A 279,269-nucleotide genomic window follows, 5' to 3' on the forward strand; every position below is an offset into this window, starting at 1 on the left:
AGAATTGAGACGTTTAAATGGGCAGTTTGGGTGCTGGGAAGAGGGAGCTGTATGTTGCTTGAAGGAAATGAATGATCTAATATGAGAGTCTGTAAAATGCGGCAAGGGAAAAACCCCACAGGCTTGTAGGAGTGCCTTTTTCCTAAATAGCAGTTGCTATCCTGGAAGAGTCGGACACAACTAAACGACTAAACAACAACAAATTCTGGTACACGTGCTCCAAATGTGTGGTCGTGCGTGTAAGGTTGTACTTACACTTCAGATCAAATGCACAAGCCTAAATTTACAGCCTGGAAGGTTGTACAGTCGTACCTCGGGTTAAGTACTTAATTCGTTCCGGAGGTCCGTTCTTAACCTGAAGCACCACTTTAGCTAATGGGACCTCCTGCTGCCGCTGCTCCGCCAGAGCATGATTTCTGTTCTTAAGAGGAGTTCTTAACCTGAAGCGTACTTAACCTGAAGCGTACTTAACCCGAGGTACCACTGTACTGTTATTTTCTCTCCACATACACCTACTGGGAAGCCATTCTCTACGCAACATCCATTCCCCTAGTGTGCATTGAAGCAATCTAGGGTATTTGTGGTTGTTCACACATACATAAATGGGTGCCTGCATGTACAAAAATGTAATACAGAAATTGACCTTGAAACCCCTATTCACAGCCTTACAGGAGAAAAAAATCTCTCAGTAAAATCGCACTTGCTGTTGGAACAACTCTTTCAGAGTGCTCACAAACACAATCATTAATATATGCTTTCTTTTTCCTGCTCTTTTTATCTGCATGTTCATGCAGCCTATTAAAGAAACAGCTGTAACTTGCTAGCACAGCATCCCAGAAGAGTCATTTAGACTCTGAATTATTGCCACTGTGTAATACCACAGGGAGGTGTTTTCCAAGGGAATGCAGAAGCCTGTTAGATCTGTAGACAGTAAAGCTGTACGTAGGATGATAAAGCAAATTCCCTCTGGAGCTGCAATAGAGGACAAATTATGTCACGCTCAGATGACTGAATAAGATAGGCATGGCCTGAGAAAGCTAAAGAGCCGATTCTGAATTTCTAAAAGCAATAAGATAGTGAAAGAAGATAGTGACTTGAAAATAAGGGTATGTTTGTGTGTATATATAGCATGATTAACTAACCCAGACCCTGCAACCATCATCTGAGGCCCTTCTTTGTGTGCCTCCTCTGTGAGAGGTCCAGAGGGCAGCAACACAAGAATGGGCCTTTTCTGTGGTGGCTCCCCACTGTCCCCATGTATGCTCGCCTGGCACCTTTATTACAAATCTCTAGATAGCCTGAAACTCAGCATTGCTGAGGGTGAATGGTTAAATGCTCTGTCATGTATTCTGTGGAATGAGTGCAATATTAGGTTAATAGATGCAGAGTGGGACTCGCATAACACCATTGTAAAATCCTCCCTAATATTACATGGATACCAAGTCTGAAACTTATATCTTCATCTTACTTTATGGGAATCCAGCAGCCTCAGTCTCCTTCTATAATATATCATTTAGCAGGGTACAGAGCAAGTGTAATGCATTTAATTCTCTTTGTGATCATATAAGCTACTCCACAAATCCCTCTGCCAGTAAGCTGTGATGAGTAAAGAGCTTACTGCAGGGAAACTATAGCTAATACTTTCTTTTCTTAAATAAAAAAAAGTGTTACTAATGAGTGCTGGGAAATTACTCAGTGTTAGTGCCTCAGCATCAGATGAACATCTTAGTCATATGTTATATAAGAGGCAGCAATCCAATCATTACCTGAATTGACAAAGTTCCTTTTCGTGTCAAGGAGTTTTGCTGATCAGGAGAAATTCAAAAATCATGGTTTAGAGTGTAATGGCTGCTGTGATGCATTACCTATTGCTGATCTCTTCTTTACTCACAGGAAAGAGCCTCTGCCATGGTCTGGATGGGAGGTAGGACAGGGGTGGGGAACCTCAAGCCTGATGGCTGAATGTGGCCCTTTGGGCATCTCTCTGGCCCTCAAATATTTTTCCTCAGGTCACATACTCCACTGCCCTGCTTTACATTCAGACATGAAGCTCATTGCGTGACCTTAGGCCAGTTGCTGTCTCTCAGCCTAACCTACCTCAAAGTGGTGTTGTGGGGCTTGCATGAGAAGAGGGAGAAACGTGTATGCTACTTTGAGCTCCTTGGAGAAAAAGGTGGGATATACCGTAAATGCAATAAATAAATAAGGGCATTTTTGTGCTACAGTGCAGCAAAAGTGGGAGATCTCTCCCAGACAAAGGGAAGGGGGTTTGTTGGGAAGGGGGATTTGGCAAGAGAAGTGAACATAGACAGGGATGGGGAGCATAAGCAGCGGAGTTGAAGGCCATTAAATGCAAGAGATGCAGAGGATCTGTTACTTTTCTATGCAGAACTCACAGGATAAGCATTGTAACAAAGTTTATGATTGGTGGGAAACATTTTAGAGGGTTCAGATGTGTTGCATAATGTGAAGTAGGCTTATAGTTAACTTGTTCCTGCCTACAAACAGTGTTTGCCCAAACGGGACTGTGTATAGCTTTCAACACAGATCCGAAGTTACACAGTTCTACATTGCACCCTGCACCCAACCTGCACTGCAATGAGTTGCTGTTGTTTCATCACAGTGAGTGGATTCTGCATTCACAAATAGAACATCACACAGGATTTTCCCGTGCCACATCACACCTGCTCATGAATTAAATATTTTCCTAACTTCTGATTAAGCCTAAGTTCTTTCCAGAAGTTGGGGAAATTATTAATTGCTGGCTGCGGAGACGTGTGCTAAGAGCTCTGCACTTTAGCCACCCTTGTCTCTTGTTGGTAGCTAGCCTTTTAGCTTGACCCCTATCTCTGGTGCATCCTGGCAAGGGCTGTTATTGACACAAACCCTGGCTTGCTAGATGATGCAAAGCTCCAGTCTCAGCTTTACTCACCATAGCAACCTATACCTTATGATCAACATTATTCTGTTTCATGAGCTGGGGTTGCCATGGCAAAGTCCTTGTATCATATTGCAAGGTGATTATAAAAGGAAGTACTTTGCTTTTCCTATAAGATATATATGACAAAATGATCAATTTTGAAATCTGCAGCAGATCAGCTTTTGAGCTGCTTTGAAGCAATCTGTAAAGAGTTGCTAAAAGTTTTCTTGGTAAAGTAGCCACAGGTAACATATCACACCCCAAGTGGATATGTGAAAAGGAAAGGCTGGAGAGGCTGAGAGCATTTTCACACATACCTGTAACAAGGAGCATTAATTCAGCTTCTTCACTCTGTCCATTATGGCACTTGTAGATGTAGCTCAGTGGGGAGGTAACACATGTACACACAGCTAAATTAATGGGGAGTGTGCTTTTAACTTCACTGGTGAAAATACTGTTAAGTGTTAGGGATCTATCCCATGGAGAACCCATAGAGGGGCTGCTGGGGAATCTGATAGGAGAGTCAGGGTGATGCTAGGACCCAATCAGAAAATCAAATTAGAATCTGTCATAGACCCTACGCATGCTCAAAGCAGGGCCACTTGAACAAGTCAGAGGGGGAACAGGAAGCCTGAGCAAGTCAACAAACATTTACACAATGGTAGTTACTCCTGTTGTGTGGCATTCACAATTCTGTAGAGAAGCATGTTGATCTGTGGTTGAAAGGAGTTTGTGTTCATCATGAAGGTGTTTTTATACCAGGGTAATGGCCTTGAAATAATCTATTGAGCTTTGATTATTTATTTATTTATTTATTATTACATTTACATTTATATTCCATCTACCTTTGCTCCAAGGAGCTCAGGGTGACATTCGTGGTTCTCTTCCTCCCCATTTTGTCCCCACAACAGCCCTGTGAGGTAGGTTAGACTGAGAGATAGGTGACTGGCCCAACATCACTCAGTGAGCTTCACGGCTGAATTTTGAAAATGTTCCTTCATTAGGTTTATCAATCTGAAAGTCTTAAATTTGGTTGTAGAAAAACAGGTGGAATTCTGTCTTGAATGGTTTATATAAAATATATAAATGGCTGGTAATTAGAACTAAAAGTAACTCTTGCTCCAATGATTTTTCTTCTAATGAAAGTTCAGACCTACTGGTCTCTCCTAGCAACCTTGTGTGTGTGCTTATAACCCTTAAAATGAGTTGACTCACATTATCAGTGTGCGTTACCATAACCAGACAATGTGAGATGTACTTATTTATTTGAATCCTTTTTGCAGTCAACCCCAATGGATCAACCAAGAGCCAGACTTGGGACATTTCTCTTTCCTCTAGAATATGTTGATATTCCTCTGTCCTATTCATTACCATCTTCTTTGTCAAACATTACTAGCTAAAATAGCTATGTGTTGATGTCATTTTCCAGTTGCCCTGGAGAAGTTGCGTATGGCAACCTAAATGCTCACAAGAAATGGCTAGGACAAGGCTGGACTGGAATAAGAGCAGAGTGGTATGACATACATGCATATGCTTGTGAAGAAACACCACTCTTGGCATCGCTCAGCAGAAATTTACAGCAGCATCTCTCTAAGAAAGCTCTTTGGGAAGCTGTTGTACCATTGTGACTGATTTCTAAGATCGTAAGGCCCTAATTCAGCTCTTGCCTTGGCCATGAACTCATAAGGTAGTCTGCATTGAACCCAGTTCTCTCAGCATTCTCCAAGTGAGTTCCAAAATACTCCCTTAAAATGTTTCTTTAAAAAAAATCCCTCTTTTGCCAGCATAGGAAAAGACCACACTTTTGGTAAGTTAAAAACTTACAAACTCTCCAAATTCATATGCTTCAGAAAAGTTGCATATGCAGTAAAACTTAGCTTAATTACAAAGTGGTGAAAGTTCCTAAACCATTGGTATAGGAACTGAAGAGTGGCTTTTGAGAGCCATGTGACTGAGCTCAACCACCTCAAACCTCTTTACATGCTAAGCTTCTCAGACTCCAGAAGAATAAAGCCTTGATTACCTAGTTCCTTCCAAGCTGAGGGGAAGTGGACATAGATAGCTAAGCCTGGCAGCACAGCTTACTCTATGATATTAACCCCTTCATGCATTAATTAGACTTAAGCATGTTGGTTATGTGAGGCTGGTTATTTCACAGGCATGACCCACACTTTCTTAGCCACAATCCTGCCCTCTACAATATGGGTATAATAGTGATAGATTTTATCTGCATTGACATTAGTATAGTAAGTTTTAAAATGTTTACAAATTCAAGAAGAAACATTTGGGTATGGAAAGACCTTGAATGGGAAAAATAATGGACTATTTACTGCTACCGCTTTTGGGGAGACAGGGGAGGTTACCTACTATTCCCCAATCACAGCGATACTAAAATCCTGGATTCCAGGACTGTTTTTTGTTTTGTTTTTAATATGGGGCAGCAATTACTTCTGCACCTAGAAAGATCATCATAAAAAGCTTAAAAACAAATAAAGAAAATGTGGTCTACGGGTGTTTCACTCTATCCTCCCTCTTGTTTAATTGACTAGATCTGCTTTCTTAAATGTCGATCACTGTTCTGACTTAATTAATTGGCTAAAAGACTGAAAGCGGTAAGCAGACTGGGGTATCCCAAGACTAATGAGAGTAGTGCATGCACATTTTGCATCATATGCTGGGTTCCTCAAGTGCTAGAGACCTCCTTTTCTTTTTTTAGTGAAAGCTGGGAATCCAGGGATTATGGTTTATCTAAGCATGTGTGCAGACACTGACCTCCACCCGCAGATGCCCATGTGAAATGCTTTAAACATTTATCATGTGCTATAAAAATTATATGCATGAAAGTCAAAAAGAATTTGATTTATTTGTTAAGGGCCAGTTCACTTTGACCTTATTATTTTTGTTAGATTCCTTAGGGACAGTTCTGAAAACACTCTGCTTGGTTGCAGAGCGAAAAGCATATGTCCCATCTGTGAAACATTATGGATAAATGCTGCAGGACTGTAAAAGTATATGCTTCAGCAGGGGTGTGTGTTTGTATTTTGTGGGTGGGTGGGTGTGGGTGTTTAAATCGAAACAGAATAAGGGTGCCTCTGGACTACTACTATTTTTCAATAGGGATTCAAGCACATACCAGAACTTTAGGTTTATGCAGTTAAAGTGGACTAAAGAGTTCTGTCACCCTAATGCATCAAATTATCTTTAAAAAATAATCTGGCTTCTTGCAGTTTGTAAAGTGATGGGGAAATGCAGAGCCGTCTCATCCATTGGGGCTGGTGGCGCGGCGCACCAGGGCGCAATGGCCTGGAGGACGCCTCCGTCCTCCAGCCCCGCTGGCAGCGCCTGCCGGCAGCGCCCTCTGATTCCCGGCAAGGGAGCTGGCCGGCCACGCCACGCCCTCTGGCTGCCCAGCAGAGCACAGGAGCACAGCTCTGCGCGCCCTTCCAGCGCTTCCGGGACGGGAGGCGAGGGCGGCCGGCTCGCGCTCCCGCGCGCATCCGGGTGGCGCGGCGCAGCTGGGCAGCTCGCGCTCCGCGCGCAGCCGGCCACCCACCCAATGGAGCACAAGCTGCCCAGCCACGCCGCCCGGCTGCGCCGCGCCATCCGGATGCGCGCGGGAGCGCGAGCCGGCCGCCCTCGCCTCCCGTCCCGGAAGCGCTGGAAGGGCGCGCAGAGCCCCGCGCCGCTCCAGCGCCACGCCCCTCATCCCCCGCTCGCCCACCCCCCTCCCAAGGGGCGGCAAGCGCGGGAGGGAGGCGGCGGAGAGGCGGCATGGCGGGGGCGCCGGAGGGATAGCCGCGCCAGGGCGGCAGGTCCCCTTAAGACGGCTCTGGGGAAATGCATTGAAAGTGTGGGATGAACAAATGTCCAATGAGAAGACGTGTAAGCACTCTGCAGGCATATCAGAGTGAATGCAGGATGAATCCTCACTGTAGTATAATGCCTCTGCAAGCAAATCATAACGAATGCTCGGTAAAGACTGGGTATAATATAACCTCCATCTAAGTTTCATACAAGCAATGATGAATGCTCAACAAGCAGGTCATCCAGAGTGGCCTTGAAATAATTCTGTGCCAAATTGATTCAAATTTTGTATCCAGACACCTAAATTCTGCAACCTGTACAAATTATGCAAGCTATCAATATTTGCATGGGCTTCCTATATTTAGATAATTAACAGTGCTCTCCTGTGTGTGCCCGTTCAGAAAATGCAAATCCCATTGATTTCAATGGGGCTTATTCCCAGATAAGTATGTAATAGTATTACAGCCCAAGTTGCAGTCATATGAAACTTACCTGAACATAAGTCTCATTGAACTCAATAGGATTTACTTCCGAGAAGTTATGCTCAGGATTGCACTGTAATTTTGTTAGCCTTTTGGCAGAACAGAAAAGTAAAATCAGTTCCCCAATCCTGCCCCAGCTGCTGAGATTTTGTCAGGCATCACTCACAAACTTTCATGCCAATCTTCCCAGCCCAGAGAGTTGGAAACACACTTTGAATGAATGATGAAAGACAAGGAAATAAAAGCTGAGTTTCTCTGTGACTGAGTTCTACAACCAATGCCAAATCCCATGCTATAATAATAATAATAATAATAGTTATTATTATTATTTCTACCTGACCCATCTGGCTGGGTTTCCCCAGCTACTCTGGCTGGCTTCCAATAAAAGATTAAAAATACATTAAAAACTTCCCTAAACAGGGCAGCCTTCAGATGTCTTCTAAATGTCATATAGTTGTTTATTTCTTTGACATCTGATGGGAGGGCATTCCACAGAGCGGGTGCCACTACCAAGAAGGCCCTCTGCCTGGTTCCCTGTAACTTCACTTCTCAAAGTGAGGGAACTGCCAGAAGACCCTCAGTGCTGGACCTCAGTGTCTGGGTTGAACGATGGGGGTGGAGACGCTCCTTCAGGTATACAGGACCGAGGCTGTTTAGGGCAGGCATCCCCAACCTTCAGCCCTCCAGATGTTTTGGACTACAATTCCCATCATTCCTGACCACTGGTCCTGTTAGCTAGGGATCATGGGAGTTGAAGCCCAAAACATATGGAGGGCCACAGGTTGGGGATACCTGGTTTAGGGCTTTAAAGGTCAGCATGAATACTTTGAATTATGCTCAGAAACGTACTGGGAGCCAATGTAGGTCTTTCAAGACCGGTGTTATGTGGTCTTGGCGGCCGCTCTCAGTTACCAGTCTAGCTGCCGCATTCTGGATTAGTTGTAGTTTCCGGGTCAACTTCAAAGGTAGCCCCACATAGAGTGCAACCAATTTCATTCTTTTCCAGGTTCTAGCCTTATGTGAAGATGCAAGGAACGGAGCCTGGAATTGTTTACATGTGAATCATGTGATGTACTATTGAGCCACTGCCCTGACCTACACAGGTTTAGAGCTTAAGCTCCACTCCTAGCCTGCTGAGAGCCTGGAAAACACTCTCTGTTGCCAGCGTTTGGAAGGAGCTTGTGGGGACACCTGCTTTACCAGTATGGGAGGTAATGCTTGTCTGTGTCAAGGATTTCTGAGCTGATATATATGGAGCTAATCTCAATTGGTACTGACATGCTAAATATTGTTATTTTTATTATAGCAGACATGGCAAGTATGAGGTCTGGAGGGTGGCAACATGAGAACGGGCCTTCTCTGCATTGGCTGTGGAATGCTCTCCCCAGGGAAGTTCACCTGGCGCCTTCATTATACAACTTTAATCGCCAGGCAAAAATGTTCCTTTTTAACCAGGCCTTTGGTTGATTTGATTGACATCCTATGCCCTTTTAAAATGTGTGGGTTTTTGGGTTGCAGGGTTATTGGATTGTTGTTTTTATTTTGATTATGTATTTTGTGGTTTTATATTTTGATTTTATTCTGTGAACCCCCTGAGACCTCCGAGTATAGGGCAGTATATAAATTCAATCAATCAATCAATTTGACTGACAAATTAAGGTTAAGTTGGCAGTTAACCAGCTGCACTGCACAGTAGTCATGCATAACTGGTACACTTCAAATTACTGGTAAATTCTGTTCCTGTGTTAGCTTTAGAAGGGAAAATTAACAGAGAATCATTTCTGGAGGGTATTCTCACAATAAACAGGGGAAAACAGGTGTGTGGCCTTCAAAAGAATAAAATAAATCCCAAACCCCCAAACTCAACTTTCATTAGAAGCTAGTGTGGGATGTATTATTACTAGCATGGGCGTACCCAGTGAGGGGCAGGGGGGGCAGCTGCCCCCCTAGAAGCAAAAAACATTAAATGGATATAAAGTGATGAAACGAAACAAAATTAGGTAGGGCGATGGTGAATAATCAGTTGTTTACCACACTGAAATGGTGTAAAAACCGAGAAGTATCTAGAGCCACCTGGCGACTGGTAGAGGAATCTATGTCAGCCAGCCAGTGGGATTCAAGGGAGGGAGAGGTCTCTAGCGGGCTCTAGCAGAGAGAAGAGGGAATCTTCTAGAGGGGTCTAGTGAGTTCCACGTCACTATATAAACTGAGCCGCCCGCCGCTAGTTGATCAGTATTTTAAGTGCTTTCCCGTCCACCACGGCTACTGTTGAACAATCTTTCAGTACCCTTCAAAGGGTAAAGACCTGGCTCAGAAGTACAATGGGAGAGGACAGACTGACTGGGTTGTGTTTGATGAGCATCCATTGGAAATTCTTCAAGGAAAATCAGGACTGGATTGAAACGAAAGTTTTGAACAAGTTTTCTTCAAACCCAAGAAAAATGGTATTAGTATAAGACATGTAACTAGAATAAAAAATTAAAAAAAAATTCAAGCAAATAATTGTAATAACTACCGTAATAAAGCATTGCTATAATTATATATAATTTTCTTAAAATTTTGGTTTCATTCGCCTTTTCCATGCTAAAATGTCACAACTTGAACGACCATGGCTTGCCCCCCCCCCAAGTTTTGATCCTGGGTACGCCCCTGATTACTAGAGCCATCAAGTACAACATTCTCCTGTTGCCAAGAATGGACACACAGGGGAATGTGGCTCCAGACAGGGAGGACTTCCTGTCAAACCTGCTTTGGAGCTTCCTCCCCTTGTGTGTGACCAGGTAGATGGCCGTGACCCTAGCTAACCAGATAAAAGGGCTGGCCATGCAACCATCTTTCTCTTGGACTCTTGTACTCTCCTGACTCTTAGCCAGTGCATGGCACAACCTTCACAAAGGATGGAGCCCACAAGTAGAAAGTCTGTGATATGTAGCTCAGACGTCTTTTCACTGTAACCACAAGATAAAGCCTGCCTTCAGATTACTGCTGTGAACCGAATATGAGTAACATTTTATTCTTACTTTTAAAGAAGACTGTATTGTGTTATTATTATTTTAAGAGGGACATAGAGGGGGAAACTTACCAGGAACAAGCCAGACTGGATTGCTTAATTAAAGGATTTTAACAAATCATCAACTTGCATCCAACAAGTTGCAAAGGGAATGTGCTTTGCTGTTTACTCACTAGCATGATTGAGGAGGGATAATATCAAAACAATATATCCTCTCCTACCTTCCTTAAAAATCCCACAACTAGATGAAATAAAGTACTAATTACCCTGATATATCTGTTCCACACAAAAAAATAACACTACTTTTAGAATCACAGAGCTTCACAAATTGCTGGTTCAGGGCCAAATGCTTTCTAAGGGAAATTCTTGTTTGCATGATTGAGCCTTGAATAATCACTTGGAAAGGGTCTGATGCTGTCTACTACATCAGACTCTCTAGGACTGTTTTCAAATTAGTATTAGCAGTAGTAGTCATGTTTCATATTACGTAGTATTATCTTTCTGGCAAATATACTTCTGTATATTCCTGCCCCCTCTCAAGAAATGAATGCTCAGAATTTAGCAAAACCTGTGTGATAAGGTTTTGTAGTTTTAAGTTTCCCTAATTTGCCGTCAGCATGCATTCCTGTAATTTGGGCATATGTGATGTTTTATGCATTCCTCAGAGATGCAAAGAGAATCGCTGTGAGTAGCAAGCAGGAGGGGAATCAGCCTAAGCAGGCAAATCCTGCAACCTCCCTATTAGCAGTGCTTAGGGGAGCCCCAAAGTGACTGAAGCAAACATTCCCTGCTACACTAGCTAATAAAAGAGTTTGTAAAATTATATAGAGCTGAGTCTAGTGTATATTGTGAAGCTTCAGGAGTTCATTTCATAAACTGTCCCTAAATCTTTCTTATGTAGCTGTAGGAGTGCTTGTCACATATTAAACAGCTGTTATCTCACTAGTAATTGTATTTTCACTAGGCTGAACTCTTGCTGATTATGAGCCCCATAAGACTTGGTTGAAGTCATTAGTTCTCTTTTGTGATTCTGTTTCACCCAATCTGGTATCTAGCAATCTGTGCCTTTGTAAATATGACTGTTGCCGTAACATCTTAGACCCAGCTTTCAGAAAACAAAGCAAGTTTCTAGCTCTCATGGTTGCAAACCTATACTGTATAGGAAATCATGATGTGTCTGCCAAAAGTGCCATTGTTCATTGAAGTCTTGCATGGCTATCATTTTCTATAGCCTCTAGCAATGTTCCTCTACCCAAGCATCCTTGCTGTTCATAAGATCTTTCCTTTGTAAACTACAGTAGTGCTTATATAAAAAAAACACAACCCAACAAACAAAAACAAAGATAAAAAATGTTCAAGCATAAGTTCTACAAATGAAGCAACTTTAGACAAATCCAGATAATTTGCATAAGTTATTACATGTTCCCTTGGCGTAGAAGGAACAAAAGCTCAAGTATGAAACCCTTACTTTCAGCCTGTAATACCGGTAATTGGAATAGCCTGCAGTGTAATACTGAGGCATGATTAACAGATTACCGGTACAGTATTGTGCTACATCATATAATAATTACATGAAATGTGTCATATAGAAGTATAACCTACTTTAATGTAAGAGGTTTATGGAACTCAATAAACCTTATCATGCAATAAAGTGAAGCAGGCTGGTTTGACTTTATTTCATTTGCATATATACAAAGGAACATGGCTACCAACCATAAGCAACACGTGGCAGACTATGGACAGGCACCTTCATTTAATTTTTTTTCTGGGTGGTCTCGATGTGACTATTCATTTATATTTTGTGTGAGGATCTGTTCCATCAGTGGGGTGGGAGGAAGGGTGAATTTACAGGGTGTTCCTGTTTGTACAAGACTCGAAAAAGAAACATTTTTTAAAGGCTGCAGTTTACAGAAAGGCTGCCATTTCCCTTTCTCCAGTACTGTACATGGGTGTAAGTACATGGGTGTAGCCAGAGGTGCAGGTGCCCCCCTAAATAAAGTAAATAAATAAAAATACTTAACTGACCAATTGTGTTGCAGATAACTTGGTTCTCCCCCCACTAACATAAAGCCTGTCCCCCAATAAATCCTGGCTATGTCTATGCTCCACTCTCCATCTTTCTATAGCACTGTGCAAATTTTTTATTTGTACACAGGTTGTTGTTGGTGGGTATGACTCTGCTAACCCTACCCAATTGGAGAGCCCAATGGCCATATGTTAGAAATCATATGTGCCCAGGTCCCCCCACTGCATAGCTCACAACATAAGTGAAGCCTATGCACATTGGTTTGAGTTGGCCCCTGTTGTAATGGAATGTCTAATGTACCGTATTTTTCCATGTATGAGACTAGGTTTCCCCCCCTAAAAATAATATCAAAAATTAGGTGGTGTCTTATACACGGATACATCTCCCCCCATTTTCTTAAACCCGAGTCCCCCCAAAATAGGGGGCATCTTATACATGGGGGCGTCTTAAAGATGGAAAAATATGGTATATATTTAAACATTTTTGTTTAATGCTCTACATGTCTTAGGCACAAAATATCTGAAAGACCTTCTCCTTCCCTACAGACCCTTTCAAGTGCTGAGATCAGCAAAGGGAGCAGTCTCTGTGGCAGCTCCTTGGTTATGGAATTCCTTCCCCAGAGGTGTGTCTGGAACCTTCATTATATACGGTAGCTTCCATCACATGCTGAATATACGCATTTTTACCCTGGACTTTGACATCTTAAATATGTTTCCAGGACCCACTCAATTCCTGTGACTGCGATTCATTTTAATTTGTTTGTAACATTGAATTTTAACCCATGCTGCAATCTGATGTTAAAGGGTGGGTAATAAGACAACAATAACCTCTAATATGCTCAGGGGCCGGGGGCCAGGTAGCATGTATATAATTAGAATGTCTGCATAGGGCTTGTATGCAATTAAGAACATGTGGGAAAGGTATCGTTTTGACTTTTTGCTTCATGTGTGAAAACAAATGCAACTGGCACTAAAATTTATTAAGCTGCAAGATGGTACAGAAGGGTTAATCACTTACACCTAACAATGGTTCTCTGTCTCTCTCCAATGGCCATACTGCCCTTCTGGAACCCTGTAGCCCCCTACAAGCAGCTACAGACTGCTATCTAGGTTGCTGTCTTGCAGTGCATGTCACAATGGTTCAAGCGCACATGATACAACCGCATTGCTGAAAATAAGCATCCTTGAATCTGATCAGTTTGTCCCATGTACACTGCAATGAGTTCCATGATGGAAGAGAATTGGGTATAATTTTACTGAAATAAATAATACCTATGCTGTATAATTTTTAAAAAGTACATTGCAATTCATTATCTCTGTCCCTCAGCTGTCATAATAGTGGTTACTATTCTATCACTCAATATATAAAAACTGAAGCCAGTTCTTGAGTTCTGACACTTGGCCAAAAAACAGAACGGAGGGTAGACCTTATGCAGAACAAGAGTACAATTAGTTTTCCATGGCTCCCCCTAACTGCTATGGGACAGTGTAAAGTGTTGGCAATCTGGGCCCTGGTTGAAAGGCAGAAAAATTGACCCTCACCCTGGGCACTGGGAGTAGAGGACAACTTAAGCCTCCATCCCAATGCTAGACCACCAAGTGTTAGCCAGGCATAGGCAAACTTGGCCCTCCAGATGTTTTGGGACTACAACTCCCATGATCCCTAGTTAACAGGACCAGTGGTCAGGGATGATGGGAATTGTAGTCCCAAAACATCTGGAGGACCGAGTTTGCCTATGCCTGTGTTAGGCTATCAACCACTTCTATGGGAAAAGTGAAATCCGTACCCGCTACGGACATTAACTACAGCAGAGTAAGAGCAATCATGTTGCTGAGTTCTCATGGTTCCGCAGGCTTAACTATATATCCATACGTATTCAACTTAAAGCTGTAGCCATGGGGATAGTGTGCAGAGGGTAAAATGCGATGTCCATGGTTGTGTAATAATGACCTTCCTCTGCTCACACTACGGCCAACTTGATGGGCATTCTGCATATGTTTGATGAGCATATTTACATAAACATGCTTTGAAAGAATACACCTCCCTCCACCCTAGTTTATAATGCTTTAATTTAACCACGCTTGAATGTTCTCACTCAAGGTTATGGGAATTAATTCAGAATCTTATGTTTTCAGGAGTAGGGTGGAGGTTAGGGCAAAAGTAAAGCTCCTGCTGGAAAAAAAACACCCTTAAATATTACTTTTGAGAATGTCCTCTAAAGAACCACTGGAACCTGCGTTTTCGTGCAGGGGAATGTTTTAATTAATTGACCTGGGCCAATATTGGGAGAACACGACGAGTTTGCGACAGACCCTCCTCTCCTTCCTTTGTGCGACCCCCACTACGACTTTCCCCTAGGGCGGAGGCGGTCTTCCCGCGCCCTGTTCATTTCACAGCCTGGCAGCTCACGCCGTCCACCCCTGAGCAGGGAAGAGACAACAGCGCAGGGACAGGCGCCCAATGGAAGCAGCAACAGCGGCGGCAGGATGAGAAAGAGAAAAGGCGGGGAGAGCCGAGAGACAGAGCGCACCCGACGCCACAGCCAGGCCACGTACAGAAAACGGGCCTTTTGGGGTGGGAGAAGCAAACGCGGAGCCTGCTGAGTGGAGACTAAGGCGGGGGGGGGGGGGAGCCAGGAATGGAAGGGAACGCTTTGCTGAGCGGGAAAGGGAGAGAGCTGCACCCGGAAGAAAGGAGAGGAGGCTTAATTTGACTGGAGGAAGCGGAGAGCTCTAAAAATAATTGTGGCAAAAGAAGAGGCAATTCCCCGCTCGCCGCTCGCGACGCCCGTTTCCTCTCCAAGCCCCTTTCAGACCTCGCCGCGCGCCCAGGCCAAAGCAGTAGCAGCGCGGCCGGCAGGCGGGGAGAGGGAGAAGGGGACGCGGGGCGTGATTGACAGGCCCCGCAGCCCACCACGAGGTCGGAGGAGCGGAGAGGCCGCGGCAGGCGCGCCGAGGTTCAGCCCAAGCGCCTATCAGCTGCTCCGGGAGGAGGCTGTGAGTGACGAGGGGGCGGGGAGCGAGTGGAGTTTGGGCGTGTGCTGCTCGCTGCCTGGGGTTCGCCTCGCGCGCACACACACATTGTCCAGGCTGACGACGCCGACGCCGTAACAGCCGCCTCTCCCCGCCCTCCCGCAGCACAGAGAGCGCCTGGATGCTGGGTGCCAATGCGGGGAGGGCGCTGCAAGAAGGGGGCTCCGCCGCCGCCGCCTAGGTGGAAAGTTCACTGCATCGGGCCAACGGGGAACTGACTTGGAGCAGCCACCCTCCTGCAGGCAAAGGGACACAAGGATCTGTGGATCTATCCAGGGGGGCTGATCCTCCCCCCCCCATGCAAACTTTGCATTTCTTCCCCCGCTGCCTTTAAAAGAAAAAAAGCCCCACTGACTCCCCTGAGAAAAGCGCAGCTTTACTCTACTGCCTTTGCAAGGAAAGTAGCCTCGTGGTGGGGGGACAGCAGACGGTGAGTAAAACCCCTTCCCACCCTGATATATTTTGCTGTTTTGTGGGTGGGGTGGGCGGGAGCAGTGCATTCCCCGAGCCTTCTTCCTTGGAAAAGTAATTTGTTAGCAGCAGCAAAAGAACAGGGAAGGCAGCCGAGTGCCCAGTGGTCTGTGGGGCGAGCGTCGCCCGTCTCTCTTTCGCAGCCTGCTCGGGAGACGTTCAAAGCGATGGGTGTAGTTCGCAGCAGCAAGCACTGCAGTGGCTCCGGCGGCGTGTCCCAGGGAGCATGTGTGGGGACAGCGGGGAGAGCTGCTGGCTGCAGCCTGGCGTCGCAGAGCTGGGCTTTGCCGGCCAACAAAAAGGCGGGCTCGCCTGCCATGGACGCTCTCTCTTCCTGGAACGCAGCTGAAGCTGCTGCAGCTGTAATCTGAGTTTCCAAAGTGAGCGGTGAAGTCCAGCTCTGCCCTCCCCCCCCCCTTCCCCACGGCAGCATTTTAAACACCCAAGTATAAGAGAGTCGGTCAGGGGCATAAGAGTGTGTGTGTCGGGGTGGAGAAGTGGGTTGTTGACGGTAAGTTTGGGAGGCGTCCCTTGGAAAGAAGAGCCTTGAGGGAAGCGTGAGGTCATACATTCTGACAAGGAAGCAAGTGTGTGTGTGTGTGTTGGGAAAATGGCCTCGTGTGCGTGTTTCTGTCTCTCTCTCTCTGTGTGTGTGTGTGTGTGTGTGTGAGAGAGAGAGAGAGAGAGAGAGAGAATATCAGCCTGCAGTGGGGTGCGCCTGTCTCCATGTAGACGGGGAGGGCAGGGGTGACAGCACTACGTTGGAGGGGTGTAGCCTCTTGTATTCTTCAGGCATGTGGTTGTATTTTTCATTCTGAGGTTTCTGACTCCTCCCCTTTGTTGTTAGTCCTTCACTTGTTACAAGCTGAATCTTTCGTAAAGATGCATGCATATCCATGCTTTAGGGATCCCTGCATAGAGATCTGCAGGTGCGTGGTGTGGTGCTTGTGTGCAGATGAAGGGGTAATGGGACAATACTGTCACCCCCTGCCCTAGTCTAGTAGCCACCTCGTACCACAAGCTCTAAAAGCTGTGGACCTGCATATCTTGTTTGCACACAAGGAAGTATGCTGACAATGTGATCGATCTCTCTGTTTCTCTCTTCGCTCCCCCTCCACACCCCAGCACAGTGTGCTTGTTGTCCTCCAGTCTGACAGTGTTTGGGGCTAATGGAGGGTTAAGAATCACCTGCTTGCCTGCCTCCCTGCCTAGGTTTACGTGGTCTCTGCTTTCTGTAAACACTTCCTGCCAGCCAAGCAAAGGGGGATATGGGAGGGGCGTTGCATCTTCCAGAAAAAAACAAAACCCAAAGCCTGCTGTGACTCTTCCTTTGCCTGTTTGTTTCCTCCTTCGCTCTATGGCTTGCTTGCTTATTTATTTATTTTGCCAGGACTCTAAGTACCTCTGTGTTTGTTCTCGCTTACTCTTCTGGCATCCATCTGCAATTTAGGGAGTGGTCGGGAGATGATATGAAGTAAGTTTGTTCACAGCCGCAGATCTAGGTGGCTGCTGTTCTTTTGGCAAGTGCATAGAATGGCAGTGCCCCTGATTCCCTTGTTATAGTTTTGAAAGGCTTTAGGGGAGGAGGGTCATGGAGGCGGCAGAAGTGGGGGTTTTTTGTTGTTGTTTTTTTGCATAGAACGATGAGTGCTTTATATTCTTGGCCCTTTGGGACCCCTAATCCTTCCCTTTGATCCTGTGTTGCATTCTAGCCTGTAGTAGACTCCTAGTATGACTGTGCACTGATTGAGGAGGGGTTAACATGGCTTCCTTCCTTGCTGGTTTATGCCACTCCCAGTGCTGCAAGCTGTCACTTGAGAATAGTTGCTGGGGGACTCTGGTTCTCTGAGTTAATGGTGGGCAAAATCCCAGGTGACTGATGGCCCAGGATCGTAGAAATTCTGTGCTGTGTGCCTAGGAATGTGACCCCCCTCCCATTCCCCACCACCAAAAAAAAGAAGGGGGGGGAGCCCTGTGCTAAACACCGGTATCCAGATTTTGAAATTGGCCACCAAATCATTTTAAGCATGTTTATGTCCTTGCTTGGGCTAAACAGTAATGTCTGCCTGTACTGAGCTATGGTCGGAATGAGTTTATTCCCTCTAGAATCAGGGTGGGAGAGGTTCACATCCTGTTGTTAAAGACAAAAGTCATTCCAGACAGTGAGATCTGGCCACTGACTAAGTGTGTAGTAGCTCCCTGTGGGAGCTACTCAGAACCCACCTGTGAACTCCACCCATGGAAGCGGAAGGCACTGCTCCCTTGTGTCTTGTTGTTCTCTCTGAACGCTTGACTTAATATCATTCCCATCAGTCAGGTGACCCTGTTGGTGGGGGCCTACTAATATTGGGGAATCAACTATTATTTATCATACTAAATAACAACAGTTCTAGCAGGGGGCGGAGACAACATAAGCTACACTAATGGCTCAAAAGCATGTGTGTCTTATTGCAGCTTCTTGTTGGAGATGGACTGATTCTGCACCCCCATGCAGTCTTCTTGGACCAAGTGGGATTTTTGAGAAAATGTGCATCGGATTATGTTTGAATCTAGTCTAGCACTTGTGTTAATTGGGGGGGGGGGAGGGAAAAGTCCTCTCTGCCTAGGATATTTTTTTTCTTGAAAATAACTGATTCATGGGAAAATGGTTGAATATAAACAGTTTAAATCATAGCTTTCAGCTTGCTGACTGAAATAATTTAAATCACTGGCAAATCTGTAATTCCTACTGATGCTGTCAAGTGATGTTGGTGACAAATTGCTCAGCATCACAAAGTTAGAACTTTGCCTAGGCATAGTGGCTTATTTTAAAAGAGAGAAGCTGACTCTCAAATCTATCTGAAAAGCAAGTCTTCTGCCCTCAAAAATTTACCTCTTATTTCTAGATGGTGAATACTAGCTGTAGTTTCTCAGATGTGAACCAGTACCTTTCTATTCATGCAGAGGAAATTCTTGACTCCTTATCTGGATGTTGTTGTATGATGGTCCTGGTATGACCAAGCTGGTTCTCTCTCTGAGCCCTGGCTCAAATTAAGTCTTGCCCAGGCAGTGGAGGTTCTACCTTTTGTAAGCAGGACTGAAAAATACAAATGGAACAAGACTTTTTAATGCAGGGGGTGGGGTGGTAGGTAGGGTTGGAGTTGAGTTAAGTTGGGGAAAGCATTTTATTCTAATAACTTTGTGCATTGAACCTACTTTGAGGACTGCTTCCCAGATACATTTTTTTAATGTGGAAAATATTGGGGTGTGCACTTGTGGTGTAATAGGGAAGGAAATGAATTTGTCACGCTTTGCTGGCATCTAAAAGATTTTTACTCAAGGCTTGGAACATGTTAAGTTTCTTCACCAAGGTGGACATGATACCTCATGCATGCACAAACGTAAACAGTGGTTAAGTGTGAGTGTGTGAATATATAGAGAGTTCATGACAAGATACAAAATCTTTAATAAAGAGGAACTTTTATGGAAGGCTCAATCCAGGTGACTTTCAAACAACTCTTCACTTAATGATAATTTTGTGTTGAAATACAATGCAATATTTTTTATTATTATACAGGTTTGTCATATAGGATTATTATTAATGAACAGAGGGATTGGGGTTATTTACTCAGTATCCTTTCTTGGAATCAGTCCAGGAGTCTCCTGAAATTTAATGAGGTCATGGTATTTGCCTTCATACGTAGGATTTCACTTTTTTCAGCCTGCACTACTGAGTGTATTTACTAGGTAACAAGTCCCTAGGAACTCAGCTGGACTTCCTTCTGACTAGATATGCTTAAGGATTGAACCACCATTCTTCCACTTGCTCATATTCTTTTCATCAGAGTTGTGGAGCTGCAATTATGAATCTGGGCAGGAATTGAAAGCAATATAAATATTCTCCTCGACTCTTGGTTTATCTAATAAATTTGTTGGTAGCATTTCTGCTAAAACAATTTCCCAAAGTGACATAAAAATTCTTAAATTTAGGTTCTTGTTTCCTGTATCTAAAGGTAAAGGTAAAGGGACCTCTGACCATTATGTGCAGTCGCGGACGACTCAGGGGTTGCAGCGCTCATCTCGCTTTACTGGCCGAGGGAGCCAGCGTACAGCTACCGGGTCATGTGGCTAGCATGACTAAGCCGCTTCTGGCGAACCAGAGCAGCACACGGAAATGGTGTTTACCTTCCCGCCGGAGCAGTACTTATTTATCTACTTGCACTTTGACGTGCTTTCGAACTGCTAGGTTGGCAGGAGCAGGGACCAAACAACGGGAGCTCACCGCATCGTGGGGATTCGAACCCCTGACCTTCTGATTGGCAAGCCCTAGGCTCAGTGGTTTATCCCACAGCGCCACCCGCGTCCCATCTCTTGTATCTAAGACTGCACCTATTGTTAAATATGTTATTAAGAATGTAACTGATCTGTAGGAAAGATTTTATGAACTGAAAATATATGTTGTCCATGAAAATCTTTCAATAAAAAACAATTTAAAAACACGTTATTAAATTAAATATATGTTAGTAAAACATGTTTGCATATGAGTAATGAATAAGCATATGTTCTATATTCATACTTTATTGCAAGCTTTCAGTGAGGAAGTAAAGTGAAAGGAAAAAAGAGGGGAAACAAAAAATTCTTAAAATTGTGATTACAATATGACCCATTGTCAAACCCCTTATAGTTGGTATATAGTTTCAAGTAATATTATCATTGGTCAATTTTAAATATTTTTCTAAAGTAGTACAGTGGTACCTTGGGTTAAGAACTTAATTTGTTCTTGAGGTCTGTTCTTAACCTGAAACTGTTCTTAACCTGAGGTACCACTTTAGCTAATGGGGCCTCCCACTGCCACTGTCATGCGATTTCTGTTCTCATCCTGAGGTAAAGTTCTTAACCTGAGGTTAAGCGGAGTCTGTAACCTGAAGCGTCTGTAACCTGAGGTACCACTGTATTTATGCATCCTGGTACTTTGCTCCACAAATTTGAAAGTGTCAGACATTTCATAAGCATGTGCTTCAAAGAAGCATTTCCCTTATTACATCTCCAGCAGCATGTTGTTGTAGATAGTCCTTTCTATACAAATGTAGCGGACTCCAATCAATACTAAATATAATTTTTTGTTGTATAACATGTAATCTATAATCTAATGACACATTTGTTACAGAAGCTAAAACATTGTCCCACTGCTTAGGTAAAATAGGGTTTGTTACATTTTGAGCAATGTTAATATAAATAAGAGTTTTATGGATAGTCTCTTTGTTAAAAATATGGGTGCATGGAACTGTATACAGTACTGGGAAAGAACAAAGAACTTTAATTTCCTAAAAAAGAAAAGAATTTAATTTCCTAAAAAAGAAAAGATGGAGGTATTTATAGTAAGCGTTGTTGACAAGTGGTCATGTTTGCAATCCTTCCTTGCTGCTTTCTTGTGCATTTTAAAACCTAGGGGTGTGCATATTTTTTTTAGAACAGTGGCCTGAAGTGAACTTTCTAGTTGGTAATTAAACATCAAGACATACCGGTAGCTCTGAGCACTAGCTGTTGGGGGGCAAGCAACAGAGGAGGGCTTTTGGCTGTTTGCTAGCAATGTTTAGTCAGTTGTTGTTGCTGCAGTAATATTATCAGTAGCATTTGACAGCTTTACATGCTGGCAAATTGTGAAAGCAGTGTCCTAGACTGGCACGATAAAGGTCTGGAAAAGATCACAATCTCTAACTTACTAGTAATCTAGACATTTGATTTAGAAATTCATCCTCCTTCCCCCCTTCATTCTTTGTTTCTGTTTGGTTCCTTTACTTTTTCCTCTTTTTCAGTCTAAATTTGAATTGTCCATAAATGGAATTTCAAAGTATTTTCTGTCTCTGATTCCATAGCTTTGAGGGCCTTGTCAAAAGGTGGAGGGGTGTGTGTATGTGTGGAATAAATAAACAGAAGAGCTTTGTAGAACACTACTTTCATTATTTGGGTGCAAGAACACCATTTGAATGTTTTAATTTTATATTGTTCGCCTTTATACATCTGTAAACCAGCAATAGGCAGCCCTATCACATAAGGACAGTTTAGATTTTGAAAGCGCCTCCAATTTTCAAACTGCTTCATAGAAATCCAAACAAAGCCCCCTTTCTGCCTTCCTTTACTTAGTTTCTCCATAGGCATAATATTCTCTCCATGTTTCTTAACTTCTTGTCCATTAGCTTGCTTACTTAACCCTAATGCCACTGAATTGCATACATTATTTATTTAGTGATAAATGGAGTACCACTGTTATACCCTCCATACACAGGGTAAATTCCAGAGGTGTCCATCCAATTGTAATCCTCACGTGATTCTCTTAAGAAATGAATTTATGCAGTAAGGAAGTGTGGGAAATTGCATTCAAAAATAACTATGCATGACAGCTAGTTAATGCATGGTTAAGATCATAGTGCAAGTGCCCCCTGTCCTTGGGAGGCAGGGATTGGCAAAGCCTTTGTCATGCCCCCTCACTCTGGAAGGAAGTAAAAAAAAGGTAAAGGGACCCCTGACCGTTAGGTCCAGTTGTGGACGACTCTGGGGTTGCGGCGCTCATCTCGCTTTACTGGCCGAGGGAGCTGGTGTACAGCTTCTGGGTTATGTGGCCAGCATTTAGGCTGGGCAATATATTGATATATCTTCCAAAACCGGTTTGAAGTTCACATTGTGATAATTGTTTCATAATATTTGAGCTGGCAATATATTGCAAATCACAATCTGTGTAAGGGCTAGGCAATATCTGGTTTTCAGCATCGCGATAACTCACCAGCTAAACACTGCAATGTTATCACCAGCTAAACAATGCAATCTACCATGATGTCTGAAATAAGGATGGAACTGTACAGAGGCGAACAGGACAATGTCCTGGCAATGGCTACTACTTAGAGGTCTAAAACAGATAAATGACAATGTTATCAATCATCACACACTCAGTTTCATCAGCAGGCAAGCCAAAATGTATCCCAACAGGACTTTTGGTTTTGGGCTTGGACGCAGGTGGCGCTGTGGGTTAAACCACTGAGCCTAGGGCTTGCCAGTTAGAAGGTCCACGGTTCGAATCCCTGCAGCGGGGTGAGCTCCTGTTGTTTGGTCCCTGCTCCTGCCAACCTAGCAGTACGGAAGCATGTCAGAGTGCTTAAATAGGTACCGCTCCAGTGGGAAGCCGTTTCCGTGTGCTGCTCTGGTTCTCCAGAAGTGGCTTAGTCATGCTAGCCACATGACCCAGAAGCTGTACGCCGGCTCCTTCAGCCAATAAAGCGAGATGAATGCTGCAACCCCAGAGTTGTCCGTGACTGGACCTAATAGTCAGGGGTCCCTTTACCTTTACCAAACGGTGGTATTCAGAACAATCCATAGTATGATGATGAGTCTTTCCAAAGGCAGAGACTGTCCTGGGAGCAAATGGAAGGACTGATGGATGATAAATCTCTGCCTTTGGGGAGCTTTGATTCCTGGCCCCCTGGATGGAAAGGGAATCCTGGCTGCAAGAACACTGGTTGTAGGGTGTGTTTCTGGGGATGGGAGAAAACAGCCAGTTGGAAATGACTGACTTGATTAGCATAATGCATAGGAAATAAAAGTCATTTGCAGCCTGATGGGCAGTGGCCTGCCCCACCCCTTGTCTCATCTTTTGTTCCTTCAGATGAGGCCCTGACTATTTGATTTTTAAACATGATTTTATCACCCTGAACAATGCTGTGAGGAAGAACACTTCTATATTTGTTTTTGTTATTGCTTATGGTTACGTATACTGCATATATATTTGTGTAAGTACTTTTAAAAAAGATTTATAGTTTCTAATACATTTTGCATTTGCATTAAAATGCAAGTTGATGCAGCCATAGAATGGTATCTTTGGAATCTCTACTATTGTGTATTCAGAGAGATGACATCATATGCTAGTTTTTACACAATAGAACTTTATATTTGAAAACTGAAGGAGTGTTGGGAAGCTACATGTATCTAGAATGTCTATTCCTTGTCATAGCTCACGTGTTCTCCCTTCCTCCCACCCCGAATCTTAGGTGCGTGTATGATGTTGCCTTTCTGCAAATACAGGCTGCTTCTATGTCTATTTGGAAGTAAGCCACACAGTGTTTTTAGTGCGACTTATTTACTGATAAGTATGCATAGGATTGCAGGCAGTGCAGTTATAGCTTTGTAGGTGATAAAATATTCCATAGTTTCACATGTTCCCTACAAGAATTCTAGTGAATGAGATGGATGTTTGAGTGGTAAACAATGAATGCTTTGGATGGCAGGGACACTGTTAACATGTATATCCAATACTTATGTGCATGTAGGTTTTAAAACTGGTTAGATAAAAATTGGAGAAGAGTCAAGTATATTTAAATTTTACTTGCTTTAATACACTGATCCTTGTAAAATGGCATTTTGATAAACTTTCAGAGAATATTGAAAGTTGCAAACCTATTTTGTCTCCTTTATATGATCCAATAATATATAGAATACTATCCTGTTTTGTTACAGTATAGTCAACAGTGGTGGATAATTGCGTTCTTTTCAGTGAGAATATGTCATATTAAATTACAGGTTTGGGAGTCTATTCTCTCATATTTTGGTAACGTCCATCTTCCTCATTGTAATTTTTATTGCTCTTGTGTGCTTTCTCTCTTCTTTCTTTTAGTGTTTCTTGAAAACCTCTTTCCTTTATTTACTTCTTTTGCTTTTAAAAACCATATATATTTAATAATTATATGGCATTTCCTCCAGGTACAAAGAGTCAGAGGAAGTTTACCTTGGTATGGGTATAAAATTGTGATGGACTGGGGTGGATTCATTTCATGCATGCTGTTCAGTTTGTTTGTTAGAGTTTTCCAAGTTAGTTGTGTGGAATCCACCATACCTTTGTTAACATGATTGTTTCCCAATTATTATTGGAGAATGTATTGGATGTTGATAAGAATCTTGTTAAAATTGCACTCCTGGTTTAAACAGTGAATGGGGAAGCTATGACCCAATAGATGTTTAACTCCCAACTCCCCTTCAGCCTGAGCTAGCAGGGCCAAAGTCCAGGAACAATGGTAGTTGGAGTCCCACAATACATTGGGGGTGGAGTGATGGGAGAGATTCCTTATACCATGTTTGAAACAAGTCAACTTCATTGTGTACAAGTCAACTTCTATTGTGTAGAGCTGGACTTGTTTTGAAACTGATGAAGTACCTAAAGGCTGGCCAGGATTAGTAAAAATGGAAGCTAGATGCTAGTGAAGTCCTTACAAAGAGAGGGGGGGAGTGTATAAGCCTGAGACTTTGCTTAGCCTCTTACTATTCATGCACATGTGTGTGAACCAGTCCAGTGAGTGTCTACTTGGTGGCAACCATGGGTTTGCCAAGACATTACTTGAGAAACAGTCTTCAATATATAAAATCAGATTAAAGAGAAGGCATAACAACTGGGACCCAGGGGACAGAAATCTTAAGTATCACTGTAGTGAAGTATCAGCCCTTAAGTTTTTGTTTTCCTTTTGCTAAACTCCAGGCATTTCTGTTATCTTCAATCTGTGAGCATCATTGGAACACATAAAAATTATTTTGTCTTGCGACATTTTCTCTCGGGCTGCATAAGTAAATATAGTTGACTAGGAACCAAGTCCTATTTAACTTGTTAGAACTTGATTCTACGTAAACATGTAGAGTGATATTTTACAACTCTAAAAAAGCACATTTTAACCCCCCCTTAGTCTGTTTTCTGTTGCATTTGAATGCTGTTACTGCAGAAGAGCAAGTAAATGTACATTCTACCCAATGTAGTTTTTACACTTGCAGACCTGAGCATAAACTCTTTTAAGCCTTGTGTGAAAATGACCAAAGTGTCTATCTCTTTGTCTATTTTAATATACTGTAAGTTGAACAATTTCTTCTCATGGAAATTATGTCTTTCTCTGGGTTGAGTTTACTCCCATAAAGGCATGGTGGATGATAGATTGTTTCCTTAAGTCCTTCCTGCTGCTTAGTTGCAAAGCTTTTGAACTTTGCTTGTTGGGGATGGCAGTGGTAATTTATGCTGTTTGTTGGTGTTTTAATAACATAGGCAAAAAAGTATTGACCCTGTTTTTCTTCTTGGCAAAGATCAGTAGTGATGAAAAAACAATAAACCCTTTCAAAATGGAGACATACATGTGAAGTTCCTCTACTCCTAGAACCTTTATTTCTGCTTTCTGTAAGGATGCCAAGGTGTTGTAGGGGGTGAAATTGTTAACTAGAGGCAAGTAGCACATATCTTAAACCTGGTTACATAGACTTTAAACAATATCTCCTTCTGCTTTCACCTGGGAGAAATGGTATGATTGATAATACCATGCTGTCAGTCTTGGCTTCAATCTACTTTCAAGCATAAAATAAGTGTTTGATCTGTATGAGCATTATAGCCATGTTGTGCTGTCACTGTAAACAATACATTGGTGTAGTCACATTTTGCCTGTTTGGGTACTTGCTGCTAGCAGTGTACCATATCAACCTGTGCTGTACTCATTATTGGCCTTAAAGGCTGGTGATGGGAAGGGGTTTTTTTGGGGAACATTTTGCTTTGAATCCAGGTTGTTGGTACTGCTAGGATGTGTCATGTTCCGGTTCTCATTGTCTCCGAATTGCTCTATTTACTCAGAGTTGTGCATTTACCCGCACTACTACTCCAGGTTAGAACTTCGGTCACCTAACCAGGGCCTGGCACAGGAACTATCAGAATATGTGTGATGTAATCCATTGCATGAACTCAGTCATTGCTTAAAAGCAGCTGGTCTGCCATCAAACCTGAGCAGAAACAGCTGTCTGGCCTCTGCAAATTGACCCAAATACATAACATCTCTGAGGGACTTTGATTACTTTGTGGACTTTGTGCTGTTGGAGGATTGCACAATGGATATTGGAGTTGGGGAATGTGAAGAAATTATCTCTCTGTGTGTATAAATGTCTGTAAATGTGTGTGTTTGCAATGTTCCGCAACAGTTCGAGGCTTTGTACTGCTACGATGTTGCAAGACTGTGTAGCAATAGATCTTGGTAACAAGTTCTGACAGAGAAGAGTAAGACTAACACTTTGAGATTTTACTAGGCGGAGCTTGGAACAGGTAAATTCACTCAGATTGGCCTGGATGAGAGCAAGACTGCAATTGGCTGGAGGTTGCAGTCATTTGTCAAGGAAAGGCAGTCAGGTTTAGTTAGTTGGGATTTTGACAGTTGAGTTGGATGGAGAAAGGGAGTTGATGAGCACAGTGTGAGGGATAAGACCACAGAACAGCTGAGGGGGGGAACTGTGGCATGTATATTCATAAACAGGGTGTTATTAACAGTTGTCCAGAGAAGATCAAGGAAGAGATCCAGTGGCTGAAAGGCTGCCCTGGGCAAAGACCTTAAGAGTGGAAGTTTCTTTTTTTTAAAAAACTGGTGGATTGGAAGCTCTCTAGCATCAGCAAAGGAGGCCTTATTTACTCCAGAAAACAAACTTTGGGAGAGGCTCTAGGTGTGATTCTTGTTAATTAATGTGACTTCTTTCAAGTGAACTATCACTTTAGACAGAGTGACGATGCAGGGGAAAGATATGGAAGAGCACCTTTGCTAATGATTTGTCAGTTCTCTGCTCTTTGGACGAAAGGATTTTAAAAAATCTCAAAGATTTATTATGTAAGCGAATGATTAATAGGCTTGAATACAACTAGTTAGGGTACTTCAGTGTTGCTCCTGTGAGAATACAGGCATTCTGCATTGCAGGTATGCCAATCAGCTATTCCCATATTAGTTAGGTCCAGTGCCAAGGTTCCCTCACCACGAGAAGTGAGGTTGCAGGGAACCAGGCAGAGGGCCTTCTTGGTAGTGGCACCTGCCCTCTGGAATGCCCTCCCATCAGATGTCAGGGAAATAGACAACTACCTGACTTTTAGAAAGCATCTGAAGGCAGCCCTGTTTAGGGAAGTTTTTAATGTTTGATGTATTTATCGTGTTTTTAATATTCTATTTGCAGCTGGGAAACCCAGCCAGATGGGCGGGGTATAAATGATAAATTATTATTATTATTATTATTAGACATTCACATGCCCCACGCTTAACGTTTGAGGTGAGCTTAATATTGGATAAATAAATAAATGGCAATTGCAGTTGCTAAGTATGTATGAGCAGTCTTTTTTGTTAAAGTAATGTGCCCTCAAATTTGCCTTTGGTATCTTGGGACTGATCTCACTATGCATGAAACTACTGCTAGACATCTTTGCTAGAATCTGAAGTTCATGTCAGTAGTACTGCAACCATACATACACTATAGAACAAGCCCAGATTCACCTATTGGGACTTTTGAGTGTAAGCAGAAATAGGGCTGGATTGTAAAAATACAGAGTTCAGTCCTTCCACATAAAAGTAAGTTTAAAATCTTGCAGAAAATTCACATCGTGGGGCCTGGGCAAGTAATTGGAATAAGTTACTAGCAGGTAGCTGTTGAATCTGGATAATCCTGCCATTCCTCTTCTTCAACCCCCACGGTTGGCTAATAGTCTGTAGGATGAGAACAGAAATCCCTGAAGCTTTTGTGAAGCATGACTAATCACAGACTTCAGCACATACAGAGCACACCCAGGCCAACAGCCAACATCTTTCCACAGCATAATCCTGCCCCCATAGCTTTGCACGTCTTTCAGTACATTTGAGCACTCATAAAATTTCTACTTGCTGTGCTAGGTTTGTGATAAACTGGCAAGCTGCATTTGTATGAAGGTTTGTTAATTGAATACAAAGACCTAAAGGTGAAAAGAGTTTTGATGCCCACTTTTTGCTCAGTGTTAAAAGACTTAAAGGGTGGGTATACACTTAATACCCCCAGTACTTAATCATAATTGTATTCTCTTATAGTGTGTGAATTTTGCCTGTCCTCCCCATAGTGGCATTGCACATGATACAGCTGGATTGATGTTGACCACAGTTAAGGCCAACTGGTGTGCATTATCTTCGCTTATAAAATGATGTCAAGCCATATACGTTGAGGATGGGACAGGCTGCTTTGGTCACAGCTCTGTCTATAGCCTTCTTATGTCATACAGGGTTGGGTGAGACTGCTGCCAAAAGTAAAAGGAGCAACCCTGCAGACACAGGTAACTCCAACCAGCATTTGAAATTACTGGGCGCCAGTCACATCTCCACCTGCCTGGCTGCAGTCAGCTGGTCTGACGGGTCCAGTCTGATGGATGCTCTATCCCCGTCAAATACCTGATTTGCTCAGCAGCAAAAGACAAGTCCTTTTTTTTTTGCTGCTGCACTGCCAGGTGAATCAGGTGTTTGGCAGGGTAGAACAGTAGCAAAAGAGCATCTTTTGCTGCTGCATTACATTGCAGACCCCCTGATTCATTGCCTAGGCATTTTGTTTGGGTGCCTACAATGGCTTCTAGCATTCTTATCTCAGTTTCTAACACTGCTCCAACCTTTTCGGATAGCGAGCCTCTACAGCTGTGATAGTTGGATGTGGCCTTGCATGAAGCCTTCTCCACAGACTCCTTTCTGGGATCTTCTTGTTCTGATGTTCAAACTAATGTCCTTTTTCTTTCCCCATCTCCAGCTTGTCTGTTCCTGGACTTATTTCTGTACAAATCTGAAATAGTATTGATGCTGCTTTCAGTCTTTAAGTTGGAGACAGGTGCCTCATTGGAGGGATCCGCTGTTGGCTTGCTTTGTGTCTGGCTCAGGTTGGTTTTTCTCCCCCAAACCTGAAAAGTTACCAACCTATTAATTTATCCACACTATTGTAGTGTCTGGAACTAGCCCTTAGCCAGTGCGCAGGAGCCATTTTATGAAACAGAATCCATCTTAGGGCGATGAAACTGTACAGCAGTAGCTGCACCTCATGCTCTCAAACCAATGAAATGGAAGACAAAGGTACCTATGCTATAAGACAAGGATGGGGAACCTTGGGCACTGGGGCTGAATACAGTCCTCCAGGCCTCTCTGTCTGATTCTTGGGATTCTCCCTGGCCAAGTCACACTTCCCAGGCTTCACCCCTCACCAGTCCTATTTTGCACCATCCTCGAATGTTTGCATGACTGGAAAGTATCGCCGAACACTGATAATAACTCCTGCTTGCTTGAACGGAGGATTGACAGGGGTGTGTGAGTCTTTGTAGAAAGTAACCTATTGTGTAGAGGTTAAATTTACATGTGTTTCACTGCTGACTTTTGCATGGGGGCCCCTGGAGGTTGCCCAGAAGGAAATGCAGCCCTTGAACTGAAAGAAGTTCCCAACCCTTCATATAAGGAAATGGCTCCAATATCAAAGTTTCATAGCTGTAACACAGATAGGGATTATGATATTGTGCCACCTTCATGTTCTGTAGCATTGTATGAGAACCTACCCATCCTAGACTGGTTATGAAACCTCTAATTGCTGTCACTATGGGAAGATCCAGGGGGTGGTGCTGAGGTCTTAAATATAGGTGTAAAGTCTAGCAAGTTTGGGGGTTTGTTTGTTTGGTTTTGGTTATTGTTCTCCATGTTTGCCAGCTGTTGTGAACATTTGCAAACTAGTGTGTTTCCCTCTCCTACATTCCCTTTTGTTGTTGCGGTAGGAGAAGATCCTTGGAAGACTCCACCACCTGCATTGATGTTTTTCCTTGTGAACAAGTCTGAGCAAATTAGCTTCACTAGCATAGCAATTTCTAAATGCATTCCTGTGGGTTTTTAATAAGCTGTGGCAGCCTGCCTCAGCGAGGCCTTGCAGGCCACCTCTGGTTCTGCCACCGTCTCCTGCTGCCACTGCAAGGCCTTGCTGGCTGCCACTCTTGCCGCCGCCACAACAAGGCCTTGCAGGCTACCGCCACTTCTACTGCTGCCACCCACTGCTGTGGCAAGGCTTAGAAGGCTGATGATTATTGTGCCACTGCTGCCACTGTTTCTGCCCCCCACCCCCCAGCCGTTGTTGATCCTACCGCCACCTGGCTGCTGCCACTTCTGCTGCCTAGTAGGCCTGCTGGTAGTCCCAGATTATTTGTATGCATTATGACTCATCATCATCATACTTTGGATTGTCTGGAATACCACCATTTGGTAGCCAAGCCCAAAACCAAAAGTCCTGTTGTGATGCATTTTGGCTTGCCTGCTGCTGAAAGTACCCATGAAGTGATTGATAATAACATCATTTATCAGTTTTAGACCCTTAGCTGGTGATAAATGGTGATATTGAAAACCAGTTATCACCCAGTCCTAGTTTTAACTTCTGCCTTGGTGAAGAGCTTCTTGGGGATGGGTAATATTTAAAGTTGAGGAAGATCTCATTTCTTAATCAAGACTTTGGTCCTGCACTACCATAATCAGAAAGGTATTTGTCATAAGTGTTGTAGGAGAGTCTCTTGCTTAAATGCTATCATTGAGCACAGATGGTGATAATTCGTTGGGAGAGGAAATAAATGATACTGAAATTTTGGATCATGAGGCAAGTTGTTGCTTAGCAAATGTGTCGTTCCCAATAAAACACTTTGTGAAGTACAGCTGTACTGAATGACGGCTAATATCATACTTTGCTTTGCCATATGACTTTGATACCAAGTTTGGGTACTTAAAATCTGAGTAGTCCAAACACTTTCCACTCAGTGCCTGAAATTGTAGAAGCCTGACACTCGAAATATCCCAGATGCACGATTCTCCTGCCATTCAATAAAGATGGAACTTAGAAAGTTATCTATAATTCAACATTGAATATCTTTCAGGGGTCATAGAGCTCTGCTAGGAAGGAGAAACAGGAAAAGAAACCTGGGGAATCACATTGAACCAACACTTCTTTATAGCTTATGCTGAAAAGAGCACCAGCATCTTATTGAGGGGTGGTGTTAAATTCTGACACTAAAATCTCTGACCCCAAATTTCCACACCTAACGGACAGTGTGTCAATATAATGCTCTCACTTCTTTCCAGCAGAGATTGGCAGTGTTACGTCTGTTCTTGGCCACACTGCTAATACTCTAACCATCACGATTGTCTGGAAACACCTTGTTTTTCTAATCAGATTGTCATATTTTGCAAAAATGTCGAAGGCTGTAAACTTCAGGATTTAGAATGTAGGACAGCGTCTCACCCAATATGGGGATAGCTTTAGAGAAAACAGAAAGATAGGTTTTTAAACTGGGGTTGGGGTTGGGGAAGTGCCGTGCTCTAGTGTTCCAAATGGTATTGTGATGGTAAGATAACTAGTCTGGTTGTGCAGAGGTTTTTTTGATCAGTAGAGAAGCAAGCAAGGAAGTGAAATGTCTTTACTCATGATGGCGTGCACATTAAATGTGCCCTGAGGCACACTTTGTCCTTTTGCCCGCCTGGAATGCTGTTGCATGTTAGCACATGCATACACACACACACCATTTTCATAAGGCAAGATCGTTTTTAAATCTCTTCGTGGAAAGTAAATGATACAGGTTTTAATTATGTCTTGATGTTACATTTTATTATCACGTGAAATGTTTAAGCATTATCGGTGCATGTCCTAAGGTTTATCTGCAGGGGTAGGCAACCTAAAGCCTGGGGGCTGGGTGCGGCCCAATCGCCTTCTCAATCCGGCCCATGGATGTTTCTGGGAATCAGCGTGTTTTTACAAGAGTAGAATGTGTCCTTTTATTTAAAATGCATCTCTGGGTTATTTGTGGGGCATAGGAATTCGTTCATTCCCCCCCCCTATAGTTCAACCCCCCACAAGGTCTGAGGGACAGTGGACCGGCCCACGGCTGAAAAAAGGTTACTGACCCCTGTGCCAGTGTTTTGCAGTCCCTACAGCTCCTCTTCTCCAAGGAGCATGGTTCTCTCTCCATCCCCATTCATTTTATCCTAATGCAACCCTTTGAGGGTAGACATATGAGATCTGTCTCTTACTGAATATGCCTGAAGGATGAAGCAGAGAAAAGGAGGACTCACAATGGACTAGCATCAGGAGCATGATAGAACTGGGATGTGCTGGTGGCTCAGTTTGCGTGGGAAGTTCATGTTAACACTCAAGAAGTGTTGATGCTTGTATACACATAAGCTTTTGAACCGTTTGCATTCTGCACAACTTCCTGTCCCCCCTCTCTGTCCTGAGTACCCATATCCATACCTCTGGTACAAGAAGTGTCTTTGCAAAACAGGCAAGCATCTAAGAAGTGTTTAATATTGTTTTGCAGGAAACATTAAATTTAGATGTTTGCTCTAGGAAAAAGAGCATTTTGAAATTTAAAGATATTTGTCATAGGAGGAGCTGAGGTTCCTCCACCCCCCCAATAAAATATTTGAGCTCCCTCTCCTGGTTGATGGGCATTGCCATTCAAATAGTATGCATACACCGCATCATGTGATCGATTATGCAGGGTTGGACTTACTCCCCCCCCAATATTTTATTCAGTTTGGTACCCCTGTTATTTTTCTAACTTTAGAAAAATCAGAGTTGCAAGCTGTCTCTTGTTCATTGGCTGATCTCAGTCTTGAAGTTACCTCACAATGCCCAGTTTGGGGGAGGGAGATAGAGCTCTGAGAATGGCTCACAGATGAGTGAGCTCTTAAGATCACTTTCCACTCAGATAAAGTGTGCTGCAGCTCTTTCTGAGATCCTGGATGCTCTGCTGTGTACGGGAAGGACAACTCAGGATGTAAACAAATGCAGTCAAGGAGTCTAGAGGCTGAATCTGAGATGGGGCCACAATGGCTCCAGCCCTGCTGCACAGACGAAAACCTGCCTATGAATTTGAAGATCCAAGTACAGCTCTTAAGTTCAGCATATCAGATTCTGCTTAATTTATTGCCTTGTTGCCAGATTAATTAACCCATGCCTTTGCTAATGCTGCATATAGGCAGACATCAGCTGGGTTGCAGTTTGGGAGCATCTTTAGCATAACCAGGTACCGGTATTTCTCTTTCTGTGTGTTTACCCTGGAAGTTTGCGCTCCAGCTGGCAAGAAAAGAAAAAGTAGCTATGGCTGAGAGATGAACGCCTTATACCATGGGTCAGCAAACTAAGGTCCGCGGGCTGGATCAGGCCCAATTGCCTTCTAAATCTGGCCCGTGGATGGTCCGGGAATCCCCGCATGGATTGCCAGTGCATGGATTACCAGCGTGTGCGTTCTTTCCCTCTCTCTCCCTCTCACTCACAAGGTGGTGGCGGCGGCAGCAGCACCTCCCTCCCTCCCTCCTCCTGGCTTCTCCCCACCCTGCCAGGAGGCGGAAGGGGGCTGGGCTTTGTTGGTGCCAGCCCCTCTCCGGAGCCCTTTCGCGTGCCGCTCGTCGTTCCTCTGCTACCACAGCCAGACCCTGCCACTCACAAGACACAGGAGCTGCGGTTGGCTGAGCGCCCCCTCGAGTGGCTGCCATTTAAAGCAGCCCCCTCCGGAGCCCTCTCCCTTGTACAATTTACCCCCCCCCAAAAAAAATAGTCCGGCCCCCCACAAGGTCTGAGGGACAGTGGACCGGCCCCCTGCTGAAAAAGTTTGAGGACCCCTGATTATACCAGGGTTTGCTGTTTTCCAAAAATCTCTCACTAACTGAGGGCACACATATTTGTGTGAGACTGAACTTACACAGTCAATTTTCATAGGAAAACAAGGTGATAAATACATTTAATTCGTTGGTGGTTCCTTCCCCAACGAATGCACATTACGTAGTAAAAGAAGTAGAACGCTTCCATTGATAGCATTGCATTTTCCTTATATATGTATAAAGAAACATAATTTCTCCAGATGTGTGTGGGCTCTGCATTTATCAGAATAGGCAAATGAGGAAGTATTAAAGGATTCCCCCCCCCCTTCATTGATATAGGCAGAACTGTAACTCTGTCAAATGAAACTATGTGAGGACGGGCTCCTTAGTTTAGTGGTTGCTCTTTTTAAGTTGCTCATAGTCACATACTCCTGAGGTTTCCTACAAGTGCAGATGGCTCTGGGTGCAACTTGATACTGCAGATAGGACATGTTGTATCCACAATTTCTGGGATGCTAGGTTGCTGGGGAGCCCATCAGAAGGATGGTGACAAAGCTGATGTACCCTGGATGCAAGAAGGATTGCATGTAAACATTTAGCTGACTAATGAGACTGACCTAAAATGTCATGATTCAAGAAGTGTTCATGTAAGAATGGGGTGTGTGTGTGTGTGTTTCATGTCAGACAATGCCAACAGTTCTGTTCCTCTGTAGTTTATATTACCTCTTGCTTTTGAGGGGGACTGTGTCATTTCCAAAGGATTCAGATTAGCTTAGCTTGTCAACAGAGTGAGTTGCCACCTAGATTTATATCTTACCCTGCATGGAAGGCAATATATATACAGTACATAGACAAACCCCTTAAAGCTCCCCAAAGTCTCATTCTGTAGTTGAGAGATGTATGGGCAAAGGAGTGGCTTTGCACCTGTGTGATTAGACCTGGCTGAAAGCCCATACTACCTTTCTTACTTTTTTCCACTGAGAAAGAAAACCCTAGATTGATTCTTGCAAAATTTAATTTATGTATTTAAATATTTATAGACTGTAAGTAAAGGTAAAGGGACCCCTGACCATTAGGTCCAGTCGTGTCCGACTCTGGGGTTGCGGCGCTCATCTCACGTTACTGGCCGAGGGAGCCGGCGTACAGCTTCCGGGTCAAGTGGCTAGCATGACAAAGCCACTTCTGGTGAACCAGAGCAGCACACGGAAACGCCGTTTACCTTCCCACCAGAGCAGTACCTATCATCTACTTGCACTTCGAACTGCTAGGTGGGCAGGAGCTGGGACTGAGCAACAGGAGCTCACCCCATCGCAGGGATTTGAACCGCCGACCTTCTGATCAGCAAGCCCTAGGCTCTGTGGTTTAACCCACAGCACCACCTGGGTCTTTCATTTAAAATACTGCAAGACAGTAATAAAAAGTAATTTTCTACAGCAATTTTTATACCTTTCAGAATATATTTTTATGACTAAAATATTTCTTTTAAAAAATCACAATAACCTTTGAATAGCTTTCACTTTGGAAGAACACAACTTACTCCCTTCCCTGAAGAAGTTGCGTTTTAAGTCAAACAGGCTGTACTGTATACAGAATGGAACTGCTGAAAATGAGACTGCATACACACCAAACATTTGAAGTACAATCTCTCTCTCTCTCTCTCTCTCTCTCTCTCTCTCTCTCCCCCTCAAATCTTGGGAATTATAATTTATCCCCAGAGCTACAATTCTCAGCGCCATCAACAAACTATAGTTCCCATGATTATTTGGGGGAAATAATGTACTTTAAATATATGGTGCACACACAGGCTTTGCTAAGAGAAAATGTTAACTTGAATGTATGCTTCTCTTATTGAGCTCTGGTCAGTTTTCAGTAGACAATGTAGCATTGCTTCATGCTCTCTGACTATCAGGCTTGAATTCTGTTCACTAGTACAAATCTAGAAGGTGGTGGTTTTGAGCATTCTCTGTTGCTGAAGAATTCCGTTTGAAAGAGGTGGAATGAATGGAGAATGGCCAACCGCATTAGACAAAGTATCTGAAAATTGGCTTCCTAGCAGATATTAGAGCAGGGGTAGCCAACATGTCCTTGGACTACAGTTCCCATCATCCCTGACTGCTGATCATGTTAGTTGAGTCTGATGTTGTGATCCAACAACATCTGGAGGACACCACATTGACTATTGCTGTGCCAGAGGGAGTACATTAATATTTGTGCATTAAAAGCCTTAGCAGCTCACTGGTTATTAAAACATTGCCTTGCATGATGTGAATGATTGTGGTGGAGCATATAGTGTTGAACTTGAAGGACAGCAGAGACCTAGGTTCAATTCTAAGCCATGAAGTTCACAGGGTGACTTTTAGCAAGTGAGGTTGCTATCTTGTGGACTAACCTGCCTTTTAGGGTTTTGAGGATAAAACAGAATAATGCCATGTTTGCAGCCCAGACTTTCTTGAAGAAAGGGTAGGAACCAGGTCTGACTATTTAAATAATGTGATTTAAGGCACATCAAGTTTCATTATTTCAGTGGGAGAGTTGAACATGTGTTTAACTCTTGTTGATATCAGTGGAATTTTAAAGCTGCTTAACTTTGGCTGCATTATGGCCTGGGCGTGTTTTTTAAAATTTACTTTGTTACTTCTGTGATCTGCCATGGGATGATGGGTCACAGCAGTGGAGGATATTTTGAGGCAATTTGGCACAGCTGGCTTACTACATAATAAATGTACCTTTTGTTTCTCATTTCCCACACAGTCTGTCTTGCTTTCTTCAAGGATGAGCTGCAGTTGTGGAGATATCTTGTGGTAGTTCAAGCGCTTGGAAAGCGCTTTTGAAACATGAAGGCTGCTATTGCTACCTGAAATCTGGTTGCACGAGAGTCACAGGTGCCAGTTTTCTGCACACGCACACAGCATGACTAATAATGAGGAACGACTCTTTATAATCACCCACTCCTTTTCATGTTTTTTCTTTTAAAATAACACTTTTTCCTGTGCTTGAGCACATCTGTCAAAATTCTTTCGAAAAGGACCAGACTGCATTGAAGATCACTCCCTGCAGAAAAGCTGGTCTGTCCCCTGTCCCCCCCCCGCCATGGTCTGAAATCAGTTGGATAGTTGTTGGCTTGTTGGCAACAATCTTGAACATTTATGGTGATTATCTTTAGCTAGGAGCCCAGCATAAAGTGGAAGAACCCTGCCTCAGTTTCTCCCATGCATCATGGAAAACTCTGAGGGGGAGGAGTCTCCCATCCTGCTAGGTGGGAGAAACAGATTCTGTTCCTCCTCTAAGAGGAGAATTCAAAGGAAGGCGAGGGTTCAGCCTCACTTGCACCACATTTTGATGATGCTTGGAAACAGTTCAGTTTTTCCCCCATCACTACAGTGGTACCTCGGTTTAAGAACAGCCCTGTTTACGAACTATTCGGTTTATGAACTCCGCAAAACCGGAAGTAGTGTCCCGGTTTGCAAATTTTACCTTGGTCTAAGAATGGAAGCCGAACGTGGAAGGGCACCGGCGGCGGGAGGCCTCATCAGGGAAAGCGTGCCTCGGTTTAAGAACGGACTTCCGGAACGGATTAAGTTCGAAAACCAAGGTATCACTGTACTGAGTATATCTAAAGTATGGTATGAAATGGAAAAGTGACCTCTTCTTCTCCTACATTCTTTGTGTTCTTTGGGCAGGAGTGGATCTCCGCCACTAAGATATCAGACTTTTGTAACTGAAAATAAACTGTAAGAAGTACTGATTATATGTTAGAATATTACTGTATTAGAATAAAATAAAAAATAAAAAATAAAAAAATTGCTTCCAGTAGCACCTTAGAGACCAGCTAAGTTTGTTCTTGGTATGAGCTTTCGTGTGCATGCACACTTCTTCAGATACACTGAAACAGAAGTCACCAGACCCTTATATATAGTGAGAGAGTGGGGAGGGGTATTACTCAGAAGGGTGGTGGGAATGGGTGATTGGCTGATAGGTGTGGAAAACCTGTTGACGACTGTTAACAACTGCAATTGGTCTTACAGGAAAAAGCAAGGGGTGAGATGGCTAAAGATAGCTTTGTCATGTATAATGAGATAAGAATCCAATGTCTTTGTTCAGACCAGGTCTCTCCACGGTTTTAAGTTTGGTAATGAGTTGCAATTCAGCAACTTCTCTTTCCAGTCTATTTCTGAAATTCCTTTGTAGTAAGACAGCTACTTTGAGATCTTGTATAGAATGTCCTGGGAGATTGAAGTGTTCTCCTACTGGTTTCTCTGTCTTGTGATTCCTGATATCAGATTTATGTCCATTATGTTTCTCTGTCTTGTGATACCTGTAACTATTATTAGAATAGTGTGGTTTCCCCAGTCATATAGCTATTGGATGTTCCATTGGATGTTCTGTTGGTTATAGCTTCAGATTCTAAAAGCAAATGAGTTGCTTCCAGCTCGTGTATTTCTCCCACCACACGGCCCCCCTCCCCCTTAGTTCCATAAACTCATTCCCTGTGTCCCCTACCCTACCTTATAATAAGGCATTATTCAGAAAAGCTGTTTGCACGACCCACTAAGGAAAATAATAACACAATAAAATTCAACAGTAGTAATTAATTGCACATGTAAGTCAAAATCCTATTTAAATTGTTTAGTTTAATTAATTTGACAAAAGTGATGAACTTGATCTAATGAAACCAGCTTTTCAAAATCTGATAGTCATTCACACCTCCAGCAGCTTCTGTCGCCCCCTTGCCTCTTAGTGCCCCCACCCGTAATCCTGCTGCTCCCCAGGAAGCTGTACCCCCCACTTTGGGAACCCCTGCTGTACTACATATTTTTCTTGCTGCTCCTTAACTCGTTGAGTTGTAGCGCCAGTCCTGTGTGCCTGCCTGCTTGTAAGGCTCACTTCTGTTCCCTTTGTGACAAGGTGATGATCTGATTGGAATAATTGGAGAGAGGTGGGCTTATCCTCAGCATGGGCATTGTGTTACCTCCATTGCAGAGGGAAGCTTAGCACTATAGGGATGCTGTGGGTTCCAAGGAGACAGAAACAAACTGCTTTCTGTGCGTATGTGGGGCCTTTTTGTGCAGAGATGGCTGTGTGTACAGCATGGATGAACATCAACAGAGAATTCAGGATCCTAAAACCTTCCTCTGTGTGCCACTAATTAGGCCATTAATGTGATCGTTTTCCTCTGCATAAAGGAGGCGGTTATGGGAGTATAGGCACCGCTGTGCCATTTGCCTCTAATGCTGATCAGTACTTAATCTGTGTGAACTGTTGCTGCTGAATGAAATTGTTGACTCACAGCAGAGTTAAAACCAAAGTTTGAAGTGGGTTTCAGGTTGAAACAAAACCTGGTTGCCACTGATGTAACACACTGTCCGCATAACTGCTTCATTGTGGTTAAAATAATCCATGGAATGGAATGGGGGAACTGAGCCAGGAGCACACAGCAATCTTCCAATCTCCTAACCATGATAAGAACGAGTGATGTTATACCTGCACAAGAGACAGGTTCCCACATATTGAAATCAGAAGTTGTCACATCCTGGAAATAATAGAGAATTAGTGAACTGCAAAATGTTGCCATGTGGGGCTTTGGCGAAGGTTGTTTTTATCTCTCAAAACATGCAAAGAATAGTCAGCTCATGTTCTTCTCTCCAACCCAAAACTAATTACACCACCCAATGTTAAGATACTTACGAACAACAGGCTACATTTGATTAAAAAAAAATGTTGTAATAGGGATGGGGGAGAACCTTTCATATGTGTTGTTGTTGTTTTTGTTCAGTTGTTCAGTCGTGTCTGACTCTTCGTGACCCCATGGACCAGAGCACGCCAGGCACACCTATCCTCCAATGCCTCCTGCAGTTTGGCCAAACTCATGCTAGTCGCTTCGAGAACATTGTCCAACCATCTCGTCTTCTGTCGTCCCCTTCTCCTTGTGCCCTCCATCTTTCCCAACATCAGGGTCTTTTCTAGGGAGTCTTCTCTTCTCATGAGGTGGCCAAAGTACTGGAGCCTCAACTTCAGGATCTGTCCTTCCTGTGAGCACTCAGGGCTGATTTCTTTAAGGATGGATAAGTTTGATCTTTTTGCAGTCTGTGGGACTCTCAAGAGTCTCCTCCATAACCATAATCCAAAAGCATCAATTCTTTGGCGATCAGTCTTCTTTTGATGGGTGTGGGTTTGCATATGTTTGAAATAAAAACACCACTTGGAAGTTCTAATACAGGTCATTATTTTTAATTTTACAGCTGTGCATGATTTCACATTATTTTTTCTTTCCCCCCCTCCCAAAAAAGAGGAAATGGCATGAGGCAGTCTAGAGCAGTGAGAGGGGGCATTACCATGCTGTGGTGAAAAGATGAGGCCAATATGAATTTGTAAAAAATATTGATGCCAGGGCTTAAGCCTACCTGAACCATGCTTATCAGTTCTGCAAGATCAACATTGGTGCATGAGAAGCTGCGGCTTACAAGTCCTTAGGAGTCGTGTGCTGCATACTTGGATGAAACTGTTCTGCAATGTTATTTCACATATCTAAATTCCACCCCCCACCCCAATTCAGGGAAGCCTATATTGCCTCCTCTCTCTATTGGACTTCCAATATGGCAAAGGCTTTACTATTCTGCAGGCCAAACGTATCTCTTCTGTCCTGAGGTACGGTGTTATTGCTGAATTGCTCTTAGTTTTTCAGCTGGCTGCCTGTTTTTACCATTTCTTTGATTATGCATGTATTTGTGTTTTAATCATTTTCTTATTAACTACTTGGGCTTCTTTCGACAAGTGGAGTATACATATATCGTAAATTGAAATAAAACATTGCCAACCACATGTTAGAAGATAGCTGTTCAGAGGTGGTGTGGTAGCTGAGGGCGTGAAATCCACAAATCAGCTCTTTCAAGAAGGCTGCCTTGGCCTGCCTGTTGCAGTCAGCACTTGCCTTGTGGGAATGGATACAAGCCTGCCTTACGGAGCTGCTGTAAGGATTATGGAGCTAGTGTTTATGAAACTTTTGGAAAATTTAAAGTGCAATGTCAAAGTTAAGTATCATAACAGGAGTCAGCTCAGATACAGAGGTGAAGCCCTACTCAAGTGTTAGGCCCCTGGATGAGAGCAGGCGCATGTTTCCTTTTAAACAATTTTCTGTCCCTTCGGCAAAAAGATTTTGTTAGCGACTGTCAAGAGGTGTGATCTTCTACTCTGTTTAAGATTTGATGACTCCCTCCACGCTGATTTGCGTTCTCAGTCCATTAGATCTATGCACAGCAGTAGGAGGCAAAGCAGATAAATAAGCCTGACCTTGTCCTATAACAATGAACCTGTGTGCAGAGGTAGCATCCCAGAGAAAAGGGCCCTGAATAAGTACTGTAACATGCTTGTGTTTTGTAGGTAGCAACTTTTGCAGTGGAAACATTCCAATAGGCCTTGGAAGTTTTCCTGAAGCTGAGAAGTCAAGGGAACCTCTTCTGTTATATCTATCTATCTATCTATCTATCTATCTATCAGACTTGGTGAAAAATTAAGCTAAGATTAAAAAAACAAAAACAATCTAGGATCAAAGTACATAATGGAAAGTCTGTGGGATCTTGATGCCTGTGCTTCTAGGCCAGGGGCCATCTGCGCCGGTCATTTATTTTTGCTGAGCCTGAACAAAAATGAAAACAGGACCAGCTCCTCCCCGTGAGCAGTTCCAACCAGTGAGAGGAAATGGAAGCAGCCGTGCAACAGGCACACACAGTTTCAGATCATTAGCATTTGACCCTTTTTGTTGGCTTCCGGCAGGCAGAAAGAAGCTAGGGGTGATGATGGGCTGCTTCTCTTTTTTCAATACTCAGGGTTTTAGGGGTCCCCCCCCCTCCATCTGCTTGGACATGACTGTTCTTTTTTCCATGGAAATATTGTGAAGAAGCTAAAGCTTGGGGTGGAATCCTGCTGATAATGGCAGAGCAAATTTGAAAAGCACTTTCTGCTTCTCCCTCCCCCAGATACACAGCAGAGGTTGCGAATAGCTATGCCGCCTAGTGCATTTTTGTTTGACTGTCAGCTTCTTCCAGCTGGCATGGGGGGCTCCTCGTTACAGTGTCTCTCATTCTGAAATTTGGGAGTATCCCGTGGAGAATTAATTAGTTCCGTGTTGCTCGCTCTTCTGTGAGAATTGAGCTGAGGCTGAGGAGAGTAGGCAGGAGGAGCAGGGATATGGCCCCTCTGAAGCCTTGCGTCAGGGATGTGGAGGTTAAGAAGCAGATGAGCCTAGGAAGCTGCCTTATGCTGAGTGAGACCTTTGGTCCATCTAACTCAGTGTTGTTTACACTGACCGTCAACTACTCCTGAATTTCTGACTAGGATCTCCCTCATCCTTGCCTGAAGATGCCAGGGATTAAGACTAGGACCTTCCATATACACAGAAGATGCTGTGCCACTGAGGTGTGGCCCTTTCCCAAATGGGCCATAAACAGATGCTGTTGGACTACAGCTCCTGTCAACCTCAGCCAACATGACCAGAGGCCAGGGATGATGGGAGTTGTGGCCTTCCAGGTATTGCTGCAGTTTGTAAGTTTCCCACCTCTGCTTTAAGCTAACCAGAAAAGCACTGTTGCGTCCCCATGACATTTGGAGTTTCTGGTAGGAAATACGAGGGGCTTTTCTCTTTGGAACCCCAGAGAATTTTCATACGAAGCTGTGTTCTGGAAGAGGTGCCGCCTAATGTGAGCAAGTCCCCTGCTTTCTTTTTGACTGGGCCTCTTAGTTGTTTCTGCTTCTCTGTTCCGTCTGTAGTTTTAGCAAGTTAAATTGATATTTGTACTGTTCCTACATTTTTGTTATCAAGTTACATAAGCCGCCCTGAGGGCACTCTGGGGCCATATGGCGGGGGTATCAGTATAATAAACGATAAAGGAGAAATGGGATAAAAGGCACTTTGCTGCTGTTTTCAGTTCTGCTGTTGAGTGCCTGTGTCTGATCTTAATGCCATTAATGGAAACCTGCCATCAAAAGGCATAATGAAGAGTACCGAGAGAAAAATTAAATTGTTTTCTTCTGCCCATGGAAAATGTATGCAATTCCCGTAGCGTTAAAGTGCAAATATAAAGACAATTCCTCTCAAAAATATGACATGGAAAAGGGCTGGAGAAAATGGAAGCTGTTACGAATAAGGACCAGTTCACAGAACATATTTTGTCTACATATGAGCAGTCAGATTCATTTCCAGCCACATGCTTTCAATGGACAAACGTAATGTGTGATCATACAGCTGGCACCAAGTCCCTTAATTATGGCAGCACTTATTTCAGTCACTGTGGTTGTAGGAATCACTGCTAATTCTCTCCATGATTCCCCCCCCTCACCTTTTACATTACATTTGCATGAATGGTGGGGAGGGTTGTTGCTGTTATTGATGTTAATTTTTTGTATCTTTATTTTAGATCTTACGATTTATGTGGAAATAGTTCACCTTGGTTGTATATTTTTTGATACTTTGTTTATTGTTTGTGATCACTTTTGTTATGCTGTAATTATGCATTTTGTTCCTGTTGTAAGCCTCATTGGGTGTGGTTTGACCTATGGAAAGGCAGCATACAAATAAAATTATGTCTGTATGCATACAAGAAGTGATCAGGACTTGTAGCAACAGCATCAAAAAAGTATTTTATAAACCTCCTTCCTTGTCTCTAGACAATTTAAATAAAAAATAGCTTTAAAAACAATTACATCTGATAACTGAAGATAGGTGTGTGTGTGTGTTCTGTATTGTTTTTAAACATAAGGCAGCCATGTTGAAAGCCCTGCTGATTGTCGAAATAACTGGGTAATACGTAAGTAATGTGAATTGGCCCCCAGAACTTCTATGAAATTGCCCAGCAATGACAGTTAATTTCCAACATTGATAATCATTCTTCATTGTTGAGAGAGAGAGAGAGAGCTTCATCATAATGCACGGAAGAGCAAAGCAGGCATTCTGTGTCGCTAGTAGTAGCCCTTTTTTGTGTGCAAAGTGTTTATCTCATTTTGTCTTTTTTGCATTGGCCATGTGAAGGGCTAAGTTAGTCAAGACAGGGAGGGGTGGGGTTTGAAGCCTGTCCAAACTCTGCACTCTTTATCATCTGTACTGTTCTGGCAATGTATTTTAAAGCAAACTACCAAGCATTGATTTAACTGGGCCTAAATAATGAATATCCATTTCTTGCTTCGTGCACGTGCTTCACTTTGCCTGCTCATTGTTTACATAATTCCTTAAAAGGGCTCTAATAAGAGGGCTTTAATCCCCTTCAGGACTTCTGGGTGGGTGTTGAGGGCTGTCCACATTCCTGTAATGGCAGCAGTCTGCAACTAGCTGGGTCTTGTATCAGCAGAAGAACCTGAATAGACCGCTGACCTTGACTACCAGGTGCCTTTGCTGTAGCTGCTTTTGCTTTGCTCCAGAGGCTCTTGCGTCATCATGCTGTGATGCTGTTAACTGTGCCATGGTGTCAAGTAGCATTAATGGCAAATAGTTGTGTTAAGGGTGGGGGTGAGGAGTTCATCCAATATTCATGTGGTTTATATCCAATTCTCTTCTCTTTCAGGCCGCTGTGTTTTGAGGGAACCTTGAACCGGGGTTGACCAGAAGATGACTGAGTACAAGCTGGTGGTAGTTGGGGCAGGAGGCGTAGGGAAAAGTGCTTTGACCATTCAGCTTATCCAGAACCATTTTGTTGATGAGTATGATCCCACGATAGAGGTAAGCAACCTGCTCGTGTTCAAAACGAACCCGTAGACATTTATTTTTAATCTCCCCCGCTTTTCAGCCTTGGTTGTCTTTGCATCCAGCATGGACTCCTACGAAAGCGGTCAAATACAAAGCTTAACCCAACTTCAGAAGCAATTTGTAGATGAGAAGCAAAAGCGCTCCTTCCTTGCACAGTGGCAGGTCCTCAATGGAATAATAAGCTCAGTAGGAGAGATGCTGTGGAGGAGACACAAAGTCAATTTGAAATCAATCCTACCTGAAAGAGAATGGCTGGTAAAAAAAATATTCACGAGCCACAATGAGCTCCACCATTTTTTGAGCTAGTAGTGACTTTAATTATTGCCATGCTTTCTCCTTATGGATAAGGTACTAGCCCAGAGAGTTTGTAAACCTGAGTCACCTCTGGTGCAAGTTTTCTATGTTAATCTACACATTCATTAAATTCACAAGACAGTCATTCTGAAACAGTACAACTCCAGGTTGCCAGTGGTAGATTGCAAGGGTTTTTTAATGGTCTCCATAGGAAAAATCTCTGCATGTGAGAAATCAGGGAGGGGTGTTTGTGTGTTTGCAGTGGTGGGTATTGTGATTGTCCCTTTCACCTGCAGCCATTGATCTTGGCATACTGTTCATAAAACACGTATGGTTGGTTGACTGACCAAACCCAAAGAGTGCTCATCATGGAAAAAAGTGGTGTTATTCAATGAACGACTTGGATGAATTTATGATTGAGGGGATGCTCATCAGATTTGCAGATGATGCCAAACTGGGAGGGGTAGCCAGTGCCACAGAAGACAGAATTGGGATTCAAGATGACCTAAACAGATTAGATAAGCTATACTGATGGCTTCAAATTATAAGAAAGGAGATTCCAACTAAACATCAGGAAGAACTTACTGGTGGCAAGAGCTATTCGACAATGGCTCCCTCAGAAGATGGTGACCTATCCTTTCTTGGATGTTTTTAAGCAGAGGTTGGATGGCCATCTGTCATGGATGCCTTAGTTGAGATTACTGCATTGCTGAGGGTTGGACTTGATTGCAGGCAGTTGGACTCAGGGTCCCCTCAAATTCTACGATTCTATGAGATACACACCCACACCCACTTAGGTGGAATCTTAAATAAATACATCTTTATATACACACCCACTCATACCTCCAAACCCTACACACACACACACATGTACATGTGTATGCCACATACATGTGTGCACACCTGCATATAACCTCTGGGCTTCCTTCAGCAATCTCATGTGGTGTCTGCCCCTGATTTTCCTTGCAAAGAGAGAAGTTGAAAGATGGCTTTTGCATCACCCTGCTCAGAGCCGTCTCATCCATAGAGGCCGGTGGTGCGGCGCGCCAGGGCGCAGGGCACCCCAGGGGCGCCCCCGTGAGCCCGTTGGCATACCGGGCTCCCCCTCCCCAACCCGCCTCCGCCCCCACGGGCAGGCGGGCACTCGCGCGCCGACGGGCGGGCGGGCGGGCTGTAAGCCGCCCGCCCTCGCCTCCCGGAGCCCCAGCTGGAGCGCTGAAGCGGCGCGGAGCTTTGCGCGACCTTCCAGCACTCCAGCTGGGGCTCTGGGAGGCGAGGGCGGCCGGCTTGCAGCCCGCCCGCCCGCCGGCTTGCAGCCCGCCCTCCCGCCGGTGCGCGAGCGCCCGTCCGCCCGCCCCTCATCCTCCGCCCGCCGGAGCGCGGGCGCCCGCTCCAACGCCACGCCTCTCATCCCCCGCTTGCCCACCCCCCCTCCCGAGGGGCAGCCAGCGCGGGAGGGAGGCGGGCGGAGAGGCGGCAGGCTGGGGGCGCCGAGGGATCGCTGCGCCAGGGCGGCAGATCCCTCCAAGACGGGCCTGACCCTGCTACAGAATGTTTCCCTCCATAACGTTGAGGGGCTAAAGTGTTATATAATCCAGAAGCTCTCTTTCTCCTCCTCCTCCCCCTCCACCCACCATAGGTATCTGGAGAAGAATCATTGGGGGTGCAATAAAATGGGAACAAAGAAACCTGGGAGTTTGAGTTCTTATAAAGAAATTCTGCTAATGCAGAATTAAGTGAGAATTGGTGACTTGTGTGAGGCCTCTTGCATTCATTCACATTTGCCAAGGTCATTCCACCAGTATTTAAGGATTCCAAAGGTGCTTAACTTTCAAAGCTAAGCAGATGAGAACAAATAGAGCAAGTTTTCTGTTGTATCAACTTGGAGTTATCAATAAGCCCAGACAACTTCCTTCCCATATTAGATTTACTGTATTTTGTCTATTAAGTTTTTCGGTTTTTCATTCAGCCGCTTCATTTCCCAGACCTTAAATATGGTACTCAAAACCTGAGGCCTCATCAGCATTTTTAAAGTTCTAATTGTTCATTTAATGAGGTGTTGATATCAATAGTGTAAAGCAGCACATCTCTCACATTTTCAGAATTTGTACTTATAGAACTGATTTATATAGACCATCTCAGAGATGATCTCATCAGCAGACTTTCCATTCTTTACAACCTTTGGCCCTTTTGCTGTTGGGGTGGGGGAATGTATTCTTTTTCTTCAGATTTGGAACTTTCTTCAGCTGTTGGAGCATTATTAAAGTTTGCTTTTTGACTAAGAGAAGCATTAAAATACTTTTTTTTTTTGTAGGGAGTTTGTTTTGCTTCCTCTGTGTCTCCCAGTTTAGCTTTCTCTTCTCTTATTTTGCTTTTATTTACTACTTGCAGTTCTTCCAGTATAATGAAAACATGCTGAGTAAAGCAGTGTTTTTCAACCTTTTTTGGGCAAAGGCACACTTGTTTCATTGAAAAAATCTCGAGGCACACCACCATTAGAAAATGTTAAAAAATGTTAAAAAATTTAACTCTGTGCCTATATTGACTATATATAAAGTAATTTTTCAATTTTTCCCACGGCACACTAGTGTGCCGCGGAACAGTGGTTGAAAAACACTGGAGTAAAGCTTCTTCATATAACCCCAACTGCTGCCTAGCATCAGGCATTTTGATTAGGGGAAGGAGGGAGGGAATGGGGTGGGCACTGTGACACAGTCACTGACTATGCTGCTTTAAGTTCCGGTGTCACAGCAGCATTGGGAAACTGGATCTAGCTGGTGGGCTGATTCCTTTATCTCCCCTGGGGGCCAGGTTTAACATCAGGTGACATGTTTTTGCCTGTGTGGGTTAGCAGCTGATTGTCTGGGCTTGCAAAGCACCTCCCTTGGAGCTGTGCAGGCCCCAACTGTCAGTTGATTGGCAACGCCTGCAAGCCCTCCTTTGGCCCAGTTGTGTCTTTATTTCTCCCACCCAAGTGTAGGGCAGGTGGTTTGACGAAAGCAACCTCATGGCCCAAATTGGGGAGGCTTTTGGTCTCAGAATATAACATCTGGTGTAAGGCAGGTGGGTGTGACTTGGCCAAAACTACCTTGTGGGCCTGATTACTTCTGCAGATTGGAGCTTCCCCCAGGGATCTTATCTTCCTTATGAGCTCCTTGACTGGCGTGAGCTGATGTTCCTTTTTGGTTTGTTTTTAAAACATCTGTGCTCTTGCTGCGCTTCCAAGCAGTCTAATCATTCGCAGGATTCCAAGGCAGGATTCTCCTACCATGTTGAATCCCAGTTAGTTTTTTAACTGCAAAAATGGTGGCTGAGAAGAACTGGAGGTCATTCCAAATGGATCTGGCTAATAATGACAAAATTGACAAACTGGATACGTGTGCATGTTCACTCAAAAATAAGTCCCTTTTTGTGAATTGATACATACTCCCAGGTAACTGCAGAGGATTGCAGCCTTACTCAGTTATTTTTGGAATAAAAAAGTGCACTGCATATGCATTGGTTCTGTTTTCCTTGTGAGAAGTTGATGTAAATGCAAACATGCAATTATTATGCAATTACATTATGATGTGAATTATGCAATTATATTATGATTTAAATGCAAACATCTTCTACGGAAACAATTAACAGGATAAGGCTATCATGTAATTAGTGATCTAGCAATATGGGATATGCCTGCAAATGATTGTCTTGTGCATTGTATAATTGAATATTTCAGGTGCAGCTGCAGAATCCTGAGAACCTTTACTTAATTAAAAAAAAGACCACGTTTCTAGCCTTTTGGTTGTGAAGAACGCTTTGAAAACATGCTCATTTAGTCTGCTTACAGATTAAGGGCTGGTTGTGCAATGACTGGGAGCTAAACTTGTGAACTGTTTTATGTGGTGTGTGTAATCTGTGTTAGAAAAAGTTTCACACGATCACATCATTAGGTACTGAACCAGTTGACAAATGAATGTGCAGGTGGGAACTTGCCCTTAGAAGCCAGAAAGGGTCTGTGAAGGTTTCTATACTGTGATCTAATTTGATATCCCTTATTTTGATTGTGGGGATTGGGGTATTCCTTTGGAGAGGTTTCCTCCCATCTCTCAAAAGTAGATGTACGCACCCTCGGACTGAGCCACACTGAAGCAAGCTGCATCTGTATACAAAGATGGGAACACAGTGCTGGAGCAACCAAAGAGACCATTTCCATTACGCTTCTGAAAAGCCATTGGGGAGGCAGCTGATACATTATTGATGGGGTTATATAAATGCCTCTCTCTCCCCCTCTCTCATGAAAGAGTGAGATGCCAGTCACCTTGAAAGCAGCTGGCATCAAGCCAAGCAATCACTCCATGTTCTTGGGCTTTTCAGTTATTGTTCTGTCTCCCAGGTCCCCCTTGGAGAGTTGGTTACTAGGGTGGTCACAGTGAAGCATATCTTAGACTTGCATTGGTAGTAGTCTGGGCAGTTTCTGAATATTTAAAGAGTGGAGTGTGGGGTTCAGCAGTTCATTATATATATACCTTTGTTTTATGTCAGAACAATAACACTCTAGTGAATTAATACGTCTGCTTCTGGTTTGCAAAGGAATTTGGAGGCCCCTTCTTAATGTTTGACTCTTTTTGGAGGTCAAGCCGTTTACTTCCTTGCCCCTTGGTTTTCCTCCTGGAGCAAGGGGCAGCTAGGCACAGTGTACATTATTCAGATAGTTCTGGGGTAGCGAGGCATATGGTGGAAGTGTGTGTGTGCCTTATCCGGGGTGTTGCTGTGTTCTGCTGCTGCCTTCTTCCCTCAGCTCTAGCAAGCACAGTTTCACTTTTCAGGCTGCTAGACAGAAAGTTGAAACCCAGAACCTCCAAGGTAGTGTACTAAAGGAGGAAAAGGAGATCGCATAGAAGCCGAATGAATTTATTTGCTGTGGAAGATAAGGGCAGATGAACTGTGCGTGAACTCACTTTTTCAGGGAGTCCATAGCCCTTCAAAAGTTGTCATCACAGAAGTTCCCGGCAAATTACTGAGGTCTTTCTCAGAACAGCTAATGCCATGAATGAGTTGGGATTGTTAAAACCGTTGGGTTTTTTAGGGACAATTCTCTCAGAATTTGAGAGAAAATGGGTTCTTGGCCTTTGGGAATGGAAGGAAGCCTTTCCAGTCAGTGTATTTTATAGCCATGCAGAATGGAATGCTAGAATAGACCTATTGGGTGTTCTCATAGGTGTGACTTAGTCATGATGTGCTGTATTGTGGATATAGGCACACAGAAAATGCTAATGCTGCACACGAACTCCATTCAGGGCTTGCCCATGGTATATTTACTCACTGGCTTGTATGTGGTGTGACCACAGGAGATGATTGTGACTCTCCCTTGAGTAAAGCTGCTTTTAGAAGGATTGGTATACACTAAATAAAGCTAAGAAAATAGGTGTGTTAAGGCTGGGCAGCTCTGGTGTCAAAGGCATACCTTGTCTGTCAGGAGGCAGCGCTGTCAGTTCCAAGAACAGGGCCTTGGCTGTATTAGCTGCTACTCTGGCACCAGAGGTGTCACCTCTTCAAATGTTCCTCTTTCCATTTTAAGAGACTGGCTTTAACCAGCAGGGTAACTGATTCAAAATACACTCAGACTGAAAAGGCTTCCTGACCTGTTAACACCCTCCTGCTCTTTAAATTCAGGTGTAAGAATTGCTTACTGCTAGATAAAAAGTCCATACCCCCCTCCTGCCACCAGGAAGTTTAAAGCCAGGCCCACCAACAACCTTAGACCTGTGAGATGGTTCCTTTGGAGGAAAAGAACATAACAGCTATAGTATTATGTTCAATAACAGTCCTCCCTTTCTGCTAATTTCCCCTTGCTTACTGTGTGATTCTCTTTATTATTGAAGGTACTGATGCTTGCAGGCTAACAGAATATGCCCTGCATTCCCTGGGACATTGGAGCATCTTCTTCCACAGCAATTCATGAATTGAATTTTAAGTGGAAACAGAGCTCCTGTCCCAAAACAGGTGTCCATATGCAGAAGGGCTTAAAGTGGTCATTAGGCAGATGCAGCATGGACTTGTCAATGGATGGATTTGATGGCACAGGAGTGAGTGTCAGGTGCAAGAAGTGAGAGACTGAGGACTTGGGAGAGGCTTTGATAAGAAATGAGTCTTGTGAAGGAACCTGGGGGAGGAGGTGGCAGTGACAAGATAAAGAGAGCGCTAAACTGACCTAAATTCACCCCTCTTTAAAATACCTACTCACTGGATTTGGGTGAGTCCAGCAGTTAAGCAACATCTCAGTTTTTCAGATGAGGGCCTTCTAATCTAATTGGCTGCATCAGTAACTAGGGAAAGTAAGCCAGGACTATACATCCACGAGCAAGGGGGGAACGGACCCCAGCTGAGATGAGGTCTCAGCCCAGTGATGAAAACATCAAGTCAAGGTAACAAGCAAGTTAAGCAGCTGGCGGGGGGGGGGGGGGTTGGCAGCAGAGCAAGGAGACCAGGGCATGCTACTCTTCCATTGGTTCCGTCACTAAGGAGAGGAGCAGAAGGAAAACAAAAAAGTAGGATTCAGGATTGCCATAGGCAAAGTAAATGAAACACAGATAGAGGAGATACGCTAGTGCTTGCTTGATTGCTCCTCTTCTAATGCCTGTTAATTCTCCTATGGCCCTGCAGGATTCCTACAGAAAGCAGGTCGTCATTGATGGAGAGACCTGTTTGTTAGACATCTTGGACACAGCAGGCCAAGAAGAGTACAGTGCCATGCGAGACCAGTACATGCGGACAGGAGAAGGCTTCCTTTGTGTCTTTGCTATTAACAACACCAAGTCCTTTGAAGACATTCATCAGTACAGGTCAGTAGAAGTGAGCTGAGCAGCAGAGGGCATTGTATCATCTTCCTTTTGAAAAGGAAGACCTGGTGGGGAGGGATCACGCTGACTCCACTTTCAGATTATGCTGTGCTACAGTTCCACCACCCGAAAAATGGAGCTTTTACCTGATGATCAAGTTCAGCAGCTGGCTAATAGCAGTTGTTATTATCCCAAGGAGACTGCTGATGGGCCAGGGTGAGAGCTCAGTAATGTAGCATTTTAATGTTTCAGGGGGGTTAAAAAGAGAAGCAGCTTCTCTGCTAATTAATGGAGCAGTAGTTTTATTGAAAGGGATCTTGTGGTGTCTTTCCTCGAGATCCATGCTTTTTCTTTCTGGCCTGCTAAATATATATATATATATTGCTCAGACAATGCAGATTTTGCACTAGAAAACCTGGTTCTCACGTGAACTGTGCAAATTAAGCAAATTAGTTTGCACAATTTATTCTACTTTCCCCCTTCTTACTAGACATGGGGTAGGACAAGGAATTCCTGAGCAATGAAGTCCTGCTCCCAGCCTCTGTTAAAAAGGTAACCTGCTCTTTCTCTAGGTTTCAAGATTTCAGATGGCATTGCCTACATATATTTAAGCATATTTTTTAATGCAGCTATAAGGACCTCTCTTATGCCTTGTATTTGAAATGGCTCAGAGGATCTCTTTTTCTTGATCTGGAAAGACTCTGCTGTGGCAGCGTTTGAGAGCTGTGACTGTAGAGTGGCAAACAGGGTCCCACTGTGTTGAGTAGGAAGAACATCGCTCAGGGTGTGAGCACAGACCCTTTGTCAACAACAGACTACACCCAGGCTCAGGGTCATACATCTCCCCAAGCCACCGGGCTGCTGTCCAGGTGCAGGATGTTTCCATGTGTCCCTAGGGAAACAGCCAGGCCTCTGTTACTCAAACAGATGACTCCTCAACTCCCTACTTCAAAAGATGTAAACACTGAGGGACATTGACTCAAGAGATGCAACCTATCCTCAGATTCCTGATGAGTTTGCTACAAAGCTTTCCTTCAAGAAATGCTACATGCACACGGACATAAGCACTTACTTCTTGCTCAATTCTGTGCTGAACATCAGAAAAACAGGGATACCTTGAGTCATTTCTGACCATAAGAAAAATACACAGAAATATTCAGTGAAATATTCACTTCTGTTCGTTCTTGGACAAATATTTTATACACATCATCCTGCATATTTCCCACTCCCCCAGTAGGTTAACAAAGCTATGCTTCTGTTTGTAAATCATTATCATTATCATTATTGGCTGTTTGTGTCTGCTGAAAGCTCAGAACCCCAAGCATCAGGATGTTTGGGTTGATACCAGGGGACCTCTGGTATAGCTCCCTTGCAGTTGTGTCCTGGCCCCTGTTTCATTTGCCTCCTGTCCCTCCATTTTGTTCCGAAGCCATACACCTTCCTATGATAGGCCTGTCCCCCCCCCTTTTTTGCATCAAGGCCATGGGTTTTAATTTGTTGGCAGATGTGTGTGGATTGGTAATGTTCCTGCCATTCTTTGAGGGGTGGGGAGGGATTAGACTTGAGTTGTCTTCTGGTATTTTTCAAATCTGTGGTTCTGCAAGCTCTCACCTTCTACCACTTCAGTGTTTGCTCAGACGCCACCAAGTTCTGCATAAACAAATATTGTGCTAAATTAAATTATGCAAGACATATTTCCCTTGGGACACGAGGCTCTTCCAGTAGTAGCAAGATGCCTTAATGCTGAACAAACACTGCTGAAGTGTCATCGCTACTGTGGAAGAGATGTTGTAGTAAATGGCCAGTGTGAACCTTGGCCTTGATAAACTTCCTTCTTTGCAGAGAATTTGAGTTTATTTAGCCTATAACTTTTCAAAAGGGGCAGGACACAGATTGCAACCTATATATCTTCACTGTACTGTTTTTTGGTGTTTGCTAAAAGGTTGTTTATTTAGGCAAGGCTAGAGCGCGCAACCCCAGAGTCATCCGCGACTGGACCTAACGGTCAGGGGTACCTTTACCTGTACCTTTTTTACCCATATATGTAAAGTTGAGGTGTGTTTTAAGAGGCTTTTTAAAATATACTTTAAACTCCTGGTTTTATTTACATTTTGAAATGTTTTGATCCATTTCTTTTTAACTTCTGGCTTTTATCAACAATTTTCAGGCATATTTTATTTAAACCGCTTAGATATTTTTTTATGATGAAGCGGTATACAAATTCTGTGAAATAAAATAAATGCACTATGTACCCTACTTGTGAAATTGGGAGGCAGAGAATGTCTACAGCACCATTCCACTTTGCTTCGTCGTCTCTGTTCAGGGTCTTAAAAATGCAGAAAATGGTGGCTTTTCCTGCATTTGCTCAACTTCTGGTTTCTCCTTTGCAGGGAGCAGATCAAGAGGGTGAAGGACTCTGATGATGTCCCGATGGTATTGGTGGGGAATAAGTGTGACCTTCCAGCCCGGACTGTGGAAACTCGGCAAGCCCAGGAGCTGGCTCGGAGCTATGGGATTCCCTACATAGAGACATCGGCCAAGACTAGACAGGTATGTAGTGGGCAGGTGTGCAATTACTTTCCACCTTTGGAACTAAGAGAAGAATCCAGCCTGTACTCCCAAGAAATCGTCTTTTAGTGTGTTCTTCTAGCTCTCTCTTATGAAAACCGAGCTATAACGTCAGTAGAGGATTTCTAAAGCTTTGGGCATGTGAACCAGATGGGGATTCTGCTATCCCCATATCACATCTCAGCAAGTTGCAGATTTGGTGTGTCAAATTATTGAGACTGAATGAGCGTTTGGCCCCAATTTTCAGGAAGAGCACAACTTTCAAAGGGTAGTCTTCCAAGTTTAGAAGCCTGCTTTGAGTCTTTTTCTGCCCTTTCTCTGGCTGGGAGAAACTGTCCAGCTGTTCTAGTAATGGCAGAAAGCCCTGTCTCCCCACCCTTCTCTTCCACTCCCTTCCTGGTAGCCTGCTTACCTCCATGTGTTGTACAGAAGGATGGATGTTGGGCTTTCCTTTTCCTTTGTATAAGACTGCTGCATGATTGACAGTAGTGAGGCTGGCACGTAGCCCCACTGAGCAAACGCCACACATGTGCTGTCGGTCTCCCAGTGCTCCAGCTGCTTATTACGCAGCAGGTTGTGTGGCCTCTGCTGATGGCCCCTGAGCACTGGGGAACATAAGTGTGAATTACAGAGGCTGGGATTGAGAATGATTTTTCCATTAAGGCGATGCTCGGATAAAGCTGGCAAGTAGCCTGGCTCAGTTACTGGCTGCAGTCTTCTAAGTGACAGCGAAGACAAGGATTCAGCCGGAGGCAGTGGTTCTCTAGGGACTCTCACTGTGCTGTTCTGTACAAGCCATTTCCTGTGCCCAAGTTTAGGCACCTGTGTGTTCTCTCAGTTAATGGTCTCGCCATGGAGGCATGAGGTCAGATAAAGTGGGCAGTGCAGAATACACAGAAAGTGCTGCTGTGCTCATGGGAATAACCAGTGCTATTTTTCCAGAAAAAGAGGAGACAGAACTCACCTCTTGTCCTCTTAAAATGGCAATGGCACCCACCTGAGAGGTGCCAGAACCAGTGGGTTCTGGCTAGGGGGAAAAACACAGGGAAATAGCTGTTTGCCATATCCTTGTATGGCCGATAGTTTATACCTGGCTCTCTCCATGTGATTACAGACCCACAGGCAGTACAGATGTTTGTGTGAAGACGTAGGTCAGTCTGTGAACCAGTCGCTGGTTGAACTGGTTTGTTACTAGTTCATAACAACAGGGTATTGTGTGTGTTCCTGATTTCTGGAATCAAACACCCATATTTCCAAGTACTCATTTTTATTATAAAGCCGTAGTGTTTGTTTTCTTCACTAGATTAGCAGAGTCCATCCATTCAGAACCAACCCCATTGACAGCAGAAAATGGATTCTTAGCGACTCTTTTGAATGAACCCTTGGTGTTGGTGAATATGTATGTGTGTGTGAGAAAGGAGTTCTCAAGACACTTTGTTGCTCTCTCACAGGGAGTTGAAGATGCCTTCTATACTTTAGTGCGGGAGATCCGGCAGCACAAACTACGCAAATTGAATCCCCCAGATGAAAGTGGCCCAGGCTGCATGAATTGTAAATGTGTGATATCATGACTAAGGTAAGATGGTGGGGAAATGAACAAAGCATGTAGGGGAAATGCCCACTTCCCCAAATCATTGATTGCAACTTAAGTGCTTGAAGAGATCCTTTTACCTCCTGTATGGGGCAAAACCAGAAGCAATGAGCATTAAAGGCACTGTGCTCAGTTCCTCAGCCTTGTTTGCAGTGGGCGATTCCCTTAGTTGTTCATATTTATGAACTAGATCAGGCACCCCCAAACTTGGCCCTCCAGATGTTTTGGGACTACAATTCCCACCATCCCTGACCACTGGTTCTGTTAGCTAGGGATGGTGGGAGTTGTAGTCCCAAAACATCTGGAGGGCCAAGTTTAGGGATGCCTGAACTAGATGGTGTCCCTCAAGCATTTTTGGAAGGTAGGGTGTGGCTGGTGCAGTTTGCAGCCCGTGTTTTACAGTTCTAAAGCAATTAACAGTAGTGTGTTTTGATCACAATTCTTGAGGGAGATGCTTCAGACTAGACTGGCTTGCTGTCACAGATGAGTATGAATTGGTCCTTCACCTTTATGAATGATGTTAATTAGAACCAGAGTTTCTGCATCCTATTCATCCCCTTAAGGTCTGTCACTTATGAGAAACCAGAGGTGTAGTTTAGAACCAAATCTGGATCGTTAAATGAGCCAGCTTCATAATCCCTGATTTGAAGTCGGCTTATTTTAAAAGTGACCACAATTTGTTACAAACCACTATCTCTGGGTCCTACGTAAAGACAAGCTAGGATTCTGTTTAAGTGAAACCTAATCCTAGCAATGCCTTTCTCCTGGCTACATATAGTAAAAGAGAGTGAGACCCAGCTTGTACATATAGCACTAAATTAAGCCTTAGCATTAATGTGCAAACTGGGTCATTGCATGTGGTACAATCAGATCTGGGCGGCAGTCAAAGTTTCTAAGTATCTGCAATTCATATTATAATACAATATAAATTACGTGTGGTATCGAGTGAAGTAGTTCTGTTAGTGCAAGGACTTATGGCTATGCAATTGAACTCCCTCTCCACTCTCTGTGCACTCCTCAGATCTGTTCTGTAGTGTTGGGGGAAGCCTCATAAGAGAATTATGGGGTGTGTAGGAAGAAGAGGTCTTTGTGCTAATGGAGCTACTTCATTGGATCCCACCCTGTATCTTTTACCTGAAATATACATCGTTAAAGTATTAATGCCCCTTGTGCAGAGTTACTGAAATCAATGTGAAGTGGCTTCTCAAAATTTAGGAGTTGAACCCCCTCCCCACAACAAACTTTTTCAGAAGAGAGGTGGGAGGGAATACAAGCAGCAGTGCTGTCCCTTATCTGTGCTTTTAAAGCTACAATCATGTAGACACTTAGCTAGGAGTAAGTTCCACTGAGCAAACATGCCTCAGACTCTGCTGTAAATACCTAAAATCCTCTGATATCTACATTCACTGTATGGAATTTAATGTATAATCTACCCTTCCTGTGTAGTTGAGCAGTAAGCAGAGCTCTTCCCTTCTCTATGGAAGCAGCAGCTTGTGTGCTGCTTTATAAAAAGAATGACACTTAATTCTACTCTGCTTGAAAAAAATTATGACATAAGAGTGAATGGATGTCAAGTCGGTTGGGATCTCCCAGCAGACACCATTCTTGAGCTGTACCTAGGGCAGCTATTGTTGTTTTAAAGGGGGGTTTCCAGATGTGCAAATAATCCAGATGTCTGAGAGCATTTCCTCTGGCCGGGGTTGTGAGTTTGGTTGGGTGGGGGGCCATTTCCTGTTCTTTTGCTGCTGAAAGTGCACAGATGAATCCCAAATGCTCCTTAAACTGCCTGCCCTGAGAGAGATGCTACTGCCAACAGCTTGTGGGGAGGAGAAAGCCCTGTTCTTGCCAAATGTGTGTTCATTTCTACACCCCCATTCACTACCCTTGTTGTTTGTGGAATGTCAAGGCCTGGCCTTCCTGAACTTCTCTCTCTCTCTCTCTTACTAGAAAGCTGCGCCAGTGAGGAGCGCATAACTTGGCAATATGCTTATAGGTGTGGTCCCGACTCTTTTGTGGAGGAAATGGGAGCTGGTTTTCCCGTAATTATCTGCAGTGCAAATGGGATCCAGCTTTATGTTGGACAGCATCTTTCTGAAAAAGCAAGCTGTCCCCATAAGACTTTGGAGAATTGCATAAGCAGGGGTAAAGCTACAGGAAGTGTAATGTCTAGGAGCCATAAAAGGGGAGCAGTGGAGTGACAGGGTCATGCAAAAGAATAGTTTCCAGCTATAGAAAGCTTCTTGCAAGTTTTTATCCCTATTTATCGCACCACCACAGGTCCTTATCTTTACAGAAGGTGAATTCACTTTTTTTGGTTGCTATGCTGTTTGTTCATGTAGCATTTGTATCTTGTAATCCCCTATCTTCCAGCGTTTCATATTAGAACTGCATATTATGTTTAATGCTGGGAACAGTGTTTGGGCACTGTAGCCATATTTCCTTCCTCTTTGTCCTAATGATGGCCAGAAAAAAATATTGTGTTTGAGCCATTTCTGTCCACATGACCTGTGTCCAGCCTTATCTTATATCTGCTTTGAGAAAAGGAACTTAACACTGAATGCTAGACCCAGAAAGATGAATATATACTATAAGATATGATAGCCAGGTCTTAGCCTTCTTCATAGATAGCTCAGTTGGTAGAGCATGAGACTCTTAATCTCAGGGTCGTGGGTTCAAGCCAAAAGGATTTCCTGCATTGCGGGGGTTGGACTAGATGATCCTAATTTTCCCTTCCAACTCTACAGTTCTATGATTCTAAGCTGCCCCATGCATGCAGAGTTCAAGTCCACCTTCTGAGTTTCCAGAAGGGTGGTACTTCAAGGAAATGAGAGGGCAGCCACACATGCATTCATCTCTTCATTGCCCAACACAAAGCAGAGCTGAGATAATAGTGGACTTCTCACTCCTAATATCAAAGTAGTAGTAGCTGTGAGACAGCAGATCCATTCCCAGTGCCGTAACTGTGAAGGGAGCAGCAGATAGTAGATGTCCATCCTTTGGATACAGTAGTTATTTACAAGGCTGGTGTTACGCACTAAAAACAAGTGATTGGACTAAAAACAAACAAACAAACAAAAAATTTCCTTCCAGTAGCACCTTAGAGAGCAACTAAGTTTGTTCTTGGTATGAGCTTTCGTGTGCATGCACACTTCTTCAGATACATGATTGGGCTGTTACTGCTAAAGCACGTGATGGAAAGCATCACAGATTGCGCCATGCATTCTCTCCAGATTTGCCTATATTGGAATCCCATGGCTAGGCCAATATCCACATGCAGCAAACACTGTATGCTCAGTGGATGGGTAAATCAAAGACCTTGGGTAATGGACTTTAAGAGTCACAGCATCATCCTGAGGATACTAAAGGGTACTGCACCCATTTTTCCTGCAAGAAATGGAACCTTGATGAGAAGTTAAGCCAAAATCAAAAAATCCTTCCAGTAGCACCTTAGAGACCAACTAAGTTTGTTCTTGGTATGAGCTTTCGTGTGCATGCACGCTTCTTCAGTTCAGCGTTACCAAATATTCTACAATTACTGACCCAGACTTACTTCCTTCATATTCCTAGTTAAATGTTGATACTATTTTTATACTGTTTTAAAATTTACTATGCTGCTTAAAACAGCACAGCTCGATGGTAGCGAAAGATTAGATAGGCATGGCCAAGTGACTGGAAAGTAAAGCAGTTTTGATGCTTTCTGTGGCCAGCTGGTGTAAGTTGGCTGACAAAGAGTCTCCACTGTGACATCCTATTTAAGCCATCCTGTCACCATCAGCAGCAGGTATTGAATGTCACACAGGGGAAGCTTTTAAGCCACTGCAGCCAATGCCATTCTTTTTCAAGGGAGACTATTCACAGTGTCACCTGTAAATTATTGAGGGGCAAGACACCATGTGTTATATACAGGCGAAACTCAAAAAATTAGAATATCGTGGAAAAGTCCATTTATGGAAGCAATTGTTTTCATTAGAGTTTAATATATGAGATAGACTCATGACATGCAAAGCGAGATATGTCAAGCCTTTATTTGTTATAATTGTGATGATTATGGTGTACAGCTGATGCAAACCCCAAAGTTGAAATTGTTAATTTGGGGTTCTCATCAGCTGTACGCCATAATCACAATTATAACAAATAAAGGCTTGACATATCTCACTTTGCATGTCATGAGTCTATCTCACATATTAGTTTCACCTGTACATGAACATGGGAATCTGGCCTTAAATCTGGTTTAGGAAGAAACTGACCAGTTCAGACCTCTTCCCAGAAGAGAGCCATTGCTATTAAAATGCTGGCAAAATTTAGTGAACTTTGGGTTGTTTTCGTATGATTCCCTGCTGCTCTCCCATCCCACTGACCCAACCCTTCTTAGCTTCTTTGTGGTTGCTGTGTCATGTGCTTTCAAACCATGCCATGAAAAGTTTAAAAGAACTAGAGTCAGTAAAAGTAGGGGGGGGGAGAGGAGAGAATTCTCAGTAGCTATTAAGTTCAACACCCCCAAATGCACTTGGCATTAAGCAATTTGCCCTGTTGTATAGTAGGTAGTTTTTTAACAGCTGCATGAACTTACTGCTCTGCTTGCCAAGAGCCAGCTGTAACAGAGCACCACCTTCTTATTCTAAGCATTAGCTGTTTGCTGCAGAAAGGCTGCTCCATGAGTGGTAACGTGCCTCAGAGTTGCTGTACCCACACCATCAAACCTTGAGAAAAGAGCACACTGGAGAAAACCGTGTCATAGAACTGCTTTCTCCAAAGCAAACTGTCCCTCCTCTGGATTTCTCTCATTCTGCAAAGTTATTTTCTGTGTCTTTTGGCATTGTTTAAAACAGTGTGGTAGGAAGAATGCAAAGTGTTCGTTTAAAGGTTTCTGAAGTGTGTTATATATTGGGAAACCATGTATGCTTAAGGAAATTGTGAGCTGTTCTAATATCTGTCTTCTCTGTTCACCAGCTGACCAGACTGTGACTTGGAGGGAGTTCCACTGTGTGTAGTGCAGAGACAGAGGCGACATGAAGAAGAATCAAGTGGATTCAAGGGAAGGGGACAGACGAGATGGTGTCTGCAGGCCCCAAGAGCTCTGCACAGACTGTCTCAAAACTTCACCAAGGCCTGCAATGAACTATTTTTTTTATTATTTTTGAAACGCTCCTCTTCTCTCCTTGCCTCCCTCCCCCTCCTGGCAACTTGTACAAAGCCACAGATGCAAGTAAATTATTGTATGATGGTCTCGACACTGGTTTTTGCATCTCTGTCCCTGTTCCCGAGGATTGACTGGCATTGCCTGTTCTTCTGGAGCAGGCATTGGCAGAGGGGAGGGGGAGGCCCATGCAGAGCAGCCAGGCAGGTCGCTGCTTCAGCCTCTCTCAGCTCGCCACCTTGGCAGGGGCCAAAGCCTAGTTGGATCTGTGGCTGTTCCCTGGCCTGCTGCTTTTCTTTCAAGAAGCCTTTTATAGAAAGGGAGCAAATATGGGTTGAGTGGCTCCACCACTGTATCTCAGAAAGAGAGTTAGCTGTGGCCTGCAGAAGATCATACCTCTTCGGAAAACGTTGCCAAGAAATTCCACCCACTGACACTCTGCCTTTCTATAGTGATAGGGAAACTCTTAACTTGTCTCAGCCATTTCTGGGGGTGAGGTGGGGGAAGACATATAAACATAACCTCCTTTATGAATGGATTCTAAGCCAGTTCTCAAACTGCTGTTCCCAGAGTTGGGTTTCATTTACCTTTTCCCCTGTTGGTTTACATTGGCAAAAACATGGAAGACGATTCCTTCTGATTGTTCTTGGCAATTGTTAATTCTCCCCTGTGCTAGAACCACCCAGTGAGTTTTCTCTGCGGAGAGTAGTTGTGTCTGGTGAAAGTTCCCTGCAGGCCTGGAGTGGGGGGTGGGAAGGGGGGGTGTTCCTTTGCAGCATGTCCCTCCCCCCTCCTTTTGTGGTGTTGCGAGGACTTGTGTGTGTGTGTAAATATATAAATGACTATACAGCAGCTTGTTAATTGCAACTGAAGGATGTTTGATTCTCAGTTTTAGTCTCTGTGTTTCACTGAGCCCAACTTCTGTTTCATCCATTAATTACCTGATGGAGTTTGAAGGAGAACAGCTCTTTCTTGTCCCTTTTTTGGGAGGGGGGGCATTGGGAGCTGTGCTGTCTTTCTTCCCCCAGAACCATTGTGTCTTATGAAGGGGTGGGGAGGGGTGCCTAATGGACAAGAAATGGTCACTTGTTGGCTTTCTTCTTTGTTGTAAGTTTGGCCATTTCCTGAGCAGTGTTTTTTTATGCTTGTTGCCTGTGCTGGGGCTGACTGCATTGATGTGCTTGTTGCAAATCTTGTGAACTTCCTGGAAGGGCAGCTGGTCTCTGGAGGCACAGGAGTGTGTTTCCTTGTTCCTGCACTGACCTCCTCTTTCCTTTGCAGCCGCTGTGCCTATGCTGCTGCATGCACAGCTCAAATTCCTACTCTTCAGGTAGCAGCTCCTCTGTAATAATGTGACTGTACCAATTATACTTGCTGTTTTGTTAAAGGTTTTGCCAGTAAGATAGTCAAGCCAGTTGCTCGGCCCTAGCTGAGCTAAGGGAAACAAGTTCCTTCCAATAATTAGGTAACTGGTGTGGATTTTTAGGGGGGGGGGTCGATCCAGTGTTGGAGGTGTAAAAGAGAACCCAAATCTAGCCTTAAATGTCATTAAAAAGTGTTGTTCTCAAAGGTGTGTTTATTTTTTAAGTTGACTATTTGCATGTTGCAACTCACTGGTTTGACATGCAACTCACTGGTTTGATGCCTTTCCCCCAAAGTTTGCTGAGTATTAAGTCACCTTTTTGTGCTGCATCTGAAGATAGGACCACATGCTCTCACGCTTGAAAACAAATGCTCAGAAATCTGTCCTATCTTAGCAAGTGTCTATCTTGTTCCCACCTCCATGGTTGATCTTCTTGAACCAAGGCTGTCTTTGGGAGAGGGATAGCTGTTTCTTGGTAACAAAGATGACTCCATACAGTTGCATACTCTCTTGACAAATTATTATTCCTACCTTTGTGGATAACTTCTATTCTCTACAGCTGGGGTAGAGAACTTGTAGCCATTACAGTTCCCATCAGCATGGCCAATAGCAAGTAGTTCAGCAACATGGAGAAAACTAGTATCCTCACTCCATGCTACAGGTTTGTTGGATCATGCAACCTTAACAAGGCTACAAATGAACACTTGCTTGAGGCTACTACAAAAGCAGAAATGGTGAACAGGATCTCCTATGGGGCTCTTTGCAATTACTTCTCATTATCTCAGTTTAGCATGGCATTTGGTGGGGAAAGCATCTTTGTACATAGATTGAGATACATGGGCACAAAGGTGTGTACACATACCTCGACAGCAGATAGTAGCTAGATATCCAACTACTGATTCATAGCTGAGGACAGAGGCAGCCTCTATAGTTTTGCCATTTGTTAAACAAGCACCTGTAGCAGGGGTATGATGGGAGAAATAATTATGGCACATGCAGCATAGCAGAGACAAAGCTGCTATTGTTCCTTGAATACCTTTTTTACAATCGGGGAAGCATGATGTGAGGGACGGGGGTGGTGCTGTGGTCTAAACCACTGAGCCTCTTGGGCTTGCCAATCAGAAGGTCGGCGGTTCGAATCCCCACGACAGGGTGAGCTCCCGTTGCTCAGTCCCTGCTCCTGCCAACCTAGCAGTTTGAAAGCATGCCAGTGCAAGTAGATAAATAGGTACCGCTCCGGTGGGAAGGTAAATGGCTTTTCCATGTGCTGCTCTGGTTTGCCAGAAGCGGCTTAGTCATGCTGGCCACATGACCTGGAAGCTGTCTGCGGAGAAACACTGGTGTGGTGATGGCACACATCAGTGTTAAATTGTAACATCAAAACTTATGTTGATTTATTACAGAATAACAAGCATGTGGTTTCATAAATGATTGCAGACAATGTCAAACATGGGTGTCTTTCCAGACCTATACATCCTTCTACCGGCTCTCCCTCACTTAACCACCTCTCAGCTATTTACTTGTCTTCTATTCTCCTAACTGGTCTTGACTCAGTTTTCCTGTTATACTAACTTCACCTACCCACATTCTTTCCTAACTCACTCCCACTCCAACCATAAGTTTTGATGTTACAATTTCTGTGTGCTGCTCTGATTTGCCAGAAGCGGCTTAGTCATGCTGGCCATATGACCCGGAAGCTGTCTGCGGACAAACACTGGCTTCCTTGGCCAGTAAAGCGAGATGAGTGCCACAACCCCAAAGTCGTCCGCGACTGGACCTAATGGTCAGGGGTACCTTTACCTTTTAAGCATGATGTGAGGTGGTCTAAACTGCTATATCACCACACTCCCACAACAGATGTGCAGAAGAAGGCATGAATAATCTGACACGGCGAATGTTAGTTTTGCCCTGATGGTGGTCTTCCTGCAGGCAGCTGACACCCGAATTCTGAAGACAACAAATGGGGCAGGGCCCTTATGCTTTCCTGTTTTCTAAACATCTGCTAGTATAGTACTATTCCAACCCATAATTGAAGTTTGAGGGTGAAAGATTTACTAATAATTTTTAAAGAGCCCCCAGCACTTAGGGAAGAGGGGTTACTGCATACAAATCCAAGTAAGTGACTTTTTTTCTTTATGGAACTGATGCTGGATCCCTTTAGAGAGCAGAAGAAATTCCTCTCTCTCAAGGATAGCCTACCTTGCTCCTGAATTCAACCAAGCTGGAGAAATCCACCTAAGAGCTGGCTTAGGGAACTGGCTCATTTGTTATTGCCAAGCTTTAAAAAAAAAACCCTAAAAGTTGAGTGAGAAAACCCACATTTAAATCTAAATCACAGGCTTGAACAGCTGCAACCTTCATCTGTGAATTTTTCCTCCTTGCTATATGCAGTGCTAGACTGTTATGATAGAAATGTATCTAACAGAACAAACTAAATGATAGGTTGAAATTGTCCAAGCTAAAGAAAAAACAGTTGGGCTGATGAACAGGTTTCACTATTGTTCTGTTTTCCCCCTGTTGTTGCATTTAAGTTAAAAATAGGACAAAGAGCCATGCTTGGGCCTAAGTCCACTCCAGGCCCTACTTAGCAGCCATTATTCAGGACTGACTCATTGACTGATTAGCAACAAAGGGCAGGGGAAAACATTGGCTACCACTAAAAAAATAATTGGAGCCCCAGGTTGCAAAAAGCATGTGAACAATGAATGTACAAGTCTTAAGGGCCTCCAGTGCAGTTAGCACTTTCCCTCTGAACCAGTTCAGAATGTTGCTGCTGTTGACCAAACTCAGTAGTGCTTAGTCTAGAAGAGGGGACTTCTCTATCCCACCTCCCCCCCCCCAAAAAAAGAGGTGTGTGTACTCGTGCTTATTCCAGATGTTATGGTTTGCTTGAAAACAATACATTGCGAACTTGAAGACAAGTCGTAACATGGGGAAACTATTTTAAAAATCCAAAATGTCTAAGCAGGGTGGGGTAGTGCCCTCTTGTGGCTGCAGCAGTCTCTGCCTTCATCTTCCTCTGGCAAGGGAAGTCTCTCTGCAAGTTGTCTCCTGTTCCACTTTCTATGTAAACATCTGTGAGGAGGACTGACACTGCACAGATAAGTTAAATTTGCACTTTGGTCCTAGCCCTGTGAGAGCATTTCTTGCTCAAAGCTTAAAGGAATGAATTGTAAGGAGCACCTCTTGATTTCAAGGGAGCTGATACATAGGAGAGCGTCATGGCACACAGTGTGCTTATTAAGAGAAGGCAAACATAACGACACTTCCAGCTGGTTCTGCAAAAGTAGAAGCTAGCTTATTAAGCAAGCAATGCTAATTAAGTACTAGCTAAAACACTCCTGTGATACATAAAATCCTTCAGTGAGCACAGCAAGAATTCTCAAGTATTATCTTTTCATTTAAACTAGCAGGATATTTCCGTTAACCTAAACACATTCTCTGGACTTTTAGTGGCAAAGTTAGTTAGTTAGTTTGTTTTTAAACCAAATAAGACAGTAAACCTGCGCCTGGAATATCCTGCTTCAGCCACAAAGACAGACTTACATGCTGGAACTCCTCCATAGGAAAAAGTTACACAGATGGAGAGAAATATTGTAACCTAGCCTTCCCAACTTCCTAGTTTCTGTTCAGTGAATTGAACCACCCGTTATGTGTGAACTGCAGGCACAGCAGTGGTTAGTAGTGGCAACTAGGCCTACATTAAAGTACCCTTTCCTTAAAACCAAATATTCCATTCAACACAAGTATTTGATTGCCATTTTGAGAATCTCTCAATAAAGATTTCATACTCCCCAAGCAGCTTGGTGTGTTTCAAACATCTGTGCTCTTCCTTTCAGATTGCTTCCACGTGGTTACTCTCTCACATAGCAAGCCATTCAGAGGTGAATACCTGCTTGTGGAGCCGCCTCTGTGGTTCACACCCACACTTTAAAAAGCTGTCAGCACAAATGGCAACAGTGTGAAGACACCCACACCGAGCACAGAAATGTCTCAAAGCATTTCAAAAGCAGCCTTCATCGATGGCACTTAAAATATGCAAACTTGCAAGGTTCACAAGGCTCTGCATCAAGCTGCAGAAAAAGAGCAGCAACTGCAGTGATTTTCACAGCCCATTCAGTAATGTAAACATTGCAGTTGCTGTTTCCCCACTGCACTTGCATACAGTTCCAGTAACTTAAAACTGAGGAAAAAAGATATGCATTATTTAACTGATTTTGATTTTCGTCACTTGAGACCAACATAGCAACCAATAACACAATAGGCATCTTCAGGGACCTGGCATGTTGTGCACATCTTTTGCATTGGCTACTATTGCCTAAGAACATTAGAGCAGACCTGCTGTATCAGACATGAGGACTATCAAGTCCAGCATCCTCTTCTCGCAATGGTCAATGAAGAAGAAGAGTTTGGATTTGATATCCCGCTTTATCACTACCCTAAGAAGTCTCAAAGTGGCTAACAATCTCCTTTTCCCTCCCCCCCCCACAACAAACTCTCTGTGAGGTGAACGAGGCTGAGAATTCAGAGAAGTGTGACTAGCCCAAGGTCACCCAGCAGCTGCATACAGAGGAGCGGAGACGCGAACCCGGTTCACCATATTACGAGTCTACTGCTCTTAACCACTACACCACACTGGCTCTCTTGTAGATGCCTACAAGAAGCCTAGAAGCAGCACAGGAACCCAACAGCACTCTCCGCACTGTTGCTCCCCAGTAAGTAGTATTCAGAGGCATAATGTCACCAATACTGGTGATAGTACACTATCATGGCATTAATAGCAACAACAACAACAATTTATTCGACCGTCAGAACACAATAATTATCCATACAAATTTTTAAAAAACCTGAGACAACTCAGAGGGGTTTACACTAAAACATACACTAAAAGTAGATTATACATAAAGACCCATATCGATACTATCGATTTTAACCTTACGTTGTTTAAGGGCCAAAAAAAAGAAATTTGGCCACCTCAAAGGTTGTGGTACCAGTAAAATTGTTCACCAAAAACGAAACCTGACATTCTCTATCTACATTAATGGCATTAATAGCTTCATCCTCAATGAAATTTCCCAGCTCCCTTTTAAAGCCATCAGTCTTGCTGACCATTGCTAACAATACCTTGCGGTGGTGGATTCCATTTATGTCCTTTTGTCTTGAATCTTCCCATATTCCATTTCATTGGATGATCTCATGTTCTAGTTTTAACAAGGGAGAAAAAATTTACTTATGGAAGAAAACACAAAATCCATCTGAGATGCATGTGATTGACATCTGATCTGCACAGTAGAGGGGAATAATCTGTAAAACTGAAGAATTTGTAAATTATTGCCATGCTTTAAGTAGCATTCAACCTTTTCAGAACCAGAAGCTCAATTGTGCATTTAGGGGCCCATTCCTTTGTATTTTTAAAGCTTATATATATGTGGTTCTGTTGTGACCCACCTTCAGTCAGGCTGTTACGCAGCAGCGAGTCATGACCCACCGCTTTCAGACAATTGTTTTAGTTTATCGGGTCACAGGCCACAGCCTACAACTATTGCATATTCTTAGCGTGAAGTACTGTAGAAGCAGAAAACTAGAATTTGCCTGCCATTAGCCCAGAAAGGATATGAACCATCCAGGGACACACACAAAACAGACTTATAGTACTGTCCACATGAAGGCAACTCAAAAGTTTTGGCACCATCCCAGCAAACGATTACCTGAAATCATTGCTCCCCAGCTACTACTGAGTGTCTCCAAGCAAAATACATCCTTAGCCAAGGGAATAGTGCTGACAAGCAGTGATCTAGCCATGTTCCATGTTGGATAGAGATATTACCTTTCAGGCTTGGCTTACCTGGTGTTGCAATAGTTAGGCCAAATTTCTTCTAAGTAAGATTCAAAGGATGAGCAATGGCGAATAACTTCTAGTTTCCCCTCCTCTCCACATCTACTGGTAACTTCTTCCAGCAGCCATAGGAAGAGGCCCAGTGCCCATGGGAACTCTTGGTGCTCTCTAGCTGAGTGGCTTAGCCCAGCCCAAGAAGGGATGTGAGAAATAAATCCACACATGTCAAATTACAGAATCAATTTGCAGCCGTTTGTGCTAAAATTTAATTGTTATTACAACCATGTAAAACACAGCATTTGAACACTCTACAGTCTTTCTGGATCAGAATAAAAAAGTGAATGGTTTTTCTTTTGCCCTCCCTCCCACCCACCTACCCCCCAAGCATATACATAAAAAGGCATGAAAGCAATAATATAATACACGGAGCTACAGAGGAAGCTCTCAAGAAGTGTAAACAAAAATAGCAATTAAAATGTAATAATAAAAAGACAATGGCAGCAGAGCGATCAAAGTGCACAAAAGGACCAATCTACTGAACTGCAGAGGTTACAAGTTTCAACAATGGAAGAGTTTCCAGAACCTCCATGCTGAATTTCTGCCACATGGCTGTACTGTTTCTGCTCAAAGTGTTGGATCTGATCCAACCCCTAGCTGAACATTAAAACTAAATACATCTCAGCTACATGCACACCATTTGGGGATTGGGTGAGGGGGAGGGAGTATTTTCCTGAGTTCCTAAAGAAATACTGGCTCCATTCCCCTTACTTAGGAAGGCTGTAGGAGCCGTTCATTGTTTGCTGTAGGACAGGGGAAGTTGCTGTTTGCCTACTTGCACAGGTAAGCTTCTTTGCACTGAATATTCCACAGCCCCCACCAAGCACACACACCATTTCAAGGGAGATGTTGTACTTGTCCTGCCTTGACTTAACAGTGGGCATGCTCCTATAGCAAAAGGTGGCAAACCTGAATAGGAAATAATGGCATCAAAAGAAAAATACCACTAGCAAACCTCTCTGGAGCTCACTTCTCAACTAGAGGTGGTAAATGCATTGTTGTTCAAAAGTAGGAAGTATTAAGCTTACAAAACATCATGTAAAATAGAGCCTAAACTAGATACTGTTGAAATCCAAGTTGCTTTCTGCATATGGCAGTCTAGTTTGTACAAGGGCATCCCTAATGTTGCTAGAATAGTGGACAAAAAGTTGCTCCTTTTCTAACTCCTCACTAGTCCTCTCCAGCTGAGAAAACCTGAAAAACAGATTGTGTGATGAAAAACTACTATCTCAGGTTAAATACTTTCCTCTTACTTTTCCACGTAAGATGCACTGTACTAGTCCCTCTTGCATCCTGTTTGGGGTCTGTTTTATACTCTTGCATTACCTAATCCTCTCTTTTTGCAGCAGGCATCCCAGCTGAATTCTTTAGCATTCTGGTCCACTTTCATATTGTCTCAAAGGTCTTTCATCAGGAAATGTAATTGTGCTGTTACAGCAGAATCAAATTGGTTTCCTATCTGCACATGACACTGAACTAAAATTTAGGGTGGAGAATTTCAGGCGTGCGCACCAAGGTAAGCTCTCTTATGTCCCTTGTCACTCTCACATTTGCTTTGGTCCCAGTGCCATTTCCAAGAGAGAGGTTGGTTGGATTTGAGGGAATTTCGGAGGGGGGGGGGAGAGTAAATCATCAAGAGAAACAAAGTACCGTGCCCTCCTTTCTACTGTTCCAATTTGAAACAGCAGCTTCCAAACTAGAATTGGAACAGGCCACTGGCAGAGAAGAATGTTTGCATGGGCTTGACAACAAAGTCCCTCAACAAAGAGATTTAGACAATAACTGCAGATAGAGAATGCTTCCACCTGGGTTTTAACATGAGAATGCTGCACACAGGGAATGTTGCACATATGAACATTAGAGACCCTACTGGGTAGGCATTGTTTATCAGTTTTTACCTGGGTGGCTGTACTGCCCAGGGAAATCTTACATTTTAAATACATCTAACATTAATTACTATTTCATCCAGGTTTTACTAATACCTGCACAACTGTTATTATCTGAATGCCTTTTCAAAGTACAATACAGTATGCACTGTGACCAACTCCTATATGTAAAGTTACATTTTACATTTCTAATGTAAATGAGACAGTTACATCTCTGAAGCATAAACAAGATGGGTGGATAGCCTGCCTTATCTTCTAGGTATCTACCTAACTTTAGGTAGGACCAGAGAGTTGATTTATACACTTTCCTAGTAATCTTACACATGGTAAATGTCTGCTGCAACTGCTCACAGAGGTGTCCCCCCCCTCTTGCAGTGATCTGTGGGTTGCTTGAGAAGTGTCATGCCTTGAGAAGGTGATACAAAGTCTGTTCCTCTTTGGGGATTTGCCCCTTTTAAGAAGCACACTGATTAAATAAAACATTAGACATTTCTTGCATTTTGCTGTGTTTCAAGGAGAGTAGCCCAGCAAAGAATCCTGCATCTTTTGATTAATTGCATGGAGAAAAATGACTTGGCCTCCTTGGTTCACAGCAAACCAGGCCACGATACTGTCATTTTTAGAACTCCTTTACCCTTAACTCACATTCGTACTCCCTCCCATTGTAAGGAAAAGTTGAAAGTGTTAGAGCAGGGGTCCCCAAACTAAGGACTGGGGGCTGGATGCAGTCCAATCGCCTTCTAAATCTGGCCCGTGGACGGTCCAGGATTCAGTGTGTTTTTACATGAGTAGAATGTGTCCTTTTATTTAACATGCATCTCTGGGTTATTTGTGGGGCATAGGAATTCGTACATATATTTTTTTCAAAATATAGTCTGGCCCCCCACAAGGTCTGAGAGACAGTGGACCGGCCACCTGCTGAAAAAGTTTGCTGACCCCTGTGTTAAGAGTTTTCCTGCAAGGTCAGTTTAGTGAGTCATACATGCATTGCAATTCTTTTTTTCTTCTGAAGGTGCAAACAATCTGATCAGCATATGCAATCAATATAAAGGCAAAAAGCAACCCAAGATTCTTAAGGAAGCCCTTAAGAGAAGCAGCTCATTGCCACAGGCTTATGACCAGAGGGGGTGGGGGGTGGGGTAGAGGGACCACGAATGTCCCAGTATGAATCAAGAGAAAAGGAAAGGCTCCAAATAAACAGCTGGAAAGCCAATGGGCTGGAGGCAAGTGACTAGTTCATATAGTATATTTGGTCCAGAGCCTGCTCTGTTACAGTTCACTTTGTTTCAAAGTGTCCCTTGGTTCCTGTGCAGTTCTTTGGGAGTCTGCAGTAGACAGGGGCACAAAAAGCTAGGACAACGAAACAACAGCCAGCTTGGTTCTGTTGCTTGAAAAAGGACATGCACACAGATAGGCACCGTGGCTTGTCATCATACCAGTCTATTACTGAACCATATAGTGCTCCAGAAATTAAACAGCTGATTTTGAGACCACATGTTATAACACTGCTCAGACACCTGTGGCCCAGGAAACAGATGAACATTTTGAAGCCAGGAGTTGTACAAGGAAGACTGTGGTATGCATTAATAATAATTTTTGAAAAATAATCTTAAACTTTAATTGGGCCACAGTCCTGCTCTCTGGCTGTCTGTTAGCCAAAGATCTAATTGAGGCAACACCTGCTGTTTCCACTAGGGCGCAGTGCTCTAAAGCTCAGCAGGGGCCTGGGATGCCCCCTTTCCTTAAGGTACCGGTAACTATTGGCTGTCCTACTGCAATTAGCTGGAGCATATATTGTCCATTAGCAATTCTTTCTGTGGAAAATGTGCGTCACTAGTTCAAGGCATGTAGGTGCTAACTGAGAAGTGCATTTGACAGCTGTGAAATATTTCTGGATAAGCACCTTTAAAACTAATGTATTGCATGATGACCTTAATTCTGATTGCAGCTTGTTAGACTGAAAACGGAGGTACCAATTAAAAAAGATATAGAAATTGGAAGATCAGGCTGGTAGAATGAACACATATTTGACTAAACGGGATCCCATCTTTTTCCTATTAACCTTTGCTCCAACTACAGCAAACAGGAGTCTTGTGCGCGTTGAGGGAAATCTAACCTAGATATCAATAGTTTTTCAACACTTTTCTTTCTGTTCTAGAAGCCATTGAGCAAAATGAAGACTTATCAGTCATTACCCTTGAAATACTATCCTGGAACAATTGATATACACAAACATTTTTCAACAATTGTGCAGCAGTTAGGGAAGTAAAATGTAAAATTCCACACAAGTACAATCTTTGTCTCCCCCATCGGCATTCTTCTCTTCCTTCAAGAACACTGCAAGAACTAACTAATCATTAGGCCTCACGCCACCCCATGAGGTAAGAATTAAGGATTATTATTCCCTCTTCCCCATCTCACCAAAGGAAGAGGCAGACAAGAAGTTATACAAGCCCCTAAAATCATAAACAAAGCTACTGTGACATTAGAAGAATTCCTGGCTCCCAGGGCTAAACAAGTAGCCTCTCCTTGTGGTTAGCAAAGGATTGCCAGCTGCAGACTGCTTGCTTTGCTCCCTCACTTCTAGATAAAAATATTAAAAAGCAATAGACCATTCAAACAAGCAACTGTGCCCTATCCAGTCCTTCACTTCAACCAGACATCTGTTTAAGGAGGCATTTCTTGGCCCCAGGAGTAGAAACTAGATAATTCATTGGAAAGGCTGAGGGCAAATACTGAAGGACAACAGCTCTGGAAAGAAGGTCGGGCATGAAGTATAAGCTTGTATCTGAAGAATCAGGCCTTAGGAAAGCTCCCTTCTAAAGCTATAGTTTTAGGGACTATATGCTTTCTTAAAGCACACCTTACGTTCCTATGAAAGGCTATCTTCTAAAGCTATGTTTTTTGTCTTGGCCACTTTGCATTTTGTTGACAGACAAATGGGCAAAGAATGGCATCAAGGATCTAGGAAAGTAAAGGCTGCAATCCTATGCACACTTACTTAGCAGTAAGCTCCAATGAACTCAGTGAGCTTATGTCTGTGTAAACATTCACAAGAATTGTGATGACTTTCCTATCATCTCCAACATGCTTTCCACAAGGCTAGTCTGGAAATGGTATCCTTAGTGTCAATTCATGGGACTCTTGTGGTTTGCCAACAGCCCAAGAATAACAGGGCAGTTCTAGTTTCTGTACAAGTGCACAGCCCCTCTTTACAGAAGCTTTTCTGAGTCACCTGCATGGTTGTAAGCCAGCTCACTTCCAGAATCTGCACGGGAAAAATACAGAGGAAGAGATGGATAGACAGGCCCTCCGGCAGTTCTTTTGTCTGCCACTTGGTGATGCAAGTGGTCCAAGGACATGAACCCATCCCTGGTGAGCTGCATGGAATCTAGCCCACCACCTTGGCTTCTTTCAGAAACTACCTTTGCTCTCTATGTGCAGAACATCACACAGTTCAACTGAACAGAAAAGCATTCCTCTGCATGAAATATTTTACTAATCTTTGAGAATCCTCATCAGTGCAAACAAGTGAGGGAGCTAAAGAACAGGCATGCTGAGTCGCCTGGTTTCACTGCAAGAGAACACACACATGAACAATGTGTGCTGGATATTGCATAGATGCTGTAAAAGCTAACTTTCCTGACATGAATCACCCACCGCTTAATTTACAGGACTACATTGTCTGCTAGACTGAAACGGAAGAGCCGCACCACTATTGCTACTGAAAATATGTGCTACTGGCCCAAACCTACAGCTGAGTGGTCCGCCTGCTTCCTTAAATGACTCCTTCTATCTCCCTGGTGTTCTAATGCTCACCTTAAATTTTCAGCTGCAAGGGTTTGGAAAGAAATAGTTCAAATGGTTTTTTAGGTTAAATCTGTTAGACATCTACTCAGGTGTGAAAAAGGAGATGAAAAGCCAGATTCAAAAGCACTTTGGGAGCTGTCTGAAGAGGAGAACCGAAATTTGTAAAGAATCCATCTACAGGCATTGTCTACTGGCCTGTATTCTAAGCTCCATCCTGAATTCTTGGGATACAATATGACTGGCAAAGCAGTTGCCTCCTTAGGCTGTGTTTTCTCATTCCAAACCTCTCATGAATAAGCGCTGTGAAACCTTAATCTCCTCATTCTCAGCTCTACTAGAATGTGACTGATTTAGACATTTGCACCATGGGAGGGCAGCCAGGGTAGAAATTGTTATCTGAATGAGTTTTGAAAACCTTGGGTGGGATTTTTGGCTTTGGCCTTTGAAGGGCAGGTGAAGCACTCAAAGTGTTCTGTGACTTCTGATCACAGTCATTGGCATCCCCACCCAGAGTTTCCATAGCTACAGGAGGAAGTGTGTCAGCATCACCTGCATCACGGCAGCTGGCTTCTGGCAAGGGCAGAGCCACTTGCTTTTTGCTTGAGAAGTCTTGCTCAATAGCATGAGCCAAGTGAAGCGGGGTGGTAGTCTTTACTATTCTGAAGGGGCTGTGCTGCTCCTGCAACACCGGGGATGAAGTGGGCCGGGCTTGGAAGCCTTCTGACAGCAACTGCATCTCGGAGTCCAGCTCAGATAAGATTGGCACACTGCCCCCACCAGGGTGGTTCTTGTGAGGATACAGCACCGCAAATGAAATGGGCTGGCCATATTCGTTGGTCTGTTGCATCAAATCTACTGTTTCCCAACTTTGCCTCTGCAGATTTTCTAGCTCCCCAACTGATGCAGACTTGGGCACTGTACACTTTAACACAGGAGCACAGAGCTCAGTCTGTGGTATTAAAACTGCCAGTTTCTTAGAACCCGGCACCTGTACAGGAGATTTCTCTTCTCCATTGTCACTTTCAGACAGGTTATCATACTGAGATGCATTAGAAGGTCGCCGTTCTCCATCCTGAAATGGGAGAAGAAGAGCAGCAAGTGCTTTGGTCGGACATGAAGCAGCTGTGCTTTCTGACAAGTCACATGTTGTGGACTGGCTATGTTCTGCCATAGAAGACAAGTCTGGACTTGGAGGCTGGTACAGGTGATCTGGAAGCAGCACAACACCTTCAGATAATAAATCCTCAGAGGAGCTGGTGATGCTTCCATCTTGAAGAGCTCCATCATTACACACAGATGATGCCAACTCTGAGGTTCTTTTCTCTTCAAGAGATGGAAGCAATGGCACTTGGCAGAATATATCTGACTCCGATACTGTCTCTGTACTATTGAGGGTGATAGACAGGTCTGCTTCTAAGGTCTGGCTCTGCAAGTGAGACTCCTCCCAGAGAGAGTTGTCCATTGGCAATCCATCTGTCTCACCTTGAAGCCGCTGGGGAGCAGCATGGTCTGTATCATCTATAAAAAGACAGGGGTTATTTTCCTGTAAACTACACCTCTCTACACCACTGCTCTCCAATGATTCAGCCACCTTACAGACCATCACCACATCCTGACTTTCTCCAATGACCTCAATATCATCCAGCATTATAGGACCATCCTCCAATGGGATTTCATTGGTATTTTCTTCTACTTGTTTCTCTTCCATTTCAAACTTTTGGCTTGGCTGATGATGATTCTGGAATGGATTTTGGTGCACATCAGCTGGTTCAGCTTGGATGGGTGGTCCATTGGGTTGTGGAACAGAGGTTCTCTCATGCATTGCCTTATTTGAATTAACTATTGTTTCGTTCAAGTGAGTAGGACTTTTATCTGGAGAAGGTTGCATTACAACATCTTTGTCATGGCTGAGATCCCCAGCCACCTTTTTCTGGCCGTTAGCTGCAATGTTAGGCTTCACTGACACCGGATTGAGAGAGAGCTCCAGTCCCAGAGGTTTCTTGGGGAATTCTTCAGATTTTGCTGTAACAAAAAGCCACACATTAGTTTTTTATTTTGAATCCAAGTGCAACAATGAGAGGCAGCTGAAAGGAACCCAAACCTTCTGTAGCCCAATTTAACGAGTGGTCAAGAAAGGAACAACAGCCTGTCAGTCTAGTGCATCTAATTCATATATATCCCCCCCACACCAAATTCATGGTGATATTTGCAGCTCTCACCTCATCTGATTTAAATGGGTTTCTTTTTTTAATCCTGCATTAACATTCATGCACATATGCAAACGGCCCAAGTAGGGCTCAAAAGGTATTTTCAGTGACATACATGAGAATGCCTTATACACACACAATGCCATATTTTGTAGCAGATTCCCTGTGAGGAACAACTCAAGAGGTCTGGAGATATTTAGTTGGGGGGGGGGGGAAATATGACTAAAGGGAGGGACATGGTTGAGGTTTGTAAAATGATGCATGAGGTGGAGGAAATGGAGAGATAAAATTCTCTCCCTCTCATAATACTAGAGCTAAGGGTCATCCAATCAGTAGACTCAGTTGCAGGTGAGGGCCATTGCCTCCATGCTCTGCTTCACAGCTTCCTAGAGGCAGCTAGTTGGCAGCTGGATACTGGGCTATTAGATGGACCTTAGGAAGAGCCCTGCTGGATCATGTTCATGTTCATACTGTATATATAACCTGACAAGAGCTTCCCCCCAAAGGCTAGGAATTCCTGACACCAAGCACTCTATTTAGAACTCCTGGGCTTCTTCTAGAAGCACAGTTCCTAGTGTGTTTCATGAGAACTCATATATACTCCCCTAACTGCATGCCACCACAGCACCACACGCTTTTGATGTAGTGTATGGTTTGTAGTGTCCCACTATCAACAGATAAGGTCAAATACCACCCCTTCCCTACACAGAGCAAAGACTAAATCATGGGTGTGTTGGACCAGTGACCATTACCATGGAGGCCCATGAATTCCTGAGCCGGACCTGAGGCAACATCATCTTGGATGTTGAAGTCACACAAAACCACAGTCCTGGGTTCCTCCAGCATCACACCTAAGACAAACTCGGCCGGCTTGGTCAGGGTGGGTAGTACACCAACAGAATCCCTAGTCGTGTCTCTTTGCCCCAACATCAGGTGCAGGCCCCTCAGTCCCACTTCAAGAGAGGAGAGGGGCTTCCCAATAGTGGCAAGTGAACTCTAATGGAGTACAGCAACACTTCCCCGGACACTGCCTCTCCAGTCTTGGCTTTTGAAAGGGCTTTGTGTTTGTGCTAATAGTTCCCCATCTAGCTTCTAACTGGAATTGGATGCTAGTCCAACTGAATTCTGCTCAGACAGAGAGATAGAGAGGTGAAGGGAGTGTGCTTGGGTTCATAGCAGATCATAAAAATATTACACATATTCTACTTCTGCTTACCCGGGGGTGGCAGGTCAAATTTCATTTTGCGCAGTTCAGCCATGGATGCTTGCAATTGCTCAATTACAATATCATCTTCAAAATGCAAAGAGCCAGCAATTTTTTCTTGCAGGAATTCCCTTAGATCCTCTAGGGTCATTTTCAGCAAGCGCTCTGGCAGGCAGCAGAAAATGCAGCACAATAAAGATACCATGAGAGTTCACACATAGTGCTGATATACTGAATAGTGCTGATCTCAATAAAATAACAACTATCAGTGCAGACAATAAAAAGGTAAAATTTGCAGTAAGTGTGATTCATTGATACTTTCCTCTTTGTATGCCTTACATGCCTTCTATACTTACAGCTTTCTCTGTCTCTAATTAATGCCCTTAGATCTAGCCTGGCAAAAATTTATAGTGTTGCAGAACTTCATCATCGTGGTATTTAGATTAATCAGAAACCTCTTGCCTGAATAAAGCAATGTCTGGCACACTGCTGTCTGCAGCCATATGCAATGCAGAACTGTTCAGACTCAGACTCAGCAGAACACCTCTAGGGGGAGTAAAGCTGCACTCTATTACTTGGTACTGTTTGCATCAGATCAGCTTCTGACAATGTAGTTTAGTCATGAAAATGCACAATCCTCAGGAATTAAATTCTATGTGTTCAGAATAACTTCACAGAAAAGCATCTGTATTTACATATCTAATGTCAGTCATAATTTGCGTGCAGAAATCTGTTCCTTTTCATTCAGCCTTTGGGGCCAATGTAAATGATTTTTTTTGGCATATACATTGCTATGATACATACACAGAAATACTACATATAAACACTGCCTACATTATAACAGTGCAATGCATTTATTCTGTCCATCTCGCTCACACTGCCCACATATTCTTGCCCTGAGGATTTCACTTCTGAACAAATAGCTTTCTTTGCATGACCAACAGGCTGGGTTGTGGACTACCAAGTGAATGCCACTTACAAAAACTTCCAACAATGCATTACAGTAAGTCCAATGGTCTTTAGAGTGCCATCAGACTCTTCTTTGTGTGTGTGTGTTTTATAACAGACTAAAACGACTACCTCCTCTGGAATTTGTCAGAAAAGCATTTCAATATTGCCCTTCCCTTTTTTTGTTCCACACGTACATGCTCTAACAAAGAAAAGAAAATTAAGTCCTAGAAGAAAAGAAACCACTTAAAACCAAATTACATTGTGTCTCCTTTAAAATTCAGGACAGGCATTTAGTTTTCTGCACACAATTTGCTTTTAACCCTTGAACATGTTCAAGATGCTAGAGTTAAGGCAGTTTTTCCCCCTTGCACAAAGTAGCAGCTAGCTGAAGCCATCTGGTAACCTTTATTGACTGTCTAGACACAAGTGAACTCCACCCAAACTGTGGTTCACTCAGACAGTTTTCACACAGATATATGGGTATTCCAGCTTATTCCTTAGTGCAGCAGATACAGAATGCATTTGCAAGGCAATCTATGAGGAGGACTCATAGGGTTGGCAGTGCTCACCTGTTATATACAAGATAACCATACATGCAAAAGCAAAGCTTTGTTGAACAAATCAGATGGACAAGTTTTTTAAAAATAAAAATAAAAATGGTTAAGTAATCTGAAACCTCTCTGTTCACAGCAGTGCAATGGTGGGGCTCAGCAGGCTGTGGGTCCACATATGTAAATGCCTCTGTGATCAGCCACTTGTTTTCAATGGCTCACTGCATCAATCAGATGAGTTCCTCCCCACAACAACAAATGATTAAATATCCGCAGTGGCATAGAAATGGATGGGAGAAGAGAACACTAAGACTGCACATTGGACTGCTGCATATCTACCTAGCTGTATAGTTTATATATCTCCATTTGGTGGCTTACAGAGTAAGTCACTACATGGGAGTAATATAAGTGACTTCCAGGTACACTTGGCACTTGGTCAATGCCCTAATAGTTGGATTAATATGCAGCAGAGCAGCCAAACAAGCCAGTACTACCCCTTATAAAGTAAGTTCTGTAACAGTATATAAGATTTTCTGTAACATATGTAAGAAAAGAATTGTGGTTTCGGCTTGTCTTGAGCTCATCTGACCTACAATGCATTAAGCTCCACGTTGGTAAATATTTGGTTAACAGATCCAGCTTGAGTCACTGGATGGTGAAATGAAGAGCTTTCCTGCAGGCTCAGAAAGTGTTGAATTAGGTCATTAGTTTTCCTACTTGCTTGTGGCTTCAAGGAAGGCCTAGAAGATGCATCATGAAATGGCACTCCAAGAGTTGGTGTGGAAGTGCACGCTAACAGAGCCCGTGATGCAGATGAGCACGATACCCATTTAGTAAACAGGCTAACCATTTAAACATGAACAAATGCAATATGAAGTCCAAGAATTGCCATTTTTATATTTGAGCCAATGAAAGGAGCGCAAAATATATTGGGAAACTGCAGGGTTCTCGTCCATAAAAATTGGCTTTTTTTTATAAAGTTACATTCCCAGGTTCTTAGCGCCATTCAGACTGAACATTCAAAAGAAACAACTTACTTTTATGCAACTTGAGGATAGTGTAGGCCATGGCTGTCAGAACCCTCTCTCCTTCCAGAATGTAGATATCCCATAGCCGCAGAGTTAAAGTAAATGGGGTCTGTTTATAATATTAGAAGATTTAGATGTTATACATTTGCACATAAACCACAATGCACAGCCACAGTAGCAAAATGTCCTTTATCAAATCAATACATATCTTCAAGCCAGAATCAAGTCTATTTGTACTTTGGTATTAATTATCTTTCCAGCAAGTAAATTCAGACAGATGTGATTCCCATTTGGGCACTTTAACCCTAAAGAGCAAATCAGTCCAACTGACAATCCTATGCGTAACAGGACTTCTCGCTTACCAGTCCCATCTTAATTTAGATCATTATCCTAATCAATGAAAATACAAGCAGAATATAATATTAATTTTGATCAGGCACAAATTATATGGTGCAAGGAAAAATGACACTGAAGTCATAAGCATGTTGAACACTTCGTTCCTCAAGACCCATACCCGGTCAATGAAGCACTGAAGGAACCACTTTGTCGTATAAATCCCTGTAGACATCTGCTCCTTGTCCTAAGGGAGAGTGCAAATGAGGAAAATGTTCACTGAGCAGACAAGTTAGAGGGTAGCAAACAATATTTCTTTTAACTCGGAAAACTGGCATTCTTGAAATATTCTTGTATTTCCCCTCAAATGTTATGGTAAATGGCACAATAACCATGTAGTTATGCTTGAATTTGATAGCAATGTCCTGTCAATGGCTAAATTACTCTCTCATTTTACCTTGAAAGTGCTGCCTGCTTCTAGCTTCCCTATAAAATTATCCAGATTTTTAAAAGTTCCTCATTCTGTTCAGCCATAATTGCAGAATAAATTGTTAAGATAAATGACACATTCTCCATTAATAGGAGCAATACAGGTTTAAAAAGGAAGTGGTACATGATGAAAAATGTGCTTGTGAAGATGTGAACAGAAGATGATACTTCGATAGCTCTATATTTAGATGGCTGTTACCCTGGGCTCCATTAGGAGAAAGAGTAGGGTATACAAATAACCACACACACACATACAGCAAATTTTCACTTAGCCACATAAATTTTTACCATGTGCTTCTTCAGCTTTGGAAAGAGTTTGCTTAATATTGCCTCATGATGGGCTTGGAATCTCTGTAGCTTTGGGAATCCAGGAATGAAAAACCCTTGGAAGGAAAAAGGGAGGAAAAGCACAGAGTCAGAAGGAATCAGAAAGAAAAAGAGCAGCACAACATCTGATCCAGGTGCAATAATGGGGACCTTCATTTCCTAAAATGCCCAAATACCAGCAGTTCCAAGCAAGGTGAATGTCACATGTGCATATAAAACTATAGAGTTTTGTCCATAAAACAGAGTTTTGCAGTTACATATTTGAACGAGATCTGGAACTCTGCCCATGGATGCTGTGTCAGGCCAGAACATCCAAAAGGTTGAGTAGTTTTTATTCTCCAAAAATACATTGCACTTAGTGAAGACTGTTCATAAGACTGTGATTTGAGATTCTTTGGGCCAGGCCTTGTTCATCCCTGATACGGTTACTGCTAGTTACAACAGTAGAATGCAACATGGCATCACAAACTTCTAATACTGTATCACTAAAATGCAGCTGATTCCTTTAAAACCAAGTTGTTGTTTTTTTAAGGAGAGCCTGAGGACTCTTTTGGTCCTCTTTACAAGCCAAGACATACGCAAAGGGATCAAGGCACTGGTCAAAGCGACCTCTCAAACTTTAATCTCCTGTTACTTACAGGATTATACAAACTACCCTCCCTTTTTCAATAAAATACAGTCTGCACAGAGATTATTCTTCTCTGCTCCTTCCCAAAGCTTCAGCATGATAAAGGAGCTTAAATGTAGCCAAGTTTCAAACAGACCAACATTTTCTGGATGTGTTTGAACAGTTGCAGTTAAGAATTGTATTTTGCTACATATTTAAAGCAGAGTCCTGTAGGTACCTAGGTATCACAATATTTCAAGGTTACAAAATATTCGTCATTGTACAAGGGCCTACCCTTGTTCCATTAAGAGACTTCTCTGCACACCAGTAGTAAATGCATATACAGTCATACCTTGGGTTACGGCCGCTTCAGGTTGCGCAATTTCGGGTTGTGCACCGCGCCGAACCAGGAAGTAAAGGAACGGGTTACTTCCGGGTTTTGGCGCTCGTGCATGCACAGAAGCGCCGAATTGCGTCACGTGCGTGTGCAGACGCAGCAGCATGGGTTGCAAACGCACCTCCCGCACGGATTGCATTCGCAACCCGAGCGTCCACTGTATTGGTAATGTGAGAGGTATGAGAAAAAAGGAAAGTGATGAGAGCCTAATTCCCAAGTGCAGCAAATCAGAACCTGTTGTAAAGTGCCCTGGGAATATGACTGAAGGACGGTACAATATTTATAATAAAGGAAATAAACAAACAAAATATTGCAAAGATGGCAGGGAAGAGTAAGAGTGTTTCCAGCTGAACCTTACCATGCATTGCGTGCCTCTGATTGGTAAGTAGCTGTGCCAGTGCCCAAAAGGCATCCTCTTCGTTTAAGTACATCAGCAGGATAGCTGCAATCTGACTCATTCCTTGGCAGTAGCTCACTTCCTGAAAGATCCAATGATGCAGACACACATTACACAAGATCGGCTTTATAGGAGAGTAGACATTACATGCAAAAACAAAAGGCAACTTTCCCATAAGTACATTGAATGGGACGCAAGGGGGTGACTGGTGATCCTTGGGAGTGGGAGTCTGCAGGAATTTTTCTGGGGCAGCAGGCCCTTCTGGCAGATCCAGTGACTGAGCAGCAGAGGAGTGAGTAGACCTGGTCTCTGAGAACTTGCATGCTAGATCTACCCCTCCCATTGTTTCTCAATGGGTAGACCTGCCATCTGCCTATGTGTAGACCAGGCATCCAAAAACATCCCCATTCACCACTGAAATCCTCCATTCTTTCCCTTGCTCACTTCACTCACTCCAGCCCTTAATCAATTGCACTGGTGTTCAAGTCAGCTTCACAGCACCCCTCTGCCCCCTCCAATAAAATCCCCAATATGCCACAATGAACTAAGCTTCAAGGTTGTCATACGCTATACCTCTACCCAGCAAAATGCATGTAACACTTGGCTGGTGTAACTCACTCTTTCCCAGTAATAATCCTGCTCCCTGCAATATAGGCATAATAATGATGGACTTTTATCTGCCTTGGCATTTGCAGAGTAATAAAAGTAATTCTTTACATTTGCAATAAGTGAATTCAGATAATATCACAACAGTTATAGGCAGCACTGCATGAAACAGAAACACTGCACACATGCCACCTTAAATTCTTGCTGGAAAGCCAATTCAAAGAACAGGATAAGCATCTTCTGTTAAAGGGGGGTGAGTCTCCCCATGCTCATGGAAACAGTAAATTCTGTAGCTAATTTAAGCATATTCTCTCTTCTCTGCCCTGTGGCTGGAAGTGACTTAACTGACTGTTACAAATTGGAGTCTTCAGCTGTGAAGCTGCCACTGAATGCAGCAAAGGAAGTCACAAAGAGAATTGACCAATATCTTCCATTCAAATAGTAGGTCAGAGTCACAGAGAAGCTACTCAGAAAATATTGACCAATATCTTCCATTCAAATAGTAGGTCAGAGTCACAGAAAAGCTACTCAGCCCAAATATGTGGCTGTGTCTTTCTTTGTATAAAAACAGAGCTATCACAGCATGGTTGCGATCTGCAGAATTTCCAATTTCATGAACAACCCCACCCCCACCCCCAATAATGGTTTGTTTTGGGTTTTTTTGCTTCCAGCATCATGAATGCTTCTAGTGGCACCTGGAGCTAAAGATATGAATGCAATTTTATAAACATACCATCCAAGAAAATGATATACATTGAATCAAGTACTTTTTCTGTATTTAATGACCCTGGACTCTTCAAGATAACCTCATTTTGCATTCCTCACCATTTGCTTCTACCAAATTTGTGTGGAGGTTGTACATTGTCACTGTTTATTGAGCATTCATCCTGATTCATTTGTGTGGAGGTTATGTGACATCATCTGATGCTGCTGTTATCCCACAATTTTCAGTGCACTTTCCCATCATTTCTCTATGCCACTCAATACTTTTTGTACATTCATTTCTTGTGCAAGAGCACCAAATCCACTTTAACTGTGCAACCTAAAACCTGGAAAATGGTGACAACCTGGAAGTGGCTTTAAAGGAGACCACACTACTAAACTGGCAGTACGTTTTGCCATCACAGAAACTAAATTTTTATTCTAAGCTAAACAAAACATTATTGCCATATAAGAACTAAAATAACACTTTCAGTTTCCAGCTGAATCTCTTAACAGCTTACCGTGTTGTAAACTGAGTAGGCTGACAGGACATGAAACAAGGCTTGTTGCCTATTAAAGAAAAAAGAAAAAAAAGGATGAGTAAAAACAACAAAGAGTGGGGTCTGCCCTTTTTTGGTATTTTTTTTTAACCAGTTAAGGTACTCGTTATTTGTAGTGCTTCAGAAGAAGGATATTGTAACCATATGAGAAACTATCGGTAAGCAGTAGCACTGACACACTGCACAATGGTAACATGTGCAGTGTGTCTCCCCATATGGAGAATGATCTCCCAAAGGAAGCTCACCTGGCAACTTCACCAAGCAAAAACATTCCTCTTCTCCCAGGACTTTGGCTAATTAAACAATATATGGCCTTTTAAATTGGGTGGGGGGTATTGTTTTTGGTTGTTACTATAGTGCAGGCACGTCCAACAGGTAGATCATGATCTACCGGTAGATCACTGGACACCTGTGGTAGATCACTGGTAGATCACTGGCTCCCCCCAAAGAAGCTCAACAACTTTGGATTCCCTAAAAAACATCTCATTTTTTTTTGCCCTGCACCCCCCCCCAAATGGGGCTTTCCTTCTCCCTAAAAAAAGGTCAACAACAACTTTGATCTGAAAGCCTAAAAAAGCGTCTTCCTCCTCCCCAAAAAAGCTTAACAACTTTGACCTGAACTCCCCAAAAAGGGGGTAGATCACTGCCAGTTTTTAACTCTGTAAGTAGATCGCAGTCTCTTGGGAGTTGGCCACCCCTGCTATAGTGTGTATTCTTGTGCTTTTATACTGTGAAGTGCCCTGTGATCTTTGGATGAAGGGCAGTAGAGAAATTTAATTAATTAATAAATGGGTTGTGGAATTCAATGAACACACAAACAGCTGCAATATTCCCAAGGGTGCGCTAGCAAGAGGGAGTTTCTGTTCTCCTGTCAAACATTATCTCTAAACAACATCAAGATGATTCTGTAGTCTGCCAGTTCTTGCCTTCCATCTTATCCATTGAAGGCTGGAACTTAACATCCTAAGCATGTTTAGGAAGAGGGAGGAATGGAGAATAGATTTGGAATGAGAAAAGGTGTGTCCCCCCTCCCTCTGAAAGCAATGGGGTGATGTCTGGTTCTTCAGTAGTCTTTCATGGGGCAATATTTATTTGCTACCATTTCTTTCCTTTGCTTAAATTTTCTTGGAATCAAAATGTACTCTACTTTTTCTTAATTACTCTTACATAATCATCTCCCTGGAGACTTACATGATCTCTGTTCATTATGTTTTACACTCTTCCTTGACATTTTCCAGGAACTGGAAGCTTTCATTAATCACTTGAAGCAGCTGGACAAAGGATCACAGATAACATATATTTAAAATAGGAGGGAAGATCCATGAGAAACTCACTTTACTCCATAGCGATCCCGGAACATGATGTGGTTTCGAAAGGTGCGATTGACATCAAGGTCTATCTGCTTGATTTCTGATGAGAAACTCTTGGCTTGTTCTTTCATTTTCTGCATGAAGGAAGATGGGTTAAAACATTAAGAAAATATTTTGAAGTATCTAGAGGCATCTGAACCTCTGCTTTTGGGTGGTTTAACAGCATATACAACAGAAAACACTAACTGAAGTTGATGCACATAATTTGGAATAATATACCAGTCAGATCAGAGGTGTTACTGGTAAGGAAAATCTGCTTATGTATGTGGTTTAACTAACTGTTAGAGCGTGTGTGGCCAGAGGACCATATTCACACTTGGGTAACCCTCTGGGGCTCCATACCAGTTGTAGGTGTAGCCAGCCCACACTCTCACATACATGAGAGTGAACCCATAAATAGCACACAGCCAATCTGTGCAGATCAGTTGAAGGGGGGTGTTAATAATCTCCTTGGCTCTCAGCAAATGTTTGGCTAGGGAGGAAGCAATTTGCATCCTTACTAGGGTGCTGGGGATCTAGTGTGTCTACTTTATTTCCCCACTTTGTTTCCTAATGCCACCAATAATATATTGTGGGGTCTTGGGAGAGTTAGAAAAAAATGCTTGAAGAGCCAGATCAGAACCCTGAATGCCAGATTAGAGAGTTTGACTAGGAACAGGGTTAAAATCTCCACTCAACTATTAAGTTAACTGGGTGGTTTTGGGCCCATCACTATCTCTCAACCAAACCAACCTCATAAGATGTTTGTGAGGATAAAATGGGAAAGAGGAGAACCTTGGCCTCTTTGGAGGCCTCTTTATTATATGTGTAATAACAGCTAACTAACCAAATAACTCAAAAGAGGCTTTTCTGTCGTTCAGTTATCTGGGGCTATCAAGCTATGACACTATTCAAATGCAGACAAACATTCTGAAACACTTTACAGTTATCTCTTAGGCTAACTGTCTTGATGTAACTTTTTGCCATATCCCACAAAAGTCCCATCCCATAAATCTTCCCAATCTTCCCAGAGTCTTTTTTCAAACTGCAGGTCACTTATGTTATTATTTTTACTTAAGGGAACATGCTGGGAAGTTCATCATATTCTATATAAGCCAGTCTACTTGCATGCCAGACACTCCTGATTTTCAACATAACCTTCTGTGTCTGCCCTCAAAGAAGCACATGGATATTACACTTTCACTGATGGAAGCAACACACAGATGCCCTTTGTGAAAAATCGTACTGAAGGAAATAGTCCTGAGTTGGCAAAATGGATAGCTGACAGAGAAGGAAGAGTGTGTGCATATGCTTTGGTCAGACACATAAACTCCAATCTAGAGGGGCATATGGAATGTATTTTGCATAGATGAAGGCGTGCTGGATTTGGATATGAAGCTGTAGCAAAAGCAAGCACGAATCTTTGTTTCTAGTAGCAAGTTTGGACAACAAAGGCCCATAGATTTTATTAGAAATCAATCCTTTCACATTCCCTTATGAAAATCTGGCTCCGACTTTGTTTGAGATCACGAAGAGCTAATTTCTGGCCTCAGGTGGCACGAAGGATGAGGAGGATTATGAAGAGCCGATTTCCGGGATTTATGTCCATGAAAAGCCTATTATACAGTGAGTCTCTTGTTTATTGCAGACCCCTCAGGAGCTTAGTTAAACTGCTTGTGACTTTTGTTTATCCTAATCACTTGCTGTGTGACATGGCTAGGTGGGAACATCCCCTGAACAGGATGCAAAGGCAATAGTTGAGATAATTCTCTTGATAACCATGCCTCAGAAGTACAGCTGTTTTAGTTAGTGGAAGTAGTTACTGGGAAATGTTGAGATCGGTGACACGCCAGTCATGTGTTCATAGGCAGCATGTAATTACTTTATACTCTGCAACTATCTGGATGTTTTGAAAGAACTTATTTTGTTATGCTCTTTTGTAACCAACTGAAGTCTTATGTCCATACTTCCAAGTTCCATGGATAGGCTGACAAAACATTGTTTATGGGACGCAATGGCTCAACAAAATAAGAAACTGACAGATTCTCACAGACAAAGCGTCCTCCTCTTTCCTATGTTCTGAGGAAAGAAACTATCTGAATTATTAAACATTGCACATCAAACATTTCTGAGGACTCCAGGAAAAGAGGAAGAGGGTTCTACAGAGAATTATTTGTGGACCCTGTTGTTAACTGCACGCTGGCTTCAGAGAGCATGTAGCAATCACATGTTCTTTCTGAAGTTTTGATCCATACTAACTGTGGCATATGCATATTATTTGGGAAATGACAGGGGCCATTTGAACACCCCCCCCCCAAATGCTGTTGCTTTTCTTAATAAATACAACTCTAATTTACAGTACAGAACTGGCTGCTTTCAAAAGAAGCACCTTTGTGGCTTTTATATTATGAGACACAAGACTGGCTGTGGAAAGAACCTTGGAGAAAACTGGGCAGCTCCAAATTTTTCAGAAGAAAGGAAATCTTTTGCATCTGTGACAAGCCTGCTTTAAGAAATGGAATTCTTCCAGGGGTGTCAGTGACAAATCATTGTTGATCAGGTGCTTGCTACCAAGGAAAAAATCCCTAAAATTGGGATTCAACTGAGGTAGTGAGATATTGGTAAAGTAAATCCTGCTATATACACTTTTGTTTAAATGATACTTACTTAATTTATTTTTTGTATATAAAAAGGCTAAAAATCATAAACAACATAAGTAAAAGTAAGCTAGTAAATGAAAGTTGGTGTTTAGTTTGATTATGCTATCTCTCTTCACAAGTTCCATATTATGCAGCACACAGTTCCCAATATACTGGTCACTGATGCAGATGATGCTGTTTTTATTAAAAGGAAGAGCAGCCTAGAAATCAATGGATAGAATCCTGAGATAGATAAGCAAAACTCTGCTCGTGCAGTAGGGCTTTCCTGGTTCCTCTCCTACAACCCCCTGCCTGTCCCCAAGCTGTTCCAGAGGGTCAATGAGCCCCTGGAATGGCACACAATGTGATTCAAGGGGCTGCTAGAAGAAAGAGGAAAACTAGGATAATTTGGTGGGGCTGCCTTGCACAAGGAAATTTCTGTTCCTGCAAGACACCTCTGGACCCAAACCCAAGAATATGAATTGCATAGCTTTTTAGCAGTCAAATATACTTTTACAATCTTAGGTTTTCACACCCATATTTTTCATTCACTGCATACAGTCTGCGTGTTCCTCAAGACTGTGCTTTTGTATTGGAGATATGACAGGTTTTCAGCATTAGGGTTCGCAAAGTCTTGTGTTTGGGAAAGTGAAATTCTTCTTCCTAGGAGTGATTCATTGCTGTGTGGAATATGCAGAAGTATCATGGTCATCAACTGGATAAGTTTGGTCACATAACTAATTAGGACAATTTACCATTTGATAAGCATTTTAAAAAAACATTTTTTCTCACATTCATTCATTCATTGGAGGGTATGCATTCTCCTATTGTACAATTATGCATGGGAGAGCTCACTTATTCTCTTTCTTTTTTAAACAGAGAAGGGACGCATTGAACATTGGGCATACCATATTTCTGACAATCAAATGCCTTCCTTCACTTTTGAATCAAAGTTAGTTAAAATGCTACAATATGAAGAAGAAACTGAGCTGAAAAACTTACTGAACTGAAAGAAGAAGAAAAGCAGTTGAGCGGTTGACTGGTTAGTATCCCACCATACCATGAACTTCTATGTTGTATGAAACCAAATATGACTTACCTCATACTTTCCTTCATTCTCCATCTTAATGTTTTCAATATCCAGCAGGAGTGACCAGACTTGGCCTCGCACCTGGAGGGGAATCCCTTTATAAACTCTGCGGAACATCTACACAGTTTTAAAAGAAAAGAAAAGTAAATTAGCACAAACTGCTGAGAGAGGTGTGTGTGTCTCAAATGTAACAAAACTTGTAGCAGGTTGGCAGTGCTTATATAGAGTATGTAGTCCAGGGGCAGAGGCGTAGGAAGGTCAGGTGGTACCCGGTGCGGAAAATTTATTGTCACCCCCCCTTGATCCTCCACTGCAAAAATGGTTTTACGTTATTTCATATATTCTTACAAAGGAATAATAACAAGTAATAATAATAATAATAATAATAATAATAATAATAATAATAATATCTATTATTTATATCCCGCCATCCCCAGCTGAAGTCAGGCTCAGGGTGGCTAACATCAGATACATAACACTGGTATAAAACCAATCAATAATTAAATTACCTCCTAAAAACATCTCAAAATCAAATTAAAGTCTAATTAGATGGCTTTCCACAGGGTTAGGGTTGGGAACAGTAAGTGTTCCACTGAACTGAAATTAACCGATATGCATGAGATTTCATATATAGCTATATAATCCTTGGTATAGTAAGATAAGACCTTTGGAGCAGGATTTTTTTTTTAAAAGTTTTTTATGAACTGCCCTAGTAGGGCAGTAATTGTTCCTTGATAATTTGTCACCCCCTCCATTATGGAACCTGGGGCAGTCTGCCCCCTACGCCCCCCCTTGCTACGCCCCTGTCCAGGGGTCCCCAAACTAAGACCCAGGGGCTGGATGCGGCCCAATCACCTTCTAAATCCAGCCCGCGGACGGTCCGGGAATCAGTGTGTTTTTACATGAGTAGAATGTGTGCTTTTATTTAAAATGCATCTCTGGGTTATTTGTGGGGCATAGGAATTCATTCATATATATTTTTTTCAAAATATAGTCCTGCCCCCCACAAGGTCTGAGGGACAGTGGATCAGCCCCCTGCTGAAAAAGTTTGCTGACCCCTGATCTAGTCATTCTGAAATGAAATGTCCCAGTCAGATATCCCTTGGGGGAAGCAGAGGGGAGGAAGTCTCACTGCACTAGCAGGACTCGTCATGCTGACTTCAACTAGTACAACAACTTAGCTGAATCCAGCCCATGTGTGTATACATACAGTGGTACCTCTGGTTACGTACTTAATTTGTTCCAGAGGTCCGTTCTTAACCTGAAGCACCACTTTAGCTAATGGGACCTCCTCCTGCTGCTGCGCCGCCAGAGCACGATTTCTGTTCTTATCCTGAAGCAAAGTTCTTAACCTGAAGCGTTATGTCTGGGTTAGCGGAGTATGTAACCTGAAGTGTATGTAACCTGAAGCGTATGTAAACCAAGGTACCACTGTATATACAATGGCACTGATCTATTTAATTTTTGCTCAAAAAGCTCCAAGAATCTTGAACCAAGTGACTGTCAATTCAGCAAAACATTTTTTTACTTATTCTTCTCCTCTCCATTTCACTCCCCTCAAGTTCTCTAGGGAATAATAAGAGGAATAAGGCATTCTAGAGAAGGCCAGACCTTTAAACAAACAAACAAACAAACAAAAACCCAGCATTGGCTCTTTCATTATAGACCAGCCGTGGGAAAGACTCTGCAGTACAGTCACAGAAATATGACTAGCACCAGTGCATTAAGTTTCACTTACATTCTTTGTAGAATCAAGATTGTTTTAATAAAGCACCTGAATACACAAATGCACACACACTGAATGTAGCAGCAACGTAACACAAATTCTGCATCAGGAACAGAAGCACTTTGTGGCATGTATAGAATCATACAATTACCTCATTTTACATAATTATTTTTAATTCTGAACAGAAAAAAGAGGGAGGAACTATGCAAGGCACTGAAGTCTTTACTAACTGCTCAGTAGAAATTCTATTCTCCCCATTCCACACCATCCAGCTTCTATGATTTCACCAGAACTTGTTCACATATTAACATGCTTATTTGTGTAGCCAAAAAACTATACAGTTTTCAAACAGAGAGATTTTTAGCGTACCATATTCCATGCTGACTACAAAATTCCATGTTTATACAGTGTAATATCTTAATACTACAGTATTCCTAACTGGACTGGAATGTACTGATTCAATGAGAAAAAGAAAATGAAAGGTATGGGGGGAGGAATATTCCATGAACAGAGGAAAGATTAAGCCACAATAAATACCAGTAGATCATTAAATCAGGGTACAAGGGCAGTACAAAAAATTATATGATACCCAGGATTCCAGGCCATCCCAGGCTAGTTAAATTCCTTTCTACATTGCTTCAGAGATCGGTGGTAACTGCATTTTCTTGTACAATTAAGAAATTGCAGAGAAAGGAGCAGATTTTTGCTATGGTTCTAAAAGTTAGATTTTTAATTAGTGCAAACCCAACAGCATGTACAGAGCCGTCTCATCCATTGGGGCTGGTGGCGCGGCGCGCCAGGGCGCAATGGCCTGGAGGGCGCCTCCGTCCTCCAGCCCCGCTGGCAGCGCCTGCCGGCAGCGCCCTCTGACTCCCGGCAAGGGAGCTGGCCGGCCACGCCACGCCCTCTGGCTGCCCAGCAGAGCACAGGAGCACAGCTCTGCGCGCCCTTCCAGCACTTCCGGGACGGGAGGCGAGGGCGGCCGGCTCCCGCGCGCAGCCGCGCAGCTCGCGCTCTGCGCGCAGCCGGCCGCCCACCCGATGGAGCGCAAGCTGCCCAGCCGCGCCATCCGGATGCGCGCGGGAGTGCGAGCCGGCCGCCCTCGCCTCCCATCCCGGAAGCGCTGGAAGGGCGCGCAGAGCCCCGCGCCGCTCCAGCGCCACGCCCCTCATCCCCCGCTCGCCCACCCCCCTCCCAAGGGGCGGCAAGCGCGGGAGGGAGGCGGCGGAGAGGCGGCATGGCGGGGGCGCTGGAGGGATAGCCGCGCCAGGGCGGCAGATCCCCTTAAGACGGCTCTGAGCATGTAGAGTAAATAGCTTTCAGCACTACTTCTCTGCCAATATTTCATTTCAGAGCATTGCAGGGAGCAAGTGCCCAACAAGATAAAATTATAATGAACAAACTGCCTCTAGTTTATCCATCTGAAGTTCTCATGCACTTAAAATCAAAGTTGTAAAATGCCTCAGTGCCCTGAGAATCACTAATCACAGAAGGGCAGCCATTTCACTTTGAAACAAACGGTTTTAGGAAACAATAATCCACCCTAGGAAAGCAATTCCCTCTTTCCCTTAGTGTTTTCCTCTGACTCTTAACGTTTTGAAATAAGGAAGGATTTCCAAAGGCAACTGAAAGGATTTGCTCTGGATGTCTTATTATGTTTTTATATTTTGTTTATTCTGTATTTTTATTGCTATTTTATTGTTGATAAATGCTTTGAGACCATTTGGTGAAAATGTAGAAGACAAATTTAAACAAACCAATATTTGGGAGCTGAATAATTTTACATGGTATTCCAGAGCTGCTCACCTATTTCTTACAAGAAGGTGCTAACTTAGAGAAAAAGCATTTTAACTTTCCTTCATTTGGATTAGGGGCCATCCACTCTTAAAATTACTGTATAGTACAACCAACTCTGCGAATAACTGTTTGCCAAATGCCACTGATAATAATCCAGGCCTCTCCCCCCCCCCATCCTTTTCTCCGAAACCTGTAATTCAAGCAAAACTAGTGCAAAATACATGTTGTTGAACAACTCTGACTAGGAGCACTGATATTTGGGCTCATTTTCCAGCATGATAAGACGCTTTAAAGCTGGTGGACTTTTTTAAGCCTTAGGTACAGTTGACTGAATGATCCATTTCTACAATTATTATTATATTTATATCCTGCTTTTTCCCTAGTCTGAGTCTCAAGGAGACTTACACAGATAAAATAGAACAAGCTAAAAACACAAAAAGACCATTATTAAAATGCAACCGAACACTAATTACAATGGGACAGTTGTGGCACTAAGCATTTGAGATTTCATATGTAGGGTGAATGACAAAATATGAACACTCCACCATTCTGTAATTGCTCTGTTGGCTCTAGTATGCTTCGTTCTGTAGTGAGCTAGCCATTCCCAGAATGTGCAGAATCCTAATTCCATAATGCTAAATTTGCTAATAAATGCCAATTCAATTTAGGAGTCTCCTTTTGCTTATTCTTATTCTTATTCAGAGCATTATTCACCACAGAATGTTACTGAACAGTAAGACTCAGCAACTGGGATAAAGTACTGCTGTAATCACAGGCCAAAACAATCTTCTTGAAAAATTTACACAAATTTCTCAATCATGTAGTTGAAAGTGGCCAGAGGACAGAAACAAAGCCTTCAATGGCCTACTCAGTTTTCAGCACCACAATTGTGAAAAGAAAGGACACAATACACTCTTCAGTCTTCCATTTTCTTAAAATAAAGACTAGAATAATTATAATGCTACTAAAATGTGTCACAATTCATCACCTTTTCACTGTTTCTGTATTTTCCCCATTTTCTTAACATCTTCAGCCATTTGTCCACTCGTTCAATCTCCTGAAGTTTTTGCTGGAACAGAATTTTGAAAGTGTAGTTTAGAGGGTTTATTTCCAATTTGTGTGAGCAAGAAAGGAGGGAGGGAGAGCTAGATATCCAAGCCATCAGAATATAGAGTCATATGGTACATGTAAGGCATTAGCTTTAAATATTTTAGCTTTAAACAGGCAAGAAGGAATTTCTCCAACCGCATTCATTCCTTATGCTAGAAAGTAGAAGTTTCCAAATAAAATGTTAGCTCATATGCTACTTTAGGGGCAGAAAACCATTAGTTCTCCAGATAACTGGGATACAACTCCCATCATCCTTGACTATTGACCATGTTGGCTGAAAAGGATAGGAGCTGGAATCCAACAACATTTAGAGAGCTTGAGGTTAGCCAGTCCTGTGCTATTCCTTCAGTATTATTATCTTGAACCTCATCCAAACTGTACAATGTATACTCTGAGCATGGCTTAACACAATGCTGTACAGCTAGGTTTGCCTAAACCTACTCTGAGCATGGCAAATGCTCTTTCATTCAACTGCAATAGCACATATGACCCACAAGCAAGATACTGAATGACCTGATGGATGATGGACTTGACCCTAAAAATGGCAGGAATAACACAGGTGGGAGGGGAGTCGGAGAGCGCAGCAGCAGCAGCAGCAGCAGCCGCGGGCTCGTCGAGGGAAGGCGGCCGGCCGAGGCGCGCTTAGACTCCCTCAATCAATTAGGTTTACAGACCTAATGACTACAGTGCCACATTTTCTCATCTCTAATTTATCCATAATGCCCAACCATCCTTCTAATTATTGCCAGCAAAATTTACAAGAATTCAGCAGCTGACCATTCTTCCTCAGGTCAAGCTAAGCTGCAGCAAGCAGCCTCCCAGTTTTGCATGTGAAGCTTTGGTGCTGCATTTTAGAATATACAGAGGAAATATAATCAAACCTTCCTTGTGATGAAGTTCCATTTTCTTCATAGCTGACTAAGGCCTAAACACAGTCATCTGGAAGTCTATTTGAAATCAGCAGGACTTGCTTCCAAGCAAGCGTGTTTAAGTTGGGATGAAGAGCTATTATTATTTATCCAGAGAGCTAAGATTCTTATGTGAATAATTGCAGTGTCTTTCATCACTTGCTACTGAAAAACAAACACAGCAGCAGCAGCAGCAGCTGCCACCTTCCCCCAATTACTCCAGAGCAAGAAAAGCTCCCAGTTCCTACCTTCTCCTCCAGAGCACTGCGGGTTGGTAGCTCATGCTCACTGAAAGATGAAAAATTCTAAATGAACCAATGCATAATGCAAGAAGTGTACAAGCAAAGTGATCCTGTAGAGAAAGGAGGTCTGACGGTATGCTTCAAATGATTGGGGGGGACGGAACACATAGGATTGTATCCAAAGTAGCACTAAGTGAATCATTCCACCAGTGCAAGGATTTCTGCTTGTGCAATGGAACATTTCACCACTCTTCTCTCCTTTTACTGCCCCCAAATCTGTTATAGGGGCTCCCCCAACCCTCCATAGCAGATTTGGAGAGGGCACAGGGTGTGTATGAGTGAAGAAGGGAAAGGGAGGAAGTTCCACTGTGCATGTGAAAATTCTTGCACTGATGGGATGCATTAGGTGGAGGCTACCCATAGCAGCTTACTGGTCTACTACTTGGCTAAGGAGATTGTTATTAACTTGATCATTTCTTTATTTCACATTTGATCAATGATGCCTGGTCCCAGAAAATGTGGAAACAGTGTCAGAAGGGAGATCTCCTTTGTGCTCCTGTTCACAGATGAATACAATACATAAAACAAAAAGCTATAAATTTGCATAAACCACCATAATAGAGGTGGCAAAAAAGGGGTTAAAATGCTACCCAGTCTGAACACCTGAATCCCTCTGAAGGGCAGCTGTAGAAAGCTGAAACACTGTTGCATTCCCATGTTTTTCAGAAACTGTTTACATTCTATACATAATCTGCCCATATAAAAGAAACACAAATATTGATTTCCAAGGATCAAGCCCTCTCATAGCTTAGCTGTACCTTATCATGGCAGAGTTTTCATAAGCAACAGAAAGTAATTTCCTTTCTGCTTCTGACTTGCACAAGTGGACAAAAGCACTTGGCTGAAATACAGTGGTGGAGGACCCAACCATGACAGTGAAAGGGATGCAACTGTGGCCTTCAGCACTAGTTTCAGCAAAATGTAGAGGACAAGAAAAGGGGAACTTACTGCAAAAACCCAAATCTGTCAGTGACTTTGTAGAGAGCGAAGTCAGCATCTTCCCATGGATCGATCTGAGCTCCTTCCTGCCTTCCCTGTAAAGAAGGTTGCACAATAGTTTACACTATGGTGACTAACAGATGATACCATTTTGAGAAGAAATGGAGAAAATTTATGACGCCATCTGTTCTCACGTCATTTTTACTCATCTAAGACTAGCCATGGGTTGATTTTGTGTCTTTTATAAGCTGTAAGCGTAAAGCAGGTCAGCAAAGTGATGGTTGGGTATGAACTAATATTTGTACAATGGCAGCTGTCTTGCCTGTGATATGCACTGGGCACAAACGTGTTGTTTTTGGTTGCAAGTACAGTGGTACCTTGGGTTATATACACTTCAGGTTAAGAACTTTGCTTCAGGATAAGAACAGAAATTGTGCTCTGGTGGCGCAGCAGCAGCGGGAGGCCCCATTAGCTAAAGTAGTGCTAGAACATTTTCAGGTTAAGAACGGACCTCCGGAACGAATTACGTACTTAACCAGAGGTACCACAGTATCACCGTTCTTCTTTGCTTGTGGCTCAGCATGAAACTGGAGGGGACCATTTAAAAGATTATACATTCTGAACAAGAAGGACCAAGGATGGGAAATGAAAATGAAGCACTTATAGCTTTCCTTATCATTGTGTGTTTGAGACCCTGAACCCTTTACTGAAGTTTCTGCTTTCTGCAGAATGTTGGGAAAATACCTGTCTGGCTACAAAACCAGAGGGCACACAGCAAAAAACAAGCTGCGTAGTATATAGTCAATATACTGGGGCCAATTAATCCCTCACTTGCTAGGACCCCATGGTCCCTTCATCCCTCCAAAATGTATGAAAAGCCAAATACCGGTAATAAGGATGATTTGAAGACGGATGGCATTGATCAAGGGAAAATTGAATATCCCATATTGCTATTTTCTGAATCTGGTTGACTTATTACAAGTTCCTGTGTTCTGTAGACAGTTAAGCCAAAATAAATCCTTGGTTGGTAGCATATTAAGTGGGGGGAAAGCAAGGTTCTTACCTTCTCATACTTAGCAATGATTTCTGCCCTTTCCTCTGCTATTAAGGCATCTATATCTTTCTTCATGTCAAAGGCTGTAAGAAAAGGAAAAGGCAAACAATGACATTATAAGCAGCAGTCATAGCAGGGAGGGTTGGGGGGGGGGGCAAATGTGCTAATAGAAAAAGGCTTCACTTACAACTAAAAGCCATAAAGCCTATCCTAAAGCTAAATAACAGGCTTAAGCTGCAAAATCCCAATAAAATATATACTGAGTTCATATTGTATAACTCAGGCTTTTTGGAGGGGGCAATCACCACCAGCAAGAAAAAGACAGGCAACTAAAGGTAATTATTGCAAGAAGCAGCACCTTCAAAATCTTTCCAGGTTTTCAATCACATTTATCAAATTTTCTATAGATAGGAATATGCAGTATAGTATTATTGATTTACAGCGAAGATTATATTCCATTATATCTAATAATATGCCAACTCAAGTCCACTTACGAAAAGTATAAAATAAACATAGCAAAAATATGATAAACAAAGCAACTACAAAAGCAATAAAGCAATAGGAAAGGGTTGACATGAAACTGTGACTCATACTTGTGATGACAAGGGGAATGCAACTGCAATCCTAGACACTCTCCTAATCAAACATGTTGATAATGCTTTTTAAATAGAGACAGAAAGCTACCAGTCCATAATTGTTCAAGATAAAAACCAGAGTTAATTTATCCTGTCCTTCACTTATACCAGTCTAACTGCATGAGATGACAGCACAACCACTGTGTTAGAATACAAGGCCACACCAAATTCCCATAAAGCAGAGGTCGGGCTTGAAGGGCAATTAAAAATAAAGAAGAACGGAGAGTGCTGAACACCTCTCTCAACTAAAATTTAGCCCTAAGCCATTTATTTTGACTATTTTTCATTTTGCACGGGTTACTTCTCATCTTGGGATACTTAGGGCAAGAAAAATGTCCCTGAAGGGGTGGGTGGTACTGAAGATATATTTTAGCATCTATTCTGCATTTATGAAATCCCCTGTGCACCTTACAGGAATTTAATGGCAACCAAATACTAACATACAAGACTGCCATCAGTTCATGAGGGAGGGTAGTGAATGCACCTCCATCTTCTGTTGGAATGTCTTGCACCACTGAGGTGGGGGTGTCTTCTGATAAGACTACTCAGGCCCCTCCCAAACAACAAGCTTGCCCCTCTTATCCCATTTCTCCTCTCTTTCTGATTAGTCATGCCAAGAGGTCTCCATAGGGCTCATGACAGGTACACTCCCATACGCACAATAAATTTGGTTATGTGGTTGCAAAGAACGGATAGTTAACATCAGGAGTAAGTTCTTCCACCTAACTTGATCCATGGAATAGGTTAAGCAGAACATTATGAAATGGTAGCCAACTCTGTGTGGTACAAATGCTGCCAGGATTGTGAAGGATGACAGCTGATCACAGAACATGGAGGTGTTTCAGAACTGGTTTCGAGCCTCCTGGGGTAGAGCTCCCTAGCAGAAAAAGGCATGCAAATTGGGTGAAAAAATGTAGAGCAGCAAAAACTTGGGTCTCTTTCATCATGAGATTCCACCTGCACTGAAAAAGTCCAAGAATAGCAGAAGTCTCAGCCTTTTGAGTTTCTCTCTCTCTCTCTCTCTCTCTCTCTCTCTCTCTTTTCTTTCTTTCTTTACAGTATACTAAGTAGTTCAGTACACAAGCTGGAAGCCCTAAATAATGGTAACCCTTTGTTTAGCCTCAGTATTTATTTTGCTCTGTCAAAAGCACTAAATCCACATAAGCATTCACAGGAAATGAAACAAGTGAATGCTGCTGATGAAACATGGAAGGCCTTACCTGAGATGGTCCTTATGTCTCACGCTGCACGTCTTGAGGCTGCGGTGGCCTCTCCCTCCTTGATGCTACCTGACAGAAAACATTCCAAATGCTCAATGCGCCTCTTTGCATCCACCTCTTCTGTCCGCAGCTGGCACTTTCAGGCAGTCCTTAGCATGGTCCCTCTCAGCCTTGCCCACCAAACTCCATAGTCAGTGAAAACTTTTCTGCTTTTTTCTACACAACTGATGATCATTAGTCAGGTTGAAAGAAATACTGCTTTTCCTTTTTATGCAGATGATCTCCTTTTTCCACTGGATTGACTGGTGGGGGGATTAAAAAAACAAATATAACTTTTTAACCCTTGAAAGCTACGAACCCCCCCCCACACACACACACCGAATTGAAATGCCTTCATCACAAACTGAGTTCTCATATTACTTAGAGTAAGGGAGCAGATATGTAAAATCCCAGAGCAAAAATCATGGCCACTGTGCTAGCTATACCATTGTCTAGCTTAGCATTATGTGTGAACCTGCACTCATGGCTTGTCTCACTCTAGAATAACCATGAGGTTTCTCCATTTAATCCTAATGACTTGTTTGGGGTAGACAGACAAATCTCAAGCCTGGGTCAGCCAGTGGGAAGCCACCAATTAAGAGACTTCAGGAAAGGGCTGAATTTGTATAAGATAGTATGTGCAGAAGCTCACAGAGGCAAACTGTTCCTTATGCAAAACACACTGACTTAGCCCAATCTAACAACATTGGGTATTTTGTGATACCAGTTATACTTTTTGCTTATTCTAAACAGTAAATAGTTGTTCATGCTGTACTGCATTTTTTTGTAGGGGTGGAATTTTGCTGTCACTTTACAAGGCACTAATGATTCAGTTTTTAAAATGAATGAAAGAGAGAGAGGGTGAGAGAGTATGAAGCACAGGAGTTAGTATTTCTATAGTAGCATGATGTCATTTGTCGACAATTTGCTTATGTAAGGGAGCTCAGTTTAAATGCAACATCTGATTTTAATCAGCCTTTCATTTTCTGACATGGCTGATTGGCTCTCAAAATGAGTTAAGCACCAGTATCTTCAGGTCATTGAGGCTTCAAGGAAATGCTATGTATCAGATACCCATAAAACTCATTTAACAAAACCCTGCCTGCCTCCCAGCAAGGCTTTGCTCATGTCAGCGGAAACAAGATGTTAGCATTCTTTAATGGGACAGATTGAGTTGGAGTTCTAAATTTCTGGAAAAAGCTAAGTAAGAACATAAAGAAGTAGCACACAGCACAGCACCCTAGCATAGAACGGTAATCACAACACCAGTTGTTAAACTGATTCTTCTTAACCAGTTCGATTAGAGAAGATGGAGCAATGAGATAGAGCTATATGACAACAATCAAAATTACATGCAATGGTGGCAGATCAGTGTCTCTAAAAGCAGATCTGCTGCAAGCTAGGATAGAAGAGGGGGAAATTCAGTTCTGTTCACATTTCATAAGGACTTTTTGAAAGAAAAGAAAATCACAAACGAATGCAGAAATGTGGAGATCTGAAGATCAGAAAAATGTGAAACTGAGAGATTCCTCCATCTTTGGCACCAAGGAAGTGCAAAGCAAGGGATGGAGGTACAATTTGGAATACAAAAAGTGAGAGACCAGGCAAGATGCACTAAACTCACCCACACTCCTCCCAAGAGTGGGCTCCAGTACTGAAAGCAAATCCAACTGGAGAAAAGCAGTTGCAAGGGAAGTGTTCAGCATTCACCCGCCCGTTCCCGCACACCACTAGAATTTTAAATTGTATCACCACACCCACTAACAGGATGGAGCTACGTTAGGCCCTCATACTATTTTGCTGTAATTTACATGATCATTCTATTTTCACAACAGTTGGGAATCACTCAGAGCAGTGGTGTAGCTCAGGTGCCCAGGGGAGTGCACACGTGCTGCCCCCGGGTGAGCTGCCCATGGGGGCGGGGCAAGCCGGGGCAGGGTGCGCTGTGCAGAGCCTTGCTGCTGCCTCTCCCTCAGCTGTAGGGCAGCTGAGGGAGAGGTGGCAGGCAGACGCAAGCCCCACACTGTGAGCCTGCAGGTGCCCGAGCCACCGTCTCACTCCCACATGCCACAGTGTGGCAGGCAGTGGCCCCCCCCCCCGATACGTCTCTGACTCAGAGCACACTCCTATTTGTTTTTTCTCCATGAGACAGGTGCCATTTTGTCACAGTGACATTTCGGCTTGAAATTGACATTTTTTTCAACTTTTAGAATGAAGAGCACATATGAAATAACTCTGTTCTACTCATGACCCCATCCACTCAAAGCATGCTCTCAGCAGGATGATTCACTACCTGTACAGTAATCCAGGCATTCACTCGGTCATAGTGACCTGACCCAGCGTCCCTGACTCATCACTTGTAAAACAGCACAATGCAATGGTCAAACCTACTGGTACTTGTGTTGTCAAGCAACGAAGTAGTTATAGTGCTTACTGTGGAAATGATGAGGTTTCCTGTGGTCTCTATCCTAAATAAAAGTGGTGCTCAAGATACGTCTTCAGGGTTAACCTGGCACCTTCCTAGCCTGATAGAAAATGTAACAGAATGATGGCAGCTACTTTGATTTCACATTGGCATGAAACCTGTTCTGTTTAGTTTTATAAAGGTATACCCTATGGCTTGGCATCAGGCCAGTTCAACTAAATTAACCTCTGGGTTTGTGACCTCCCATTCCCACCAACCCAGATAAAAGTTTAAAATATACTTTTGGATGAGCCGTATCAGCAAAAGGAGTTGACAGAAAATGAGTGGGAGGATATTTTTGGAATGAGCAGTAAAAACTTGATAGGACAGGTTGTACTCCCAACTCCTACTTTCTATAGACTTGATGGACAGCTTAGTGTTGCTTCTGCATGTTAGAAGTTTATTTTGCTTTAGTTTAAAATGAAGAAACAAGATGTTAATAAGTAGGTGTGATACTAGCGAAGACAAACTACTTTAAATAGAAACTAAACTCTTCAACAGCAATTCTTCATCTGCTATTTTTAGATATTGCAGAGGATAATTAAGACAAACATTTGTTTTGCTTTAGCCTAGAATTCATCTGCCAGATGATGGAAGTTAAAGAGACAAGAGTTTCTTTTTTGGTCTTGGTTTAAAACAACAAACAAAACAAAAATCCTTTTACTTGACACATACAGTATTAAATTGTACAGACCACACTAGAAAAAGTAGACAAATTGAAGAAAATTCTTTGATGCATGCAAATGTTTCTTAAGCCCCTCTCTCACAGATTTTACAAACAAATTAATCATTCTTATGTTCCATATAGGATCAAATACGTGCAGCTGTGCCTTTGGAAGTGTTTTGTACACACACAAATATGTCCTGTTCCAAAACTGTCAACCACTTTCTGCTGCATTTTATTTTCATGTTTGCCATTAAACCTGATTAAAATAGTTCCTTTAAACACCCCTGAAATCAAGAAGAAAAGCATCTGTGGCCAATTCAGACTTGATTTGTGGTTTGTTAAACTGTGGCTTGATGTAATGTGCAAGCCAGGCCAGTGCTGTAATATCTTGTTGTCCCTTTATGTCTCATAGAACTTGGTTACAAGGTGGTTGCTAACTATCTCTGCACTCTGTTTTAAACATTATGCAGCCACAGCACATACATAACCTAGTATTTCATGGCCAGAAGGGAGAAATCTTATTAGTTCTGACTGATAATTTCTTAGCCCAAACCAAACAATAACCCTCTTCTTAAAAGTCCCATAACCTGTTCGTTGCATTTAAGTTGGAAATGATTTCTAATTCTGGAAAAATTCATCAGGCACACTTTAATATTACAAATAGTATTATCTTAAATCCCTGCAATGACTTTTGTATAAAACTGCAGATCTCTGCAATCCACTGTGTCCATGGGGTTTTATGCCTTAAATTCACTTTACATAATGCCCCAGAGGTGTGTCAATTAACATTAACAGTTGGATTTTTTCTGATGTTTATAAGTAACAACTCACATTCTGCAAATATGTTCTAAGATTTTTGTTTTGTTTTGTTTTCTAAACGAAAGGAAGGGATGGTTTCCTCCCCCCCCCCCTTTCTGTGGGACATTCAACATTGGAAGAGGTGCTTTCTATACTTACTGGATATCAATTATTCAATAATGGTATTTAAATAAAAGACTGAGGGATAATGAGGTTCTGAGACTGTCTGAAGCCAAACCCTTGAGAATAGACGCTGAAGAGAGTCCTTGAGCTGTTCTTCACAGCAGGAAGCACTGAGAAAATTAGTTGTCAATGTGCCCTGACTGAACACACATACTGCATGAGGTTTGCTGGCCTGCTGACTTCCATTGATGCTCTTTCTGCTTGGCCTATATTTGTGCACGTATGATTGTATCCGAGGCACATGGTTTTTCTTTTTCACCTAACCTAAAGGCTGAGGACCAGTTATAATAGGAATTGGGAACCTGTGGTCCTCCAAATGATGTTGGATGAAAACCCCCATCAGCTTGAACCACTGGCAATACAGGCTGGGGCTGACTGTGATGGGGTTCAACAATGTGGTCTAATAACCACCTTTTAATCTTCCTGCTATTCTGTGAAGTTGGTTAAAAACATATATGTCTTTTTCAAAGTAACTACAGTGAGCTACACAGCCAAACAGGACTTTGTCCCTTTCCTTACTGAAACCCACCTCTATCAGCTTGATCATACATAAATAAAATTGGCCAGAATATGATCTGGTTGCAGTTTTGAACTGAGTCTTGCTGACAAACATCCTTTAGCATCTCTGCTGTTAGAGGGAGGGAGGGAGTGTGTGAGGGGGGGGGGGGAGGGAGAGAGAAACAGGCAGATATTTCATCCGTCTCTGCAAAGACAAATACCATATTTTCAACTTGCTAAAATGCAATATTGCCTCTCATTGGCATATTCTGCTTGACAAAACATGGCTTAGTAGTCCTGGATATTGTCTGCAACATCAGTGATGCATAGCATGATTCTCCCTCTGCTCTAACCCATGTCAACTCATCAGTGTTTTTTTTAAAATTATAATAATAAATTTATTTGGTAGCTGTGCTTTCCCTGCTATGCACACCCAGTCTAGACTGATCATCAAGGCACAATTCACCACCCCCTAAAAATCTGGATAAACAGCCGTTAAAACCCCTCCTACCATTAGCTGCCTGGGGTCTGTGTTTCCTGCTACTGGTTCACAGACCTACCACATTATGGATAAGATGGCTGGGACTCAACTGATTTGTTAGAAAGAACCACACAACTGACACACTGCATAAGTACAACATGCATGATAGCCCTAAATATGTAACACAACCGTGAAAAATGGAGTGGTTTTTCTTTTATTATTTCTTACCCTGAGATTTTTGTAACTCATATTCATAAGAACTGGATAAAAACCAGAGTTCTGGTTTCAGAAAGAAATTCAGCCACACAAAGCAAGGCACACTTATTCATACAAACAGCACCAATCACAGAATGCCATGAAAGGTTCTTTGGTAAGGGTGGAAGAAGACAAGAAATATTTTACAGATCACAAACACATTCTCTCGTAGCTTTTGCATCAGATGAATCACTATATACTACATATATAATGAAGAAAAAGAGAGTTAGATTAGAACAAGTGTGTGTGACAGAAGACCAAACTTATAAAACATATAAGTGATGAGTATGAAACAAGTAACAGCTACTGTATACTAATTAATTTGGAATGAAAATATTTAACCATTTATATATTCACAATCTAACATATGCCAAATAATTCACATATACTAAGAAGTATTCAATGTTTATAAAATTGCAGGATATTCAAATATTGCTATCTAAACCAGGTTTCCTCAACCTCGGCCCTCCAGATGTTTTGAGACTACAATTCCCATCATCCCTGACCACTAGTCCTGCTAGCCAGGGATCATGGGAGTTGTAGGCCAAAAACATCTGGAGGGCCAAGGTTGAGGAGGCCTGATCTAAACGATAAATGGTATGGCCATCTTTTATTTACAATAAATTATATCTATGCATTATTAATAAATTATATATCATATATAATTTATTAACCATACCTACATGTACTCAGCACATGAATCTCTTTCCCCTTTACACATTTTGAAGAGCAGAACGTAAGGTACACTTTTCTTTAAGTAGCAGGATAGCACCATTAAACCCCAATCACTCCAAGGGGGAGGGGAAATAAGTCATGGATCTGAGAGAGGGTTTCCCCCCCTGCCACTTTCCCTAAAAAACCCTGCTGTTTACTGAATTGGTACAAACATCAATCAGGTTTTCTGTGGATTGACGTTTGCTCTAATTCAGCAGTAAACAGCTGGTTTTCTCAGGGAAAGAGGCGGGACACACACAAAAATCCTCTCCAACCTGTGACTTGAAATCACCAGATTTCAAATCCAACTAAAGTATGGATGGGGCCCTAAATTGAAGCGTTAAGCTGTGGAAAATTAACAGCAGGAGGAAATGAAGGGAGGCAGGGAAGGGAGGCAGGGAAAGAACTGAGGGTTTCTGTTGCGGGTAGAAAGTCTGTCATTTGGATGCCAGTTCTCCTAATATATGAACAGCAGTTTCACCCAACAGGCTGGAAACAAGTTGCTCAGAGACCATGTCTACCCACTTCAGTAGATCTGGTACCCAAACCTTGTAATCACACAGTGGCCAGAACTTGTAGAGCTTTTCTCTGTTGTTTGGCGTGGGTGTGGGTGGGTGATCATCCCATCCATGCCTCCTTAGGGAACTCCTGCAAACACCCATAACAAGAGTACTTGCCTTTTAAACAAACTTAATTTATAAACGTGCTCTCACAAATAGCATGGGGGAAAAACCCATATCTGTGTACTGTAGAACCTGGTACAAATAAGGCTGCAAGAAAATATAGGGTGGTGGTTGTTCAAAGAACATGATCACTTTGTGCTTACCACTACTCAATTGCATTTATGGTTTAATGTGGCAAATACTTAAAACATTTGAATAAATCAGAGCTTAAATGGAAGGTGGCCAGAGGAGGTTGCCTCCACCCTCACACTGCTCTATTTACAAAGTTACGGGGAACACAAATTGTCCAACACAGTGGGAGTTGTTGAGGGATTATGAGGCTTGTGGATTTACTTAACATCTTCTACCCTTTGCCCCATAATGCAAGCATTGAGACGAATCTAAATATATCATGAAAGGAAAACGCCAACTATGAAATACAGGGAAACCATGCATCTTATATCACAGTGAAGATGATGCCTGTAGGCAAGCAGTATTCTGCTTACAGGTAGGTAGCTGTGTTGGTCTGCCGTAGTCGAAACAAAATAAAACATAAAAAAATTCCTTCCAGTAGCACCTTAGAGACCAACGAAGTTTGTTCTTGGTATGAGCTTTCGTGTGCATGCAGAACAAGAACAAACTTCGTTGGTCTCTAAGGTGCTACTGGAAAGTATTCTACTTGGTCACACAGAGTTTTAGGCAGATACCTCCCCTTCTCCAAATGTACTGCTCAAATAAAATTAGCTTGTCTCAAATTGTGAATAATTGTTTGCTTTGTAGAATATCTGTATGGACACCCTGTTCCAATTTCACACAATATGTTATTCAACAATTAATCATCAAGGTGCTTTTTCTAGCTGAAGTTAGCTGTCTGTTAGGGGGCTGGGGAGAAACCAGGGAAGGGAAGAGTGCTCTTCTCCTTGCCTTACTCTCTAAGCATTTTGGAACAGACTGGCCACAGAGGCATTTCCAAGGGCACAGTCAATCACCTGGGCTACATCTGTAGCTCTCTGACATGAAATAAGATTTCCTATTTGGTTTATTCACATTGTTGCCAGCTTCCAGGAACTAAGGGTGTCAAAATAGAATACTGCCTGTCACCTAAAGAGCTCCTTCAATTGTCATGGACTGGAGACAGATGCAGGGGAATTCTGCTATTTTCAGGAGGCTTTATATTATCAACAGCTACCTAACAAGTAAAAACAAAATAAAAAATAAAAAAATCCTTCCAGTAGCACCTTAGAGACCAACTAAGTTTGTTCTTGGTATGAGCTTTCATACCAACTTAGTTGGTCTCTAAGGTGCTACTGGAAGGAATTTTTTTATTTTGTTTTGACTATGGCAGACCAACACGGCTACCTACCTGTAACTAACAAGTAAAGTTACTGATAATAATAGGTGAGGTTTTGCTTGGCAGCCTAAAAGGAAGTACTGGATTTTATTTTATTTTTAAAGAGGCCCAAGAGCTGGGGACAAACTCTGTCCTTTGTGTTAGAACAAAAAGTCTAAGCTTTGAATTAGGATTGGACAGGTTTTTCTTTTAAGTTCTCCAGGCACATTAGAAAGCATCAAGGCAGGAAAACACCCATGGAGAATGAAAAAGAAAACCCCTTTGTTCTTTTAGTACTAATAAGAATCAGCTTGGAGGAGACTTCTAAACAGAGCTACAGTTCTCAAATCTCATAGTACTTTAAAAATAAGAAAAGGTGACGTCAAAGGCAAAGCAATTCCAAAGTTTTTCTGGTACAGACAAGGCTTTTAGCCTAGTTGTGTACAGTGATGCTGAGTGATCAAAATGCAAACATAAAATGTGCCACAAATGACATTCTCAAATGTTTTTAAACCCAAGACAGACTTATATCCAAGAGAAGCCAATGTATTGTGAACACATTTAGCTATTAAAAAAAAAAGTATGTGCATCTGCAGAATACCAGTGAATACAATGCTGTGAAATGCTCCAGGCACTCTCTGGCTGCTCCTTTGCTTTCCTCTGCTCCGCCCCACTCTTCCTGTTGGGAGAACTAGGAAAGAAGTTGCAACTGCAGGGTGCTTTCTGTCCCAGGAGGTACTTTAGTGGTGGCGGAACAGCAGTAGTGGGCAGTTTAGGGAGCTGCTTCCTCCCATTCTACCTCTTCTTCCCCCTCCTGTTGCACCTGCAAAAGGAAGTGCCCTGAAGTTACAACCTCCTCCCATCCTAGGGAAACAACTGCAGGCTGCTTTGTTCCCCAACATGGGGAATGGTGAGCAATAAGCCAGCATTTGTAGCAGCAGATCAGTGATGATGTGATACAGATTCACATACTTGTTTGTTTCACTTTAAGTTATATATCCTGCCTTTCCTCCAAGGAGCAAAAGCAGCACACATGGTTCACCATCTTTGCCTCACAAAAAAACCTGTGATGTGGTTTAGGCTATGACACTGTGCCTGTCCCCAAGGTCACCCAGTGAGCTTCATGGCTGAGTAGGGATTTGAACTCTGGACAACCAGTTCTAGTGTGACATTCTAACCTAACCACTATACCACACCGCTTCTCACACATTCATGGCAATCTGAGCCTCTTTTTTAAAAAGTGCCAGTCTTGGCCCCTCAGTCTTGCAAATAGTGCAGTACTTGTGTTATTACATCCAGAATCAAAAGCAGCTTTTTAGAAAAGCAACTGTACATATAAGTTGCGCGGGGGGGGGGGGGCTGGGTACATTCAAACAAAGTGTAATTGGTGAAATCTCTCCACTATACAGCTCTCCACACAAAACCAAAATTAGAACTTTGAGTCAGGAACCTGCTGTTTAATAGGACAGAACATACTGCCCTATTTCCCCCTAATTCTGCCAATGCAGTGAGGAGAACCAAGGGTCTCATTCCTTATTAGGCTTACTAAGTCACAATAAGGCTGGATTGGATGAATCCCAAACCAGAATTAAGATTGCCGCAAGAAATATTAACAACCTCAGATATGCTGATGACACAACCTTGATGGCAGAATTAAAGAACCTTTTAATGAGGGTGAAAGAGGAGAGCGCAAAATATGATCTGAAGCTCAACATAAAAAAACTAAGATCATGGCCACTGGTCCCATCACCTTCTGGCAAATAGAAAGGGAAGAAATGGAGGCAGTGAGAGATTTTACTTTCTTGGGTTCCATGATCACTATAGATGGTGACAGCAGTCACAAAATTAGAAGATGCCTGCTTCTTGGGAGGAAAGCAATGACAAACCTAGACAGCATCTTAAAAAGCAGAGACATCACCTTGCCAACAAAGGTCCGTATAGTTAAAACTATGGTTTTCCCAGTAGTAATGTATGGAAGTGAGAGTTGGACCATAAAGAAGGCTGATCGCCGAAGAATTGATGCTTTTGAATTATGGTGCTGGAGGAGACTCTTGAGAGTCCCATGGACAGCAAGAAGATCAAACGTATCCATTCTGAAGGAAATCAGGCCTGAGTGCTCACCTGAAGGACAGATCCTGAAGCTGAGGCTCCAATACTTTGGCCACCTCATGAGAAGAGAAGACTCCCTGGAAAAGACCCTGATGTTGGGAAAGATGTAGGGCACAAGTAGAAGGGGATGACAGAGGATGAGATGGTTTGACAGTTTTCTCGAAGCTACTAACTTGAGTTTGACCAAACTGCTAGAGGCAGTAGAAGACAGGAGTGCGTGGAGTGCTCTGGTCCATGGGGTCACAAAGAGTCGGACACAATTAAACAACAAAACAACAACAAAGTCACAATCCAGAGATCAGTGCACAACCTTTAAATTCCCTACTGCAGTCAGCAATGAGGCAGGTGTAGCTTCTCTTGCCAGTTCCTCCCCAAACCCAATCGACACCTGGAGTCAGGCAGTTAAAAGCAAAATGAACTTTATACCCAAGTTACTAAGTTTAAATTTCTGGTTTTGAAACACAACTATTTATTTCCTTTTAAGGAACCACAAACAGAAGGTCAGGAGGACTTGCATACAAAATAAATAAATGCAACATTTAGAGTTAGTATACACACCACAAAGTTTGCAAAACAGCTAAATTCAAAATAACTGCTTGGGCTCCTTCAAGGGACTTGGCTATGCCAGTAGAATTTCTGACTCTTCCTACATTGCTAACCTGATCTCCATGCCACACTGCAAACTTTTTCCAAGTCCCTTCAGTTGGGCCTCGCAAGTGGTCCCTGTAGGGCTTCCAGGAAGACTGTAAGCAGCTTTACCTATACAGGCTGGTCAAACTAAGGAGCAAGACCATTCTATAAAACCAGGTGGGATGTTATTGGTGTCTCAGACCACTTGATTCTGTTGGGCTCAGAAGTAGCAGTATATCTTTGAGCCAGCTACAACCATGCTGCAGAGCAGCAGGATCTGTGCCTTCAAGTTCCTCTGCTACAAAAGGCAACCCATTATTGGGGGGGGGGGAACAACCATAGTCAATAACCATCCAATAACAAATATGCATTAAGCCAGCTTTCTTAGGAAACTGGATCCACTGTTCAAGAGTGAGCTTTAATGGAAACTTAACAGTACATAATATTAAGCACACAAGCAGTTAATATGGAGGCAGAGAAGCTGAATTATTAAGCTTGGTTTTCTTTTCTGTTTGATGTACAACTATTTCCTGTAAAATAACCACAGACTGATAAGAACAGGGCTCATAGTTTGACAGCAAATAACATAAGAATAAAAACCAGAAGGTAATAGGAAAGGGTGGAGAGCAAGTCTACATCAAATGAATGAAGTCTGAGATTATTTATTTTTGTTCATTTACTATATCCACTTTAACAGCTATTTAATTTTTTATAAGATGTTAGCACCCACATCCGCTACCCACAATCTGTTACTAGTACAACTACTACTATTTTTTATATATTTATTACATGTATATCTCGCCCTTCCTCACAAAGGAGCTCAGGGCAGCAAACAAACAATAAAACAATAAAACATTGTTAGAACAATTTCAGTACAGATGCAGACAGGGAAATATCTCAACTTAAAAGGCTTGTTGATAAGCCTATTTATATTCATAAAATTGAGCAGGAAGAACGAGAGTGCTCAAGTACACAAAAGTGGTAATCTCCAAGAACATAATGCCCAACATATTCATCTCAAAAGCAACCAGTGGAATTTTGATTGGGGTTGCAGGGCAAGGAGCAGAAATCAACTCTGACCACCACCCCTCCACTGACCTGATACAAACTGCCCTCCAACACAGATATTATAGCTGCAAGGGGAGGGGCAGATGTTGAATCAGATGTTGTATAAAGGGCATACCCATCTCCTTTCATCCACACCTGTCCACTTACAGCAACTTGCAAACCTATGCTGCTTGCAGACTGTTGCTATGTCACAGGTGAGATTCAATCTCATACAAGCAAATTCAGATTGCGCTACTGAAGTGGACTTGGCAGTCTTGCACAACCACCTGCTATTTTTTAAAAACTGAACTTTTTGTGGTAAGAAAAGCAATAGGAAAATGCACTGGGAAGTGTTACATAACAATTGCTTGATGTGATATACAAATCCGCTCCGCTTCAGAGCAGGGCAGGGTTGCGGTCTGACCGCATGACCACCCGCTGGCGTGGGGAAGTGAAGAACATCCCACGTCAGCTTTGGCCTTGCTATGGACTGCGGTTGGTAGCTGTTGAGGGGCCTGGTAGGAATTTTTTTCATCCGGCAAATTGGCACTGGCCATTTGGTTTTCACCTACCTCGTAACAATCGTCACAACTTTGTAAGGTTTGGCGGTTAGGCATTGGTATGACTCTGTTGGGGGAGGAGAAGTGTGGCCATCACCTGCCACGTTGAAGGGTATTCCGATAAAGGAATCTGGGGGTGTGGATCTTGTCCGAAGTCTGCGGAGGGGCTAGGGCCATGTCATGACCCCATCGGGAACCATGGGGCAGATTGAGTCGATTCGCACACTGGTGGTTTACTCTTACAGGACTCCCTGCATGGCGGGCAGGAGTCAGATATAGTCTGTTCATTTTCCATTGCCTAAGCCAATACCACTTACATTCTGTAACCAATAAAGTTGTGGCCTAAATTTTCCCAATAACCACTAACCTAATATACTGTGTACATGTGTCATTATTCTTCATGGGGGGAGGCCTTGGGGACTTGACACACAACCTCCTCACATACAAATCAGAACAAATGCTCAAACTGTGGTCATTGTATGACACACACATACACACATCAGAATAAATGCTTAGCAAATCATATGGAAGTGACTCAGCTGGGAAAGCTCAGTTGTAATCTGAGGGTCATGGGTTCGATTCCCACGTTGGGCATAAGATTCCTGCAGGGGGTTGTACTACTACATGACCCTCATGGTCCCTTCCAACTTAACTCTATGAGGGCTAGCTAGAGCACTCTGTGGCACAACCCTCCTTTGCATCCAACACAAGGTAAAAGCAGAAGCCTATTTTATGTTCACCATTTGAAGAGGGAGACACAAGAAAGCAGACAACGTGTTATATAGGAAAGTTAAGGGGCCAAGCTTACATGTTTTTATATGGATGACAACTAATATAACAAAAAGATTCGTGGCACCTTAAAGAATATAATATTTATCACAGCATGAGCTTTTGTGGACTACAGTTCATTTCATCAGATACACAAAGTGATACATTTGGAACAGTAAAACCCCAAGAGGACCAATTTCTACTAGTTCACATGTAAAGGTCTTTGGTCGTTAATTGCGTTCTTCTCACTCTTCCAAAATATAAAGTTTTGCACACTTTTATCAACAGAAGTTGATTACATCACCTACATTGCTACTGCTACTGCTACCTCTGTCTCATTCAGTCAAACCAATGACTGAATGCTTAATTATACAGTGTGGATCTGCAGCTTTCAATGCACAATGAAGCAATACAGCCAAAGAGGAGGCTGTAGTAACCTGTGGCATACATGATCTTGTCTAGCTGCTTTCTCAATTTTAATTAAGATGGTTTTAACTGTATTCTATTTTTGCAGTGACTGCTGTGTAGTTTTCATTATTGTTGTAAACTGCTTCAAGTGCCAAAACCTCATAATTTTAAATAAACAAAAAATTAAACACAATTATCCATTGAAGAACATGGCAAGATTTCCCACCAGACAAGAAACTGTGAGGCATTCCTCTTTCCATTTGAAATGTGCATAGCAGTTTTGCTATAAGTCATAAGCCCTAGTCTGCCCTTTCCCTTCCCTGTTCCCTTTTTTTAATGCTTACGCCACATCCGGTGACAGTATCAAATTACACACATTGATTCATGTGAATGCTAAGGAAAATAAAATGATCATTAGACAAACATGTTCTGTATCATAAGCCAAGCTATCTTGGGCTGCTCCCAGATGAGTGGCTCCAAGTGTGATTAAATCACTGTTCTTCCACTGAACTACCAGCAGATTTGCAGTGGATTTTCCACACTAATAGACATATTGCACTTTTCATTTATGTTCATCCCACTATGATCAGTGGGCATGAAATAGCTACTGGGGATCAGAAAGGCCTCTAAGCAGTCATGGGGGGCAGAGAATCCAAATGATCCCTAAAAAAATAAATTATTGTCCTCATTTAAGCATGATTGCCGATTACTACCCAGCAAATGTCAAGAAACATGTTTAAAGTTCGTTTTGGACTGAAAGTGTAGATTTTATAGGTGAAAGAGCATATTTCTAAAATAGTGGCAAACTAGAATTTTCTCTCTATTTTTTCAATTGGCATTATATTATAACATTATATAAGTACTGTACAGCACTCTTATTTAAGAAGTATTTTACTAACAATTCAATACGTGAAAAAGAGATTTATCCAGATAAGTGCTTGGGGTGTTATTTGAGAGAAAGATTTAAAATGTTCTAAAATGATGCCTACCACTAAGGTTGGGATGTGGGTGATGCTGTGGTCTAAACCACAGAGCCTAGAGCTTGCGGATCAGAAGGTCATCGGTTCGAATCCCCGTGACGGGGTGAACTCCTGTTGTTCGGTCCCAGCTCCTGCCCAACTAGCAGTTCGAAAGCACGTCAAAGTACAAGTAGATAAATAGGTACCGCTCCGGCGGGAAGGTAAATGGCGTTTCCGTGCGCTGCTCTGGTTCGCCAGAAGCGGCTTAGTCATGCTGGCCACATGACCCGGAAGCTGTCTGCGGACAAACGCTGATTCCCTCAGCCTATAGAGCAAGATGAGCGCCGCAACCCCAGAGTCGTCCGCGACTGGACCTAACGGTCAGGGGTACCTTTACCTTTTTACCACTAAGGTTATAGTGTATGCATGCCAAGTTGTGGTATCTCAAAATGCCCCCTCTTAAAGATGGAATAGTAGCACTAAGGGCATGTGTGGTGATTGAGAAGACTGGAAGAGCAGTCCAAAAATGTCAGACTTTCTGAAGTGTGCATGCACACGAAAGCTCATACCAAGAACAAACTTAGTTGGTCTCTATCGTGCTACTGGAAGGAATTTTTTATTTTATTTTGTTTTGAAAAAAGATAGAAGCACTGGGAAAACATGGGATGATTAGAAGTGGATGATGACACCATGTGGAGTCTCTGCAAACTGAGTGATACAGGCAAGGCAATTCCATACCGGATGCCTTGTGTGGCAGCAGCCTTGGATCTGCTAACAAGCATTTCAAACCATTTGTTGAAATAATGTTTTCTATATTCCAGTTACAAATTACTTAATATTAGAGGAATTTGAGACAGTGGTAGATATAAAACCAAATTTCATTGTGAAATATTCATTTTTTTAAAAAAAATTGTATTATGTGTTTTTTCCCCTCCTGCCCCAATAAATTCTGCAGTTAAACTTCACTTGCAGCAAAATCTCCATGCCTAAGAACTACCTCCAAAACTAAACCTGATTGAGACATACACATAGAAGCAGAATGCATGTGTATTGTGTGACAAATTTCAGATTCTTACAGCATAGCATAAACATTTGATCCGAGTCCAAAGACAAAGGGGCATTCTTAAAAGACAAGATGTGTATATTTTAAGTGCGCTGATTAACACTAACTATTGCAATATTGAGGGCATGTGAGCTGTGAGAGAAAAAAGCAAGACAAGGATTCAGATTCATGTTAACTACTATTCAAAGGCAGTTAAAGGGGATAGTGTTCTTTGAGCATCATATTCAAATGGAAATGGTTACATTTTTCAAGAAGGAAGGTATTTTTAATATCTCACACAGTAGAGATTAAATTCAGCTATTGTCTTGTGTTATGAACTGTTGCCAAGAGGTGCGTTTTTTCATTCCAAGGTGGGGTTAGATGGAGAAAAACAGTCATTTTAAAGCTGGATTTTATAAAAGTCATTTCACTACCCTATGACCACTTCTTCCTATTTTTCCCTTTCTCCCTTTCCACCCACATTAACCAGCATAGATTCTTATAGTAATGTTAATGGGACAACCACCAGAGCTCAGAAACTGTTTCAGCAGCCAAGTGAATCATGCTGAAGTAATGTGGGTGGGAAAAATCCCATGCCCAATTTCTAAGGACACAGCCTTTTATGGTATTTTTAGAGAAGCTGATCAAGTATCTTGTAGCACTTTGCGGTTCAGTGTACCAGTGAAAGCAGAACAGACTTTTCAGGATGCAGAGTGTTACTAAACAGCTTGTATGAGCCACAAGAATACGACACATTTCAATTTCTTCTGTAAAGAAGCATAATGAACTGTAAATACTACAGTATGTTTAATATAAAGAAAATTGCTGTAGTGTTACTGTGAAATTAGCCCTGGTATCCCTGTGCTCAACACAGTGTACTAGAGTAAGTGCCATGGAAATCAATGGGACATACACCCTAATTCAAAACACATTTGGAAGCAAGTACAAGCTGAGTGCATTTTCAAATATAATGAAAAAAGACAGTGGGATCACACACAAGCTCTAATAGAGCAAACGCCAATGAAATTTAGACTTCAAACCAATCATTTCATTACACCCTTTCATTTCATAAGTACCGGTAACTATTTTGAGTGTAATACCCCATCTCCCACTGCTTTTCTTCCATGCTGCTACTGACTGCATCTGGATTGCCCTCCATCTCCTAGGAAGCAACCTTCTGTTAGACACAGCTTGGATTCTCCCTTGAAACATGCATTTGGAAAACAGGCTAAAGGCAACTCCGTGACAGTGGGCAGGAAGAGCACAAGGCATTCACGTATACACACTCAGATGCTTTTCTGCTTCTTATTGGCTCCTCCCAAAGTTGCTTTATAAGATGAAAAAGGTCTCTCTCTCTCCCTCCCTCCCTCCCTCTCTCTCTCTCTCTCTCTCTGTGTGTGTGTGTGTCTGAAGAAACAATCGAACTTTAAATCCACTTTCTCATGGATTTAAAGTGAACAAATACAAAACGAAATTATTAGTGAAAAATATGGAAGAGCGGGGAAAACAGGAGTTACAAGATAAGACGGGTTTATTGATAGTAAAAAAAAAATCAAATATCTAGGAATTTGGGTCACTACAAGAAATATAAATTTGTTTAATGATAATTATGTGAAAGTATGGAGGGAGAGCAGAAAAGTTTTAGAAATTTGGGGTAGATTAAATTTATCATTATGGGAAAGAATCTCAACCATTAAGATGTGCGTGTTACCCAAAATGCTATTTTTATTTCAGATGATCCCAATAATAGGTGGGACAAGTTGTTTCAAGGAGTGGCAAAAAGAATTGGCAAATTTAATATGGCAAGGCAATAAACCGATAATAAAGTATAAATTATTAACAGAGGTAAAGGATAGAGGATGTTTCACATTACCGGATCTTAAATTATATTATGTGTCTGTATGTATTTGTTGGATGAAATATTGGATGATTTTGAAAAATACTAACATATTGGATATGGAGGGGTGGGATAATAGATTTGGCTGGCATGGATATCTGGGGTATAACAAAGTAAAGGTACACAGAGGCTTCCGCAATCATGTAATTAGAAAATCATTATATACAGTTTGGGAAAGATATAAAAAATTACTAGCGCCAAAGACACCCTGGTGGCTATCACCCTTGGAGGCTATTGTGGTTAAAAAGAAAAACATGGACAGCAACTGGGCAACATATAAAGACATATTAGAAGAAAATAATCAATTAAAAATTAAAAATTATGAAGAACTCAAACAATTAGATTTGGATTGGTTACAATATTACCAATTAAAGGAAATCTTCAAATTAGACAAAAAAGTGGATATTAGACACAGATATCAAAATTAGAGAAAGAAGTATTAATAAATAATAAGAAAATATTATCAAAAACCTATAATTATTATATTGAGAACTCAAAGATTAAGAAGTGAAGGAGGTAATGGTTAAATGGGCACAAGATTTTGGATACCCAATCCTAATGGAAGATTGGGAAAGATTGTGGAAAATAGTTTTAAAATTCACAGCCTGTTATTTAATAAAAGAAAACTTAATGAAGATGATTTACCGGTGGTATATAAATCCATGTAAATTGGCTAAAATATATAAAAACAACATGAACGTATGTTGGAGATGCAAACAAAAAGAAGGAACCTTATTCCATATGTGGTGGAACTGTCCTCAAATTTAAAAAAAAAATTGGGACATGACCTATGAAGAATTAAAGAAACTGCTCAGACAAACATTTATTAGGAAGCCAGAGGCCTTCTTACTGGGCATTATAACAATAAACATCTCAAAAGAAAACAAAAGAGTATTTCTATACGCATCTACGGTGGCTAGAGTGTTAATTGCCAAATACTTGAAAGGAGAGTGGGTGCCAACTAAGGAAGAGTGGCAAATGAAATTGTGTGAATATGTAGATCTGGCCAAAATGAGAGAAGCAATAAGAAACCACTCAAACATAAAAATAAAAAAGAATGGGATTGTTAAAAAAATTATCTGTGTAAGTATGGTTCCCAAAGTAATACTTGGATGTATAATCAGAGGAAATATATTATATAAAGAGAAGGATGAAAGTTTGCTAGAACACAGTACAAAGATAAGGAAATAAAGAGAGATGACGAAGCTGTAAAGAGGTAGGGGGAAGTTAACTATTGTATTAGTGAAATGAGATTGGATAGAAGAGTGAATAGATTATGTATGCTATGTATGTTAATATAGAAGAAAATATGATGGTGATTTGTATATTTTTAAAATGCAATTAAAAAAAAAGAAACAATCTAACGATCAAATCTTACAAAGGCTCGGAAATATTTCCAGTGGTTAGATGTTAGGACTTGCTCCTAGAAGAATACTTCCTAAATTAAGCAAATAAACAACTTGTCTTCATTTAAAATTTGGTGCACAATTTTGACTTTTTTGCAGAATACCCAGCCTTGATTAGAACAGGACAATGTGGGAAGACCTGCTGAGTATCAGTTTGCCAGATTACCAGACCCCATTCCAAATCAGAACATGCAATAAGATGAACATGTGAGTGTGCGTGTTTTGTGCCACCTCTTCATATAATAATTTGGATTACTGTAATTCAAATAAGAACTTTAGTTGTAAACACATCAGAAGAACAAACAACAGATTGCATGTACTTAATGCCAGATTACAGTATTTTGTACATTGTTTTATAGGGAATCAGAAAGAGAGCATAGGAATAGAAACATAAAGGAAAAACATATTTCTCATTTGCATTCTTTTCATTCATAGATCCACATTATTTCAGAATACAAAGCAAACTTGGCAGGAAGCTTTAAGCATTTCTCGCTCAATCCATTAGCAGAAGTACCGAAGACATGTGTTCTAGACAGATCATAAAAATACAGCAATCAGTTATCAGCAGTTCCCGATGGCTTTATGAAAAAGCATTGTTTTTACCAACCTCCAGAGGTAGAGGAGGAAGGAAGCTAAATAATTTTTGCTACAAAGGTAGCTCCAGATGACCGTGCTGCTCAGATACAGAAGAAGGGAAGAGTCTGAGCCCATATCAAGTACCAGCACTTTGAATTGGGTCCAGAAATGAATTGGCAGCCAGTGACACTCACCACAAAGCAAAGCAGGGATGAGAAACCTGTAATCCTCCAGATGTTGCTAGACTCCAATTCTCACCAACTTCAGTCAAAATGACCTGTAGTCAGGGATGATGGAAGTTGCATCCAACCATATCTGGAGGGCTACAGGGTCTTCATCTCTGCAACATAGTATCTAAATATAGAGCATTTCCCAGCAGCACATGGTGTTTGGCTGAAAAGGCAAATACAAAAGTTTAGGTAACATAAAAATACATTTAAAAATTCCTTCCAGTATGCACACGAAAGCTCATACCAAGAACTAACTTAGTTGGTCTCTAAGGTGCTACTGGAAGGAATTTTTATTATTATTTTGTTTTGACTATGGCAGACCAACACGGCTACCTACCTGTAACTATAAAAATACATGACTGTTCTCCATTACTAAAGGCATGTAGAAGTAATGCCTATAGAGATCACTGTCACTGGGCTCTAAAAATATAAGGAGAATAGCAGGCAACAGAAGTGGGTGAGTACCGTAATCGTATTTGATGACTCTCTCTGTGATTCTCTAATATAGGAGGTAGCTAAACAAACTTCCTGTTGCCTTATGGATGGGGAAAACAGAAAGTGAAACCCATGCCAGGTGTTAATGAGCTACTATTACCCTTAGCAATTCTCTACAATAATGCTGCCCTAGGCTATCAAAGTGTGTCACTTTTGGCATAATAGCTGGATTTGTGCCTTGGCATCTGGAGAGAGACTGGTGATCCTCAGAAGCAATGTATTCTATAATTAATTATTGGAGGAAGGGATGAGGCACTGACAATCTACACAGAGACAGTATCAGGCGCTGAATGCAGATAACTCATCTGAGACATTAGTTCATTGTTGGCATCTCAGAGGAATAATTTGCTTTACTTGTCACCAAATGTGCCCGACACAGAGTAAGCTAATTTAAATGCTTCTGTGGTCAGATCTGCACAGTCAAACCACCCTTAACTTTGCAGTACATATTAGAGACCTTTCAAATTAGCAACTGTGGGGCAGTTTTTCTATAGATGGATAGAAGAGCACAAAGTGCTCCTCTCTTGCACTTTAGGGGTATGGGGAAATCATTTTTTTAAATGGACCATAGCACACTACCACACACCACCTCATGTATGATTTACTCTTGCATTCCTACTAATTTTGTCAATAACATATTTACTAGTTTGGTAAATGCACCACACTGAGCTGTTCTTTTTAGGGAACTATCCACAACTACAAAATCTCTCTGTACTAACCACCATAGAAGATAGATGATATTAGCAAGTCAAAAAGCAAAGTGACTGTGCTGTCTGAATAATGCAAGTAAATTCTAGTTGTGGAAATCTACTTTACTACACACTAGTGAAAGAACACTCTGAACCAGTGATAGCTGAATGCAACAGCAGTACACTTCAAACCAAAGTTGTTCTTTCCCCCCTAAATTTGGTATGTCTATACAAAAAAAGGATTAATCTTGGGGCTATATCACAGATGATGAAAAATAGTGTTTGTAAGTTCTGAATTATACATACACATTCACTATGTAACACTCGTTCCAATATAAATAGTATATGAAAGCAATTCTAATAAAAGATATTTGTCAACATTGTATAAAAGGAAACAATTCCTGTACTTGGGTGTAATGCTAAAGTTCAATGTTACATGCACCAGACTAATGCTCTTATTCTGCCCCCCTTCTCTGATGTGGATGCAAAACTAGAAGCATTTGCTTTTGTTTTCAATTAACCCTGGTTTCTTATGTGCAAACCTGCACATACTGTGGTTAGCGTTAACAATGGTTTAGTGAAATAAGCCAATACCGGTACAAGGTTAATTATGTGCAAAAGTCCACATCTACTTGGTGGATGGATAATATTTTAGAAGGACAGTCTCTCATGTCTCTATCATCCTTCACTACAATCCTCCAAAACCTAAGAGGGCAGCTAAGCAACCATGCAGTTTCAAGATGTGCATATACATATGTGCAGAAACATACACATCTACAGATTGCTTACAGTTAGTCAAGAACCTCTAAGTTTCCTGTGGGAACTTTAGCTCTGACTTACACTGGATGGATTTTCCACTATGTCATCACTTTGCCTAATATATCCAAAACCATAAAAAGCTATCACAGCTCGCACAGATCACAGTTCTCAGAAAGTCCTTCAGACTACTGATCTGGCAGCCTAAGGCAAATTGTGGAAATTGTTTTTTGTAAAAGCATTCAATATTTTTATGAAGCAATTACCAAAAGATACAGCTTGTTTTTAATTTTTTATCTGTACATATTGGGATTCTAAGGATGATGTGGAAAAAGGTGCCCAGATTTGATACCAATCTGACCGCAACAGAATCTGCTTCTTCAGTACAGCCAATTAAGCGGGGCAGCTTCTTTTATACAGTAAACACACACACACAAACTCAATTGGTGTGCTATTGCTGTAGATAGGACATATTTGAAGCTTTTAGCCAACTTGTAAGTGACTATGATAAAGGAGTTTGGGCTCTTGCAATCTTTACAGAAATTAATGAATAAGAATTCCACCCCACCCCGTAGATCTATAAACTTAAAGCATTGTTGACGTCTGTGCTCATGGGGGCAAATCAGATAATGTGCAAATTCTCAATTCATCAAAATGTAGTGTGATTTGGCTCTAATACAGGAAGAAGCTGAGAACCTGATATAAAGCAGCTCTGGACAAAATGCAATGAATTAAAACTGCATACACACAGAAGAAAGTAAGCCTGGAGCATAGACAGACAGGGCTTTCGCAATGACTTCAATGGTTGATTCACATGAAGACTTACATTACATCATTCTAGGCTCCACTGCCCGACAATTGAGCCCCTTCAACCCTGTAGTGCTCTTCTCAAATTTGGGGCCCTGTTGCCTGCAATTTTCACTCAGGATAATTGAGGCTAGCATGCCATTTGCTCTTATCAGTGGTTTCAGGTAGTGGTCCCTCACCATAAACAACACACTTTGAAAACTGACTCTGTTGTTACTACACTTGGTGTCCTGCTATGTTTTGTACCCTGAAATTGAACTGAAGATCCCATATAATATAGAATGTTTTGTATAAAACACACAGATTCCCAGAAATACTTGTCTTAATGTACATATTTTCAAAGACACATGGACAAATCCTCTTAAACCCACTTATACCCTAAAAGACAATACCACCAATACCACCCCAAACTAACACAAGCACCACTTATTTCCCATCAACTGACTGGTCAACATTCTTAATGGCTAATAAATTATTTTTCTGTCCTAAAGGAAAAGTCAAATTAAAATCTACTTGTACAGAGGATAGGCTTGATGTTATGGCATACAGATAAAATATTTATTTTTAGCCCAAAGGAAGGTAAAATTACCTTAATCTGTAAAGTGATCATGAACAGCATGTATATAGAATGTCATTTAACATCCAGGAAGTACCAGACTAAAACTACAGGATATCTGTAGGGATTGCAAATTCTTGGTGATAGCTATACCCTATTGTATGTTTATCCATTCAGTAGTTGTAGGTGACACAGAAGTAGAGACAGACTACACTTTTCCTGTGTATGCTATATATATATATATATAGAGAGAGAGAGAGAGAGAGAGAGAGAGAGAGCATCTTGCCCTGGTGTAGAGGGCAGGATGCAACCCAAGTACACTGTGCTTAACAAAAGATCTAGCACATTTCTTCAATAAAAGCAGCTTGAATCTAGCACAAGAACTAATTTTAGTGCGATGGATCTGAATATATCCCATTCTGTGCTTATAAACTCTTATCTGGTCTCCTTCTGGAGAAACAGCTTGCATGGTGCACTTCTAAGAAGAAGGGCCAGGTGTGGAGAACCTCAAGCACAGAAAATGTCAATTGATAGCCTTCATTATTTCTGCCAGTCTCAGGAGCTAGTTTTGCATAACTTCATTCCTGAGCTGACATACAAACAAAACTAAGTTAGATGTCTGTCAATTGAATATACTATTTCTGCCCCCACCCACATCACTGAGTAAACCTTAGCCCCCAAATCATACCCCTCTTTACTGTTTAACACTTAGGACCAGACCACACACAAGCATCTCAGAATAATGCACAAAGCTCAAAGCCCTTAAATTTATTTCCACGAGGCTTGTCTCTGCAGCAAAACCAAGAAATGAAGGGCTAGGGAAAAACACAGGCTTGAACCAGGGAATTGCCTTGGACTCAATGGGTGTGGGGATGCAGTAGTGGACTGGATGAGGGCCAATAAACTGTGTTTGAATCCTGGGCAGATGAAGCCTCTTTGGGTGAGTACTTCTCATGTTTGGGAAATTGGCGAGTTACCTCTTCTGGATGGGGCTGCACTCCCTCTGAAGGAGCAAGTGTGTAGTTTGGGGGCATTTCTGGGTACATCTTTGTCACTAGAGGGCCAAGGGTCCTCTGTGGCTAGGAGTGCCTTTTACCAGATTCGTCTCATTCACCAATTATGGCCATTCCTGGGACAGGGGTAGTCTGACCACTTTAGTCCATACATTTATAGAATCATAGAGCTGGAAAGGAACCCAAACCTCTGCAATGCAGGAATCTCAATCTCTCTCTCTCTCTCTCTCTCTCTCTCTCTCTCTCTCTCTCTCTCTCGTGCTCTTTATTGATTTTACAACTATTCCATTCATTGTTAAAAACAAAAAAACAAAAAACAAAAGGGGGGACCTAGATCATGCATGACAGAAGACCATCTAACCTCTGCTTAAAAACCTCCAAGGAAGGAGAGCCCACCACCTTCTGAGGAAGTACATTCCACTACAGCTCTTACTGTCAGAAAACACCTCCTGATGTTTAGCTGAAATCTCCTTTCTTGTAACTTGACTCCACTGGTTTGGGTCCTACTCTCCGGAGCAGGAGAAACTCTGGAGTATTGGTAACTTCAAGGCTAGATTACTGTAATGTGCTCTATGTGTGGCTGCCCTTGGGTATGGTTCAGCAGCTCCAGCTGGTGCAAAATGCTCTGGCCAGACTGCTGATGGGAGCTTCTGGTCAAGAACACGTGACACCATTGTTAAAACAGTTGCACTGGCTGCCCATCTGCTACTTAGCCAGGTTGAAAGGCCTTACTGTATATTGATTTACAAGCCCTGAACAACTTGGGTCCAGGATACCTCAGGGATAGCCTGAAACCTTTACATTCACCAAGATCATCTGCAGGAGCATCTTTGGTCATTCCCCAAGTTGCTAAGACATATTTGACAACAGCAATAAATTGAACCTTTAGTGTCATGGTCCCAATCCTGTGGAACACCCTGCCAATAGACATTCAGTGGGCACCTGTGGTGCCAGCTTTTAAACGCCTGCTGAAAACTCTTCAATTCTGCCAGACCTATGCAGGCAATTAAGAGTACATTTCCCACAATGGTCTATTAATATGAGCTTTTAATTTCTTTTTGCTTTTAACTTGTTTTTAACTTCTTGTAATTTAATCATTTGGTTTTGTTTTTATATTGTTGTAAACCACTGTGATATATCTTTATGATACAATTGTATATAACTATGTTTATAAATAAATAAATAAATAAATAAATAACAAGATTACAAACTGATCTGAGGTTTTTTTCAGCAGTCAAGTGCTATATAAATTTAATGAAACAAACAAATTATGAAATAAATAAATGCCAAACCATTAACACAGAAGTTGTCCTACTGTTGCATTAAAGGATAGACGCTAAAATGGAATTGATGGAATTCCCTCAGCACAACAGGATCTAGCATTGCAAATGCCCAATATGCAAAGCATCCCAATGCCTCAGGGCAGACACCGCTCCCATCTGAAACTGTTAAAACCAGGACATCCTGCCAGTGGGGGTCTGTTTTATTTATGGTCTCTGAGCTGTGCAAAAATGAGAGCTGACAGTAGAGCCAATACAAGCCGTCTGTCCTGTACAGTAAAATCCCATGTGCTGGCACTATATTACACTGGCAGATCAAACAAACTTCTCTTTAAAAGGAATACTCAGTGTCTTAGCACACACTTCAACACTAGTGCTGTACTTTTCCTCCCATTTGCTATATTCTATAGCTAGGAGGGGAAAACACAATATAAGCAGTTTTGTTTTTTGTTGTTGCTCTGCTTGTATTTAGTCATTTAGTCGTATCTGACTCTTCTTGCTTACTATGTAGTAATGAGTATGTTATCAAGGAATAAACAGTCCTCTTAAAAGAGAGAGAGAGAGAGAGAGAGAGGGAGAGAGAGAGAGAGAGAGAGAGAGTCAACCATGGCTTTGTATAAAAAAAAATCCAAGTCTACCTTTAAAACTTGAAGCATCTAATCTAAGCCAGCACTCAGCTCCCAGGCAGACCTTGCACACAGCAAGTACAAGAAAGGCCAGTGCAACGCTTGCTTGCCTGCCTGCCCAGCCTACCACTTGTCTGTCCTTTCCCAACAGCAAGGGCTGGCAGGCTGTGCTCCTTCACCCGCTTGCTTGCTTGCTTGCTCCGAGGCCATCTCAGCTTCTGTCAGCCAGCACCCCCTAGCCAGCCCCAGAGGCACCATTTGCCTGGGGAGCTTGTAGCCAGGTCAGCTGCAACAAACAGCTGTGCAAGCCTTTGGGAGGCAGAGATGCGAGAGGGCATCAGAGAAGGGAAGGGAAGGGAAGAGGGACAGAGGCCAGTGTTGTCCATGGCACCACTGACCATCATTCAAGGCACTCTAGGGTGCCATGACACACTGGTTGAAAACCACTGTCTTAACTCATGAGGAGTTCAGCAACTGCAAGCAAGGTTCTCAAGACACATCCACTTCTTTCTTCCCCTTATAGTTTACAATACTGACCAGTGTCTAAAATGCTGACATAGTGGTGGGTAACTTGATAATACAGCCCTTTTGATGAGCTTTGGTTATTATCTGAACCCACTAAACTGTGCCTGCTTAACAGATGTTCTCGTTTTCATTTCTTCTTTCTTTTTTAACCTACAGTGGAACCTCTGGTTACGTACTTAATTCATTCCGGAGGTCCGTTCTTAACCTGAAACTGTTCCTAACCTGAAGCATCACTTTAGCTAATGGGACCTCCCACTGCCGCTGCGCCGCCAGAGCACGATTTCTGTTCTTATCCTGAAGCAAAGTTCTTAACCTGAAGCGTTATTTCTGGGTTAGCGGAGTATGTAACCTGAAGCGTATGTAACCTGAAGCGTCTGTAACCTGAGGTACCACTGTAATTGTTAAGGTCAGGCAAACCGTCTGTTCTGTTAACAGTGGAGTGCTTTCAGTTACATGGGCTGCAAATGATGATATTTATCTCTTTATATTGATATCTAACTCTTTATATTCATGGCAATTAATGCAATAATGCATATGAACAGACAGTTATCTGGATAAAAATGTAAAAATACATGACTGCTATTGACTTTCTTTGAAGTACATAATTAAAAGAGATGGTTTGTGTTAGAGCTCTGAACTTGCAGTGAACTGTAGGACTAATTATGACCTGACAATACATGGAACATCTGTTAGCCTAATTGTTCTGCAATAAGTACATGCAGCATGAAACAAGCAAGGATATCTAAAATATAAAAGCATACACTGCCAATATTAGGACCGCCTGCTTTAAATGACCTTGAAGGTGAAAAAGTTAAATCAAACTTATTAGCAACACACTATTGCAATCCTGAGTTTTAAGATGTACAGTGTTGTCACACTAGAGCCTTTTAGCATTACATAGTTCTGCTCTACTGCAATCAGCTGGATACAGAATTATAAGTGTGTTCCACATTGCTAAATATAGCACTATTATCTTCATTAACAACGCCAATCTTAACTACAACTGTGGGTGGCATGGTATTGATGGGCCTATTCCACACAGATGGGCAATATCTGCAACCCTCTAGGTACCTGAAAAGTGCTACATGCACAAAAGTAGCCTTGTAGCATGCATTTTAATGCATTAACAGGTTCTCCCCACCCCCAATGATGTTGGATTTTTGAGCATCTGCACAAACAGGTTTGTTTTTTTTAATGGGAAATACAATGGCAGAAGGGACTACACTGCTTTAAAGTACATGGCAGAGGAGCATGCAATACAGAATACATATATCCGGTATCTGTCACCAGCCACACCATTGTAGAAAGTTAGACAATGACAAAAGTCTGCACTGTAATCTTGAATATATTTAAAGTTGCAAAAATCAAGGTAAGTGAGCATTTGAGAAAAACACAGGAAAACAGAGAAAACATGGGAGTAGCATTGTCTGGTTTCTCCAGAATAACTAAGTAAGCAAATTGGATTAGAAAATGCTACACTGTCCAGGGACTTGGAATGTTTTTTACAGCTTTTTGAAAGCAAAGTTGAAATCTCAATTAACCATTATGCATAAATTTATGACAGAGGCCATATACATTCCAAAGAGCACTAAGACACAGTCTGTCCCTCTAAAACACATACAATACTGCCTTTGAATGCACAAACTGCCAGAAAATTCTAAGCTGGGGACACAATACCACTCACTTCTGGTAAGCATGCCTCATACTTCCACCCTCTGTACCATATGCTGCTAAGGTAGGAATAAACGACACCCATCTATGCTAAGAAGCAGAAATGGAGAAGACAATAAAAGGGAGGCACTGTAAAATAAATCTCTCCCAGCTGCTTCAGTAAGATTCAGCAAGTAACCAGCTGCTCGCAAGAACAAAGCCTCTTCAGCAGATAGGCTAAAACTCAACATATTCATGCAAATGTTTCCAGCTGTTTGATTATCTATTCTAGGACCTTTCCTGGTATCAATGCCAAGCTCACCAGTCAATAGTTACCTGGGTCTTCCTTTCCCCCTTTATGTATTTTATAGATTTATACAGAATGATACACTGATAGAATCATAGAATTGTATAGACAGAAGGGACCCTGTTGGTCATCTAGTCCAACCCCTTGCAATGCAGGAATCTCAACACACAGTCTCACATCCAATTTGAAACCATACTGGCCTGCGCTTTGCATTGCAAATGTATTAGTAATTTTATTGTTGCACCACTAGGGAACTATAAAAAATTATTTCTATATTTATATTTAAAGGGGTAGTATACACTGCCATACTGAAAGAACAAGAGCTGTCACCAGTGTTTACAGACCTTGTTGAAAGCAATACTAAAATATATCCACAGCACATAGATAGGAGAGCATTGTGCCTTCAGAAGAAAGACAACACACTCATATCTTGTCCTCTCCAGGATCTCTGCATATACAACCAGAGCGCTGAGCCACAGAGAAGTACCCTTTCTTACCATGTTGTATGCTACAATACACTTAGAACACACGCCCATGTGCATAGAGGAATGGGAAATTTTGGGTGTCAAGAAAAGGATAAGCAATTTTTTTCCTCCTCCGCAATATGGTGCAAGCTCTATAAAGATGCCTCAAAATAGGAGTGTGTTGTTGTTTAATTAAATTAACGGAGTTGCTGTTACAAACCTTAAACTCAGACCCCAGTTTTTGTTATATGAAAGCTTTTGCTAAGCAACCAATAAAGGCATTTTATTTGAATTGTTAATTTGTGTTCCTTTTCTACTACTCTCAGGATCCTGTTCCTAGGATTAATGTCCAAGATCGAATTACCTGCAAATAATATTTCTTTTTACTTCCTTCCTAGAAACATTTAAACTATTTACATCAGCTTAAAGGGCTTGTGATACATTTCTCCTTCACTGTTTACAGTCAGGAGGGCTGTTCAAATTGTTGTTTTTAATCAGACTCTGGAGCCTTCCTTGTTTCTTGAGATTGTCCAAGTTTCACTGTTTTCTATCATTTGTTTACATTTTATATTGCTTTTACTGTTTTACTATATACTACTCTGATCTCCTTAGGGAGGAAGAGCAGGATATACATTATTGAAAATAAAAATAAATAAGACATCAATTCATTCTGGCTTTCTATGCTACTTCAGTGATGACTCAGAATCCTGTGTTTTTCTGTCTGTTTTCTCTGCTACATGCTTATTAGGCTGTCATATGGTTCCTACTTTCAACTGGACAGCCTTAAGGGATCAAACACCGTTAGCACAACAAAACCACAAGTATTGTTTCTTAGGGAAAATACATGTTAGCAATACTATTTGCAGGTGAACATGGCATCTACCCTATTTAAGCTGCAGCTCATCTTAAAGCCATGGGGTCCAGGCAGAGCACTAAAACATACTGGAAGACTAGGCTTTGTACCTGGTGACTGGAAAAACACATTCTCAAATAAGGGCCTTTCCCATATCTCCTACTACATAGAGTGTCAGATTCTATTTATCATCCCATGATGTCTGCAAGATGGTGCAGGAGGCAGTGAGTAACAATGTAGTCATTATTTAGTATTAAAATACCATTTTTATTAGAAATTTTAAAACAGTGCATAAAACATTTTCTCAGTAACCTTTACAAAGGTCGATCAATATGATTTTCCCTGCACCACAGATGAGGGTTAAGATTAAGTGGTGGTGGTTTGCCTAAAGCCACTTAAAGACCCAGTTGGCTCAAAACACTAAGCCAAACAATGGCTTCATACAAGTGAGCAAATGTGGGCTTCCAGAGCGAAGATCACAGTTGCTGCATTCCTCTAATGGTCCTGCTGCTAAGCCATGGTCTGACTTAGCATTATCCAAACCTAGACTCATAGTTTGTATCCTTCAGACAAAAACAAGCCATAAAACAATAGCAAAACCTTGGCTATAGTTCATGGCCTGACAAACATGGTATAGGAAGTGGAAGCATATTCAGTTAATATTGAAGGCAACTACAGGGGTCACTGGTTTGCTTCTGTGCACAATCTGAGGTGCTGATTCTGACCTTCAACTTGTCATCTATTGTATTATACATAAACCACACTGGTAAATTTTATTTGAAGTACTGCAGAAAAATCTACTGAAGTTTAACACTGCCTGGATCCAACACAAAGAGGGAAGCTCTTCTGACAGGCCCTGAATTTAGAAAAGAAAAACAACAACACCATAATACCTACTTGTTCTGCAAGACCTTTCATGGTTAACTGCTGGACAATGTGATTATGAAATTTTATTTGTGACTGATAGTATTGTGCAGCTTTTGTGTTTTCATTACAGGCATTGCAATTTTATTCTGAATATTTTTATTTTGCCATACACTGAAAAGCATGATTAAACAACCCAAATCACCATTCACTGAACATAGTATACCCCTCTTCTCACAAACTACAACATGAGTAAGACAGGTTATATAATCTCCCAGTGATCTATGTTGCATTACAAGGAAAAAGAATAATTCATCAGCACTAAAGGCAACAACAATCAATCAGCTGCAGTGGCAATATTCTCATTAATAGATTGGTGTTCATTTATATACAATCTATAAATACATGTTACATGAAGACCACACAATTTTGCTAAAGTTGTTTCATGCAAAAAGGAGATATCCAGACACCAGACTTCAGAAATACAAGTGACCTCACTGTACATTTCAGTGTTCCACAACAGTATTTTAAAAACCCTAATTACAACATCAATTGCCCCTGACTTTCGGCAGTCTGGTGGTGATAAAGTTTCAGACGAGAGGTTTTACATTTTGATGAAAAGAACTTGCAGCTAAAATGAAAGAGACTGTAGAAAAGTCAGCTTTCATGTTGTGTCATTTAAAAAAAACCAGTCTTCTTTGCCCCTTGAAAATGAAAATGTCATGTGTTCAATGTGTGCATTTTGCCTTTAAGCAGTCTCATAAAAAGGTTTATTCCTGTAAGTATTTTTGGACTCTTATGAACCTGCTTTGATGAAATAGCCATCACTAGTATTTCATAGGAGTACTTTACAGAAAAGCTATAGTAGGTTGATAGAAATCCAAGAATGTACATGGAAGCAATAGCTTTGAAAAGAAATAGCATATGGGTCTTATCAGACAAACTATTGCCACTGCTGAGAAGTCTACACATTTCTTAGCACTATGCCTATAAAGCATTGTTTATTTTTTTATATTTAGAGGCTGCCTTATAACAAAGGTTCTCCAGGAGCCTTACAGAATAAAAACAAAGCAGCTAAAAGGCAACAATAAAAACAGTAATACAAAACAATTGACACAGAGCTAAACTAAACTAAACTCTGACTAAAACAAGCCCCAAATTAAGAACAAAAATGAAGAGCAGAGAATAAAACATAAAAAGCTAGATTTAATTTAAAAGCTACAGAAATATTTTTTTAAACCATGGGAACAAAAAGGGTTTTGCCTGGAGCCAAAATAAATTTGAGGCAGGACAGGAGCCAGGTGAGTCTCCCTGTGGAAGGCATTCCATAACCTGGATGCTACTACTGAAAAGACCAGCCTCCTTACCTGAGGACCAGATAGTGGCCAATCTAACACCAATTCTTAAAAAGTGATTCTGGAAATTACAGGCTGGTTAGTTAAATGCCTGTTGTAGAAAAACGATGGATAGCATTATTAAAGGTAAAATTACCAAGAATATAGAAGAACAAGCTTTGCTGATGAAGAATTTAAAAGGGTAAAGGACCCCTGACAGTTAAGTCCAGTTGCAAATGACTCTGGAGTTGAGGCACTCATCTCACTTTACTGGGCGAGGGAGCCGATGTTTGTCCGCAGACAAGTTTTCCGGGTCATGTGGTCAGCATGACTAAGCCGCTTCTGGCGAAACCAGAGCAGCGCATGGAAACGCCATTTACCTTCCTGCTGGAGCGGTACCTATTTATCTACTTGCACTTTGATGTGCTTTCAAACTGCTAGATTGGCAGGAGCTGGGACCGAACAACAGGAGCTCACACCATCGTGGGGATTCGAACTGCCGACCTTCCAATCGGCAAGCCCTAGGGCTCAGTGGTTTACTAGCGCCACCTGCATCTCAATGATGAAGAATTAGTATTGCTCAAAAACTCAAAAGGGTTAGACATACAGTGGTACCTTGGTTTACAACCATAATCCATTCCGGAGGTCCGGTTGTAAACCAAAACAGGTTGTAACCCCAGGTGCACTTTCGCCAATGGGGCCTCCCCTCCAAAATTGGTTGTAATCAAAAAAAGTGGGGGTTGTAATTTAAAAAGGGGGGGTTGTAATCCAAAAAAAGGGACATGCACTTCTGGGTTTTACATGGTTGTAATCCAAAACGGTTGTAATCCAAAGTGCTTGCAAACCAAGGTACCACTGTAACTCATTTGAAAGTGTAAGCATGTGGATAGAGCTGATCTAGTAGACTCTGTATTTTCGAAAAGCTTTTGATAAAGTGCTTCACCAAAGATTGTCAACGCTGGAAAGCTGCTCTGGCAGCAAGGCATCTTCGCTCCAGATAAACACATGTAGGATCCTCCCAACATAATGTGGAATCTTTATATATATGGAATCTTTATACAAATGGAAAAGATTCCTGAGAGTGAAACTATTTTCCCTAAAGTAATATGATTAAGGTAAAAGGGGTGGGAGGATATAAAGCAGCAAGGAATAATATCCAAGTAATGCCCACTTTCTGATTTTAATATATATATTTCCTTGAAGAAAAGCATATGTTCTGCTGGAAACCTGTAATTGTCTCCTAAATTTAATAAGCATTTTGATTTTTAATTCAGGAAATGGGCTCAGTTTTTAGCCTATGAAGATCATTAAGCTTGTCTGGATGTAGTAATGCTCCTTTGAACAATGTTCTGCTTATGAAATTAAGATGGCATGACAGAGTTTAAAGGGCAGTCATTGCACAGCTGATGTAATGAAAATCATTCACCTTTAGATGCTATTGAAACATGTTACAGTCCTTTCTTATCCAGCCCCACAACCACTTGTTACACCTACTGCTTTTCAAGGTGAAGAATTAAATAGGAGTATAATTTTGGAGCAGAGGTGCTAAATTCTACTTCCCAGCCTATCAAGTCAATATAGGTTTTTTTTAGAAAACAAAACATACAATTTAACTCCCTAGATCATTATTTCTTATGTAGGTATGAAAGGGAGCAATAACAACACAGCAATTCAGACACTACTGTAGTGGGCCCCAACCTTTCCCCACTGCCCTTCCCCAGTCAATCAGTGGGGTTGACAACAAGAAAACACTTCATAACTTCAAACTCTCTTGGGGATATCAGCATGCAGGCCTCATACATGTGCCGGTGGTCCAAATATACATGTACATATTTGACAAGAAAAATTTAAAGATGATTCACTTAAACATGTCTCACTTTTCAGTCTGTAAGCCAATCTAGCACAACAGTTTTTCAGGTTAATAGTAGATTCCCTTTTAATAGTAAGAACGATTAAAGAGGGAGAAAAGGCAGGATTGTTCCCTCTGGCAAGCTGAAATGCTTGTCCAGACAGAAAAATCGTCTTAGCACAAGGTTGAATTTCTCCCTATATCTACTAGAAGGCAGGAAGCTGATCAACCAACAACTTATTAATTCTATCTGTAGGAAACTCAGTTCAATGTTGGTAAAACATTGTATTTTTGGGGGGAGGATCCCAAATTTCAACAAATCCCTCCATTGTCTTGCTGATAATTTCATTTCCCAAAAGGTGGAAGAAGCAACAAGGGAGATCATCTATCTTGCACCTGGAATTCACCAGCATGGAGGAACTGAACATACAAAATGAAGTACTGGAAACCTTGGGAGCAAGTGATCATGTCCTCTTGGATTTCATGATACAGAGGCAATGGAAAGCTGAATGTAGTCAGACATGCCTCCACACTTTAAGCAGGCTGATTTCAATAAGCCTAAGGAACTACTGGGTAAGATCCCATGGTCAGAAATATTCAAAGAGAAGGGAGTCCAAGAAGGATGGAAGTTTCTTAAAGGTGAAACACTGAAGGCATTAATGTACAATTCCAACAAGAAAGAAAAATGGGAGGCATTTAAAGATACTGGTCTGGCTGCATAAGAAACTTATAGATGAGCTGAGATTTAAGAAAGGCATGTTTAAGAAATGGAAGAAAGGGGAATTCAGGACAAGAAGCCAACAGTGAGTAGCAAACAGCTGCAGCGAGAAGGTCAGGTGGGCGAAAGCTCAGAGTGAACTCAGGCTTGCAAGAGATATTAAAAATAATAATAGAATCATAGTATTCTAGAGTTCGAAGGGGCCTCGAGGATCATTTAGTCTAACCAAGGAGTACTGCACCCTGCCTCTAGTGTACTATGGGGACTAGCTTGAAGAAATGCTGCAAAATGTAAAGTGTACAATAGCTGTTTAGATAGTGTACAATAGGCACATTTTAGGGGGGGATTTTAAACCACAGTGAAGACTCTAACACACTATGGTGGAAATTTATTGAAACTGTAGGAAGACGGAAGTTGCGTTTTAAAACAAGACCAGTCAGTGCTGATGAGATATTGAGCTTCTAAGAAGAAATAGACAGTTGTGAACATTGCCTTTGGTTCAAGAATGTGAATTCATCAAGAGGTCTTAGAGGGACCATATCCACAGGGAAGCAGCTGAAAACATTTGTGGTGATTTTCTACATTTCTTTCATTCTTTGATTGAACACATTCTTAGACAGATGCATCTAGTCTGCCACGTTTGACATTAAATTAAAGAGCTTCAACACATCCATAATACACACTAATGTTTCATGCTAGACATGTCAATGCAAGGAAGGGCTCTATACAACTAGAGGGCTAAATTAAATGCTACATTGATTGCATGAGTGCAATTTACATGTACATTTTAAAGTGAAACACATTGAAAGCTATTATTTGACTATGGAAGGAATCCTCCATCAGCTTCTTAATCCTTCTAAATGCAAATAGCAGCTTCAGAAAGAACATTTTTATAGAGACTGTGTGAGGAGGGTTATAGAGTTTAATGGTTTCCCTCCTTCTGTTTAATCCTGCTGCTACTATAAACTTTAAAAAGAAAAACCTGGATATTAATGGCAATCACACAATTAAATGGTCACATGTAGTTTGCTCCTCACTGGTCAAAGGATAGGCAATGCTTATATTGTACATCACCATATTTTTGTAACATCACTTTAGAAAAACTCCTATAAATAAATAAAGCAAAATGCCATGATTCCAGCTTCAGGAATAGGAATAGGAATAGGAATAATTTATTGGCCAAGTACATTTTCCAACATACTTGGAATTTTGCTTCAGCTACATTGCAATGTAAACATACCTTATACAAACACTCTTCCACTCACAATACAATGACACAGCAAAGAAACTCCACCCATAACTGGAGTCCCCTTCCACTACACAACTATGAATTTAACAATTTAATGGCACAAGGGAAAAAACTGTTCCTGTGGCTAGCCGTTTTTGTGTATAAAGTCCTGTAGCGACATGCAGATGGAAGTACCGGTAAGTCAAACAGATTATGACCGGGATGGAAAGGATCTGTGACAATTCCGTTTGCTCTCTTCCTCAGAGGACTTACCTTGAATGATAGAAACACAGATCTTTCCCTTTAGGTTATATCAGGGAAAATATAAGATAAATAAAAAGAGAACTTTCTATCTAATCTCTGCAGCCATGTTCCCATCCATAGCTATTTCACTAAAAACCCTTTAAGTTAGCTTTAACTTAACTATTTCTTGGTTTTAAGAAGCAAATTCAAGCAAAGGGGGCACAGTCTCCTTAGGATACATGTGTCTATTTTTGAATATTTTGGTCCACAACAGTGGGTTACCAAAGAAAAGTGATGACTCTTGTCACCAGAGAGGGGTGGCTATTTCAGTCTAGGTCGCAACGTTGTGGAAGTAGATTTAACTGTAGACAGAACGCAGAGACACATTGCAAAGAACCAACCTGCACAGGTCCCCCAGACGTTTGACGGTCCGTTGATACCTGCACTCACCACTTTATTAATTAACCGCTGCCACCAACCAGTCTGTCTGGTATTTACTTCACTCAGTTCAGTCAAGGAGAATATTGGAACAAAACTGTTTTATTTGAAGTTTAGTACATAAGCATGTGGTTTCTGAATAAACAGTACTTTCTTGGTTGTGTTCTTGTTAACAACAGTGCCCAACGATTTCTCCTAACCCTGTTCCTACTCCTTCCCTTGCCACCCTTCTTCCAGGCTCTCAATACCCACAACAAGCCCCCTAGCTAAAGACCAACGACAAGCCTAAAGGCTAAAGAACCAAAGACCCAACGAACCCCAGACCAAAGAACTAAGACCAAAGAACCCCTTTCCTTCCCTGGGAGGGGTTTATATAGCCCACATAACTCCACCCCCTCAAGGTTCTTACTGGTTATTCCCTTTTTACACCTTCTATGCCAATCCGAAGTTTGGGTGAACGCCACATACCTCCCCCCTTTAGAAAGTTTGATTCAGGAGGGTTCACTTTGCCAAGTGACCTCCTGATCAACTGTCCGTTGCTACACATAAACATACCTCATTATTCATGGATGTCCACCCCCCAAAACAACATATATACAATTTTACTATGGTTATTTTCAGTAGTTCACTCTTCTTCCATTTCCGGTCTCCTGGATAGGGCATCGGCGACGATGTTAAGGGAACTTTCACACTCCTTAGTGTCCTTAAACGCTGTAAGAAGAATCTTTCTCTGGCACCAGTCTTTTCTCTGCTGTATGACACAGTCCACCTCCGATCCCTGCACTCGATGCATCTGTTACGATTGTGGATTCCAAGCTGTGTAAAATCCTTGTTTCTCAGGGTCAAAAGCTCTCTTGGACCAACTTCTCCCTCCTTCAGGATCTCTGTTAAGGGTTCAAGCTCGAGGCCTTGTACACACATCTCCATGTCCTCAACAGCTGCATACGAACTGGTTGTCTGGCTTTTAAATGTACTGGGAACTGTTTTCATAAGTTTATGGATAGCTTCTTTTTTAATCAGCTTGCTGAAGCTTTCTATACCAGCGTGATCACTTAATGAAAGTAGGCTAAAAAGCTCCGATTGCTTATTGCTCATAGCAATCTCCTTTGCTGTCAGTCCACCTTTGCTCTGTATTGATTTAACAGTTCCCACTTTGAGCAATTTGCAGACTACTTTTTTATGTCTTTGCTGTGGTGGCCACATTAACGCTGTGTAACCACGTCTATCTTGGACATTTATTTGTGTTGCATAAGCAGCAGGGTTCCCATCTTCCCACCACACAATCTCTAGTGTAGGAAACTCTTTCACTTTCATAGCAAGTTGATGGGACACCATGCCAGCTATAACTTCCAGGACGTTTTTCTTTCTATATTTCCAACTGCGGAATGGTTTAGCATAAATACGACTAGTTGTTCTAACTGATCTCACAGATAGGTCACTGGTCACACTGCAGGTATACCCTTCTTTACCAACTTCACGTGCCTACTGTAGTCTAGATTGGGTTCATGGTTTAGTGACTTAACTGGCTTTGAGGCATTCAGTTGGACACTACGGATTTCATCGTCCATCCTGAATGTCAGGTATTTTGTGCTATTAATCCCCATGGGTGCGCTAAACACACTGCTGTGTGTGTTTTGCAGGATCTTGCCCCTATATTCAGTTGGAACCACCAATCGTGGTTGTATCTCACCACCACCCCTTGCTGGGTTGATAAGAATTTCTCTATATAATAAACCTTGGTCCAACTTAAATTGTTCTGGATTCTCAGGAGTTAAGGTTTTATTTATCTCTGCCGCCTCAAAATTGGGTTTTAACTCTAAATCCTCCTTTTGTTTTTCCACAAAGTTTGAGGCTTGACTATTAGTCAGGGGAAATAATGTAGCGTCTCTTGTTTCCATAGACACTCTTCCCCCCAGCTGCTCTCCTTCCTTAGTGGTTACAGCAACTGTATCACTTTGTTCAGGCCTGGGCAACAATAACTTCCCTTGTGCTCTGGTGACTATAAAAGCACTTCGCACATGTTCTACTAAATCCCAACCAATAAGAATTGCGGTGGAAATCTCTTCAGAGATCGCTACTTCCCACTGCCCTGACCAACTCTGATATCCAATATCAACTTTTGCCATCGGTAGTACCTCAGGAGGTTTGAAAATTCCCTTTATTCTTATAGTCTTCCCGGGAATGATGGCCTCTGATTTTACTATATCGGGGTGAAGGATTGTGATTTGTGAGCCCATATCCTTCAGCCCACGGTATTTTTTCCCCTCTACCCAAATGTTTTCCCCAGCACTTTGTAATAGGTGTCCATCATGTTGGATTGTATTACAATGTAGCACCCTGGCCTCAGCTACCTCCTTAGGCCCCTGCTCAACTGTATTCCAGTTGGTTGCCACGACAACCGAGTCAGTTGGGCCCTGCTCTACAGCCTGGACACAAAATGTTTTCTTTGTAGTTGTGGGACTTTTTATTTTCTCTTTTCCTTGACAACATTCATCCCTCCGATGTTCCCTTTTCCCACATTTCCCACAAAAGATTTCAGGAGGATCTGTCTTGTTGGGTTTATTAAGTTTTCCCTCAGCACTCCCTGATTGTAGGGATGTCTTTTCATTGGGCCCCTTCTCTGAGGAGTAATTTCCCTTGTTGGAGTCTGAGGTAAATTTTCCTCGATGTTGTTCAGTCTTATTTTTATTGTTCTCCCACTTCCTCCCCCCATATATGGGTCCATCATACACATAGTCTCGGATTTCATTAATCTCATCTCCTAACCTTGGAGCTGCTGCAATGCTTGTGGGGTATCTTTCTTTATATTCTGGGAAACGTGTTAACTCTATTTTCACAGGTGTTTGCCCATTGGTATTGTTACTGTTATTCTGCTTTTTTATTGCAGTCACTTCCAGTCTCCTCATTTCTAATTGAAACTGCATTTCTTTTTCCCTCATTCGCTCCTCTTTCTCTGCTTCTAATTTTTTCCTTTCCTGCTCAGCTTTTAATTTTTCTTTTTCCTGCTCAGCTTTTAATTTTTCTTTTTCCTGCTCAGCTTTTAATTTAATTTCCATCTCTCTCAATTTATATTCCTGCTCTAGTTTCCACTTTTCAAAACTCTCAGAGATTTTAGGACTCTCTCCCGCAGGTGTGGTTTCAATAGAGCCTGGTTCCCCTTGCAGGTCCCCATTTTCCTCTTCAGCACTTTCTATAGGTGATTCCCTCACCGGGTTCTTAGTCTTTTTGGGTGGCATTTTCTTAAAAATAGGAGTTCAAACAGTCTATTAAAGAAAAGAACGTTTTTCTCTGTCTGTTTTCTGGGCTAGGTTCTCCAAGACTATGGTCTCAAAGTCACGCCTAAGGTTCTTTCTCTAACCTTTTCCAGCGTACTTTGCCCCGACCACAACTTAAACCTTTCTGCCAGAATAACTTTTGAGATCACCAGTTCTTAATTCTTTCTCAGCCTCACGGTGATCAAGAGTCTCCACAATTACACCCTAGGACGGGATAATATCCTTTCCAGATTTATCCTCTCCCCCTTCCAGGTGTATTGCTCCTCTCTTTCCAGTCACTGGACTTTTTGATCCCACCGCTGCCACCACTTGTGGCGGTCCACTCAACCTGCACAGGTCCCCCAGACGTTTGACGGTCCGTTGATACCTGCACTCACCACTTTATTAATTAACCGCTGCCACCAACCAGTCTGTCTGGTATTTACTTCACTCAGTTCAGTCAAGGAGAATATTGGAACAAAACTGTTTTATTTGAAGTTTAGTACATAAGCATGTGGTTTCTGAATAAACAGTACTTTCTTGGTTGTGTTCTTGTTAACAACAGTGCCCAACGATTTCTCCTAACCCTGTTCCTACTCCTTCCCTTGCCACCCTTCTTCCAGGCTCTCAATACCCACAACAAGCCCCCTAGCTAAAGACCAACGACAAGCCTAAAGGCTAAAGAACCAAAGACCCAACGAACCCCAGACCAAAGAACTAAGACCAAAGAACCCCTTTCCTTCCCTGGGAGGGGTTTATATAGCCCACATAACTCCACCCCCTCAAGGTTCTTACTGGTTATTCCCTTTTTACACCTTCTATGCCAATCCGAAGTTTGGGTGAACGCCACACCAAGGTTATGGAAACCCATTAAGACAATTTTCAGGGAGATACACACAGCTTTAACAAATAGGAAAGCAGTCAATAGAATTAGCAAGAACTACACTACGCTTGTATTGAGAATTCTATGTAATTTTCCACATTTTTAAATAAATGAAAAGCAGCTGTTAAAGGCTGCAAGTGGGAGTGGAGAAAGAGTATAGGGTTCTTCACCCTTCCCTGCTACAAAGTTTGTACAAAGCTATCCTCTATCCCACAAAACAGAAAGGTGATTTGGTGGTAATCTGGGGAGGAAAAACAATATTAAAAAAGGAAAGGATCGACTCTCCACAGCCAATGCATCTACTCTTCCTCAACTTCCGATTGCTGCCTCCAGAAAAAAATGCCAGGGGAAAGTTACATGGCACTCTGCATAATGTTTAATTTGGCCCTGAGTGAGGGAGAACACTACAGAAACAAGGTAATTAATGCTGAATAACTTCAAGTGAAGGACCTAATGTTCTTTACTTTTTCATCAGTTGAATGCAAGAGGACGCAGCAGGAATTCCCCTTCCTTAACAAGTACATAAAAGAAGGTAAAGGGACCCCTGGCCATTAGGTCCAGTCGTGTCTGACTCTGGGGTTGCAGCGCTCATCTCGCTTTATTGGCCGAGGGAGCCGGCGTACAGCTTCCAGGTCATGTGGCCAGCATGACAAAGCTGCTTCTGGCGAACCAGAGCAGTGCATGGAAACGCCGTTATCTACTTGCACTTTGATCTGCTTTCAAACTGCTAGGTGGGCAGGAGCTGGGACCGAGCAATGGGAGCTCACCCCGTCGCGGGGGTTCGAACCGCTGACCTTCTGATTAGCAAGCCCTAGGCTCTGTGGTTTAACCCACAGCGCCACCCGCGTCCCTTAACAAGTACATACTCTACTGATAAAGTGTTTGGCATGAGAACATTGCCATAACATGAATCCTGCAACTCTTTCTATGGATGCCTCTGTCTTTTATAGAAAATATTACTACTGTGAATAAAATATAAATTATGGAATATCATTACAGGACAACATTGACCATTGTTCCTTTGGGCAGCAGGGTAGGGAAAGGGGGGGGGAGAGACTGAAATAGCTATTTATTCTCATATTAGCATCCCAGCATGGTATTAAGACATTTGTTCCCAAAGTCTCTCATATAATATTTTTGGTTGCTTTTGTTAATGGTGCAATGTCATCCTCAGCTGCCTCCTAAAATACAGTGACATACACACATTCTTGGGAATAACTGGGTAATTCCACGGAGCTTAGTTTTTAAGCTAACTGGATCCTAACAACACTTTATGTAGAACAAAGCATGCTTGATTCACTTAGCACTGCAGCTGTGCAAGGCTGAGCTGTTAAATCCTGGTGACTAAAGCACAGCAGTAGCCAAATCCCTGCCTTCCACTTAGTTTTGTTCACATGTGGTCCTGAAAGCATACAGTACATCCATTACAGTAATACCTCTACAAGCGTCCGCCTTGTCTAGCGTCCATTCCGGCGAACGTCCGTGGCAAACCCAGAGGTACCAGAACGGATTACTTTTGGGTTTGCTGCTCGCGCATGCGCAAAGCGCTAAATTGCGCATGCACAGAAGCACAAACCACTTCACGTGCGTGCGCAGACGTGGTGCTTTGCCCTACGTCGTTTTCGGCTAGCGGACGGAGCTCCAGAACGGATCCCAGCTGCAAAACTAGGTACAACTGTACTTGACTGGCTAATAGGCATCATGTAATTTACCTGCTTAACAAAAATTATGTGCATCATTATTTAAATGTGATCTGTAAGGGAATGATCTAATCCCCCCCCCCCCAAGGCAACAGTAGTGAACACTTGGCGCACATAGGAATTCTCCTGTCTTGACAGCAACCAAAATTTCAGTGGTGTCTTGGTGATCCTTCTGACTGGCACATTATGAAGAATGTGTGGCAAATATGTAGCCATGCAACTATCAGGACAACTATGATTACAAGTAATGTAATACAGTATAAAAGAGAAACTGCAAATAGCATTAGCAGAAGTTCTAAAAGAGAAAAAAGCAACCAGAATTCACAAGTGCCACACAGCAATCTTTTCCTTCAGTTTCTACACACATCTGTGTCTGTAGTTATAAATAAGTTACACTGAAGACACGTTAATAAGAAGCACCAGTTAACATATGTAAGTTTCATGCTGCTGTTTCTCTTTTTTACAGTATTTTTCATATTTCCTCAGGAGTAAGTCTCATCAAGTTCAATGTGGCTTGTTCCTAGGTGGGTGGTACAAGGCAGCTACAAAGGAAAAATATGAAACCTCTCCTCCGAAGCCAAGGTTTCCCTTTCAAACCATTTTCATGTATCCAAAGCAGTCCATGTTCAAGTTTACATGTTCTAGCTATTTTATGCTATTTCCCCTCTCTGTAAATTAAGTGTAAATAGTGCAGGTTTATAATCTCAGATGACAAATATTAAACCTTTCTCCCCCTCACCAACCCTACCACTTGCTTGATTTCATTCCACCACCATAAAATGTGCCTATGATCAAAAAAGCTATTGTACACTTTACATTTTGCAGCATTTCTTCAAGCTTGTCCCCACAGTACACTAGAGGCAGGATGCAGTACTCCCTGGCAGATTCTCGTAAATTACCTCTAGCTACTTTAGAGGACACCTTGCCAGAACTACTAAAGTAAAGCAATTTAGCCACTGACAAGCAGAGCAACTATGAGTCTTGCAGGGCTCAGTGTAGATCAATCTACTGTATGGCTGTGTAATTAATATCTTAAAACACAACTAGCTCAATCTCAATATGGATTGATGCTGGTGGGGGGATGCATTCCATCAGAAGCAACAGGATAGATATGGATTGTGGCCATCATATGAACACTGCTTTACAAACCAGCATTGGGAGTACTTTGGGTGCAGTACCTTGGGAAAACAGAAATGTGTACAGAGCCAACTTTTGAAAACCTAATTATTCTTTTTATTGATGCTGGTAGAGCCATTTCAACTAATCAATTTGTGCCATGTAGCTTAAGAAAGCTACTGGAGGAATGAAACAGTGATGCAACTTGGACATAAATTCAAGTTGATGTTGCTGACACCTGGAAAAATATGTACTTGTGCATTCTGAACTATTTCTATTATAGTTGTTTTCTTGAATCCACCTCAAATAACTTACAAAATGTGTTCTTCCCCACTCTTTGGGGCTTACCTGCCTGGGAGTGTTGGTTCAGACTGTTTTCAGACTCCTGCTGGTTCAGCTCTTGACATAGAACAAACCCCAAGCTTAGCACATCAAGATTGACACAGAATACTGAACCACATTTAGAACTGAGTGAGAACAGACACACCCTGCTCCTACTCTTCATAAGAAATTGCAACAAAACAAACTTCAGTGCCCTACAATATTTCTAGCCAAACCAGGTTTACAAGTAATATTGCTTCACTTAATCATCATCATCTAGCTTTAGGGAACATTAATACAGGATTAGAAGTATCCCACGCTGTATGGAATTCTTCTCCATACAACATTAAAGAACCAGGCTGCATAAATTGGAGTCAATGAGAACCATTTTCTTCATCCCTATAACATGAAGCCATTCACTTCAAATACAGAAAATTGAATGGATCTTCTGTCTTTTGCAAGTTCACTGGTGCAGCATACAATTTGTTAATAAGCTGACCATACTGGTAAAATGAATATGAAGTTGTCTTACAGCATTGCACAATTGCAAAAGCTTTGATTGCAAAAAAAAAAAAAAATCTATTGCAGACCTCAGCCAAATATGATGCTGGGGTTTAGGGACATGTAAACTTTAATTCTTTTTATGTTTTCAGACTGAACTGTGTTTCAAACTATTGTAGAAACAAGGACCAGGGAACTAGTAACCAACTTCAACACTTTTTGCCACTAGCTTCAGTGGAACTGGGACAAGGATTTCCAGTAATCAACAGGAATTGCACTCCAAGTGTAAAGAGATTTGAACTTTTCAGTCATTTGAGGAGCAACCATTTCCAGCTACCTCCAAACAAAGCAACTGCAACATGTGTTTCACTTTACTTTTTTATTCACTGCACATTTTGCTTGCAAAAGTATGTTCTATTTGTGGATACTTCTAGGCTTCTTTCGATGCTGCATCAAGTTCAGTTGCTACATCCTGTTCAAAAGTATACAAAACCACAAAAGTGTAACCAGGAGGCTAAGAACCAAGAAAAAAACTCTTTTGTGCATGCTAAGACACATTTATCACATTTATCAAATGAAAGATAAAGAGACACTTCAAAGTGTTACGCTGTGTTAAGAAATCGTGACAAAGCTGTTTCAAGTGGCAGATCAGTTTAGTAGAGGGAATATAGGGCCATTTCAAACATTTTAAATACAGCAATCCTATACATATGGGTGAATGGCAAATTTCCATGTGTGCACTCCACTCCACAACACAATGTAGCAGGAAAGATGAGACATACACATGTACCCTCATTACTTGCATACCTCTGATTTCTGTGTTACTAAACAATAAATTGAAGCAGGGATACTTGTGATATGATATGGGAAGCAGAGTGTATGTCCAGCCCCACCACAACTAAAAGATTGCTACGTTTTCAAATGTCTGAATCGATGCAAATATCCTCATAATAAAAGTGTTCACAATCTGCACATTTGCTTTAGTCCAATCCTACAAATGTCAACTCAGAATTAAACTCCAGTAAGTTCAATGGGGCTTACTTCCTGGTAAATGTGTATAGAAAAGCAGCCTACTTCAGGATTCATTCACGTGTTACAACATGCAAAGTAAGCAAACATGCAAATGAACCAACACTTTTGTATTCACTGTATGCTGGAACATGCAAAAGCCAACCTGAGAAAGCACAAGTCTGTAAACCAAAATGTACATGACCAGTTGCGGCCAGGGCTGGACCAAGACATGCTGCTGCTACAAGTCAGGTGCACCCATGGCCAGCCAAGTTATTTTGCCATTTTAAGCAGAAAATCTGACAATCATATCTCCCCCTCACTAGCAGTAACAATACAACAAATTAAATAATTTATCTATTTGCTGCCTTTTATGACATTCAAAAGCAGCTGCCTGGGGAAGTTATCTCACCATACCTAATGGTAGGGTTGTCCTTGGTTACAACAGCAGAAATCAAAAGTCAATTACAACCAATGACTTCACCTCTGAAGACAACTGTGTTCATGTTACAATCACAAGATCCATTATAAACAAACAGGCAGCGTTCAAAACTCCCATTGTTCTAGGCACATTTTGCGACTGGGAATTTCATTAGCAGAAGCAATTTCTGAGCTCTTGGTGCAGTACTGCGCCTAAGATTTCAAATTAAAACTGCCACTGCTGATGCTGAGGGCGTGGGAGGAAAAATTCCTGCCTGCTTGACTTCCAAGAAATCACTGCAGCATCAGGCAAGCTGATAGGTTCTGCCTCTAAACTCGCTTTACAGAAAGGCAGCGGTTTGAGGGACCGTCATAAGAATATTAAGGGGGCACGCAGGGGAAGCATGGCTTTGTTTTTTGCAGTCTTCATTTGAGGACTAGATCATGTGAAAAATGAACGTAAGATTTTAGCTGCAGTTCATTCATTTTTATCTTTGTATTCTTGTTATAAAAAGTGTGCCTAGACATTCCATTGTGGCGCCCATAACCTAGGTTTAAGGTGCCATTTAGCTCCTAGCTTTTATATCTCAGTTTCTAACATTGGAAACAGGTGTATCCAGCAAAGATGCCCCACTCACACAAGGACTTCTTTTTGCACATCAGAACCTACCCTCTTCCCACATGCCACCATCCAAATCTGCTCAGAAGGGTTGGGGAAAACCACAGAACAAATCTGGGTGGCACATGTGGGGAAGAGAAGTTGGGGAAGTTCTGTTGCACAGGTGAAAGTCCTTGTGCAAACAAAATGACTGTTGGATACAACCCAATCAATTTGTTACATGAAAGTAGTAATTATTGCATGACAAACACAGTTATGGAAGCAACTGAAAAGCTTCAGAGGAAAGTTGCATAAGAATAGTCACGGAGAGACCTGGTCTGAACAAAGGCATTGGATTCTTATTTCATTATACATAACAAAGCTATCTTTAGTCATCTCACCCCTTGCTTTTTCCTTTAAGACTAATTGCAGTCGTTAACAGTCGCCAACAGGTTTTCCACACCCATCAGCCAATCACCCATTCCCACCACCCTTCTGAGTAATACCCCTCCTCACTCTCTCACTATATATAAGCTCATACCTAGAACAAACTTAGTTGGTCTCTAAGGTGCTACTGGAAGGATTTTTTTATTTTTTATTTTGTTTTGACTATGGCAGACCAACACGGCTACCTATCCGTAACAAGAATAATCAGGTTATTTCATTTCTTATATGAGTGCTAGAACCCTATGGAAGGGTCATGCCCCCTACTACTACTTCTTGGCTACCTCAATAAAAATTGAGGCATTCTCACTAAAGCTGCCTCTGCATATTTTTTCCATGATCCTCATTCACCTCGTCTTATTCAGGAAGGTATCCTGGGCCCTCAGGACAGATTTTTCAGAATGCTCAGCAAGAATGAGAAAGTCACCCTCTGCCCACTCCTTCCTCTGACACTTCTCAGGATCTAAGCAAAAAAGTTTACATGAAAACCTTATTCTATTCCAATTCTTTCAACAGAGATACTCTACTTTCCACAATAAAACTTTTATATATTGTAGACATCATGAATGTATCACTCTCGTGTGGATTAGGAGGAGTATGGAAAGCCACAAACTACAGCAGGGGTCAGCAACCTTTTTCACCCATGGGCCGGTCCACCGTCCCTCAGAACTTGTGGTGGGCCGGACTGTATTTTTTTTTGGGGGGGGGGAATGAACGAATTCCTATACACCACAAATAACCCAGAGATGCATTTTAAATCAAAGCACACATTCTACTCATGTAAAAACACGCTGATTCCCAGACAGCCCATGGGCCTTAGGTTGCCTACCCCTGAGCTACAGCATGTAAGACTTAAGTGCAAACTTAAGTGACTGCACATTCTAAAGTGAGAATAATCACTTTATTGAGAATGAGTCAGACACATATACACACAGTGAACATGAAAATAATAAGATGACAAATCCCCTTCAGTGGCAAATTGTTTCTTTTTCTGCAGAAATCCAATTTGCTTTAGTGTCAGTGAAATGAATATCTCTCTGTTGATGTTAAGCTTAATGGTGCAAACATTCCACACTTTGGAAATGGGTGCATTAAAACAGTATGTTGTCTAATGCACCAACATTAAAACAATACTAACTATGCACCTGAGTGCAAGTTTCTCCTGTGTCCTGAAAAGACCAGATTTCCAATTATGTTGAAGAAAAAGTAGTGAAAGTGACCAACAAGGGAAATAAAATGTTGCTAATATTTCCTCTGCCTCCCATATAATTCAGCCAATAGCTTTAATGATGTTAGCAAATGGCACAAACAGAAAAGGTACTGCTAAAACTGAAACTACACCTGGAGAACCAGCTGCAATGCTTGAAAATTTTCTATGCATCACTTTGTTGTTGTTCAGTCGTTCAGTCGTGTCCGACTCTTCCTGACCCCATGGACCACGGCACGCCAGGCACGCCTATCTTTCACTGCCTCCTGCAGTTTAGCCAAACTCATGCTAGTCACTTCAAGAACACTATCCAACCATCTCATCCTCTGTCGTCCCCTTCTCCTTGTGCCCTCCATCTTTCCCAACATCAGGGTCTTTTCTAGGGAGTCTTCTCATGAGGTGGCCAAAGTACTGGAGCCTCAACTTCAGAATCTGTCCTTCCAGTGAGCACTCAGGGCTGATTTCTTTAAGGATGGATAAGTTTGATCTTTTTGCAGTCCATGGGACTCTCAAGAGTCTCCTCTAGCACCATAATTCAAAAGCATCAATTCTTCAACGATGAGTCTTCTTTATGGTTTAGCTCTCACTTCCATACATTACTACTGGGAAAACCATAGCTTTAACTATACGGACCTTTGTTGGCAAGGTGATGTCTCTGCTTTTTAAGATGCTGTCTAGGATTGTCATTGCTTTCCTCCAAAGAAGCAGGCGTCTTCTAATTTCATGACTGCTGTCACCATCTGCAGTGATCATTGAGCCCAAGAAAGTAAAATCTCTCACTGCCTCCATTTCTTCCCCTTCCATTTGCCAGGAGGTGATGGGACCAGTGGCCATGATATTAGTTTTTTTGATGTTGAGCTTCAGACCATATTTTGCACTCTCCTCTTTCACCCTCATTAAAAGGTTCTTTAATTCCTCCTCACTTTCTGCCATCAAGGTTGTGTCATCAGCATATCTGAGGTTGTTGATATTTCTTCCGGCAATCTTAATTCCTGTTTGGGATTCATCCAGTCCAGCCTTTCGCATGATGAATTCTGCATATAAGTTAAATAATCAGGGAGACAATATACAGCCTCGTCGTACTCCTTTCCCAATTTTGAACCAATCAGTTGTTCCATATCCAGTTCTAACTGTAGCTTCTTGTCCCACATAGAGATTTCTGAGGATACAAATGAGGTGATCCGGCACCCCCATTTCTTTAAGAACTTGCCATAGTTTGCTGTGATTGACACAATCAAATGCTTTTGCGTAGTCAATGAAGCAGAAGCAGATGTTTTTCTGGAACTCTAGCTTTCTCCATAATCCATCGCATGTTTGCAATTTGGTCTCTGGTTCCTCTGCCCCTTCGAAATCCAGCTTGCACTTCTGGGAGTTCTCAGTCCACATACTGCTTAAGCCTGCCTTGTAGAATTTTAAGCATAACCTTGCTAGCATGTGAAATGAGTACAATGGTGCGGCAGTTGGAGCATTCTTTGGCACTGCCCCTCTTTGGGATTGGGATGTAGACTGATCTTCTCCAGTCCTCTGGCCACTGCTGAGTTTTCCAAACTTGCTGGCATATTGAGTGTAGCACCTTAACAGCATCATCCTTTAAAATTTTAAATAATTCAGCTGGAATATCATCACTTCCACTGGCCTTGTTATTAAGCAGTGCTTTCTAAGGCCCATTTGACTTTACTCTCCAGGATTTCTGGCTCAAGGTCAGCAACCACACTACCTAGGGTGTACGAGATCTCCATATCTTTCTGTTATAATTCCTCTGTGTATTCTTGCCACCTCTTCTTGATGTCTTCTGCTTCTGTTAGGTCCTTCCCACTTTTGTCCTTTACTATGGTAATCTTTGGACGAAATGTTCCTTTCATGTCTCCAATTTTCTTGAACAGATCTCTGGTTTTTCCCATTCTGTTGTTTTCCTCTATTTCTTTGCATTGCTCGTTTAAGAAGGCCCTCTTGTCTCTCCTTGCTATTTTTTGGAAATCCACATTCAGTTTCCTGTATCTTTCACTATCTCCCTCTCATTTTGCTTGCCTTCTCTCCCCTGCTATTTGTAAGCCCTCATTGGACAGCCACTTTGCTTTCTTGCATTTCCTTTTCATTGGGATGATTTTCATTGCTGCCTCCTGTATAATGTTACGAGCCTCCATCCATAGTTCTTCAGGCACTCTATCCACCAAATCTAAATCCTTAAACCTGTTCCTCACTTCCACTGTGTATTCATAAGGGATTTGATTTAGATTGTATCTTACTGACCCAGTGGTTTTTCCTACTTTCTTCAGTTTAAGCTGGAATTTTGCTATAAGAAGCTGATGGTCTGAGCCACAGTCAGCTCCAGGTCTTGTTTTTGCTGACTGTATAGAGCTTCTCCATCTTTGGCTGCAGAGAATATAATCAATTTGATTTCGATGCTGCCCATCTGGTGATGTCCATGTGTAGAGTCGTCTCTTGTGTTGTTGGAAAAGAGTGTTTGTGATGACCAGCTTGTTCTCTTGACAGAACTCTATTAGCCTTTGCCCTGCTTCGTTTTGAATTCCAAGGCCAAACTTGCCAGTTGTTCCTTTTATCTCTTGATTCCCTACTTTAGCATTCCAATCCCCTATAATGAGAAGAACATCCTTCTTTGGTGTCATTTCTATAAGGTATTGTAAGTCTTCATAGAATTGGTCAATTTCAGTTTCTTCAGCACCGGTAGTTGGTGCATAAACTTGGATTATAATTATGTTAAAAGGTTTGCCTTGGATTCGTATCGAGATCATTCTATAATTTTTGAGATTGCATCCCAGTACAGCTTTCACCACTCTTTTGTTGACTATGAGGGCCACTCCATTTCTTTTACAGGATTCTTGCCCACAGTAGTAGATATGATAGTCATCCGAACTGAATTCGCCCATTCATGTCCATTTTAGTTCATTGATGCCCAGGATGTCAATGTTTATTCTCGCCATCTCATTTTTGACCACATCCAGCTTACCAAGGTTCAAACACTCCTTCCACCTGAGGAATTTTGATTGTAGACGCAATGCCAATTTCTCCCTCTACCCCCAATGTCAGCCACTACACTGTAGGAGTTTGATTTCTTAAGATTTAGTGTCAGGAAATAACGTAGTCCTGGACACAGCGGAGTTAACCGCAGGTTTTCTGGAAGCTTCTGGCTGTAGAGCATTAACTGGACAGCACAGCGCAGGAACTCAGCAAACTCACTTGGATAACTATATACAGTATTTATTGAAGCAACTAGTATCCATAAGTTACTATGTACAGACTTTACAAATAAAAGAAACAAAACATAAAACCTCCTCTCTGTCTCTCTCTCTCAACATTCAGTACACCACTAACAACTAACTAACAACCAACCACACCAGCTCTCACACAGAGCTCATTCTTTAGGAACTCATTGACCAATCACAGGTCGTTGCTAAGGGTCTGGAGAGAGAGCAGATCTTGGCTTTCTGCCAACTGGTAATTGCTACAGATGAAAAGTTGACTTTCTGCACGTAGGCACTTTGAAATCTCTAACATGATTATTAGCAATGTGTTGCTTCCCTGCGCCCCACTTCTCTATTTCATAGAACTGGAAAAGATTAAAGCCCAATCTCCTTGTCACAAGAAATGCCAACCAAGGTGAGCATAGTGGTTCTTCACCTTTTCCTCATTTATATCAATTCCACAGCAGCTAATGCTATGCAGGACCCCCATCTGTTTTGTTCCTGACGTGCTACTTTATCACCTTCCCTTTTATATACTCCAACTCCATTATTCTACTTTCAACTTTTTATTTCCTTTAATCCTGTTATCTGGATTAAGACTTTGGTTCAGCCCCTTCTCCTGGGCTGTGTTTGGAGATTCTGCTTCATACTAGCATACAGAGGTCAGAATCTAAGGTGGTATGATGGTCTGGTACAAGAATGCCAATTTTTAAAACCAAGTGACTATCAAGAATGGAAAATTAATGAACAGCTCATCAGTTTACCTCTCTAGGCCACAGAATGAACGCATTGTGTTAATATTTCATTGACCTCACTAGGTCCTTTGTACTCATCTTAGATGGTGCTACATAAAGAAGTTGCAGTACAATCCTATACATGTTTATTCAGAACACCCAGGAAACTAGGCACTGTATAACTTTGCAATTTCAAACACATGTGGTAACATGGAAGTTTGTCCTGTAAGTGAAAAAAACACCTATCTAAGCAATGGGACTTCTCTTTCTCCGCTCCCCATGCAACCCTGCAATCTGAGCAAATGTTGGGAAAGACAGAGGGAGAGGAAGTCCATTGCACATGCCTTGAACTAATAGGACAACATTGTTGAATATAACACAGTGTTGTCATCTAACTTCAGATGAAGCAGTGCCTCTGCTGCAGTGGAATAGGCCCTCATAATGGGAACTAGGAAGTGAATTAACCTAAATAAAATTGGTTGTACCACAGATGCAGGTTGAAAAGACATAATTTCCTTGCCATCATCAAAAGTACAATCTAAGCATCACAGGTGATGCAGTTATAAAACATCACAGGTGAATCTGCTGAGATGGTTCAGGATTGAAATAAAGGTTCTGAAAATCATGAAGCTATTTTGGTGGGTTTTTAATAAAAGATTTGCATTAACTGTTTCATAACTGCAGTACATTCTAGTTCTCTCCGCCACATAAACTCTTTCTCCCCTATACCATTTTCTAACAATATTCCCTTCAGTAGAAGGGAGCTTAAAGGTAAAGGTAAAGGGACCCCTGACCATTAGGTCCAGTTGTGTCCGACTCTGGGTTTGCAGTGCTCATCTTGCGTTAATGGCCAATGGTGTACAGCTTCCGGGTCATGTGGCCAGCATGACAAAGCTGCTTCTGGCGAACCAGAACAGCACACAGAAACGCTGTTTACCTTCCCGCCAGAGCGGTACCTATTTATCTACTTGCACTTTGACGTGCTTTCGAACTGCTAGGTGGGCAGGAGCTGGGACCAAGCAATGGGAGCTCACCCCGTCACGGGGATTCAAACCACGGACCTTCTGATCAGCAAGCCCTAGGCTCTGTGGTTTAACCCACAGCGCCACCCGGTCCCAGAAGGGAACTTACTTTCTACTAATTCACTGTATAGCTGATCCTCCCTCAAAACATTAGCTAACTTTTTAACTTCTTAGAATTTGAATTAAAATCCTCTAGATTTTAACATCTGCTCCTGTAATCTTCCATTCCCAGTACACAAGGCTCTTTATACCTAACAGCGATTGAACTAGGGAGAGGTTAATATTAACACATATGTAGCAAAAACTTGTCACCTGGAGAAAGTATCACATGTTATTTATGCAGAGAGAATTCTGTTTTATATATTCTATAGGACTCTTAAACAAATCTCATGACATTATCATTGAAGGAAGTCTGCTCCATATGTTTTTTGCAAGGGTATTAAATATTATTGTCAAATACCTCTATAAGACACACAGCTTTCTAAAAGGTGCTAAAAGTACATATCTCTAGTCCCAAATGAAATTGAGGCAGTACATGTGTTCTTTTAGATAACAGAGGACAATGATACAACAGCAAATATGCTACTTTTCAAAATGAGAACTTGGAATTCCAACCCCATGAATCTGATACCATAATACTGACAGAGGCAGATTTACGGGAGCGCAGCTGGTTCAGTCGCACTGAGCACGGAGCCTCAGGGGCACAGCAACTATGATGTAGAATGGAAGGTGCAGGGAGCCGAATGTTTGTGTCGCACAGGGTACCACTGAAATTTGAGACCCCAAGGTTCACCACGGACACTGATCTCTCTTACTCTAATATTTATTTGTTCTCAGATTACTTGCAATTCTTATATATACATGCACCTTTATTGGCAATCACCCAAACAAATCTCTATGCGCACCACTTCAAGATACCATTCACAAAGATGCTCTTAGAACTGAAGCCACTTATTCCCTTTATCTCCATTGGTGATAACTGAAGAAAAGCACTGTTCAAATGGATATATACACTTTTCTCTTTCTTCATTTGTATTCACTCTTCTGTGCGTGAGCAGTACAGAGATGAAATAATTATGCCTGGATAATTTCTGCATGAGTACTTAATGTGCTTTGCCAATATTTTCTGTGAAAGTAGCCTAGGAATTACTCTGCTGCATGATTAAGTACCTCATATTTGCACGTTTGTAAGACCTAAGTAATATGAAGGCCTAAGTAGTACATTATGTAATTTATGTTATCATGGTTGTAGTTTTGACTGTTCTTTAGTACCAAGAGAATAAATCTCACAACCTTTCTCCTTACTGCAGCAGATGAGGAATCACTTAGAAACAGTGGGAAAGGCAACAATGATTGCCACTGCCAGATATACAGTGCTTCCCAGATTTCAATAGAATGCCATTTAAAAGTAACTCTGAAATATGCTACCAATCACCTTCTAAGGCAGGAATGGACTTGATACACATGGGTGGCTAATTCATGACCCTCCAAATGTTGTTGAACTCCAGCTCTCATCAGTGACAGGTAACATAGCCAATAGTCAGGGATGGTTCAAGTTGTAGCCTGTCATCATTTGGAGAGTGACAGGTTTCCCATCGCTGCACTAAAGTTACATATGCTCTGTGTGGCTCACAGAACTACAGAGGTCCAGCACCTAGGGTATTTGACTTGGGGGCACTGGTAGAAAGAGACACCAATCCCTGCTCAGCAGCAAAGCTCATTGAATGACTTTGTAGAAATAGCTCCCTAACCCTACCTGCAGATTTGTCAGGAGGATTCCTTTAAAAACATACTATGCATGCTTGGAAGAGGAAAGGGGTCAAATTTAATAAACAGAAGTAGAAACCAACATCATGAGGCCTGCCTAAGCGAGATTCAGTTCTTGCCAAATGACACTTTTATTAAGGGAGAGATCAGATAAATCAGCCAACTTTTAAGCGCAGCACTGATCAGTTCTGTTAACATTTGAACTATATCTGACATTACTTCTTAATCTTGCATTTACTGTGTGTATTATGTACAGAAGAACATTTCAATAAAAAGTGTATAAATAAGGAAAACAGTGTGGGATCATTTTTCAGAATTCAAACAACTCATCTCTCATGCACGTGTGAGTTGTGCATGCTGTTTTTGGCACCAACAGGGGGCAGGGTGGGGACAGAATGTGGGAATCCCCACTTGCATGCGCCCTAGTAATGTGTGCAGTGGCTGGGAAAGGAACCCCTGCGTAACTGGCAATTCCCATGTATAGCAAACCAATTTCAGAAGTCAGGCTTTCATAACAAAATAAAGTAAATGCAATGTTTCCTTTGATGGAAGTGAAACGCATAAGAAGAGTAATGCACAATTCCTTTGCCCTATGCAACTAGCCATAAGACGAAGACAGTTGAAGCCACTGGCCCTCAGAAGTGAAGAGCTCCATGCTAATAAAAAGCAAGGAGAAAAGATTTGGCTCCAGCCATCCTCTGGATGAGCCTCTATTAAGAATTAATTTGGTTGAACACACAAATGTACCAGTAACTTAGAGAGAATCAAAAACACAGCTTTAGTTGTAGAAAATTCAGTTGGCAAGCTTGGCCTCAATCCTGAATCTCTAAATTCTGTGAGAATGAAGAGTGCCCTGTCACAAGATTTTGTAGTTTAATCCTTTTGCACTGTCAAGTCAGTGGGTGACCTTTCATTCAGCAAAGAGACTCTACGGAGAGGAGTTAAGAAGAGCCAGATACAGTATTATATAAAAAATAAGAAATGAGGAACTAGCTAAATTTAGAGAAGTTAAAACATCTCCAGAGCTGCAGTTCATGTAGCTGTAGCAGTTCCTGCAACTATTTTTATCAGATATGTAGCCAAATATTTCCACTTCCTATAGCCCTCTCTAGTATGAAGCATGCAACATGTGATTTATGTGCAACTAATAACTTGTGTTACATAACCCACCTCCAATATTTAAGCCTTAGAATCAAGAGCCCAACTTTCTCAGACAAACTAGCTCAAAAACTATTCATCCTGAAGCACTTACGCACTGCAAGCATGTAGGACTGAATGAATAGTGCACTCCACATACACCATAGTAGTTTGGCAAGTCATAGTTTATGACCTCCCAAGTCTATATTGAGAATTTACACAGCAAGCTTAGATAGCCAAAAGGACAGTGTTACTAGCTTCTAGTCACTAAAAAAAAACCAAAATAATGAATGTGGAAAGATGAAAGCAGGCAGGCAACATTTATATTTAAGTCTTGAAACATTTATATTGAAGTCTTGAAAACTATTACAGCAGTTTTAATTCCTCCAAAACATCTGGTTTCAAAGGGAAAATATAAGACATTTAATTACATGCCTTCAGAAAAGTTAAGAAATTGCATGCGCTGTTGTGCATGTTATTATTCAACATAAGTAAAACTAAACTAAACCTCCTACATAAACACATTCACCAGCTGCCATCTCAAACTCCTTAGAGCCCTGCCTTTGGGAGCCACTAAGAGACAGGCGGTATGTAGTTGTGAGCAAGCCACTGAGAAGTCCTGTCTCCGCAACCAGCAGAGATGAAATAATCAAAGGGGACATTATTGGTTGATCTGAGAGAGAACAACAGGAGATAACAGTTGTTCCCTAAAGAAGGAAGAGGTTAAGCCATCCAGGCACAACTCTGTGGCCATCTGTTACTTCCCTAATTTCAGTAAAATAAAAATAAAAAATGCTATCAGAATGTATATGGATATTCACAGGGGGGTTATTGGGGTTTTTGTTTTGGTTTCATTATGTATTTTGTATTCTCATTCTGTATTTTTCTGTTCTGTGATTTTCATATATACGAATTTAATAGATAATAAAAATAAAAAGTGTACAAACAAGAAGGAATTTGCATAACTTCAGATCAATGGAAGCAGATTCAGAAGTTCACAGATCCACACGACTGAAAAAAAGTCCTGTGCATAGCAGATGATGTTGATATCCATTACACAGTACAACCTCAATCTTCACCATCCTCTCCCATCAGAGCCTGTGTCTTAGAGGGCTGGAAGTGGCTTGAGTTCATGCACCAAGTCCCAGTCCAATCATAACTCAATTACAGAATTATATAGTATTTTTTCACCATATTAGCTACAGAATTCACTCAGCGGAGTGGGAGCAACATCTATCTAGCACAACAAAAGAGAATATTTTTTTTCTAATGATCTGTGAACAGCATGTTGGCTTTATCCCTGAAGCTCTATGAACATGACATTTGTATAACAAGCTCCAGAGCTATGATCTTAACAAGTTTCTAGTCTGATGTACTTTAGAACTGGAAATGTTCAAAAATTCCCACATGTCAAGCTCTAAATTGAAATATCAAACTACAGCAGTAGTTAGACCCAGTGAGAGAGCTTCAGCAGTTGGAAAGCAGGGCACATTTCCCATTACAGTAGTTCAGTAGTTGACTGAAATTTATGTGTAGACTTGGCTTTGTCTCTATTGTCTCCTGATTTTCTAAGGAATACCGGTAAATTAATAATATATATTAATAATATAAATAGAGGAAAACTGGGTGGTGGGGGAGAGAGAGAGACTAGTTTTCCTTTTTGAACAACAGGGCAGAAACAGCCTAGAGGGGAGCTAGAATGAGCAGTACATTATACAAAAGTATATTTGGCAGTAGCTAGACCTGCATTAAATGATGGTGTTAACATCAAAGAAAACTGGCTTGAAAAATATGGTTGGGTTCTGTTCATCCAGAACCACAATCAAGGCTATATTCCTTTGTTTTGTCTGAAGAAATTTTGTATAGACGATAACTCCATCTGGGATTTATATCTCCTTTGGGCCTCTTGCAATGGATACCACATGCTTCAAGGACAGTTTCCCTGGATTAAAGCCAAGTAACTTCCAAAACAGGGAAACTCTGTGCTGCACTAAAAGGAATGAGTGCTTAATCTGCTCAACAGTGGAGGGTCCTGCTGGTTCATGTGTACATCCTTGTCAAGACTAAGTATTTGCTTTGAGTGAAAGCTATTAATGGTTTGCAAAAAGGCTACAATAAAATTCTAAATCAAATTGTTCTGACAAAGAGAAGAATGCTCTGCTTTTATTTCCAGTACTGAGACGATGCTTTTAAATTTTTACATTTCCTAACTCCTTTGGAATAGTCAAATTGCCACAAAAGACTAGCAATTACAAATGTGCAGAGGGAAGATGTGTAGTTGTGCTGTGTGTTGGGGTCAGAACCGGAAGAGGCCATTCCCGGATGCTGACACCGCTTGATACAGACATGAACTTTTGGGCTCTGCACTGTACATAGTTTGCACAATAAAATCATTAAAGGAAGCAGCTGCCTTCCATCTTTTTGTTTCACCCCACGACGTCTTTGGGGCGACGGAAATTGCGTTCCCCCTGTATCGCCCTCGGGAATGGGGGAGTGTTGGGTCTCCCTTGCATCCCCAGAGCCTCTACTCCCTTTCCCCTGTGAACTCTGCCCCTCCATGCTGGACGTCTCGCTGCTCTTTTCGCTACCAGAGGAGGTGCTGCTGGCAAGGTGGGACCGGGGCTCCCTGTAGCATCCGGAGGGCCCTTCCACCACCTTGCGCTGCATTGGGGACAGTTCCATGACAACACCACACTGGCTCTTCATAGATACTTCATAGTATCTTGGATTCATAAGGACATTCACAATAAATCCAAGTCAGGCATTCTCTCAGTGCTTATTTTCTTAAAGCCATTTCCCTTAAATATCTGCTAGTCATGTAAAATATACTCATGTATTTAATTTATTTATTTATTAAACTCCAAAAAACCCTCCTTTTCATTACTAAAAATAATTGTAAACTGAACCGTGGATTCATAATTCAATAAATTCAATGCCAGCATTTTTTTTTCAAAGCTAACACTTATACCCAAACTCAGGTTTCACAAATTCCTTCACAGTAAAGAGCTCTCAGTTAACACCAGACCACAAACAGGCAGATAATTTCACTTTGAGTCCAAGTATTAACTTCATCCTGGAAATAAGTCTTGTATCATTCAGACTACAGTGCCATTAATAGATTTAGCAGACACTTAAAAAAAACCTGTTGTACAGATTTAGCACCTCATGCTGATATTTGTTGGAATAGTGTCAACTATACTCATATCCTTATTACTCATTTTTCTGGGTAGTTTTAAATATGTTATAAAACCAGGGCAGAAACAAAGGAAACAAAATAGACATGCTGCCCAAATCCATTAGTACACTTTTAGGAATAAGTAGACTTTAGGTATATGTAACTGGCAAGGAATCTCATCTCACAATCCAATTTAATGCCCATACAGTACACATAAAACATCATTACACAGAGCAAAGAAGTCACAAAAATGGTGTTCAACCTTTACTGAACTAAAACAAAATTTCAAGCAGTGCTGGGCTTTGAACAGTGGGAAGTGTGCTGCTCATCCCCAGTGATGCCAGAGTCACTGTCTAACAGGTACTTGTAACACTAGTAATACAGATTTCTGTGGAGCAGTGCTGATTGTTCTTTTAATAACTTTGTTTCTGGTCTCAACTGCCTCCCAAGATACTGATTTAAATATATATTATAGGGTGAAATCCATTTATGGTACAATATTCATCTAAATAGTTGTGTTAGCACAAGGAATAGCACCAGGATTTCCTTACTTTCCTCTCCCTGCACATGCCCCACACAATCCCCAAATCTCCTCTGCAGAGTTAGAAAACTCCCAGAACAGATTTTGTAGGGTGAGGGAAAAGAGATGGAGAGAACATCCTGTCACATAAGGAGAAATTATTGCGCTGGCATAACGTTTTCAATAGCAGTACTTTGGATGCAGCCGAATGGGTCTAACTTTGAGTATGCCTAAGTTGAATATATCACCCACCCATGATTATTATTGCTAGGGATCAGTGCACAACAGGAAAAAATACAATTGCACCCCATACAATTAGAGGGCAAGGAGGCTTCCACACCTCTGAAATTTTCTCATCTGAAGAAGCCTCTATCAGTGAGCAGCAAGAAGCTAATATATTGGCTTCTGTACCACTCTGGATGCAGAAACCAAGCAAAGGCAGTTCTAGGGAGCTGCAATGTCATATATTTGTCAGAAACACAAGGCCACAAAGGGTCCACCATTGCAAGAGCTCTGCTATTCTCATTATGCACAGCCAGAGCCGGCATCACCATTAGGCACACTGAGACAGGATCCCAACGGAGTCCAGGGGTGGCAGTTCCCGCAGCTGTGCCTGCCCGCCACTGAGCTCACACACTGCCATCACCAGAGAAGTGAGGAGAAGCAGTGGTGAGCTCTTGCTGTTGCTCCAGCAACATGAGAGGGTGGGAGGCACCCACAGCAGCACTGAAGCTCCACAGGCACCGCCCTCCCCCCCCCCCGCCACCAGCAAAGCAAGGAGAGGCAACAGCAGCACCCTGGCTTCAGTGGGGAAGCAGCAGCAACTTCCTGTTTCACCTCAGGTGGCAAAAATGGGACAGTCATCCCCTGTGCACAGAGCACCAAGAGCATTCGGAAGCAGCATGACTATTCTTGGCTGGCATAGCTTTCCTTTTCAAGATTAAAAACCCCCACTGAGTGCACCTTTACCAAGGTTCCCAATAATCTCGGATATGACACTCCCCATGCATGCAAATTGTTACAGCATCCACATAATGTTACTATCACCAAAATGCCAAGCTGTATCCCCACACAGTTTAATCCAATTTATCCTTTCAATGGGAAATCTGTTAAGTTTTTTTTGGGGGGGAGCTACTAACAACCTGGCCTGTTTGCAGTATTAAGCCTTCATTTGGAAGGATCCTAAAAAGATAACCATGACCTATAAAATGAACACAAAACTCGTACGAAAATTGAAGACAATGCCTTTTAATAAAACTTCTAGTAATGAGATAACAAGCTTTCACCAGGATTTGCTGATCCAGCAAGATACCTCACCACAACCATTTCGAATGCCTCATTCTTTGGGACCACTTTTCTTAACTAAGCTGCTTATGATTAGGAGCCTCATTCATTCATTTTTGAACAACAGAGACTAGCAACAGGGTAGCAGAGCACTTTTATCATTACTCCTACCTGTGAAAGAAGTCCAGAGATTGGACTCTGTGCAGAATAATCCATGTTCTGACTCATGTATGTGCACATGCTGTGATGTAAAAGGAAATTTCTACAAACAAGCAGCTTGTCTCCAACAGTAAAACCAATTGAGACAGTGGTCTACCAGGAATGTTATGACATCAAAATGATTATTGCTTTCCTCCAATTACATTTCCTTCTACAGAAAACAGCATTTCTATATAAACAAGCATATAACAGAGGTTATAAAGCTGCATCACATAATGCAAAAGGACGATGCAAGTCCAAAGGCAGAGGAGTCACCATATATGTACAGAGGCAACAGCATGATAAGAGTAAGCTAATCCCTTCAAAGTCCCCTGCCACATTTACAGTTCATCATCTACAGTAATTCATGTAACTGGTTTTGACTCCAAACTCCTAGTGACAGAAAACACACATATTATGCAGTAATTACCTAATGCCTCTTAATCCAATATTGTCCAAGCAAAATGGATCCAAAGTGCTCTTAGAGTTCAAAGAGTTCCTTCATTAAACATAAAGCTATTTTTGTGATTTGAAAACATCAGAGAAACATTACCCAGGTATAGTTATCACCATGCACAATAAAAGTAAGAAGATGTAGGAAATGCTCTGATGCATCAGAAGAAAAACATATGCACATAAATCTATAAGGTCTTCTACGTGAACAAGGCAGGGAAGATAAAAGGGAACAAGAAGATTGCTAGGATGTTAATGGAATGAAGCTTGCACAATTTTTCAAAACCAATTGCCAAGAATACTTTTGCACAGCAGGAATGACTACTTCAGAAGTTGGGGAAATGATTAAATGCAGAATCCATTATCAAAACGCAAGGAAAGAAAACAAACAAAGCAGAACACTCAGCAACATGTAGTAGACTTTTGGCTAATGAGAATTGCCTCTACAAATGCCAACCAAAATCCAGTTGCTTGGGGTAAACAAGTGCACAGCCCCAAAGCAATGTTGTTATGAAAGGAAATATGTTTGATGACCTCATAATCAAAGTGAATGAATGCACATTGAATGAATGTACGCATGTGGAGTGCTTCACACACTCAAACTTTTAAGACCCCCATACAAAGTAAGTCTCAAAATGTGTGAAATCAATGCAAGATATTCACACTTAACTTGCCCACAGATCCGCACAACCAAAATTCACTGGATTATGCCAGAGTATTTGGTACCTATCCTATTTACTGTTTATTGCACTCCATGTTTTTAAGGATTTCATTAATAAATAAACCTTGGTTCATGAGCTCAAATATTCCATATCATTACTTCCAGTGCTTATTCCATTATTAAAGTAATAATGTATCAAAAAGACTTCAGTCACAATAAAGTATGTGGGATGCCCTCAATACAAATGTTCTCTTAAATGTCCTCAATGTGTTTCCCCTCCTCCAATTTACAAGCTTTGCCCACCCTGGTTTATACAATTCTTAATTATTTGACACCATACTGCAACAGTGTCCTGTATTAAAATGGTTTGCAGTGGATGAGTACCATTATTTGTGAATAGTTTTTCTGTGCAACTATTCCAACCACAGAAAAAAGAACTGTATAATGTAGGTTCCATTACTTAGCAATGTCTCAACTAAAGCCAGAGCCTACTATTAGTCAAAGGAAGAAATGAAAGCCCCACTAAGCATCGGAATAGACAATGAGCCATTTTAAAGTTTCCACTGCTTGAATGTATGTATTCATACTGGCTTGGACTTTTCTGGCACAGAGACAAACACCTGGACCAAGCCCTCTCACATAGCAGGAGGGTTTGATTACCCACCGCTGTTTGCTGGTCTTTGCAAAAAGGTAACAAATAACAATTCACCTATGGCTGTAGCAATGTGCTTTACATGGAACTCTGCACATTTGAGGAGAACTGTCACTATATATTATTTTCTGGGTCTTCTCTGAGAAGTGAATGCAGTCTCTTTTTTCTTGTGCTCTGAAAACCCCATTCATGCCTTCCCTCCAAGGGAAAATTAGCAGATTATACTTCTGCTTTCTTATCTACCCCTGACAAATCATTCCTGTAATAAGAATTTAATAAACTCAGTACAACCCCTTCTAGATGTGCCAACTACAGCACAGAAAAGGTCACAACTCGACGGGGAAAACCATAGGTCCTTCTAGCTGTCTCCTCCTCGCTCATGCTGCGTGTAGTCACAAGCATATACTTAAGAGCAGTTCGTCCCTGAACATCATCTGCCTTTCTTCCATTCATAGCCTCCCGGGACAATAATACAATGAACTTATATTCCTTCCACTTTACCCCTCATCCCAGCTTTTTCCACTCTCCACAGCCCAAGCCAGATGAGACCTACCCACAATCCCACAAAAGCTTTCCAAGCCCCAGGACTGCACACCACATGCACAATAGCACAACACACCCTCTTCCCCAAGTCCGCCAACATCCAGATAACACAAATTCCATCCTCCCACTATGGAAGCGCACACCCTCCTAGCCTCGCGTGCACCCGACTCCCCACCCCCACCCAACAACAACAACACACACACACAAACACGCGCTCTGGTCGCCTGGCACAACTAAAACGCGAGAACCGCTCACTATTGTATGACACCTCTCTCCCCCCCCCCTTCACCCTATAGCACACTCAGGCGCAGGGAAGGGAGCAGCCGGCCCCGCACAGTCCTCCCCTCGCCTGTCAACCAAGACCACCACCCCCTCCCGCTTCAAATACACACGATAATGCATTTATCCCGCTAAGTCCTTTCTCCCCTCGGCAGACACCGCGCACACGCCTCCTGCCCTTATCCCCGCACAGCCCGCCCTTCGTAGCGGCGAACACACACACAACACACACACACACACACCCGTCGCCTCCTCTCGGAGCCCGCGGGACGGCGGCTCCTGCGCCCCTCTCTGCGAGGGACGGCAGCGGCAGGAGGACCCAGCAACATCTCCCTCGCTCGCCCCCGAACGAGCGAGCGAGCGGCGCCGGCTCCCCTCTTCTTACCTCAGAGCGGTGGGGCGGTGGGCGCGCGCCGAACCGGCTGCTGGAATCCGTTCCTCCTCCTTCGCCACGCTCTTCATCCTCTGGTCGAGGATGCTGCCGCTGCTGCTGCTGCCGCCGCTCTGTGTGTGTGTGTGTGTGTGTGTGTGCGCGCGCGCGCGCCAAGAGGAGCGGCAGCACAAACAGTCTCCGCCTCGCACAATGCGAAGCAGCTGCTTCACACACGCGCGCGCACGCGCACGCCCCCCCGTCTCTCTCTCTCTCCATCTCTGACTGAAGAAGGAACTCGTCGCCGGGGCCTAGAACTTGCGCGCGCCATCTAAAAGAAAACGTCACGCATGCGCGCTGTGAGGTTTCATGGGAAATGTAGTCCTTTTCCCACAGACCGTTCCTTCTCCCCACCCCGCCACCCCCGCGTGGCTTCTCCTATCTCTTACCTATCTCTGCTTTTCGTTTGTTTTAACTAGGCTTAAGTTTGGCGGGGAAGTTCGTTTCCCGCAAGAACAAGTTGGATAAAACATTTTATCTAGCTCAGACGCTCACTGTTGAGTAATAATCTATAACGGTTGAAAGAAAGGCATGAGGGGGAATTAGCTCAAATGGTAGAGCGCTCGCTTAGCATGCGAGAGGTAGCGGGATCGATGCCCGCATTCTCCAATTACATTTTTCCTGTGTCTTCCTCTACAGTACTCAATTATTGTTGCAGCCCCTCTAACAATCCTATATGGTCAACCTACAGTTGTAGGAAAGAGCCTTCTATTGAGAGATTGAGTGGACTGCTATTGTTCATGCTAGTCTTGCTCTTGTTGTATGTTACAGCTGGTTATGATTTTCCCTCGTTGTCGAAAATTCAAAGCAAAAACAAAAAAATGCTCTGCAAGCGAAAAAAAGGCAGTTTGCTTCCTTGGAAATAGAATAAAATAAATCTAGACCTCGTGACTAGTTTTATTAATCCCAGTGCATATAATATTTCATTAGACTTCAGCCTCATAGTTTACAAATACAGAACTGGCGCCACTGTGCTTCAAATGTATGCTGTTTAATAAATCCAGTTAGCAAGCATTGCACGTTATGCTCTGGTGCAGAAAGTTATTAAATCTTAAATGCAATTCTAAGATCATCAGTCAATTATAACGCCCTGCATTTAAATACAAAAATGAATACCTCCGTGACATATGTAATCCTTCACCTGTCAGAATATATAGTTCGAAGCTCATTATTTCTTCCTCATATGATTATTTCGAATTAGCCAATCACGAAGCTTTGGTCATGAGCTATCCAGAATCTACCTCAAACATCACGCTGGTCCGGGGTATCTTGTGCGCCCTCTGCTGGACAACTCGGCAACGTTTCTCTTGACATGGTGTGCGTACCTGGGGGAAAAGAAACCTCTGGCCTGAAACCAGGGGTGCAAACTATAGGAGGCGGAAGGGGTAGGGTAGGGGGCTGAGCTCTCCCCAGTGTTGAGGAGGCTGCCATCCCCCGAAGCTTGCCGCCACCGGGCAGCGCTAGTGTGCTGGCGGGGGCAGGACCTACAGATCAAAGATTTTATCCACCCTATGTAGAACTTTAATTTACTGTGGCTAGATTCAGCTAGGTAGCCATGTTGGTCTCTATGATGCTACTGGACAATTTTTTAATTATTATTTTACTGTGGCTAAGAACTGTGGCCGCAAATAGAGTTGTATAAATATTTGGGTGGAGTAGGGTGTGTGTGTGTGCTGCTACCTCTTACCAGTCATCCCTGGTGTGAGAACATTTAAATTAGTATTCAGCAATGCAGAGGAGAACTCATCCTTCATTGGCCTAGCTAGGTGAAGTTCTAACTTCCTTGATAAGTTCTCAGAAATCATAGGCAACAGGCAAGTTCCCAGACTGGTTACAGTGTGTCTTTTTTCATTGGTTAGCTTTTTTTTTTTTTTTTTACTGCATTTGTACCTTTCTCCCAATCATATGCACACAAAGCGATTTACCATTTTAAAATGCTAAAACAGATACATTAGATAAAATATAGAGGGACAGAGTCCTTTCAGGCAAGCTGGGAGCTGATGGGGAAAACTCCCTTGCCTGGGCTCCCTCACTTTTCCCTTCCTTCAGGGAAGACAGAGCTCCAGGGAAGATGGGAAAAGAGATGCTCCACTGTCTCTCTCAGGCTTTTTGATGGTTCCTTCAGGAGCTGATGGTATGTGTCTAGAGCTTTGGTTTTTTTTGGCATTGGGTTTCTGTTTGATTGTTTTTCTTGCTCATTTGTTAAAAATGTCAAAGCTGAATTTGATGGCAAGATCTTCCTATGTGTTTCTACTTGTAGCAAACAGTAGAGACACCAACCCATATAACAACTCAGAACACACTGCTTATTCAGTAGCATTTTACAACACAAATCAGATAGTGCTCTTGATAAATCAGAATAAATGCTGGAACAAATGAATTGCTATTCACTTAACAGAGATCATCACAACTCTTCCAGAAAAACAATAAAGACCATCAGTTGCTGTTTCAAGGTGAAGCATAACCTTTGCAGGATTTCCATTTCAAAGGTTACACCTGGACAGGCTGCTGATTTATTACCGAGTTATATTCAGTGTGTTAGTATTCATATATAAAGCCCTTAACAGATTGGGACCAGTTTACTTGAAGGCTCATTCATCCACTTCAAATGTTGCCTTTGTTATGCCTAAAATTGCTAGGCACTGTATCAAAAAGTAAAAATCATACATGCCCTTCCCACAGGCTTATGGTCTAAAGATTCCATGTGTGTGCTGTCTGCTTGGTAAGTGACTGTAGGACTCCAGTGGCCCGTGGCCGAGTCTGTTTTCAGCCCAGAAGTTCACTGAGAAGACTTGAAGTGGCAATTGTCTCTCAGCGTTATGGGGAGGATAAATTGGGCATTTGAGAGCCATGTCCTTGGAGTTCCTTGGGTCAAAAAATGAATGAATGAAATAAAACACAATCCCCCCCCCCCGTGATTGCTGCTCACAAGAGCCAACTCCTAGGGGCTGAGGGGGCTTTGTCCCCCCCCCCCAATAACGTTTTTTTGGGGGGGCTAAATTGATGGGCATTGCCCTTCAAATAGTATGTGTGCACTGCATCATGTGATCGATTATGTGGGGCGGGGCTTTCCTGCCCCGCCAAATATTTTATATAAGTGTTGGCACCCTGCTGCTGCTTATACAAAAATCCGCTTTCACTGTCAGGACAGCACCTGCTGCAGAGCGGCAGGATGACAGAAAGGTGGTATTGCTCTTTTGAATAGGAAACTGGATGCCGAGGAGGAAAGGCTGCTGGTAGCTGCGCATTCCAGACGCCCGCATGAGGAAATTGCTGCCTTCAGCGGAGAATTCCAAATAAACAGTCTAACACTCTCCCTGTCCTACAAGCAGCCAATCACATTTTGAATCGCTGCTGTTCCAACCAATCAGAGTTGTCGTGGAGCAGTAACTAAGCGCGTGACTGGAAGGGTAGAGAAAACCCTCGGTTGTTGTCAGTGCGGGCCACGCAAGAGGAGGGCCGGAGAAAGCTGCAGGCTGCCACCTTGCGGCAGTTTTACAACATTCCAGCAGCGGGCCTGGACCAGCTTGTGCGCATGCGCCGTGCCTTTCCAGGGCTGTCAGTAGGTAGCACGAGCGTCTGCAAAGGGGCGGCGTTGCTTCCAGTACTCAGAATCAGGGCGCATCAATGATCGCGCGGAACCAGTGTGGTGTAGTGGTTAGAGTGTCGGACCGGGGAGAACAGGGTTCAAAGCGCCCCTCGGCCATGAAGCTTACACTGGGTGACCTTGGGCCAATCACAGCCTCGCAGCCTAACCTACCTCGCAGGGTTGTTGCGGGGATTAAATGAGCAAGGGGAGAAGAACCACGTGCACCCCCTCGAGAAAGTGGCCGGGTATAAATGCAATAAACACCTAACAACGGGCTGAGCTCCGCGGCTTCTAGTCCCTTTACTTTCCCGCATACATTTCTTAACCCCCGCTTCTTTTAAAGAAATATACTTGTTCATACACACTAGCCATCCTTCCTGCGTGACTCTTGCTGATCTTGCCCCCGTCCCCGAACACGTGTAGGAAGGAAGGATGGGGGCATACATCCGTAGAAAACCAAGCAAGCTTACACGCCCAGTCCAAGGCGTTTCATTGCGATTTGGCAATGCGGAAGCGCGCGGAGCCCAAACTTTGGCGGTTGCGCGGATACCAGCAGGCGGGGAGTAAGAAGTATTCGGCTGACGTTTCCCAGCAGCTTCCTTGCCAAGGCAGATCCGCGCAGTAAGTAAGTCAGGCCGGGCAAACTGGGGTTGCTTAAAGGAGCATTCGGCGGCTGGCTTGGAGTTGGAGAGGCGGCGGTAGGGAGGGATGCGCGCAGAGAGTCGATTTGAGGGCCAAGGCGGTCATAAAAGGACGCGATGGCGGCGCTTCTTTGTGCCAATAAGAAAGGCTCTCTGTTCGGTTGTTAACCTCATTCAAGCACAGGCCGCCGCTAGAGGGACGCGGGTGCTTTCGCGCGGTTTGCTGCTTAGGGCGCTGCGTCCGAGTCCTCCCCTGCGATCCCTCTTTGGGATTTCTCCAACGAGGGATACAAGCGTTTAGGAGTTTCGGTGGCAAATGCAAGAGGGGCGCGGTCCGCAAGCTGCCGGGTATGGCGCACTATTTTCCTGCGCCAGCTCATGATGAGGCTGGAGAACTGGATTGGGATAGATGAGTCATTAGAAAGCGAGGCCGCCGTTTCCTGCTTCGTGGATTAGCGCTCGGAATAAATCGGAGGAGAAGCCCCGCCCCCCCGCAAATTCTGTGGGGTGGAGAGCATCTGCTTTGCTTGTAGAACAGTGGTTCTCAACCTTTTTTTTTGTTGGCCATGCCCCACCTAAAATCCTGATGCCCCCTCCCCACAACATATAATTCTTATTATTCAAAAAGTAAACTCCTATTCACAGTGGAGGAAGCCTAAAAGGCCATTAACTTGGTCTAACACATTCTCGAATTACCCCCCCCCCCTAAAAAATCAAATTGCCCCCTGTGGGGCGTGTGCCCCATGTTGGGAACCATGGTTGTAGAAGTCAATCCCCAGCTTCTCTAAGTAGGGCTGGGAGAGAACCCTATCTGAAGCCCTGGAGAGTGGCTGCCAGTCAGTGTGGGCAATATTGAGCAAGATGGACCAATGGTCTGAGTCGGTTAAAGGCAGCTTCCTAATGTTTCTTAAGGGCACCACCTCATAGCCAAATAGTGTCCGCCGTGATGCAGGACACAGGGAACATTTGCCTGCTTTGTTTATTTAAAAGAGTTGAACCCCACTACTTAGCAGACTTGCCAGGACAGTTTTCAAAAGCAATTGCCCCAGTCTAGAAAAAAAAAGTAAGAGCCAAAGCCCCATATATTTCAAAGGGACTGGATTTATTTGAGTAGAGCCCTGCTGAGCCAACATCCTGTTCCCTACAGTGGCCGACCAGGTGGCTATGGCAAGGATGCAAACCTGGGGCCTGAATGTGGCCCCGGCCCCTAGGCTTCTTCAGACGGCCCTTGGAATTGTTTCCAGGCTGCCGCCATTCTTTGACATCTGAGAGGAGGGCATTCCATTCCACAGAATGGGTGCAGCTACTGAGAAGGTCTTCTGTCTGATTCCCTGTAACTTCACGTCTCACAATGAGGGAACTGCCAGAAGGCTCTTGGAGCTGGATTTCAGTGTCCGGGCAGAATGATGAGGGTGGCTCCTATAGCCCAAGACAAAGGAGGAGCAAGATGCATGCAAGCAGAATAACACCCACCCACTCCCTCGCACCAGCCAGTCACTGCCACAAAGAGCTTCAGGTTGCTCAATAACAGGCTTCTTGGTGCAAGTCAATTCCATGGGACCTATTCTCAGTGTGCATAGGTACAGCCATGCTAAAATCAATATAGCACTGACACACCGAAGCAAGAAGTTTAGTATGTAAAATCAAGCCCTCCAATTTAGATGGTTTGAATAAAATCATAAGACTTTTGAATGGGTTGGGATGACCTCATCAGTCAGAGCCTTGTGAGTCTACATACACTGCAGCAAGAAGTTTACCATCAGTGCTATGATGCAATGTCTTTTGTCAAGAAACTGGCCAAAGTTCATAAGTCTCGGTGTTATGTACATAAATATGTTGGTGTTTCAGAGCTGAGGTGCACAGCCTGCATTACTGGAGCCCAACAAGTATCCCACAAACGTGGCAGCTTCTCCTCCTCTGGTGAAACGTAACCTCCAGATCCCCAGTTATCATTTAAAATGATGAGCAAGTTTCTAGAATTTGTAGAACCTGAGCTAGGAGGCAAAATGTACAGACACAATTCTGCTCAGGTTGTGTTTGTGTGTGTGTGAAAGACTAGGGTGTTCCCCCTTTCAATGCTTTATTTTGGTTTCCCCACCCCACCCCTAAAATAGCCCATGGACATGCATACCCACAGAACCTTTCTCTCTACATCTGCCTCCCTAACAGACTCTCCCTGTAGCCCCTGAAATTTCTTCCTTTTGCACTACGTAAGAGCTCATCCACACTTCTGCTTATTCTGTGCCTAGAAAACACAGGTCTGAGAGGTTTTCCATTTGCCCCGTTGCTTCCTCCAGGAAAACCCGCTGCTTACTGCCGAATCAGAACAAATGTCAATCCATAGAAAAACCAATTGATGTTTGTTCCAATTTGGCAGTAAACAGTGGGGTTTCCCGGAGGAAAGTGGCAGGACAAGTGGAAGTGTGGAAGAGCGCCACGTCTCACAACTCCCATTCCTCCATCCCTATGCTCTAGCAGACTCCCGTTTCACACTCCCCAAGAAGGTTGCACAGCAGTGTTTTTTGACATAATGCAACACTGAATTCCACCCGGTACCTGTTTCAAACTGCAAAGCTGAAAAACAGCCCTTTGCTTCTCTCTAGGTCAGGCGGTTGTAGGAGGAAGTAGAACTTGTGAAATCAGAGAACAAAGTAATATTTGCTGGAGGCATTTACGAAAAGAGGAAACTCTGGAATTTCCTTCATAGGCAGTTATCTTTTAAAAGGATGTTAGGAATTACTGGTACTTAAGATTAATGGTGGTCACCACACTGTTGTACGGGTATGGACAGGGGAGCAGTCCAAGGCTGTGGGAGGATACACCAGGACAGAATATGGGATTCGTGAATGGCCAGAAACAAATTCAACTGGAAGAACCCTCTGGTAAAAAGCTAGGTGCTTCCAAAGGGGGGAAAGCTAGGTGCTTCCAAAGTGTAGGGCACTTAATTAACTGAGGATTTCTGAAAGGTATGAAATACCTGGCAGCCTTAGGCTAGGTCTGAAATTGATTACATAGGCAGAAGGAGAATAAAATGGAGAAGACAGACAATTATCAGTGTTCCATGGCCCACATCAGCTCTGTCTCCATATTTTTGTAGGTTTGTGGACAAAAAGAAAAGCTGATTTTTACCTACATGTGTGGATGCCCATGGGGACAAGGGGTGGCAGTTGCCAGGGCCACCTCTCCCGTTTATCAGTGTGAGGCAGCCACCTCAGGTTCTCGATTTTGAATGTCATAAATGGGTAGCAAATTGTTAGTTATTTAAGTTGTTATATTTTTGTTGCTGTGGAAGAGGAGATGCTTCTAGGACTTTATGCATCAGGTATGAACATAACATTATTTGCCTCATAACATGAATTGTGCTTATCTGATGTACTCCTGGAAATTGTCTTTGGCCTTATGCCGTATATTGGGTGGGAATCTTTTTTAAAAAAATTAATCACCTATACACACCCTGCTATACAACTTCTGGGCAAAAGTACACTTCTAGTTATTTTTCAGAAATGGTGAACAGCAGCAATGCTCTCTCAGCACAGCAGCGCCTTCCCATTTTGAAAACCTTATTTAGTTGTATGTGTTCATTAAAATGTTTTGGCTGCCATGCTCCTCTGCTCTACTTACTATTCCTCTGTGGGAGCATCTCCAGGGCACACTTGCAGCCTGATCCTATACATGTTTACTTAGGAGTAAGGCCTGCCAAGTTCAAAGAGGCATCCTTCCAGTGTGTATACTAGGATAAGCTATCAATCACCCCTAGCCAGTTAGAGGAGATGAACAGCACAGCCCCCTCCTCCTCAGTGCAGAAGGTTATCACTGGACCTATTTTGTACAGGTGGGATATATTGCAGTGTTGTGGGTGGAAATTCATGCTTGGAAGTATAAGATGGTGGGCAAAAGTTTGCTTATTGCACACGTCCAGCTGTTTGCAGAAAAGCATAAAGACACGCTTTCAAAAGTAACCTGTGGAGAAAATTGTGAAAAGGTCAGCCTTCCAGCATCATGTTCTTAAAATGTGAACCTTGTTTGCTTGGACTTCTTAATATCTCTATCTATCTATCTATCTATCTATCTATCTATCTCAGGGTGTGTGTGACAAATTTATAAGTATATAATTTTGGCAATTTGGCAACCTGGGATAGGATTCCTGCTTTTTGCTCTGGGAGGTCTCCAGACAGCCAACAGGCACAGCTTCTTCTCCCAGTGTGGCAATGCAGACATGGGGGAATCTGCACCTCTTGAATGTCGAAAGCAAGGATGTGACAACCTAATCGAGAGGTAGATTTACAGACTCTGGGCAAGTCAGAGCAAAAGTGCTGTCCCAGATCTTCTTAGCAAAGGCGTTCGCACCTCTGGTATTGTAAAAACAAGGGGACTGTAGATAGAAAACCAGCAGGACTCCCTTCCGCCTGGGCCTTTAATTTTCAACCGTGGCTGCTGCGGTGACTCTTCCAAAGGGGAGACTGGTGATGCGTCACCGCACACCTGGGAAAGCTTCACGTGGCGACCTGGGAGTCGAGCTTGCCCAAACAGAATCGGCTCCGCCTTGGTTGCGGCCGCGGGGAAAACAGAGCCCATCTAATTACCTACTACAGCCGGCTCCATAGGCGAGCGATCCCCGTAGCCCAACCTCTCCCTTTGCCGCCCACAAGGAGGCGCGGCTAGGCAGATTAGTTCCATCGCTTCCCGGAGAAGCTATTTATTGCTTCTCGGGCGGCGGCGCTGGCGCTTGGCTTAAGCAGAGCTGTATTTGGGTTGGTTTTCCGCGCGGGCCGAAGATCAGGTAAGTAAGCACAGACCTCGCTGTCTTTTCAAGCTGTTGGGGTTGGCCAACAAGTACTGTGTGGTCGGGTTGTTGTTTTTTTGTTTTAAACCAGGTGTCATAGGTGCCTGAGAGATGCGCGCCAGAATAGATTTCTGGTTTATACAGCGGGGTTGGAAAGCAAGGCTGAGTTTTGAGCTCCTGTTTTTAATTAACCCGCTTCTGACGCGTTTGTGTCGCAAGGAAAGAGGGAGGCACTCCAGCCTCTTCCTTGTTGAGCTCTGACACTGCAGAAAGTGACCGATCGGGCCTGAAAAAAATGGTTCCTAGCTAGGAATGAGTACTTGCTTTCGGGCTTCAGTGAAATAAACTCAATGCATTATCGTTTATATGCTGTAATAGCCGCCCTCCCCGATTTAAAATAGCATGACTTTAATTTCCCCGGAAGTTCTGCCCCTGGCTTTACTATGGCAAAAAGTGCAGCGGTGGCTCAGTTTCTTAATAGTAATGTGCTGGAAGAACTCGCACCGGATGATTCCCCCCCCCCCCCCAATTTGGAAAGGACAGTGGTGGCATTTCAAAGTAGCAACACAGTAAGAAATGGACGGGTTTTGTTGTTTTCCCGCTCTCATCCTTTGAGAGGATAAATGGCACCAGTGATCTGTGTGTGTTTGGAAGTTGTCATAGAAACCTTCCAGAGCTGAGGAGCTGAAGTTGGAGGGTGTCAGATCTTGGTTAGGTGAGCTGGCTGGGGCTGAAGGGAGCTGTATTCCAGCAAGACCCAGAGGGCACCAGGTTAGCAAAGGCTGGTCTGAGGGAAGGCAGGGTCTGTCTCTTTCATGCAGAGGCCAGACTCCCAGGTCTGTTTGGGGATGCTCCCGCTCTGGGTTTTCTGCATAGAGCAGAGTGCTGGGCTCGGTGGCTTTGCAAGGCCCTTGCCCAAGCTCTATGAAACTGGTACTTATATGGTTCCAAAATAATGTTGTCAGTTTTCTCTGTGAGCAGCATTTTATGTTTCATTAGCTAGCTTTGCTCAACTGCTGGCATCAGGCTGTTTTGTGAGTGGAGGTTTTGTGCGTTTTGCAGTGCGCTTCAGTTTTGAAAAGCATGTGGTTGGCATTGCCTATTGTCAGCTGTTGCTCATGCTCTAACACAGCAATCAAACTCGCTGAATTTCCTTTTAATTGTTCATGGGATCTAGATTAAAAAACAACTCACAACTACTAGGCAATTTACAACCAGCCTCCCAATGCTTGCTTTGGTTTCTCTCCCCACCCCGCAAGCTGGAGCTCTTGACTGTTCAGTTGGGAGGCATAAAGTATTAGCCGATTCGAGCCCCACATTGGGCAAAAAGATTCCTGCATTACAGGAGATTGGACTAGATGACCCTCATGGTCCCTTCCAACTCTACAATTCTATGATAAACCTCTATGATCGTATCATATTAGATATGACCATATAGTCCAGCTCTTTGTTGGTATAAGTTAGAGATGAGGAACCTGTGGCTCCCCGGATGCCAATTCCCATCAGCCCCAGTCAGCATTGCCAATGGTTAAGGGTGGTGGGAGGTAGCCAGTAGCCACACATTTCCCATCCCTGGAGCAAGTGAAGGACCATCGTTTGTGCCTTTGTAAAATAATGGCTGTCAAAAACCAGCAGCTTCCTTTGAGTGAAGCCTATCAACTTGGTACATTTTTCCTCTTAACGACTGGGAGTTGGCAGGCATTGCATATGTTGTATTTGCATGCAAGATGTAAATGGGAAGGGAATAGAGTTGCAAGGATGGAAAATCCCTAGATGCCTAATTATCCAAAAGGGTGTGTTCAGCTGTAAATAGCTGATGTCTAGAAACTAGTGGTCTCTTTCAGCCATTGCAATAGGGGGTAGAAAAGAGAATAGGTTTCAGGTTTCCTTTTTATTGTGCATTCATTACGATTTGGGCTCACGATGATACATGACCCCACTTTCAATATGGTTTGTGCCTGCTGAGATTTGGGGGTAGGCATACTGCTTCATTTCCAATTGGTGCTTCTTCCTGAAATCCTGCCACTTTCCACACCTCAAATCCTCCATGTGAGAGCGCATGCTTTCATCGTGCTATAGTGCAAGAGTGTCCCTCCAGAAGGCAATAAAATGGTAACATTGGAGAAGCACTGCATCTGTGCTTTGGGAATCTGCAGATCTGGTCCCTTTCCTTTTTCTAGTTGGAAGCTAGCAGAACTTTATACACATTGCTATGTTTTGACAGCCGAAACAACAAAGTGCACAAGTTGAGGTACGAAGTTACCTGGAGAGAGGCAAAAGTTAAGCTGTGCAAAGTGGGAAGATATGATGTAGCATGAAAGCTCAGTCGGTACAGCCTGAGGCTCTTAATCTCAGGGCTGTGGGTTCAAGCCCCATATTGAGTGGAAGATTCCTGCATTGCAGGGGGTTGGACTAGATGACCCCCATCCCTTGAAACTCTATGATTCTATGAATGGAAGGAACTGTCAGTTTCTAGTCGCATTATTTGGAATTTGCAAGCTTCTTGCAGGCAGATGGCTTAAGCTGGAAGCATTGTATGGGCACAGTTGGTGGTCTCTAGGGAACACTTCCTCCTTTGATATGCCCAGCATATATATATATATGAGAGAGAGTAGGTGTCCTTTGATGGCCAAACCAGGCAGATAATTTGTGAACTATTACTTAGGGGGGTGGTGGGGTTTTTTTTGGGGGGGGGTTGCCCCCAGACAGTTTCAGAATCTGTGATCAGGCACAGAAAAAGTGTCATAGGTAGGTAACCATGTCTCCTTCTGCTATTTCCACTCAAAATCATCCCACGCCCATTTGGGAGAAAGATATAGGCTACCCACCACATATCTTTCCTAGCTCTTTTTCTATCCAAAGCTGGTGGAAAGTAATTTTGAGTGGACAAATGACAGGGTATGGAAAGGGTTAAGCAGCATTTGCTCACCTGTCCTACTTCCATTCCTGGCTGCAGTATCCTGTGTCTGCTTTGTACTATGAAAAGGGAGGTGAGAGAGTTGCACATCTGAGAGTGCTTCTTTAAAACTCTTTAATGTTGCTAGGTTCTGAGGCACAGCAATATTAATACCAGGTGACCTGCTTGACAAGTATTCAGAGAGTCTGTTTCTGTGCTGTTTCCAGGAAAAGATTTTGTGAAGATCCAGTCATTAGGTTGGGCATTTGGGTTGGGTTTTCTGGAGCTGATGAAATGTGCTTTCTCTGCCAGCTCACTGGTGAATCAGCTTTCAGAAATGTCTTGTAACAGCACTTCAGCCCAGAATAATTAAGCTCAGTGCTTCCCCCCCATGGAGGTTGAAAGGTACATACCCTGTTTCTCCTAAAATAAGACATAGCCATAAAATAAGCCATAGCAGGATTTCTATGCATTTGCGAAATATAAGCCGTTCCCCAAAAATAAGCCATACCCCGAAAATAAGCCATAGTGACGTGGTACCTCCCATTAAAACAGCCTGGAGAGGCGTGGCTATGCAGTGTACCAATGCACTACGGTTAAAATAAGACATCCCCTGAAAATAAGCCATACTGTGTTTTGTTGAGCGAAAAAATATATGACGGTGTCTTATTTTAGGAGAAACACGGTAGTACTAGCATAATTTCCCCCCAAAAGGCTAAAAGTGTGGCACTTACTGTAACAACTTCATTGTGAGTACCAGCACCTTTTTTCTATATAAAAAAGCACTGATTAACCTTATATCAAATTTCACTTGGAAATTTCAAAAGGGGATGACGACCCCAAGGGTACCAAATGCCTGGAATTCAGGGGAGTGGATTGGACGGTATTAAGCTGATTATAATGGAGAGAATGATAGAATAGTTATATGGCTTTGCAAAGTGATATCAGAAATCCTGGCCTAACCTTGGGACCAAACCAAGTGTGATGTGGGAGGTTTATGAGAAGATCTCGTGAAGTTTTTTCTTTTTTTAAAGCCATCCCTCCCAAGGAATATAGGGAGTCATATTTACAGCAGGCCAGGATCTTGTGCCCACCAGGTGAGAGAAAGAACATGAAGCAGAGCAAGTATCAGGAAAAGAAAGAAATAAAAACACTCTCACTCTGGAAAAAAAACACTTTCAGAATGAACCAACAGACATCACAGTATGGTTCTCAATACACCTTTTATATCTATTGAGAACTGGAACAGAAGGTGGAATTTTCCATCTTTTGTATTAATTTTATTGCTCATACGAGCAGAGCTACATAAGATGAAGATAATGAATTACCAAATAAATGGTGTATCCAATTTAATCCACTGTGCAGGTTAACAGTACAGTGGTACCTTGGTTTAAGAACAGCTTAGTTTATGAACAACTTGGATTAAGAACGCAGCAAACCCAGAAATAGGTGTTTTGGTTTGTTAACTTTGCCTTGGAAGTAGAACATGTTCCGCTTCCTGTTGAGTGTGTTCCATTTGTAAATTGAGTCCCCCCACTGCTATGGGAAAGCATGCCTTGGTTTAAGAACACTTTGGTTTAAGAATGGATTTCCGGAACGGATTAAGTTTGTAAACCAAGGTACCACTGTACCAAATACCGGAGTTGCAGAGCACACGTAGTGCTAGCTCCATTTTAACAAAGGGCGCACTCTAAATTCACATATTCACTACAAATATAGGCTGTGCCGATCAGGAATGTAGTCACCTTCAGAATGGGGCTAAAGTTTACAAATGTTGAAACATTGCCCTTCAGAGGTTCCACTTCTAGTAAATGTGGTTAAGACCAGTTGTCGGCAGAGAGACAAAAGCGTTGCATGATTCATGTGCATGCTTTTGGGCTGTTGCATCAGCTCTTGTTAAGAAGAGGCCTCTTTGGGTTAAGTTGCAAGTGGCCACAAACAGTGTCTTTCAGCAGGGGGTTAGTTCTTGAGCAAGTGCGAGTCTTTTGAGAAATTCTTGCTTGCAACTGAGATAGCTGCAAATGCTGTAGACCAGGGATAGCCAGCAGTGAGGCCTCCAGCTGCTGTTGGGCTGCCAGTACTCATTGTCTTTGGTGGCAGAGGCTGGTGGGAGTTGGAGTTCATCAACATGTGGAGGGCATCATCGTGGCTTCTCCTGCTATAGACAAGCAAACAAAAACACTGTAGTTTGAATGGGAACAATAGCCTTCCCCCGACCCTTGTTTTAGGGAAATAATGCCTCTCTCTCTCCCCCTTCTCTCCAGCTGTTGCATCAAAAATGGACCTCGACATCCAGTCCAAAGAGCTTAGCGGGTCCAACTGGACGGAACTTCTTCCAACCCTAAGCCAGTACAAAACCATCAGGTAAGTAAAATATCAGTGAAACCTGTGTGTGTGTTAAGGTGTGCATAAAGTCTAACAACTGCAAAGGCTCCATTCCGATGGAACTTGAGCTGGTTTAATTCTTGCTTGAAAACCTTGTCCTGGCCCCCAAAATACCTAGAGATGCTCCTCACAACCAGATTTCACATTGTCATTTATCAGTTACCAAGTTTTGTTCTTGGTTAACTGCTCATGGTTGTCTGGGAGAGACAAGCCCAAGTTCACCGTGGCGGCAGCAGCACACAGAGGGGAAGGAGCAAGTCAGATATGATTTTGGCTTGTTCCTGTAAGCCATGGTTTGGCATAGTGCTGCATGCGAATGAAAGCAATGTCTAACTTAATTGTTTCTAACCAGCAGTCATTTTTGTCTGCTCTTGTTTCATTTGAATATCATATTGCTTGTTGAATTATTTTATTGTTGCGGATTTAGTTTGTGAGTGCGTGGGAGGCTTAAGGGCTGTGCTTTTTCTGGGGGGGACGCAGAGGTACGCATACCCCTAAACGCATTTGTCCATTTACTGTATTTATTTTTCCCGATTTGAACTGTAAAATGGTGATTTTCTTGAGTCAAAATGAGAGTACCCCTAAACAAACAAACAAACAAACAAACAAACAAACAAAAGCACTGCTTAAGGGTATATGGGGAATCTGCTATAACAAGGGTTCCATTTTGCTGATAGATAGACAGACAATGTTGGATTTCACCTCTTGTTGTTCAAATACTCTGGAAGTCTTCCAAATCATTTTGGAAGGGGGGAAAATAATTCTGTAGAGGAGAAATGTTTCTCTCAGCTGGTTTGTAAGAGCTAACACCCAAATCCTCTTCCCTTTCATTCTCAGGTTGGATGACTGTAGTCTATCAGCTAGTCATTGTAAAGATCTCTGCGCCTTTCTGAGCACAAAGCAAACATTGGCTGAACTGAAATTGAACAACAATGAACTGGGAGATGCTGCTGTAGAGTTGCTGTGCAAAGGATTGCTGAGTCCAAGCTGTAACCTTCAGAAACTATGGTAAATCCTCTACAATCTGTCTTGGCTTAAGTTTCGTTAGCCGAAGGTCTCCACAGATGGAAATGTCCACAGTAGCAAGGTTGTCAGTGATAAATTCCCTTCTGGCTGAACAAGTGGCTAAGAATTCCCTTCGGGCTTAGTGTAAACTATCAATCTGATTTTTGCTATTGTTGAACTGTGCTCTCTGCTTCTTATATTCTTCCCATCCAGTTACTACTGTATGGGCTTTTCCTGGAGCAGCTGGACTGGGGGGCCTCTGTTCACCTATAATCAAACCATTTGCTTAGGCTGTATGCTGTTTCCTCAACATTGCCCAGAAGTAGTGGTGCTGTTTTGCATGCTCTTAAAAGACTGCCACACCTTGATTCACCTTCACAGTGACCCAATAGGTTAGATTGCAGGACTTGGGCTCCTGTCTGTCTGTCTACCTATTTGGGGTTAGATGCTGAGTTCTTCCAGCTCTCACACCTTCCAAAGCTCACATGTGCTTATTAGCTTCATACGGGACAAGGAATGGATCTTTGTGACTACTCCTGAATTGGGTGAAGGGGAACTGGGCACCTGGAGATATGAAACCAGTGGCAGATCAAAGAACATCTCAAGTGTCAAGAGGGCTTTGTGTTCATTAGCTCATCCTGGCAACTGAAACAATGTGTTTCGCTTTTAGCGCCAGCACCCCGGAGAGCAGTCTGGAAAGTTGCTTCTAGTAAAATGTGGCTGGAATTGCTGCTCTTCAAATGGCAATTACAGCCTTCCTGATCATATGCCTTTATGGCTTCAACTTAAATGGTCCCAGTCAGTCTGGGCTGCACTAGTGCAGTGCAGTCTCTGATCTTGTAGGCTGTTTTCTCCTACCACAGTTTGCAGTTGCAACACATGGCTTGAATATATAGAAAATATCACTGTGGAGGGGATGGTGTCTCTAGTTACATGACTGAGAAGAGGAGTGCAGAGGGTTGACTCCGTTGTTTTTCCTCTTGAAAACTCTGTTAAGTGGTATGACTTGCTAGGCTGCATTTTTTCTACATACCTGCTGGGCTTGAAACACACTGTGCAAAAATCGGGGGGGCAGGGGGGCTATAGCACAAAAGCGCTGTGGTGGGAGAAGCTTTGTCTGTCTTTGTGCCCTTGAGATAACTTAAGGGACATACATGGCCTTTGCCTACTCAAAAGACACCAGCATTAATTAATATTTGGTTCCCCATGGACATCAGTATCATCTGCAGAGATTTTATAGATGTAAGCTTAGAATATAGCCTTATGCAAACACAGAATTGTACAGTATATTTCAAATAATATTTCAATTACCAAGACGTCAAGGTAAAACAATAAATATGGAGTTCTAGGGAGGCTGACTTAACCCTGCCTTGTTCTTCCAGGCTGCAGAACTGCAACCTCACCAAAGGCTGCTGTGAGAGTCTCCGTTCTGTGCTCAGCAGCAAGCCATCCCTGACAGAGCTTCACCTGGGAGACAACAGTTTGGGCACAGAAGGAGTTAAGATATTGTGCCAGGGACTTTTGGATTCAAACTGCCAGCTGGAGAAGCTTCAGTAAGTGACTACTAGATTTGTTAGCAAAGATCTCTTGGCTGAGAAGATTTCTCAAGTTAGAAAGCATCTTCTCTTTTCAAACTCAGGTGCATCTTGCTATGGTTGTGGGTTACCCTCAAGGAGTTGGATGAAAACAGCTGAGGCTGATAGTGAACAATTCCTCTCCAAATTGCTTGTAAAAAACAAAGTGTGTTTTGTATAGTGTCTTTTCTCAGATTTACACACACTTTCTGATAACAATATCCGAGAGAGAGAGAGAGAGAGAGAGGGGGGGAGGGAAAGACACATATCAGAGCTGGTATGGGTGAAAATATTTACTATTAATAATAATTAATATACCGCTCAATGCCAAAATAAGCTTCATAAGCAACAGGTATAAAAACTAATAACACAAACATTAAAATATAAACTATGCAATAAAACAATTCCATGAGTAATCATTGTGTCTAGATTAGCTTTCCCCACCCCAACCTGGGAGTCTCCAGTCTCCAGTTGTTTTTTGGACTACAGGTCTCATCATCCCTGGTGATTGGCCATACTGGGTGGGAATGATGGACAACGGAGCTCCCCAAAACTTATGGAGGCACCAGGTTGGGGAGGGCTGGTCCAGATGTGTGTTCAGAAGGAGGAAGTTTGTGCTTGAACGTGCCAGACTGTTTGAGCCTCCTTATCTATTGGGGAATCTTTCTGTTCTTCTCCTATAGGCTGGAATACTGTGAGCTCTCAGCAGAGAACGTGGAGGCTCTCAGCTCTGCCCTGCGCACCAAGCCATCCCTGAAGGAACTCAACCTGAGCAACAACAAACTAGGGGATGCCGCAGTGAAGCAGCTTTGCCAGGGCGTGCTGGACGACAACTGTAACCTGCAATCACTGCAGTAAGGCCTCTATTTCCAACCCCTGGCTCTCTCCCCAGGCTCAGCCCCTCTTGATTAGGCTGCACCCACTTCACTGCACCTGCCACAAATCCTTCACCAACAGCCATGGTCTCTTCTGCAGCTTTCATGGCTGTTCTGGAATTGCTCACCTCTTTGGTTCTGTCAGTGCTTCCTGCATTTTTGCCGGCGATCGGAACCGCTTGGGCAGTTACACAAGCTCCTTGTGGCTTTCACGAGCCTTCGGAGTGAGGGGCACCGTTAAGAAGAAAAGTCTGGTTATCTGCCGAGTCAAGGCAGCTTCAATGGGAGCTCCCCACTCAATGCATTTGGAGGGATCTGAAACAACAATCGCAGAAGGAGCAGCCCCCTCTCTGTAACTGCTCAGCTGGTTCCTGGGTAACGTAGGGGGCTAGGAGATTGGTTTGAGTGGGGTGTAACAATGGCTACTTGCTGCAACCTCTGTAATTGTGGCCCTTAAAGCAGAAGTCTTGGCAGTGTGTGTAACATGTTAACAGTTGTGGCTTGGTTTTGGAACAGCTTAGTTCACAAACAACTTGGAACTCGAACGCCACAAACCCGTAAGTAGATGTTCCGGTTTGCAAACTTTGCCTCGAAAGCCGGACGTCCGGCGCGGCTTCCACGGCTTCTGATTGGCTGCAGCACGCTCCTGCAGCTAGTCGGAAGCCGTGCCTTGGTTTCTGAATGTTTCAGAAATCGAACAGACTTCTGGAACGCATTCTGTTCAAAAACCAAGGTACGACTGTCTATGCAAATTTACAGCACATTGGAAACTTCATTTAAGATTAATGTGATGCCACTTCTGAATAAAATCAGTTGGAGGTTTTCTTTTCTCCGAAAACCATCTTATGGCAAAGAAACACACACACAGCATATTCCACTGCATTCCTTGGTGCACAATCATTTGGATAAGGTTTTTTTTGGGGGGGGGGGAGTTTTTGCAGTGCTCAATGAGCCTCTAAGGAGTTTCTCCACTGGCCAACAAAACTGGCAAAATTGAAATAATGTGTGCATCTGCTAGTGTGTGGCAGCTGTGGGCAAGGTTGCTGAACAGAACATAATTGGTGGTTTGGCTTCTTGTTTTCCTGCAGACTGGAGAGCTGTGGCATCACACCTGCCAGCTGCCGGGACCTCAGTGCTGTGCTAAGTTCAAAGCCGTCCTTGACTGAGCTCTGCATAGGCGAGAACAAGATTGGTAACGCAGGTGTAGCCCTCTTGTGCCAGGGGGCCTTGAATCCCAACTGCAAAATAAGCAAGCTGTGGTAAGTGGCTTTATCTAGAGCAGGTGTAGCTTGTCAACTGCAGGCTGTCACAAGAGCGGGCTATTTTCTCTCTCTCTAATCTTTCTTGGTTTTCAAATAGTGTCACTGTGGTTGCAGTATTTTGGTGTCCTTATGTGAGTGTTAATGTGTCTTTTTACTATGCACCTTTTAAAGAATTCCTATGCCATTTAAATAATTTTTGTGTAATTCAAATATTTTCCATGTACCTTTTTGATAATATCTTTATAAACCTTGTAATTTTTAAACACCTTTTCTCCTTTTTTTCTAAATGTGTACCTTTTCGTAATGCAATATATAGTGGGTTGTGTTGTGCTGGTGGATACTGAATTGTGTGTTGTAGGAGCCAGATCTGTTTTAACTACATGTCTGATCCTGAAAGCTTCTCATGTTACAAAATGTGCAGAATCCAGTCTCATAAACTTCATTCCTACAAGCCTGTACATTTCCCAGCCCTGGGAAACATGCTTTTAAAAACTTTTGCAGTGCCAATGAGAATCAATAGTAAAGGCTCTATCCTCCGTAAATCATTTTTATCACCAATGTGCATTCCTAGGACTTCAGGTAAGTGTTTGCCAGACAAGCTTTGCAGATGGAACTCTAAATGTTTCATATCCAGTGTTGCTATTCTTGCTAGTGCAGTAGACTTCTTCTTGTGCAACATAATTTACCTCCTCTGCAGCCTTCTGCAAACACTCAAAATCTGCTCTAGAGGTTTGGAGGACAGGGATGACCTGTAGCGTCAGTGGAACTCTGCATGCGCAGCACTGGCTGCTTCTTTCACTGCCGAATTTTCCAGGGGAGAAAATGTGGGAGTTTATGTGAATAAGGGTCATATATCCAAATTACACCCACACTTACTGACATAATCAAGGGCAGGGAGCCTGTGGCTCTCCAATATTGTTGGACCACATCCCTGACCAGTGACCATCCTGGCTGGGACTGATGGCCATTGAAGTCCAACAGTAGCTGGACTGCAGGTTAGCCATCCTTGCCCTAAGGAGTTATTGGACCTTTCAGGCTTAGACACATTGGTAAATGGACTTCACTCCTGGTATGTGTCTGTTTGGCTGACATGGGGTTTCCATTGTAGGCCGCACATGCATTTGGTTGGAGATGTCTGTTGCTCCTGCTTAATGCAGGAGGGAAACCTTGTGTATGAGGATTTGGCTTAATATAGTGGTGCCTCTGGTTAAGAACTTAATTCGTTCCGGAGGTCCGTTCTTAACCTGAAACTGTTCTTAACCTGAAGCATTACTTCTGGGTTAGCGGAGTATGTAACCTGAAGCGTCTGAAACCTCAAGCGTCTGTAACCTCAAGCGTCTGTAACCCGAGGTACCGCTATACAGCAAACGGTCATGCTCATGTGGACTCCAGGGGTTGCACATGGCACACACAGCTTGAAGTTTCTATAACACGCTCTTTAGATCTTGCCAGTGACTAAAGACAGTGACTTGATTATTATTTCAGGTTATGGGAATGCAATATCTCAGCTCCTGGCTGCAAGGACCTCTCCAATGTCATTGGTACCAAAGAGACTCTCAAGGATATGAGCCTGATTGGAAATAATCTTAAAGATGCAGGGATGGAGTTCTTATGCCAAGGACTGAAGGACCCAAAATCTAAACTTGAGTCATTGTGGTAAGGAGCTGGTGGCTTATTTTTCAGTTGTGGCTTTTTTTTGCAGGTGTAATAAGGAAGTCGTGAGTAAACAGGATGGGTCTGTGACTGTTGAGGATATTTATCAAGAGGCTCAGTCTGGCTCCAAGGACTTTCAACATGACACAGTATTCCAGCTTCTGATCATAAGGATCCCTTTATACAACTTTTGTCCACCAAGTCAAGTTGCAGTGAACAATAACAGCTGTCTTTCATGAGAAAATCAGCAGGCAAAAACCAAATAGAGAGGGGGGAGGGGGAACCCGTAAAATATTAAACTACTCCCAATACTAAGCGGGTGAGTGCAGCAACAACACTCTTCAAATAAGTCAGGTGTTTCAAGTTGGCCAAAGCTTGTTTGAGTTCTCCTGCGAGGTCAGCCCAAGGCAAGGAAAGTGCCCAGGTCATCAGGGCTGCTAGGAAATGGCTGAGCAGATGGATTGGATAGCCTTTTGCCTTCTCCCAGACTCCTCACTACTGGTCAGCAGTCTGACAGGACAGCATCTCCCACACCACACAGTCTACGACCTCAGCCAGCCTACTCTCACCTCTGGCCCTCCACTTCTTGGACTTTCAACTCCCACCAGCCCCAGCCAGCAGGACCCAAAGGTCAGGATGATGGGAGTTGTAGTCTGAAACAGCTGGAGGATGTCAGGTGTGAGATGGCTTAACTTGGGCCATACGGGTATAATAAGTGAATGATACATATGAAAAGTTGGGCTCTTCCTAAGAGGAGGGGGAAGTGATTTGTCATCTAGGCCCATGTTGGAGAAATTGAGTGGGGCAAATGTTGCTGACCCTTCAGCCTTTTGTTCAATTCAAAATATAGCCCCTGCTGAAAAGCCACCATGGAGAACTGATGCATGAGTTTTTAAATATATATAAACAAATATTTTTATTAAAAGTTCGTAACCTCAAGACTTGATTATTGCAATGCTGTCTTTATGGGGCTGCCTTTGTGCCTTGTCTTTTAGATCCAGGTCTGCTTGATATAATTCCCAGCTGATTTAGCTTAGTGTCCCTTCAGAAGGAGCCATAAGTCAAGGGTGGCCCTGTTGAAGAATCTGCTCCATTACCAAAGGAGAAGGAACTAAGTAATTCCATTCCAAAATTGACAGCCCATCCTCTTGCCTTCTTTAGTCAGCCAGTTAATTTCTCTGCTGGAGCGATTTGCCTGATGTTGATCTACCATCTGTTTATGGTTACAGGTTGTCTAACAGACACCATTTTTAAAAAAGTTATAATGGATGTGTATTGAGTCTGTTTCTCATATTGTTTTGGTCAGATATGATTGACTCCGCAGAAAGGAAAAGTAACTCTAGCTGGCCTATTGCACTGCAGACTTGTCAGAGATATTCTTATTTGTCTACCATAGGCTAAGAGAATGTGGTTTGACTTCAACCTGTTGCAAGAGCCTTGGCTCTGCTCTCAGTGTGAACGGGACTTTGAAAGAGCTGCATATCGGTGGAAATAATCTGTGTGATGCAGGGGTGACTGATCTCTGTGAAGGAGTTCTGAGCCCCAGCTGTAACCTGCAATCCCTCTGGTAAGTCGCCTTAGACATTTGTTGCTCTCTTGAAAAGAATGTGTTAAGGTTTTTCTAAAACGTTATTGAGCTTAGAACTCTTGTGTTAGTGCTGTAAATATGGAGGGGAGGGGGCTGCTCTGTTTGGCATTCTGGTGCCTCTTTGTTTTGCCTTAAGGCTTGGCAGCAGATCCCTTCCATGGCTGTTCATGTCTCTTCCTCCTGCGAGAGACTTCTTCACATTAGCTAAATGCCTGCTTGAAAGGCAGCAGTGTGAAATTTGTTTGTGCTTGTGGGTTCGGCAGAGGAGACACCTTCAGGGATATTCCTCCCTTGTCGATATGTCTGGTGCTTATCCTGCCCCTCTTCTTAGGCTGGGACAATCAGAACTCACAGAGGTTTGCTGTGATAAGCTTGCCGAAGTCATCGTTGGAAAACCCTGCCTACAAGAACTGGATGTAAGCTACAGCCATATAGGAGACCAGGGTGTGCGTAAGCTCTGCGAAGCAGTGAGAAGCCCCAACTGTAACCTGAAGTACCTGATGTAAGTGACTCTTTCATGCTGTGATAGGTATTGGGGATGAGGTTGGGGGAGGCGTTTCAGAGATGTGGTCCTGACTGCAAAGTCTATAAGTGGACCCCAGTTAAAACGGCATCTGAACCCCTAACAAGAGCAGATAGGATGAAACCTGCATGATGACCCATTTTCAGTCGATTCCTCAAACATCCATAACTACAACCCCTTACATTGGCTGCGCTGTCAGGGGCTAATGGGAGATGGAGCAGTTCAGAAACACCTGGAAGCACATAGGTTCTGTACCCCTGAACTAAAATATGGATCCTAGACTTCCTTCTTTGGAAACATGGGTCTGTTCATCAGGAACGGCCTCTGTCTAGTTTCAATATTGAAGGAAGGTTTACTTCCATTGGTGGCAGGCATAGTAGCCAGTCTTCTTGTCTCTGTACAAATGGAAGTTAACCATCGGCGGCCCTTTCACCTTGGGGAAATAGTGTTGTGTGCACTGCTTCTTTCTTACAGATAAGGGAGGTTACCTGCTTTGCATGACTTCTCTGTACCGTTAGTGTCTGAACTCTCATCTGAACTCTCTTGCAGTTTGTACGACACTTACTGGACTACTGACGTAGATAATGAATTGAAGGCCCTGGAAGAATCAAAGCCTGGATTTAAAGTTGTTACATGAGTGGTGCAACGTTGCCGTGACCACTTCGACTGCCTTTTCTTCTGTCGGGATTCTTTTTGTAAACCCAAGTCACCAGACCATATGATGATGGACTTTTATGATTCCAGATTTCATGGAGATATGATATGCCTAGAATTATCTGCTGAGTCCAGAATGCATATGCTGGTGGGTTTTCTGCCTCTTGGGAAATACTAAGATCAGCACAAAGTAGAATATGTCTCCTGCCAGCTGCCAAAAAACAATAATGGTTACTTGCAGATGATCTTGGGAAGAACTATATTGGAGACTTTTAGACAAATTGGGGAATAATGCCCATTTTTTAATTGCCAAAAATTAGGACGCAACATTGCCCCTCCCCTTAAGTATCTCTGATATTAATATTTTCTGCTGATAATGCAAGGAGTGATTTTTTTGTATCTTGATCAACAAATCTAGCCCTGTAGGAATATAAAATAAAGTTTGATTGCAAAGAGACTATCTTTCTGATTTTATGGTTTTGTTTTTGTTTATGGTTTTATGGTTTTGATGGTGAAGAACAGCAAAAGCTCACATCTTGGTCCCTTTGGATATTCAGAAGCTCAGACCTGAAGTACCGTTTCATGAGTGCCTTCAAGCCAAGTTAAAAGAAAACATTACCTATACATTATGGCTCTCTGCAACACCAGTGGTATACCATTTTTCTTCTTGGCTGATTGTAGTTAATCATGATATATCATTAGTGTAGCTGGACTTGTAGTAAGTTAATACTAGGTTAACGTGAAGGTTGGTGCTCTGGGTGTTCATTCTCATACTAAAGATGACAGTTCAGCTGAATAAATGGTTAATGTGCCTTAATTCCTAGGCAGTCTACAAGATTATTCTTTGTCCCAATTTTATCCTTACCATAACCTTGTGAGTGGGTTAGGCTGAGGCATGGTGACAAGTCCAAGGTCACCCAGTGGGCTTCATAACTGATAGGGGGATTCGAACCCTGGTCTCAGCTCAGCACTCTAACCACTTCAACACGTGCTCTTCAAAGCCTTGGGCTGGACAAGAGCAAAAAAAGGAGTCAAGCCTGAGGCTCTGGAGGAGAAGAGGAAAATTGGTCACTCACAGTGAGATTTTGCTCTCCTTCGCAGAGAGTATATGAGTGGGGAAGGGCCTGGGAAGGTGGACAAGGAGGAGAAGCATCCCAAGGGGGGTACAATGATGAGGAAGGAAAAGGATGGCTCTGCTACCCCAGAGGGACTGGAGCAGCTCCATTGCTGGCAAGGAGGAACGTAATGCCAAGGTCTTAGATCAAAGGAATATAGGAAGCTGCCTTAAATAGTGTCAGGCCATTAGTCCATCTAGCTCATCATTGCCTGTTCTGACTGGCACCCCAGCTCTACAGGGTCTCAAGTGGGACATTCCCAGCCCTACTAGAGACAGCAGAAGTTGAATCTGGGACCTTCTTGCATGCAACACAGATGCTCTAACACTGAGGTATGCCTCCCCCCCAAAAAAGTTTATTCCTGGTCTGTTGGTAGGATGTTGGAGTAGAATTGTGCTGTTCTAATAATCTTAAAATATTTACTCAGGAAGTGCATCTCCCCTATATAATCTTCAGAAATTTGCATGATTTCCTTTTTGCAGTATGGGTGAGCCTTGTAGCATTTCAAGAGAAGATTATGCTCTGGAGTCAGGCAAAATGATCCCGTTTTTCTGGATGAGAGGTTAATTTGCAAAAAGAGGCATTGGCAGCAACAACCTCCCACCCCCACCCCCAACACACCCATCAGATTTTCCCTGGAAAGGGTAAATCTGCATTAAATGGGGAGGTGGAGTGGAGTGATATGGGCTGGCATGTGCACATTACATGCACTGATCCCATAACGAACACATGCCTGGAAGCACTCATTGTTTTAATTCAGCTTCCAATGGCTAATAGAATGTGAAGAGGTGCTAATGTTTGGTTTTCTGTCTGACTGAGCTACCTTTTGTGGATAACTGGAACCAACCACTAGGTGTCAGTATGACACCTTAAAACTTCATGCCCAGAATCAAGATGGAAACCAATGGTTACATTTCCTCCTGCCATTAGCTGCTTTGTTTAAAACCTCTGTATAACCTTGACTTTTGATATTCTGTTTAATGTTTGCTTCCAGCTGTTTTGTTTCTTTCTGCTGAATTGTTTCATATTCTCCCTGATGATTTGCTTTGCTAGTGTAAATGGGATGGCCACTTTTGGAGGGCAGTCCATAAGAGTGAACAGACTTGCATATGTTCGTGTGTGTGTGTGTGTGTGTGTGAATGTATGGCAATAAGAGCTGTTTGACAATGGAATTTGCTACCAATGAGTGTGGTGGAGTCTCCTTCTTTGGAGGTCTTTAAGCAGAGGCTTGACAGCCACCTGTCAGGAATGCTTTGATGGTGTTTCCTGCTTGGCAGGGGGTTGGACTGGATGGCCCTTGTGGTCTCTTCCAGCTCTATGATTCTATGCTCTGTAAAGTGGAAACACATCCACCCTAGCTATATACTACCCTGAGAATTTATCTTTAATGGAAGTGTGGTATATAACTAAGACATCTGTACACTTTTACCTGAAGCCTGTGTTACACCCAGAACATAACACAGGCTATCATACTGAAACATATAAATCCAAACAAAAACAGGTTGCTAAAAACTTTCTTGGATGTCCACAAAGAGTAAACAAGCAAACACAGTTCAAATATTATTGCAACACTTCCAAACAGGATCTTGAGTTCTGGAAAGTCTTTGGTGGTTTTAACATGGGTAGGAAGTTAGGTTGCTACATCTGCAGACTGTCTGGGTCATTTTTCCCCCTGGTGAAAGCAAACAGGGGCCTGGATACATGCAACCATGTTATGGCTAAGGTGGGCTCCACTATATGTTTGAGTCTTAGGGTTCCTCCACACAGCCTCTTCGTTGAGCACTCATTCTGATTTGTTTGCTGGGAAGTTAGATGACGTGGTATCAAAGCTTTCAAGGCTCTCATGCTGCCGTAGTCTCAACAAGGGGACAAGTGCCAGCACTCCCTCTCTCAATACAGGCTGGGCTTCCATGACAAAGGAATGTTCTGGCCCCACACACCTTGTTCTCTGACCCTTGAAATGTATTTTGGCATTCCTGGCAGGAATCCTCTTGTGCTCAGTATTTGCTCTGGGATATGGCCAGCCTGAAGGCATATAAGCTTTGTGTTCAGTGGTGCAGAATAACCTGATGGGAAGGTTGCTCCTTACTCATTTTGCCTTTGTGGTTACAATTGATAATGAGGGAATAATTTCACTAAGTCCACTCCAGAATAATAGGTAGTGCTACTTGGCTTGGCTGCCTATATAGGTAAAAAAGGTAAAGGTAAAGGATCCCTGGTTAAGACCATTCAAAGGAGACTATGGGGTTGTGGCGCTCATCTCACTTTCAGACCAAGGGAGCCGGTATTTGTCCACAGACAGCTTTCCAGGTCATGTGGCCAGCATGACTAAACAGCTTCTGTGCAACGGGACACTGTGGCGGAAGCCAGAGAGTTTACCTTCCCGCCACAGCAGTACCTATTTATCTACTTGCACTGGCGTGCTTTCAAACTGCTAGGTTGGCAGGAGCTGGGACAGAGCAACAGGAGCTCAGTCCATCATGGGGATTCGAACTGCCGACCTTCCAATCGGCAAGCCCAAGAGGCTTAGTGGTTTAGACCACAGCATCACCTGCCACCTATACAGTATAGTGCAATACAATGTAGCACAACAAGGATTACTCTGCATCCTGCTTATTCTCCAATAGGAGTCTTGTACCCGGCGTAGCTCAAAATTCCCAAATCAGTTAAGTTTTGCAATTGGTGGTTAAAATCAGTGCAGTTTTGAAAGGTTCAGTGCACCATCTTGATTCAAAATGGCATCCAGTTGCCCTTTCTACCACTTTCTCTTTGATCCATACAAAAATACTGTATCCAAAAATGTCCACGACAAGAACTGAAGCTCTGTTTCTGGCTGGGGGACGCTTAGAAAATGGCTGCTACTGCTGTGCTGCCAGACACATCAGCTGTTGGCGGGGAGGCTGAGCAGCATAAAAAAGCCCTGCCATGCCTCCAGTCTCTTCTCTGCCCTCACTGATGTCCTCTTTGGGCTCGGGGGAAGGTCTTCTCATGAGCCACAACGACTCTCAAGCTCTTCACTGCCATTTCCAGGTATGAATTGAATTATTTAGTTATTTCCCAGTGCCACACATATATGCGGTCGCGCATGAGATGATCGCATGTAAGTGAGGGGAACACCTCTGATGGTGTGTATTTTTCCTCTAGCAAATGCCTTAGATGGGCAAGAGTCAGTGTGGTGCAGTGGTTAAAAGCGTGGGACTACAATGTGGGAAACCAGGTTCAAATCCCTGCTCTGCCATGAAGCTTACTGGGTGACACTGGGCCAGTCAGACTAACCTACTTCACAGGGTGGTTGTGAGGATAAACCAAGCTGAGTGGGGAACAACATATGCTTCCTTGAGCATTTCAGAAGATGTGTAATTGTGATAACTAGAGGGCTGACGAAAAGCATTTTGCTTTCTGAGGCAAAGGTCAGGATGGCACCCCCATTTCACATTCTGAAGGCGATTGGACTACCAATTGAAACTTACTCAAAACTGGTGACAGGGTAGAATCCTGTACTATACCTGAGGTTAGTAAGCTAGACAATGTGATGTGTTTCAGAAGTCAAGGGCTGCCCTCCCACATGAGCCCAGCTGTTGCACTGTTCTTGGTATGGCCAGGAAGCCCATGCACCCCTGATCCCTCTGTTGCAGGAGAAATCTGGGGTGCCCTCTTGGTTTATATGGACCTTTCCCCCTGCTTAGGGCTACAAAATACTGCTGTACTTTGCCAGCCCTCTTTACATGCTATTTCTATTGTTCCATTGTATTTGAATTTGTTTTCCTTTGCTCTTATGCCAAACCCTCTACAAAATATCAGTTGGCTTTTTAACAGATGAGTAACTGGAACTGGCAGTCTACTAAAGTATGGAATCAGCCATGCTGCAAAAGATGCTGCGCAACAGGGAACTCTATTTGGGTAGACACAATACTGGAATATAATAAGCAAATTAGTGCATCTGCTTTTTAAAAATGTCAGCTGAATTTTTCTTTGTTTTCCTTGCTAGACTAAAAAAAGGTGCAGTTGGCACACCATGGCATCATTAATAGCCTCTGAGTTGTAGCATTTGTGATAATTTGCCATAACATTCTGCAAGTATTTCTGAATTCAGAAGGCCTAAAACAGGCACATGCCCATCAGTGCAGCTGCAGACTTTGCATGTGTGAAACATTCCTTCTGATACACTTTGGTCCAGTGTGTAGAGAGCTGAGTTAGATCTGGGAGAATGGAACTTTAAAAAATTCTGTTGCATCCTGGAAAGTCTAGCTATGCTGGAAAACTCTCTTACTTATAGGGATGATGGTGTGTGCATGTCTCTCTGAGTGCACATTGCCCACTTGGCACCTGTTAGGACACTTGCATCCAAATTTCCATGGAATTCTATATTTCTAATCAGAATTCTGGAGCAATCTGCTACTTTTAGGGAAACACAAAGCCATCCCAGGTTAGTTACTCTTGCCCTAAACATGTGCTGGTTTCATAGTGACTGAACACACCTATTAAAATGTACTGTGCAATAGCTCTAAGAAGTTGGTTCTGTGTTTGGTCAGTACAAAATGCTTTGGGGCAACATAAATCAGGGGAGTGCAGATGCTCCATGTTTAGCAAGAGGGTAGCTAATAGATTTGGAGTCATCTGAAAGCAGTCCCAGATGCTGATCCTGAGCCTTAAAAAAGATCTGGGCACCTAGGCACATGCACTTTGTTCTAGGAAAAGGAGATAAAGATCTTATTTTTCTGCTCTGCAGAATGAATCCAGATCAGTTGTATCCCAGTTTTCTTGCTGTATGAGGCAGAACTTGTTTTTCTGGTGAAGCATGCCAGTTCTTTCTGCGCTGGAAGTCCTACGCCACTTTTTTGCAGCAAGCACCGAGATCTCTCTTCTCAAGCAGGCACCTGAAAAGGTACAATTCAAAGTTGTGGCTTGTGGGTGGGTGGGTGGGCATGTTGTGGCAGGTGGAGGTGGCAGGTTCACAGTGTGCCAGGAGCTTGAGACACCTGTTGTAGGATAATCATAAGTAGGCTGGCTCTCCCATGGATTCCTCTTGAGACTTGAGATGATAACACGGAATATGCTTTTCTACTCTAGAGGACAATCAGAATTGTGGAAAGAGGTGCTTGCAAAGAGGAGGCACAGTGTGGCCATGTGGCTGCACTTCCCCAGCATTAGCATCTCCTCCTGAGTTCCTCATCTAACAATGATTGAACATCCTGTGCACCGTCTGAGATTGGCTGCATCTGGCATGTCTGCAGATTGCCCATCCATTCACATGGACTGAGCAGCATAGCTTCTGGGAATTGGGTGTGCTGAATCAGCATACCTGAGATCCCTCTCCCCAAATTATATAGCAGCAGCAGAAGCCACAACAGGGAGAGTCAAGTAAGCATGAATAACAAAGCATGACGGGCTCACCTTTGTTTTGGTTTTTAAAGTTGGGGCACAAGATCTCTGGAAAAGAATGGTTAAATATATGTGCGTAAAATATTTTGAACAGTGCAATTGCTAAGCTGCTTCCTCCCTCTTTATATTCCTGGCTTAGGCACTCTGTGCTCAAGCCAAGCAGATCCCATAATTCAGGGCTGTGACTCAGGCAACCCCCTTCTCCCCATTAGTTTTCACCTTCGTTGGCACAGTTAAGGTTTTCATGTTGGCTTCTTTGGATCTTGTCTAAACTCTGCTTTTGCAGCGATGACATGCCTGCATGTTGCTTGAAGAACTGTATTTATCTCCACTGCTTATTTTTATTAATAAGTGAGCTACTCAAAACAGGGTTAAAGAGATGACCCCAAAAACATATAGGTTCCAGTGGATAATGTAAGGCTCATACAGGTCACCGGCCTGGCCTTCGCAAGCTGGATAGCTTGGGAATGCAGCTTGAAGGAAAAGGCAATAAGCCTCATTGAAAACTAAATTCTGGCCATGTAGATATGGCGTTATTTCACCCGCAGTTACATATTCAGGCATTTTGCAACACTTGCCCATTTGCTTTTGCTTTTTACGTATTTAAATGTTGAAACCTCTCTTCTGAGTGATGGGCGATTTCTAGTCCAGGGACAGGGGATTTTCCTCCCCAGTACAAAGCTGTGATTCTCCATTCATGGTAGAGACCAGCCTTCAGTGGAGGAAAAGAAGGGGGTTGGCAGCCACATCAAATCCATTGCCTGGCTAGATCTGGACTGCAGGCTTGCCAACCTTGTTTTAGGCCAGGGGTTACCAATGTGGTACCCTCCAGATGTTCATTGGCTATACTGGCCGGGAATGATGGGGATTGGGAGCCCAACATCTGGAGGACATTGTTCCATGTGGTTCATTTCCATGGTACCGATTGAACATGCTGTGACTGCTAGCGGTCTTGAAGGGCATCCGTTCTGTTTCCAGCAGGGAGTGAGCTATGACCCAACCAAAGCCCAGCCTGCTTCAGCTGCCCTTCCCCGATATCTGGAAATATGGCATGTTGGCACTGTCTGTTCTCCTGCTGCTGGTGGCATTAATCATTCTGACCTGCCAACTGAGCAGATGCCGGAAGCCTAGCAGATTATGGGAAGGTACGTTACAGAGAACATTGTGGATAAGAAGCATTTGTTCCTTTGGGTTGAACAATTATATCAAGGACTAAGCCAAATTAGGCGGAAAATCATGATGACCTATCACAAAGAGACAAAGCTTGTTGGAGTGTGACTTGAATAAGCCTCACTCTCCTGGGCTTGCTTCTTACTCTTGTGAGGAACACTTGCAGCCTAACTAGGAAAGAACTGAAGGCAATGCAAAAGGTGCAACTGCTCTCTAGAAGAGCTTCCCCATTCATGTCAATGGAGGCATAGCTCTGTGAGCAGATACCCTTTCCACATCCCCTCTCCTTCCATTGATCTGAATGGGGGGAATTGCAAGCATGGAAGCTACACAGGTGCATGAAAACACAGAGGGCATTATATCTATGTGCATGATGACAAACGTGTGGCTCAGGTGCTGCATGATACCTATGTGAGCAGATTTTCATTTTATTGTACAATACTCTGATGCAAAACTTGGTAGGAGGTATCATTTCCTTATGACCTCATTACTTTGTAATAAAAAGTTTCTATGGGTTCCTCTAACCAAGCAGAGGCTGGTCCATCCAGAAGAATGGGGCACTGCCCACCAACCTACCTGCTTTCGTACCTCCAGTTCAGCCTCCTCCTTAGTCTCAGTGCTACATAACTCAGAAGCGAGGAGGGTGGGGATGAAACTGGTATTAGTTGGCTCTGCCTATCATTGACCCTAGCTCTGCCTATTGCCCTTTCTGCCTTCTGCCCAACCAGGGCCAATGGATATCAACTATTCCCGTTCCATCCCATCAAGGATCCTTTTTGAAAAATATTTGCTCCTTCTCTCCTTACAGTATATTCATGTATGGTCCTACCTGTCTCTGATGATATGCACTCAGCTATGTTTGTTCTTGCAGAAAGAAAATTTGCCAATGAAGCCCGCAGAAGGATAGCAGAAGAGCATGCCTTTGAGCGGGAAAGATCGCAGACACCTCTTCTCGGCATTGCTCAAGAGTATTTTCATGAGGTCAAGGCAAGTATACAAATCCCCGGTTGCAACCAGACGTGGAATTCCCTGCCTGGGATTGAGTTTGGGGTAAACTGGTTATGCCAGTGTGCAGCTGTGCATAACAGTGATCTGCTGGTGTTGGTAACATCAGAACCCCACCCTCCAATCCCTGAAGGGTTTTGCAACTCTTTTAAATGGGGTTTTATTTTATGTTATTTTAATCAACTGAACCTATATAATTAATTTAACATCTATATGAAGCTATTGGGAGCACTCGTTGGGAGTCTTGGAGCAAGGTGTCACTGGTATGCTGATGACACACAGCTCTACAGGTGTGGTTATGCAAGCTCTGGAGTTGTGTCTGAATGCAGTGCTGGATTAGATGAGGGTCAATAAACTGAATCCTGGAAAAAAGGAAGCTCTTTGAGAGGGCGATTCCCATGTCTGGGAGGTAGACAAGTTACCCATTCTGGACAGGGTCTCACTTCCTTGGAAGTGCAGTTATGTAAGCTTGGGTACTCCTGTGTACATTCCTGTCACTAGAAGCCAAAGTGTGGTTGGTTAGCTATAGCCATTCCTGGAGAGGAATAGCCTGACCACTGTAGTTCATGCACTGGGGCTGGTTTACTGCAATGTGCTCTATGGGTGTCTGTTCTTTCACTTCTTTGGAAGCTCCAGGTGCTGCAGAATGTGGTGGCCTGCTGATGGGGACACATGACTGTCGACATGTGACACCACCGTTATAACATCTGCAGTGGCTGCCCATCCACTACTGAGCCAGGTTCCAGGTCCCTGTATTAATTTATCTTAGGTTCAAGATACCTTAGGGACTGCCTGAACACTTCTTTCCCTGCTTGATCACTGAGATCATCGATAGGAGCGTCTCTGGTTGTCCCACAAGCTGGTGAAACTCCTTGGACATCCACATGAAACTGAGCCTTTCATTGGCTCAGCCCTGTAGAATACAGATTCAGTAGGCATCTTCTGCATTAATCTTTAAACATTTGCCAAAGACATTTCTATGCTGCCAGGCCTATGCAGACAATTAAGAAAAGCATTTTCTGTAATAGCTAGTGATCTGTGTTTTTTAATTGTGTATATATAATTGTTGTAGGGATGTGGGTGACGCTGTGGTCTAAATCACAGAGCCTAGGGCTTGCCGATCAGAAGGTTTGTGGTTCGAATCCCCACAATTGGGTAAGCTCCCATTGCTCGGTCCCAGCTCCTGCCCACCTAGCAGTTTGAAAGCATGTCAAAGTGCAAGTAGATAAATAGGTACCGCTCTGGCAGGAAGGTAAACGGTGTTTCCGTGTGCTGCTCTGGTTCGCCAGAAGCGGCTTAGTCATGCTGGCCACGTGATCTGGAAGCTGTATGCCGGCTCCCTTGGCCAATAAAGCAAGATGAGCACTACAACCTCAGAGTTGTCCGCAACTGGACCTAATGGTCAGGGGTACATTTACCTTTATATAATTGTTGTAAACCACCATTTGATCCTTTTAAAATGGTGGTATACAAGTATTTTTTAATGAATGAATGAATAAATAAATAAAGAAATACGCCTATAACAGTTCAACCCAGTCACTTTTAAGAGCACACCTTTCTTATTTTGTCCAGATCCAAAGAATCCAAAAGGAGCTCAAGAAGCTTGGGATCTGCTTTTCGCCACCAGCTTCAGAAAATAGCCACGAAATGGGCAACTTGAGTAGTGATGCAGTTGTTTCTGATGAGTATCCAGGCAAACTGAAGTTCTCACTTCTCTACAACAAAGAGCAGCTGGAGCTCCTCTTGACCGTCACAGGAGCCCTGGGCCTACCCACCCAAGGGTGCACCAACACCTTTGTCAAGGTTAGGCTGCTGAGCTGGGCCTCCTCCCAGTCTCCTGATCTCCAGTATATTGTCCACGAATGGCAGACCCACATGGCAAAGAACTCCGGCAGCCCAGACTTTGGGGATCAGTTTACTTGTACCCTGCAGGAGGCTGAACTTACAAGGAGCAGCATCAAGTTGCAGGTGAGAGAGATAGAGGGTAGTCTTCTATAGTTTTACAGAAGGGTGCATTGTGTGGGTTGGCTGGGGTATACAGTGGTACCTCGGGTTACATACTCAATTCGTTCCGGGTCGCTGTACATAACCCGAAATGTACGCAACCCGAAAAACGTGCTTTGCGCATGCGCGAGGCGCGCAGAACGCTTCTGCTCATGCGATGGGAAACACTTCCGGGTTACGGGAGTTCGTAACCCAAAAAGTACACAACCCGAAGCGTACGTAATCCGAGGTACGTCGACTGTACAGTGGTACCTTGGTTCTCAAACTTAATCCGTTCCAGAAGTCCGTTCCAAAACCAAAGTGTTCCAAAACCAAGGCGCACTTTCCCATAGAAAGTAATGCAAAATGGATTAATCCGTTCCAGACTTTTACAAACAACCCCTAAAACAGCAATTCAATGTGAATTTTACTATCTAACAAGACCATTGATCCATAAAATGAAAGCAATGATCAATGTACTGTACTATAAAAGAAATAAGACAGTATTGTAGATGATAAAAATTAACATTATTATTTTTTCTTACCTGCACTGATGTTAGTCATTGTTTGGATTTTATCCATTTCCACAGTCACACAATCAATCAATCAATCAGTAGCTGAACTGGGTTCCACACAATCACAAAAACAAATTAACCAAAAAAGTCTCAAAAACAAAAACACAAAATAAATAGCAAAAACAAAAGCGCCAAACTTAATCTGTTCCAGAAGTCCGTTTGACTTTCAAAATGTTCGAAGACCAAGGTGCAGCTTCTGAATTGTGCAAGCGCCCCGGAAACAATAGCCGACAGCCGCATTGGATCTTCGGCTTCCGAAAAATGTTCGAAAACCAGAACACTTACTTCCAGGTTTTTGGTGTTTGGGAACCAAGATACCACTGGGAATCTGATATAAGATACACACAGAGACTGTGTGAAAGTGTGGATCTTGCTTGTTGTACCAGCCACCACACAGAAGCAGAGAAAGGTCCAGATCTTTTGCTGCTGTATAAATAATAGGCTTAGAAAACAGCTCTGGATGAAGTTATACACAGAAAAGAAAGCTCCCGCTTGTTAGGCTTTTCAGATACAGATACATACAGATGCTAAGCATCACCGTTGCCCTAACACCAACTAACTAAGCTGAATACTGAACAAGCTGACATCTTCTTTCAACCATCATACAAAGACTGAGACTTGCAAGCTGAATTTTTATGGCATTTCATACATGAAGCGGCTGTTCTCAGACTGAGGCAAGAAATCTCCTCAAAGAAACACAGGGCTCTAGTCATGTGGTTTGAGGGGTGGGGCGGGGCAGAAAAGGTGGGGAAACCCTTTCAAAGCACATAACGATATAATTTAAATTGTAAATAAAAAACTAGGTGCATTATAGACTTGAACTGCTGATCTTTCAGCTGCCTATGGAGCAATGCCTCCATCTTGTGGAGATCTCCAATAAGTACAGTACATGTCTTTCCTGCAACCATGGGGTACATGCAGTTGCCCTCTGTTCCACTTCCTTCCATTTCCTTTTGCTTGGCTTGACACATGGTGTCCCATTACTGTTATTTGTGCATTTCCTGTCAGCATATGTTTCCTTTTTTCTCAATATATTGGGCTCTTTAGCCAACTTAAAAAAAAAAAATCCTCCCCGAAGCGTCTCAGGCTGCTTGGTGGACGTTTTTATCATGCATGTAGAGGGAACTGTTTCTGTGAGCTACACAAAAAAGCAAACGGATAAAATTTTGACGTGTTCGTTGATGAGGTGAACAAAATAGTGCTTTTATCAACCCCAGTATGAAAGGGAGGCAGCAACTGAACAAATCAGATAATGGAAAAAACAACAGAATGGAACTTGTGTTATAAGGAATATGGTGGGGTGTCTGTTCAAATAAGTGTAAGATAGTTATGAAGGTTATTTCCCAGAAAACCAGTGTGGGGTAGTGGTTGTATTGTTGTACTATGGCCTGGAAGGGTTCAAATCCACACAGAGCCTTGAAGTACAATGGGTGACCTTGGGCCAGTCACTTTCTCTGACTAACTTTACCTCGCAAGGTTGTTGTGAGGATAAAACGGGGAGGGGGAGAACCATATATGCCACCTTGAGCCCCTTGGGGAAAAATTGGGATATACCGGTAAATGTAATATATATTGGGCTGTATTCAACTAACTCAGGCTTCCTCAACCTCGGCCCTCCAGATGTTTTTGCCCTACAACTCCCATGATCCCTAGCTAGCAGGACCAGCGGTCAGGGATGATGGGAATTGTAGTCTCAAAACATCTGGAGGGCCGAGGTTGAGGAAGCCTGAACTGTTTCTCAGAGTACACTCGATTAGTCATGTCCACTAATTTTAATGGGTCTACTCTGAGTAAAGATTAATTGACTACAACCTGCGATTTGTCTTTTCAAACTTCAGATACTATGGTGGTCTATGTGTAGAAATCTTCAGTTTAAATATCACCTCACTTTTGAGGTCTTTGTGTGGTTTTAAGCAAACCACTATCTCTCTTCAGTCTGCCATCCATAGGGATAATACCATTGCACTAATTTACAGGGCCATTGTATATTATTATTTATTTTATTTCTATGCCACTGTATGTATGTATGTATGTATGTAGGAATTGCAGGGATAAATGCATGTGAAGCATTTCAGGAATAAACGCCATAAATCAATACAGATTATTATTTTATGTCAATTATTCCATAGGTTAAACACTTTGACAGATATTCCCGACATATGCCTCTGGGGGAAGTGAGAATAGCTCTGAATGCACTTAATACTTCCAGAAAAATCGAATTCTGTGAAGTATTACAGAAGGCGACAAAGGTAGCTGTGGGTTTTCTTCATTACTTTGGGATAATTCTCAAAATCCTACATTAAATTTTTTATTACAAAATAAAAATTCCAGGTTATTGACACATAAGGTGAAATCGAGAGTAGTGCAAGCAGCTACCTGCTCATGGAATGGGGCACCTCCTTCCCTTTCTCATCCCTGCAGCCTTCAATTCACCCACAAAATCTGATCCCAAGTGTTGAGGGAACACTCCAGAAATGATTTTGAGGTGCCTGGTGGGGGTGGGGGTGGTTAGAGGGGGATGGGGAAAGTCAAAATTACGAAGACATGATTACCAAATCGAATAAACAAGAAATTAACTATTATGTCGTAAGGAAAACAAGCAAAAGTACAACAAAAATTAAGCCAGTTTAACCAAATACCTGGGTAGAACACAAACATGCGCACAATACATTCAAACAGATTAAACAACCAACGGCCTTAGTAACAGTTCCCACCCTGTTTTTCACTTAGGGTAGTCTACTCTGCCTAGCAGACTTTCACTCTGTGGCTTTTGAACAACTTACCGTATTTTTCGCTCCATAAAATGCACTTTTTTCCTCCTAAAAAGTAAGGGGAAATATCTGTGCGTCTTATGGAGTGAATGGTGGTCCCTGGAGCTGAATTGCCCAGGGGCCAAAAGAGGATCATGCATTTTATTTTAGGAAGAGAAAAGGGGGTGTTGAAAGGACTCCACTCAGCAGCTGATCAGCAAGAGATCAGGAGAGAGATAAGAGTCCCAGCTCCCTTTCAGCCCCGCCCTCCTTTGTTGAATGTGCTGCAGAGGGAGGTGTTTGTTTCCCCAGCTACATGTGACTGGCTGATTAGATTATCTGTCTGGAAACTGTAGAAAAGGCTCCCTTTCCTTTAGAAGCTGCAGAAATGTGAGTTGAATCCCATAAAAACAGAGCTTTTCCTCTTTGCTTTTCCCCCTTTGCAAAAAAGCTGCAAAACCTTTAGCTGATCCTCAAAAAAACAGGGCTTTTTCCTTTGCAAAAAAAGCTGCAAAACTTTTAGTTGATCCTCAAAAAAACAGGGCTTTTAGAGGAGGAAAACCAGAAAAAATATTTTTTTTCTTGTTTCCTCCTCTAAATACGAGATGCGCCCTTGGTCCGGTGCGCCCTATGGAGCGAAAAATACGGTAATACCTTTGACCACCATGAATTGTTGCCCACAAGCATCCACAGGAAGAAACTGCCACCCCTTGTCCATAGAAGCAACAGAATAAGAAACAGACACAAAATAAAAAGCAGGTGGCAATAAGCCATAGCTGATTTTTCTCACCCCCATTCCAATCCTAAGGAAATTCCTGGGCCTCAAGGTTAGTAAGGCTGAAGGAGATTTGCAAGTAGATTTGCTGGCCTTCCCCTCCAAGGTTTCCCGTACATCTTTTCACAGGACACAGTCGGAGAAGTTCTTGTGTCACTGAAGTGTCTTCCAATCTCTCAGAGGATAGAAGTTGGGCTACTGAAAGTGAAAACTGCCTTCTTGTACAACAGTCCAGAGAAACGTAAATATATCTGTTTTCTTCTTCTTTGCCTGATGTTTGGGTGCTGCCTCCTTCCCACCTGCTGTCCCACCTGCAAAGAGGTGACTCACAAGAGAGGTGTATTCTTGAATATGTTGATAAAAACTGACCCAGAGATGTAGAGTCTCGGTATCATTAGAGCCAGATTAAAGTTCTACAGGTGCTGTAGCAGTAATAGTTGAAGGTGGAGAGTGTATTGGGAAATGAACATTCTCTCCTCACCTCATGCATTAAAGGCATAAAGTCAATCTTGAAATCCCAGCTCAATATCTCTGTCCCCTTGAAGTTGTTTCAGGCTGTAGTGCAGGAAGTGGGCCAAAGGTGTGACTGAAGAGAATGGATGTAGCACAGTGCTGAAAGGCAACAGAGCACAAATACTGAGATAGGTGGGCTGGAGAAATGACCAAATAATAATAATTGAAGGGGGTGGGGGAACTATATAGGGACCCCGACCCTTATCTTCTGATAAATGGAAGTCCAGCTTTGATCTCTGACACCAGCAGATACAAAACTGCAAGGCTTTGCCATACAAAGATGAGGACTACAGGCTTGCTTTTTTTGTTTTACTGGAATATGAGTTTCATGTTTATCTAAATTTCCAGAAGATCTCTAGAACTAGGGCTACCATACATCCTGATTTTTCCGGACATTACTGGGATTTCAAAGATGGGGTGAATTTCCGAAAAGCGACACTTTGCACTTTCGGGTTTTCCTTTTAAAAAAAGCTGAAGAATTTGGGGGGGGTCTTCCTAAAAAAAAAAAAAAAAGTATATTGGTTTTTACTTTTTGTAATATGGCAACCCTACTAGAACCCTTGTTTTATGTTCTGTAGTTGCTTTATTGCAAACCAGTTAGAGATTAATTTGCATATTCAGTTTACTCCAGAGTATGTTGTTCTTAGTGCTTCTGAAGCCTTAGCACATTATATCTCATTTGCAGTGTTCGATTCTTCCTCCTTTGCCTCTGCTTTATGGCTGTGTCACAAACATTTGTAGTCCTCCCTCTCACAGAGATAGAAGGTATTGCTGCTTCCAATAATCGTCAGATTCCTCCCTCTCAGCCAGGGCCGTTTTAAGCATATCCAGCAGTGGTGGAGGAAGCCTCTTGGGACGGGACGGCACTGCCAGCGGCACACCCAGCTTTGCAGGGCTGGAGGAGGCGGGCAGCGGCTGGAGCTGCTTTGGTGGAGGCATGCGAGGGCAGAGACCCACGACGCCTGATGCCCAGCTCGAAGACAGCTAGCAGGAAGGGTGCCGTGCACACCTGCAACGCTTCCGCAGAACGAGAGACCACACTGAGTGGGCCTGTGCTGAGCGGCGGCTCGGTTTTTTCCCTTTTAGCCTTCTGGCACCCCACAGAATTCGATGCCTGCAGACTGAAAGGGAAAAAACCAAGCCGATGCTCAGTGGGAGCGGTGCACGCACCCTTGCTCACTCAGTGCATTCATTTGGTGTTCCCCGGACTCTTGCCTGGCGCCATCCAAAACTTGGTGCCCCGGCGCCCCGCATCACTAGCATCTATGGGTAAGATGGCCCTGCTCTCAGCCTCAATGCAAGGAAAATATAATTTTTTAAATCTCTGCCCAGTTCAGAGGAATAGTTGTGATCTTGGGACAATAATTCCAGAATTGTCAAAGACTCTGGTGTTCATGTTGCCACTCCTTCTGATGCTCTTTCTGTTCCAGGTATATATGCAAGGATCGATGTCTTCTGCAATCTCCATAAGCAGAAGCACCAGAAATCCAAGCCCAAGACCCTGGCATCAGTTACTGTCTTCAATGAAACGTTCCTGTTCCACCTGCCTCAGCCTATAGTTTGGGATTGTGCTCTCCTCATTTCCATTTATGAGCTGCGTCCCAGATGCAAGCAGCTTGTAGGTCAGGCTGTGGTGGGGAAACGAGGACCCAACGATATGAATGACCACTGGCATCGCATGGCGCAGTCCATCCAGCACCCTGTAGCTAAGTGGCACCCTTTGCTCATTTAAAAGGAGGATGCTGCAATTATGTGGATGTGCCCAAACTTTTCTCCTTAACACTAGGAGCTACTGCAGCATCCAAGCAAGCCCTCTTAAGCAGAGGTGAATAATGACCGACAGAGTTTGGTCAGAACAGCAGTAGTAGAGGCCACATGGCTTCTTCCATGCGAAACTTATTTCTTTTCATTCTCACAGGTGTTTCCATTGAAGAAAAGGATTTCCTCCATCACTGCCATTGTACTTTATAGCAAAAAAGGATACTGGGCCAAGGGGCATAGATGGAAATCAAAGAAACTGTTGTGGGCACCAAAAAAATACCCATTCCACAGAAGAAAAACTGGCAATGTTCAGAACCCATCCCCCACAGAAAACAGACCAAACAGCCACATGTGCCCCGTGACACTAAGAAAAAAGCAGGCAACTCTCCTGCCAAACCAAAAAAAGCCAAAATAACTCTATGTTTTTTTATTGGTGCCAAAAGTGGGTGTTCTGAGGGCTCCATTTGTGCTCACGGGCACTGCATTGGGGAACCTAATGGCAGCATGGTGTGGCTACAACTGGGGGTTAAACACACTAAGAAAACATAGACACCCCCTTGTCATTAAAATAGTCAAGGAATGAATTGGACATGGAGAGGAAGAGGAATGGGATGCCTAGGATTGCATAGGAAAGCTGTGTTCATTCTCCATTTTGAACTCAAGTTCTTTTGCCACATTCTCTGCAAGTTGGCCTACAGCTGGGAAGAGGCTGTAGCTTAGTGTCAGAGCGCACACTTCGTGTGCAGAAAATCCCATGTAGGATCCCTGGCACTTCCAGTTAAAAAGGTCGCCGATAACGTGTCTGGGGAAGACCTCTGCATGAGGGCCTGCATTGTAAATATGTGCCATTTTATTGTGCTTTTTCATGTTTGGATGAAAATGGTTTTTGCATTCTTGTTTTACTTTTATTGTGTTATTACTGTTGCTGTGCCCTGCCCCCAGAGCCTTTGTTGCTGGATGGAGTGTAATAAATGAATGAATGAATGAATGAATGAATGAATGAAGAAGCCGTGTCAATCTTAATAAGCAGCACCCATTTGAGATAGAATGTCAGTGAACTTCATTTGGATTCTGAATGAGTGCAGAATATGTAACAGCTGCTGACTTCCATTGCAAACAACCTATCCCAGATATAATTGTTGACTTTTCAACTGGGCCCTAAAGCCTTATGCTTAATAATAATAATAATAATAATAATAATAATAATAATAATAATATTGTATACTGCCCTTCATCCAAAGATCACAGGGCGGTCCACAACATAAAAACTTAAAATGAGAATACAAAATATATCACAAAGCAAAAACAAGCACAAACTAATAACCCTCCTCCCACAAACACATATAAAAGGCCACAGAATGTTAATCAGGCAATATTGAATAAAATATTGGGGGGGGGGATAAACCCTGCCCCGCGCAATGGATAATGCGACACAGCACACAGACCATTTGAATGGGAATTTCACTCAGCTGTGGGGGCACCTCAAATATTTTATGGGGGGGGGGCAAAGGGACCCTAGTGGCTATTTGTGCACATTACAACAGTAATCTAAAAGATTACATTTTCCCACACCGATTTGGGAGAAAGAGGAAATGGTGATTAGATGAAGTCTCCACTACCAAAGTGATGATCCACAGGATTTGAACCTCTTGTCCCTTTGCCATTATGTACCTTATAGTCCGTTTCCCTTCTCCCATTGCTTTTCAATTACTGGAATTTGCCTTTTCTCTCTCTCTCTCTCTTTTAATTGTTTGATTTTGTGTTAAAAAAAACAACAAGCGTGCAAATGAAAGTTAAAGGATGAAATACAAACTTGCTTGAGGTTCCTATGGCTAGTGCACTTTAGCGTTTACCGGGGGGGCGGGGGCGGTAAGCATTGCTAGATTGTAATGGGGGATATTGTTGTTGTTGTTCAGTTGTTCAGTCGTGTCCGACTCTTCGTGACCCCATGGACCAGAGCACGCCAGGCACGCCTATCCTTCACTGCCTCTCGCAGTTTGGCCAAACTCATGTTAGTAGCTTCGAGAACACTGTCCAACCATCTCATCCTCTGTCGTCCCCTTCTCCTTGTGCCCTCCATCTTACCCAACATCAGGGTCTTTTCTAGGGAGTCTTCTCTTCTCATGAGGTGGCCAAAGTACTGGAGCCTCTACTTCAGGATCTGTCCTTCTAGTGAGCACTCAGGGTTGATTTCTTTAAGAATGGATGGGTTTGATCTTCTTGCAGTCCATGGGACTCTCAAGAGTCTCCTCCAGCACCATAATTCAAAAGCATCAATTCTTCGGCGATCAGCCTTCTTTATGGGGGATATTACACTACATTAAATGCTGTGTGGAATCTCAGGAACAGATCTGCCTCCCGCTGAATGTGGAAGCTAAATGTCCTAGTGTGCCTATCAGGGATCTTTTGCTAAGCCATTCAATAAGTTAAAAATAAACATGCAGTACAGTATTTGAATTCAAACTTTTGTGACCCTGGGGCAGGCTAAATGTGGAAGTACGGCATAAGTGAATGAGAGGTAAGGAGGTTGATCTCTGAGTTATGTGAACTCCTTGCCCTGCTGCTGCTTTGCCAGAAGCAGATAGAAAACTGAATGGCTAAGTAAAAAGAAATTGCTGTGTGACCGTTGACCCTCCATAGTAAATGTGTAAGCATGTCAGCAACCCCCTGATCTGATTGCTTTTAACATAAAGCCAACTGACACACATACCCCCTTTCACAAGAAAAACGGCTATGAGTTTTCTGGCACCTTCCACCCGTGTGATTTTGTATCTTTTCAGACTCTTCTATTCAGCTTAGGGGTAGCCAATGTGGTGCCCTTTAGATCATCTTGGAATATCAGCCTCAGCTGGCAAGGCTGTTGGTCGGTGATAATGAGTTGTAGCCCAGCAATATCTACCCCTGCGTTAGTTAAGCCTTTTTATTTCTCCTGTAGAATGTGGGGTGGTTCACTTTCTTGAGTTATTTGTGGCTGGCTAATTTGCAGGTCCTTGGTGTGGTGTTTAAGCTTGTTTGCTTGGATTCCTTGCATTATGCACTACACTGTGGACAGGACTATGGGGTATGTGTGTTGTGGTAAGCAGTCTTCTCTGGGGTCTAGTGGAGCTGGACTTGGAAGGCTTTGGAGCCCTCCTGAACAAACAATTTCATAAAATCATTGTGGGGTGGAAATGAGAAATGGGATCTTCATACTGGATGCCAATCACTGCCGCTTGAGTGAAGTCAGTAGGTGAGGATTCTTACATCAACATACTCTTCCTGCATCATTTATGGGTAGTTTTCTATTAATGTTCGCTTCTTAGGGGAAAGGAACTAGGAATAGAATATCAAAAGTATTAACACTCCCATTATGAAACCTTTAATTCATGCCACAGCTCTGCTGGTGACTAAACTGTTAAGGTGGACTTGAGTATCCAGTGGTATATCTACAAAGAACTCTGGGGATACTGGATCCTTCTAGAGATAAATGTGGTAATTCCATGATGCTGTGTAGGATGACTGCCTTCTGATAGTAGACCATTATTATGGTGTGCTGGTCTGATTGTCCCAGAACAGTATGTTCTTGACTGAGAATCATGGAGCATGTATAAACCCTGGCAGTGCCTTCCATTTTGCTTCGCCTTGTGCCTTCATTAAAACTTGCACTGGAGTGCTGAAGGGACAGGATTTTAACTCAATATTCAACACTGTTTGTCCATGTAATGGCTGTGGGATCCCTTGTTATATTTGTTGTCCTCTAGTACAGCACACTGAAGACCACTAGTAAAATCAACAGAAAGTCTTTTGGCACCTTAAAGATGGCTTGGTCGCTTCCAGACAGGCTGTTTCTTGAGCATTCATCCTGATTTATTTGCAAGGAGGTTATATGACAGAGCAATTGTTGTCCCATACTTTCTAGTTTTCTTCAGTTTCCTTTCAGCAAAAAATATCCCGTGTTCCAAATTGGCTTCAATTATGCAGTCTGAATTTGCTGATATGTGGTTGGATCCCACCTCCAAATCACAATAGTTTGGAAGCGCCCATGGGCTTATATTGGCATAAGTGTTTGTGGGCTAGGGTCTACTTCATGATCAATGTGCAATGATCAATGAATTATTTCATAGAACTGGGTGTGGTTCTACACTCTTGGTGGGCTTCACTTTTGATTTACTTGTTTACGCTCAGGATGATGTCAAGAACATGGTGCGACATGTATTTCAGCTAAAAAAACCCAGCAGCCTGAAGAACATAAAATCCAAGCACACTTTTGTATTGTAGCTGTTAAGGTTCCTGCCAAGTCTTGTTTCCTTTGGTGACTGATTTCAAGGAATTTTCAGGCTCTTGTGTTGATGAACTTTAAACTATTTAGCTTCTCACTGACATTAGGGAGATTTCTCTCTGTATTCGGCCTTGCGTAGAGACACTGTGCTAAAGTGCGACTAAGTGTGCTCCTTAAATCACTCTGTGAAGCCTGGCAAGGCAAATGAAGTTTATTCAGTGTGCTATTTATGGGCTAATGTTGGCCAGAATTGTGACACTGGATATAATCTCTCCAGCTTCTGGGGGAATGTAAACTCTGCCAGGCCTACCCACCCACTGGTCACACGTCTTTCTCGACTCAGGCATTAATAGTATGGCCTGAAGCTTCTGTTTATTTCTTACCTTCTGTGGCACGTGCTGTTCTGGAGCTGGGACACTGGACAAAATAGATGGTTCACTGCACGTTCCATTTTGCTTCTCGATGTGCTGGAAACCAACGCAAACCTATTGCCTCTCCTTACATGGCTGACAAAGAGAGCAAAACCATTATGGGTGCAATGCTCAGGGACTCACAGTGTAGGTTGCAGGATGGCAACCTACACTGTAGGAAACTGCCTGTTTTAGTTGTTTAGGGGTTGCTAAGTCCCCGTTTCAGGGGGCTCTTCCAGCAAATTTCTATGTCCCACTCCCTGCTGATTTTGGCAGCAGACACAAAAATAAAATAGACACAGAGCTGGGGTGGGTGCTGCCCATTGCCCTGATGAGAATGCCAAGTACTCCTTTCCTAGTCATTCGATTTGTCATTCGATTAGGAAAGATGGGGTGATAACCCACCTCTTCTGATCTGCATAGATAAGCTGTGGAGGGAGGGATCCATTCCTATGTGTATATTTTCCTGCAAGAGTGCAAGAGAGAGCAAATGTAAAGTGGCCACACCCACTACTGACACATTCTCTCTCCCCCCTGTGGTTCTTGGCCAAGAAACGTTAGCCACCCCTGTACAGTGGTACCTCGGGTTAAGAACTTAATTCGTTCCGGAGGTCCGTTCTTAACCTGAAACTGTTCTTAACCTGAGGTATCACTTTAGCTAATGGGCCTTCCCACTGCCGCTGCATGACGATTTCTGTTCTCATCCTGAGGCAAAGTTCTTAACCCAGGGTACTATTTCTGGTTTAGCAGAGTCTGTAACCTGAAGCATCTGTAACCCGAGGTACCACTGGATAAGGCCGGGAAGGACATCAAATTTTGGTGTTGCTCCACACTGCCCTGCACGACAAGGCAGTTTGTTGAGGTAATCTTGCAACCCACTTGGTATGAAATGTTGGACTGCCCTGCATTGTAGGCTTTCCATTCCCTTGCACAGTGCCACACTGAATATCTTTTATTCCGTTACAGAGGCAGGCTCAGGAACACCTGGCCCTGGCACAATTCCATTTAAATAGACCAGAGACACCGTTGAATTGGCCGAAGAAGTCTGTATTCTCCCAAGCCCAAATTCAAGCACTGGCTCTGTGATTTTGAAAGGGTTTGAACGTAGCCTTGATTCTATCTGAAAGGCAATCATTGGTAATGGCTTCGGCTAGACTCCATCATCTATCTATCTTTGGCAAATCAGAATGCATGGCGCATAGAGCCCCAGCTCCTTAGAGCTCTATGGAATAAAACACAAAAGAACTCATCTGGTCCTGTAATGTTCTAGTCGCACAGATCTGTAAAATTTATCCCTGGGCTGCAGCAGCCCTGCCATGCACTGTGGATGTTCTTATACCCCCACCAAGGTTTTATCTGCATTGTTTCCCAACTTGCTGTGCCCCAGGATGGGATGAAGCAGGGCAGAATTCCTTACAAGCCTGTGCTACTTGCACACAGAAATCTGCCATGGCTGTGCAAGTTCCAGCTCAGAGCCGGCAAAAGTAACAGCAAAAGACAAAAGATATAAAGAGCGAATATGTGTTGTGCATCCCAATTTGACCCCCCCCCCTTTCCACTCCTCCTTCCCACGCTCCTCGTGCTATTTATTCCCATCACTGACTTCACTTTGGCAGCAGGGCAAGTGAGAATGGATTGCATTTTGAATAGCAGGGCTAGTGTGCTGTAGCCTCAGAGCCAGGCTGTGCCGCCGCTGGGCAATGTGACAAAGCAGTTGGCATTGTGCATAGAAAGGAAGAGCAGTGATCTGGCAAAGCTTGCTGAAGAAATTGTCTCTCTCCCTCCTCCTCCTCCATCTCTGTGTCATGGACTCAGAGTCGCTTCCTTGCAAACACACCTCGAAAGAACTTGCCCAAAGGGAAAGCAAAGGGTCGGGGTGGAGGGAATGATTCCCTCCACATCTTTAGTGCTGAAATGGTATTTATAGAAGCCCAGACACATCGAACTCATTGAAGCTGGGAAGCTGGGTGGAGGAACTGCTGGCTATTAGCCATTTTTTGTGCTTTAAAATGGCTACCAGACTTGAGGGGCGCTACTAGGGTTGTCCTTGAAACATCGCCAAACAAGAGGAAATGCACCACCAAAAAAGAGGAGTTACGGTATTTGCACATGCTAATTAAACATATAAATGCCAATTTAGAAACAATTTATATAGAAATGCAATACATTTCAGTCTGCTGTCAAGTGTAATGTGAGCAGGAATTAAGTTTTAGAAATGGTCGCATGGGGGAATTAGTTCTGGGTGAGACCAGCAGGAAAAGCTGACTAGTTTCAGTATTTTTATACAGTATACTAATTTGGTAGCAGCTCATCACTAAGTAAAGTTTGTTCCTCCTAACCTAGTCTCTGTGGATCATTTGCAGGGCCAGCTCAAGACATTTTGGCACCTGAGAATCACAAAATGGCACACGCACCCTGGCCAGGGAAGAAGGGGTGAGTGAAGATCTAAATCGGGAACATGGGGTGGGGGATCAAATCAACCACATCTGATGGCTGAAGTGGGAATCAAAGGCCGTCATGGGGGAGGGGGGAGGAAAGAGGGACCACTGTGGATCATGCTGGTCTTGGACTGGCTAGCTCTTCATATAAGAGGACTGTCATGTTCAATAAGATGGTTCACTCATTCATTTTCATGCTGGCTGGGGGTTGATTATAACGGCATTTGTATTTAACACTGAACAAGTCACAATCGTAGGCCACTTGGGAAGCTTTAAACTCAAGCTTCATTCTGAGCACCTCATACTTAGTAGGTACAGTGTGCTCTGAGACAGACTCAAGGAAAACTTTAAATCTATTTCTTGTCCAGGAAACTCCTGCCTGCTGACGCACTCCTTAAGTCAGGGAGTTCAGGGAGCTCGGTGTTCAGCCAGCAGCGTCTTGTTGTTTACAGTGGAAGGAAGGCTGTGAATTCCTGCCACAAGCAGTGAAGTCCATAGGCATTTGTTGCTTCAGAGGACATGGGCAGAGGCAATACCAGGGAAGACAAGGACGATGGCAGGAAATACCAACTGAATAGCCCTGGTCCCATAGGGACACTGCGCTGTTTCTGGTACCAGATTTCAATGTGATTCTTTTATGATGAGGTATCTTTGGTGAACAAATTTGAGAACCTCTTGGGCTTATATAAGTGCGATATAAGCATTATGAACATACAAGCTCTGTGTGGTGGGAAGAAGTATTTCTGGATACATGGGTTAATGTAATTTTCCAGGGAAAATTGAATTTAATCTGAGAACATGATTATTCTGGGGAATTGGGCGTTAGGTAAGTAAAGAATTAAGGGTCTACTGAGCCTGCAGTATGCCTGCCAAAGCACCATGTAGGCTGGAAGACTTTAGATTGGAGAGCAGGCACAGAGGCAATAGGAAGAATGCTGCTAGGGGTGTATGTATAACGGATCTTAGGGTCAAAATACCTGTAAAACTAAATGAGAAATGGAAAGCACTCATGCAGGGAGCACAGTACTGAGGCTTTTAAACCCATATAATTTTTCTATATGCCTCTCTGCCCCAAAGTGCAGAGTGCCTGTATGTTTTCTCCTGCATGGAAAATAGCAGCTGGGGACAGGCCTGGAACTGGTTTAAATCAGGAAAATGGAGAGGAAGGTTAAACCTCATTTTCTCCAGTACGACAATCTCAATCCCATTCTGCTTTCACTCACACACAAAATGAAATGAAATAAATACATACATACATACCTTACTTACTGATGATGGCTCTCTCACATTTCATCTACTTGCATCCTTGGTTTGCCTTATTCCAGCTCAATGTCATTTAATTTATATGGCTGCAGAAAGCAATTTACTCTCTACTAACTGCAGGGGGAAGGCAATTGACTTATCTTCAGCTGGACAAAGGTCTGTTGATCAAGCGAAGACCTTGTGCAGGGCTCACGGCTTGTTAGGCGAACTCCACCCTGTTTCAACAACTACCATTATATTGATTCCTTATCTGTATTTTTGTTCAGCTAGCTGAGAAATGATTTCCCATGGCGCTTTCTTGTGATAATCTTCTACTGCCTCCCCAAAACAGCTCAAGTCCTTGAAACATTTTGGCTTCAACAAACTTGGTACTACTTTCTCTGTTAACATGCAGAATAATGGGAAGAGTACAACTGGGGATTTATTTTTAAGATGGCTTCAATATTCCTCATCTATAAAACCATTTTTATAGTTGCTGTTTCAAAGCAGCATAGCTGTAACTAGTACATTAAGGCTTCATTTTTACCAATTAAGAGGTTTTTGTTATTGGTCATGAATGAGATGATCACAGTATTCACATTTTGGGAAATAATCTTTAATTTAGATGACAGTTCAATTTACTTTCCCTGAGTTTCAAAGTAAATTTTCAGCAGCTGCTGTTGTGATTCTTGTTGTAAAATTAAACTATTGCCATACATCAAAGAAATTCATACTTCCTGACTGGCCCTTGTCCAAATGTATTTGACAAGTTAGTTTTTCTGCAGAAGCCATGAACCAAAATTTGGCATCTGACACATTTTCAGTTGCTCTCCAAAATCTTGCCATCACCAATCTGACTGCACCCAGCACCCATTCTTTCAATAACAGATGTTCATTTTCCCCATCATAAACATATTGTAGAGCCAATTTAAGAATAAATATTTTATTTGTTCACCCAATTTTTGCATTTATATCACACTTTTCCTCCAAGGAAGGTATGCAGTTTTCCTCCTCCCCATTTCCTCCTCACAACCACCCTGTGAGGTCATTTAGACTGAGAAGCAGTGACTCAACTAAGGTCACCCAGTGAGCTTCCTAACAGTGTAATATGTCATGTGTTGTTGCTCATCTGAGGTTGTATTTATCTAATTTTAAGGCCTGCTAAGGAATGAATGATTGCTATTATGTCCCGATATAAAAAAACCACAGAATTCAATTTTCTGTGTCATTTCCCCCAAACACTGAGGGTAGTTTTTAAGAGTTGATTACTTGCTCAATTTATTTGTTTAAGGGCTTAAGGTGATGTTTTCCATTTGCTGCTCCAATTTGTGTCCAAGGCTTATCATTTATAAAGGGGGGGGGGGAATCAGATGACTTACCATGCTTTGCCTGTTTTTTGTAGAATGCCTTTGCTTATTAACACCTGTGTTGTTAATCTCACCAAATTTAGTAGTAGCGGTAGCACCACTTATGCAAGTGTTGACGCAACTAAATCTAGATGAGGTCTAGATGGCCAATCACCCTCAAGTACCTTTTATGTTTAAAACTCATCACCTTGTGAACTTCCTTGTTCATCAGACTTGAAAACAAATTGTGTTCTGTTCCTTTTGATTCAGGAAGATGTCTATTATTAGAGTTTCCTCTCCCTTGCTGGGCTTGATAATTAGTACAACCACTTGCATTTGGAAGCATGTTCCATTCTCACTGTAGTGTTCTTGTATCTACATGTGCCTACTCTAAGAAGAGTGACATATAGCTAGATGACTCACTGTGTTGTTCAGGCAGAACTACTGGTGAGAGCAAACTGCATTCACTGCAACACCTGGGCCAGAGGAAGTTGCCTAGTGTGTGCAAGGAGCTAATGTAGAATGCAGCTAATATTAACCACTTTAGAGGTAGTAGACTTGAGGTGGTAGCATTCTGGAGCGTATCCCTTGATTGCAGTTGCCAGGGGATGGAGGAACAGGGGCCACATCACTAAATCCTCTCCCAACTACAAAAATGTCCAACATGTAGCAAAACTATTATAGTAAATCACAAAGGCTGCATTAAACGTTTCTATGATCTGCTAGCTTTCTACATGCAAAGCTTGTTGTGTTTTCAAAAAAGAGCATTAAAAATATGCCACCTACCTCAGGGTTTCCACTAAAGGGGCTCGTTAAGTGAATCCCACTCTGGGCTAACAAGGGAATATAGAACATAGTTCTCTCAAATTCATGAATACCGTAGATGATTGAATTTCGTGGTTAAGGAACCATGCATACTGATCCATGCAGGTTTACTTGCAAATATCATTTTATCCTTCCAGAAAATAGAGCACATTGCTAAAGTATAAAACCCAACAAGGCCAGCAATTCATCATCTTTATTGCTGCATTTCCCCCTAACTATCAGAACCCTTCTTACCATTGCATTTTATCACCTGGCTATTTCTTATTAAGAGGCATTATTATTCTAGTTCCCACCTTTTGGGCTGTATCTGGCTCGGATGCAACACAGGACTTGAGATCAACATAGCCCACCATGAGGAATCTTTCATTTCTGTGCTATTACAAGTTTGCACTTAACACCATAAAATCCTCAAGCTCGCTTTCATTTGTGGCATGCTACAATATCCATATTTACAATACCTTTCATTTAGAGAATTTGGTAAAATTTAAATGACATGTGCCGCATGGTAAGAATCAAATAGAGCAAAAGGTTAAAGACTTTAAAAAAGTTTATTTGTACAATACATGTTAGCAGAAAGCACAAGTCAAATAAGGATGGTAAAAGATATGTTTCTAGAAGCTCTCAAAGTAACATACACTTATTGTAAAGTTCACGTATATATTTTAATGTCTTTTCTGCACAAGAAACATCCACTCATCTGATGGGGAAAGCAGCAGGGTTTTAAACAAGGAGCAGTGTGCCCCCACAAGGCACCAGCATGCCACAATTGGTCAAATGTTCCTCGCTTGCTCCCCATCTCATTTGCCCCTCTCTTCCTCCCTCACGCCAGAGGGGGCAGGTAGAGGAATTCAAGGCACTCATCCCAGTGCTGCCTGCGCAGGGAACGTCCTGTACAACAATGCAATACTGCAGGACTGTTGCTGGGCAGTGAATGCACATCCTTGGTCAGAGATGTGGAATGAGCTAATCAGACAGCAACTCGTGTGTTCCAGTTGGAGATGCAGCTGTAGTACCTTGTTCTACCAAGATATCAGAATGTGAAAGCTACCTTAGTCTGCATGGAAAGAGAAGCCAGAATGCACCCTTTCATTGATTTTTAGCCATTATGTTTTAGTGTTAGTTCACCAGTAGTTTTCAGGAGATGAATAGCTTGACATATCCCATAAGAACAGCCTCTGTTCAAATGGGTTTTCAGCCAAAATTCACAGTATAACTTCCCCTAAACAAAATTGTGGTTTTCCCATTGATGCTAGAAATGTAGAATGCATTAAGATAATTTGATAAAAATATCTTACTTAAAATAGGTACCCACAGTTAACACTGTTTACTCTTGAAGTATGGGATGGTTCACATTAAAACTCAAGGTTTCCCTCATAATACCTTCTAGATTAAAAAGCTTGATATTGCACTGTTATATTATACTTCAGCTGTCAATTCTCGTTCCAAGGACTTATGAAACTGTAAAAAAAAAGTAAACTTAGCCATTTTGTGCAGTCTTCAGCATTGCATCCGAGTAGTTGGAATTTGCAAAACCTTCATTACAACTACAGTAGCCTAAGCACAGTGGAATTTCTGCCCAGCTGCCTTCCTTATACAGTACAGAAACAGATTGTCCAGTCTTCAACCTTCACACTTTCAGCTTCCTCTTTTGGTCGAAGTAGGCATCAAATCTTGAGAGTGCATAGTCCTAAGTGACGTAAAAGTATTATCGTTGAAGGCAGAGCCATTTTGTATTCTGTCCTAATGCCAGAGCAATTAAAGAATGCCAAACTATCACATTTCGCACGAAATGCCAGAAACCTGCCTTGAATGCAGCTGTTGCATAGGTTAAATCCTTACTGATACAATATGGACGCAAAGGATAACTACATTTATATTTCCACTCAAAGTCTTGTCACTGAATATTACAGGGATATTATTGAAAGTAAGTCGAAGAGCAATAATAAGATGGGAGAAATCAAACTGATACCCGTAGGTGATTTCACAGTTGCCAACTTGAGATAACTGAAGTGAGGCATCTGTAATGTCGATGGACAGCTCTCTGGGGTGTTAAGAGCAGCATCCATTAAGGCAGAGATGGTGAGCCTCTGGTCTAGGGAAGATTTTTATCTGGCCAGTTAGGCCTTCCCTCCGCTCCTCCTCCAAACTGTCTCTGGAGAGACACCTGTCTCCCTTGTCAGCTCAGAAATGCAGCAAATTCAGGAGACTTTAACATTTTTCTCTCTCCACTCTGGTTTTAATAAACTAGAGCAGGCGTCCCAAATCTGAAATTTACAGTGGGAAAAACCTACCACTAGAACAAATGGGAGCTTCCTCCCCCAGTGCAAATTACAGGGGGGAAGTATATCTATCCACCCCTCCCAAATTCATTCACGTCTATCTGCATGCACACCTGTGACATCCCCACTTTTGCCTCTGGCCTCAGACACATTACGCCTGAAGGAATGTGGCTCTTTTGTGGAGGAAGTTCTTGCCCCTTCATTAAGGTCTTATACACACTACCAACTCCAGTATTGCACCAACAAAGATCTGTCCTGGCTGGCTGGCAGTTAGACTGAATGATGTACAAACATAGGCTTGGTAGGGGAATAATTATCAGGTAGAGTAATCTAGATTACAATGACATAGTAATCACACTGCTGAGCATTAAGCATTTAAAGTTTGAAGACCTACCATGTATCCAAACTCAATAGATGATATCTTTGCCTGTATAATGGACCACAGACCCCAGAAGAAATGAGATGCAAGGGCAAACCTGTCAAGAACACAATGTATTATTTTTTTAAAACGTTCCAGTATATAATGTAAAATTCACCCTTGCCTCTTTTGACCAAAGTGAAGTAGTCAAGGATTTGTTACATCAACAGCATGCTCATTTCAACCATACAGGATACATAAGAAATGCAACTTCTCAAGGAGGACAACTCAGGATGTGTTCTCGCTCTGCCTCTGGAGTGGTTTGTTTATTGTAGAAAACTTAGGCTCTACCCTTCCCGTACATATGCACTACTCAAGGCAGCTTATAACAGCTAAAACCACAGTCATAAAAATAAAGTAAAAGCATGAAAAACAGAAATCAGATTCGTGGAATGGTAGAGTTGGAAGGGATCCTGAGGGTCATCTAGTCCAACCCCCTGCAATGCAGGAATCTGCCATGCAGGTTCAGCAGATAAACATTCTAAAAGTGAGGGTCCATCACATAAAACTCTCATGCCCAGCAAGACAAATGCTTGCCAGGACAGGGAACTTTTAACCAGTCATTGAAAAGGCAGGATGTCTAAATAGATCTCATGGGGTAAGGTGCTGTAAAATCTGGGTGCAGTCACTGAGAAAGCCCTCATGTCAACCAATGTTACCTCAGCCTCTCCATAGAAGGGCCTCTTAGGGCACAGGCAGGCTGGAATGAGAGAAAATGGCCCCTAAGGTATCCTAGAACCGTCATTTAGGGCTTCAAGATCAACAACAATACTCTGAATTGCTGTTTAGAACTTAAAATGTCCCAGAGTGAATACTTTATGTGGTTTTAACCATTGGATGCCCCCTCTGCTTCAGTTCTAGAAAATCGGAGCAGCTGTTCTCAAAGCAGGCAGCAAATGAGCTCAACCAGTCAGGACAAATTATTATGGATAATATCCCATATGGGTCCCTACTTGTCCTACTCTTAAGGATAAATAGCTTCTAGATGTTCAATGCTGAAAATTAACCATTTCAGAGCACAGGCTAGATTAAACGCTGCTAAGGTTTCTTAAGACAGCATGTACAATATACATTTTCACTGAAAGCAAGATTCAGTAACAGGATCACATACAGTAAATCCAGAATAAAGATAGGTTACCTGTTTACTTCAACCAACATTTCTTCTTCTATTTTGGACTTATCTTCATTGCTCAGATTTTCAAACCCGCTTTGAGATGCAACTAGGTAATTGGAGATGAAGTGGAGCTGAAAAGCACAAAGCAGTCAGAACAGTGGCTCAGTCATTGGGGCAAATAGGTATTAAAATCACTGGCACACCTTTTCTCCCAGGCCTTTGGCTAAATAAACAACCTATGCTGGAGTGGTTATTTTTTTGTTTCTTACGTTATGCATTTTTGTGTTATACTGTAAACCAACCTGTGATCCTTGAAGGGTGGTTTGGAAATTTAATTATCAATTTTTGTGTGTGTATAACACGACCCCATGTATAAGACGACCTCTATTTTTGGAATCCCAAAAGTAAGAAATTTATCCAAAAAAATTCCCCCAGAAAAAGGTCATCACATATGGAAAATAGCCAGGTACCGTTGAGACAGAATGTTAGAAGAAAACAAAATGTGGAAATTAATAATAATAATCTAAATGTGATTTAGTATTATAGTGGCAAAACAATTACTAACTGGCTATGTATAAAATGGCACAAGAGTACTGAATAATAAACATAGCCTCCAACTCTAGATGCTCTTCAAGCAAACACTGAAATTCAGAAAATTTATTCCAAAGGACTTGAGATTTTACAATGTCAAAAAATTGAATATGACAAATTGTAAAGCTAAAGATACAGAGAGATCCAATTATGTTTGCCTGTCAGTGAGATGGACTTTGGCTACACAATAAGACTTCACCCTTGCATGCCCCTCAAAACCTGCTTGGGATTGGGTGGCGCTCTAGAGCAGACTTTGAGGGACCTGCAAGGAGCAGGAGTGGAAGGGGAAGTCCAGATGCACGATTAGAAATCTGTTTGTGCAACATTGGCTTCAACACTGGCTACAATCACCCACAGACTAAGCTCTGAAATGAAATCCCTTTCACATCCAGCCAGATACAGTGGTGCCCCGCTAGACGAATGCCTCGCTAGACGAAAAACTTGCTAGACGAACGGCATTCACTAGTGGAAGGCTTCCCCGCAAGACGAAAATGTCAATGGGGCTGTCTCGCAAGACAAAAAAAAATTTTTTTCGTCGCGGAAAGTAGCGGTTTGTATTGGTGCTTCGCTAGACGAATAATTCGCTCTACGAAGACACTCGCAGAACAAATTATTTTCATCTAGCGAGGCACCACTGTAGTTAGAAATGGAGTCAGAAGACCTCAAAATTCAAGGTAATTGTTTTACTGCTCACCTGTTGCTTCCTTGAGGGATACTTCAGGAAGTTCGCTTTAAAGAATGGGTATTTTTCATGCACATAGTCATACATCCATTCACAGAAATGATTTCCAATGTCAAACCCTCTAGAGTGAAGAATATTCAAAATTTAAGGAATTTTTTAAGCTTTGCAAAACACACACACACTATTGCTTGTTCCCAAATTACCATTTCATGGCTATTTATTACTGGTCTACAAACATAGAAATCCATGTCATATATATGAATAACAAGTTTCAATCCAAGGTCTGAGGTCAGGTTGCTCCTAGAAGCTGGGTTTTGTTTGTTTGTTTGTTTTGTTTTTTTTTTCAAATATGATTACACAGTAAATGTAGGTAGATGTTAAAGAATCCCACCTTCCAAGCACAGGCAAAAGTGAAAACTTTGGAATGAGGCTTGGGCATGTATCTGTTGTGCAGGAGGTAAAGACCAGACATTCACTAAGAATTCACTGTATAGGTAACTTACAGTACAATGCTATACTTTTCTTTTCTTTTCTTTTTTTCTTTTTTGGAGCAGCATTCAAGTGGCATCATTATTACCACCATCTTTTCCTCCTGCCTGGCCCACAGCAGGGATTATTCCCAATGTGTTTGGGGAAAGGAGATCACAGTACAGTGGCAGAAAAAATTATCATCACCAACTAATACACCCCTAATTTTGAGAAGCTTGCAGATGCCATTTAGCATCAAATATTTAGTCTAGGCCACTATTGTTCAACTCTTACTCCAGGGACATTCACCTGGCACCATCATTATATATCTTTTAGGCTCCAGGCCAAAACTTTCCTCTAAAACGAGGTCTTTGGTCATTAACTATCTGTGACCTTTTAGAAGTGAGGAGGATGTTTTTAATATATTACTTTTTCTTCTTAGTTTAATGTATCTCTGTTGAGGCTTTAAGTTGCTTTGGGTTACCTTAGTTAAGATAAAGCAACAAACAAGTTTAACAAACAAACAACTGCTGTAACTGAAAATACAAAAAAGTGAACTGGGGATGTTATATATGTAAAGCATGAGCTTTACCATAAACATTATCAGTGGACATTATTTCCATTCATAACACCACAAATAAGCTAGCCAGGTACTGTTGAGACAGAATGTTAGAAGAAAACAAAATGCTGCAGCTACATTTTACTAACTGAAAGAGAGTTGTTGTTGTTCAGTCGTTCAGTCGTGTCCGACTCTTCGTGACCCCATGGACCAGAGCACGCCAGGCACGCCTATCCTTCACTGCCTCTTGCAGTTTGGCCAAACTCATGTTAGTAGCTTCGAGAACACTAACATGAGTTTGGAAAGAGAGTACGTACAGGCAATTTTTTAATGCTACTATGTAGCATAAACACAATCAAAATATATCTGGCAAAAACTTTCAAAATCCTTCCAGCATTTAGCAAAGTGGTCTGATTTTAAAGCATCAGATGCAAACACAAAGTTATTTTATTAAACTTGGGGAAACACTGGAAATCTCAATGAATCAAGAGACAACTAAAAGGCTAAGTACAGAAATACAGTTGAGGAAAACTAAGCTGGGAAACGAAGATGGAAATTTCGTTTTTGAAATAATACAAAGGTCCAACATTTACCTATAATTGTAGCTGCTGTACTCAAAGTCAATAAGCATCAATTTTTGCTTCTCAGAATCCTCTCTACCTTCAAGAAGCAAAATATTTCCTGGGAGAAGAGAGATATGAAGTAGTAAGCACTGGGAAAGACTGAAATAACCTATCCCTACTTCTATTCAACTTAGGTTCCCTTTCTTGTGATGGGATATTGGAAACTTGCTGTAGAACAGCACTGTCCATGCCATATTATTTTATCACAGTATACAATATAAGCAGGGGCTGCTGAACAAAGTTGATTTGCTTTAATATAGCCCAAATTATTCTTCACTGTATCCTGCAACATAAATGAAGATACAACATGGTTTACATAACTACTTAGCCTGTCTCAATCTAGCCTTAAGACCTTTCCCCAGTAATAACCCGTTCTAGATTCTAAACAGAATATTCCTATTCCTTCAATTATTATATGGTATTTATCTCAAACTAATGACTTTAATTTGTAACAGACCATCCTTTTAATATAAGGTATTCAAGCAAAGTTATTACATTTTTAAAATAATGCAACAGCGTTATGGTACCTTCTTGGCAGTCATTATGGCAAAACACAACTGGAGATGAAGTAGCTTCAAGCAAGGACCTGGAAGAGAGAGAGAGAGAGCTAAACTGAATAGTAGTTCTAATGTCAACTGTTCCCTCACTTAAGCACTAAAAGACAAGCAAGAAAATAGTGTGTTGAAAGTGTAAGGCAAGTAAGAATATTTTTCAGCTCTCTGCTGCCTACCTCCACTGAAGAACCTCAGGAGCAGACATTACAACTCTTCTCAATCAAAACTCCTCAAGTTGTGTGTCCACTAAAGCTGCTTTTTCCTGTACCTACTCCTACTCCAAGGAAAAGGCAAAGCACTGCAAGTAAGTAAGTAAGTGCATTTAGGCACTTGCTGGCTTTCCTTTCCCCCCACTCTAGGAACTGTGTTTATAGAACAGTGATGGTCTGCCTAGTGATTCTAATGTATCAAATTCTCTCTTTTCTCCCTTTAGTATGCTGATTGTGGATGGTGGGGCAGAGAAACCACATAGTGCCTCCAGAATTATTATTTTTAACAAGTCTACATTCTGCCATGGAGACCTACTAGAGATTCCTTTACTGCCTGTATGTGCACAGCGAAGTTGACATTATAATGCATTGCAAGAGTCTCTTGTTAAAGTATTTCCAAGGAAGAAGCAGTTTTCATTTCTAAAGCATCTAATCATTTACAGTGGTACCTCTGGTTACGAATGGGATCCGTTCCGGAGCCCAGTTCGTAACCTGTGACGTCTGTATCATGAAGCGCCACATGTGCACGACGCGATTCGGTGCTTCTGCACATGCACGTGACATCATTTGACGCGTCTGTACATGCGTGAACCCGGAAATAACGCGTTCTGTTATTTCCAGGTTGCTGCGGTGCGTAACCTGAACATATGCATCCCGCAGCATACGTAACACGAGGTATGACTGTATTTCACTCACTGGAGAACTAGGTTAAAGACTTCTGCTATACCACAGTATGGAACCCAAATTACCTTGACTATCTCTATGGATCCAAGTTGCAACTGACAACACTCTACAGAAGTGACCAAGCTTGCTGAAACATTGTGCACAGACCCAATGAACGCTAGACTATTTGACTATATTGAAATTTCATTGTGTGGTGCACTAAAAAGGGAACTTCCAAGCTAAGCAATCAAAACATTGTTGTCTTAATCAGCTACAATGTAATTATATACTTAGATGTTTAGGAATATCCACTGACAATAATAAAATACAAGTCAAGGAAGTGTTTGCTCGTTTCTTTAGTTAATGTTATGCTTGACTGAAAATGTCTGCAGTCACTTGAGAGTTGTAAAGCAAATGAAAATTGTCCAAGAGTTAGAACGCTACCGTAGATTTTTCATTTCTTGAGGCAGGTTGTAACTGAGGATCTTGTTCAGTTTTCTAACACGTGACTCTCTGGTAAACTTGATTCTCATCACTTGGTTTAAGTACCTGTACAAAGATTTTGTTGAACAGTTAGTATTTCTAGTTTTCCCTCCTCTCCCCCTATAACCATCACGAAGTAATTGTATAATAAAAATAAAACAAACTTTATAAAGACTTTCTGGCAACTGCAAATTAGCCCAAGGAAAGATACCTTCCACACCACAAAAAAGGAGGCAAGCTTCCAATAAACCCCTTCTTTGAGCTGAAATAAGTGGCATTAAACTTCATTATACACCTTTAGGCACCAGGCAAAAACGTTCCTTTTTAACCAGTCCTTTGGTTGATCAACATCTAATGCCCTTTTTAACATGATGTGTGGGGTTTACACAGACACACAGACACAAACATATTCACATATAGTGTTTTTATGTTGTGATTTTATGTTTTATTATTAAATAAATAATCTCTTATTTATGTAACATGATAGACAATAAAATTACAATTGCTTACTTCTCCATGGTTCCAAAGAGCCACTTTGGTTCTTTATTAAATGGCATTTTCATGCCATGAAACCTAGCCATTTTCTCAGCTATTTCTGCTGATATATCAGGCAAGCCCAGTTCATCCGTGTCCAACTTCCTGCTCTGAAACATATAGCATGGATATTAATTAGGAGGAATACAAGCATTGGAAATTTCAATATCAATTTTATTGTTGAAACAACCAACCTATAACGATGAAAAACAAATATAAGGAACCTAGGAAGCGAGTGGGGTGCACTTTGGTTTCTCACTTCTATAGTTTACCACAGGTTCCTCTACTACTGAGTAGGGTACAGTACACTCTGCTCCATTTAGTTAAGAGCTAAAAGGAGTTAAATCCAAAAACAGACAGCAGCTTCCATTCTCCTTATGTCAAATCAAACTACAGAAAGCTACACACTAGCAGATATCCCACATTTATCTTTGCTAGCACACAAGGGAGGACACAGTCCTATTCAGTTACAACTACCACATACTAATAGTTGGCACTCACAGGAATGAATTCCTCCAGCCGGCCTTGTGGAAAGATTCCATAGAGCTTTGGTCCAAGAGCTCTCTCTGCAAGAATGGCAAACATAACACTCTCCAGAACCACAGCTTCTGCACCCTAAAGAAAACAAAGTAACTGAAACAGGTACTTATATAATAAATATAATATGAAGGGAGATATGGTTGAGGAGATTAACAAAAACAGATTTACAACTATCAGTTAGATTCAGATATAGAAATCAGATACAGAATATTGCAGTATTCAAATTATTGCAAAATGTGCAATAAAAAGTGTGTAAGACTTAGATTATGCTATCACAGTATTAGAATTACTGGCTACCTGTTGACCAACTGGGTGGGTTGTAATACCAGCTTCCAGTTTAAGAATGAGAACAAGTGGCTTAAAAAAATAATAATAAAGGAGTACCATTTGAGTTTATAAACTGAAGTTCCCTGTTGTGAGAGTTAGTACGCCTCTCTAAGTTTGTCTAAGCATTCACCAATCTAGTGTCTTCCAGTTGTTTGGACTACTGTACTACTTTCACCAGCCATAAAACCATAGCACAAATCCAGCTGGAAAAGGAACAAACCAGGAGCACACTTTTAAGATACCCAATTATTCATTTGCAGCCGCATCTTTTACTGCCCTACACCTGATGTTGCATATGATGCCAGGTGGGCAAGAATGGGGAAGAAACAACCTTGGAAGCTAAATAAGGACCTTGGTAGCCAGTTTTATACAAAGTAGACCTACAGCACACATTCCACTACACTAAATACCAATATATACTGTTCTACTGACCGTCTTTTAAGCAGAATGCTGATGTGATTCTAAAAATGATGTTTGTAGTCTGCATAAGTTTGCTAGTTCAAAGAGGCATACTAGAAAGTACCACCATATACTTTGGATCCAAGAGCTAATTATTTAGTTCAGATGTACTTCAGTAAAAATACATTAGTTTCAATTCAGATTTGTCTTTATCTTACGATTCATTGCACCTTTAGAAATAAAGGCTTTTATAATTACCAATGATTTACTCAAAGAACTCTTGAAAGCAATTTGAGAATAAGCTTTAGGCAATGAATGGTGTTAATTTTTAACTTCAAAGTTATTGGTCTAATTCAAATGGAGACTTTCAAGGTTAATCCTTCAAAGTTTTAGTTAGGCATTTACAAAAATGTAGACTCAGGTTTCAGAGATAGGATCCATGTTTAAGTAGTTATTTTAAGATGCATTCATATTCCTCAAAGGTCTCCGCTTTATGAGTAATTTTAGTAGGCTGCGGCACTTTCTCTGCAGCAGGTCTGTGCTGGATCAGGCAGCAAGTTGCAACTTTTTATCTTAAATGGATTTTGTCAGGTCTGCGTTAGGGTTGCTCACGAGTAATCAGGCATGAGTCTCAACTGTCTTTTAACAGTTTATTGGTGCAGGCTATTTAAAGTGCAGAGAACATGAAAACATGACCGTCCTAGTCGCTCGCAGAATCCGGGAGTGCCGGTTTCCGGCTGCGACCCCAACATAAGAATTTCGGCACCCCAAAGCGCCGCCTCCCCTGTCTCCTTTTGACCCCTCTGCGCAACTGGGGTGACGGAAGTGGCGTGCTCCCCTCAGAGCGAAACTCATGAGGCGTGCTGGGGCTCTCAGCATCATCTCCAAGCCCTTGCCTTGGCTGGCTGTTTCCAGCCTGCCCCTCCTCACTGGAGGTGGTGCCGCTCTTTCCGCTTGAGGAGGTCTCACTACTGAGGTGGTGTCTGGGCTCTCGGTAAATCAACAAGACCTCCCGCCCTGCCGAGGGCAGTTCCCTGACAGATTTGCTTATGAAGAACTGCTGTACCTTGGAGTGTGAATTACAGTGCTACATAATTTTATACAAATACAGCTGCAGGGTTACATCATGTGACAGGACAGAAGAATAGCCTAGAAATATTTCTAGTAATATTGTCGAAACTTGATCAGGTCACCACAGATGTTTTGCATGCTTTACTGTTAACAACCCTTAAAGCGAATAAATTGTATGAACCCACAGGATGAAGTGTTATACCTCAAATCCATTTACAAACTGTAGTATCAGTCACGCGTGTCATGTATTTGCTACTGAAACCTATTTTATGCAGGGGAACCATGCAGACCCCTCTAGACTAGAATTACAGAATGTAAGAACCCAAAGACAGGGAGGGGGGGAAGCACTGTTTTTGAAACACTGGAGCAAACAAACAATCAGGACCTAGACATGAGCAAATTGTTTAAAAAAACAGCTCTAAGAGTGTAAAAAATCAAATACATATTGCACTTTATAACAGTAGCCTGATATGGTAACAAAAAAAGATAATACTTACTTGTAAATCATTTTCTTTCTGAGCCTGTCCAGAGCCTCCTTTATTACAGGACCTCTATGAATGAGAAAAGTCAACATTTACAATGAGATGTTGAAAATCAACATAAGCAATAAGTTGCAGCCATCACAATTAGGAGGGTTCGGAAAGTCTTACAGCTATTTACTTGATATTCATCTGACAAAGTATTAGGCTGAGAAACACCACTTCACATGAGACATCACTCTAGATACTTAAAAAAAAGGATGTGCCATTGAAACCTAATATATCAGCTTGCCTATAGAGACAAAACATACAAGACCACTAGCACGAGATGTGGTCTTCTGTATGACTACAGCAGCTGGGAGCCCCAAATTCCTATTACTGTACATAGAAGCATCCAAATATGGAAGGACCAAGTGAAGCTTTACTATAAACCCAGTTTTGCAACAAAGATGCAAGCTAGCAAGCCAGTAGAACAGTGGAAACAAGTTAAAGGAAATATAGCAATATTCACAAACTATTTAAACATAATACTTTATCTAGTTTTACACATAAAGGAGGCACTCACTTATCCCAGTTACAACTTGTTGACAGATCTCTTTTCTACTGTAAAGTAACAACAATATTTAAGGCATTTTAGATATAATCTTACGTCATTTCTCAGAGCAATATAAGCAAGCAAAGCAATTATCAGTTCCAGACCTAGTGAACTGAAGCATGCTTGTTCTGACCTATCGCAAAGCATTTTCTAAGGTCCCATGTTGTGCTTAAGCTTCTGGACTCAATGGCACATGCTTTTACTAAAATTGCAGAAATAAAATCTTTGTAGTTCATTAAGAACTTCAAAGCTATAAGGCCTATTCCATTTTACAGTTCCTTTAAGCAGTAGTTTACTATGGCTACTAATGCTGCAAATCTGCAATGCTACTTTAGAGGGCCCTAAAGGAAGCCTTCAATTAAAATTATAAAAATTAAATGAGGACAATGGAACTGAGGATACTTTTTCTGCTCTAATATTTCTTTTCCAAGAACCAAATGGACAAATAACCAACACCAATTATTTAAAGGCTTATGAATTTCTCACAGCTGCCTTGCTCCAGCTTGAAATAAATGGCTTTCCATAAATAATAATTTCCATTAGAATGCTATAATTAAGAAGAATAAGTATATGCTAGAGTAAAACTACATCCCTCTCAATGAACACACATCTTGAATATTCACAAGGGCAAGTTTACAACTACATATTAAAATAGCAATGTTATACAAATAATGTGTCAGTGCCCCCATATTCTCACTGACTACTTCTTGAATAGCAGTGAAAGCTGCATATCACCTAGAAGTAGTTACTGCTTGATGCTCCCCTGTGATGGTATAATCTATCAGAAGCAAATTGGATTAGAGAGGTTTTTCCCAGGATCATAGAAAGTACCCACCTAACGTACTTGGATTACACACTGAAAAGACTGGTGAGTATTTTTTTATTAGTACTCTTCAAACACTTGGCTAAAAAACTCAGCTGTCCAAATTGGTTGTTAGCTTGAAGTGAAAGAAAATGTTATGGATATGATATCCAAATATCTATACTACACTTGACTGTATCAACCAACAAAAGAGTGGGCCTGGAAAGCATTAAACCTAAAAGTATATTCAGGTATTTGCTTCATGAACTTTGAAGCAAAAACCACCAGACTAATTTGCCCACATTCCAGATACCTGCTTAGATAGTGACCCAGTACATTCTTAGAACAGGACTCTTATTGTGTGGACAATGGCCAATTTCCAAGGAGATAACAGGAAACTTATTGTACAGCTTCTACCAAAAAGTAAGCTAACGGGATTGTGTTGCAGGAAAAAGCTGTTGTTGCTGTTTGATATCCTGCAGAGGCTTGAGATGAGCAGGCATCTAATACATCATCTTTGTGTAATCATACTGTCAGACTCCTTCCTGCTTGTTGGTCTCTTAAACATGAAGAGATGCTACCATCTCTGTCTCTGAAGGCCATAATAGTCTGATGAAGTAAGAGACTAGAGAATCATGTGGTCATTTTCCAATTTAATACTATAAAATGCACAAACTGCTATTGTGCAGAACTTCCATATAAAATTGAAGTGAAGGGGATATCATTTTCACTGTTGTGGCCCAAACTTTCTTTGGTAGCACAATTTGATTTTAAAAAATGAAAATAGAGTGCAAGGCTAATTTAACAGCAAAATTTAACTAGTAATACTAATTATTATACATTACTGTACTTTAGGCTGAAAATTATGTTTTGCTTTTCACAGTTTCTATTTATATATAACAGATGAGAGGCGAGAATGTAATTCCATGATAATATGAATCCAGTTGAGGAGACAGGACATCCAAAATATGAAGCTGGTCATATTTGTACTGGGTTGTCATGTAATAACAACGTAGTTCCGAAGTCTAGCACTAGAAAAGCAACAAGTATAAACTGAAATGCAGACTGGAAAACTAAGGTTCCAATCTTCTTAGTCCTACTATGTCAATACCCAATTACAGACTTTAGTAATAAAATGACAGAGAAGCAATTCCTCTGCCATCAGAAAAGCTAGCATTATTTATCATCCTGGCCAGTTCTGCAGACCATGCATCTAACCTTTACAAGATGAAATTACTTATCTCTGGCAGTTTTGTACCCAACTGTATTCCAGGCTTAAAATATAAGCACAAAAGCTGCAATGTTGGGACTACAGAGAGAGGTTTCTCAAGACTGAGAAACATCAAAACAGGTGGTGTCAACTATTTTTAATTATAAAATATGCTACAGCAGAAAGAACAATAAGATATGTTATTACAACAGTCCTACTAACACCAAGACCATCCCTAATCCTTTTTACTTCTGATCAAGTTACCATTCTTTAAAAGGAGCAGAAGGAAGGTGGGGTGTTTAATGCACTATTTTGGTAGTCAGCTCTCAACAGTTTGGACATTATAAAATGTTAATAAGGCAAGCATTTTCATGATAACTTCACACTCTGAGTCATAAAGAAATGAAACCCGTAGAGAATGCTCCAACTTCAGAGATCTCATACTATACCGTGAATCGTGTCTGTCACCTGGAAACCAGAGTGCTCTAGGCACGATCGCATGGACAAGCCTGCAGCAGAGAACACATGCACATACAACTAAAATGGTACATTACCCCCAGAAGACCCTTAATGCCACCCAACAAAACAAGTGTCCCCTTAACAGGAGTGCAGCTATCAAATTATCTGCCACTAAGAGGAGTTTGTGGTTATTCCTTGCTACAAGACATTAAGAGCAAGAATCACAAGTAATGGAGTTTCACAATTGCAGAATTCTATATATTTGTTTAGTTACAAGCAGAAAAAGTAGGTATGCAATACCACAGAATTGCAGTCAGTACTCACAACCTTCTTCTCAAAATGACTGAGAATGATAGACTATAGGAAGATTAAGTAGTCTTAAATGCTTCCTTTATTATGCAATATTTTGATTTTACAGTTAGTAATAGCAAAAACAAGTTTTATACCTGACCATCAAAAATAGGGCATGGGCCATTACCACCAGCTCTTCCTTTAACTGGGATATATGGGTATTTAAGCACTACTTTGAAACAATGAACACAGCAATTCTGCAAAGTAGTTTGTGTCAGTATACAGAAGCAAGAAGTTGTATTTGAACTCCAAATGCAAATTGCTTGTGTGTGTGTGTGTAACAGGACTGAACTGCTGCTATTAAGACATCCTTTCAGATTTTTGGAGGGGAATCCTAGATATAGCATGTGCATTTGCCTTTCAAACACACCAACGTTTAATTAGAATAGCAATTCCACAAAAGTACAAATATACAGCTTGTTTAAAAAGTAGCTCACCTATGTGATTGGAGACTATAGTAATCTCAACCAGGCTTTCAAATTTTACACAGATCAACCCAACTAAGCTCACTTCCTGTCTTCATATCATGCATGCATAAAATGTGGCTTAAAATAACAGCTATAACTAAGGAAGGCCCCATGCCATTTTTGCATGGTAACTTTAGCCAACCTGAAACAATTTATATTGAACTGTATGTACTGACATTTGTGTCTTCCAGAATTTATGTGAGAAGAAAACTGGAGTCATTGTTAGCCTGTAAATAATAGTGTTTGTTTTTAAAGGCGGCTTTAGTTTAAATTTACTGAGCTGGTTTTTTTTACGGTAAATTTTGAATGAATTGGGGAAGGGGCAAAATTTTGAAACTCAGATTACTTGTGTATTTGATAATATTAATATTTTCTGCATGCAGGCATAAACAAATAAGAATCTAAGTTATAATAAAAATGTCATCTGTTTCAACTAGCGATGGGGAACCTATGGCCCTTCAGATGTTGTTAGACTACAACTCTTATCACCCCAATGATTGCTAATGCTGGCTGGAATTGTTGGTAGCTATATTTCTGTCTTAAGCCACACAGATGGATATTGACGGTAAGTAATAGTGCAATAAAATTATAGGTATGTGCATCAGTATTTAAAACCAGCATCCCTGGAACTTTTAAAAATATCAGCATCACTGAAATTATTTTTCTTCTAATTTATTCCTGTTTGGTACAAGGAAGTTCCTTAAGATCTCAGATGAAGAGCTAAAACTATAGCACAATCAGTTTGCTTATGCATTGAAGATTGATCTGGAAAAGACAAATGCTTATACTGAAACCCTCAATATAATCTGAAAGTTTTACCTTGGGACTGTCTCTGCTTACTTAACCCTTAGTGAACTGCACCAACAAGAGCAGTCATTTCACTGCCACTATGGAAATAAAGGAAGTTAGAAATCTCAAAAGATCTTAAATACCAAGACAAAAAAGGTTAGGATATTAACACTCAAATAATTGGCCAAACTACATCTTGGAGAAAAATCCTGAGCTCCAGTGCTATTTTCTTCATATAAGGACACAGAAGGTTTTGTTTAAAAAGTGGATATTGAGGGAAAGCAGTATGTGCCCATGTTCTGGTTTAGGATTCTCCAAACTTGGATATTCATAGGAAAATTTCTTCAGAGTACTATGATTACAACAGATATGATGGAAATTACTACTGAGATCCTGAAAACGCTGCCTTATTTTTTCAGATGAAAACATTAGCAAATCACTGATGCCCTAATTTCTACAATCTACTTTGTAGGCAGCCTTAAAGGTTACTTATAATATGCAATCAGCTCATACATTGAAGATTTTATAAAGCCAGGGGTGTGGCTTAAATAATTTGTTAAAGTAAAACATTCAGTGTAACGATCGTTGGACTGTTAGTTTAATTGATAGTTCTAGTGCCAATGGTTCAAGCCACTGTTTCCTTGCAATACATTGTTAAGATGGACCGAAAAAAACATTGCGGCAATAACTTGCTTACATTTTTCCAATCCGAGTATTTTGTATACTGCAATACATAATCCAAGCTTCATACTTACAAGCACCAACTGATGCCCCAGTAATACTCTCATTATTCTCAGTTATATGAAGGCATGCAGAACACTTCATTTCAATATATGGAAATAACATGTATATCAGTTTTATAACATGGAGTACAAGCAAGTGGAGATACTTTGGGGGGCTAACCATATGTTTACAATGAGGAAGCTCCATAGGAGTGGGAACTCTACCCCACTGCTATAATCATTTGGATATGTGAATGCATTTTCTTTATCCCTTTATCCATAATGCATCAGCTGTTCAGTGTTACAGCAGAACTCATTTTGCCACCCTTGGAGAGTGCAAATGCAAGGGGAAAATCTTCCTTCTATTTGTCAGATTACCTGTATTTTGTCAATGAGTTCAACACTCTCTAGCAACATTACTACATCATTAACTGCTTAATACACAGTTGTTGATTGTCATTCTGTTGATAAATCTAGATTCAAAATAGCTGGTCAGAAAGCAATTCAAGATACGTTAAATCTAAATTGCTTGGTTGTTTTCTAAATGATAATGTGTTGTGTATAAAACACAGAACTGACAACAATCTTGTATGTGTGTTCATTTCACAAATGGAAATTCAGGAGTGTGTCAATGTCTACACAGACAAATTGTTTTAATACAGACTACCAACATCTAAACCTAAGACCTAAGGTCATTTCCTGCTCACTGGAAAACTTACTCAGAGGCACATCACAACTCTTCTCAGACATGCCACAGTGAATCCTATGTCTAAAAGAAATAAACAGACTTGCATTTTTGTGTGTGTAAATTCTGTGGCTAAACACAACCATTGCATAAAGATACGTGGCATGATTCAGTCCACTGCTGGTGCAGTACCTATGTGTGAAGGATTCCCACAGGATCAACAGAGAAGTCTAAGAGGTGCTCCTAGATCCACTTATGTCACATGGTTCAGATAGCTTCTGCGACACAAAGTGTTTTTCATCTACTTAAGACTGTTATGGCAGCTGCAGTCTCATTCTAGACAGGAATAGCATAGCCATACCCCGGTAACCTCTAGGATTAGCTTGAAAAACTAATATGACTTGGAAAACTCCAACCCACCGACATCCTGTGATGTCAGGTGTACAGCGGATACAGCCACAGCTGCGAAACAACAATCAGGAGTGTTATAGTACACTCCTAACTGCTCCTCTTCAAGCAAGGCCTACATTCAGCACCTTTTAAATTTGGCGCAAAGTAAAAGCTCTGTGGGATTGATTCCACTTGGGAGCTCCTAACTGTATTCAATTCCTGCCCCAAGCTGGACTTTTTTTGGTGCCAAACAGAAGACCTTTTTTCCCTTTTTTGCAACTGGAGCATTAATGTTCCTTTACAGTCCAGCCAGGGCTAGAAAGGAAGAATCAGAAGCACACTTTGATTAGACTCCCAATTATTCTCACTGACAAGTGGGATAGATCTTATTTGCCATCCCTGAGCTATTGTAATGAACTGTATGTGTGCCTGCCTTTGAAGATTGCTTGGAATCTGCAACTGGCTCAAAATATTCCTATTAACTAGGATCTATCCTCACAGGTAATTAAAGAATACTGGTTTCTAGTCCATTTCAAAGTACAATTCAAAGTGTTGATGCCTACCTTTAAAGGCTTACATAGCTTGAAACTTGGGTACCAGAAGTAAGGCCCACCTCCATGTCAGCATGTCCATTTATGGAGGTCATCTTTGGAGGTACTCCTCCAGGCATCCATATCATCAGAAACAAGCGGATGGCAACTAAAGAAACTGCCTACTTGGTGTTGCATGTGGAATTCCCTTTCCAGGGAGGCTTGTCTGATACATACATTGTTATTTTTTTCAGCACCAAGCACAGACATGTATTCTCCCATGTTTTAAGTTCAATTGCTTTTAGTTGAAGCTATGCATATCACAATTCTGGGTTTTGTATTCTTATCCTGTCATTTATATATTGTAAAGGAAATCATGCTGGAAATGTGGCTGAAGCATAACGTAAAACCCTGACGTAAATAAATACCGTAGGAGCACTATTGAATCTACAGGAATCCTTTGTCCATAGGTACGGCACCAGTGAACTGATCATGGCCTCCATTTTCAATTTCCATCTGCATGCATCCAGAGCAATGCACTTGGAAGCAACAAAATGGGAAAGGGGAAAATGAAGTGCTTCTACCAAATGCTGTTAGATTACTGACAGTAAAAGCTTGGTACATGTTTCCTGGAAGGAATTTTGGGGAAAGACTTTAAGCTGCTATATGCTTGTAATTAATGATTCAACGCAACTCTAGACAGTTATCAGATTTACCATGAATGTTGTTTTTCAGTTTAAGTCTGCAAAGCACAAAGAGGGTAGTAAGTGACCATTTTTCTGAATAGTAAAACTCCAGGAAACGTCCGCATGCATACTGACAAGACAGTGCATCACACTAACTAAAAAAAAAACTATACATCTGAGATTGGCATAGAAAGCAATTTCTAGGCAATAAGGAAAGAACAAATCTAAACTGAAGAGCTCTCAAATCACAGCGTATGCATGTGCAATAAAATCTAATTTTAATATTTTCAAACCTATTCTAATACAAGATGTTTAAACATCATCCCACTCCCCCACACCAAATACTCACCATTTGTAGAATGGCACCATATAAGCGAAGAAGAACTGTGCGTGGTTCATCTGCAACAGTCTCCATGGTATCAGGTAATGAGCACTGGAACAGCATGTTGCTGAGGCCTCCCCTAAGAAGGAAAATATTATGAGTTACACATCATATGAACACTTGCACTTCTCACATGAAAGCAGTTCAGATTCCAATATCCTGGATTAGACAACTGGACATGAAAGAGTTATTCTACACAGCCCAACTTTCTATTTTTTCAGCATTGACTATATTATGACTACATTTATATTCCACCTTTCCTCCGTGCTTCTCCCACTCCCCATTTTATCTACACAACAACCCTCTGAGGTAGGGTTGCTTCATGGCAGAGTACAGATTTAAACCCTGGTCTTCCAGGTTCTACTCCTAATGCTAACTTTATTAATACATAGCTTGAATTTCATTCCCAAATCTGTATTTAAATGTAAGTTAGAAGAATTGGGAAGAATTTTATGTTTAATAGTACTTTGCATTTATGTCTCCAAAGCCACTGTTTAAGGTAGAACAGCTAATAAATAATTTTGGACAATGGGAAGGACCATAATATGTGACTAGAGGCAAAGCATGTTTGTTAGATTATTTATAACAATGAACATGAATACTTAACATAGAACAGGCATGTCCAACAGGTAAATCGTGATCTACTGGTACATCACTGGTAGATCATTGGTTCACCCCAAAGAAGCTGAACAACTGTGGCTCCCCTAAAAAAGCTCAACATTTTACCTCCTCCCTGAAGAAACTCAACAACTTTGACCCCCCCCCCAAATGGGCCTTCCTCCTTCCTAATAAAAGCTCAACAACTTTGACCTGAACCTGACCTGAACTGCCAGTTTTAAACTCTGTAAAGTAGATCACAGTCTCTTGGGAGATCAGTTTGAACCAATTCTCTACAATGATAATATGCTACCACATATAAGAGTGCTGAGCTTATAAAGCCTATTCTCATATATCCTGCAGTTCTAAGACATTCACTCAGGGCACTATACATTGAGTTATCTGATTTTATCACAACACCACCATGAGGTATACAGTACTGAGGTATGGTGAATGGGCTGGCCACAATTAGTCCTTCTCAGTTAAGTTAAGCAGTCTGCATTTTTTCCTATAATGATGATTGATATTCACATCAGCTTTGAGGGAACATCAATTTTATCTGCTTCCTTAAAACAGTTATTGGGTTGGGCTAGGCTCCTACCTTAGTAACTGGTTTTGGAAAGATGAGAAGGGGTGCAAGGCATTAGTGATGCATTGCCTCTCTCCTCACAACCCCCACATTCTGAAATGAGTTTTTGGACTGGTGAAGTCATCTGGGTGTTGGGCCCTGTTCAGTCCAGGATGTATTCTACTCTGAGAACAGCTGGAGGTGAAGAAAAGCTGGGATGACTACTACCTCTTGGAACAAAGTGGCATAACACATTCTTCCACACAGTGCAAATGTGGTGTGCAGCAGCATTTGAGGTCCTAGCAACAAGGTGCTGAAGGAGAAGTTGCAAGCAGCTTGAATGTGGTGCAGAGAATGCAAGATAAACTACCTCCCCCCTCATTAAAAGCCTCTAGCGTGCTCTTAAAATTTCACAGATCATCATCTAGGAGAGCAATAAAACATATCCTTATTGAGAACTAATTCTATGTTTTAAGTTCAGAAAGCTAGCCTAATCCATCCAGCTATTGTAAAACCAGACATTTACAGCAGGAGTATGAAAAGTGATAAGTGCTGTGCTATGGTGCAACTTGATGGACATTTCTGAAAGCTCAGAATATAGAATACAGGTATAGACGGCTGGGGTGTGATATGACCGATGAGTGCAGTACTGTAATGGAGTTAATTTGGTACTTTAAGATATTCTGCCATTGGTTCAGCTTAACCCTTTAGTCTTTATTCCTAACTGAAAATCTACATAAGGGCAATACCAAGGGCAAAGTCACAAAATGGCTGCTACCAGAGGTATGGCCTAATACAAAATGACTACAATCTCCAAAAGAGCAGAAAAAGGAGACACACAGGAACAAAACTTGTTCCAATTAGGAAAAATCCATTCAAAAAATTTTGGTAAACAAAAAATGTTAGAAAAACATCCTTTCCCACACAATTTTAAGTTTTGGTTGTTATGCTGCCTGTTGCTGGTGTGGTGCTATACATTAGAGCTAGAAAATAAAATATAACTGAATCCAGAAATAATTTTCAATTGCTACAGCCAGCCATACAGAGGCATAGTTAGAAATAAAAAGCATTATCTTTATTGACTTAAAAAAGAAATACAAGGAAAATACATAGAAAATGAATTAAATAAATCACCAGAGTAGTAGTTGAGCAATACTGGCCCAGACTAGTTTAACATTTGAGGCTGAGTATCACCTACAGGCTTCTCAAATATTTATAAATTTTGTACGATGAGACGATAATGCTCCCCACTTCCCAAACAATTTGAGAACAATCCCAGGCAAAGGAAAAGGTGATGAAGATAATGTTTCTAACATGGGTCCACCCCCCACCCCCCAACAGCAACATGGGAACAACCAGGGAAATTTTTATAATCATTATGGGTTGTAATAAACTTTTACTCAGAGTAGACTAATTGAAATTAATGACCATAACTAATTTAGGTCATTACTGCAACTCACATCTTTTTTAGTCTCTGAAGGAGCTGCTTGCTCCATGTAGCTGATAGGCAGCAAAACAAAATAAACAGAGCAGCAAATGGGTGGACTCAAGGACTAGAAAATAAGACAGAAGCAGGAAAGGTGCACCAAAGTGTAGGGGAAAATAGTAATTCTTTAGGACCCCAGGGACTCCTACTGCCTTGTGTCCAAGCAACTCACTGATTGGCGGGCTCATTTCACAGAAATTGCTTAGAATGATAGCTGCACACTTTGCTTCATTACTTCCTTTCTAGGAGGGCTAGAGACTTACTTTTTTAAAAGAAAACTTGCATGGACACTATTGTGGGTGCCTCCAACATGCACTGATTTTTTAATTTGTTCATTTCATGTACATATAAGCCCACCTTTCTCCCAAAGTGGGTGGCACCATATAAATAAGTGATGTCTCTTGAAGTGATGTCTCTTCAACCCGCCAGCCCCTCCTGAGTGAAACCCCTAAGACACAAACTAACACCCCGCAGGACAGTTTGGACTCTTCCCTGGGTTCACCTCTTCACGAGCAGTTTATAACCCGCTGGACCCAAAAATTGACGACTGACTTATAGCAACAAAACTAGTCTTCATTTTCTTTTTAGAGCATAACGGTTTCAGAGAATCAAATGTTAAACGTAGTTTCATAACGGCATAAAAGGTTTTCTATTCAGTATAACATACTAAACCTACACCATAGCCTAACCTACCCACCACTATCCTGGTCTCTAACCTTCTCTCCCTCAGTCGCCACTCACTCCCTCTTTCTCCCTCCTGACCAACTGGCGTTCCCTCCTTTTAAAGGGTGAAAAGTCCCGCCTCCTGCGAGCGAGCTGCCAGTCACATAGAGTGTATGTTAACGCCTAACACACTGGGGCTCCTGACCATACCCTGCCTAAGGGCAGATCCTTACAGCTGCCAACACATCTTATTTGTTGGGGGAGGGCAAACCTTCAGCAAGAATGTGCCTATGCAAAGCATCTGCTGCCTTATTCGTTTTAATAAAGCACCAGCTGAATACCAAGGAACCTTGCTGTTGCTTGTGCTGCTGAAGCAGTAGAAGCTCTAAATCTGAAAGCAAGCCCTGTTGTGCACTTCCATCCAGAAAGAAAACCACACCATCATAACTGGTTTATGAAGCTAAATAAAGAAATATGTATGAAGCTAAATGAACAAACATTTAAAATAGGCAGAATTTGCTAGTTTGGATTCTTTTTCCTAGAGGCAGAATAGTCCAATTTAATAATTAAACCACAAAAAGCTACTCTCGATCTGTGTCCAGAGCATCAAATTGCACAAAGATACCACAACAGAAAGGAGTACCAGGAACTACTCTCTGCCAGTTAGCCCATCTTTCTACTACCCTATGACTATCTTTGGTGTTACCGGTATTCTCCACTCCTAATCTTTTACAAGAAACCCAATATTGAAGTGCAGCTGGGGCACTTTATTTTCAATTGCAAAGAAAAGCCCTTGATTTGCAATGACCTATCACTAAGAGCCTTAAGACTACACGGAGAATACTCAAGCTATACACCAGAAAAAGATGACAAAGCAGCAAATCTCAGTAAAAACTTTCAAGCAGCACTTTAAGGATGAACTGCATGCTATACTGTATTGACAAACCTCTTTCTGCGAGAGAAAAGCAGCTTTAGCAGGGGAAGGTTCGGACCAGAAAACAGGCGTGTCCACCCACTCTTTCAACAGTTTTCTACTCAACTTCTTTCCCCAGAGTTCCAAAAATGTGTTTACCCTAACAAACCCTCCACAACATATTTCTTTATTCTTCAGGTACAAATGAAAGTTTACAGTAGCAGAAAAACAATGCTTTAGCACCTCTTAAACAAAACCTTATAGAAGAAACCTAAATTTGTTTTTAGTCATGCCCGCATTTTAAACATTTGGAGGATGTGAAGGGTCTTCAGTGTGGCACTTGCACCTGTGTATGCACCCACAGAAGCCTTCCCTGGCACTCACAAGATCCTCCTCCCGCAACTGCTAAAATTAGGGTTGAAAGAAGGATCTATTGTTAGGTTGTGGTGTGTGATGGGTACCCACAACTGCTTCTCTGGTTTTCAAATGTGACTAATGGCCCCATATAGTTTAGAACCCCCAAGACTTGAGTACTCCAGAACAGCCTTCAACAACCTGTTGTCCTCCCGATGTTTTCAACTACAACTCCCATCAACCATTAGCAAAGGCTGCTCCAGAAGTGAAGGGTTTCCCCCCCACTCTGGTATAAGGCTCCACACAAAGGTAAGTAAAGGTAAAGGGACCCCTGACCATTAGGTCCAGTCGCAGATGACTCTGGGGTTGCGGCGCTCATCTCATTTTACTGGCGGAGGGAGCTGGCGTTTGTCCACAGCCAGTTTTTCCGTGTCATGTGGCCAGCATGACTAAGCCACTTCTGGCGAAACCAGAGCAGCCCACAGAAACGTCGTTTACCTTCCCACCGGAGCAGTACCTATTTATCTACTTGCACTTTCCCCCCCTCAAGTACTTTTTTATTGAGTTTTTATCATTCACACACACACACTTAATATAGAAATCACATATTGTTCCATAACTTGACTGCCAATTTTCCTTCTTTCTTCTTTAAATAAAACTTTTATTTTTCGGATTGTCCTTCTTATTTCACTCCCTTTCACATTCATTTTCCGTACTTTCACAATTTAGTGTGATACTCTTTTCTAAATATACAGTTTCTTTCTTACTCACATTTCAACTTCCTTATGATCCCCACTTTATTTAATTTTACTTCATACTACAAGGTCTATCTCATTAATTCAGTATTCAACAAATCTTTTCAATATAATCCAAAAAATTTCCCCATTCTTTTTCAAAAGTTTCATTGCCCAATTGTCTAATTTCCCCCGTTAACCTAGCAATTTCCACATACTCCGTTATTTTTTGCTGCCATTGCTCCACTGTTGGGATTTGTTGTTGCTTTCAAAATTGTGCCAACAGCAATCTCGCCCCCGTTGTTACATATAAGAATAGTTTTTGGTCGGATTTCTTGACATCCTCCCCTACCATTCCTAACAAAAATGCCTCAGGCTTTTTCTTAAAGCGTATACTTTAAGATTTTCTTTAGTTCGTTATAGATGTTTTCCCAAAAGATCTTAACTTTGTCACATATCCACCATGTGCGAAAGAAGCTGCCTTTTACACCACATTTCCAGCAGTTTCTATTACCTGTTCAGTACATTCCTGTTAGTTTAACTGGAGTGAGGTGCCATCTATACATCATTTTGTATATGTTCTCCTTTAACGTTATACAGGCTGTAAATTTTATTCCGGTGTTCCATAATTTCAGCCACTTTTTGTAACCTATGTCCATTGCCCATTTTATCATTACACTTTTAATCTCCTCATCTTTGGTGTTCCATTCAAGTAGGTATTCATAAATTTTTGACAGTGTTTTCTTATTGTTTTGTAACAATACTTTATTATTGATCTCTCATAATCAAATCCTTTCTTTTGTCTTTTGCAAATATACTGTTCAACTGATGGTATTCAATCCAGGCTGATACTGTATCTTTTATTTCTTCATACGGCCTGATTTTAAATATGTTATTTTCTTCTACAAGGAGATCTCTGTAAGTTATCCATTGATTTTTCATATTTTGTTTTTTCACCGTTTGTACTTCCTGAGGTTTTTCTTTTGAGCCAGTCTTTGTATCTATTCCATACCTCGTATAGTGGTCTTCTAACAGTATGGTTTAAAAACCCTCTATGCACTGCAACTATATTGTACCAGAGGTAGGCATGCCACCCAAATCTGGTTTCTACTCCCTCCAGATCTAGTATGTCTGTATTTTTCAATCTTATCCATTCACCAATCCAGTCTATACATGCCGCTTCGTAGTAAATTTTAAAGTCTGGCAGGGAGAAGCCTCCCCTTTCTATTTTATCTGTCAGTAACTTATATTTTATTCGAGACTTCTTCCCCTGCCATATGAACCTTGAAATTATTCGCTGCCATTCTGTAAAGTATCTTTGGCCTGTTATGATGGGGATGTTCTGAAATAGAAAAAGTATTTTGGGCAAAATGTTCATTTTAATGGCTGCTATTCTTCCCCAAAGGGACAGTTTACGTTTATTCCAAGTCTCAGAGGTTTTCTCTACTTGCACTTTTTGGTGTGGTTTCAAACTGCTAGGTTGGCAGGAGCTGGGACTGAGCAACGGGAGCTCACTCCATCTCGGGGATTCGAACAGCCGACCTTCTGATCGGCAAGCCCAAGAGGCTCAGTGGTTTAGGAAGAAGCTATTCCCAGGTGTTTTGGGGGGTGAGTGGGTTTTTGTTTTTTGCAAGAGTGAAGTCTTTATTGCAAGGTATGTGAGATGGAAGAGATACTGAAGGGGGGAAACCGTGTGTGTCTATTCTCAGTTGAAGCTTAAGCAGACTTGCTCAGAAACAAAAGCACTGCAGATGCCGAGGATCATGGCTCAACAGATAGGCAGCAGTCCCAGATTCTTTTAAATACAGCTATATCAGTATCTAAAAGAATTGTATTCTATGTATTTATACAGTATATAACCCATAGAAAAGTAAAGATATCCTAGAAGCTGGTTTCTAGTTTTGGTACCACAAGAGGAGCAGTATACACCCATCTTTTTCATCAATGTTTTGATATAACAAGACCACTTCCCAGAGTTAACTAAAATGGGTTATTTAGATAGTTTTAGTATATTTGAAACAAATTTAATCACAATTCTTGATTGTTCCTAAAACATACTCAGGTTGCAATACTATACTGTACACACTTCCCTAGGAGGAAATCACATTAAATTCAATTCGACTTACTTCTAAGTAGGCATGTATTGGATTGTACACTAAAGTCATGTGTATACAAAATAGGGATTCAGATGAGTTTTATAAATGGCAGCTCCAAGAATAGATACAATGCAATTAACATTCAACAGCAGGAACTGCATGCTAAAAGTTGCAAACAGTTGTGTGTTTAAGAAAGTGTCTATTTTAAATAAACTATAGAGATATTAAAGCTACGTTCCTAAGCATACTTAAAAGGAAATTTAAGTTGCACTAAGTTCAGCAGTATTCCATATTTCTAAGTCAGCATATTTAGAATTGCACTGTAATAATGTTCAACACTGTATTATATTGTGACCTCTTGGGTTACATTATGACCTCTTTTACACATCAGTGTGATTCTGCCAAATGCCCTTAAAATATACAGTACAAGTAGTCCAGCTACTTGTAAACATTCTGGAACTATGGCTTTTAGAGTTCAGTTTAACTATTAAAATTCTAAACATGTTAAATGGGGAAATGCTATATGTATACTGTACGTATTCCCATGGATTTGTTCTAGTTTTTTAAAATTATTGGTACTTGCCCATGGATTTGGGATAAAGGGCAGGAAATATATTTTAAACAAAATATTTTAAATAATTTTTTTACAAGGCAATAAATCCCTCTCTAACATATCTGGTATGAGTATTAACTGTTAAGCATTCTAGGAAAATTGAAATGATTAGAAAAGGTTTTTGTTTTGCTTTTTTTCTTCAGAGGCAATTATACAAAATCTAAAAAACTTTCCATTTCTGATTACTTACCCAAACTATACCCAAGCCAGTTATCTACTCATTGCTGGCATTGACAGTCAGAGCAAGGCACCTGATACTACAGTAACTTGTTGCCAAAAAATGACTCATACTGCTGAGCAGTCTCATTCAAAAAAAAAAACAAAAAAAAACCACAGGGTAGAATACACATTTCATTGTTCAGAAACCATCTTACAAGTTAAGTTTGACTCACATTTTAAAAATATTGCCTTAAACTTTTCATCACCTCTGAAGCTTTTTTGAATGGTACATTCCCATTTAATGGCTACTAGACAATCAATGAAGTCAACTTAGTTGTGTATTTAAAGAGTTTTTTAATAAATGGATTTTCCTTCTGACTATGGGCTAATGTAAGCAAACAAAAACCTCCAGGAACATCAGCAGCTCAAATCACAGAACACAAGCAATTCTTGTATAGAAATCATTTCAAAATAGTAAACTGAATAAATCAAACTTGTGAAGTGCAACACATTTTTTGGCACAAACATGCATATCTATTTAGCCACACATGTAGTGGAATTTGTTTAATTTCCTAGCTCAGGGTTTCACAAACTTGAGCCTCCACCTGTTTTTGAACTACAATTCCCATCATCCTTGACCACTAGTCCTGCTAGCTAGGGGTGGTGGGATTTGTAGTTCAACAGCAGCTGGAGACTCAAGGTTGGGAAACTCTGTCCTAGATGAAAGTAACTTCTGAGTTCAACAAAACAGCTCAGGGCTTAACACAGACAACAACTTTATCACAGTTGATGACTTGAAAGATGTATGCACACCCTACTCTTGCTTCTGGTCAAAAATCTGTCTCATACTAGACTACAGAGAGATGAAAGATATGCTCCCAAAAGTTAATGGACTTCCACACATTACTTTCTATTCTTATCCCATTTGTGTCAAAGGTTCTGGAGAGTGGATAATGGCACAATTCATTAATTATGGCTAAAGAAGATGAACTGTGGGGTTCTGTTCATTAATTATCCAGTAAACTGGGGGGAGAGGAAACAAACTATGGCTTAAAATGGGCTTGTTAACCATAAGCTGTGCTAACTGTATATGGTTGTATCTCCACAGAAGTGCAAAAGAGAAACAAAAGCAGTCAAGCAACTAGATCACAATATTCCTATACATTTTAAAGCTCGAACCATTGTTAGGATTCTAAACCATGGTTAGTGCAAACAATATCCTAGGAAGGTATCAGGAATGAGTAAATTATTCATCTAATTGAGCTATTTTCAAATGTTCTCAGACAAAAGGCAACACTATTGTTGGCAATATGCAGAAACATCTCTAGATACATATAGGCACCGACAAGTCATTGGCAGCAGTGAAGCTGCCATCTCCTTCTGCCCTTCCATTACACTTGGGAGGTCAGTGGCGTGCCCTTGGTAGAAAACGACAGTACCACCATATGGACAATGGTTTCCCTGTAACATTTCAGTTCATATAGATCCGATATGAAGCCTTAAGGACTCCCCTCCATAACGTCGTTATCAGGAAGATTGTGGGAGACAAAAGGTGCCAGGTCCAACAGCCCCACCCCTTCCCCTCATTTCAGGTTTGAAGGAGCCGCACCGTCATGGAACAAGCCTCTTGGAAACCTGATGCCAGATGTGGTTGCTTCGTGGCGACGAGAACGCACTCTGTACACGCTCAGAGACACACAGCTCTTATGATCCCTTGATGTTCCCACCCCCACCCCACCCCACCCCCTTAATGTGGCTGACCTGATGGGCGTGATGCGCAGCTGATCTTCCCGCAACCCCCGCCACGCCCCCCGCAGGAACTCCCTGCACCAAAAATACGCCTTGCGGCGGGTGCGGGGGTCGGGCTGCTCCTCCACCGGCGGGGAGGGAGGGGTCGGCGGCGTCGGCGGCAAGGCGAGGGCAGGCTGGTGCTGGTGCTGCTGCTGCTGCCCGCGGAGCCCCAGCTCCTTGGCTTCGGCCTCGGCGTGAGAGGAAGGCGGCGGCGGCGGCAGCGACGACGGAGACTGAGTGAGGGCGGGCAAGACCGGGCCCTGGGCACACCCCAGCAGGAGCCCCAGCGGGGAAGGGTCGGCCTCGCCGCCGTTACAGAACTTGGTCTTCATGGCCAACGAGCGAGAGAGCGAGCGAGCTAGGGAGGCAGAAGGAACAACAGCAGCGCCACACGCACACACAGGAAAAGCCCCGCAGACGGTATGCGGCGCGCGGCGCTCGCAAAGGGTTCTTATAGGCGCTCGCACGCGGACCTCGTGCGCGCGTTCACCTCGCGCTCATCAGCTTTGCCCCCTCCCACCCGCTCGCATCCGCACCACCAACCCCCCCCCCTTCCCTCTCTCTCTTCGTCTCTATTGATTGGCTACGTGCCCGAGCCAACCGCAAGGTTGCGGCCGCGCCTCTCCCTGATTGGTCCAGAGGGAAGACGCGGCGCGGGAAGTCCATTGGCTGCCTTCCCCGTTGCTCTGGTTATCCGGCGCTGCCAAGGCTCTCGCGCGTATCCCTGCGATACGCATAGACTAAAATGCAGAGGAGAGAACCTTGGGGTTGGGGGGAGGGGAAGGAGGGAGCAAGGTGGCGGCGGCTGCTCTCCCCGTTTCCTCCCTCCAGCCCCCCTCGGCACGCACAAAAGGAGTGGCGGCTGTGCCCAGGCTCCCTCCCTCTCCCACCCGCCGCCCTCACCCTGCGAGCCCAGCCCGCAGCTCTTTTTCCGCTTATCCATCTTCCAGTGGTTCTCTGCACGTTCCCTCTCTCGCCGCCAGTTGTGTATTCCCCCTCGCACACACCGCACTTCTTTATTTCCACTCCCTTGTTTGTATTGTAGACTCCATTTTCTTTTCTTGATCCATTCAGCCAGCCTCCTCCCTTTCCCCTGGCACGTGGACCAGGGGTGATTTTATTCAGGAATCAGGATCCACATCTCAAACTAAACCTAAATAGAAGTAATCGGAAACGGAGGCAGGTGGGATGGGTATGAAAATGCACTGCATCATTGGAGGAAACTAAATCCTGCTACACAAAAGGGCGCAAGAAGACAGTTCGCGTCCCTCCCCCTTTTCGATGTGGCTTAGGGTATCAACATCTCCGCCGGGGCTGCAAAGACGACGTAATTCTGCCGCATTCCATTCGGTATTTAATCTTTGCGGCATTGTTTGTCGCGAGCTTGGCGGCAGCAAAGTCTCCTTTGAAGGCGACGGCGGTGCCACCGCTCCGAGTGCCAAGTAGTCGGCAGCAGTGCAAAACTGAAGCATTTAATTTTGGACACTTGAGTGCTACGCACTAACAATTTAGGGAAAACGAGGAGGGGGAAGGTTGCCGCTCACTTTAGCATCTGGAAAGTTAACGGCTGAAAAAAGTCCCAAGTGCTGACTCATAGTGTAATGAATTGAACGTAATGTGACATCAGTGGTTAGGGGAAATGGATGGTTTTGTTTATTATCCTAAGCCCTTCTGCAATAAAATAATCCCCTCAGGTTGGGATTCATTTTGATACTCCCTAGAACGGGCACTTTCTCGGCGTGGTGACTTCATAATCATGTGATGCCACATACCAGTGTGTCAGCTTTGCAGGTTGTGAAAGAGCCTCTTTTGTCATAAAGGAATAAGCAAAGAAGCTACATTTCAAACCCACAAATCACAAAAAGCTCTTCAAATCTTCAGTGTGTTGCTTCTGCATTCAGCCTAAAACAATGCCCCTCCCCCTTTTAATTCATCCATGTAAGAGCTAAATGAAAACAAGAATCACCCAAAATCACTATTCCTCAAACCTCCTGTATCTATGTCATCTTGGATGCAATCTTCTTTCCTTGTCCACATAACAAAAGGTTTGTTGTTGCTCAACTAACAGAAGGATGGGCTTCCTGGAGTAATAACTATTATCTATGTTTGCTCAAGAGGTCTGACTAGTTTTGGGGTGGAGGTTCTTTCTTAAAATACTGTACAATATTTTAATCTAGTGTGTCTCAGTAATGGTCTGCTGGGACCAGAATCTGTGCTCTCCTATTTTTTCTTTAAGGCCCAGAAGCTGCTTCACACATTATTTGCTTCCTGCATTATGATTTAAAATGTCAGGATCTGCTGTCATTGGAGGAAGCAGGCTGGGTCAAATGGAGAATCTTTGTGTTACAGAGAATTTATTCACTGATTTTGTTTTGACTATGGCAAACCAACATGGCTACTTGCCAGTATTCAGATAGATAGATATAGATATATATTCAGAGGTTTGTAGAATGATGCCATTATTTCCCAAAAGTATAGCATGGCTCTTTAGTCAAAATAAAAAATTCCTTCGAGTAGCACCTTAGAGACCAACTAAGTTTGTTCTTGGTATGAGCTTTCGTGTGCATGCACACTTCTTCAGATACACTGAAGCAGAAGTCACCAGACCCTTAAATATAGTGAGGGAGTGGGGAGGAGTATTACTCAGAAGGGTGGTGGGAATGGGTGATCAGCTGATAGGTGTGGAAAACCTGTAGACTGCAATTTTTACAGGGTCTTATAGAGAAGGGCAAGGGGTGAGATGGCTAAAGATAGCTTTGTCATGTATAATAAGATAAGAATCCAATGTCTTTGTTCAGAACAGGTTTCTCCATGGTTTTAAGTTTGGTGATTAGTTGCAATTCAGCCACTTCTCTTTCCAGTCTATTTCTGAAATTCCTTTGTATTAAGACAGCTACTTTGAGATCTTTTATAGAATGTCCTGGGAGATTGAAGTGTTCTCCTACTGGTTTCTCTTTCTTGTGATTCCTGATATCAGATTTATGTCCATTTATCCTTTGGCGTAGATAGTGGCGGAGTAAGGCTCCGCAGTACCCGGGGCGGCAAAGGAAACGCCCCAGGGGCGGGGCGTTTCCGGGAGTGCCGCCGCTGCTTCTGCAGCCCCCTTTTAAGCCGAAGAGCCCCCTTTTAAGCTCTGCGGCTCAAAAGAAGGCTGTGGAAGCGGTGGCCCGACGACAGAGTGCGCCTGTGCGAAATGTCGCGCAGGAGCACTCCGTCGTCGGGCCGTGCGCTGCCGCTCCCAGGGTGATGGAGGGAGTGGCAGCGCGTGGGAATGGTGGGAGGGGCTGCCGCTTGTCACCCCCACGCGCCGCCATTCGCTCCGTTGCCCCAGGAGCAGCAGCACCGCACACACCATGCGCTGCTGCTCCCGGGGAGACGGAGCGAGTGGCGGCGTGTGGGGGTGACAAGCGGCAGCCCCTCCCGCCACTCCCCACGCATGGCCGGTCACCCTGGGAGCAGCAGCGCTGCACGGACGGGGTGCTCGCTCGGCCGTGCGCTGCTGCTCCCTGGGCGACTGAGCGAGCGGCAGCGCTTGGTAATGGCGGGAGGGGCTGCCGCTTGTCACCCCCACGCGCCGCCGCTCGCTCCGTCGCCCCGGGAGCAACAGCACACGGCCGAGGGAGCACCCCGTCCGTGCAGCACTGCTGCTTCCAGGGTGACCGGCGTTGCGTGAGGAGTGGCGGGAGGGGCCGTCGCTTGTCACCCCCGCCCACCGCTTGTCACCCCCACCCGCCGCTTCTCGCCCCTGTCACCTGGGGCATACCGCACCCCCTAGCGACGCCCCTGGGCGTAGGGTTTGGCCTGTTTGTCCAATATAGAGAGCTGAAGGGCACTGTTGGCATTTGATTGTATACACAGTTGGAAGATGTGCAATTAAATAGTCCTGAGATGGTATGTTTGATGTTGTTGGAACCAGTAATGGTGTCCGGGTTTATGTGGCAGCAAAGTTGGTATCTGGGTTTATTGCAGGCTCTGATACCAGTGTCCATGTTGAGTCCTGTTGTTGTATTATTGTGGGTGAGGAGTTGTTTTAGATTGGGTGGCTGGCTGTAGGCAATGAAGGGTATTCCTCCCAGAGTTTGAGAAAGAGAACTGTCATTGTCTAGGAGAGGTTGTAGATCTCTGATGATGCATTGTACTGTTTTAACTTGGGAGTTGTATGTGATTACTAGTGGTGTTCTGTTATTTTTAGTGTGGATTTTTAGTGTGGCTCTTTAGTGTGGATTTCAGATAACAGTGCAGGGAGCAAAGGGCTACACCTGCCCCCGGTACAGCAAGTCATGAGATAAAAGGCTTAGATGGCACCAATCCCAGAAAACTAAACTCTGTTTCCTGGCAACACTGACTATGGCTATGGTTATGTAAGAAGTGACTAAAGATATGTTACAGCATATTGGTTTCCATCAACTTCATGGACTTACTGACTTGGAATGAAGCAGTTTTCTTATTGCCTCAGATGTTCTTTGCCAGCTCACTGGAGTATGAAAAAATTAACTTCCTTTTACTATGGATGCTAAATTTACTAGGGTTGTTTTTAAGGTGAAAGGTCAAAATGTACAAACCACAATGGAACTGCTGATACATGCTAGAAATGTTCCATAGGTGAACACTGTTCATTTTCTTTTTTCTCTCTTTCAGATTCAGAAGCGTTGCTGGATTCTGGTAGTGCTGGAAGAATTTTGGTTGGTTGAAAACACACCCAGCTTCCCAGCCAAAAAGGCTTCCAAGGTGGCTTACAATGACAGTTGAGATTACATCTTCAAACAAAGACATAATAATATAAGAAAGAGCACAGCAAGCACAGAGCAGAGACATCAAACCAACAGACACAGCAGAAAGGAAAGGACTGTGTCCCTATACAGTGGTACCTCTGGTTAAGAACTTAATTCGTTCTGGAGGTCCGTTCTTAACCTGAAACTGTTCTTAACCTGAGGTACCACTTTAGCTAATGGGGCCTCCCGCTGCCACCGCACGATTTCTGTTCTCATCCTGAAGCAAAGTTCTTAACCCGAGGTACTATTTCTGGGTTAGCGGAGTCTATAACCTGAAGTGTCTGTAACCTGAAGCGTCTGTAACCCAAGGTACCACTGTATACCCACCAATTTCAATACCGTTCAAAGGCCCCAAATATCACTTACATAAAGCATGACTCCATGCAGTCAGCTTGCTTTTAATGCAAATAGTGGGTTTTCTTTGAGCAGAATTCAAGTGCAAGGAAAAGGTGGGGGGCAGGGGAACCCATCTCCAGCATAATGGAACTTTGTTCAGTAGTGAAACACTCAGTGAATACAAAATAAAAAAATTCCTTCCAGTAGCACCTTAGAGACCAACTAAGTTTGTTCTTGGTATGAGCTTTCGTGTGCATGCACACTTCGAAAGCTCATACCAAGAACAAACTTAGTTGGTCTCTAAGGTGCTACTGGAAGGTATTTTTTTTATTTTTTATTTTGTTTTGACTATGGCAGACCAACACGGCTACCTACCTGTAACTCAGTGAATAGTGTGAATGCCTAGCACAAAAAGCTGTTTTATGATGACTCAGACCATTGGTCCATTAAGCTCAGTGGTGTCTGTACTAACTGGTAGCAAGGGTTTCAAAAGGGGACATTCCCAGCCCTGTCTGAGGATGCTGGGGACTGAAATGGAGATCTTCTGCACTCAAAGCGGATGCTCCAGTCCTTTTTGCTTCTCTCTATTCCCAGGCTTCCCTCAGCTTCCTGCTGCAGCATGCTACGTTCTCTGTAGAATGTGAGAATGGTCCCCCCCCCCACACACACACATACACCGCCTTTCATAGCCTGAAGCTGAACTGTGAGATAGCATACGGCTGCCACTCACATCTCCCTCATAACACCTAAGGAAAGATGATATGCGGTTTTTTGATGTTGCACTGCTCAGTATTTCCCCTGCTCCCAGAAGTAGTGGTCAGTGAAGTGTGCTAGTGATGTGCTGGGCATGAGGAAGTCACAATATGCATCTTCCTTCATTAGACATCCCTGGGAAGACCTCTCCCATGGTGGCTAGTTTGAGCCTACTCTTTCAAGGAATAGTTTAGAAAATAAAAAAGTGTTATTCATTACTTTCTATGTTTGGCACACAAAAAGACAGGTAATATATTCCATCACGGCAGGCATAAAATATTTCGCTGGTAGGGGTGTATACCTGTGGCTTACTTTTTGATGGGTCTGTACTACACTGAAAAATGGCAGCTAGGGCAAAAGGTGCTCTGAAAGGTTTCTAAAAGTGCAATTAATATAATTCATTGACAGTCCCATTAATGACTGAATATTACAGCTCTCCCAATTCCTAGCTGAAATTTAATGGATCGTTATGTTTTGCTGGGTAAAACATCTGGTTGATTTGATATGTGTTCCCTCTGTTTTTCTTTATTCCTTGCCAAAGTGAAAGCTCCTGAACCTTGAAGAAAACACAAGAAAGAGAAATGTCAAACACAGCAGGCATTTTATTCCTTGGTAACAGCAAGCGGCAGACAGACTATTGCTTGTTCTTGTCAACAGGTAAGCCCTAGTGCAAAGAAACTTGAATTGCTCCAAGATTGGGACTTGCTGTTTATACTCAAATTTTGCTATTGCAGCATTGCATCAGATGTAAGGGGTTCTCCAATTTTGGTTGTTTGTTTCATAAAATTTATACATTGTGTGATTTTTAAAAACCTCAGAGCAGCCTACAATAAGATAAAACAAGAAAATCAAGGAAAAAATTACAACCACTATGGAAAACGGGCTGCTGGAATAGATAACCCAATATGGTGCCATCCAGATGCTGTGGAGTACAACTACCGTCAGCTCCAGCCCACATTGACTGTGCCCAGGTATAATAGGAGTTGTGGTTCACGTGTGAAGAGACCACATTGGCTAGTCCTTAGGTAGGCCTTTTGTTTGATCCAGAAGAGCTCTTAAGTTCTTATGTTGACCAAGAAGTACATCACTGCATAACTGAGGTGGATATAGTTAGTCTCCAGTTCCAAATCCTGTGAACATACCAGCAAATTCAGACGGCACAATCAAAGTGGATTTAGCCCTCATGCACAACAAACCCACTTCCAAAAATGTTTTGGATTTTTTGCGGTAATGAAAGGGTCAGGAAAACGCACTGGAAAGTGTGGTGATAAGAGTTGTTTGACATGACAGTGCATAACTGCCAAACAAATCAGAATGAATGCTCAGTAACTAGCGGGTGCTGCATACCTCCCCCTGCAAACTTTGTGCAAGCAAGCCAGGATAAATTTTCAATAAACAGGTTATTCGGAAGTGACCTTGGTGACCTTTCTTTAAAAAAAAAAAACAAGTTTGTATTGGTTTTTAAATAGATACAAAAACAAGAAGCGTTAAACATTTACCCAGCAGTACATCTAATGGTGTCTGTTCTGTTCTCTGACTTTAAACATAATCTCACACATTCAATAGTCAAAACACATTAACTAATGTAATCTCTCCAATGAGAAGACTGAGCACTTCGTACAACAAAGTCTTGATTTTGGTCATTAACATGGTTCAAGAAAAGGGTTCAGGTTTCCTGAAAGGTGCCTCTTTTGGTCATGCATTTGATCACTCTCCTATGTACAGTGACTAGGGATGAACTTTAGTCTTTCACATTTCAGCAGCATCCTGTGCAAGGCCAAAATTCAGCCCCTACCCTTGCCTTCCATTCTGCTCAATTCACTATGTCATAGTTGCAGTGCTCCACAGCGCCCCCTAGGCTTGGCACCCAGTGTTGCGGAACTAGTCACACTGCCCTAAATCCATCTTTGTAGTGTAGCGAGACCCTCAGACATTGCTGTATCCAGATACTAATTTCCCCTATATTCAAGGCTATTTCAGACTGGTTTTTCTACTGTTGTGCTGTTGCTAGTCGTGCTGCAGTCAGTAAAAAGCCTACTAGTTCTCTGTACTGCAAGTTGGAGCCCAAGTCTATGTCTAGTGTTAGTAGGGCTAAGGCAGGATTTGGAGACAGGTTGGTTTGTAATTATGGATATGATTTTTTTTATTAAAAAAAAGCATCGGGGCATTCCCACCAAACATGAATAATTGGACCAAGTTTTCCACAACCCTTCCAACATAGATGGGAGAGTCATAGATGGGATTTGCCAGTCTGACTGGAGTCGAGTGGCAGTGCAGGATTACCTTCAGCAAGGCCTTCTGTAAGTGAGCAGAGATGGTTTTAAGGGTCCACATACCCTCCCATTTGCATTCTTCAGTTGGGTGGCCAATCTCTGATTCCCATACGATTCGGAGGCCTCCAGCATCCCCTACTGTACAATCTATTGCTGTATATTAGGGAAGCATATAACCCTTCAGGTCATATGCTGGCCTGTTGCATGAGGATTCCAACAAGGTACAGTAAGTGTGCATAGGCCCTCTCCCCTGCACCCCATGGTGGAAGCAACCCATGGAGCCAGAGTCCCATTTATAAAAGTCCTTGAGATGAAACCGTTCAATGCACAGGGCTGGATTTAAAGTACCACCTCAATCCACTGATAGCTGGGTCTAGTTGTTCCTGTGGATGTGGTAGATGGAAACATCCTCACACTTCCTGAATATATATGGAATGCTGCCCCCAGTGAGGCCTACCTGGAGCCTACATTAGCATCTCTCTAGCACAAGGTTACCGGTAATCACCTTCCTCTTTTCCCAGGCATTTGATGGGACAGGATGAGCTAGCTCACCTGCTTTCAGCTGCTATGTTGTTTTTAGTGCAGTATTACTTTCTGAAGGGTTTGGTGTTGCTTTATGATGCTGAATAACTGCAGGTTGTTTGTATTTAAAAAAGATTGTATGCTTTTCAATTTGTTGTCAGTTGGCTAGGGACTGCAGTGTTTTCGGTGACTGACAAATTGAAATCATCATCACCACCATAATGAGGGATATCACTTCAACTGTTTATACTGGTCGGAGTAAATCAATTTCAATAGTTTGCTCGAATAACAGGTTTGCTCTTCAAGGACAAAGTGGTTGGTATAGTCAATTGCTCCCTCTGCTTGACGTGTTCGATAAAAGGTGCATGCAGTAATTCTGACTCAGAAGTATTTGTATTTGTTCAGTTTTATGAGGACCAAGCTTATCTTGAACCTAAAGGCATAAGAACTTCTATGAGCAAATATTTGGACCAGCTTCTGTGCTAGCCAGTCTACCTGGTTCATTCCTAATCACAGGCTAGGGGGAAACCCAGTTTAAGACAGGGATTGGGAAACACCTTCAATAGACAGATTATTGTAAGAACAGCTTGCTATGTGTAGAGGTCACTAAATTGCAAAAGGCTTAAGGGGGTCATGGCAATCCAGGGTGGTATTGCTATGCTGTGCCTACACAATTAAAGGCACAGGAGAAGCTGAAATATAGAGTCACTAATTGCTAAACTTCTAACAAAGAATCAGGCATGTGTTTTTACATTGGGTCAATTAGAACGAATGTGTAGGATACAATTCAGGTATTACATCTGAAGTCTTCTCCCATTAACACAAATTCAAGAAACTGTAACAATCCTTGAACAAATTTTGATTATCCTAACTTCTTTCTTTATATCTCCCTGCATCACCTCCATAGGTATATGCCAATGGAACCTTACATTTTGGATTTCCCCAGGCCAATTCCATTAATGAGATTGCACTTTTCCAGGGAAATTTGTAATTTAATAGTCCAGTTCTTGTTTGCTTGCATTTTGCTGTGTAGTAAAATGTCATTGTTGGGACTTGGTACTGAAAGACATGACTAGGGGGGAAATGACTGGCTTGATAATTTATTGCCTCAGCAACAACGAAAACACTCTACACCCCCCTAATTTTTATCAAAACAGAACACCAAGGTAAGCTTGCTCTCAGATTTTCTCTCTGATGAACGATTCACACGACAAAGTGACTTTCCTCAGCTCCTTCTCACTTGTTACCTTGTGACTTGTTTACAATCATCCTCTCTCCTTCATACTTTACAGTATTTACAGTTACATATGGGGCAAACACACTTGCTTTCTACCTCATGAATTTAGCCTAAAGATGGATGATATATTTAGATATTTATCTACCTAAAGACAGATAAGATCAGCTTATGGAGTAAGGAAATCAAGTATAAAAATTATGAAGACAATCCTACAAAATATAGATATAAACCAATTGTGGTATTCTAACCATTTCAATTCTCACCATTGCACTTTGATAATATTGTGAACCTGATGAACCTACAGATGCGGCCTGGCATTTATTAACCAGATATCTGAGAATCCAAATGAGTAACATGGGAGTTGTTGCAACATAACTCCCGTATAAATCACCATTAGGCTTTAGACAAATATTGGCTTAAGCTAGAGACGGAACCGCTGTTCTTAGCATGCACTGCCTTACATATCGCCTCTCTTTATGCTTAAGCAAACTGAGCAGCAACAGTCCCTTCAGGCTGGACTCACGGGTACCAGCAGAGTCAAATGCTGCTGAATACGGCAGGCGGAGTCCAGAGAGAAAATCCTGGTGAAGTTTACAAAACAAGCTGAACAGAATAGTATACTACCTGAGCAGGGGAAAAACAAAGGGATTTTGCCCTTCTGATTGTTGGTGCAAGGAAAAAAAATGGGTATAAAAAGGAGTACTTGTGGATGCCAAGATCTAAGTTTGAGAGAACCCCAGCAGAGATTTAAAATCACAAAATATGCAGCAAAGTGTGGAGATACATAGAATCATAGCATCATAGAGTTGGAAGAGACCACAAGAGCCATCTAGTCCAACCCCCTGCCAAGCAGGAAACACCATCAAAGAATTCCTGACAGATGGTTGTCAAGCCTCTGCTTAAAGACCTCCAAAGAAGTAGACTCCACCACACTCCTTGGTAGCAAATTCCACTGTCGAACAGCTCTCACTGTCAGGAAGTTCTTCCTAATGTTTAGGTGGAATCTTCTTTCTTGTAGTTTGAATCCATTGCTCCGTGTCCGCTTCTCTGGAGCAGCAGAAAACAACCTTTCACCCTCCTCTATATGACATCCTTTTATATATTTGAACATGGCTATCAAATCACCCCTTAACCTTCTCTTCTCCAGGCTAAACATACCCAGCTCCCTAAGCCGTTCCTCATAAGGCATTGTTTCCAGGCCTTTGACCATTTTGGTTGCCCTCCTCTGGACACGTTCCAGCTTGTCAGTTTCCTTCTTGAACTGTGGTGCCCAGAACTGGACACAGTATTCCAGGTGAGGTCTGACCAGAGCAGAATATAGTGGTACTATTACTTCCCTTGATCTAGACGCTATACTCCTATTGATGCAGCCCTTGTTACAGGCTTGTTAGATCGTTAAAAGATGACCATGTGCATTCCAAAACCTCCCTCTTTCCCCAGCATAGAAAAAGACCACATACAGTGGTACCTTGGTTCTCAAACTCCTTGGTTCCCAAACGCCGAAAACCCAGAAAGGCCAAAAACCAGCCCCAGTGGCAAAGCTCTAGTACTGCCAGTATTTATTTAATAAAAATCATACCGTGCTTGATTGTAAAACAAAACAAAACAAAACCTTCAGACCTCCAGGCTGGGCTTTGAACCTCCTCATTCTGCTCAAAAGCAGTACACACAAGGGAAAAAGAAGACATATGACACAGACAACCACATAGCTCCCAGGGCTGGAGGTTTGCAGAGAGCACTGTTAGGCCTCCTGAAACAAGGATGTAAGACCCATTCAGAAAGAAAAACACTCTCTTGACAAAAAGCCACAGAAACCATTTGGGAAGCAGGAGGTGTAAATGCAGACTCCATCGGACCGAAGGCAAAGAAGACTCGAGTGAGAAAGTATGGATTTTAGTCTTTGCGTCAACCTCTTGACATGCTACTGCCCGATCACATGTAAGAAATGGCTCTCATATATTAATCTACCTCACAAAGTTGTTGGATAATATGTTCCTCCAAATGCCCCTGAGAGTGGGATACAAGTGTAACCAATAAATATGTGAATTTTATTTCTAGCAAGTTCCACATGAAAGCAAGTTCCTCACACAGCCCACCTCCCTGTTCCTGCCTAGTTTGCTGGACAGAGCTGTGCTGCATTTTCTAGTGGCACCAACAGACCAATCAAATGGTCCTCATGGCATCTGTGGAGCAGCAAGCAGCAGTAAAGGTACGTGTATGGGTTAGTGAGCATCCAATGTAGATGGAGGCTGGTTCATGCAGGTAGATGGCCAGGACCAAAGCCCTGTTTGGGATGAAGTGTCTACTGCTATCCCGAATGTCTACTGCTATCCCAAGTTGGTGGGAATTGTCTTGTTTGTGCTCCACTCACCTTGATGCACCTACAAGGAGAATGCACCTTGTTCAGCACAGCAGTAATGTTTGTGTTGCTATCAAGAATTTGGAAAACTTGGGTTGTTTAAAAGGAGAACAAAGAAGAAACAGACATTAATAATATAGTAGCCAAACTCCTGCAGCCATCTGGATAGAGTTTGCTATTGACATTCAAAAGTTCACATACAGGAATTTCTTGAACTCTAATGGATTGACTCAGCACTTACCATTTGTACAAGCTATGTAGCACCCATGTACAGCATGCGCTAATTTGCTGACAGTATGCACAACAGGCCAAGGGACTTTTGGGGCAACTGGGATGAGTTAAGCTAAAACTCTGTACTTCTGGTTTCATTATATATCTTTCTCTGTAAACTTCTGTTTTGCAATAAAAAGCTGTCAACATTTTCACAAGGGGGAAATGTTCAAGTCCTGGGCATATTTATTTATTTGCTTACTATTTTTATACAGTGCACCATATACAAAATATTTTAAAGCAAACTATTTCAGACCTATTATCAAACTACAATAAATTATTGGAGACTCTTGACTCCACTGTTAGGAGCAGTGCTTTGTCTTGGATGGAGTGTTAAGTGTCTTTTTTCAATCAATGTGTATTGGGGGGGGGGTTCTTCCCATCTGGATATGCAGATTTGTGGAGGCACTGGAATGATCTCCTCTTCCAGGCTTGGGATCTTCTAAACACCCCCTCCAGCATAAAGACCAGGCATAGGCAACCTCGGCCCTCCAGATGTTTTGGGACTACAATTCCCATCATCCGACTACAGTCGTACCTTGGAAGTCGAACAGAATCCATTCTGGAAGTCCGTTTGACTTCCAAAATGTTCAAAAACCAAAATGTGGCTTCTGATTGGCTGCAGGAAGCTCCTGCAGCTAATCAGAAGATGTGGAAGCCCCATCGGACCTTCAGCTTCCAAAAATAGTTCACAAACCAGAACACTCACTTCTGGGTTTGTGGCATTCAGGAGCCAAAATGTTTGAGAACTAAGCTGTTCGAAAACCAAGGTACAACTGTATCCTATAGTACACAGGGACTGGTTTTGCTCTCTGCATTTTTCCTGAAGCTGTTGAGCGGTGAAAATCATGTCCACTGTCCCCCTAGAAGGCCGAGTGTCTCTGAAAAATCTTACACATCACTTGGGAAACAGGCGAACTACTATCAGTGTACTAGATGAAGCAAAGATCACCAGTGTTGAGGCAATGATTCTTCAACTTAATTGGACTGGTCATGTTGTCCAGATGCCTGATGACCGTCTTCCAAAGCAACTACTCTATTCCGAACTTAAAAATGGAAAGTGTAATGCTGGTGGTCAACAAAAGAGGTTTAAAGACTGTCTCAAGGCAAATCTAAGTAAATGTAGTATAAACACCAACAACTGGGAAACACTTGCCTGCGAGCTCTCCAGTTGGAGAACAGCCTTTACCAAAGGTGTCATGGGCTTTGAAGACGCTCGAACTCAGGACACAAGGGAGAAACGTGCTAAGAGGAAGGTACGCTTGGCAAATCCACACCATGATGAACTCCAGCCCCGAAAACCAATGTCCCCACTGTGGGAGGGCATGTGGGTCTAGAATTGGCCTCCACAGTCACTTATGGACTCATTGTTAAAACCGTGTTTATGGAAGACAACCTTACTTGGCTACGAGTGATCGCCAAAGAAGAAGAAGAATAGTACACAATTGCAATTCCCAATATTCTGTCAAGGTAAGGGATGGCTGGTGAGGTGAATGCCATCCTTTTGGTTAGACTTTGAATGCTGTTCTGAAAATACTTAAAGCTAACTTTTACCAGAAGTGCCTGGGAGGAAACACTGGGGAGAGGAGAAATAAGAGTCCAGATTTTTAAACCTTGCCTTCATATTGTACATACATATAACTGATTAATGCATACCTAGGGAAAGAAAAGGGACGCGGGTGGCGCTGTGGTCTAAACCACTGAGCCTAGGGCTTGCTGATCAGAAGGTCGTCGGTTTGAATCCCCATGATGGGGTGAGCTCCCGTTGCTCGGTCCCTGCTCCTGCCAACCTAGCAGTTCGAAAGCACGTCAAGTGCAAGTAGATAAATAGGTACCGCTCCAGCAGGAAGGTAAACGTCATTTCCATGTGCTGCTCTGGTTCGCCAGAAGCAGCTTAGTCATGCTGGCCACATGACCCAGAAGCTGTCTGCAGACAAACGCCAGCTCCCTTGGCTTATAGAGCAAGATGAGCACCGCAACTCCAGAGTCGTCCGTGACTGGACCTAACAGTCAGGGGTACCTTTACCTTTACCTAGGGAAAGAAAATTGCCAGCTTCTTTTTCAGTGACTGGCAAACCAGTCCTGCAAACTAATTCGGATCATGTGCTGAAATGTTTTCAAAGAGGAAATGAGAGATGTGCAGCACAAAGTATGCAGCGTTTTCAGACAACTTTCCTTCCCACCCACTCACTACTCTAGCCTTGAGGAGGCCACTCCACCAGCATGCCACTTCACACACTGTTTGTTTTAGTAGCTCTTGCTCAAGGCTTTTTATCTTGGGTTCCTGTTTGCACAGCTTGTTCAGAGCCAAGTCTCTCAATGTCAATTCCTCCAAATTAGCTTTGCTCATCAGAGCACAGTGGCCTGTTGTTGGAAGATTTACAGGCTAGCTGCTCGGGGGCCAACTCTTTGTCAGAACTTTTATTTTTAGAGCGTGTATCATGAAAGTCATCGAAAATTGGTGCAAGGGCTTTCTGAAAGCTGCATTTCCGGCTAGAGTGACCAGATGCAAAAGACGAAGGGGGCTCCTGCACCTTTTAATAGCTGCATAGAAGAAGGAGTTTCACCATGTGAGCTATGGCTGCTGAAATTCCTCTGCCACACAACAGGTGAAAGAGCCCTGATCTTCTTTTAATCTGGCTGCTCTATTCTAAGCACTGGATAGACCAGCAGTCTTCCATTGCTGTTTATTCAGATTTTGACTCCAGCGCTCAATAGGGGCTCTATTTTGTAACCTCCCGTACCCTCACTTTCTTCTACTCTCCAACCTTCTGATGCTTCCCTTCTCCTGCATGCCGTAGTCAGGACTTGCTCAACAGACTGAAGTGGAAGTGCCTACAAATAGCTGCCTCACCTTGAATCAGGTTGCACCCCACTTGCCATGGGTTATGATGACCCCCAGCTGATGACCAGCACTGAAAACCTTACAGGAAGCATGTCCACTCTGTGCTTAAAATAACTGTCCAGATTCTACACTGAGAAAAGCAAAGTTGAAACCCGAATTAATTACAAATGTTCTACATCAGGGGCAGCCAACATGGTGCAGTACAGATTATGTTGGACCACCAGTGGCAGATTTATAGGTATGCACAGAATCAGGGCACTGAAGCCGCCTCCACCCCCCTTCGTTATTATTACAGATTGTGAACTGAGAGGATACCTTTGAAACAGGACACAAGCAATGGTGCACCATGGCTGAATTCTAGCTTGCTGCATTGTTTCTTCATTTCTCTTGTTCTTCAGTTCAAGTCAGTGGAAGCCAGCCCATTAGGGCAGGTTTTGCCAGCCCAGCACCCATGAAGGTCTTCATTGGCTTCCCCAAACAGCAGCCCCAGACTTTGAGCTTTCTTTAAAAAAAGAAGAAGTATTTAGCCCTTCTGAAAAGAATCGTAGAATCATAGAATTGTAGAGTTGGAAGGGATTCCAAGATCATCTAGTCCAACCCCCTGCAATGCAGGAATCTCAACATCATCATACATGACAGATGTTTAGTTGGAATCTCCTTTGTCATATTGGTCACCCTCCCCCTCACACATTCCAGCTTGTCAATATATCCTTCTTAAATTGTGGTGCCCAGAACTGGACGCAGTCTTCCAGGTGTGGCCTAACCACGGCAGAATAGAGCAGGACTATTACTCTCATTGAACTGGACACTATACTTCTGTTGATGCAGCCTAGCACAGCATTAGCCTTTTTTGCTGTTGCATCATGTTAAGCTGGTGGTCTGCTAAGACCCCTAGATCCTTTTCACATGTACTACTGGCAAGCCAGATGCCCCCCACCTTATATTTGTGCAGCTGGTTCTTCCTGCCTAAGTGCGGAACCTTTCATTTGTCCCTATTGAAATTCATTTTGTTAGTTTTGGCCCAGTTTTGCAATCTGTTAAGGTCATCTTGAATCCCGATTCTGTCTTCTGCGGCATTGGCAACCCCAATTGCTGTCATCTGCAATGTTACGAAACACATCTTGTAGGTACCATTCTAACCAGTTTCTGTTACATGAGCCAGCTTGGCTGCTGCTGCTGCTCATCAGTGTTTTTAACCAATGAGCGAAGTCAGAATTCTGATTGATAACTAAGTTGTTTGGACTGGACACTAGGCAATAGCAGTTCCTGGAGTCCAGCAGGACTGGATTTATAATGATACAAAAAGACTAACTACACCAGGGCCTATGCCAGCAGAGGACTCAGCTTGCATTTTTAAAAAAAGTATTTAGCCCTTCTGAAAAGAAAGTTATGAAGCTTAATATACAGGCAACTGATGAACCTGGGGTTGCCAACCTGATGCAAGCAGAGGGATCAGCATAATGCTTCTTCTGGCTCTGCAGCATAGAGTTGGAAAAGCTTGCCTACTTCCATCACCATTTGGCCATGATGTCATGCCTCACCTCCTTATTGAAGCACAGGATTTCCCTGAGCATCCAAAGATGGAGAGGAGTGGTAGGGTAGTTGCCACCTGTTGGGTTTTTGGAGGGTGTTGTGGGTGGGGGAAGTGCCAACACTGTTCCACTTCCTCTGCTTTGTCAGCCCTTGGAAGGGTTTTTTTTTAAAGGGTGGGGGGAGGGTGTGCATTGGTTCCACCTGCAGTTACATCCAAGCCCTGGCCCAAGGTGTTTGAATGTTGTTTGCAGATGGAGCAGTGCACTAGCAAGTGCAGGGCCTTGCAAATCACAACTCCGCCACTGTGGACCACAACTCCCACCATCCCCAAACACTGGCCATGTTGGTTGAGGCTAATGGGAGTTGTAGCCCACAGCATGTGGAGGGCACCATGTTGGTGACCCCCCTGGCTTACCTTGACTTACGGTATTTTGCCAAAGGTATGCAAAATAAAGAATACTGCATCTCCCAACCATGCGGAGAGTTCAAGAGATGTGCAGCATAATAAATCCTCCCTCCTCACAACTGCTGACATTAAACTTCTGACAGAAGAATTGTTCCCATTAATAAATTGGATGCGAGCTAAGACTGGGCAAAATAAAACTGCATGTATAAAGACAAGGCAGTGGGAAGAATTTGACCTTGCATCTTCCATGCCAGATACTCAGATTAGGAAATGCTTTGACCAAAGCAGAAAACTAGTCCTCCCTGAATTAATCAAGTTTTGAAGCATTCATATAGACACAACAAAGTCTTAGAAATGTTGCAGAAGAGATACCAGCTTCTTCCTAATAACAGTAGCCAAAGGCTAACATTATGGTTATAGTCAAAACAAAATAATAAATAAATTCCTTCCCGTAGCACCTTAGAGACCAGCTAAGTTTGTTCTTGGTATGAGCTTTGGTGTGCATGCACTCTTCTTCAGATACACTGAAACAGAAGTCACCAGACCCTAATATATAGTGAGAGAGTGGGGAGGGGTATTACTCAGAAGGGTGGTGGGAATGGGTGATTGGCTGATAGGTGTGGAAAACCTGTTGAGGACTGTTAACAACTGCAGTTGGTCTTACAGAAAAAGGCAAGGGGTGAGATGGCTAAAGATAGCTTTGTCATGTATAATGAGATAAGAATCCAATGTCTTTGTTCAGACCAGGTCTCTCCATGGTTTTAAGTTTGGTAATTAGTTGCAATTCAGCAATTTCTCTTTCCAGTCTACTTTTGAAATTCCTTTGTAGTAAGACAGCTACTTTGAGATCTTGTATAGAATGTCCTGGGAGACTGAAGTGTTCTCCTACTGGTTTCTCTGTCTTGTGATTCCTGATATCAGATTTATGTCCATTTATCCTTTGGCATAGGGTTTGGCCTGTTTGTCCAATATAGAGATTATGGTTATAGTTGCATTATGATGTATCATCAAATACATAGGAGTAAATACATTTGCTTAAGACCATACCATACTTCTAGTCTTAACATGATGATGCAACTGAAAGCCTATTCATTATTCGTAAAACAGCTTGAATAAGAGCAAACATGCCACCTGGTTGGGGATTTTATGTGCCAAAATCAGTGAATGTTTTTGTCCCTTGTTTTGTGGCAAAGCAGCTGCCTGCATCTCCAGAGCGTTGGGCCCTTTCTTCATGTTTAGTCTTCCCTTTCCAAGGTCTTCCCATCCTGAGATCAGCCGCTTATCTGCCTCCTCCTGCTTTACCTCCTTCTGACTCCATCACACTCCTTCTGCTGCTGTTGCCTTTTGACACCTTCCCACTCCAGGTGCCCTTGCTTTCCTCTTCCTCTGTCTCCCTTGGGTGTCCTTCCATTGCCAATCGCTACCTGTCAATAAATGCATGCCAAGAAAACTTACAAAACAGGGTGATGCTAAATATATAAACCAATTAGGTTGAGACCAGGGAAACAAATGGCAAAGCAGAGAGTTGCTTCTGCTGCTGCTGCAGACAGACAAGACACTGAAGGCCAGGCCAGGCCAGGCCAGGCCAACATACACCTACCCCTGATTTAGACAAAAGTGCTTTTTTATATAGAATTTATTCCATTTCTATTAGCCATAGGATGGGAGCAAGGTGTGATTCTGAGCCCTGCCTCTCTCTTACAGCAGCTTCTGGAAATCTTACTTGGCTTCAGTCCAGTGTGTGAGATTTCACAAGGCATTGCTTATGCATTTTCAAATCTATCTTCAGAGCCATATGTGTTGGAAACCTGTTGGCTTTAAAATAAATGAATACGTTTAGATTATCACGACTCTGCATGCAGGCCCTAATATCAACTTATTTCATGCTTGCGTGACAAAATCATGGAATACTCACACAGCCCTGGATTTTGCTTTCCCTCATTCTCCCTTTTGAGCAGGCAAAACCGCCCAGACTGTTTTCACACATGAGCCTCAGAGTGATTCGTGCTTCAGTTTGTAATACGAACTCAGCAAGAGTTACTTCTGAGCAGATATGTTTAGGACCGAGAAATCCTATACATTAGTAAAGTAAACCTACACTGGCCAAAATTCTCCTTCGCATTTCAAAAAGGGTTTCTTGAAATCCCCCCCAAAAAAACCCCATCCAGTGGTGCACACAACACAAGAGTCCAGTGCATGTACTCTGGAAAGTGGGGGGCAGGAGAATATTGTGCAGTTTTCTTGTGTCTTCAGGAATGAGAAGAAGAAGAAGAGTTTGATATCCCGCTTTTCACTACCCGAAGGAGTCTCAAAGCGGCTAACATTCTCCTTTCCCTTCCTCCCCCACAACAAACACTCTGTGAGGTGAGTGGGGCTGAGAGACTTCAGAGAAGTGTGACTAGCCCAAGGTCACCCAGCAGCTGCATGTGGAGGAGTGGAGACGCGAACCCGGTTCCCCAGATAACGAGTCTACTGCTCTTAACCACTACACCACACTGGCAACATCCACATTTCTAGACAATAATTCTGCATAAAACTGAAACATTTCTTCTCATTCTAGGACAAGCATCCAATGCTAGGCAGTTGCTCTAGAAACTGCCGTAAGACTGCGGCCAATCCATCATTCAGACAGCTTCAACACCCCCAACCATCAAGATGACGGACGTTTTTCATGTCTGTTAAAAATCACTTTAAACATATGTTAATATTTAACATACTTCCCATTCTACTATGGGGCTTTTAGTGGTCTCCCATTAAAGGGACTCATTGAGACCACATCCAAAGTTTTAGCAATGTTGCTGCATTAAATGCTTTGGACCACTGACAGCCTTTGATGGACAGGCTTGCATGCCCATCCAGAAGCATATTGTCCAGACTGAAGGCAGTTATGTGGATATGCTAAAGAACAGTTAACCTGGGCATTTACTTGATGCCCTTCCCCAGAACAATCAACCATTCTCCTTCGCATTTCAAATGCCTCTCTTCCGAATGGAAAAATTTTCAAAACCCACTCGGGTCTTGTGTATTAAAATGCCCTGCACGAAGTTAGTTCCAAGTCATTTCTTTCAGGGCTGACCCTAGTATACAAAATGCTTCCCCTTAGCCCTGGAGCATAGCTGCTTGGCAGCTGCTAGCAACTTTTGTGGACACTCCGATGAAAGCACATGAATAATCCTCGGAAAAAGCAAACACTTTCCCTCCAGGAGACTCTTGCCTGTTTGCCAAGAGTAGAAACCTGTCTGGGTAGTAATTCTAGGCCAGCAATTATCCATGGGTGTAGCCAAGGGGGGGCAGGTTCCCCCTCCCATCAAGTAAAACAATAGAAATACTTAACTGACCTATCAGGTCAGTTCTGCCCCCCCCCCCAAATTCCTGGCTACGCCCATGGAGGCCAGCATGGGCTAATATCCCTGGTATGTGTGGAACAGGTTGTACTCTAGCAGCACAGCTGATCCCTAAAGAAGCACTGTCTAGATCTGCCCTCAGCAAGAACCTCGCATGTGGAGAGGGGGGCAAAGACAGCCTTAGCAAATGAGTGAGTGGCGCTGTAGCTAGAAATTGGCTGCACCTAGTGCTGTCTCATCTGTGGGGAGAGGCAGGAGGAGGAACAGTTCCTATTCTCTGGGTAACTTGGTAGGTTGACTCCCTTTTCTATATTTTTCATGGGCCAAACAGAGGCGTAGCTAGGGGTGGGCTCCTGTTTCCTGTGCACTAACCTCATTTCCAGTGCTCAGTTTTTCAATCCGTGTTCACTCAACGTTATCCAAAATACATACGTATCCTGTACTTCGTTATAGCATGCTATTGTTTGATGCGTTGTTCAGTCCTTAAGGCATTCCTAATTCATCTCCAGCCAAGGTGTGCAAACCTGTGCCTGGGGTAAAGACATCCCAGCCCATCAGTGCCCCTTGGTGGGTATACAATCAGAATATAATTGAAGCCCTGCTGATGTGAACAGCTAAGGGGTAAATAGCTGTGAAGCAGGTAATGCGAACACACCCCGTCTGCAGAATGTTGCTTGTTCTGCCCCAACACCGCTTCTGATTGGCTGCTACAACAATCTCACAAGACCCAGAGAGCAGGGCCACTGATACCAGGGTCACATTCCCATAAATATTCTCAAGGATGACCTTCAGCATTCTTTTCCTCGGTTGCAGCTGAATCTCTCTCCCAACAGCAACAGCCTGTGCACTCCTACAAGACAGCAGAACTGCTATCTCACATCAGGCATCCTACACCTGAAGATCCTTCTAGCCTTTTACTCGCAACTCATCCCACCCATAATCTGTGTTTCCCCGTTTATCAAACTGCTTCTGCTTCCACCAGCTTCTTCCCTGCCCCCATCAGCAGTGAAGGTTATTTTCTCAAAGCTCTTTCACATTCCAGAGATGATCTATGTAATTCTCCCAGTCATCACCTTCCATAAAGGAAACATTCCCCTACTCCTCCTGGGCCATTAAAGGATAAAGTCAGGTTGGTGAGTCACAGTAACAATGCCATTATCTGGGGCGAATTGGGGACCTAATTGGCAGCCCTGTCCAGTGCAGCAGCATCAACTGGCGTTTACACCTCTTCTGCTGTTGGCGAGTTTGGTACTGAATATCTTTATCCCACTGGATGATGGCAGCAGTAAATGTAAGTGACAGGCAATTATACAGCATCAGCTTTTAAAATGAATCAGAAATCCCAATGGTTGTTTAATGCTTTATACAACTAATCCAGAATGTGGCAGCTAGATTGGTGACTGGGAGCAGCCGCCGAGACCATATAACACCAGTCTTGAAGGACCTTCATTGGCTCCCAGTACATTTCTGAGCAGAATTCCAAGTGTTGGTGCTGACCTTTAAAGCCCTAAACAGCCTTGGTCCAGTATACCTGAAGGAGCATCTCTACACCCACCATTCAGCCCAGACACTGAGGTCAATCTCCGAGGGCCTTCTGGTGGTTCCCTCACTGCGAGAAGTGAGGTTACAGGGAACCAGGCAGAGGGCCTTCTTGGTAGTGGCACCAACCCTGTGGAACGCCCTTCCTTCAGATGTCAATGAAATAAACAACTAGCTGACTTTTAGAAGACATCTGAAGGCAGCCCTGTTTAGGGAAGTTTTTAATGTTTGATGTTTTATTGTGTTTTTAATATTCTGTTGGGAGCTGCCCAGAGTGGCTGGGGAAACCCAGCCAGATGGGCGGAGTATAAATAATAAATTACTATATTATTATTATTATTATTATTATTATTATTATTATTATTGAAAAGCCATACACATTTATGTGGACATGTGTGTTGTGTTCTTAAGGATGTGTTAGGATGAGGCTAAATTGGGTCAGCAAAAGAGAGACAATGCCAATCCCTGCTCTTATCCAGTCTTCCTACCATGCCCACCAGCCATGACCAGCCTTTTCGCATTCTTACACCAGTGTCACCAGCTACACCTGCTTTGAGCTTCTTCAGGGAATTTGGCTTCAAGCCCTATCATTTCCATAACCTGGTTCATTAAAGCAGGACGAACTCTTGACAACATTATATAAATAAATGAACACCAGCACCATCATTAAAGAGTTTGATTATTTTTGTTTAGGGCTGAAAAAAGACCAAGGGTTCTTGTCCCACTGCAGGTGTAGATCAACAAAGCAAACTGGGCATGACTGCTCTTGTGGTCACTTTGCTTACCTTACATTTTCTATAGAACTGTCACAGGCTGTCCTTGCTTGCATTGCCATTTAGCCCCATAGGAGGAGAAGAAGAGAGGGACAGGTGTCGTGATAAATTTTGAAGGAGCACACCACCCCAGCCCCCATACCTCCCCCACCTTCACGGAGAGCCCATAACAGTGTCAGCTGTGTTAACCCAAAGAGCAGCAGAGCACAACATAACATCCAGTTGACAGTCACGGATCAGTTGACAGTTGTGCAATACTGAGCTGGCAACGGGTGATGCAGGACCTGGACTTTGACTGGCGAGGCTTCGATTCACATCTTTGATCATGCATGAGCCATTAGGTGACCTTGGGCCAGACATAGTCTGGCGTGTCCCAAGCACAGACTGCTCTGCCAGATGGCATTATTGATTCTACTATTGGTGGGGGGGGCAGAGAGGGAGAACACCAGAGCTGTGCTCCTCCACATTCTTGCTCCACTGCTGCAGATGGATACAGATTCCTGCCAACAGAGTACAACCTTCCATGCATTTGAAAAAGTGTACTCTAATCCATGAAAGCTCGTGCTACAAGTAATCAGTAAGGGAGAGATCAATCAAGTAGTACCACTATCAGGGAGCCAGCACAAAGCAGTTCTGGGGGGATCAGAGAGCCCCACCCTGGGAAGGCAAGTAGAAATGGAACACAGTGGTGCCCCGCTAGACGAATGCCTCGCTAGATGAAAAACTCGCTAGACGAACGGCATTCGTCTAGTGGAAGCTGCCCCGCAAGATGAAAAAGTCAATGGGGCTACCTCGCAAGACGATTTTTTTTCGTCTAGCGAAAACCGCTATTTGCATTGGTGCTTCGCTAGACGAAAAAATCGCTAGACGAAAATACTCGCAGAACGAATTATTTTCGTCTAGCGAGGCACCACTGCATTTATTTCAGTGCAAGACGGAATTTCTCCCTTAATCTTTTAGTGTGACACAAGACTCTGAGGTTTTCACAACAACATTAAAAGAAGCTAATAGAAACAATATGTCAGACCAGATCACACTCTCTATTCTTCCAAGCGGGATTATTATTCAGTATTACAGTATCTCAAAGCTCCATATCAAGCTGTAGATACAAGCCAAATTATTTGATTGCTGTGACAGCAGATATCTACCCCAAAGTTGAAGTCAACGTTCTGTTTAATGGATGTGTCACTCAGACATTGCAAAGTGGTTTCTGTAGTATTCTTCCAGAGCTGTGGAGGATCAGTCTTAAGAGCAGCTTGCCATAAAATAAAACATGCTGTTATGAATGTAGGTTTGTGAAGGGCCATATTCCCCTAAATTCCAGGGGGCCAGATTCTCCCCATAATTCCTGGATTTAGTAAAAGCTTGAATTCATCAAGGTTTAATTAAACACAGAACAGGAGTGCCAGTTTGACTCCGCAAGTGGGTGCCCAGGGCCATGAGTGCCATGCAGTGTGCATGGCCCTGATGCCAAAATTTGTCTCTTCATGGGGAATTTTGTGGGTGCTTGGGCACCCAGAGCCCCAGGGAGCCAGCACCTATGCCCTGGATTTAGTTATGCTAATGAGCCAAGCCAAGCACAGCAGGGCTAGCTGGATGGGCCATTGTTGTTGTCGTTCAGTCGTGTCCGACTCTTCGTGACCCCATGGACCAGAGCACGCCAGGCACACCTATCCTTCACTGCCTCTCGCAGTTTGGCCAAACTCATGTTAGTAGCTTCGAGAACACTGTCCAACCATCTCATCCTCTGTTGTCCCCTTCTCCTTGTGCCCTCCATCTTTCCCAACATCAGGGTCTTTTCTAAGGAGTCTTCTCTTCTCACGAGGTGGCCAAAGTACTGGCGCCTCAACTTCAGGATCTGTCCTTCAATCTAGTGAGCACTCAGGGCTGATTTCTTTAAGAATGGATAGGTTTGATCTTCTTGCAGTCCATGGGACTCTCAAGGGTCTCCTCCAGCACCATAATTCAAAAGCATCAATTCTTCGGCGATCAGCCTTCTTTATGGTCCAGCTCTCACTTCTGTACATTACTACTGGGAAAACCATAGCTTTAACTATACGGACCTTTGTCGGCAAGGTGATGTCTTTGCTTTTTAAGATGCTGTCTAGGTTTGTCATAGGGCCATTAGCAGGGGACAAAGTGCCAGTGATGGCCCATCATGGAAACAATCAGAGGGCATGACTGCCAGGCAAGGGGGAGTGGGGCCCCTTTTCTTTTGAGTGCAAGTGGACAGAGGCAAAGGTGAGGTTTAGCCAGGGTTTTAGCTTTGAATGGCATATGCTGGGGGGAGGTCCTAGGAGTCAGCAGCAAGAAGGCGAAGAAGGGGCAGAACTTCAAGTGAGCCGGGGAGGCCAGGCTGGAACCGAGAGACAGAGAGGATGGCTTTTGGTTGCCCTTTGAATCCAATGCTTCCTTTAAGGGGGAAGCAGGAAATAATGGAGTAACAAGAACTCAGGCCACAGTAATGGTTTGATTAATTTCAGTTGTACAAGTCTTTTGTAAATTTATTTCTTAGTATTTGTGTGTCGAGTAGAAACAAAGCACCAGGACAAGGCCCTGTTTCGGAAATTGTTCCTTCTTCAGCTGCAACAATAAGAGACCCTATGTAAATTATCGTCACAACAGTCCAAAGTTATCTAAAAATTATATAAACAAATATATGAGATATATAGAGAAAATTATATAAATAAAATTAATCCTAATTAAGTATTGAAGTCTTAAGCTCTATGTGTACCAATGTGTTGTTTAGAATTAGGTAATCCAAAGTGAGTTTGTATTATTTAAAGGAAAGATTAAGGTGTGTTTTACTGAAAATTTAAAGCCACTACTGCCACCTAATTCTTATTGTTGCAGCTGAAGAAGGAAGAATTTCCAAAACAGGGCCTTGAGTTCTTGTTACTCCATTATTTCCTGCATCTATTCATCAAGAACTCCAACTTTTTGAGTCCCTTAAGGAGGAAGACAGACCCTCATAGGATGTGAATGCTCTGCAGTCCATCTAGTCACAGGTTGTATATTTATGTGTGTGTAAATAAAATCAAATATTGTAAAGACACCACAGTATCTGTTGTGCCTCATTGTCCTAAAAGGGAACACGGACCCCGATAAGCATGTCTGCAACCCCTGGAATCTCACAACATTCATGGAGATTGGAGTGGTGTGTAACAATATAGCCATCGGGCTCCGTGCTGCCCTTTGAATGGACACATCAACAATCTGGCAAGATTGCAGCTCTATATTCCACCCCACCCCCCTCGTTTTTATCAATGAGAACTGGAACATGACAACTCAGCTCGACTACAGTGAACTTTGGCTGCAGTGTGAACTGTTTACTCTGGTCAGTCAGTGGGAAGCTCTGGCAATCAATCTCCAAAATCAACACTGTGCGTCATCAGAACTCAGTGACCTGGTAGGTTAAGAAAATGCTCACTGACACAGACAGGCACACACATATATGTCCCTGCACAGAGTTTCCTGCTCTAGAGCCAATAGGGTGAATGTGAGCTTTTCACAGTTCTTTCCTTGACCTGAATAAGACATGCACTGCACTGCCACTCTGCTTTTGGGCTGCACACAGAGGAGCTCTAGACTTCTGCACTGTAAAATCCAAAGAGTGTAGCAAATCCAGATTCTCTAGGTTCAGACTGTGTCCCAAGCACCCAATTAGTACAGTCTCCCAGCATGATATTAGTAAAAAAGAATGGATCAGCTCCTTCCCCATTCTTTTATAATTCTTTTTATGTCTCAAAAGGTACGAATAACAGTAGCAGAATGTTAGTCAATGGTAGAATGATTTCTTACATCAATGCTGAAGGAAAGGAGAAAGTGTGTTTGTGTGTGTGATTGCCATATTGATGACACCATGCCCCACATAGTAATTATTTTTATTGTTAGGATTCATTCCATCACTATACAACTGAGATCACCTCTTTTTTCCTTTTCCTTTTTAGCATCGTACCTCATTCTACAGATACTTTGGTAAAATAGGAAGAATGCCAACTGGATCAGCTGCTCTTTCTGGATTCAAAGTTTAATTAGTTGCAGGGTTATAAAGGCTCAGCTTTGGAATGCATTTTCAAATTTGAGACTATCTCCAGCAATAATAAAGGAACCCGCCCTTCCAATTGGCAGAGTGCCTTTGCCACTGAGCAACTGCAGGCTCTTCCATAGATGTAAGAATGAAGAACAGGGATTTCAATGCAGACTGACCAGGCAGTTTTGAATGCTGCCAGGTTCTTTTTGGAAGTTAAGGTACTTTTTTTTTTAAGGTGGTTATGGGCAATGCTGGGAGAAAGAGCCAGGATTTGGAGTGTTAGCACCACCTGCTGGAGAACCAGGTGAAAGAATAATGGATATCAAGTGCCTTTACTCTTAACAGTTTCTTAGGCAGATTTTTCAAGAGAAGATTCACACTAAGATAACCCTGAGTGTGGGGTTGTGGAATCTACATTGCCACTTCTGAAGTGTGATATATGTGCTTCTTTTACCGTGTATACATTTGTTTGAACAGCTAAAGTCACCATGGATCAGAGCTGGCCTGGGGAGCTGGATCCACTGTAACACTTCCAAGGACGGGTAGATCCCCACCTACCTGTTAATCACCTGATGTCACAATGAATTCAGGCAAGCCATTTTTCTGAACTGCAAAGGAAAAAACAAAGCCCAGCCAACAAAGCATTGGACTAACACTATGGAGGTAAAGGTACAAGTAAAGAACCCTTGACAGTTACCTGTAAGTCCAGTTGAAACCAGAGCAGTGTATGGAAACACCGTTTTGACAAGCCCTAGGCTCAGTGGTTTAGACCACAGTGCCGCCCACATCCCCTTTAAGACTAGGGAGACCTAGGTTCAAATCCTTACTCAGCCATGAAGCTCACAGAGTTATAGTGGGCCTTCCTTCCTCTCTCTGTTCTTATTGGACTTCACAGGGCTGCTGTGAGGATAAAACGGAAGTGGAGGTGTGGGGAAAGAAACACATATGCTGCCTTGTGCTCCTTGGAGGAAAAGCAAGATATAAATGTAGATTGATAGATCATCTAATTATTTATGATAAAATTATTTAAAATTATTTTCCAGAAGTGGAGACAGCGAAGGAATCAGGCCAATCCACACAGCCATTTTGCCGAAGACACCAAGTCATGAGTTCTGTTTGGCGCAGCAAAGTGTTGTGAGCGCTTTGATGCATATTGCAACCCATCAACCTTTGACTCAACCCAAAGAGTTTTCTTCTGGTGGGAGCGCAGTGCAGTCTCAGTGTTTATCTGTTATCGGAGCATCCACAAGCTCCCTCAAAAAGCTATTTGCATGAGAGGAGGAGGAGGGGCTGGGAAATAAATGCATCACAGCAATGTGGTCAACATAGAATCATAGAGTTGGATGCCAAGCAGGAAACACCATCAAAGCATTCCTGACAGATGGCTGTCAAGCCTCCGCTTAAAGACCCCCAAAGAAGGAGACTCCACCACACTCCTTGGCAGCAAATTCCACTGTCGAACAGCTCTTACTGTCAGGAAGTTCTTCCTGATGTTTAGGTGGAATCTTCTTTCTTGTAGTTTGAATCCATTGCCCCGTGTCCGCTTCTCTGGAGCAGCAGAAAACAACCTTTCTCCCTCCTCTATATGACATCCTTTTATATATTTGAACATGGCTATCATATCACCCCTTAACCTTCTCTTCTCCAGGCTAAACATACCCAGCTCCCTAAGCCGTTCCTCATAAGGCATCATTTCCAGGCCTTGGACCATTTTGGTTGCCCTCCTCTGGACACGTTCCAGCTTGTCAGTATCCTTCTTGAACTGTGGTGCCCAGAACTGGACACAGTATTCCAGGTGAGGTCTGACCAGAGCGGAATACAGTGGTACTATTACTTCCCTTGATCTAGACGCTATACTGAGTCTGACCAAACTGCAGGAGGCAGTGGAAGATAGGAGTGCCTGGCGTGCTCTGGTCCATGGGGTCACGAAAAGTCAGACATGACTAAACAACAACAAAGCAGTGTGATACCACAGAATAATGCAGAGGGACATTTTCCTCCCGAGTTACATAAAATGCTGGAAGTAAGGCATCTAGGTAAAGAATACGAAGAGTTTCCTTATGACCTCCATTCTTCTTTATCCCAGCATTTGCTATCACATTATAACCTTGGCATGTGCAGCCCAGTGCCATCTGTTCTCTAGTGGCACCTCTCAAAGCTCTTTGGGGAGGTCTTTGCCAATCTTGCTGTCTGGGATTTTTAGGCAGAGATCCCTGGAGCCAAATCCGCCCCCTGCTAAGACACAGTTTTGCCCCCTCTCCTAAATAGGCTAGCCACACCAAGGCTTATTCTGAGTAGGGTGGCTGTGGTGCTTATATCAGTCTCATGTTTACGTTTAGCTCAACTTACTATTCAATGTGTGCAGTTGATTTCCTAAGGAAATAGTACTTTATGTACATGTCTGCTTTAAAGTATGGGTAAAAACCTGTCATTCCACACCCTACCCAAAGAAAATAATCCAAACGTATTATTTTTTTAAAAAAACCAAAAACCAAAAACCACACAAAAAGGGAAAAACAACTGAGGTGATGCAGGCAATAGCGCATAGGAGCTGGTGTTCAGGTTAAAGTGACAGTGTAATTGCCATATGCTGGTGGGCAGCAGCATACCCGGGGAACACCCCCAAGGGGGTGGAGCGCGGAGGGCGCCCTCCCATGCGCCACAGTTCAGAGGCGAGGAAGCTGGTGCCCACTCTCCTCCTGCTCTCTGCTACTGGTTCACGCTTGACCTTGCAGCACCATGGGCGCACCTCACTGCGGCCGAGGTGGGATGCTCTCTGCTGCCGGGTCAAGGGTGCCACCCTCACAGCCAAAGAGGGGGGCCGGCAGCATTGTCACCGACTCACCTGCTCTCCGCCGCCGGATCAGACCTGGATCAGGCTTGACCCGGGGGGTGGAGCTGCACCAGGCACAAGTGCTGCAGCCAAGGTGCTGCTCCCTCTGGTGCTGAGCCAGGCTCCGATGAAGGAGCCTGCTGTGGGGGTGCCTGTTTGCACCCCCTCTCAAAATTGCACCCGGGGCCACAGCACCCCCAACGCTACGCTTCTGCTGGTGGGAGCACACGCAGTGTAGTTAGAGTGCATAAAGCTACACAATGACCAGGGGTAGCTAAGCTGTGGTCCTCCAGTGTTATTAGACTCCAGCTCCCCTCCAGGATCGGCCAATATTCATCTGGAGGGCCAAAGGTGACCCATCTCTGTGCACACCAAGGGCCTTACTCATTGATATCGAGATGGGGGTGGGCATTTCTAGGAAAGTAGGGCAGAGCCACCTTTTGCCTTTGGCTTGGACCAGAACTAAGTATCTTGCATAGTTGTAGCTTTAAATACTCCACAAACACAGTCTAAAACAAACCCAAGTGTATGAATCCCTGTTAACCTTAATCCCATTTACAATACTGAAGTTTTGTGCAAATGCTACACATTATTTTTTAAGTAGCTTAAGTTGGAGGGTTCATCCTGCATGTTATGCAAGGACCAATAAGCCACATGATCTCCTCTAGCCTGTAAAAAATGGTCACCAGGCAAAGATGCTCTTGCAACATTCAGGCCATCAATGCGCTAAAGGCAGCTATTCACATCAATATCTATGTGTGGCCAGAATATATTTGTTATTAGGTACTAGGAAAAGGTAAAGGTAAAGGACCCCTGGATGGTTAAGTCCAGTCAAAGGTGACTATGGGGCATGGTGCTCATCTTGTTTCAGGCCAAGAGAGCCGGCATTTGTCCACAGACAGCTTTCCGGGTCATGTGGCCAGCATGATTAAACCACTTCTGGTGCAGAGGACCGTGATGAGTGCCAGAGCGCACTGAAATGGCATTTACCTTCCCGCCACAGTGTTACCTATTTATCTACTTGCACTGGTATGCTTTCGAACTGCTAGGCTGGCAGAAGCTGGGACAGAGCAACGGGAGCTCACCCCATTGTGGGGATTCGAACCGCCAACCTTCTGACTGGCAAGCCCAAGAGGCTCAGTTGTTCAGGGGGTGGGGGTGGGGTGCAGAATAAAAAGCTCCACACACAGCTCTGCCTCTACTGAACATTTATGCAAAATCAAGGTCTCAAAATGTGAAAACATCAAGCCATGCACCGGAGCATAGCAAGAATAGAAGTCAAAGGTCATGCTAAGTACAGCACTAAATAAAGTTCACTACAAAAAATCAAAGGCTGTGAGGCAGCAGGCATTTGCTAAAATAGTTACCGGTAGGTGTTCCTCACTGACCTCTGCCAGTTCAGCTTTTGTGAATGCAGCCACCAGTTCTTTCCAGTCAATTCAACACAGGTAAACATAGTAACAACCATCCATTCACTTAAACCTCTCACCTCCCTCCAATGTGACGAAAGGCATGGTGTTTAGTTTCATAAATGGTTATTTCTTTTCTTTTCTTGGCAAAACTAACCACTAGTTGACTTCTTTGGATGACCTCAGATGGCACCAGCTGGAGGAAAATACTCTTCTGCTACAAGAGATTTAGCATGTCACAACTCGAGAACTTCCGAGGAAAAGGTGTAAAGTTCTAAAGTAAAGCAAAATTCCATTTAGCACTTTGAAGCTTACCAAGCTAAAGGTTTATGAAGTTCAGCCAAGAAAGAAACAATAGCCAGCAGCAGGGTTGCCAGCTGCACATTATTTTAGGGAACTGGCCTTTATTCCATGCTAGTTAAACAGAAAGTGTAGGAATGTTTATATATTCCATGGATCCTGGGGAGACACAGTGCGCCCCACCCTTTCCATTGGGGTCATTTCCCCCTATTTGACTGTTGAGATTAATGAAGTTATTATGAATTGGTTTGTATGAGTGGGCTTGTTTTTTGTAGTTCTATTTTGCTGAACTGAACTTTAAGGGATCGCCATTTAATACCTTGCCATTTGCATACTACTGCCTTATTATTTATTGCATTATTTTATGATTTTGTATTTTGGAACATTTTGTCAGTTTTGATGTAAACTGCCTTGAACATAATATTAAAACTATATAAATAAAATATTCATTGACATTACAGACTCGTAGATTTTGCCATTATAATGCTGCTCCCTTGCAGAAGAATGGATGATTATTCAAATACGTGGGCGAAAATAAAGAGATGCCCTTGGGAACACTGACAAAGACAAGGAGCAGGATTTGTTCCCTTTCAGCTGGTGGGAAGGTAGAGAAGCAACTCTAAAATGATGTGCTTGTGGGCTCCAACTCCCTTCAGCCCCAGCCAGCATAGCTAATGGTCAGGATTGATGGGAGACGTAATCCAGCAACATCTGAAAGGTCACCATCCTGCTCTGTAGCTGCAGAAGGGAATCCCTGTATGGCACCAGCCCTCCACCCATTCGCTAATATATGGACAGTGCAGCTGAAGATATAGCAGTCACAGGGAAAGCCCAGCAGTAACTGCGTTTCTCAGTTTTTCTGGTCCTGCCCTCAAAATCCAGTTAACTGAACAAAGGAGAGGGCAGACAGCTGTATGCCTACATCAAAGTAACATTTTATCCAGCAGCTGCAAGGAGGATGTACTCACAGTTCTGGGAGCTTAGAGAACACACATTGACTGTATTTCAGCTTAAGCACAAAGTGTGTCTCCAATTTTAATCCAGAAATCCAGACTGTTCAGTGGGAATCTAAAGTTTGGAAACTATCCTAGAGTCAGCAGAACTACATCCCACTAAGAGCTAACAGAGAATGTTGAAAACCAGATACATGTATTTTAACACACAGCTAATTATGCAATACCACCACCACCGGCATGCTGAAGGATTTCCCTTGTTTCATCTACCGCATTTTTCGCTCCATAAGACTCACCTGACAATAAGACACATCTAGTTTTTAGAGGAGGAAAGGTGAAAGCCCCCTTTTTTGAGGATCAGCTCACAGTTGTGCAGCTTCTTTTGCAAAGGGGAAAAGCCCATTTTTTGAGGATCAGCTCAAAGTTGTTGAGCTTACTTTGCAAAGGGAAAAAAATCCTGTTTTTATGGGGTTCAACTCAAGAGTTCTGCAGTTTCTTTAGGAAAGGAAAGGGAGCCATTTCTACAGTTTCCAGACAGATAATCTAATCAGCCAGTCACGTCGCTGGGGCAACAAACAGCCTCCGTCTGCAGAACATTCAAAAATGGAGGCCTGGGCAAGGGGCCGGGGCCGGAAAGGGAGCCAGCGATCGACCACACATTCGCTCCATAAGACACACAGACATTTCCCCTTACTTTTTAGGAGGAAAACAGTGTGTCTTATGGAGCAAAAAATACAGTACTTTACAACTCAGTGGGAAACAGAACAGAAACAGGCTTGGATATAGGAAAGCCAAGGTCTAGGGGGCTGTTCCGTCTCTCTACTCCCCACTAATACAATTTTAAACAGGTAAGAGTGGTCCTGGTCAAGTGATTTTTGATTTACATACCTCACAGGTTGCTTTTTGAGTCTAAAACGCGGCACTGTGTTCCTTGGATGAAGATTAAGAGACAAAACTATCAAAAATAAGACGATAAAGCATTTTAACTTGATTCTTCAGCCAAAAAGGCTTCCAGAAGAGCTCCTGGGCCTAAACACAGCAAATGATTGTTTGTTCAAACCAGTTTGCTACTAAGTCCAGACATCAAACTAGGAACCCACATAGAAGCTCAGTCAGTAGAGCATGAGACTCTTATCTCAGGGTCATGGGTTCAAGCCTCACATCGGACAAAAGGTTCCTGTATTGCAGTGAGTTGGACTAAAAGTAACTGGAGCAGCGTCTCTTTCTGCACCCCTATTTTAGACTGCTGTGTTCTTCAGTATTTAAATTGTCAGCTGAGAAGCAATTAAAGGAAATGACACTTGAATTCCCATTATTCAAACTGTCTGACTAGATCCAATTTTGTTGTGGTACACAAGACAGCCACAGCCTCATATCACAACAGTCTAATGTGAGTAGAGTTTCTGTTTTTTGCATGGCCAGACTATTCAGATAAGATGCTTCCAATGTTGTACTTGACTGGGCTATCTGCCCAAAAATCAACTTTGCACAGGTTCATGCTGAAAACAAGAGCTACCAAGTGTTCAGTTACACAGTGCGTGGCAAACACAATCTCCATATTTTACATGCAAATCTGAATGTTCACAAAGATAATTAAACATTTTAAAGGCAAGTAAAAACTTGTTCAGAGCCAGCTCAGTATTTAATGAATTTAAAATTCCAAATTTTTGGTCCCATTTATTTCAAATCCATATTGGCACAAATAAAAATTGATCACTATGTACACTAATTCTCTTGTAATACATTTTGATGGTTCCATTTTATATACTGGATACAGCTCGGAGCAAGCATTAAAAGTTATTTGATACTCAATAGATTACTGCAAAAGCTGAAGAAAATCCTTTTAACAGCATCAATGTTAAATATATTTACCCGTCATCAATATTACAGATATATAATTCAATTATATTTATTGCATTTGGAATATGTTTGTGACAACATAAATTATGGGGAAGAGGGGAATGCCAAATACTCATTTCAGTTCCGCAATCCTATTTTTACTAGAACTGAAATAAAATTTCAATGTAAACATCTTGAAATAAAATTTCAGCAACACAATCTTTTATCACTAATTTACATGACAAAACTTCGTTTCCAAGGCAGATTCCAGACTTTTGAAAGATTTCCATTAAATGTAACCCTTCTGGCATCATTAAAAGCAGTCTCAGTTATAAACTGTTTCTTAATTCTCCTGGGACAATGACTGGGCAGTTTTGTGCCCAAGTTCATTTAAATGTTTAAGAGCATGTGCTTTGAGATGACACAAAACTGGCCAAGGATAGGTCCTTTCTTCAAATTTGTTTTGATGTTTGTGACACGGAGGGGGGGCTTGGGGTGTGGCTCTTCTGGACAGTACAATTGTGCTTCAAAATAATACATTGCACAGCTTCAACATTTCTGCAGGCTTTGGCAGATCAAGTTTTGGGAACCACCCATCCCTCCAAAAGCATGCCACGATC

At 42.5% G+C, this 279,269-nt stretch overlaps 5 protein-coding genes and 1 non-coding gene across 7 annotated transcripts; 4 read left to right on the forward strand and 2 right to left on the reverse strand.

Moving 5' to 3' along the window:
* Window positions 1-15,188: 15,188 nt before the first annotated feature.
* Window positions 15,189-61,395, forward strand: HRAS (HRas proto-oncogene, GTPase). 2 transcript variants are annotated; one of them, XM_033156010.1, is made up of 6 exons: window positions 15,189-15,704; window positions 44,709-44,863; window positions 51,830-52,008; window positions 54,396-54,555; window positions 56,025-56,149; window positions 61,115-61,395. In XM_033156010.1, exons 2-5 carry the CDS (start codon window positions 44,753-44,755, stop codon window positions 56,142-56,144), a joined length of 570 nt encoding a protein of 189 aa, XP_033011901.1. In that variant the 5' UTR covers window positions 15,189-15,704; window positions 44,709-44,752; the 3' UTR covers window positions 56,145-56,149; window positions 61,115-61,395. The 2 variants fall into 2 exon arrangements, with proteins under 2 accessions (XP_033011901.1, XP_033011910.1); XM_033156019.1 differs by lacking the exon at window positions 15,189-15,704 and adding an exon at window positions 17,199-17,219.
* Window positions 61,396-71,749: 10,354 nt separating this feature from the next.
* On the reverse strand, window positions 71,750-163,364 carry LOC117050382. Its single transcript, XM_033156031.1, has 15 exons — window positions 163,265-163,364; window positions 99,382-99,683; window positions 97,536-97,609; window positions 96,482-96,567; window positions 95,480-95,519; window positions 94,202-94,282; window positions 89,700-89,807; window positions 85,947-86,056; window positions 84,574-84,622; window positions 82,706-82,826; window positions 81,305-81,399; window positions 80,709-80,774; window positions 80,204-80,303; window positions 77,677-77,829; window positions 71,750-76,275 (listed from the first exon to the last, which is right to left on the reverse strand). The coding sequence occupies exons 3-15, from the start codon at window positions 97,599-97,601 to the stop codon at window positions 74,588-74,590; spliced, it is 2,763 nt and encodes a 920-aa protein (XP_033011922.1). The 5' UTR covers window positions 97,602-97,609; window positions 99,382-99,683; window positions 163,265-163,364; the 3' UTR covers window positions 71,750-74,587.
* Window positions 163,365-163,845: 481 nt separating this feature from the next.
* TRNAA-AGC lies at window positions 163,846-163,918 on the forward strand. Its single transcript has one exon. It is a non-coding gene; the product is annotated as a tRNA-Ala (tRNA).
* Window positions 163,919-167,373: 3,455 nt separating this feature from the next.
* On the forward strand, window positions 167,374-187,194 carry RNH1 (ribonuclease/angiogenin inhibitor 1). The gene is made up of 10 exons (XM_033156043.1): window positions 167,374-167,519; window positions 177,483-177,582; window positions 178,441-178,611; window positions 179,991-180,161; window positions 180,866-181,036; window positions 182,146-182,316; window positions 183,805-183,975; window positions 185,369-185,539; window positions 185,892-186,062; window positions 186,633-187,194. Exons 2-10 carry the CDS (start codon window positions 177,497-177,499, stop codon window positions 186,718-186,720), a joined length of 1,371 nt encoding a protein of 456 aa, XP_033011934.1. The 5' UTR covers window positions 167,374-167,519; window positions 177,483-177,496; the 3' UTR covers window positions 186,721-187,194.
* A 7,025-nt stretch (window positions 187,195-194,219) lies between these two features.
* LOC117050400 (synaptotagmin-6-like) lies at window positions 194,220-204,172 on the forward strand. The gene is made up of 6 exons (XM_033156055.1): window positions 194,220-194,379; window positions 195,276-195,391; window positions 196,982-197,377; window positions 200,097-200,216; window positions 201,622-201,733; window positions 203,436-204,172. Exons 1-6 carry the CDS (start codon window positions 194,226-194,228, stop codon window positions 203,735-203,737), a joined length of 1,200 nt encoding a protein of 399 aa, XP_033011946.1. The 5' UTR covers window positions 194,220-194,225; the 3' UTR covers window positions 203,738-204,172.
* A 10,642-nt stretch (window positions 204,173-214,814) lies between these two features.
* CHKA (choline kinase alpha) lies at window positions 214,815-244,745 on the reverse strand. Its single transcript, XM_033156065.1, has 12 exons — window positions 244,291-244,745; window positions 234,314-234,425; window positions 226,297-226,350; window positions 223,964-224,077; window positions 223,439-223,572; window positions 222,890-222,994; window positions 221,547-221,605; window positions 220,990-221,077; window positions 219,382-219,490; window positions 218,121-218,227; window positions 216,959-217,040; window positions 214,815-215,972 (listed from the first exon to the last, which is right to left on the reverse strand). The coding sequence occupies exons 1-12, from the start codon at window positions 244,650-244,652 to the stop codon at window positions 215,913-215,915; spliced, it is 1,386 nt and encodes a 461-aa protein (XP_033011956.1). The 5' UTR covers window positions 244,653-244,745; the 3' UTR covers window positions 214,815-215,912.
* Window positions 244,746-279,269: the final 34,524 nt, after the last annotated feature.

This window comes from Lacerta agilis, chromosome 1, assembly GCF_009819535.1.
Source record: "Lacerta agilis isolate rLacAgi1 chromosome 1, rLacAgi1.pri, whole genome shotgun sequence".
Lineage (NCBI taxonomy): Eukaryota > Metazoa > Chordata > Lepidosauria > Squamata > Lacertidae > Lacerta > Lacerta agilis.

Coding starts and splice junctions, on each gene's coding strand:
- HRAS (XM_033156010.1), top strand. CDS start 44,753: ATGACTGAGTACAAGCTGGTGGTAGTTGGGGCAGGAGGCGTAGGGAAA. Junction 44,864..51,829: donor AGTATGATCCCACGATAGAG/GTAAGCAACCTG, acceptor ATGGCCCTGCAG/GATTCCTACAGAAAGCAGGT. Junction 52,009..54,395: donor GAAGACATTCATCAGTACAG/GTCAGTAGAAGT, acceptor TCTCCTTTGCAG/GGAGCAGATCAAGAGGGTGA.
- LOC117050382 (XM_033156031.1), bottom strand. CDS start 97,601: ATGAAGAAAGATATAGATGCCTTAATAGCAGAGGAAAGGGCAGAAATC. Junction 89,808..94,201: donor AATACAGAAACAGTGAAAAG/GTGATGAATTGT, acceptor AAAACTGTGTAG/ATGTTCCGCAGAGTTTATAA. Junction 77,830..80,203: donor TATCCTCAAGTTGCATAAAA/GTAAGTTGTTTC, acceptor GCTGCCTGCCAG/AGCGCTTGCTGAAAATGACC.
- RNH1 (XM_033156043.1), top strand. CDS start 177,497: ATGGACCTCGACATCCAGTCCAAAGAGCTTAGCGGGTCCAACTGGACG. Junction 178,612..179,990: donor TGTAACCTTCAGAAACTATG/GTAAATCCTCTA, acceptor TTGTTCTTCCAG/GCTGCAGAACTGCAACCTCA. Junction 181,037..182,145: donor TGTAACCTGCAATCACTGCA/GTAAGGCCTCTA, acceptor GTTTTCCTGCAG/ACTGGAGAGCTGTGGCATCA.
- LOC117050400 (XM_033156055.1), top strand. CDS start 194,226: ATGACCCAACCAAAGCCCAGCCTGCTTCAGCTGCCCTTCCCCGATATC. Junction 194,380..195,275: donor GCCTAGCAGATTATGGGAAG/GTACGTTACAGA, acceptor TTGTTCTTGCAG/AAAGAAAATTTGCCAATGAA. Junction 200,217..201,621: donor TATTACAGAAGGCGACAAAG/GTAGCTGTGGGT, acceptor ATCTTTTCACAG/GACACAGTCGGAGAAGTTCT.
- CHKA (XM_033156065.1), bottom strand. CDS start 244,652: ATGAAGACCAAGTTCTGTAACGGCGGCGAGGCCGACCCTTCCCCGCTG. Junction 217,041..218,120: donor ATGTTGGTTGAAGTAAACAG/GTAACCTATCTT, acceptor TGTTCTTGACAG/GTTTGCCCTTGCATCTCATT. Junction 215,973..216,958: donor CTATTGAGTTTGGATACATG/GTAGGTCTTCAA, acceptor TACGTCACTTAG/GACTATGCACTCTCAAGATT.